The 271,310-nt window shown below is 59.1% G+C and overlaps 3 protein-coding genes across 7 annotated transcripts; all 3 read right to left on the reverse strand.

Annotated features, from left to right (window-relative positions):
* Positions 1-60,243: 60,243 nt before the first annotated feature.
* On the reverse strand, positions 60,244-200,280 carry TMEM132B (transmembrane protein 132B). The gene is made up of 9 exons (XM_090291239.1): positions 200,010-200,280; positions 122,997-123,888; positions 111,135-111,281; positions 79,710-79,896; positions 69,554-69,697; positions 65,858-66,063; positions 64,371-64,638; positions 62,570-62,761; positions 60,244-61,492 (listed from the first exon to the last, which is right to left on the reverse strand). Exons 1-9 carry the CDS (start codon positions 200,074-200,076, stop codon positions 60,344-60,346), a joined length of 3,252 nt encoding a protein of 1,083 aa, XP_090147365.1. The 5' UTR covers positions 200,077-200,280; the 3' UTR covers positions 60,244-60,343.
* A 13,996-nt stretch (positions 200,281-214,276) lies between these two features.
* Positions 214,277-241,807, reverse strand: AACS (acetoacetyl-CoA synthetase). Of its 3 annotated transcripts, XM_090257362.1 has the most exons (18): positions 241,575-241,805; positions 235,472-235,575; positions 234,393-234,513; positions 232,983-233,096; positions 230,680-230,777; positions 229,903-230,017; positions 229,697-229,778; positions 228,663-228,810; positions 225,658-225,738; positions 223,561-223,685; positions 221,717-221,781; positions 221,470-221,592; positions 220,954-221,067; positions 219,712-219,837; positions 219,232-219,301; positions 218,685-218,743; positions 217,693-217,895; positions 214,277-215,382 (listed from the first exon to the last, which is right to left on the reverse strand). In XM_090257362.1, exons 1-18 carry the CDS (start codon positions 241,705-241,707, stop codon positions 215,245-215,247), a joined length of 2,019 nt encoding a protein of 672 aa, XP_090113488.1. In that variant the 5' UTR covers positions 241,708-241,805; the 3' UTR covers positions 214,277-215,244. The 3 variants fall into 3 exon arrangements, with proteins under 3 accessions (XP_090113488.1, XP_090113489.1, XP_090113490.1); XM_090257363.1 differs by lacking the exon at positions 217,693-217,895 and having other exon boundaries at positions 241,575-241,806; XM_090257364.1 differs by lacking the exons at positions 217,693-217,895; positions 221,470-221,592; positions 221,717-221,781; positions 223,561-223,685 and having other exon boundaries at positions 241,575-241,807.
* A 14,628-nt stretch (positions 241,808-256,435) lies between these two features.
* BRI3BP (BRI3 binding protein) lies at positions 256,436-268,139 on the reverse strand. Of its 3 annotated transcripts, none has more exons than XM_090292089.1 (4): positions 267,797-268,139; positions 263,838-263,940; positions 257,615-257,698; positions 256,436-257,227 (listed from the first exon to the last, which is right to left on the reverse strand). In XM_090292089.1, exons 1-4 carry the CDS (start codon positions 268,001-268,003, stop codon positions 256,806-256,808), a joined length of 816 nt encoding a protein of 271 aa, XP_090148215.1. In that variant the 5' UTR covers positions 268,004-268,139; the 3' UTR covers positions 256,436-256,805. The 3 variants fall into 3 exon arrangements, with proteins under 3 accessions (XP_090148215.1, XP_090148214.1, XP_090148217.1); XM_090292088.1 differs by having other exon boundaries at positions 257,615-257,701; XM_090292091.1 differs by lacking the exon at positions 257,615-257,698.
* Positions 268,140-271,310: the final 3,171 nt, after the last annotated feature.

A 271,310-nucleotide genomic window follows, 5' to 3' on the forward strand; every position in this document is an offset into this window, starting at 1 on the left:
CCATGGCCAGCACCGCACGCCCAGCAGAACGCGCAGCCCGGAGCGAGGCAAACCCTGAAGCGAGACCCACTTAGATCCAGGCCCCCCTGAGCCTTCCGCCCGAAAGCCCACCTGCAGGGCGCCCTGGGCGCATGTCCAGCAGCTGAAGATGCTCAACACGTGTGAGTCTCCATCTTCGGCTGCTCTGAATCAAGGGGTGGGGGAAGCCAGGTGAGAAAAGATTGGGAATATTCAGACATAGAATCATTCATGAGAAAGCTGACGGATTTTTGTCTGGATTTAATAAATTTCTGAATACCTAATCTGGAGCCAGTACTTTTCCACGGGCAACAGAGAAAGTGCCGGGCACAGCCCCGCACTCTGGGCGTAGGGCGATGGTCCGATGATGTTCAGCTGTCGTGGCCGCTCCCTGCAGTGACCTGACAGTGACGGCTGTACAGGAAGGGAGTCCTCCTCACAGACCCGCAGGTGGCTGGTGGCCACAGGGCTTCCCTGCATGAGGCGGCGGCGCCAGACGCGGCCTCCGTGTGTTTGGCAGAGGAGTGAGCTGAAGCCAGAGAGGCTGAGCGGCGGGATCAAGGCAGGACGCGTCCAGGCCGCGAAGCAGGAGGGGGCGCCTGCCCTGTCCTCTCTCCCACCACCCCTCTGTAAGTGAAGCCCGTCCGTCCGAGGTGACGCGCAGTCCCCGTGACGAGGCCGGCGTTCAGCAACGGTTCCCCCACGCCGGGCCCTGTCCTCAGTGTTGGTGGCACCCTGCTGCGACGGTGGATTTTGCGTGTCGGCCTGACCGGGAGCTGGCGAAACGTGTCCTGTGGGTATGTCTGGGAGGGGTCTCTGGAAGAGACTGGCGTTTAAGCTGGTAGCATCTCCGGGGCCTCCGCTGGCAAATGGCTGATCAGGGAACCCCGCACCCTCTGTGACCGTGGGAGTCAATCTCGTGATAAATCTGTTCCTATAAATCTGCATGTAGCCTGTGGCTTTGGTCTTTCCGGAGAACCCTGACTCGTATAACTGTCTTTTTTATCTGTGCTTTTTATACTGTCAGAAATCCCTGCTATAAATCCAACTGGCTGGACCACAGCTCCTTCTTCCCCGGCTATAGCTGTGGTGGAAGGACTGGGACTGTGGCCGGCAGGTCTATGACTTCTCATGACCTTATTACCGCCCCCCAGGGCTGTCTGTAAGGGGTGCAGGAAATGCACAGCCCCCACAAGTGGGCTTTTAGGTACAGAGAACACACCTGGCACCTGCCCCTTGTGGCAGGAGGGCTGGCCTCTGAAATGCCACCACCATCCCTGCTCCGTGGACCCGCCAGCTCACCTGCAGGCAGCGACGAAAGGCTGCAGGCAGAACTGAGGTTCCTGCTCAGGGGACTGAAACATGGGGAGGCCACCCTGGGTGACCCCAAAGAGCCCACATCACCCTAGGGGCCTCCAGTGTGGAAGTGGGGGCGAGAGAGGAAGCCAGAGTGCTGCCGTGTGAGGACGGGGCTCGCTCTTGCCGGCTTGTTGGAGGATGGAGCTAAAGGATGGGGTGACCTCCCCCAGGTGGGCAGGGCAGGGAGGCGGTCCCCCTAGAGCCCCCGGAAGGAACGCAGCCCTGCCCACACCTTGGTTTTAAGCCAATGGGACCCATATTTGACTGCACCCTACAAAACCGGAAGATAATATGTTTGTGTTGTGCTAAGCCACTAAGCTTGTGGTGACCTGTCATGTTGGAATAAGAAGCTGTCACAAGCCAGAGCCCCAGGGGCAGGGACAGCACACCCCAGCTCTTCCGTGGGGCAGAAAGCGTCCGACGGGGGACATTCCCTTTACGTGGTCACACACGGACCCCCGCCGGCGACCGATGCTCAGACTGCAGAGCCACACCTGCTCACTTCTCCGAGGTAACGAGGGGGAGCGGTTCACGTCGGGAAAGAGCCTCCTGTGTCACTGTGAACGGCTGTGAACAGCTCTGAGTGTTTCCGGGAGGCTGGTGGCAGCTCTGTGCCCACGCACTCGTCCACACAGGGGGCGGCATGGCCGGGCCCGGCCCGTGGCTGTGAGGCGGCAGCCGCTAGGCTAATACTAGAACTTTTCGTGTGTTCTCTCCTGTGGAAGACAGTCCACACCTGCCAGGGCTGTGTCTTTCGATGTCTGGAGACGCTGCCTTAAAGGGAAGCCACCCAGATGGGAGCTCAGAGATGGAGAGAGAGAGAGGGGGAGGGAGAGAGAGAGGGGGGGGGAGCATGAACAGGTCTCCCTAGGAGGCGCTTCATAAAGGAAGCACCCCAGACCCCTAGGGGTTGAGCCGGTGGCCCCGTGAAATTTGTTCTTGGGCTCCGTGCTCTGTGACCAAGGAATTAATCTGGGTGTCGAGGGTCACACTCCACTCGGCCCTCTCGAGGATGCTGGCTGCCCCGCCTGAGGTTTAGTCAAATATGCATTCCCTGCCTTCCCCGCTGCCTGTGCACTGACTTATCAGGACGGAGCAGGGAGCGGCGGTGCCGGGCGTGGAGTCAAACCCAGGGCTGTTAGGGGCCTCAGCTCCTGGGGCCGGACACCTCCAGCTCTAAATCCGAGTGTTCATACTACCGACCTCAAATCAAAACACCTCTCCAGAGCAACATATATAGTAACTGCTCGGAATATATATAGTAACTCCTGGGTGCGTGGTTTGAAGCCCCCAAGATACAGGCACCAGATCTCCAAAGATTCCCAGTTATATACTTCAACTTAATAAAATGATTAAATCAGAACATTCTCAAGCCAAAAAGCTAATTTGGAAATTTAATTATTTTGAAGGACGGGTCCCTGTGGCTTACTTATTCCGTGATGCTGGGGAGGGAGAAACGGTTAATAGCTTTCTAATTATATCAACTTTCCATTTTAAAAATCTGGTTCTCATTTATTCGTCTGTCAAGGGAGCATCAGGCTGGCTGCTTTGTGCGCCTAATTCACAACGCAGAGATAAATTATCGCGAAAGGCTTAGATCGTGCTCCCCTGAACTGGCCCTTTGTCGGTGAAAGCAATTACACGCGTTCGTTTTTATGGACGTCATTAATAAACCCATTTATCAGAAATCTGGGTTTACGGCGTTCAGAGTCAGTAGAGTTCACGCAACAGCCCCAGGGCGGCTGTGCAGGCCCCGCGTCCTTCCCGCACACCGGGCTGGCTCCCCGGCGGCACGAGGGCGAAAGAGACAGAAAAGTCAGAGTCCGTCCACATTATCGCAATGGCGTGGGGTCTAAGAAACAAACCCACGGGGACAGAGAGCAGACCGGGGGGTGCCGGAGGTCGGGTTATGGGATGGGGGAAGGGGGTGGCAGGCCCAAGGCGCAAACCTCCTGTTACGCAATGGACGTGTGCTGGGGACGTCGCCTGCTGGGGACATCACATGCTGGGGACGTCACCTCTGGGGACATCGCGGGCAGCATGGGGACATCACATGCTGGGGACGTCGCCTGCTGGGGACGTCGCGGGCAGCGTGAGGACATCACATGCTGGGGACGTTGCGGGCAGCGTGGGGACACCACTGTGGGCATCAGGGCGATGGCAGCTCACAGTGCTATGTGCTGGGTTTGAACGTTGCTGAGAGGGCAGATTTTTGGAGTTGTCACCACAAAACACGTCACCGCCGTGCGAGGCAGAAGCCGCGTGTACCAGCCCAACTGTGGGGACCCATTGGCGTCGGACCCGGACAGCGCTCTGTGGCCGCTCCATCTCCATAACGCGAGGGAAGGAGAAGAAAACGGAGCGCCGTCGTTCCCTGTCAGCGACCCCCGGAAATGACGGCTTTAGATTCTTTTCGCAGGTCATGCCTTCCCGCGTGGCCCTGCCCTCGCTGCGCCAGTGACCGTAACAGGGCCCGATGGCGAGAGCCGTTCGCTCGGCAGGCGCTCCGTGAGCGCCGCCGCGGTCTGGGCTCCGGTCCGGGCTCTGGAGACACGGCCCGCTGTGCCGGGAACTGCGCTGGAAGTGAGACGCGCGGGGAAGGAAAGGCCAAGCCAGGGCAGCGCAGTAGCGACTGTACAGGGAAGAGCAGGAGCCAAAGTCCCGCTAAATGCACGTTACACGGATGCTCACTAACCCTCCCCAGTCAGGGCTGGAAAACGGTCCGTGGCCTCACAGCGGCCAGCATGAGGGCGCAGGGATGGGGGCGGGCTGGGGGGTCCTTCCTCCAGAATCCCTGCCGCTGGCTCCTCCTTCTGGTTCAGATCCCTGCTGATACGCCGTCATCCCCGGAAGCTTCCTCGGGCCCCCCTGTAATTCCCCGTCACGGGACCCGATTTTCTGTGCCCCCTAAACTCACAGCTGCATCCGTTCGGTTAGAGGCGGGGGGTCTGTCTCTGCCGCTGGCTCCCCGGCGCCTGGGAGGGGACACGGCACACTCAGCATGCGTGTGTTCGGCCTGATGAGGGCGCTGGGGCCCGCAGAGGCTCTGCACGTTCTCCGGTCACGCGGCGACCCGTGCAGCACGGCACATGAAGGCGTGATGCGCGACTTTCCGTGTGCCCGGCTCCAGGTAAAGAGTTCCCACATCGCGATCCTTTGTGACATTTAAATCCTTGCTGCTCCTGATAACGTGGATGCTAACAATGCGGAGACCCGGGGAGACGTCAGAAACGCCTCTCCTGCTCCTCCAGTGTCGCCGCCCGAGGGGAAATGGGCGTGGAGGGCTCTCTGAGTGGCGCACGTTTCACCTTCACGGCCCCTGCCTGGGAACCCTCCTCTCCCACAAACAGCGTTAGCAATTTAGCAAATGACTTAAAACAAAAGGGCATTGCAGAATGCGGCCAATAACCGTTAGCAAGTCTCATTAATGAGACGCTCCGCTGTGGAAATTGCCACGATGCCTTTCTCTGCAAAATGCTGTGATTAAGCCATTGTGTGTCCGTGTTATTTAGCAAATGAACGATTACCCCGGGCCGCGGAGGCTCACTGCCGCTCTGGAGCCACGGGCTGAACCCCTCGCAGGCCCGCCCGGTACTGACCGGCACGGGCCCTGAGTTCTGAGCCGCGGCGGGGCCGTCGGCTGCTTTACGTGCGGAGACATTGGTTGGAGCTGCGGCAGAGCGCGCCGTGCCCGGGGGCCTCTGCGGTCAGAGTAGGGCTGCGTGTGTCACGTTTAATGTTGTTTACCGTCAGCTTCGGGACATCCTTTGAAAAACACGCCGCCTTATGTTCTTTGGGAAACACCAAGAGTGAACTTTTTTAGCGCAACTGCCCAGCTCTGTCCTGCGGGTGGGCAGCCAGGAGCTCGCCCACCCTGGCGGAAAGCTCTGGTGGTCTCTCACGGCTGCCATTCCCTTGCTGACCCATGGCTCCCAGCTGAGAGGACAGGAAGCAGAGGCGTGGCTGAGCGGCCTTGTGCCACGAGGTGGGCACACCAGAGGGGGCGTGACGTGCTCAGTTAATGAGAAAAGCCACAGCGGCTGGCCTCGCCGTCGGTGACACGCTGGGAGCATAAGCCTGGGGACAAGAGGAGGCTGTGGAGTGGTGGCCTAGGACCCCCAGAGCGACCGGAGCCGGGGCAGCATGGGTGGTCGGCCAAGTGTGGAAGGAGGTCCGGGTCTGTTTGTACTTCAGTGCCACCAAGCTTTCTGCTACCATGGGACAGGGGCATGTGTGAAGTCAGCAGGCCAGCCCGGAGCCCGGGAGGGCTAACCGACCTCACGGGGCGCAAAATGGATGGGGTGGGGGGGGTGGAGTGGGCAGAGGCTGGGCTCCCAGGGGACTGACCATTGTTTATAGAAGAGGGGCCCTAACAAGCCCTGTGCTCTGGAATTCAACATCCGTCTGTCTCTGGAGTACAGGCTGGGGAGTTAGAGGTGGGACCCCGAGGTAGCTTATCTGGGTGCTGCTCAGGCAGGACTGCACGTCAGGAGAGCCCCTCACAGCATGACACCTTCCGGAGCCTCAGGGGCAGCCACCACCCAGGAGAGGGGGCAAGGGACTGCTGGCGAGGGGCTGGAACTGCAGAGGAGCTCACGGGTCCGGGTACCACCCCGGCGGCGGGCGGGGTCTCTGAGCAGGGAGACCCGGGACAGCGTGGCTCGGGGTCCTCTGTGTGGCTCCGGGGCCGGCCTTATCTATGGCCAGCAGCTGCCGAGCGCGGGTTTGTCACTTACGCGAAGCAGGCAGGCTCTGAGTGGTGACAGATGGGTTTCTCTGGGCAGATGTAAACCAACTGGAAGTGGACCATTTGGCGTTGGTGCCAGCAGACTTTTCAGCGAATGGCCTCGGCCCGCTGGGCAGAGCGAGCAACAGAAGGCCAGGGCCCGGGCCGTCTCCGGCTCACTGGGGTCACAGTTCCCTACAGCAGACGTCGGGACGTCCCTTCCCTGTCCCACGTCCTGCCTGGTGTCGGTCGCAGGGGAATAAAACAGAAGCGGATGTCCATCCCCCCGCCGCGGTGCCCTGCAGGAGCTCACCGCTTCTCCCTGCCCTTCCCGCTGCACGAGGGGTCAGGAACAAGCAGATCTGAAACCCCGCGTGACCTCCCCAAGCCTGTCCACATGGCCCCCCTCACAGCTTCTGGAAGATTCCACTGGGTACACACACAGAATGAACGCGAAAAAGGGGGTACCAGCTTGCGGCCGCTGCTTCTGCCAGTGAGGAGAGCATCCTGGGGGCCCCAGAGCTCCCCGGCCCCCCATTGAGGGCCACTGCCTTGGATCAGCATCGTTCCTCTGGCCAGCAGCAGCCTGCGGTGCAAGATGCCAGTGAGCTGCACCCACGTGCCCGCCGTGCCACAAGCCTGCACCTGCCGCCTGCCACCTGCCACCTGCCACCTGCCGCCTGTCACCTGCCACAGAAGCACACGGCCACTTCCCAGGACCTCTAAACTGGCCCCACCAGGTCCTGGTGTACAAAGATGGAGAAACAGAGACCACAAGAAACTGTGTCCAAGATCTAACAGCTGACGAGTGGAACCAGGCACAGGCTCTGGAGTCATGCCCGATGACCACGGACGGGTCCCCCCCCCACCGCCAGCACCTCCACAATGGCTTGGCTGCACTCCACCTGAGGGCCACACGGTAAACAGCTTTCTCTACCCCCATGGAGCGGAAGATCCTGGGGTTTTAGACATTGAGGAAGAAGATGTTTCAGGGAGATGAGCCTCGGGGACTTTGAGGGTCTTCCTAAAACCTCTCCTTGCCGACAGTTTCGTCCACTCCAGTCCTAAAGGAAAATCGCCAAGGGGGAAATCCACAGTCCAGGGCAGGACCCTCCGCATCGTCCCTGTGCCCACCAGGGGCGCCAGCTGGCTGGTCCACCCACAACAAGAGTCTGCCCTGCCCTCCCGGTCACGGACGGCCCGAGTCCCGCACATGGCACAAGCCTGGGGCTCTGACGTGAGGACCTCGCCCCTGGCAGGACGTGTCACATCTTGTTCCGTGACTCTCAGTCACCGGCACCACAGCGCGCAAGCTCAGCTGCTGGGTCCGGAAGCTGCAGGAGTGTCCGTCCCGCAGAGACTGACGCGTTCCGTCCCCGGGCCAAGGTGGACGGTGCAGGCCCCGCCTGCAGGAAGCAGGCAAGGGCCCTGCTACTCACTAGATGAGCAAACGTGACTTCAGGGAGTGACAGAGGCCGGGAGGGAACTGAAGCTGTGGGAGGCGGGGAGGGACGGGTGAGGCCTCTGGGAGGAACTATGGGGTCTTTGGGAAGAGGAGCTGGCCGAGCTGGGGAGTCACTGAGGAGGAGAAGACAGCCGTGCAGGGATCCAAGAAAACGGCCTTCTCGGCAGAGGGCATGGTGACAGCGGGGCCTCCGCGGACGGGAACAAGCTGGATGACTCATGGGACCCACTGACGGGAAATGGCGCATCTGTCCCTCCAGGGATGGCCTCGGAGCATCCCCTCTGCCTCTCTGGGGACAGCGTCAGGTCTCCTTCAGTGTTTATGGGAGAGAGCGCAGAACCCAGACCGATGCGTGGTCCCTGTCCGGCCACAGGCCACTCCTTTCCCGTTCATGGGGCCTGTCCTGGGCTCTGAGCCCCTTTGCGCCCCTCCTCGCGCAGGTCTGCTATGGAACGCTCCTCCCCCCGAGGCCTCCATGCTGTGCGCTGTCCTGGCCGCCGCCGGCTCTCCGGGCCCCTCTGTGGCTGGCTGCTCCCCGGCGCTCAGCTCTCTGCCTCATCCCTGCCCGATGGGTGAGGACGCAGAGACTAACGCAGATGCAGAGGGAGCTCTTTGCTGCAGCCTTAGCATTTAGGACAGTGGTTAGCACCTAGTAGGTGCTCAATAAACATTTAATGAATGAAAATTGATGTGTGTTGTTACTTAAAAGCAAGTAAGTCAGGCTTTGCAAAAATATATCTGTATTTGGCAATGGTTTAAGTAATGTTTTCAGTTACCTTTATAGGTTTACTTGTTTTTTGGAGGGAGGGGATGTTTCCCTTGATAGAGGGCCAGGGTCACAGTCCTGAGGAAATGACAGGGGTCTGCTTATAGATGCAAAGTGACTACAGGAAGGATAAACCAGAAACTAAGGCTTGTATAGCTCCAAGTCAGAACCATAGCAGTGTTCCAGATAGCCTAAGAATAAACACATGGTTTTCAAATATCAGGACGTGGGAGAGCCCAGAATGGAAAGCGAGTGGTAACAATGAGCCCAACCGTGTAACCAGCGGACCGCACAGCCGGGAGAGGAGGAACAGAAGACCCGGCCTAGGTAACCTCAGGGCGCTGCATTCGGCTGGATGCTGTCGGGCTAAGGACCCCTTAGCAACTCTGAGACAAGGAGTGAGAGAACAGAGAGCCGGTGTTCTCAGGTACGGCGGGCAGCAGCCCGAGGTACCAGCCAGCTATGTCATTGTTCGTCAGACCTTTAATTTCCATCATCGCGGAGAATGACTGACGCTCCCTCCCAAACTGTCCCCCAAAGAAGCTCACCGACCGTGTGCTGCCCTGGCCCCATCACCGTCACTCCTTCTCCATAATCCTCGCCTCCTGGTACCGTCATCACGGTGAGAACAGGAGATGCTGTTGCCAGGGCAACCCTCGGTGCGTGGTCCCAGGCCAGCCTCCCCGCCCTGCAGGTGAGATGCTGCGCACGCCCCAGGCCTGTCTTCTTCCACAGACTTCTCCCAGCCCTCCTGGGGGACGCACGACGTTTGCGTGTCTGCGTGTTCGCAGCTCCTGAGGGAATACTTCTCAGTTTAGTACAGGACCAGAACATCCTCTCTACAGTGATACGTTTGCAAAAACAATGCCGGACACCAGTCATAGGCTCACACTACACGGCCGTACAGCACAGACCCAGTAGCTAGATTGCCCCCCACTCCCCATCGCTATACACAGACGTACCTCTATTTTCCACTGCTGCTTTGATGGCGGTGATGATGGTGAGGATTGTCCTGAATGGTCACCGAGCTCTTACTGGACGCTAAGCACCACGTCCCCGCTGAGCCCCACGGCAGATCGGGAGCATCGTCCTTGCCGCTCTGCAGAGACGGGCTTCACCTGCTCGAGGCCTTGATCAAGGGCAGGGGATGGGCTGAGCCTGAGACATTCTGGCCCCAAAGGCTGGGCTGAGGGGTCCCTGCGGCCTGTCTGGCTGCTGTCACCTCGTCTGTCAAAGGAGTGAGTGTGATTTGACCTAAATCCCCCACAGCGCCGCCCTTCTCCAGCGCCACTGCCGTTTGACCGAAGCCCGGGAGCAGCCCCAGGCAGCCGCCTCCCCCTCGCTCTGCTGAAGCCCCGTGCAGGCAGACGGCGCTCACCGGGGCTGCCGAGGACCGGTCCACTCCAGGCGGTGGTGGCAACCACGGGACAGAACGGGCCTCGAACGTGCCGTGCCTTCCGGACAGACCCCCGCTCTTCCCAGAGACATCCCCTGGCCAAGGGCACCCGGTTTAAAGTGCAATAGCTTAGGCCCCAGGCCCGTCACGTCAGAAACTCCGGGGGGGCCCCAGTCTTCGTTTTCACAAGCCTTCCGGGTGATTCTGACGCCAACAACCACTACCCTGTACTATCTTCACAACCTCGCCCCTGGAGACTCACACAGCAGGGACCTCGGGTGCCCTGTCCCGTAAGTGGGGACCCCCTCTGCTCCTGTGTGTGAGGGGGGACCCTTGCAGTGATGGGGCCCAGTTAAAATGGGCACCGCGGTGAATTATTGCCCCAGAGACATGCCATTCGCAGGCCACCCACTGAGCCCGCCTGTCTTGGTCACGTCCGTTCACGCCAAAGGGGTTCTCTGCTTGGGCACCAGCTTGCGGGAGGGCCCCCGGCTCACGGGGACCGGGTGGCTGCGAAGGAGAGGAGGAGGGGAATGAAGCACATTTTTGGCATGTTAACAGCTGTCCCAGAAATCGACAGGGACAGATAATTGCCCTCCACTGTCACCTGTCCTCGAGGCTCGGGTGCTGTGGCCAGGCGGGCCGGACCGGACCGGAGGTGGGTCGGCCGGAGCAGACGCCTCAGACCCCGCCCTCATTTTCCCAGCCTTTCCATGGAGCCATCGAGAAGCAGCAGGGACAGTGTCGGTGCCTCTGTGTCCCCTGCAGACGTCCCGCCACTTTCTAAACAGGCTGCAATGCTTGGAGCCCCCGGCCGCCGCAGGGAGCGGGACAGAGAGAACGCGCGCCCTAAACAGCGAGGACTGCTTGGTCTCTCACCGTCCCGCAGGCTCCAAATCGTTTTGTGATTTCTCAGCAGGCGGCAGCTAATTAAAAACACGCAATTAGCAATCATGGTAATTATACGCTGCTCTCCCCCGAAGGACTTGAACTGCAGTTAGCGCGGAGGCCACTCGGCAGAGGGAAACGCAGTCACGAAGGAAGGACTCAGGCCCAACGTCACCGTGCAGGCGGTGCGTCGCAGGGGGTCAGACAAGGGGGGGCTTTGTGCCCCCCGGCTTTGCGTCTAGGAGGAGAACGCTTCTTTTTAAAATCCAGTGCTGATTTTAAAAACCGATAAATCATTACACTCTTGGGAAGAAAATAAAATAGCTGGCCCTGTCTGGAACTGAATGGGTGCTGTCGGCCCTCTGCAGCTGGGTTCGGGGGTGCATCCTCGGAACCTGAGACCAGGAGGGGGCTCCACCACCCTCTCGGGACCCCAGCGTCCACAGAGTCTGCGCACGAGAGAGCAAGCACTGCGCTGGCGTCATAACACGGAAGATGAGCTCAGGGGTCTGACGTCTGTACGTAAACAGACGATAACTCAGATCTCGATGACAGGAAGGAAAAGGACGTCCGCACTCCCGTGTAAGTCCCAGTAACGCGCCCTCGACACCTGACCCTGCCACGTCACTTCAAGTGGGAGGTGAATTTCTATAACTGTTTTGAGACAAAAGTGAAACCAGCACTCCCAAGACACAGCCGTGCCGTGCCCGTGAGCCCGTGGGGCTCTTCCCTCTCCCCCCATGTCCCAGCCGGGTGGCGAGACCATCAGGGGCGACCCTGTGTCATCACGCGGCGGCCCGATCTCACGTGTCTCCCCACTTCTCCCTGCTGCTCCCCACCACCCCCTTTAGGCGAACTCCTGTCCGTGCTCCTGAAGGCCCCTGTGGGCTGGCGTCTGCGTCGCGGCCGGCGTTTGAAGGCTGTGCAGCCGAGAAGGCTTCCACGTCCCTCCTTGTCGGCGCCCCCGGAGCACGAACAGAAACGCGCTGCGCGGACCCAGCCGCTGCGCTGAGCGGCTCAGCAGGACGCCGGCCCCGTGGTCCTGGGGGATGGCGGAGCCGTGGCTCCTGTGAGGCGGGGAGCCAGTAGGTGAGCCCAGCGCCCCCACTGCCACCGCGTGGCTGGGACCTGAGGCCACATCCGCCCACGCAGACACTGGGCCACCTCGTGACCCTGCCCCGCCGGTTTGCGCCGTCCCGGGTGCCCCTTTTAGGGAACATTTGCTCCCCTCGTACCTTGGGCTGGGGGACTTGGCAGCGGGAGGTCCCCGAGAAAGTCTGGATAAACACACTGTTCAGTCGGGTCGCGTCTTATCTTTCAGCAGCTGGCGTTTTCCTGAACGAGCCTCGACGCCCCCCGTGAGAGGCCCCAGGACACAGGGAGGAGGCGTGCAGTGGTTGGGGCTTGTCACCGCCCCCAATTCTTTCTCTACATCGTCTTTGTAGAGCTTTGCCCCCCGCCCCATCTCAGCGAGGGCAGGGCAGGGAAACATGCGTCTGCCCCGCACCCAGCTCAGCGCCTGCCGCGCGGGTTCGTTTTCTCAGCTCCGTCCGGCCTGGCTCCACTCCACTCACCGGGATGGGCGGGGAATCAGTCCTGGTAATTTTCGGGGGGTTGTCTCCATCTGTTGTGGATGGTTCTAGATTCCTGGCGCTTGCTCAGTCCTGAGCAAATCCTCCGGTGGCTGCCCCTCCTGGGGGTCCCCGGGCTGAGTCCCCAGGATCTGCTCAGAGACGTCCACGCCCTTCCTCTCTGCCACGCTGGGGCTGCAGGCCTGACCCACCTCCCCTGAAGGCTCTGGCCCCATAGGGCGCTGTCCTCGGCCAGATCTGGGCTGGGGCGGGGGATAGGGGGGCACCGTTTGCTTCAGCTGGAAACTCAGAGACACCCCTCTTTCCAGGAGCCCCTCCGTCCTGGGGCGTCGGCACGGGCTGTTTCCGTAAACCATGACCCTGAAATCTCTACTGTGACTCATGAAGGTCAAGGCAATCACTCACGTAAAACAAAAGGCTGTCCTGGATCCTGGGGTTCACCAACAATGACCGTGTCTCTCTTCGCCCCACTTCGGGGCTCCAATTCTTCTGCAGCCATAAACACTGAATATAAACTCCAGGTGTTTCCCGGCCTGGGCTGACGGGTCCTGTACGCTCACGATTTGGAGCAGAAAGGGGTCCCCCTCGCTCCTCTCCTCCTACGACCTGACTGAACGCGTGTTAGAACCTTATCATCGTTGCTTTTGATCTCCTGGTCTCCGTCAAACCCGGGAGCGAACTCTGACGTCTCTAACGAGTCCCTCCCGGCTGGGCTGTGGTTGCGTCAGCTCTCAGGAGTGCAGAGGAGGGTGCGTATTGAAGCTTATATTTAATCGCAGCTATAATAACTTACAGCCACGTTCCGGCGCTTTCTCTGGACTCAAATCTCAAACATTATTTGGACGTGGCTGTAATTGCCTGGAAGGAGTTCTTGGACAGCCAACACTCTTATTAGACCAGAAAATCTTGATGTGACCCAAATCTTATAGACAACTATTTACTTCTGTTGTTGGCGCAAACTGTGGGAATAACGTAAGCTCCTGCTGAGCGGGAAAATCAGAAGAAGCAAAGGCAGGATTGCCGCCTTTCTAAACTCCACCTAAATAACTCAGAGAAGTTGGGATAAAATCTATGAGACAAAATAAAACTACCTGGGAAGCCTTCAAGACCACCCATTATTCACCACCGGGGTCTGTGAGCGAGAATATTAATAAGATGCGCCGATCGCGGCCCGCTCAGACGCGGTCACTAACGAGAGCAGACGTTACCGGGTCGCGTCTTGAATTAATAATCCCTCAGCCGGGAGCTCTTGCCCAGACCGTCCTCTTCCAGAGGCTCGGCTGAGCCGGGGGGCTCTCGGGCCGGCTGGGGGCCCCGCCTTCTCCTTCCCTGTTTTACGTGCATGGACGCTCAGTACGCGCCGTCTTAGAAACAAACCAAAGCCGAGCCAAGAGTACGTGTTAGGAGGTTCGGCCCCTTCCTGTGGTTCTCACTTCTTTCCGGTCCCTTTGCAGCCCCACAGTGGGGGGACCTCAGCATTGCAGGACAGGTGACCGCCTAGTGTCCCTTTCTACTGTCAGAGGCGGTGTGCGAGGGGGGAGACGGGGGGGACTGAGGGCTCCTCCAGTGTTAGCGCTGGGCGCCCCGGGTCCTGGGAAGAACCCCGTCCCCAGCTCACGAGATGCTTGTCCCTGGGCTGCCGCGGCCGCGCCCGTGGGGCCTCGGATTCCTCGGGCTTCCCAGGTGCCCGTGAGGGCCGCGCACGCCGCGAACGGCCGCGAGCACGACAGGAAACCCCCGACTCCGCCCGCGGACTTGCCGTTCGCCCCACAACAGTCCAGTTGGGCCCATTCGGGGAAGAAAGTACAAAACCCCTGAAAAGGCACGTTGGGCAGAAGAGGGCGCCCTAGGTCTGCCTCAGCCCAGGAGCGGGGACCCCCCCCTTCTGCCTCCGGTGCACCCCGGCCGGCTCCCCGCGCCCTGTTTCAGTGTCTGGCTTGCACTGGAGGGAGGACAGCGCGCACCCCCTCCTGGGGGCAGCCATTGGAGGGGCGGACCGATCTCTGCACATTCCAAACAGCATCGCACGGACACCTCGCCAGCGTGGCTGCCTCCACGGGCGGCTGTGGAGGGTCCCCAAGCGAGACCAAGCGAGGACCCCGGGGCCCACGGGCCTGGCTGCACTGCTAACCTGGGCGCGGGGGCTGGGATGAGAAGCCCGGCTGACTTCTAGGAAACGGAGACCTTTGACCGCAGCTCTTGTGCCCTGAGCTCATGACCGGCATTCTATCCTCACCCGTGTTTCAAGGACGTGCCCTCCCCACAGGAGGTCGGCGTGGACGTGACTCCCCGGAACTGGTGGGCTGCCGGTCTCCTCTGCACGGCTTGGCGGTTTTGACGCGGGGACCACACTGTGTGACGTGCAGGTGCTTCCACGTCTGACCCGGGTTTGGGTTTTGGTTTTGGCTGTTTTTTTCCCCGGTTGCCGTGCGGTGCCCACGGAGTGGGTCACGGGTGCTGTCCCGTCTCCGCAGCCGGGAGCTTTTCTCTCAGGCTTCCTTAGCCCCTGGTCTCCTCTTCTGTGAATTTGACTCTGGCTCCGTGATTGTCTCTGGCCAGCAGAAGTCGGGTAGAAAAGACATGTTAGGGATCAGTCATCTGTTGTTATAACAAACCGTCCCATGCTTTGTGGCTAAAAACAAAGGGAGAAAAAAACACGCCTATTGCTCTTGAGTCAGGGAGTCCCGGGCCGTCCTGCTGGCCGGGGCCAAGCTCAGCTGGTCTTGGACGAGCTCGCCCAGCATCCGCCACCAGGTGTCAGGTCAGCCTGGAGCAGGGCCCCCCCCACAGCTCTGGGGGCTGGTGCAGGCCTTCCCCTGGGCGCCTGGGCTGAGGTGGCCACACGCTTCCCACCATGTGGCCAACTAGCCCAGGCCTGATCACATGAAAAAGGGACTTTGAGAGGACAAATCCCAAGGGCAGTCACCTTCCAAGCATCTGATGATATCACTTGGGCTACTGTCCCACGGGCCAAACAAGTCACACAGCCAGCCTGTGTTCCAACAGTGGAGAAAGATGCTTCCTCTTGTTGGAGGAGTTACAAGGTCACACTGCAAGGGCAGGGGCCCAGGGAGGGGTGATGCGTGGCCAGCTTTGCAATCTGCCAGCTGTTGTTCCAAACAACAGCTGCAAATCCCAATATGACATTCACTGCTCTCACGATGACCAGTCGTGGGCCCAATGGCCACTGCCCAAGCAGCCCGCATCCCAAAGTGCACGCGATGGGCAAAGGAGCCAGCACACCTGCCCCAGGTGTGGGAGGCCCCTGAGGTGTGGGCCTGTTCGTTACTGCAACATAACATTGCTCATGCTGACTAATGAACGCCACACAGGCCCCCGCAGAGAGCAAATATAATGACCTGTCATGATAGCTACTCAGCTCAAGCAATAATGTGGGAATATTGTTTGCTGGTCATCAGGGTACAGAGCAGCAAAGCCTATTGATAAGGCCCCTGTGGCTTGCAATAAATTAATTGGCCAACGGCAGGCTTTATAGGATCGTTTGTTGTTTCAGAGGGTGGCCTGTGGTAATTAACCGTCCGTGTGGCTGCCCAAGTCCAGCCTAGTGACAAAGCAATCTCTGGCATCAGCATGGCTCCATCTTGAATGAATATTCTATTCTAATTGCCTTCAATGTCCATCATTAATATTCACTCAGTAAGCTGCCTCCACCCACACGGAACACAGACTCACACGCTAAGCACTCAACAGCGCACGCACATAAATGCTCAGAAGCCCACAGAAGCGCGCGCTAAGCTTCCATCCAGCCCAGCGACATTTTCATAATGGGGGTCAAGGGGAAGGACTGGCTGCCCTTTGCTAGCGACATATTTTGCATTTGATTGACATCAAGAGTCTTACAGGCCATTCTTTCAAATCCTTTTTATTGTCCTTTCTGTGTTTATGTCCTTTTAAAAATCAAATATTCTGTGTATCTCTCAACTCTCCAGCGAGGCCACTTAATTATCAGGGGCGCCTACTGGGAAGCGCCCCCTTATCTGCACAGACCCCACTGCCCTTGTGCTGCCTGCAGGTGTCTGAGAGACCCAGTAGAGCCGAGTCCCCGTGTGAGGAGATTTTCATCTTTCTGAAGTCCTGCCTGTTACTGTGACTGGATTATCTGCCTGTTAAACTGTGGTCCCTTCCGTTGGCCAACCCTCCGAAGAGATCAGGCCAGAAACTCAAGAGCTAAGCCAACAGGTGACTGTCGGCACGCAGAAGTAACTCCAGCTACTTGTGGAGAAGACCAGCGTTAACGACGGGCCAGGGTCTTCATCTGCGAACAGCTGCGCGTGCCCCACCCCCGCCCCCAGCTGGAAGCTGCCGGAACGTTAGCGCCGTGCAGGAAATCATACATGCACACCCCCGTTTCTGCTTGTATTTCCATGTATTATCTAGAGTCTGGATTAACAGGAAGTTATTGACAGGGCCCGAACAGGACGGGAAAGGCTCGCCCGGTGACAGGGTGATGGTGGTAGAGCTGACGTCGTTGGCCAGGACTGGAGGATGGGAGCCTGGGAAGCGGTGACATCGGGGTGACCTTTGCCACAGAGCCTACGAGGCAGGCGGAGCCAGCAGTGCACAGAATCCCAGCATGGACTCGGGGGGACCAAGACGGCAGAGCTTGGAGTCACGCAGGACAGGACGCCGCAGAGAATGGGTTCATCTAAGCCAGGGCTGACGCACTCAGAGCCGGCTGCCGTGGCCACGCGTCCGCGGCCTTGGGCTGGGACCTACCTCTCTATTAGCCGACAAAATCCCCTCAAAAGGCGTGCCAGGCCACCAGGTGCCGGCGTCCCCACGCCCAGGGGAGACACTCCCCTGTCATCGCTGAGAACAGAAGGGGTGGGACTCAGCCCATCTCAGTCTTCCCTGCAGAGCGACAGGAAAACCCAGGCCCTCCAACGCTCAGGCGGGTCGTCCTACACAATTAAGTCTTTTTCTGTTTTAAGGCATTTTTTTTAAGATTTTCGTTATCTGCTTTTAGAGAGAGGGGACGGGAGGGAGGAAGAGAGGGAGACATCAGCGTGTGGTTGCCTCATGCGCACCCCCAACTGGGGACCTGGCCGGCAACCCGGGCCTGGGTCCCGACTGGGACTCGAACCGCAGACCTTTCGCTTCGCAGGCCGGCGCTCCGTCCAGTGAGCTGGAGCAGATTAGTTCTGCAGAAACTGGGCGACTCGCATATGAAAAGCACCGCCTTTGGGGAAGCGAATTTTCCTCGCTGCCCCGCACTTTGCAGTAATAATAACAACCCCTGTTCCTGCGCCTTCTCACGGCTGGGTGGGCAGAGCTGTCACATAATGTAAATTGGATGGGACTGCGTAATCAGATAAAGGAAGTTTTAATCCATCTGGCTTTCAGGGTGCAGAAGAGTGGATGTCCATATTTCTTTTTGACGGAGGATTTTTCCCTGCTAAGCATTAGGAAGCCGTGAGCAGGTTGAAGCGGCTGAGTGTATATTTAATACTCGCCGTAGCAAAGATGGCAGCTTGTTCCACTCGACTCCCTGAGCACGTGATGGTAAGCGGACCCCACCAAATCCATCTCGGGATCAGAACAAAGTCTGTCTCTTAATCCCACATGATTTAATGAGATCCATGCCCCACTGGCTTGCTATAAATTAGAGATTAGTGTCGTTTTGTGGTTCAGTTTAAAATACAGGGTGACAGAGATAAATTAGCTTTCCAGGTATTCAGAAATATTGTGTTAGGATCACCGGAGCAGAACAAAAGGGAGGAAGTTATTAAGGAAAGGGATGGAATTTGAGACGGGAGTTAATGGAGGAGCCGGGCCAGGCTGGGGTGTTACCCACAAGGCAACGCGGAGCACACAGGTCCCCACGTGCGGATGGATGACCACCGGCTGCCCCGGCGGCACCTCTGCCAGGCTCTGCCCCACCGACGCTCTGGCAACCCAGAGGGGGGGCAGCAGGCCATTTCAGGGGTCTCCCCTCCTGGCTTCTGCCCTTCACACGCATGGAGCGGTCAGACCAGAAACTTACATACAGCCGCGGAGGCGGAGACTCTGCCGGCTCCCAGGCGTGGGTCCTCCCAGCCCCAATTTCAAGAGGCGCTAAAGATGGGGAGTCTTCTGGGAAATTTCCCCATTTGTAAGTCTTGGATGCTAACGCAACTAAGTAAAACCAAATAAAAGGTGTGGAGAGAGAAAGCCGGGCTGTGGGGGGTCGATCGTTAATTCGTTGCCTGTACCCAAGGCCCTGGCAGAAGGTAATTTTTACAGAAGACTTGGGAGAGGCTGTTTGCAGCCTCAGGGGGCGGGGGATGGAGGCATTATAATTTTCCTTGTTCTGGAAAGTTCCGCTGTGACCCAGCCAATTGGCATCAGGAGCCAGAGGTTTTCCACTGCTTCCCCCTGAGTCGCGTGGCTGCCAACCCCCCAAAAACTTAGGGTGGAATCAAAAATGAACGCTTGACTTGTAGCATTTGGGGAAATAACAAGTAATACCGGCCCCCTCCCCCTCCCGCCTGGAGTTGCTCCCTGGATACAGAATGCAGAACTCCTCGGCAGGGCCGTCCGGAAGCGTGTCACAGTGGTGTGCCACGGTGTGTCCCGAGTGGCCCTCGGGAGCCTGTAGGGGTGACCCAGGCAGGGCTGCTTCCCCTCGGACGGGAGGCCTTTGACCTGCGGTGGAGCGGCCAGGCTCTGCACGCCCGGGGTCAGGCGCTGCCCGTGGCCACGGAGGACCAGCGGGCGTCCGAGTGCTGGGCAGAGTGTGCAGATGTGCTCGTGCCGTGCCGGAGGGCGGGACGGCGGGAGTGCCCGCCGCGGTCAACCCGGGGAGCCACGCTGGCCGCAGGCACAGGGCGGATCCAGGAGACGCCGCGTCGCAGCTCCCAGCGCTGGGCTGCCGGCCCTACAACACCCACTCAGGACCGCGAGGTCCCCACCGGTGCCGAGGGGAGTCACCACGGAGCACAGCGGGACCTGCCGGAGCTGTGCCCTTCCAGAGTTAACGTGGGCGACATCCATTTTCCTCTCCAGGGACGCTTCAGTTTGACGGCCAGAGAGGTCATTATCTGCGCCTTCAAATTCAATTAACAGTTTTAAGAAGACGTCGCCTTTGTCTCTGCGGGCGGAAGATCATCCTCCTCGTTATCCTGGATGCCTCCCGCGGAGTCTGCGTCTGACTTCTTTGTTGCCAGATCTCCTGCTGCGTGAACGTAAGAGAGCCATCTGGACAGGCGGACCCCGGAGGGGCTGGCGTGGCCGGGAACGGGGCTTCGGCTTTCCACCCTACGGAGCGGCGTACGCGGACAGACGCAGCCAGTCACACAGGAGGCACGGACCGCCGAGAGCCCCCTCAGAAACGGTCAGAATGTAATTAACGGGGTGGATGGCGGGGGGCGGGGGGAGCAACGGTGCTGCCCCCTTTGCCTATAACACAGTGTCGGCCCCGTCAAGGTTAATGAGAGGGAACTTCCGTGCCCGCTCCTGATCTGCACCCGCCAAGTGGCGTACCCGCCACCGACATCCCAGCTGACAGTTCCCAGCCACTGGCCATGGGAGGGAGGAAGAAGGAAACCTAACGGACCGAAATCAGGTGAAACACGGTCTGGTCACGGATGCCAGAAGGCACTCTGGCTCCTGCATATTCGTTTCGGGGATAATTAAATGGGCAGAGCCCCCCCGCAGGACACAGAACACCCCCCCAGGCCCGCTCTTCCATGGCGGTGCCCACACGCTGTCTGGCCACGGCCCTTGTCACAGTAGATCACGCGGGTGCCTGTGAAGATGGCCCAGTGAGTTCCAGTCAAGACCATATGGCCCCGGCGACGGTGGCCTTTTCCTGACACTGGCGGTGACTCTGCCAACAGTCGGGTTTCCTAAGCCTCCCTGTGTCCCCTGGGCCTTGTTCAGGTGACATCGAGGGTCAAGCAGCGACAGAGGTCAATCTCATCAGCCTCGTCCCAGCAGGGAGGGCGAACCGCCTGGGCCCGGGGCCCTCGGCTGCGGCGCAGACAGCCGGGGGCAGGGACGGTTCTACGCACCCCGTGCCCGCCGCCTGCAACAGGAGGCCTGCCCGGGCGCGGCGGTGTCCCAGCCGGCCTCTGGCCCTGCCCTGACGCGGGCCCACCCGGACACCCTCGGGGACACCGTGCTCACAGTGACAGTCGCACTCAGGCCTGGAGAAGCGTGGGCGCTGTGCACAGTCCCTTCTCCGCCCCCACAACTCCTGAGCACGTCTGCCTCGCATGACGCCGCCTCTGTGTGTGGTCGGCTGCAACACACAAACACGCAGAACACGCGTGCGTGGCTGTTTCTCCCTGCCTGGCCGGCGGGACGCTCACGGGGCGCGTCTGATCACAGGGACGGCCAAGGCTCGCAGCTCGGAACAAATCAAAGTAGCGGGACATCTCCCTCCTCCCCGATGGGATTACAAAGGAAAGAGAAGATGACATCAGGAGGGAGCCCCGAGAATAGCAGCCCCCGGACCCGAGGCCCTCAAAGCCTCTTCCTGACCACCGAGACCCGCAATTCTGCCCGCGGCTAAGAATATGAAAGTAGGACAGGCGATGGGAGATCTGCTTCAAACCATCCGAAGCGCCAGAGAGAGCTTTTCTGAGGCTCCTTTGAAATGCGATCGTTTATGTTCCTGCCGTGGTCTTTAAATAAAAGGCGGGGACGGCCACCTACCTTCCTAGTCACCCCGATGCCCCGCCTCGCACAGACATCGGCGTGCAAGCTGGTTCCCGGCGGCGACCGCTTTATTCAGGAGCAGGGGGGTGACGTACAGCTGTGTCCTGTGTATAGAAAGCCTTCGCCAAAGTGACACACTTACGGGCCATGTCGCTCGTTAGCACGAGCTGCATCGGGGAGGAATTTCCTTTTCTTCGCTTTGCAAGAGAGCCGGCTGCCGGGGGTTTTCCATGGGAAATGGGGGCACCCACCACCCTGCGGCACGCTCGCCCCTCCCCCGGCCTGCCTGGGAGGCCACCAAGTCACACCCATCTTACGGAGCAGGAGGCTGACCGCCGGCCTGGCCACCATCTCTGGAAAGTGCCCCTCCACCTCCTGATCTGCCCCCACCGGCCCCGGTTCGGTCCCCTCTCTGCCTGGGCGTCCCTCTGCCACCGCCCTGCGACCCTCTCCCCACCGCCATGTCCCTTTTTAGCTGCTAGGATTCAGACCACACCCGAGACACCAAATACGGACGGGGGCTTTGTTCCTGGGCTAGGGTCCCAGCGGCAGGGCTCGTGTCGCTGGGGCGGCAGCGCCCGTGGGAGACGCCGTGGGCGACCTCCTTACGCACGCCCCGCTCCCTGGCCCGGCGCCACCCTCTGTAACAGAGGCTGCGACGCACCGTGGGCACCACCGTCGCGGTTCCCCGCGTGGTTGCCGGAGGCGCTGGGATCAAACTCAGGACATTGAGGTCGGAGCACAAACACCCGGAAAAGCGCCTCTTCTCCCAGAAAACTACGCAGGTTGTGCACAGCAGGATTTTAACGTTCTTTCTCCTGCCAGAAACGTGTGTGTGAGGCGGGAGATGAGGCGGCCCCTTTGTAACGTGGAGAGGAGCCGAGGGGCTGGCTCTCGAGGACAGCACTAAGGTCCCCCGGCTCTGCACTGCGGTCCCGTGACGAGATCAGGCTGTCCTTAGGGGTTGACGCCACTGCACCGGGGGCTGCTGTCACAGCTGACGTGGTCTCTCCTGGCGCAGGCGCCGGGTTGTTAGGAAAGCCATCGCCCGTGGCTGAACTCCCTGGTATCCTCCTTTATGGGACAGAACCGCAGCCGCCTTCCTGAGGCACCGCTGCTGTTAAGTCCCAGCGCGAGAACGCGACCTCGGTTTTTCTGGCTTCAGGTCCGTGGGACGACGGGGAGGACTATCAGCCGCCAGATCGGCAGGAAGGAGAAACGTGGTCACTGAATAAGGGAAAAATTTCCGGTAGAAGTTTTCTTCGAGGAACGGATAGCATCAGGCCCTTCATTCTGTCCTTTCTCTTACGGTTCAATCTCACCCTCATTTCAGCTGATAAATTGAATTCTCAGAAAGGGAGATAAGCAGGAAAATGGGACTCCCGGCAATCTTCGCTCTGGTTTGGCGCCCACTCCCATCCCGTCCGTCTTTGCCTGAGAGCCCCGGTGCGTCACCTGTTCTGGGGGCTGAGGGCAAAGCCTTGGCTCCCGGTGGGAGTGGCTCACGGGCGCGGCCCGGAGGCGGCAGGTGTCTTGGCAGCGGAAACCCCGGGGCGCCCGCTGCTCTCTTGCGACCAGGCAGGAGTCCCCGGCTCCCCCCGCTCTTCCCCAGCCCACCTCACGGGCCTGGGCTGTCCTCTGGGGTCCCTGCCCTCTGATGTCACTATCGTACTGACATTTCAAATCAGGGTCCTCTATGGACCCCTGGTTCTAGAAGCCGCCCGTCATCAGGAACCCAGCTGCTGCTCCCTCCGGCTCAGGACGGCAGATTCCGCCTCGGGGGGTCATCAGACACCCCTCTCATGGCCTCCCTTCAAGGAAATAATCATAAAAAAAGATCGTGGGGGGGTGGGGGGGTCTGATCAACGTCTGCCTGTCCTGTCTGTGACCTGACGTGTTTTCCCCGTGTTTCCTCCCAGCCGAAGGAATGGCAGCATTTAAGGAAGGCGAGCATGGTTATCGTATTCTTTTTAACTGTGCTTACCACTTCCTGTCCTGACGTTATCTGATATAAATGTTACACACACGTCAGGGTTGTTTTTTTTTTTTTATTTCAGGAGCCAGCAGGGAGACTGCGGGGGAAATTTTAAAACCAAACGTCTCAAGCTTCGAGCGCAAGCCTCCCTCGCGACGTGTGCTGCCTGCAGGGTTGGGGGCGTCCCGGTGCGCATGGAGGGGGCCTTCTAACTCCTCCCGACAGTGGGTGGTCACTCCGTCTGCGTCCTCTGGGAACGGCTGAGACCTGACTCCGAGCGGAGCTCAAGTTCATCAGCTTGTGATCTGAGGCGGGTTTCCCCGGGTCCCCGGTCGCTGCCGCTCAGCTCTAGGGCCGGGTTCCCAGGGAAAGTTTCCTGAGGTTGTATCCCACTTTCTGGGACATTTGGTGACACGTGACACCCCGGCCATTTTTTCCCTCCTTAACAGAGAGCAGGCGGGACCCCCACTGGGAAGCTCCTGCTGTTTTCAAGGTCACAGGGGAGGCGAGCAGAACTGACCTCGGAAAGCCCAACAGTCCCTCGGGGCTGAGACGGGGCCTCACCTCACTTACTCCGGGGCTGGGGCTCCCTGCCTTTGGAGCCATGATGCAGGTTTGTTCTTCGGCGCCCCTGGGCTCAGACGTGAAGCCCATGTCTTAAGTAGCGGAGCCGGTCCCCGTTCGTGGCCTCGCAGTGGGAAAATTCCCAAAACCACCCAGAACCAAGACCCACGGGGCCCACCAAGCAGAGCGCTCAGCACAGACCCCAAAACCGTTCCGGCAGCTCAGATCTCAAACCAGCTTCAGCGCCAGAGGTTGGCACCTGATGGCAGGTGACCGTTGGCTCTCAGAGTCATGGCTTCCTCCACCGGCCGCCTGTGCAATGTCAACAACAAAATGGAATTAGTCACCCACATGTAAAAATAGGGAGCCCCGGCCAGGTGGCTCAATGGGTTGGAGTGTCATCCTGAGCATCAGAAAGTTTGCAGGTTCAATCCCCAGTGAGGGCACCTACCTAGGTTGTGGGTTCGGAACCTGGTCAGGACACATAGGGGAGGCAACTGACTGATCTCTCCCTCTCTCTCTCTCTCTCTCTCTCTCTCTCTCTCTCTCTCTCTCTCTCTCTCTCTCTCTCCTTCCTCTGTCTCCAAAAAATCCATAAACATGTCCTCAGGGGAGGATTAAAAAAGGGAAAAAATACGGAAGTCAGTTCTGTGTAACCAGAAGGGCAGTCAGAGCACAGGACAGTCTGCCAGACACGTGCTCCTGGGCACACGACCGTCTCTCTCCCTCCCCCGGCCTGCGTGCCCCCAACACCTGGCAGTCTGTGATCGACGCCTCTCCCTGGGGGTCTCTGAGTCCTGGGCCCTGGACTCTGTGCTTCCGTGAGCTTCCCTGGGGACCGGGAGTCAAGGAGGCGGGTGGCGTCAGGGTTGCAGACCAGCTGACTCAGGCGGCTCAGGTGAGCCCAATGCCATCACTGCAGGTGGAGGCGGGAGGCAGAGAGGGGGAAACGGAGCCGCGCACGGGACCGGCTTGCTGCTGCTGGCGCTGGGGGTGCCGGTGGCCTCCTGCCCGGGGACCCTCAGACTTCAGCCCGGCGAGGCCTGTGCTGGACGTGGACTTCCAAGCCGCCCGGGAATTCATCCTGTTGGGTGAGCGTCACGTTTGTGGTCACTTGTTACAACCGCGATGGGAACGGATTTGCGGTCCACACCACAACCCACAGCCGTGTCGGGGTCTCTGCTGGGTGGGTGACGGGGTGGCCTCTTGCCAAGGGACCGGGCACGAGGGAGCACAGCCCTTTGAACGGAGCAGTGGCGGGGTCGCGAGCAGGTGGCCCCGGAGGGCACAAATGGAAACCACGGCTTCGTGGGTGTCTGGTTTTAACGCCGCCGAGGCCCCAGGAGACCGCTTTACACCCTCCGCCCCGAGACGGGCACACGGAGGCCCAGAGGGGCTGGCAGCGTCGCTGCCTCTACAGTTCAGGTGTCTCTGGGCAGAGAGGGGAGGCAGGCCTTGCGTGTTCCTCTGCAAACAGGGGCGGGGCACCCAGGGCGCTGGGGCAGCAGGCCCTTGTCCCCATTTCTGCCCCAGCCCTGGCCCCGCGTGGGTGCGCTCAGGACAGGTGGCTGGGCAGACAAAGGACGTTACTGACTCCGTCACACGCCGCCTTCAGCTCCCGGCGCCTGGAATTCATAGAAACTGTCCTGACTCCGTCCTCATCCGGGGACATTTGGCACACAGAGGACAGGCGGTGGCGGAAGCCGGTGGCGATCTGGATGAGGGGCTAACGAGAGGCAGTCACTTCATCTCCGACTCAGAAGGCGTGTGCGGAGGTGAGAGCCTGCGGGTGCCGGGCTGCAGGCGCCACCTCGTTGCCCGGGAGCCAACTTCTAGGACTGAACCCTCAAAACCGCCACGCAGGCCACGGCTGTGAGGCTTCGCCAGGAAAGAGGGCGCCAAGCCAGGCCCATATGGCGCTTGTCTTGATTTATTTTCTAAAATATGCAAATGTAATGGGCATGAAAGTGTCCCCCAGCCCCACTTGGCCCGTACGTATCCCTGGAGGCCGCTGCGCTGCTGCTGAGGCTGGGGTGTCTGGCGGGACCACGAATGATCTTGAGATCAGATGCAGCCAGTTCTAAAGCTCTGCTAACCGCGGCCCGGCCACCAGCCCGTGCGCGTCTTCTCCAGCGCAGCGTGACACCATACTGAAGCAACCCCCGACCTCCGTGACAGCCAGGCGCCCCCCGTTAAAAAGCCAAGACTCCGGTGTCTCTGTCCGTCAAAACCCGCGAGGGCACGCGCGGCGCGAATCTTGTTTCTGGCCACCTAGGAAGAAAAGAGAACGGTTGCCCCCCAACCTGTCCCTTTCGGTTAGATCACTCAGGACCTGGTTGTCTTCCCCGTGTCTGGGGACAGCAACGACAGTCGTCACTGCAGGAGCAGATGGAGAGGCGGGACGCAGGAGGAAGGCTGGGGCATGCTCAGCGGGACCCTCCTCCTCAGCCTCGCAGCTGAAAACCGCCTGGGCACCTGGCCGGGAAGGGGCTGGAGCTGAAAAGCTCCCTCCATCACCAGGTCTGTGACCACGGGACCTCCAAGGACACTGGGACTTCCTTGATTGCCCAATTTTTTCAAAAAAGATGACCAGGGACCACGGAAAGACGAAGAGACAGTCTTGCAAAAATACATATATTTCTGTAAACACGGCATTTGCAAACCCAGTGTTTGTGTGCCCGCTCCAACCTCCCGGGGGTGACGAGGTTAGTGCCGGGGCCTCTGAGGGTTCACGGAGGCGGAGCCCTCGCGAATTGGCTTGCTGTCTCTGTAAGAAGCTCCAGAAAGATCCGTGGCCTTTCCTGCCACGGGAGGGCGCAGCGAGGAGGCCCTGGCTGTGACCAGGAAGTGGGCCCGTGAGCACGTGCCCACGCAGCACCCTGATCTTGGACATCCAGGCCCCAGACACGATCGGGCTCGTGACCGTTCAGAAGCTGCAGCCTCAGCATCACTGTTCCCGGCTCTTGATGAGGGACAGCTGTCAAAATCATTGGGCCGATCTCAAAGCGGAATGGAGAGAGAAGTTGGGTAGTGGCCTGTGTTCACTCCCACAGCCGCAGAAGCTGGAGATGGCCGCCCTGTGACGCCCCGCGTCCTGCATCCGTGATCTGCGTGGTTCTGTGTGCCCTCTCTAAGCAGCAGTATCTTAGAAACCGGCGTTCGGTTGGGGTCGATGTCTTTTCCTCCCCTGACTGTCCCCGTGGCTTTTCTGTGCAGGTAACTTGCCCCACGGAGCCCGTCCCTGTTCCTGATTCTAGGAGCTGGAAGTGGAGGTGGAGGCGTGACCGATTCGTCATCCAGTGGCCAGCTCTGTGGTGAGTCTCTGTTCACCCCAGTCCTGGCCCTGAGAGCCGCGACCTGAACTCAGATCCCCCCGCGGGGGCGTGGCCTCCTGTCTCCTGGCTGACGGGCTGGGCGGCAGGGCGTGGGGAGATGCCTTGGGAGGCAGAGGAGGGTCACTGCCATTTGAGCCGAAGTCAACCCGGAGACAAACAGGGAGCCAGACTGCTGTCTTCCGCGAAGCGACAGCATTGTGGCCGGGCCGTGCCCGCCTGTCACGGCGTGTATGCTTTAATTAATCCCCGACAGGTTAAATGTCAGAACACCGCACACAAAGCAGCCTCTCCTCCTTCCTCCGGAACAGGGGGCCCTAATCAGCTCGGGGCTGTGTTCTGGGGTGCACACGGCGTTCCCGTGGCAGGTCGCGTGCCCGTCTGTTCCCTGCCGTCCCCCGGTGACCGCGCCTGCCACTGAGTTCACCTCTCCCGCTGAGGTTAGACGGAGGCGTGTGGCTTTGAAAAACAGGTCATTTGCACGAATAATAATTTAGTTTTGCCTCTGAGTTCACATTCCAAAGGAAAACTTAAGGAGTGTGTCGTATGTAATAGGGACCTCTTACCTGGTCGCAGGTGCAGCCCTGGAGGCTTCCCCAAGGCAGGCAGCGGGCGGAGCGCTGGGGGGGGCAGGCAGGGGAGGCTCCCCAGGTGGAAGGCGTTCCCTGCTCCGTCAGGTGCGCCTCACTTTGCCTGGTCCTTGCGTTTCAATGTGGCCACGCGCGTCTGCTCTCGGGAGCTGGTCTGGGGCAGGAACGCCATGCGCAGATGCAGGCAGGGCCTTGTCCTGCTGTGAGGATTTTAAAGCTGTTGAAAACCAGTCTCGTGGTGAAGAAGGATGTAAATGCTGATGTTTTTGCTGAAAGCAAGAGGCTGAGCGGCCGTCACGTTCAGTTGTGGCAACACCACGCAGCAGGGTCCCCGCGTCTGACACTCCTCTCTGGGACACTCCCGGGCCCGCCTCCCACGCGCTCCCTCTTCCCTGGCTATTGGTCTGACTGTCCCCGTCGCCATTCTGACATCTTGGCCCATCTCCTGGGTTTGCAGGTGGGCGTCAGCTCGTCTCCAGGAAGCCACCTGTGAGCCAGGACTGGGACAAGCGACCCGGTGTGCGCTCACCTGTGGTCACGGGCCTGCGGCACTGAAACGCGGGCCCCGCCCTTCCATCACCCTTGACCTCCTGCGCCCTCCCCCATAAATGGAATCCCCACCTGAGGGTGACCTTCAAGAGCTCCCATGAGCCCCCCATCTTGGCACCGTCCCCGAGTAGAAAGAGGTGTCCACACAGGGGCTGTTTCAGCCCCTCCCTGCCGGGGATTCCCTGCTGGAAACCATTATTCCAGGAACAGGAGGCAGGAGCCCCGCGGCCAACGAGTCCGGGAAAAGTAGGCGAGGAGGAAGGTCAGAGACAGGGGCAGAGAGGGCAAGTTTTAAGAGCTTTGAACCCTTTTTCATCTCCTGCAAAAGATCTCATAAACTGCCTGTCCCAGGTGGCTGCACAGACACCTGGGCCCTGAAGTGAGATTTTGGAGGATGCAGGGCCTCACACCTGCCGAACCCCCCGTGGGCGTGACCAATAAACTTGCAGCCTTTGGCATTTCGAGATTTCTGGAACTTCATTCCACTGGCTGTTCTGAGAGTTTGTCTTCTGAGGTTTTTGCTTTTTAAAAAATTTTTGTATAATCTTTTTAAAAAGGGAAGATTACCCAAACCTCTGATCTGGGAATAGGACCAAAATTTTATGATCTCTGTTATATGTAAATTATATTAAGATTGTGTTTACTATTTTTATTTTCAAAATTAATTCACTTAATTATTCCCTCGCTGCAACGGCAAACCCGGTGCGTGTACCTGAGCGGGGACCTGACCGTGGCCGATGGCCCAGCTCTCACGCAGGACGCTGGAGGCTACAAACTTCACTTCAATGAGGATAAAACCGTTCCAAGCCCTATGCGCCCGAATGGTTAAATACTCCTTCATGCTGCCAAGATAAAACTGCTCACACCTTTAATACGGTATAGAATCTAAGCTCTGTTAACTTTCTAATATATCAAGAGTTCTCAGTGTCAAAAAGGAAAACTGAAGAGCATGAAGAGGTGATTCTTCAGGAAACACAAATGAACAATGAACAGATGAAAGGCATCCAGCTTCACCCGTGCCAAGTACATACAGATTACGGGATATCGATGGCACGGATGTAACTGGAAACATATATGTAGGAAAAGATCATCGCCAGAATTGAAATAGGGACGAAGAGATGGTCACGGTGTTGAAGCTGAGAGTTTCACAGACTTGGGGGGGGGCGGGGGCTCATGTTTGCAATAGGCATTCAGAACCTTCAAAAATATGCATAAGCATCGACGCAGCTGCTCACGTCTGGACGTTTGCCCTGTGAGGTCGATCACAGGTGGCCAGCAAAGAGTCGGTTCAGATCCGTGTGCTCAGACAGCGTTTGTCACCGTGCCACGCCAGGGACAATCCGTGTCCAGCGACACAGAATCAGCTGTGACGTGACCCGCAGACGGGGAGTCCGAGAGGGAAACGTGGAAAGCTGAGCATTTCCAATGAGCCCTGAGTGCATCCAGTACAAACTGAATCAGCTGCCAATATTTATTAAAGTGATTTCCCACGTAAAGTTCCAGAAAGCTGCTTTCTCTTCCCAGGGAAGAGGTCTGGAATACCAGCCTGAAATGACCATAAAAGGGGGGACCCTTGGGCTGTACCTCTGTAGCAAGTGTCCCTCTTCCAGGCCTTGGTCCCAGAACCCCTCCGGGGCCCCTCCATGAGCGCACGGTGCTGTGGGAATCCTGGAGGTAACTGTTGACAACACTGGAATAAGCCACCATGGTGCCCCGTGTGAGGGGCCTGGGTCCTCTCTTACACTGTGTGACGGAAGGGTCCCAAGGCATTATGTCAAGGACCCCTTTATCCGTACGTCCCCGTGTTCGGGTCATGTGCTGTGTGACGAGTTATCCCAAGTGCTGTGGTTTACAACAGCACACCCATGACCTCTCAGAGGGTCAGGATGTGGGGGCAGGTCGGCTGGGTCTTCTGCTCGGGGTCCACCAGGCTGCGGCGAAGGTCAGCCGAGCGGGAGTCCCGTCTGCAGCACGGTCCTCTCCCCTGCCCTGGGCTGCCGGCAGAATTCCCCTCCTCGGGCTCAGGGAGACCTGCTCCATCAGGGCCAGCGGGAAAGTGTCCCCCAAGGCTTCTGGGTCCCAAGCACCTGATTGGGTTGGGCTCACCATGGACCTTCACCCTCCGAGGCAGCTGAGTAGGGACCTTAATTCCATCACGAACTCCCTCTGCCTTCGCTGTGACAGATCACATGTGCCACCCACACTAAGGGGAGGACCTTACATGGGGCACACAAGCCGGGGGTGTGGGGGGCGCAGGGGCCAGCTTTGAATTCCAGCTCCCACAGCCCTGAAGTGCACTGCTCCAGAGAAAAAAGCCCAAACGTCCTTGCCCCCAAATGCCGACCCCGATGTCCTCAGAATATTGATACACCTGATAAAGTGTATTTCGTTCCTTCCTCGGACCTGCGTTTGTTCATTATTCCACGTGAAGATGTGTTACTTGAATAAAGGGACAGAAAAGGGACAGAGTCCCGTGTAAATTACCTGAGCCTCAAGAGCTCGGCAAGCCTGCAGCCCTCCTGCGGCACGGGGCCGATACATCCGCCCTTTGCGACCGAGGACAAACGTCTAAATTGGGTTTTGTCCTCTTCCATCTGAACAGCGCAGGGAGTGTGGAGACAAAGCCACAGCCTGTCACCATGTCCCCTCCTCACTCCAGATCTGCAGCGAGGTGCACTCTGCTCCTCCCGGGATTGGGGCCACTCGCTCGTGTTCTTTTTAAAACTGACCCACTTTTTCTCACCAACGCGGGGAAGCCTCTGTCGGGGCGGGTTGTCTCCGCGGCGTCTGGGGAGCAGCTGGGGGGCAGCCATGAGAGACGGTGACGCCCCACGGCAGGCGGCCTCCGCGCTTTGTGACACATTAAAGGGGACTCGCGGGAAGAGGGGCCCACGAAACCGCGGGGCCAGAGCACAGTCTTAAAGAACGGAGCTGAGAGAGACGAGGGCCGTTTGGGGAGCGCCTGTGTAATCAAAGTCCACGTCCCCAAGGTTTGGTCTGGACACAGGGAAGCCTTGACACCAGGCCCCAGAACCTCCCCCATGGTGTGCGCTGGTTTCTGCGTTAGGGGGCAGCGGTCCTGTCTGTGTCCCCCGGGGCCACTTGCTGCCACCGACTCCCGAGCAATCACAAAAGCTGTTCCCTCGGATGGCCCCCAGCTCTGCTCAGAGAGGCAGGCACGCTGTCCCGCGTGCCCAGATGATGTCATTCTTGGCCACGCCAGCACCGGAAGGGCGTGGGCCATGCAGACAGGCTCGTGGTCATGTTGCTGAGGAGGCAGCGGCCCCCCAGGTTTGAGGGTGTGGTCCCAGTGGGCACTCACTGGCATTCACCCAGAACGGAATAAGAAAACACTGTTTTCTCCGATCTCCTCTTATTTTTTATTTTGATCACACTCTGTGTTGACAGATCTGAGCAGGCTTTTAATAAACGCTCCCCATAGGTGCCTCCGATAATTACCTGTCACTTCTGGGACAATGGAGAAGTGAATCGATAGTTTTTTATGATCTACAAAGGCACCGACTCGCCGCAGGGCCATATCTTTATCATGGGATGAGCCTTACGTTAACGAGAAAGCTGAGCTCCTGGGATCGCGCTCGGGCCAGGGGCCGAGGGTGGCCGCCCAGGGGGCGCCGCGTGGGCCCGTGGTGAGCACGCGCTGCCGCAGGCAGGTCCCTCCCCTGACCCGGTCTCGGTCTCCCTGTGTCTGCGGGAGGCCGCCGCTGTGACGGTGCCGAGTCTGCCCACTGCCACGCGGCCTGGGCTCATTTAGTGTCTGGCAGCTGCGGCAGCGACAGGTCAGCAACCACGGCCGTCCTCAAAGGCAGACCTGACTGAGGGGCCGCCGTGAGCCCTCCCGGCATGAGGCCCGGCCAGGGGCGGGGTGTGTAGGGCTCGGATGCGGGGGCGGCCGGCACAGCCTTGGGGTCCACGGTCACAGCCCGGCTCCCCAGGGCCCGCCCTGTCTCCCCACCTGGTGGCCTGGGCACATGGCCTCCCGCTTCCCAGGGAGAGGACGGCAGTGGGGCTCTCGCGGGCCATCTGGACTGCGGTGGGGGTGCAGTATTCCTGGCTCCCTCCCCACCGTGAGTTCCGACCCGCTTCAGGCCGTTCACGCGGAAGCTCCGGGCACCCCCACCCCCGCCCCGGCAGGGGGAGCAGGGAGCAAACGCTGTTCCCGCAGCGAAGGGTCGTGTCCTGACCGACGGTCGGGCTGTAGCTTTTTTAGGCCTCAGAGCCCAGCTTGTATTTCGCTTCAGGACAAACACAGGATTTCCGACCAGCTGCTATTGCGTAAGATGGAGGCGCGGGTCGGCCACAAAGCCCGTTTCATTTCCCCCGGTTTTTTCAAATGACTGTCCTCTGCTCGGCTCTCTTTTCAGGGAGTAAATGGATGCACGGGACACAGGTGTCTTGTAAGGGGCACGTTGACGTGCCTGTCTGTACGCACGGAAACGGCCACGTTCCTGGTTTCCCAGAGGGTCACACTCACGGTCCCACCCCGAATCCTCAGGGCGCCGCGTGAGGAGGAGGGTCCACGTCCGGGAGGCGTCCGGGAGCAAAGCCACGCAGCCCCGACGCCTCAGCCCGCGGGAGGACTGCTCGGCCGCCTGACGGTAGGACTTCATGGTACGGCCCATCTGCAGAGAATTTTTTTTTAAAAAAAAGCAACTCTGAAGGAGGCGACTTTGGGGACCAGTACAAATGCTCCTCAACCTTGTCCAACAACTTCCGACGAGAGACAGGGGTCACGGTGGGCTCCCTGGTGGCGACGCTCCCTCCTCTCTGGGCCCACGCCCTCCCCTGCGGCCTCTGCTCCAGAAAAGCAGGCCCCGTGGAGGACGCAGGGAAGACGGGCCCGCACGGCCGGCTGCGGAGGCTGAGAAGTTCTGCCCTCTGACAGCCGGGGCCCCGGGAGAGCGGCGGGGCAGCTCAGTCCAGATCCGTGGGCCGGGAAACGGGAGACCCCTGCGTGCCTGTCCTCAGCCCCCGCTGCTGTCCCGGCCAAGCTGCACGGCCTCCTCCTGGTCTTTTACGATTCCCCCGGACTGATATTCCCGCTGCTGCCTCTGTTGGAAGAGGCCCCCAGGGTCTGCACGGCTTTGACCCCCCCATCGAGAAGAGCGGGACAGATTTCTCCTCTCCCCGGAAGCCGCTGCTCTGGGCCGCTCCTCTTTGTTGGAGGTGGTGGCTCTTTAACTCATAGCAAATCCAAAGACAATTTAACAACCAACTCTGCGATGATGTAGGGGACAGTTCCGCTTCCAGACAGCAAGAGGGAAAATTAAATTCACCAGCTCACACACGGCGAAACAATACGTCTTAATTTTCCCATTAGCCAACACGCAGCCTATCAGATCAACTCATCGGGCCGTGGACGGGCGGTCCTGGCTGTGTTCTCACTTCCGACATGTGTCTTCGGCAGATAAGCCCTCCAGTCACCTCGGCACAGCTCTTTCCGTGTTCAGCCGTGTAGTTCCCGCTTAAACGGCGCTTTATCATCTTGAAAATTAAACCATTTTCCCAACTACAGACAGAAAACTATTAATAATTTAGCATACAAATCAGATAGCGCACGGACGGTAACAATGAGGATTGCCATGTATCATCCAGGAAGATGGACGCCTTTCCCCAATACGCATTTTTTCACCAAGAAGCTTTTCTGATCATTTAGGAAACCGAGTGGAGGACAGTCACATGCAAGTCGGGACTCAGAAAGCCCTTCGCTGCGCCCTCTGTCTGTCAGGCGTCATCCTTCACGCCAACTGCCTCCTGCCTTGTAATTTTGCTGTTTAAAAAAAAAAAAAAAAAAAAAGACATGTGCAATCATTGGGCCCAGAAATATGAAGCTATTTTCCTAAGTCCTGTCATTTCACACTGCAGAACGCAGAGTAGCGGGAGCCACGCGGGGAAATGATCGCGTAAGCAAGGCATCAGTCACGTCTCGGTCCCCGGGTTCTGTCAGGCCTCGGCCCGGGGGATGTCTCCCAGCTCAGGCCAGTCCCCTGGCCCCAGAAATCACGGCCCAGCCACCTGCAACCAGGGGTCATCACTGCTCCACAAATTCTAATGCAAAGTGGTTCCTGAAAATACCGAGTCCTGGCAAATCTGTAACTGTTGGTATGAAATGTTCTCTGTTTGTCTGAGATAGGAGATGTTCTTTCTCTTAAATAAGTCCCTTTAGCATTTCATATGATAATGGCTTGGTGATGATGAGCTCCTTTAGCTTCACCTTGTCTGGGAAGCTCTTTACCTGCCCTTCCATCCTAAATGACAGCCTTGCTGGGTAGAGTAATCTTGGTTGTCGTCCTTGATGTTCATGCATGACCCCTGGACATGAACTAAGGGGGGAACTGATGGACTGTTGACCAAACCAGTGTGTCCCCCTCCTGAGGCTGCCGTCACAAAGCACCACGGGCCGGCGGCTCAGAAGGAGACCGGTGTGCCGGCTCACAGCCACTGCAGCCAGATCCAAGGTCTGTCAGCGGGGCCTGCCCCTCCGAAGGCCCCAGGATGGCCCTACTCCAGGCCTCTCTCCGAGCTTCCGGTAGTTTCCTACCCTGTGGCAGAGTAATTCCAGCCTTTACGTGCTGTATCCTCCACGCGCGTGTCCACCTCTGCGTCCAAACTTCCCTTCTTCTAAGGTCGCCCGTCATAACCCACCCTAACTGGTTACATCTGCCGCGCGCCTGTTTCCACCAGGGGCACCCTCTGCGGACCTGGAGGCGAGGACTCCGGGGGTGAAGGCAGCCCCAAGCCAGCACTGACTTTCTCCAGGACTCTGGGTTTCTTTTAGAAAAGAAAGAAAACTACAGGAAACTGTCCCGGAGGCTAAGTTGGCACTTTTCAGTCTTTAAAACGCTCTCACATGTTCCTGTCTCACCGAGCGCGCCCGGTGTCCAGCGGCTCAGGTCGCACGGCAGGTGTGTGAGCGCAGCCAAGTGCAGAGATTCCTGGGTCGAAGTCCCCAGCGAGCCGGTGAGGACGTTCACAGTGGGAGCGAGACTCCTATCCAGGCCTCTGGAAGCGGCGGGCACTTGGGGAGACGGATTTGGGGAAGCCAGGCCCTCCTTCTCACGCGCAAAAACCCGACCCAGAAGATGAGGCCCCCCTCGGTGCAGAGGAAAGCCCCAAACCCCACCGTTGGCCACCAACAATGGCCTTGGCATTGAGTGCCTGCCTTCCATGTGGGGGCGGTGGTGGCAGCAGCAAGTCCCTCCTGCGCCCGGGAACCAGTGGCCCCGCGTCCACGGCCCAGGCGACAGCGGTGCGGGCAGGCTGTCCCTTCGCCCTGCCCCTCCTCCCAGGGACACACAACCCCCTTCACCCCTGCGAGTTCCCGCGGCCCACGGTGCCCTTTCTGGGTCAGAGCGGCACACCCCTGCGTCCTTGCTTCTCACAAGAGAGAAAAGGGGGCTCCCAATTTTGCAGACGAGAAGCCGAGCACAGCAGTGAGGACTGCCCTGGGAGCAGCCTCGCCCCCTCTGTCTCGGAGACACGCACCTTCCGTGTGCTGGGGGCTGAGCAGAAGGCTCAGCTTTGTGGCTGCCCAGGCTCTGGGCCCAGGGCCACGCAGAAAGATGAGAAAACCTGACGTATCTCAACCTTCCCCCGCTCCTGATGCTCGTGGGTGCTGGTTAGGGCGCGGGTTCCGGGCAGGAAGCGGACGGCAGCAAAGCAGGGTTTCTGGCAGGGCTTGCTCGTTCTCCTGACAGGGGCCCCGCCTTGAACCCCATATTTAAGCAGCGTCAGAGCAAGAGGGGAGGGCGGTCCCGTGACACAACGCCCAGCCCTTGGCGATGACGTCAGCTTGTCCTTCGCAAAATGAACTTGGCAGCCATCTCCAGTCCAGTAACGAAGGTCTGTCTACGGAGCCAGGAAGTGTCTAAACTAACAAGTAAAACCGAGAGCCTCCAAAACACCACGAACTGGGGGAGCGGCGGGGCCCCACCGTAGGACGTTTGATCTTGGACCCTCAGCCTTGAGGAAGAGGAAGAGTAATTGCTCCGCAAACTGTTTTTAGCATCGAGAGGAAAACACCAGCCGGCACAGCGACAAATCCGTGTTTCCCGTGAACGCAACGGCTCGTGGTCTGAGTCAGAGCAGAAGTCCAGGCAGGCGCCCGTTCTCAGACACCGCGGCTTCGTTCCTGAGACAAAGGCTTGGGGAACTCAGGGCGGCTTCAGCTTGACACCTGGGTGTCGCCTGCTGTGAACTATCTGAGAGCAACTCTGTTAATTTCGGGCTTCGGGGTGCTGCTTGCCGTGAAATGTAAAAACACATCCGTTATGTAAAGTGAGAACATACGTGAAGGAGAAGTCACGTATCCTGCTGCCTAGAACACTGTCTACGTTTCACAGCATCTGGGGCGCATACGTTCCTTATAACCAGCAGTGCTGAAAAAATTTTAAAGGCTTTTAAAATATTAGCGGCCAATACCAACGCTGTCATAAATTCACCCTGACTCTGGAGGCGAGCCCAGGTGCTCATTCCGCCTCGCTCCCTGCGAACGATCCATAATTCACGGTTATCACCGGCTTAACGACAACAAGGTAGTAAATCCTGTTAAGGGCAAGTTTGTTTGAGTAAAAATGATTTCCCTTTAATTATAAGTGTTGATTAAGCTAATTTCCCCGAGCCGTTCAGCAGCTTGCCTTAGCGTGTGCAGCAGCACTTAACACGGAGAAGGTTTAACATTCCATCAGGGAGACCGCAGAGTTCGCAATGTCACCGAAGCGCGGGCCGGACGCCCAGGGAGCCGGGAGGGGGGCTGGTGTTGCATATTCCAGCCAAAAGTAAAATTATATATATATATATGATATATATTGTATGTGTGTGTGTGTATGTGAGTATGTATAAAAGTTCAGGTGCTTCGATTGTGGCGGGAACAATTAAAGTGCATCTGTGCCTGGCCGGGTGGCTCAATTGGTTAGAGCGTCGTCCTGGGCACCCAAAGTTTCAGATCTGATTCACCGGTCAGGGCGCTTATGGGAGACACCTGATCAATGTATCTCCCTCCCTCTCGATATATATACATCCCTCCCCCCCTCGCCCTTTCTCTCTCTCCCTCCCTCCCTCTCTCTCTTTCTCTCTAAAATCCATAAAAACGTATCAGGTGAGGATTTTTTAAAAACACATGTTCGGGAAGCATGTACGTTTAGTTGGGCCTCCAGGCGGGCGCACTGAAAGCTCTGGGGGTGACTTCGGAAGAAACGGGGCACAGGGGTTTCCTGTTCCCTCCTAGGCTGAGGGGGTTGGTCCTCCAGCCAGGTGCAGGGCGCACTGCCAGAGACAGGCACCATCGGGGCTGGGGGGGTGGGGGCTGGACACACGCTGCCACCCGGGGGCGCTGCGCTTGAAGGTCGATGCCTATAACTTGAACGTATAACTCGGACGTCATTTCTGCGCACTGAAGGCCCCGAGAATATAAGAAGCGTTTGACAGCCCAACCAACGCTCCCCATTAGATGCCGGAATCTGGGCAGCTGGGTCGTCTTGTTGGCAGAGATCGTTTGTTAGGTAGCCTATGGAGCCCCAAAGAGAAAATGTTTTATTTCAAAAACATCTGAATGCACAACACTGTGTTGCTGTCATGTGTTCCATGTTCGGAGGCTATTGAATAACTTAGACAAGTCATTCTTCAGAATTAAGGGGTAAAATCCTTTCAAACAGTATCAAAGTCATGATACCATTAAAAGGCAAGGTTTCAACAGACTCTTCATCCCGGCTGAAGTGTGTTCTAGAAAACACTTTATTTATTTTGAAATGGTGATCATGGCTGTGTGTTTGCCTGGTGATCAACACAGAAGTATCGTCGGCAGCCGTCCGTCTCTCGAGACGATGGTGTAGCTTCTTAAGAGTCTATCTGCACCGCCGAGAATGGTTGTGCAGTCCGACTCGGGAGTGACACGGTATCTGTCTCCTCCCATGTTGAATCGACATCTTGCGATGACGCTGGAGTGTCCTCTCCAGTGGAGCTGAAGCTACAGAGCCTGGGCAGGGTGATATGGAGGGTCTGCTGTTGCCTATGCAGCAGACCCCCCCTCTCTTCGCAGCTGAAGGGTCCAAGGGAAAGACGGAGTCAATACAGCTTGGCTTCAGGTGCGCCGCAGGAGTTGCCGGTGGTGACTACAACGTCAAACCGCCTTAGGGACTCCGGCTCCGGATTTTCTGTCGGGGTTTACTCCCCTAGCCTTTCCCCTGAAGAGGTATGCCGCAAGGCAGCGGAGGTTTTTTGGAGTCAGAGTTTTCCTTCTCACAGAAGTATACTTGGATGAAAAAAACGTTCATCACAACCCTGTTCTTGCCACTGGACAGACCCTCTGGCTCTCTGACATCCTGATCGTTTACATAATTTACATGCACGGGTTCATTCACACCAGCAGCAGCTCGTTTGCAAGATCAGGGCCCACCCAAAGGCCAACGCAGAAAAGAAAAAGCCTAGTTAATTTCTTTTTGTTTTCTTCTTTTTAAGAGAAATGCCAGTGCACGTTGGTAGAAACTGTGGAGTATTGATTGTAAATGTTGACATTTTTCTAAATAAATACTGTCACGAACGCTGGAGGAGCTGTTCTAAACAGAGAGACCATTGGAGGAGACTGGGGGTTCACCGTCTAGTGGCTTTTCATTGGCTGGGCTGTTGCCAGGGCAAGAGAAAATCTTCCTCCTGCTGAGCAAATGGAAGGACGTGCGCGCTCCCCCTACGGGCCCCCCGGACTCCTGTTTCGCAACGATGCTCAGTCCTCACCTGAGGCCCTTGTGGGATGAGGGCAGAGGCCAATGGTCTGGGGGCCCCCACTGACCCTCACCCACGGAAAGACCACGTGACCTGGTCAGGCGTCAGCGGTGAGCAGGTACAAGTCATCCGTAGGGCATTCCCGCTTCCTCGGGGGTGTCTCGGAGGAGGTGACCGCCGGGTCCACGGGACGCTGGGGAGACCGTGAGGCCCGGGGTGTGACGGGCCATCTCTCACGTACGCCGCCCAGCTAGTGACCGCTCTCACTAGCATAAAGTGGCTTATATCAGAAGTTTTCACCAGTAAGAGTTATTAGTAAACATAACGTTTTTTTCCCCTGCGCCTTGGCTGTGAATTTCTGAGGATGAAGGGCTGCTTTTGTTTTACTCCCCGGTCCTGGCACCGCACTGTGGAGGTGGGTTAGGGACCGTCAGAAAGCAAACTGTCACGGCACGCCCTCTGCATTGTAGCTCTAAAAATAGTCACATGGCAAGAAATCTTATCATTATCTAATCAAAATATGTACAAAAATGTAAGCATCTTCCCACCCCCAAACGGAACTCATGAAGTAGTAACAACCGACTGCAGAATTGGAAAATTAACATTTTATTATCTAATACAACGCTTCTCTATTCCTCTCCTTCCTCTCTCGCAGTCAGACCAGTTAAAGTGGTGGGCTGGGCTGGGCTGGGATTCCCGGGGCCCCTGAGGGTGCCTGAGAGCCACCATCACGTCACGGGGTTTCCAAGCACAAACAGGAAGGACCCCCGAGTGCAGTCATTCCTGGAGACCACCCGCAGAGGCGTTAGGGACCAGCCTGCTGTGCACCCCAACTGGACAGCCAAAAGGGAGTGTATCTGAACAGAGATGCACAGGAGGTGGGAATCGTTCCCGGGGGCTCATGCAATGACTCCCCCTCTCCGTGAGAGCTGCTGCCTCGGCGGCGGGTAACGCAGATTGTCCGGAACTGGGCATATCCAGCCCATGGTGGGAAGTTACTTTGCTGGCTCGTGCCAGAGGAACGGGGCCAGGGAAGGACGAAGGTGAGAGGTCAGTGAGGTGCCACTGCAGTCGCTCGGTTCCAGAAGATTCTTGCATCAACAAAGGAAGCACCAGGTGCCAGAGGGTCGAGAGCTGACTTCAAAGGGAATGTCCGTGGGACCCAGGAAGCCAGTGACGCGCAGTGACTGTGACCCGGCCATGTTTTCACGTTAAAACTCAGCGCGTCTGTAGGAGATGCGATCTTGCGCCCAGAACGAGGGCGCCCGCCCCAGGTGTGGACGCGTCGGAGGAACGGAGGTCCCACGGGAACCCCGCTGTGGTTCCCATGGGGACACAGAAGTGGGAGCCCTTCACCCCAGCTGGGTACTTGACTTTAAAACCGGAGAGGAGCCTGTAGATACTTTTGGAAACTTGAGCGTGTTGGAGTTCATTAGTTTATTGTTTTCTGGTTTTTTTTAAGTCTGGGAATGATGCCAGTGCCAAGGAAAGTGATTCCAGAACAGAGAAGGAAACAGTGAATGTATTCCGGGCCTTTTGTTCATGACAAAATCGTATCTATTTCTCCAGCCCCCATGCTCAGCGAACGGGCAGAAGAAACCCTGGTGGATTTATGGCTGACTGAGCCCAGCAACTCCCCCTCTGCGTCTAGGCTCTTGTTCGTAGCGGAAAACGGGCTGAAAACGCTGAAACACCGAAAAATAGAGGTTAAATCGGGCTGTTTAGGCTTTTTCTAGGCTCAAATATATCACATTTTTATTAAATGGGAAAAAAGTGTCCAGCCCTCACTAACAATCCACTCGGTTCCGTGGGCTCTGGTCACATCAATAACTTTCACGCTTGGAACAAACTCAAGATGTGGGCGCGCGCTCAGGTGGACAAGGACCTCCGACCTGCTGCTCAGCCAGCCGGCAGGAGCTCAAATTCCGCTGGTTGTGCGAGACCGGTGATGGATCGCCGTCCTGTCGCGGCTGTGAAGCTCACCGCCGGGAGAGGACAGATGACAATGACCAAGGGAACAGCGGGAGGGCGGGCAGTCCCTGGGGAGCTTGTCAGGGGCCTTCCCAGGTTCCCCCCCTTAACATCAGCCTGTTCCTTCGGATAGAATTACTTCTTATTCATTGAACGGATTTGGAGTAAATCCTAAAATTAAGGCCCAATATCATGTGCTGCCTGGACATCGGGGGAAGCCCAGAGGGCCTCGAAGAGCTGGACTGCAAGCCCCTCTCTGACTCTGCCATCACAGCTGCTGCCTTTACAGCGAGACACACATGACATGTGTGCACATGCAAACAACACGTGTGTGTTGCATGCACACACGCTCGCACAAAGCGGTGTGTGTGCATATGCATGCTGACACAAAGCACTGCACACACAATGTGCTCACACAAAAGCACATGTGCACACACGTGCGTGCATTTGTGCTCACGCATGAAGTGCTTCGCACATACATGCATCAAACACGTGAAGCATGTGTGCATGCATGCAGTCGCTCAAAGCGTGTGCACGTGCACACGCATGTGCATTTTCACACAGACCACATTGTGCTGTGCATGTGCTCACACAGCGCGCATGTGTGTGCATGCACACACAAAGCACACACACTCACAAGCACATACACACTCTCTCACACACGACAGGCATTTCCAAGATCTGTATGGCTGGGAGGACTTAACCACGTCTGTGCGGGTCTTCCTCCACTCCGGCCTGACCACGTGTGCTGCTGGGAGCTATGGGCCATGCAGCGCACAGGACAGACCCGGTCTCGGACCCTCGGGGACAGAGTCTCAGAGACACAAACACGTCACTATCCACCCCGATCGACCTCGACCACGCTCATCGGGTCCTCCCTCTCCCACCACACGGCGAGACGGTGGGCAGGGCGAGGGCACTGGTTCCGTGGCCAAGTGCGACGCGGAGGCCCAGCAGCCTGGGCGCGCGGTCAGCACCGCGCTGAGCCTCACGGCGTCCCGAGTCAGGACACGCCTGCAGCCCCGGGTCCTACTGCCCACAGCTCCCGCCTCCCAGTGCGCGTCGCAGGCCAGGGAGACGGGGCGCGGGCCTGGCGCGCCCCCTCAGGGTGAAACAGATGAGGGTCAACTCTCCTTCCCCTGCATGTCCTCTCTGGCACCCCTAGCACCAGGGCCGCGGGCAAACATATAAGACAGCGAACTGCGTGTGGATTTCACATAAATTGCACATTTTTAGCATAAGTACATGTCAGATACTGCTTTGGTTATACTTTTATTAAAATTATTATTTTGTGACATTTAAAATTATTAATTCTCTACCTAACATTTGTTTCTCAGGTGCCCTGTATTTGCATTTGGGAAATCCATGAGTCTCCTTGAAGCCCACCTCTCCCTCCTCCTCCTCCTCCTCCCAGGTAAGTGTGCGGCATCTAAAGAATTAGTCCCATTTCACAAACTGATAAAAGAATGACATGCAGGGGGGAGATTTTAGATAATTTCTTACTACATTTATGACTTGCACCTCCAGCCCCAAAGGAGAAAAATGTCAAACTATAAAGTGCATGCTTATTCCAAATGCCCAGCACAAAATCATCTGCATTTCCTTTCATAAATGCCACTTTTAAAACCCGGAATTTATGAGGAGGTAATATATATTTTTAAAGCCCTGATATTCCAATGCAGGTTTGAAATCTCCAGTCTCGAGAAATGAAATTCAGATAGAGCAAGACAAAAGGTGGACTCCTTTTGTGAGCCAGAGACTCAGAGACATTTAGTAAAAGTACTCATGGGGCCTTACTCTGCATTTTCAAAACAACGAAGATTGTGGGGTCCAAGGGGACATTTGGGGGATTTTCAGTGCCTTCAGGACCTTAACAGTTTTAAAAGATTTCTAAAGTTGCAAAACTACATTGAACCAAAGTAATAATCAGACTTGCAGCAGGAAAAGTGTTGTGGGACGGCCTTGCCCTTGGCAATGGAAATACAGCCCAGAGCGCAGGGCTGGGCTCCTTCCCATCTTAACACCAAGAACGTGGAAGTGGATTATTCTCCGGCTAAGATGAGTAGAATTACGAAACTTGCCTCTCAACTTCCTCCGCACGATGTGAAAGAAAAGGAAGTGGCGTCCCGGGCGGATGGCAGGCGTGCCAGCCCCGGTACAGACTCTGCAGGCAGATGCCCCGGGGTCACAACCATGTCGGCTCATGAGCGGGTCAAGGCCACCGGCCTTGCTGATCAGAGGTGTTTAGGTGGCATGAGCAGCTTCTGTCACACAGGGCAGCCCTCAAAGACCTCCGGGAGGAGGAGGCCAGCAAAGATCAGGAAGAGCTGTGGGAGGACAGCCACGGCCATTTTGGGGGCACACAGCAAAGCCCAAGTGCGCACCTGACCTGGCTGCGGCGAGCGTTCTGCTGGGAAGTGTCTTCCAGGATCGAGGGTGAGCCTCTGGCACGGCCACTGGTGCCGGGCCTGGCAGGAGACCCTTCTTCCTTGTCAGCCCCCTCGTGGGTGGTTCACGGGGCTTAATGCAGGGGAAAGTTCATCCCAACTTCGCCCTGAGATAAACACGCATGACCCGATGACCGGCACCCGGTGTAACAAACCCAACGGCGAAACTGTCACAGACGCGGAAACGTCAGAGCCACGGCGACGTAAAGCGAACGCAGGCACGGGAGCACCGCTGCCAGCTCTCCGAGAGGCAGACCGCCGTCCGGACAGAGCAGCGCTCCCTCTCAGCGGACGTCGCTCTGGGCCCAGCGTTCCACCGCATCCGCACTGTAAAGACAGTTATTATCGGGAATTACTCGGGTGGGAGACCAAGCCGCCTGGTTTCTTCGCACGCCGCAGGACGCCACAGAGACGTGACCATAAAAGCAGCCAGGCGGCAGGTCAGCGCTGAGCCTTCCACGGCTGACTCAGTCCTAACTGGAAGCGCGTGTCTCCGAGGAGACGAGGGGAGGAAGCCGAGTGGAGGCTCTAGCTGCCGGCTGCACAAGGGCCGGTACGTGCGGTGGGAAGAAGCTGGGGCGAGGAAGAGCGACTTTATTCGGACAGCCAATGGACGGCGGACTAGCGTCCTCAAGAACCACCATGAGACAGAACGGGATTCAGGCTTCTTTTATGTCAGGGCAACGGGGAAGCAGGAGGTGACTAGTGACCGCGGCCGCCGGGCCGCTAGCCAGCGTCAAGGAGACGGCGACTCTCCTTTGCTCTTGATCCACAGAGTCCGGGTGCCGTCGTCCCAGCCTCAAGGGTCCTCTAAGTCTTCTCATGAACAACCTGCTTCCGTGCGTGACTCCTTCCCCTCCTTGGGGAGGGAGCTTGGGGCAGGGAGGCTGCAGGCGGGGGCCGTTCAGCGGTTAGTTCGTCTGCGTGAAGGACAGAGCAGAAGCCGTAGGGTCTGGGCGGGTCCACTCTTGTTACAAAAATGTGTGCTCAGGGGCCTTCGTGACGACAGCTCCAAAGTCCGCCACCGCGTGGGCGATGTCCAAGAGAGCCAGTCGCAGAGCCAGGCTTCGCCGGCCGGGCCGGGCTAGCAGGGACAGAAAGGGCGCGAGGGACAGCAGCCATCACGGGGCGCGGGAAACAGGAGGTTCGCGTGCTGCTGGGAACTCGGGGTGCGGGGGCCCCACGATGCTCCCTGCTCCAGAAGGAAATCACGAGACCTCCCGAGTCGTGAGCGTCACAGGCGGGAGGCAGGGCACGAGCCTGAGAGAAGCTACTGATGAACCCCTGGATTCCGCGGGACCTGCAGCTGCGGGCCTCTGAACACTTGACCTCCGTTAAATGTAACTGTTCCATCCTTCCATTAAGCCGATTGGAATGGGATTTTCTGTTTCCTGCAAATGTAAGAGGTCAAATGGATACATTTCGTAACTCAGGGGCTTGCATCGCTAATCTCGGTCTTCCTGCTGTGTAAACAGCAAACACAGTCAAGCAGACATTAAAGAGAAGGAGGGAAGAAGGCGGAGAGGTTTGAAATGAAAAGCCCGCCGCAGAAATAGGCAAGGTCTGGCTTGGTGGTCTCACAATCTTCACCCAAAAATGTGTTGTTGTGACCCAGACGGCATTCTTCATAAAATAAAATGCTCTGTTAGGCTCAGCTTCTCTCCCCGGGGAGCGCTGTAACTAAATAACCATCTATAAAATTGTGGGGAAAGAGTAAATTAAGTAATTTTAGCTGGATAGTGAATTACACAGACCAGTAGACTTGACAAGCAAGTCTGTTCTGAACAGATACTCCAGCAGCAACATTTCTAAAATAGTTCCTGTGGAGTTGGACTGCCTCGGCCTTCGTGGGATCCAGGGATTAAAGGACCCGAAGCCGATGACCCTCCCAGAAGACCCCAGAAGACAAGGACCGGAGGTGGGGCTCTAAGAGAGTTTACAGGTGCAGAAAAGCCGCGTCCGCGGGGCTTCCAGGGCTCCCTTCTCCTGGGACGTGAGCCGTTCCTGCGTGTACAAGGACACACTCCCCGAAAGCATACGCACAGCTCCCCTCAAAGCTGTGGGTTCCCAGGGCACACGCACGGCAGCCAAATGCACCCACCGAAGGCTCGGAGGCTCGGAACTCAGCCCCGCCTTCATGAACCAGGCCGGGCCCCTTGTTGGCCGGTCGTCCCGTGCTCCTGGGCACTGGGGCACGTATTTCTGTCCGGCGTGGCTGTGTTCTGTCAGCATCCACAAGATCCAACCCTGGCCGGTGTGGCTCCATGCGCTGGGTGTCGTCCTGCAAAGCGAAAGGTCGCCGGTTCGATCCCCGGTCAGGGTACATGCTGGGTTGTGGGTTCGCTCCCAGTTGGGGCGCATGCGAGAAGCAAGTGATTGCTATTTCTTTCTCCTTTCGGGGTTTCTCTCCCTCTCTTTCTCCCTCCCTTCCCCTCTCTCTAAAATAAACAAATAGAATCTTTAAAAATTGTATGTGTACAAGTCCCTGCCCAAGGCTGGACCATCCTGGCCGTCACGGTGACCTGTGTCCCACAACATTCATATACTGAAGCCCACGTCCTAAGCATGGCCCTGACACCGTATGACTGGCGTCCTTATAAGAAGAGGAAGGGACACCGGGAATCACCTACGCAGAGAAAAGTCCCCGTAGGACACAGGAAGGCGACCGAGCAAGCCGAGGAGAGAAGCCTCAGAGAGACCAAGGCCGCCGGCCCCTTGACCTTGGACTAACAGCGTCCAGAAGCATGAGACATGAAATGTCTGTTCGCTGAGCCGCCCCCACCCCCGACCCTGACCCCGGCGGTGGCAGGTCGCTGGGACAGCCTGAGTGGCAGCCCACTGGGTGAACAGGATAATGCGCGTAGCCACTCTCAGCCTGGTGGGGGCCCCACGCGGTCACTCAGGGCCCCAGGCTCCCCCGCCCCTCGGTGCTTCCCTGCTCCGGGCCTCCCAGCCCACGCTGGGGTCTGCACCAGCTGCTCGTGAGAGGGGGGCGGCCTCTCCCAGGGACCGGGGCTGGGGGTGCGCACGCTCCACCGGCCAGAGCTCCATCTAGGGGTGCCGAAAATGTCGCTGAACACTGCGTCCAGGAGGCAAAGGCCCGCTGGTAACCAGACAGCCCGCCGCAGCCACCGCCCAGCGCCGGTCCTTGGGCACCCAAAAAGGAAGAGGCAGGGTCAGCACCGAGCTCCGCCTGGCTCCTGATTTCACACATACTAGCTGTTCTCTCTCAGGGGTGCGAACTTGACCCTGAAGGTATCTGCAAGCTCTCGGCACAAGGTCGGAGGCACAATACGCATTCGTTATTGTTTTTTTTTTTTTTTTCATTATTTCAGAAAATGTTTACATGAGCCCCTTTCTGCAAAGCCAGTGAGCCAGAAGCAGCGTGAAATGTTCCCCTAGAAAGGACAATGCCTGTAAAATTGCTTGATCTCACTTTTCTGCAGACAAATGGACAAGGAAATCCGCCGCGTGAAAAGGCGGCTGACCTTGGAGCAGCGCCCTCTGAACACACAAAGGGACGCGGAAGCAAGGTTTCCTCTTCCCCACCCAGCCCTGCAGCGTCCCTGTGGGATTGGGCGAACTGTGCCCTTATCTGTGGAGGAAAAGAGAGAATTCAGTCCAGGTGCTGGGGGGCTTGGGGGCTCAGAACAGCCCTTTCTCTGGGTCTCAAAGAGGAGAAAGCAACCAAGCCGGCTGTGAACGCCCAGAGCAATCGACAGAAACAGATTAAACGCACACACACAATTTGATTCATCAGCTTTGATCCCAAGTCCTCATTCCAGCAAATGGCAGTGATTAGGTAAAGCCGCCTCGTGAGCCTTCAGCGAAGGACGACAGGCTTTCTTCCAACCCACTTGAGCTGGCGACGCTTTCATGGATTAAAAGCCTTTTAATAAAACCCGCGGAGAAGATTCTCCCTCCCAGCACCGCGCGGTAGCAGAGCCTCATCACGCAGCCATTATGTGAAGCCTGGAGCCGAAAGCCTGGCTGTGGGTTTGTGAAGCCAGATGCGCCGGTTGGTGACGCCCCAGGGGAGGGGGGGGAGCTTGTGTTCCTGCAGCTGTGTGTCTGGACTTCAGGGCCCCTGAGGCCATTGCCGCGTGGCTTGTACGGGAGCAGGTTCCTTCTCTCTGGTGCTGAAGAGCCCCTCGGGTGGCCCCACAGGAGGGAGCCAGGGACAGAGAGGGATGAAGTTCCCCTTCAGCGCACACACAGAGGGCAGCAGAGACCTTCAGGCGGAACAGAAATCCTCCACCACGGCCTTCTCAAGACTGCCAGTCTCGGGGACGCCCCAGGACACCTGAGTTGATGTTGCCCTGTGTCCCTGGATCCAGGTGGTCAGACATCTGTGTGACTTTGTTCTCCTGCCCGGCACCTGACCCGGCGCTGGGAACCTGCCAGGAACACAGCCCTTCGCCGGCAGAACCAATGTCATCACCGTTTAATTACTGTGCCTTTAAAATAACTTAATTAATAAAACTCCCCGCGGGGATGGGGACTCGGGGCCAGGGCATGAGGGACAGTTTGTGAGAGCTGGAACCATGGAGAAGACTCAGGGAAGCCCAGGAGCACAGCCCAAAGCAGGAAGCAGGGCTCCTGAGGTCCCTGGGCTCACGTGACCCCTGTCACGGTCAGGGTTACCACCCCAGAGCCAATGAGCACAGGGGCAGGAAATGGGGCCGCTAGGGACGCACCCTGTGGTGCAAAGCTGGGGAGGCGAGGGCAGCCATGGACCTAGGGCGGAAGAGCCCGTGAGCGGACCAATGGGACGAAGCAGGAAGGATCATCCTTTGTCACTACCATAGGCCGCTAAGTGACAACGGACCCTGGAGATCCGCTTCCGGCCCCTCCAACCAGCCCCTCCTGCTCCGCAGGGTGACCGGTCGCCTGGCTGCGGCCCGTGTGTGGACAGGCACCAGGCGGCTTCATCACCGAATGCCACGGTGTCACTTGTCATCGATTGCCACCACAATCCCAGTCATTCCTGAAAACAAGCTGAAGTATGCAAGGCCGTGAATCAAAACGCATCGATCTGTGTCCCGAAATTTAGAATTATAATGACAAAGGAAGCCACACGCTGAAATATTTATGGCGGTGGCATGCAATTTGTCTTCAGATGATGTGTTCAGAGCTGAAGGAAAACGCTAGCTTGCACAAATCAGGATGTGCTGGCGGGCGGCCACGGTGGGTTTTGAACACGCGTGGGCGGGACGCGTGAGTGGCTGACCCCTGGGGAGGGCTGAGCAGCGAGGCTGCGGGGATCCGGGCGGGGCCCGGGAGGGCGCCCTGACAACACGGGGTCTCACTTCCCCGCCCCCGCCGCACGCAGAGCCCCCACAGCTCCCGGGAGCAGAGCGCTTTCCGTCTGTGGCCAGGGTCGGATGGGCCCGAGGAGCTCGCAAACTGCGTCCCAGACGAAGCTCACGGAGCCAAAAAGGGGGCAGCTCCCTTCACCTCCGTACAGACACCTTCCTGTCCCCCTGTCCCACGTTTCTAAACCTGACGCCTGCGTTTTTAAGCAGAAGGCTAAGTAAGGATGGATTCTTCCGGAGAAGGTGACAGATCCCAGCAAAGTGACATGTGACGAGTGCCAACATGTGACAAGTGCCGACTTCCTGTTTGGTGATTATTCATTTTCTCCTTTTCAAAGGGAACGCTGAGAGCCCGGAGAGAAACATCAAGCCTCTTCCATCCTAACGCAGGGCTACGTTCGTTTAAAAGTTTGAAGGATGAGGAACGTGGAAGGAAATAGAACGTTATTACTGCCAAGTTCACATGTAGGATAATTCAAACAAAAACAGAACAGGGCCCGCGGCCGGGTTAGATAAATAGCAGCAAACTGTTCGGACAGTGTTGGACCCCTACAAACGCGGCCTGAGAAATCTGTTGCTGGTTTGCTATTTTTTGTTTGGGGGCGGGGGTGGGGGGTGTTGCGTTTGTGACGACCCTGTTCGTGACCCATATTTATAATGCTAACTTGGGCGCTTTTCCTTAGCTCACCTGATATTTTCTTAATAAACTTTCCACTGGCCTCGTTCCAATGACCATGACTTTGAAGTTCGGGCCACAGGGCCGTGGGGCTCGTGGCAGTCTGCGTGGGCAGGTCAGCCACACTGACAGGAAACCACAGAGAGAGGGTTTTCTAGGTTGTGTGTCAGGAAAAATGGAACCAGCTCTCAGGCTGCCTGCTGGGAGACACTAGAACCGTCTTGTTTGAAGTCCTCTGGCCCAACGCCGCCCCTTGTCACAGACAAGGTCGATTTAGAACCCCAAAGAAACTGTGGTTCTGGTGACGAAATTCCAAGACCCACGACCAGGGTATGAAGAGTGTTTTCCGGGGTTGGGGTGTCTGTCCCCAAAACGCTAACAACACAGAGCACACAGAGCTGCTAGGGCTCTTAGGGGTGACGTTCAGAGGAGACGCTGCCCTGTCTGTTCCCATGAGTGTCCCAATGCTGTTCCCTGCCCCCGTGGGTCTGCACCGGTGGGTCCTCGGGATGCCGTGGGTGGAAAGGGGGTCACTGTGGTGTCCCAAGGGGAGCATTTCGGGAGCCACATGTGGGAGGATGAGGACGGAGGTGGAATTTATTGAACCGGGAGCCCCCGGGTCAGCTCCGGCGTCTCCTCTCTGTCCCACCGTGGGAAAAGTCCAGGGCACCATTGCTTCGGCCCCTGTCGGAGCTCAGCCCAGGCCAGCCTCCTGCCCGTCCGGCCAGCACCGTCCCTTGGACCCAGGCTCACGCCTGGAGCCTGTGCTTGGAGCCCGCGTGGCTGCTACAGAGGGAACGTGTGAGCACCCAAGTGAACAGACGTGTGTGTGTGTGTGTGTGTGTGTGTGAGTGTGAGAGAGAGAGAGAGAGAGAGAGAGAGAGACGAAGGGAAGGAGGGAGGGAGGGAGGGAGGGAGGGAGGCGGAGGGAGCACTTGCCTTTGCTGGGCTCTGACTACGGGGGCCACGTGGAAATGCGGGGGGAGGAAGACGGATGAGGGTCTGGGCTACAGTTTGACTCTGAGGTTCCCCCTCCTCCGCCCCCTGCGGGGAGAAAGGGGTGGGTTTGCACACCTCCCAGCTGCGGGGAAGACGCTGGGCTCGGGCTGAGGCCTCCTTCACTGGCCGCTCGGGAGCACCCAGGCCGCCTGCAGCCGGAGCGCTGCGTGAATGGAAAGGGTGGTGCCAACCCCCTCCTCCCTCGGCCCCACGGCCCCCAGGGCAGCAGCAAGTCACCCCCTGGGGCCACGCCCCGGGGTCAGAGGGCGTTCTGCCCCGGGAACCCGGCCGCTCACTGTGCTGTGACCAGTTACACCCGCCGGTGTCCTCACCTGTGAAGTAAAGGCGATGTCACCGCTCCCGCCCCTCCAAATGGAGCCATCGGGCGTTCCCCCTTGTCCCTGTATAAGAGGCCCGGCAGGTCCCATGATGCTTCTGCTCCTTGTTAAACAAGGGGACACCCCTCGCTCAGGTTAGGTCATGAGCACAGGCTCATCTGTAGTCAAAACGTCTCCCCGAGACATTGACCAGCCTTCTTCCGCCCTGGGCTCGGCCGCTCCGGGGTCCCTGTGCCCCTCACACACGGCGCCTGCCCCCCTCCCCCGAGCTCTGCCCTGCGTGTGGCTGTCCCCTCGCCTCAGGGAGGCGTCCCTCACCACCCCGGCTGCTCTTGACTCATTGTCCTACTTTATTTTGAAGCCCAGCAACTCCAAGGATCCCCCGTGCGGTCACTGTCCTGCATACACCAACCCCCCCCTCCCCGGCCAGCAGCAGAATGCAGGTGCCCCGGAGGGGACAGTGGCAGCTGCCCCTGGGCCGCTCACGGGGGACAGAGGCGCGGGGATGATTCCGCCCCAGAGTGCTGTGAGCGTTGGTGGCAGGTGATGATAAAGAAGGGAGCAGAGGGAATCGGGCGCTGATAGACACTGTCATGTAGGGAGCCCAAGTCTGCTTACCCCGGAGGCTGCAGCCTCACACACAGCCCGCGGGCCCTGCCCCCACACAGCACTGCAGGGAGGGACAGAACAATGTGGGGGGGGGGGTGCAGTAGGAGCCAAGGAGGCCTGTCTTTCCACCAGCCCGGGGAAAGGATCGGGTCGGATAAGGGACAGAACCCAGGAAGGTCTAGGAACCAGGTTAGAGGAGGGCCCAGGGGTTAGCAGGAAAAAGCGCCTAGTCCTTCTCAAACCCAAGATAATATAATCCCATCTTTTATTTACTTAGTTATTTGTTTATTTTTAGAGAGAGGGGAAAGGAGGAAGAGAGGGAGAGAAACATCACTGTGTGGTTGCCTCTCACTTGCGCCCCCAACTGGGGACCTGATGTGCAACCTAGTCATGTGCCCTGACTGGGAATCGAACCAGCGACACTTGGTTCACAGGCTGAAGCTCAATCCACTGAGCCACAGTTAATATAACCGCATTTTAACAAAGAATCTCTCCCTCCCTCCCTCCCCCTCTCTCCCTCCCCCACCCCCACTCTCTGTCTCTCCGGGGAGCAGACTTCCCTCGTTTTTCTCCCCATAGCAGCCCCAAGCCCTAGCAGCCGCCTGGGGTCAGCAGCGGCCGGCACCGGCCTGAGCACACTGCCAGCCGGGAAAAGGCTGAGCCCACCGGGTCGAGACAGAGACACGGGCTGAGCCAAGGGCACTATGTGTCTGGACGCTGGCCTATTTCTGGGCCTGATGAGGTCGACATTGGCCTTTCTGATGGTGCCGGGGCAGAGAGGGGACCCTGAGAAGCTGGGGGCAGCGTCTAGTCTTCGCAGGCCGAAGCTGTGCGCCAGCGGAGGGCCTCTCGGACGCTTTACTTGGGGCTCCGGGAAGAACACAGTCTCTCTCTCCAATTACAAGCATCGAAACAGCAGCCCAGGGCCAAGGACTTGGGGACCGTCACTGAGCAAGCGGCCGTCTCCCCACCATCCCCTGGCCTGCTGAACCCTGGTCCCTCAGCGGCGACACAGAAGCCCTGGGTCCGGAGCGCCCGCGTCAGCGCTGGTCTGTGTCACGTGTCACGTGTCCTGCTGAGCTCCGGGCCCTGTGCCGGTCCGCGTCTCCTGGGCCCTTCAGGAGGTGGGTACCGAGTCGAGGTGGGGCGGCCAGGGCTTTAGGGAAGGGGAGTGGGGCGGCCCAGACAGGGGAGGCGGCGGGGCTGGGCCGAGAGCCTCAGGTCCTGAGGAGGGACGTGGAGCAGAGTGGCAACCTCCCCGCACGGGACGTGGCACTGCCCGGCTCCCCCGGCATCCCCAGCGCCTGCTGCCCCGTCCCTGCTCCTGCCTCCACTTAGCCATGATTTATGAGCGGGGTTAGCAGAAACCAGTCAAGCGAGGCTGTGCACACGGAGACGTATTCAACAGCAGATGTTTCCAGCGGTGACGCCGTTAGAATAACGGCCCCACGGAAACCGCCGGCAGAGCGGCGGGAATGCTCCCGGGACGGGTGGGTAAGGCGGGTCTGTCTCTCAGGCCGTCATCCCAACTTTCTGAGCCTCCGTCTCATCCACTGGGAAGCAGAGGGCGTGACTGCGTGAGGCTCAGCTGTTTCCACTGATGGCCCAGGAGCACCGCCCACATTCCACCCAGTGTCTGTGTGATATAGTCTGTTTGCCTGGGTTTTTTAAAAAAATTTTTTACCTTCTCTGAGGCCCTGGCTGCAGGAGGGTCTGTTCGCCTTACTGGCCGGCCCATTAACTCACACCCCAACCACTGCCCGTTGGGGCTCCAGCCACTGTATCCCTCTCTGAGGGCCAGGCCCAAAGAACCGAAACAGCCCCTCTGCCCAAGAGCCTGTGAGTTGCTCACATTTCCAGGCCCCAGGGAGCCCGCACACCCAGCTAACCAGCCAAGCCCTACTTGGCTTATGCAAGCCACGCCTCCTGCCCCAGCCTCAGTTACCTGTCCCCAGGTGCAACTCCTTGTGGCCCCTCCCAGCAGCCTCCTCTCGTGGGCTGCGTAAGTACCAGAGTCTGCCTTCTGCCGCCCCAATGCCAATGTGCTGCCTCCCGCAGCCAGAAGGATCCTTGAGTCTTAAAACAGCTGCCGACATTTGGGCACCAGAGGCGGGACCCCTGCGCCCTGACTGGCCTCCAGCTGTCCCCCGCTGAGGTCCGCTTGTCCCTTGTTCTGATAACTAGTTGTCTTCGGTATCCCTCGTGCAGAACGGGAATGCTCCGTGGTTCCTCCTGACCCAGACACCCCCAGTCCCAGTCCCACAGTGAGACTGCGCCCCTCATGCTTCTCCAAGCAGGGGGCTCAGTCCTCACGCCTTCTTCGGGAGCTGCGTGGGGGCAGGTGCAGCCCGCTTCACGGTTCTCACACGGCAGCCCTGGCTGTGGTCAGAAACCTAATGACCCTTGCAGGCGCGGCTCCCAGGGCTCCCCTCCCCCACCACACACAGGCCCAGGGGCCACCCACCAGCGGCCCCCACAGCCTGCCCAGGCGCCGGAACAGAGACAGAGTCCCAGTTCGAATCAGGCTCTCTCAGTGTGGGGGCGGGGAGCAGCGGGGGAAGCAGCACACAGGGGGGCTCAGGCCCCACGTTCTCAGTGCACCTTGGGGTTTTAAAGGTTTTGTCCAGAGAGAGTGACACACATCCAGGACAGAGTCGCACGGGCTGGATTAAGGAAGACAGACCTCCGCCCCCCGCCCTGATTTCCGGGGCCGCTCAGGGAGGCTGTTCCCAGTCCCAGAAGCAACTGTGAACTCTGCGTTATGCCTTTTCCTTTTAAAACCAGTCACTCGTTGAGCCCTGGCTGCTGTGGCTCAGTGGGTCGAGCGTCTGCCTGCAAACCAAGAGGTCGCTGGTTTGATTCCTGGCCAGGGCACAGGCCTGGGTTGTGGGCCAGGTTCCCAGTTGGGGGCACGCAAGAGGCAGCCACACAATGCCTCTCACACACAGTGATGTTTCTGTTCCTCCCTCCCCTCCCCTCTCCCTAAAAATAAGTAAAATATTTTTAAAAAAATAAAATAAAATCATTTTTTTATTCAAATGTGAGCGCTGACAATATGCCACCTACTTGGACACTCCATGTTGACTTTATTTACTTATATTAAAGAAATCTGGGGGCCGGGGAACGGACGGCCTGGACCGTCCTCTTTGGATGCGGCCCCGCTGAGAGCCAGGGCGCCTTGCGGGTGACCCGCCAGCGGGCCCGAGAGCCTCCGAAATGGGGCGGTCACGGCTGTGCGGTGATGGCGGGAGGGCCCACTGCCTTCATTAGGTCAATAGAAGTGCCGGGAAAGGGGCAGGCGCCCACGGAAGGCGCAGCTGTGCGCGACCCGCTGCTGCCACCCACACCCAGGCGCGTCCCGCCTGCAGGGCCGGGCGCCGCGCGGTGCGCTCCCGCTCGCCGGCACCAGAGGGCGCGGCCGCGCACAGGCGCCCCGGGACCGGGCGCTGGTTCCCGGTCTCCAAGGGGCCCGCACGGGCGCCACCAGGGACCGAGGGAGGCCGGCCACCGGGCCCGGCGGAGGGAGAGAGGGCGCCTTCTGCCTGGGGAAGGCTGGAAAGAGCGTCGCCATTGAGCCAGGGACGTCCGCACGGGCTCTCGGGATGGCCTGGAGGCTGGCGTCCGTGGATCGGAGGCTCAGTTCTTCCCGTCACTGTGTGACCTTAGAGGAGAGATTCGCGTCTCTGAGCCTCAGTCCCTCCCGCGCTGACGCGCGGGTAACGGCCGGGCCGGTCCTGGGGCCGCGCAGAACGACACGAGGGCCTGCACCTGCGCGAGCCCAGCGAACACCTGGCGCGCGTCGCGTGACTTCGCGAGTCACTCCACCTTGAAGCCAGATGCGCTACACGTAGACCCAACGGGACGGCGACTCCTGCCACGTCTGCATCCCGGGCATCCGGGGTCACGCCTGCGCCTTCTACTTCACGGGTTACTGGGTAACTTCGTGCGACTCCCCGCTTTTTCTTCCAGAGAAAAGCAGACTCACCCCTTTGCCAAGGCTCACAGGTTGTGCTGCTGCTGATCTGTTTCCAGACTTACCGTTTCCGGCCTATCTGGCGCCCGCGTGGGGCCGCGAGGGTGAGTGTCTGACCGCAGCCGAGTGGCCCGGAGCAGGTGCCAGCCCCGCGCCCACTGCACAGGGGCTGAGTGCACCCTCCGGGGGCCCCTGCGCGTTCCAGCTCTAGGAGCCTCGCTGGAAAGAGGGCGGCATGATGCGGAGGTAACACAGAAACACAGGGAGGCCCTTGCTCTTAAAAGGCGAATTTTCCCCGCCCTCAACCCCAACATTAAATAGAACAGGAAAGGCATAAAATAACGTCCGCCAATGACTTCCAGTCAAGATGGTACATTTCTGTTGACTCTGGGCAGTGGAGAGAGGAAAGAAATGCGGCCATTTGTCCGTCACGGCGCATCGTCCAGGCCTCTGCTGCGGTCTGTGTCTGTGTCTGGGACAGCGGGGGCCTCGGAACCTTTGGTCAAGGCTCGGAGGTAACCCACAGCGGCTAATTCCTGGGTGCCGTGCGCACGGGATTTCCCCGCATCCCCGGGCGTCCGCTCAGGGCACCTGCCAGCCTCCGGAGACCTCCTACTCTTAAGGGAGCTGGCTTTGACCGTAGAGGGGTCCCACTGATTGTCTTCCCACGCACTTTGGAAAGTTCTTCTCTGCCCCCACGTGGTTAGCCGCCCCTGTGTGATGCTCCGTGGAGTTCGTCCCGTGCTGTATTGTAATTTCCACCGCAGCACAAAATGTTTGCTTCCCGGCTGCGTCCTCCGATGACCCAGATGCAGCTCGGCTTGGAGCGTTTAACTGGATGCTGAGGGCCTGGTTTATTTGGTTTTCTTCCAGTAGCTGACAGATTTCCTAACTTCTCCTTCAGGTCCCTCAGGCTGTAATCACGCTATGCTTCCCGTGGATTTTATGGTGCTTTAACATGCACAAAAAACCTCTGGGCGGCCCTATTTCCCTCCTAAAAATAACTCGAGTGTTTAGTATAAAAGCAACCAGCAGCCCTGGCCCCGGCAGCCAAGGAAACTGGCCCCCAGCCTGGCCCGGGCCCCCGACAGCTGCACCGGAGTCCCGCCGCCTCTGCAGCTCAGGCAGGGCCATGACCTGGAACCCGCCCTGGCGAGGGGGCAGTTACTCCAAGCCCCTGCCTGGTGCGCTTTAAATGCATGATGCGGGCGGCATGTGAATTCCATTTCAATGCAGCTGTTAGGAGCATCAAGGGTGAGGAACAGCCCTGACCGTGTGGCTCAGTGGGTTGGGTGTCCCCCCGAAAAGCGAAAGGTCACCGCTTCCCGGTCAGGCACGTGCCCGGGTTGCAGGTTTGGTTCCAGAACAGGGTACCTGCAGGAGGCAACCAATCGATTCTTCTCTCTCACATCAATGGTTTTCTGCCTCTTTCTCCCTCCCTCCCCTGCTCTCTAAAAATAAATGAATACAAGCTTTAAATAAATGAGGATCCGTAGCTGCTTTCAGGTTTCTGGTGTGAACGTTGTCTTAGCGTTTGGGACCACACGAGACAAGAGGGATCTTTAAAAAGTGGGTGCCTCGCCCACCCCGCTCCGTGTCCCGGGCTGAGCAGCCCCCACGGCTCACCTCCCACGGGGCCTCTGATCCCCTCCTTCTGTGCCCCCAGGGCGGACGTGCCCCGGCGCCGGAGATCCCACCAACGCAGTCAAATCACACAGATGCCGAAGCTGAGAAGGGAACACGCCGGGAAAATAATGAAACAAGGGAAGAAGGTTTAAATGTTTATTTCCAGATTAAAAATGACGCGTTACCCTGTGGTTAGAATATACCTTTATGCTGGAAAATGAAGTCACTTTATTTCTGAAATATTTCCAGAAAAAAAGAAAAAGGGGGGAAAAAAAGCCAAAGGTTATGACGATTAAGATTAAAATGTTCTGGCAGTTTCCATGGACAATCCCAGCGCGAGCCACGCCCTTCCCGCCCCTTCCCGAGTCTGCGCGCCCGGTGGCGTGAGGTCCCAGTCTCCCCGCCATCGCTTTGGAGGCAGAGTGGGTGTCTGTACATTGAAAAGCTACGGATTTTCATGCTTTTATTTTTTAAAATGGATTGATCCTGACACACCACTTGGTGTCCCAGTATATTGCCTATATTACATACAAAAATATCTGCTATCCGTGAGTTCGCATGACTTTGTCACCACGGTCCCTTCACAGGACAGGCCGCGTGGGTTACAACACACGGGTGAACCTCTGATGGAGGGGACGGCTGCCGGGTGTGTGACCGGCTGTGACGTCACAGACAGACCGCGACGGAGAACGGAGAGCTCTTCTGAGATGGTTATAGGGTAGAAACCCAACAGGGCCGATGACGGGACGGGTGTCCTTCTCTGCGAGACGGAGCCTGGGCTGCGGTCCCAACACGCCAACACGAGGACGCCGTTCCCAGACAGTGGACGGGACGCTGATCACAACACACGGACATGCTGTCTGCAGAGGTGGCCGTGGTCCTGACCTGGCTCCGTCCCCCGCGTTCTTGTTTGCAATGGAAACTGCCAGGGGCTCAGGGGCCCCTGAAGCCGGGGACTCCTGCCGGCCGGCGTGAGGTGGGACAGCCGGGGCGGCACAGGCTCCTCCTCTGGGGGCGCATGCAGCTTTCTGGGGTTCGCTCGGGGACGATCCCTTGCAGGAAGGTTCCAGGGTGACTCCAGTGTCTTCTCCTTGGTTCCTCTGAGGCCACACGCTGGTGCTGTGCAGGTCCCCTGGGCCGTGCGGAGCACCTGACCCCCCCATGGCGGGGAGTTCACGGCCTGCAGGCACCTGCCCCCGGGGGAGTCGAAGAGCCCTGTGTGTGTCAGGGGGACTCCGCCAAGGTTGTTTCTCTCACGCTACCCACTCCGATCCTGCGGGTTCCTCAGCCTTAAAATCCAGGTACGCCCACGGCCCCGGGACACCGTATTCAAGGCTCAACCACGCATGTCGTTCCCCCATCTTTGTTTAACTATTTCAGGGTGTTGCTTTCCTATTCGTTCCAAATGGACTCGTTGGAAAACAGGCAGCGATGACCCGTGGTCTCCGGCCGACGGGAAATATTTACAGCAGAATGTCACTGACATTGCGTCAAGCTGCCGGTGCCCCCGCCCGCCGGCGGTCATGGCTGATGTGTTCTCACACACGCTGTGTTCTGTGGCTCTGCTCATGCACCCACGTGTGGGCACACGCATGTAGGTGTGCATATATGTGTGTCGTGCCTTGCCCTTGACCTTGTCTTTGTACTGAGTTTCAACACAAACCAAGAAGGGGACTATGCGGAGCCCGTGTCAGCCGGGGTGGCTCTCGTGGACCCACAGCTGACACCCCCCCTGCCGGTGGCTGTCCCCTTCCAGCCCCCCAGCATGCTCCTGGGGCCACGCCCGCCCCCCCCATTCTGAGGCCGGGCTCTCATCGGGGTGCCCGTCACCCGTCCCCATCAGTGGAGGCTCCCAGCCTCAGAAGCGCGGCTCCCACCCCCCTGCTGAGCGTGCACACGGACCGAGGGCCCCTGCGATGGAGCAGGACTCTGAGGTCCCCGCCAGCCTGCGGCCCCCCTCCGGCCCCGCCCACCGCGCACCCTGCAAACTGTCAGCATCTCGTCACCAACGGCCAGGGCCGGGTCTTCTGGCTCTGCACACGCACCCCAGCTTCAGCTCCCAACCCCCGTGTCAAACACAGATCGTCAGCCCCGGGAACCCAGGCCCACGCCACTGGGAACGCCTGCACCAGGCGGGGCCAGACACCGGCAGAACCTGGTGGCTGCCGCGTCCCGGCTGGACGAGGCCGGCTGTCACCTTCCCGTGCCCACAAGTCTCCAAGGAAGCCATCAGCCTCTCTGCAGGGCAGCCAGCCACCAGCCAGCGGGGCCCAGGCTCGGCCCCCGTGACCCCCTGCAGGTAGGTGCCCACTGCCTCGGGCTTGCGGATTGCGTTTCCTGGGACGCAGATGACCCGGGGCAGCTCGGGGGCAGGCTTCCCAGTCCGGCGCCCAGGCAGCCCGTCCTCACACGGAACCGTCGCCGGGGCCGCCCACGCTGAAACTCTTGGTTTGCTTCACACAGTTCACGCTGCTCTTTGAAAAACATGTCTATTTAAAAATTATGCAGGAATCGCATTTCTCTCGCGCGCGCCCCTTTGACTTTCCGGTAGCTCTGGGTTTTGATCACAGCTGTTTCTGGAACTCTGAAATGGCCACTTATTTTTACGAACTTTGGGCTGAAAAGCCATTGCTTTTCTCCATCAGGGCACATCCCGTGTGGGTTTTATCGCTGCCAGTCATTGTGTGGATGGATTTCTACATATTGCTAGGTTAAAACGTCACTCTACTTTAAAAAGTCGTTCTTGTTCTGGTGAGATGGAACGTTTAATCGGAAGTTATTTCCTGTGCAGTCCCCTCTCCGTGTCTATCTGCTCTACATTTAGATTCCTGTTTGGATAACGAACTGTGTTGGCCACAAAGCACTTGTACGGCGCCAGCTGTTTTGAGATCTTTTGCCCCAGAAACGCATCCCAGGCCTGCCCGTGACCCTCCGACACGCAGAAGAGAGAGATGCTTGTGGGTCACAGCTTTGCCCCAAAGCTTTGAAGTTTCGTGTAGAAAACTGCCAGGAAATGGCCGCCTCGGAGCATATTCTGAGTGGAACCCCAGGTGCCGATCTGACAGAGAAAGGTCAACAACAGGAAGGAGGGAAGACGAGAGAGGTCAGGCTGCCCCACGAGGGCGACGCGCGGGGACGGGAGGGACCCGGGCTTCCTGCACGGACTTCCCGGGAGGAACAAGACGTAGCGAAGCTCCTGTCGGCCCCAGAGGAAAGGACGTGACGGGACTACACGCGAGTGACTCACGCAGACCTCAGAGGAGAGAAGGCCATCGCTTTCCTTCCCGTCTCCACGGGGCTGCAGAGGCCAGAGGAAGCGATGCAGACGTGTACAGACGTGTATGGAAACCGAGGAGCAGTGTCGTCCCGAAGGGCGGCTACATCAGCATCCCCCGCGGACGTCCGCTCTCAGGCCGAGGGCAAGCAGGGCCCGCTGTGCTTTGGAAGGTCTAGGGATAGAAGAACCTAATGCCGCACGGCCGTCTGTCCCGAGATGACTAACAACCTCAGTGGGGTCAGGTTTATCCTGTCGGAACTGAGCAGGGACCAGGCGGCAGATAAACGGGGCGCAGATGTCCTATCTGGGCTCACTCAGAGACACCCCCCAGCTTCCGCACCCCGCTGCCCCCGCCCTCCCGGCCTCGGAGCCCGCTGAGGACGGGACCCCCCCGGCCCGCCACGGGCCGAGCCTTGCTCCGTCGGCCCCGCTCGCCGGGCCGCCCCGCCACTGCGCAAACAGAAGGCATCAGGTGAATACGGACGTGGGAAGGCAGGTCACAGCTGGCCCTGCAGGCTCTGCATGTAGTCTCGGAGGCCCTGCGCGTCCCCCAGCCCCACGTCCGGGCAGACCCACTGGAGACCGTCCTCGCTGTCAAACAGGACGGAGTTGGTGTAGGGGCCCCCGTCCTCCGGCAGGACGGTGGTGTAGGCGGTGAACTGCACCCGCTTCCGCTTCGGGCCCGACGGGGTGACAGGCTCGGCTTTCATCCCCTTCTCGTAGGCGTAGTCGGCGGGGCCGAGCAGGTGGCTGTGGAAAGGCTTCTGGGCGGCACCGTTGAGCAGGAAGTCCTGCTCCTCGAACGGTGGCCCCCGGTCGATCACGGTCGTGCACTCCTCCGACAGCAGCGTGACGTCCACGGGGTTCTCCAGGAGCTCCCCCTCGTGGCCAAGCCAGACCCAGTCGTGGGAGTGGGGGACGGGGCCCTGCTCGCTCACAGCGAGCCTCTTGTGCCGGTACTTCCAGGCAAAGGCCACACAGTTGGTGAGGAAGACCAGGATGGCCAGGCAGAAGACGCAGAGCAGCGCGTACATGCCAATCTCCAGGTCGCTCAGCCCCCGGGCGGCCACGGTGAGGTCGCTGGGCTGCCTGGGCTCCGGGGACTTGCCCTGTGCCGGGAAGCTCGTGAAGGCGTCCGGAGCCCCGCCCTTGGGCAGCTGCTTGTCCTTCCTTCCCGAGGGAGACGGCGGAGCGGGGCTCTGGCTGGAGCCTTCCTCCTGCCCCACAGAGGCACCCGGGGGCAGCCGCTCCTGAACCGCCCTCTCCCGGTGTCCTTCGCGCTCGATGGAGTTGCTGACGGGGTCCTTGTAGTCCCGACTCACGCCCTCGATGTCGTTGGTGCCTCCTTGGTGGTGGTCGGTGCTCGGGTCAAACCTGACCTTGACGTGCCCTCTGCCCGTGGCAAGGACACTCTTCCTCTTGGTCTTCTGACAAGGCTCGCTGATCAGCATCTCCAGCTTAATCAAGGGCCCCTGCCCCTCCCCCTCCGCGGCCACCACCGGCCATTTGGGCTGCAGGTCCGTCTGGACTGACACCACCATCTCGTCCAGCGAGGAGACCGAAACGGAGAAATCCTTGGGGTCGTAGATGTCTAAGGGCGTCACGGAGCCATCGCTGAACAAAATCCAGGCGCTGACCAGGGCCTCCTATGAGAAACGACAGCAAAGCGTCACGTTATCTCGGGGTCCCTCCCAACTGGCAGAGGCGCACGGCCTCCTGATGCCCCTTAAACACACGAAGCGCGACAGAGGGACTCGGACGTCCTGTCGCTGTGAACCGCGCCCTCCGCGCCCGGAGCGGCCTCCGTGCTCCATGTTTGCCACTGACGTGAGGAACGAACACGCCAACAAACGCACAGAACCGCCTGTTCCTTACTGCACGCCACGCAGCACAATCTGACACGGGCCTTTCTGGAAACACTTTGAAAGATCAGGCAATTTATCTGCATCAGATTCAGGCGCAACTCCCAGCTTCTGCTGCGCTCGGCACCCCTCGGCGCCTCCCGCACTGGGGCACCTGTGCTGAGGAGACAGAAGACACGCGCCAGCCGCAAGGGCCCAGGGATGATGCCTCTGGTTGCCCACAGAGCCCTGCTGCCCTTACAAAGGATGCTGACAGCTGAAAGACGGAGGGGACTCAGCGGTGACAGTACAGACGTCATCAGTAGCAGCAATGCGGCCCCTATGGGCCACGCTGCAGGGGGATTTCCAAGTATCAAAAAGCATGTGCGGCCTGGCCAGCGCAGCTCCGTGGATTGAGCACCAGACTGTGAACCGAAGGGTCGCTGGTTCGATTCCCAGTCAGGGCACAGGCCTGGGTTGTGGGCCAGGTCCCCAGTTGGGGGCGCACAAGAGGCAACCACACATGGATGTTTCTCTCCATCTCTTTCTCCCTCCCTTCCCCTCTCTCTAAAAATACATAAATAAATAAACAAAAATCTTCAAAAAGGAAAAAAAAAGAGCTCGTGTTTTGGCAAAAGTGCAACATGAGATCCCATGGCCCCAGTCTTGCCACAGACGGGACACGGGCCTGCAGCCGACGGACAGAGACCCGCGAGGCCCTCCCCTAAGCCGCTGAGCACGGGGGCACAGGACGGACGGATGAGGGGCAGGAAGACGCTTCGAGGACCCCCAGTCCCAGCGCCGAGTGCCCTGCTGGCCTTGCCGAATGTCAGAGAACGAGGAGGCCTCAGGTGGCCACGGACAGAGGACCCCGGGCCTTACCTGCTGCGGGGCTTGGAGGACGTCCTGGGCGGTCACTGTGGCGTCAATGGCTCTCCTGTCCGCCCTGTGAGGCTGCAGAGAAAGCGACAGGCCGGCCACGAGCTGCACGCCCAGGTCGGCGATGGTGACGCGGTCCTCCAGGACGGTCACCGTCTTCTCGGCCAGGATGGAGTCCGAGAGAGGCGAGAGGACCTGCCAAGCAAGCGAGAGGCACCGCCGTAACCCCGAGGGCCTCCCGGGCCGCAGCCGACCACAGGCTTCTGGGGAGCGTGTGGGGCTCGGTGCTGGGCCATGGTTCACCCTACCCGCCGAGCGAAGCCCCAATGTCCCTGCGGGCGCTGCCTTCCCTTAGGTCCGCACCGCGGTGACAGCGGTCAGTGCACTTTCCAAGAAGAGCCTGATTGAAGCTCTACACATGAGGGGGCCAATTTCCCAGCCACGAGTATTTAGGGGCGAGATGGCAGAGTTGCGGCCAAAGTCGTTGAGGAAGAGGGGCTCTGTCACCTCCTGCACACAGTCCTCCTCGGGGGACCCAGACGCTCACTGGGGAGGACGGTGGCGTGGGGAAGAAGTGTTTGCCGCTCCCTCACCATCTAGCCTGGAACCGGCGCGACCGACCGCCGCAGGGAACCACCAGCAGGCAGAACGGCCAGCGTCGTCCCCCAGCGGGGGGTGTCCTGCCTGATCCCCGGTGACTAGGCTGGGGACTTGCTCTCAGGATCACGTGCTGTTCACACGGCACAGGTGGCCCTGAAACCGGGAGACTGTCCTGGAGGCTCCAGGCGTGTCCGGCGGAGCCGCAGCCGCCCGTGACGGCAGGGGGCCCTCCCCGCCGGTGGCGGGGTCAGAGGTTCGGAGCGCGAGGAGGACGTGGTCCATCAGGCCTGGCCGGTGAGGCAGGGCCACGTGCCGCGGAGCCCAGGGGGTGGCGAGGAGCAGAGAGACGCTCCGGGCTGGCGGGCCACCAGGAAGCAGACCCCTCAGGCCTGCACCGTGAGGAAGGCCGCTCTTCCCGCAGCCTGAGCTGGGAGGAAACCCTTCCCCGAGGTCCCCACCGGCCCAGCCACCACCGAGGGTCGAGCCTGGTGGCACCCTGGGCTCGGAACCCAGGACTGGACGGGACCCGCCCACCTGGACGCCTAGTAATCAGCGGTGTTTTAAATAAGCTGCCAAATTCCTGGTCCCATGGTACACGGCAACAGAAAAGCGACACGAAATGCAACACGTTTAACTCAGCTCCGTCAGAGTCAACTCTGGTGACACCGACAGTGACTTCCTGCGAGCGGTAGCACTTTACATTTTCATCAAAGCTGTGCGGCCCCGTTTCTGCCTCATTATCAACTCCGGCTAAGAAACGGTTTTACTGTTACTTTAATAAAGTCGAGAGCATTTAACTGTAATTTTTAAATCATTTTTAACGCAAAATACATGCTTTTTAAATACTTTTTCGTCCACTCTTCAAGGTATAGTGTGTCTAAGTGGTCAGCCCCCCAGGTTAGGGGAATAAAGGTCCCTCACGGGCCACGGTCTTCCGCCGGCGCCCTTGGGTTAGAGGCTGCTTACGCTGTGTCGCTGAGCTTGGGAAGAAGAACTCCAGTGTTTTCCCTAAATCTTTCTAAAATGCAGAAGTGGATCTGGGTTTCAGTGATTAACATCGGGTCTCCCCGGATGCAGCCGTGACTCTCCCGCCCCCGACCCGCACGCACCGCTGTGTCCCCCCGCGCACCCCCGCGCCTCCCCAGCGGCCCCGCGGCCCCCACGCACCCACCCACGCCGCACCCAGAGGCCCAGCGGCCGGTACCTGCACCGTGGTGATACCCGGCTCCCGGCCCACCAGGGTCCCGCCGGCCTGAAGCTGAGCCACCCGCGGCTCCTCCACCTTCAGGAAATCCATCACGAGGTCGGTGATGTCCAGCTGCCAGTCCGGGCCCAGCAGGAAGGTCGGGGGGCCCGGGGGCGCCTCGGCCGCGAACTGGGCCAGCACACGCACCGTGGCGTGCTGGAACTGCAGGGCGCAGCCCCGGCCCCGCCGCTCCTCCTCCTCCTCGTCCTCGCTCTCCCGGGCGGGCCTGCGTCGTGAGCAAACCACGGAGCCTCAGCGCGGGGCCCCCGGCTGCGCCCCTGGAATCCCAGGCTCCTCCGTCCAGAGCCGCCACGCACCGCCTGTCCCCGCGTCCACCCTGCGGGCCCCGGTGCTGGGCGCCGTGGAACAGAGGTGAGCGCGGCCCTGCCCCACGTCACCCACAGCTGGAGGCTTCTCTCTGACCCCCATTCTGGAAGCCCGTAACTTCTACCCCGTGGGGAGAGACACGGGCCCTCAGTCGCGCAGAGGGGACCTGAGTCCTGGCTCGGAGGTCTGGGGACCTGTTTCCACTCCTCCCCGCTGGCCAGGAGCTCCGCCCCAGACAGGCCCGGGCACCCCACCCTTCCCAGGGGGGCGTGAGACTCAGGCTCACCCTTCCCCTCTGGCTCTGCGATTCCAGAACCTCCCCTTCCACACGAGCCTGTCCCTGGTCCTTCCACGAGAGGACCTTGTTTGGTGGCTGCCGACCAGCCTGGGACCGTCAGCGGACAGGGGTCTCGAGAGAAAGGAACAGCCGCTCCTGGGTTTGGCGTTAGACCTACTGGGTGCCGCTCCCGCCCCAGCACTCAGGTGGCGATGAGAGCTGACACGGTGACCACGCAGCAGGCGCCAGTCACACGTGAGGCCCTTTCAGTCCCCACGAAGCCCGAGGACTGAGGACGCTCTGTTATCCTGACGCGCCAGCAGGGAGCTCAAGGCAGAGAGGAGAGGCCGCTTCAGGGCCACACAGCTGGTCGCCACGAGGTGCGGCCCGGACCCAGGCCGCCACCCCCAGTTCAGAGCCAACTCCGCTCCTGGTCACCGCAGCCCAGAAACACGTCCTTGCTTTCCCAGAAAGAAGTCGGGGCTTAGGGGCCCAGACAGCTAGTGACGAGCAGACCTGGAACGGGCTCTCCTCGGGTTAAGGAACGGTCTGAGAACCGTGGAGGAAGTCACAGCGGAGTTTCTCAGCGGCGCCATAGGGCAGCGATTGGCATTCCCCAGAGTGGGGGTGACGGCCCTTACAGCGTGATTTGGGGGGGCAAAGGGACACGGGAGTAAAATCGCTGAATGACGTACCAAAAAATTATTCCCGCTCTATTTTTCAGTCCTTCTGACTCTACCGCAGGAGATGTCTCTGTGGGGTCCGCTGGCCTCCCACCGAGATGGGCCCAGAGCCACAGACCCGCCGTCCCCGCTGACGGCCGGCCTCCCCAGCGCCTCACCTTCTGTTGGGGGCCACGGGGACCCGCCAGCCTTTGACCTGGCTCAGCTCCGTGTCCGAGACCTCGATCTGCAGGGGCAGCCGGGGCGCCCAGACGGTGACCTCCAGCTGGGCGGTGAAGTGCTGGTGGGTGAAGCTCACGGTCATGTCCACGCCGCTCTTCATCTCCTTGCCGTTCACAAACATGGCGTCGCAGCGGTTGGAGACCTGGGGGGAGGGGCAGGAACCGCAAACTGTATCAGCGGGAAAAGCGGGGGCCGGGCGGCCGGCCGGCAGAGGAGGCCCCGACTGACGGTGCCTGGCGCCCAGAGGAGCGGGGTTTGAACCAAAGGCCATTTGTAGGCACCAGCAGTGACAAGTGCCGACAAGGACACCCAGGCAGGCCGCGGCGTATCGTGAAACACCAACTAGTAAAACCGCCATTTAACGGCACTGCCTGGCCTCTGCTGCCTGTTCGCGTGCTTCTCAGCACCGCGTGCTTTCCCACGGGCTCCCGCAGCCACCAGTCTAACCCCAGGGGCCACGCGCTTCACTCGGCGCTGGGTCCGAAGCAGCACAAAGTAACCGAACGTTACGAAAAAAGAAAAAAACAAGACACTTCTTCAAGCCCTAAAGAGGATCTGTTTTGAGAAACCAAGAGAGCTTCGCACTAGATTAAAATCTTGGTCGGAAAACGCTCACAAACCGCGCTCAGCTGCAGAGGTCATTATCTCTGCGCCACTAAACGCTCGCGCTGCGGGACAGACGCAGGGAGGCCGCTGATGTGCGTGTCTACACAGGGACTGGGGACACAGTGGTGAGCGGCCTCCAGCGCAGCACTTTCGGGGGGTGGGGGGGTCCTTTTAATTCGCAGACATCAGCCCAGTCACGTGTTAGATGATCTCACATCACGTCTTCCAAATAAGCAGGTGAAGTGGTGCTGACTTCCTGGGACCACCAGGAAAACGTTACTTATGTATCTAGGGGTGCGTGTTGGGGGGGCGGGTGGCAAGGGTCACTTCTCGTGGGGAAGCCTCAGTCAGCAGTCAGTCCACCAGAGAACCACGACAGGCATGTCAACACGCACAGGACACACAGAGGCTGGGTCCCTGCTACGTGTGTCTACACGGGGACTCGGGACACAGTGGTGAGGAGCCTCGGGGTGCGGACAGCAGGAAGCAGGTGCCTGCAGAGGGCAGGGCGTCTGAGCCGACCCCAGCGGTCGGCTGAGGTTTCTCAGGGTGCGGGAGTGGGGAGGCGGGAAAGGCCGGGAAAAACCACACGGAGGGAGGGGGGCCCACGTCCGTGAAGGGGAGAGACCGAGTCCAGATGTGAGGTCACCACGCGTGAGTACAGATCACCCCCCTCTTTCCGCCCGAAGACAGTTGGATTTGAGTTTCTGTTACTTACAACCAAAAGGAAAAAAGCTCACAATTCAGGAAGTCGCCGCAGGCCTGCCGCATGCCGCGGCCGCCACCCCGTCCTGTCCCCTCCACGGAAGACTGGCATACAGGACACACCCGGCACCCACATCCCCTTTTCCATAAATCCGCCACCTCGGAAGACGTGAGTGTCACCACCTGTCGCAGGTGCTGCAGAATCACCAGGAAATGCAGCCTGAGCGAACCCAGGGGCGCCCTTCCCAGGAGACCCTGAGCTCGGACGAGGGACCGGCTCCGCCCACTCTCAGGAAGGAGCAGAAAACTGTATTTTTCCGACATCACATCTGTTGCCTACTCTTATCCCTCACGACCAAGTTTGGAAACAAGATCCTTCCTGGGGACAGAGTAGACTTTCAAATGCTAATGCCCTTTTATGAGGCCTTTAGAGTCTCATTATTGCAAATCCAGCTGATTCCGGAAGCCTGGAAACTCAATCACCGCAGCCGACCTTGGAGGGCACCACGGGCAAGCCCAGCGTGAGCCCCCTCTTGTTCCCCTCCAAGTGCGAACGTGCCCCCCACACACACCAATGGTGGGCGACCAGCTTCCGTGGCCGAGGACCACGGCTCGCCGGCAAGCAGTACAATTACCGACCCAGAGAGGCACGAGGCCCGTCTCTTAGTCAGAGACGTCCAAGAACTGAGTCAGAACTGCGACATCAAAGCTGCATTTTTCTTCCTTACGCTGAAGACCTTTAAAGAAATTCAGCCAAGAAAGTCAAATGTTGATTAGACAGCATCCACCCCCCACCCCCGAAAATGTCCATATTCTAATCTCCAGAGCCTCCAAATATGGTCCCTTACTCAGGGTAGCGGGTCCAAAATGAGGCACCCAATCTCTGGCCCTGGTACCCGGGAATGTGACCCTACTTGGGAGTGGAGTCTTTCCAGGTGTATTTAAGCTAAGGCACTGGAGGTGAGGTCATTCTGAATTACAGGGGGCCGTGAACGCAATGACAAGTGTCCTCATCAGAGAAGGACACACAGACACACACGGGTGAGACCACGTGAAGATGAGGCCAAGGTCGGAGGGATGCAGCCACAAGCCAAGGGACCCCTGCCGCCACCAGAAGTGGAGGAGGCAGGAAGGGCCCCGCTCAGGCTTCAGAGGGCGTGTGGGCCAAATGCAGGCGAGGAGCGTGGCCGGGCTGGGCTCCCTCCAGACTCTGAGCACGGAAGGGTTTGGAAGCATCGACTTAACCTGCCCACGGGCACAAGACAGGGCCGCGTGCGCCCTGAAGCCAGGCCACCTGCCGACTCGAGGGAGGAGGCGCCATCCCCGCCCAGGGACAGGGCTGCGCCAAGGCTGTGTTTCCTAAAGAGGGGTTTCCCTTTAACTCAGGCCCCCCCTAACACCTCAGCCCCCCTTTGTCACCCTGCCTCTGCTGAGCGCAGCCTCTGCGGGCCACAGGCAAGAAACGGACCCCTGGCAGAACCCTCCTCCCCGAGAAAACCCGCCCGGCTTTGCTCTCAAACACAAACTTCTCCCGACCACAAACCGGGAGCCCGAGGAAGGGCAGCGCTGTCGGCACTGCTGGGTCTCCCTGAGTGAGTGACCACAGCGGGCCCGGGTGCCCCTAAAGGAGCAGGGCCGCTCTGAAGACTGAACCCCCGCCGCCCTGAGGTCTCGGGGCCAGAGGCGGCTGCCGGCCCGTCCGCTACAGGGAACAGGCAGAAACGCTGAACTTGGCGGTTCCAACGGGCTGGCTCCTGGCTGAACTCAGGGTCCTGAATCCAGCGCTTCGGAACGGGCAGCCCAGCAGAACGGCCCCCCACCCCCCGCCTGGCTCCCGAGCTGGGAGTGGGTCCCACTGGTCGTTCCCAAGGCAGCTGGCCCAGGGAGGAGCTTTTGCTTCATTTAAGACATCCGTTTTAATCTATATTAACAAAAAAACAGTCCAGCAAGCCCACGGATTGCACCGTCTTATACGTGGCCACACTGGCGTCTCAGTTTGGAAAACCGAGGCCTTTAAGAAAAACATTCTGAGCCCCTCATGTGATCCCGCACAGCAGCGGTGGCGGAGACACGTGCAGATGCCTGAACTGAGGGACGCGCTGTCCTGTGCGCAAAGGGTGGGGACGAAAACCGTTTCTGCCCCAGGTTGAGGCGGGGCCCCCTTCCAGGGCTGTGCGCTCAGTCCGCCGCTCCTTTGTGGGGTCACCCCAGCTCCAGCCCCTCGGAGCCTGGATGCCGCTCCATCAGAAGCAGACACAGGGACAGAAGAAGGGACCCACAAGGAGCAAACCCTTGGGAGACCGGGGATAAAGCTGCCGTACCTTAATGACGTCTTCGTCCACAGACCTGCACTCCACAGAGGCCGACACGTCCACCACGGAGCCGTCCTCCTGCACGGCCACGACCTTGACGGGGACCGACACGGGCTTCCCGGTGAGCACGGCCGTGTTCAGAATCTCCGTGTCCTGCACAGGAGAAAAGGGGCACGTGTTAGCCACGGGCACACCGCGCGGCGGGAGCGCTGACGGGCCCGGCCCTGCCCACCAAGGCCTTCTTCCGCGACGTCCGGCAGTCGGTGCATCCTGCGGACCCGTCTCCCACGCAGCACGGGAGTCCTTCCTGCTGGCTGTCAAAGCGGGGCTCGGGGTTCACTGGGCAGGAAGCTGCGTGTCTTCAGGGCATGGTAGCGTACGTAGACTTCATGTTCATTTCAGACGAAGAAAGACCACAGCACCAGTGACAGGAGAACGGGCCGCAGACGTAAGCCCTGCTCCCGTGAGCTGACCGCCAGCACCCTCAGGCCCCCAAACCTCCAGGGTCCCCCGGGTGTCCCTCCCGGCCCAGGTGTCGTGGAACGGTGACATCATATCAGTTTCTCTCCTCCCCGATGACCCCTCACGGTTCTACAGGCTCTGTCTTCATAGTTTATCTCCGACCTGCCCATTCTGGCCACCACCTCCTCCACCGGCGGGGGGCGGGGGGGTCCCCTCACTGGGACAACGACAGCTGGCCCAGGTCTGAAACGGGCTCGGTCTCCGCTCCAGGGACGAGCGTGAGGATCCGCAGTTACGGAAGACCCGAGCCAAGCGAAATAACCCCCGAAGGTCCACGCTTCCTGCATGACGGGGAGTCTGAAGGAGCTCCAGCCGCGACTGAGCGAGGTCAGGGCTTCTCCTCCGCGGCACGCAGGCAGCAAAACGGCATCCGCCGCACCCGCCGTCCCTCCCGCGTCTAAGCCGCGGGGGGGCTGCGGGGCAGGGCGTCCACCCGCTGCACCTGCTCCTTCCACCAAACGTCCGGAGCCCGTCCCGTGGCCACGCCACCTACAAAGCAGGCTGGGGACGCGGCTCCTGGAATGCACTGGCCGTGGAGGAGGGGCCGTGACACCTTCTCTAGCCCATTCCCACGTCTCCCACAGGCCACGCCGCCCTGCGCCAGGGCTCCCTGGTCGAGCACATGGGGCTCCCGGGAGCACTTACTGTGTGGGGACCCCGTGAATGTAACGGACCAACCTGCGCACGAGGCTCAGAACAGAAGTGGGACGTAGGGCATGACGAGCCGATGAACACGGCCGTCCTGGGGAGGCTCGAAACCACCGGCTCAAAGGGTGAGCGCAAGAACCGTCGGCGGCTCACATGGGGCCTCGGGGGGGGGGGGGGGGGGGTGCTGTGTCCACCCCTGACCCAAGGGGAGGAGGCAGCTACAGAAGCTGGCAGACAGACCGACGACACAAGGTCCCCGGAGCCAGGCTGCAGGAGCCCCCGCTAGCCACTCCGGGCCAGCTTCACAGCCCTGTGTCGCAGCCTCTTATAACAACAGATCGAAACATCGAAGGCGGGGCCGACGTTTCAAACGCGGGACGGCGGCCACGGCGGGGAGAGGCCGCTTTCTCAGCGTCAGAGGCTCTCCTGATCGGTTTCAGACAAAGAAATAACTCAGGTCCGCCGCCCCCGCTGTCGGGGTTCCATGTGGTAAGGCCCTAAGAAGCGCACGCCAGCGGTACCGGGTTTCCACGTCCCCAGACGCTTATAACCGACAGTAAGAGTTTCAAGGTCCCGACGAGACTCTGTGACATCCACAGCGAGCGGACCCAGTCTCCCCGTCGGGGGCCGAGGGAGCTCTGCCTGGTTTCTGCGTGCACGGTTGTCACCGCCCCCGCGACCCCACGCGCGAGGGCGACCGGAGATGAAAACAAACGTGGCGAAGTCACAGTACGGCTGCGGCTCACGGCCTCGGCAGAAGGCCCACAAGCTCCCTGCTAACACAGAGCAGCGGCCGAAGACGAGAGCCGGTCACAGCCCAGTGGAACCCGGTCCCCGCTCCCTTCTTGACACCACCAGGAACACTAAGAGAACTCAGAGGGAACCCCTTTCTCTCGACATAACACAGTTTATTGTGCACACCATGCCTGCGCAATGTGAACCCCCCTTACCGCTGGGGGTGCCTCCTCCACCCAGGGCACCCTCCGCGCTCACGGGCTCCTCCTACAGCCCACTGCCCATGGTCCTACCCCCCGGCCAGCTGGTCCTCGTCGCCCTCCGAGCTCCCGCGGGCCCCGACCTGCTCAGGTCCCCATCAGGGGCCCTCATGCCACCCCAGGCTTGCCCGTCCAAGCACCTGTCACAGCCATGACCGCCCATATGAGGAGGCCCTGGGCTGCCCCATGTCTGATGTCCCTATGAGGACGCAGGGACAGGGCTCCTGGTCCCTTTTGCCATCCACTGTATCGCGTAGGTGGGGCCCCGGGACTGGGACTGGTCGGCACGCAAACGTTTGTGAACGGTGCTGAGCGGTTACCACTCTGGAACACTGCAGGGAACAACGCGTTCCCCCAAACGAGTCAGAGCAGCAAAGCGACTGTGAGTCCTAATGAGAAGCAGGGCCTCTCCCGTCGCTGAGAAGATGGTCAACATATGGATTTTGTGTGAATGAGGCGCGTGCTCACCATCTGCTACACAACCGCCCCGAGAAGTCCCCAGGTCTGCAGTGTCCGGGTGTGAACCCCACCACCTGGGACGGACGCGCGCAGCAGTCCCTGGGTGCTCGGCCGGGGGCTACGTGGACCCCCGCTGCAGCCGCCTGGCCATTCCCCGCCCCTGCCCTGACCTCCGCTGCATGCGTGGCCTGTCACGCCCCATGCAACGTCCTCAGTGGCGTCTCTACTGAGACTCAGAGGCTCTCACACCACAGGAACAAATTTCAAGTGAAATTTTAAGATACAGTAAAATAATAAACAAATAAAAATGAGGCAATGAGGCCTGTGTATAGAAGCTTATTCACATCATAAAGTTAAACCCCTGCCCACAAAGCAGACACAGTGGCTCTTAGGGAGAGTAAGAGTGATACTCTAGGAGTGGCCCAGGAAGGCCTGGGATGGTGGGCTGGCTTGTTTTAAGGTCAGGGCTGTGACGTGTGACTTTCGGTTTCCCCACGGTAGGATGGCATCACACCAAAATGCCCTGGGGCCAGCGACACTGGCCTGTCTGGGTCCCAGCTCTGGAGCAGGAAGTGGTTAAAAATGGGGTGAGGGCAAGGCAGCCTCAGCCCTGAGGCCCTTTTTCCATCTCTGCTGAAAAAACTTCCAGCCACTCAGTCACCGGCGGGAGAGCGGCGAGCCTGCAGGGGCCCGGTGGCCTGTGCCCATCGGGCCCGGCTGGGCCCTCTCCCTCATTTCCACTCTAGGGGAGCGGACGTTCCAGAGATTCATCAGGAGCTTATGGCCTGCGTCAAATCCCGAGCCATGATCTAAGAACATAATTATTATTTCTCCCCACAGTCATCTGCGGACAAAATTATGCGGGCGATTTTATCAGATGGAGTTTCCAGTGAGTTGCATGTCCATATATAATGCGCACTGACAGGCGCTGTTACCGAGAGGAACTGGGGCGAAATTGAGAGCTTATTTCTTCTTTATGTAGGAGGCCGGCGGGGGAGGGGGGGGAGGGGGGGGGAGCAGTGAAAGAAACCGGGTGTCCTCTTGTGCAGAAGGAAGAGACAGCGTTGCCAGCAGGGGCGGGGGCAGGTGCCCGTCAAGGAAGGGTGCAGAGCTTCCATTGTGCGGGATAAATGAGTTCCAGGGTCTACGGCACAACCAGGCGGCTATAGCTAATGGTACGGTAATTGTGCACTTGAAGTTCGTGGACAAGGCAGGTATTGTGTTGGCACACACACACACACACACACACACACACGCAGTAACTCCGTGAGGGGACGGGCATGTTGACCTGCTTAGTCGTGGCGAGCATCTCACGATGTATGCGTCTATAAAACCATCACATCGTTCACCCTACATATAGGCCGTTTCTGTTTGCCAATTATACTCCCAATAAAGCAGAGAATAGTTTTAAATGAATAGAAACAAGTGTTTTCAGAAAAGGACGTACGCTGACATAGAACACCGGCACCAATGCGGCGCCGTCAGAAACAATAAAAGCAGAGGACGGGCTCCAGTCACGGACTTGCGTTCGCCCTGCAGCTTCCCCGTCACGTGATGGCCCGGCGCCTGCAAGACCAGGTCTCTTGTCGTGGTTGGTGGTTCCTGACGTTCGGAAATCTCACGTTAGAACTTCGTCTCCTCTACGTGAAAGTAAGAACGGGCACTGAATGATTCAAACGCAGCTTGCGGGGCAGGAGCTCGTCGTCCTCGCGGCTGAGGCCCGTCTGCCATTGACCTGTCCGGCCAGCCGCCCGCACACCCGTGGGCTTAGAACAGTTACGCTGGACGGTGGTTCTGTGATACCACAGAGGGCTTACTAGGGGTGCCGGGATTTTTATCTTTCCCCGTGCTGTTTAAAATTTTATATTGAACATGCATCCTTTGAAACAAAAGCGATAAAGCTTTTCAAGAAAAAAAAGAAACAGAGCCACACTCGGCGGCCATCCAGCCGCAGGGCAGGCAGGGTGCGGGCGGGGGGCGACGCCTCTCCCAGGTGCCAGGCGCCGCGCTGAGCGCTGGGCGGGGCGGCAGGAGGGAGCCTCCAGGTCTCACGCTCGGGATCCCAGGTGACCACAGGGCGTGGCGCAGTGTGAGGAGCTGTCCCCTGACTGGGAGAGGACCCGCCAGGGCCAGGTGTCCAGGGAGCCTCTGGGGGAGGGGAGCGCAGGGCAGGTGCGGCCACGCGCCGGTGTGTGAGCACCATCTAGTGGGCACTGTCCCCCGTGGGTCCCCGTGCGGGAGAAAGGGAGCTCAAGCCCATCAGAAGGTCCCCTCGGCCTTTCCTACGGCCACAGCCGGCGAGAGAAACTGGGCTCCGCAAAGGCAGGGGCATCGCGACACGTCCTCGCCCGTCTCTCAGCGGGGTTGGCGCCCAGCGGGCGTGACGGGGCCGGGACAGGGACAAGGATGACTCGCAGGCTGCGTCCTCACGGCTCAGGGACCACCTGCCACCGAACAGTTTGGGTTCCACTCTCAGCTGTCTCCCTTCGAAGCCCACGGGCACACGGACGAGAACGGGCCGCTGACGTTCATCCCACACGGACCGCGTGACCAGCACTGGGAGCGCGTGGTGGCCCTTCTTCCCCCCGAGACCTCGACCAGGTGATTCTAGTGGGAACCAGGCCGCCCCTCTCCCAGAGTGGACGCCCTCCTTCCTAGGTCCCCAGCGGTGGGCCGGGGCTGTCCTTGTCCTGGCCAGAGCACAGGTGACAACGTCACCACGCTGGCGAGGACTCTGGCTGTCGCTTCCAGACAGGAGTCCCCACGGGAGGAGGCGCCTGGGGTCTCAGGTCCCAGACAACAGGCTCAGCCACAGACGGTGCCCCCGTCACGGGAAAGGCTTCTGCTGGGAAAGGAAAGTGACCGTCGCAGGACACAGGCTCCTGACGGGTTTACCGCTCGGGGGCGCGTGAAAGAGGAGCGCGGGGCCTCCAGGTAATCGCGCTCCACGTTGTCAGGGGGTCGCGGGGGCTCATCACCCGGCCACGCAGAACAGTCTCGGGCAGGAGCCTCTGAGGGACGCGCCGTGTGACGGACGCTTTCCTGAGACTGGTCGCAAGTATTCGTGGTGCTGACCGAGCCTTAGAGATGCACCTGCCACCTGCCGGCGGCCACAGACATGCCGGAACTCTGTCCCTCTGTCCCTCTGTCCCTCTGCCTGACAGCCGGCAGCTTCTCTCAGGAGCCTGTGTCCTGGGTCTGTTCTTCCCGTCCACCTTCAGAGGTTAGGGTCGGCGGGGGTCTTCCCGGGTGGGCGCAGGTCAGCGGAACCAAACACCTTCACGGCTTCCTCCCTTTTCTTTTTTCCTTTTAGCTGACATCAGCTCCCTCTCCGAGAGCAATCCGTTCCTCGTGTTACTTCCCAAAGGTAAGCCGGGAAATGACCTCATGTCCAAGTCCAGCTCAGGGCCACAGCGGTGACAGGTTTCGTGAATGTGCTCACGTGCTCACAGGCACCACGCGCGGGGAGAGGCCCGGCAGTGGGCGGCCGCCCGTACCCTGCGCGTCGGAAACGTTCCTCCGCCCAGCGGCTCCCGCAGAGCGCCCGGCTTTCATCTCCCCCGACAAACACGGCTCTTTCTGGCCATTTGTAAAGTGCGCCGGCTGGACACCACTCTCCCTGACAACTTCAAATTGCTCCTCTCGGCAGTGAGCGGGTGGGATCAATCAGGGGAAACCGTGTGTATGTAACCAAGGAAACGGCGCTGTGAGGACTGTCACATTCTTTCCCGTACAGAAGAGAACCTGGAAGGCAGCCCTGCATTGTGGTTACTCGGGACCACAACGTGTGCTGCGTGTGTCCCCAGTGGCGACTGCACCGGCGAGCGTGCCTGGGTGGAAGGAGAGGATCACAGGCCTCCTGGACAGACTTGCGAAGTCACATTTCAACCAAAAGACTTTCCAGAGACCTCGGAGCCCCTTTTTGTTCCGGCAGAGTCTTGTCAACACTGAAGAGGGTGTTTTGTAGCTCAGTTACTGAAGATCTAATAGCCCCGTTGAGTCATTACTCATAATGTCCCTGAGATGCTGAGGGCAGGGGACTGGGCTGCCCAAACACCGTCCAGGTCAAAGGTGGCAAGTGTCTGTCCTGGGTGCAGCCACCTCCTGCCTCCAGCACCTGCAATGGGTTAAGCAGTTCTTCCCCCCACATCCACGTCCACAGGGGACCTCATTGGGAACCAGGGTCGTTGCGCGTAGTTAGCAGGAGGTCGTGCTGGGTGAGGGTGAGTTCCAAGTCCAATGACTGTGTCCTCATAGAGAAAGGACACAGAGACAGACGACACACCCCTGTGATGACGGAGGCATGGACTGCAGGGATGTGACCACAAGCAAAGGGATGCCAGGAGCCACAAGGGGCTGGGAGAGGCAGGTAGGACCTGGGGCCCTGGAGTCCGCGGAGGGAGCGTGGCCCTGCCGTCCCCTGGATGTCAGACTTCCGGCCTCCACAGCTGGGAGGGGACAAGCTCCTGTTGCTTGAAGCCTCCTGGTGGGTGGTCATTGGTAAGGCAGCCCCAGCAAATTAACCCAGGACAGGCCACTGACAGGTGACCATGCCCCCTGCTGCCCCCCATGGTACTGCTCCCAAAATGACTCCTTCTCAAGCCTTCCCTCTTTCTGAAGGGCCCTCCTGTGTGAGGGGACAGATGCCAAGGGGCCCACGGGCCATCTGCTGGACCTTTCCTGGTGGACACGTCCTGGTCAGAGCTGGAGGCTCCCAGGACAAAGGCCGCCCCTCTCAGTCCCAGCCACACACAGCACAAGTGACCGGACAGACACGGACCAAGAGAAAGCAGAGCCCCGCTGACAGGAAGCGGAGCTTCACCATATCAAGTCCCCGGCTGGTTTGGGGCTGCCAGGCACAATCACCCCAGGAAAGAACGGCCCCAGGCCACTAGGAGTGTCACTGAGGCAAGGGGAGTGACTCACGGCCGGCCACGGGACCCGCGGCCTGGACACAGAGCAGGTGAGGACACCAGGTCCCGGTGTCGCCGGGTCAGCTCCCGCGACTGTGCAGGAGGGGCAAGGAGGAGGGGGAGGCCATTCGGAGACGCGCGCCCGGCCCCCGGCAAGGACCCTGCCCGGCTCGCTGTCACGACGCATGTCGGAGAGGCTGCAAAGGGGTCGGATTACCTCCTGCTTTTCCCCGAGCTGAGCCCAAGCACCCGGCTGCCCGGAAACCCGCCGAGGGGGCTCATTTGTTGATTCCTCCCCTGGGGAAAGGTGGTGTGTTTCTAATCTGCGTGGGCTTTCAGTCTGAAGAAATGTGCTGACCAACGGGCTGCGGCTCTGACCGCCACACCACCCGTGGAAATCCGTCTCCAAGCTCAGTAATCGCACGGAGAGCGGGAGGGAAGCGGCAGGAGGAAGGCCCGCAGCGCAGTGGAGGAGCAGGAAACTGCTCTCACGGGAAAGTCAGGGAAGACCAACCATGGTCAGCACTTCCCAGCCGCGCCGCGGCCGCGCAAAGGGCCACACCAAACTTTCAGGTTTTAATCCTCAAGTGAGGACGTGCTTACTGATTTCAGAGAGAGAGAGAGAGAGAGAGAATCAATATAAGAGAAAAACACCAACCGGCTGCCTCCCAAACAGGTGCCCCAACTGGGGACCAAACCCACAACCTTCGGGTGCACAGGATGACACTCTAACTGAGCCACCCCAGAGTTAAGCTTTAGATTTTGAAGATGGTGCGGAACACAGCGTTATTACCCTGCTGGGCGGCCCTTTCCGAGGTGGCGTTGTGACGTTTTCACCACCTGCGCTGCTCTGCTAGATGTGAAAATAGGAGACCCAAGGGGTTTCCACGGCCAAGCTCCACCAATTCCACGATCCGCTCTCCATTCACCAAAAAGTAACGGATCGCGCACAGTGGGCGCTACATCAACCTGTGCTGTGCAGCGGCTGACCAGATGGATGGGTGGGTGGGTGGAGGGAGGGAGGGACAGACGGGGACATCACCATGGCACTCCCGCCTGGACTCCTGCACCAGCTTCCGAGCCTGGGGTCTCCCCCCAGTCCTAGCAGGCACTCCCCCACAGCTGCAGACTGACCTTCACAACGCAGAGGCCGGTTTGCTACCCAAGAGGTATCAGCAGCCTTCAACCCAGGCCAGGGTCACACAGCCTGGTGGCCGGGTTCTGAATCACAGGCCTGGGGCGCGTCCCAGGATAACAGGGCCTATGTTTTGTTTGTGCATTCTGTGGACAAGGGGACCAGCACCCCCATCTCAGGCAGAAGGTGTCCAGGCTGAGCTGCCACTGAGGAGGGGGAGAGGTGGAGGAGGGAGTTCATAACAGGCACTTCCACGCCAAGCACAGGAGACACAATTCCCCCCTAAAGGCCACCCTTCGGCAGTTACAGGTTTGAAAAGGAGCTAAAATAGCTGATTCAATAAAGATAAACTACCAACTTCGGTTCTGCTGCAAACCTCACTAACAGCTCAGGTCCCCTGGAGCCATTTCAGAGCCGTTCTGACCAGCGATCCAAGAGTTACATTGTAACACCTGACCTCACTCAACCAACCCAAGAGTTACATTGTAATTCCTGACCCCACTCACCCATCCGACTGGCACTTTCCAGCGAATGGGAATCAGTCACATGGGAGAAACCGCCCCGCAGGGAGGACCAGCCAGCTGGAGAGACACCACAGAGGCGGGCCGCGTGCATAACACACATAACTCGCCCTCCAGAGAAGCGAGACGCTCCGGCAGCACTATTGATCACAGCGGGCCAGGTTTCGTTTGCAACTCTCGTAATCCTGGTATCCAACTGGAGTCCGTGATGAGAGCACCCACTGGCCTCCCTGGAATATCTGGGTGGGTCCCAGATGGGAAGGTGAGGACAGTGCAGAATAGGGTATCTGACTATTTCCAGTGTGGGAAAGGGAACTAGGAATGTGCCACTCCCGGGGGTCTAGCACCCCTGCGACCCACCAGACTCTCTAAGTTCTGGAATGTGGTCCATGACCCTGTTCCCAGATGTGGCCCCCGAGCCTGGTCGTGAGTGGAGCTCCGGCCCCCAGCCCCGACAAGCTGTCCGGGCCCCTCCAGACCAATGAAAGAATCGCAAGATGGTTTTATGAACTCCGGGACCCTGCCCAGGCTCAGCTGGTCAGTCCCCAACAAGACTCTTCTGGTCCGTCTGCATTTTAAAGTTGGCCAGTCCCAGGCTACCTGGGACCCTCAGGGCCGAGCTGGCTGACGGGGGGCTAGTCACTCAGCACAGACGGCCTCTGTCCCCACCACGTACCCCCGATGCCCTTCGCTGAGTGCCGGACTTGGTCTGACGCAGACACAGACTAAGACAATAAGGACAGGACCTCCCTGGGGAGCAGCTCAGCAGCACCCACAGAGGAAACGGGAGTTACACAGGAGCCCTACGTGGTCTCCAAGGAGGCACGGGGAAGGAGGTGACCCAGTGCAGTCACAGTTCTCTCCTTGCTTACACACCCAGGACCGGCCGCGTGGGAAGGGACCGGTTATAAAACGCTGCACGTTTGTGGGGAGCTCCTCTGCGACACTCTTCCCGAAGCCCGAACTCCTCACCATGGCGAGAGGGACGATGCCCACGAAGCTGGTCTGGCTGATGAAGATCTCAGAGACGACCAGCTCGCTCACGGACTCCTCCGCCGGGTACTCCACCTGCCACGTGATCGGCTGGGCCCCGGCCAGGTCGCTGCTGTTGTCTGCGCCAAAGTCCACTTGCAAGATCTCAGAGAAGGAGCCGTTCACTCTGGAAAACAAACACACGTCAAAGTCCAGCGTCACACCCGAGACCTGGCAGAACGTCAGGAGCTCAACACACGGCCACGCACCTCTCTGGCGACCAGAAGGACAGGTGCCAGCTCCACAGGCCCCCAGCGGCGCTGACACCGCCCCCCTCCCAGGCTGGCCCGCACCTCGGAACAAGGGACGAGCCACCATCAGGGCTCTGCGGGAAGCAGCCAGTCTTCTGTGAATGACCAGGTCAGCTGGCACCTCCATCTGCGCACCCGCTGCGGCGCTGTCCCCGCCCCCATCGCCCCCAGAACTGTCCCTACGCCTTCCTCTCGTTTGACCATTGCTCCAGCCATGAGGCACACTCCAGGTTCTAGCACCTTCTCCTTCTGCTTGGGTCGCATGTGGATGGACCCCTGGGTCAAACTCTCGGAGCCTCAGGGTCTGGAGAGAATAGTGCTGACCTCTCGGGCGTCATGTGACCCAGAGTACACAGGGGCTTCGTGAACTAGGAGCGACGTGACAAAGGATAACGGCAGCCTCTTCATGTCATCAGCCTGAGACGCAGCACGGCGTGAGGCGAGGAAACCCCGCCCGCCTTACCCGCGGGGCGATGACCGTGTGCGTGTCTGGAGGGGAAGGAAGGCGGACGAGGCGCGTGTAAGTGAAAGGACAGGTGTCTCTCAATGTGTTTGCATACAGGAGGCGCCTGTCACTGACAGAGTTGGGAAATGCAGGCTGCTGCATTAACGGGGACGTTACAGGACAGAGAGGTCCCCCCAGCAGGGCCCTGAGAACAGCCCTGTGCGGTTACCCTGCTTCCATCCCCCAGAATCTAGCTTTACCCAGACCCGAGGGCTCTGACAGCAGACTGACCACGTCACGGCTCCCCGGGGCCCAATCACACCAGCCACCCTGTGCCGTCACTGCCATGGGCCTGACTGGCCCCAAATGGTCTCAGAAGCCTCCGCCCTGCCTTTTGGGGTCTGGGCGGGGTCTGCAGTCCTGACCCCCGATTCCCAGCCGGTGAGGAAAGAGCTTAAAAAAGAACCTGCTGCCGGCCCGACAGCGATGTCCTACCAGGGACAGCCCCCCTTCTGCAGGAGACTGGAGAGCAGGTGAACGCCCCTGCCCGGCTGCCAGCCTTACCCACTATGCCGAGAGGTGACCGAGGCAACACCCGCAGAGACGGCGCTGGCAGGACTGGCCTCCCCGAGACAGAAGTCCACGCAGAAGCACACGAGACTCCATACAGAATTGGCCGTGGCCAGCCTTTGCCCGCCTAGTGCAGGTTTTAAGGAACTTAGGTCCCCTCCGGTCCCGGACAACGGCCCCTAGCCACAAGGGGCTATTTGCATTCAAATGAAATGTCCTAAAAACTAAATCAAATAAAAAACTCCGTTCCTCCGTGGCAGCAGCCTCTCATTCCAAGGGCTAATGGCCGCCGCGTGGACAGTACTGAGGGGACTGCTGGCTCGCTGCCCCCTGCGCGGCCGTTTACACCTTTTCTGCCTCGGTGTCCTCACCTGCCCACCCTCAGGGCAGCGGTGAGGATAAAACGGTGAATGGATGGGAGCCTGCTTCAGGCACCGCTGAGAACTGTGGGGGCCACTGTGATGACACCAAACTCATCGGAGACACCGCACTGGAAGAGCCCACGGACTCCCACGGACTCCCACGGGCTCCCACGGGTCCCCACGGGCTCCCACGGGCTCCCACGGTCAGGTGTTCCCAGTGGCGCCTCCCTAGGTGTGGAGCGTGGGGGCCACAGTCGGATCCATCTGTGACACCATTTCACACGGGAGGACGTTGTGCTGAATGAAGGTCCTGGCCTCATGAGACGTCTGACAGGCGCGGGCAGGGCCCCTCCCAGGGGACCCTGGGCACCTTCCGTGCAAAGGCAAAGGACGGATTAAGGGCTGGGTGATCTCAGGGGCTCGGGCACTCGGCTGTCGGCTTCTGTCAACCCCGCTCCCACCCGTCTCCCTCTGAAGTCCCCTGGGTGGCCTCGGGCGTCCCCTGACATCGCTCTGCTGAGTCTCGTACACAAGGGCCGGTTCCTCTAGGATCGGGTCTTCGACTCCTCGTCGGGTGAGGCCTGGGAGGAACGACGGGGGCAGCCCTCTCCGGCGTCCACAGCGCAATCCTGCGAAGCCCGCACTCGGTGTCCGGGCAGCCGAGCGGCCGGTCTGGGCAGAAGGGGGGCGGCCGTGTGAGGCTCCCGCTCCTCCTCTCTGACCGCCCACGGGACTCGCCCCAGTGCAGCTGGGAGCGGGACGGCATCAGGCGGGGTCACTTCCATGCGTAAGTTTTCCTTTCAAGTCACTGCCTCAGCGGGGGAGGGACCTTTGACACGGCGGCCGCCGGCAGGCTTGCTCGGGGGCCCATCGCCGTGGGAGTGCGTGTGTGGTCTGGTGTTACTCGGTCCTGACCTGGTCCTGACACGCCTTTCAGTCTGAGAAAAGGGCTTCCTTCTCTCAATTTAACAATGACCGAGCGAGGGTCAGCGTTCCAGCCACGAGCCACGCGCAGTCGTCAGGCATCGCCCCCAAGGTGGAGAAATGCATGTGTGTGCATGCGTGCGCACGTGTGTTTATGTGCATGTGTGCGCATGTTTTGTGTGCATTGCATGTGTGCGTGTTTGTGTGCAGTGCATATGTCTGTGTGCGTGTGCATGTGTGTGTTGTGCATGCGTGTTTGCATGTGTGTGTTACGGGGCATCAGCTGTTTCCTCCCTCAAGCGAGAGCGCACAGCCTCCTCCCAAAAGGCCTTGCTTCCCAGAAGCCCTGCTTTCCATGGAAACCGCCCTTTCATGAAAGCTGAGCCTCCCTGGGGCCCCGGGCCCTTTGACATGGGACTGAAACAGCTTAGACGGGTCAGCGAGGAGGAGGGGGCAGGGGGGAGGGAGGGGAGAGGGAGGAACCCAGAGAAGGAGCCCCCAGGAGGCTGTGCCATCCGTGTGATTGTTTTTCTCCCCACAAACTTCCAGAAGCCCTCCCCACATACGTGTTTTCTAGAAATCAAGCATGAGAAGGTTTCTGGTCTCAAGGCCTCTTTTATTTCTTATGAGCCTATGTTGGGGCATTATTTTTAAAGTGACAAAAAAGCAAGGAAAATACTGAACGGCGGCAACGCAGAGCGGGACTGCTGGCTGCTCACAGCAAACCCCCGAGGCTGAGCGGCACGTCCCCCCTGGCCTGCCCGCCCGGAGGACAGCACTGTGCCCGCGCCGTCCCTGCTCCGACGGAGCGGCTGGCGCGGGGCCTGGGAAACTGCCGGAGTTCAGTTCACGTTTGCTGAATCGCGGGACCTGCTTCCGAGGCCCAGCAGGACCCCCTGTAAAGTTCTGGGGGGGTGTCACCTGCGTCCCGGGAGACAAGACGCCCCCGTCGGCTGACTTCGGAGCCGCGTCCCTCTGCCTGGCCGCTAAGTGTACTTGCATGTGCTCTGCTTTGAGAAGACACATCTGCCCCCCTGCCCGGCTGTACCCCTTTCCTGTCTGGTAAAGGCCCTCCTGGGGGTGCCCCAGAAGTCGTCCCGCACCCACTTCCTCGATGTGATTCTCAGGGGGTCCCTCCCTGTTCTTCCCTGTTGCCAACCGTGAGGAAACCCTGGTTCTGCAAAAGGACCGCGGGACCCATCGCTGTTCGGGCCCTTGAAGAGGAAAGGCAGCCCCCAGTGACAGACACGAGCCACGACCTGGGAAATAAAGCCGCCACAGGGTCAGGACTGGGGTCGTTAGCTCCCCTCGGGGCTCACGGGCCGACGGCCATGGGGCACATGAGCCGGAGCCGGGCCTCTGTTTGATTTATAACGTCAATGTGATCGTGTTAATTTCTGAGTAAATCATGCGTCCCAGGACTCAACACCCACAAAGTACAGAAGGTAACTGAGACACCCCCCTGCCGCGGCCCCAGACCCCCCACTCCCCTCCCCGCAGCCAACCGAGTTCTTCTTCACTTTCTCATGGACCCCCCAGAGGCCTGCGCGTCTTCGCACGAGAACACGGCAGGCTCTCCGCCTCACTTCTGCGCACACGGTGTGCGCCGCGCCCTGTGCTGCCCCCACGGGAAGGGAGAGCTCCGGTCATTGCCACCCCGGAGACGGCACGGCCGGGAAGGAAGCACAGGACCAGCCCCGGGGCCCCCGCTGACCCCGGGGACCCGCAAGGACAGCCCCCCACACACAGCAGGTAAGAGGTGACCCAGGCAAGTGACCGGAGCCCAGGGGAGCCCAGGCTGAGGCTGGCTGCCCAGTGGTGGAGGGGCCGCCAGGAGTCACCATGTCTGACCCCAGAGCCGAGGCTGGAGAGACACTGTCACACCCACTGGCTCGCGCCTGCACATTTGTTGAGAGAGCCGTGCGGGGCCCAGGGACACATACGATGGGGACGGGAAGGACAGAGGTACACGCAGCGAACTCAAAACACTTTTCAAAGAGTCTGCTTCTAATAGAGATGCTTTCTCCTGCGTGCGGCGCAGGATTCTCTGCCCCTGCGCCGGCCGGGCCTCATTAAACAGACTCTGCAGGCTGCCTGGCTCCGCCGCGGAGGGCAGCCGCTAATGACGCCAGGGTCCCGGGGTCGCGCCCTGTGCACACCCGTCGGCTGGGATCCTCCCGGCAGCCGTAGCTCCCTGCACACCGTCCAGGTCACCAGGGGCCAGCGGCACCAATTCACTCCCCGTCCTGACGCCTCCCTGCTGAGACGCGGGAGCAGAACCCTCGCCCGGGAAGGCAGTGGCTCCCGGTCAGGGGCACTGAGACCCCGAGATGGCCGCGCCGTGTTCCCGGGAGACCCAGCAGGGGGGCTCCTGCCGAACTCAGGCCACAAGAACGCCCACGTCCTCCCGGGCAGAGCAGAAAAACCGCAGGCGTCTGGGAGTACGGACTCAGGAGTCCACTGCTCTCGAAGGGGTGGGTTAGAAGGTGCGAGAATTATGCGTTTTCTCCCAAATCCCTGACTTATCCGACTGCGTATTCAACAGCCCCAGTTAGGTGTCAAAGGAATCTCATGTGTGACACTGAACTTCCCCTCCCCGCAGAGATTACTGCCCACCATGCGCCCCCCACTCTTTACCATGGAGGCAGCTCCCGCCGTCCGTATTTGGGTCAAAGCCTCGGCCGCCATGAGCTCTCCTGTCCCCTTCACACCCACATCCGGCCCGTCCAGGGAGCCGGCCGGTTCCAGCTGGGAAATACCCGCCCTGGTCTGCGCCACGGGCTCTGGCCCAAGCCACGGCCCCTCTTGCCTGGATTGTTGCGGTCACCTCCTAAAGGACGGCTTGCTGCCCCCGCCCCGGCCCCGCGCTCTGTGGTCCCCGACACCAGCCGCGTGCTCCTGGGAGATCGGAAGCCAGGCACTTCCACTCGGCTGTTCGGAGCTCCTGAGGGACTCACGTCTCTCTCACGGAGAAGCCCAGGTCCTCACAAAGACCCCAAGGCCCTGCACGAGCGGCCCTTCTGCCCCAGTGCCTGCTACCCCCTCACCACCTCCAGTGCCACTGTGCCCAGTCCCCGCGCCAGCCGCACGGCCCCCCACCGCTCTCCCAGGGCTGGGACTCAGGTCGGCACCCCGACTGTCCCTTCCGCCTGGGCCGCCTGCCCCTCTGACCCCTCCCCCCCAGGACTCGCCTGCAACGCTGCCTTCTGGGTGACAGCCTCTCGATGACACTGCTGAAAGGCCCCTCTCCAGCTCTGTCCGTCCCTGTCACCCTCCCCGCTTTGTCCCGACAGCTCTGAACACCACTGAACACACGGTGTTTTATTTACTTGCCTTTTCTCAGGGCTGTTCTGTCTGCTAGACTGTGAACACGTGGGGCCGGGGGTTCCCCTTCATCTCTCCTGCAACACCTTCTACGGCAGAGAGCCCCCAGCCCACGGGAGGCGCCCTGTGAACAGGCCACGGACGGTGCTGGGAGCCCCGGCGCGCACTTCGCAGCTCCGAGCGCGGCACCCTGACCCCTGCGTGCGGGCGCTCATTCCCGCTGCTCTCCCAGCACAGACGCCCGCCCAAAGCATCCTCGCTACCCCAACAACCCAGGGAGGCCGCCTTCTCTGGGCTCAGCTTCCCTGCCTGGGCCTCCGAGGCGCAACCCGGGGAGTCACGCACCGCCGCCCTATGCCCTCGCCTGCGGCTCCGGTCGTCCCGACACCCTTCGGGCCGCTGTCCCTGCGTTTTCTCTGCGTTTACGGCTGACAGCGGGGAGAGTCCTTGTGTGAGGCCAGCTCGTCAGCCGAGGACTGGTGACCGCCAACACTAATTTTTAAATTGCAGTAAGAACATTGGACACGGGATCTGCCCACGTAACACGACTTAAATGTGTGAGGCTGTGTGTTAACCGCGGCGCCACGCTGCACAGCCCGTTCCCAGAACCCGTCTGTCTTAGTTCAGCGCTAACGTTTCGAAGGCAGCCCTGTTCCCACGGACTCAGCGAGTCCATCCTCCGAGGCGTGGCCCGCAGGACGGGGCGTCAGCTTCCTCTGAGCAGGGGAATCTCGGCCTTGACTTGACCCTCCCAGGCACCTTCCAGCCGCCGGGGATTAGTCCGACCGCACAGAGCAAGTAAAAATAAAGAGACAAGAGACGGACGCTCTGGGCTGTTCCAAAGCAAACCCACCAGAATCGCTGACCTCGTTAACCTTGGAATGAGTGGGATTAAGACAGGCCCACAACCAGGAGAATTCTGAATGCCATCTGTAACCTGTAACCTCCTACCGACCTGACGGCTTTTCAATAAACGTCAGCTGGGCAGAAACTCGGTGGGCGTGACTTGCAGGCGCCTGTGATCTCAAAATGTGTCCCTTTCCTTGCGCCAGGACCCTCCTTCCGAGAGCAGGAACTCCCCTCTCATGGTGACTTGAAGCCCAGAGACCCTGTCACCTGTCACGCCCCTCCCGGCCCACTGTAGCCAGGGCTTCAGCCTCAAAGTCTGCCTCCAAGGCCAGCGAGGCTTCAGGTCTGACGTCAGCCGCCCTCAGAAAGGGCCGCGTGCCGGGTCCCCTGACGTCGCCTCGGCTGGTGGTGTCTGTCCCGCAGACCCCACAGCGTTCCACTCCTGAAGTTCTTTCCGCGGCCTGGAGCCGCACTTGGATTAAGAGAGACTATTTGGTCCACGGAGCAAGTACAGAGCAGAATCACGCATGAAATAGGAAACACAGGCAGAAAACTGGGTGGGTTGGTTGGTTGGTTGGTTTGGTCTCACAAGGCTGCTCACATACCACTGAGAGACGGAAACCCAGAGGGCCCGGGACCCGTGTGGGGGCCAGGGGCACGTACCAGCACCTTGAACGCGGCCAGTGCTCAGCGCACATCAATCTCACGTTCCCCACTGGGCCCTCCTGTGCGTGTTCTTGGGAAGGAAAACGACGCGGGATAACGAGGAGGCCTGATGTAAGTGGGTACCAGGTCAGACCCGCAGACGGAAAAGACCGCTAATTGGCCCAACATGACAGAATGAACGGCGGCGTCTGCCCTGGCGGCTGAGCTGGCTGCAGCGACGCGGGGCGCAGGCTGGCATTGGGGAGGGGCGTGGGCGCGCTGGGAGACCACACAGTGCAGGGTGGGGCGGGGGTGGGGGCGGGGCAGCTTTTGGTCTCAGGCCTGACATCCAAGCCAAGAGACCCTTCCAGTCAGAGCCTGCGGGACCGGTCTGAAGGCAGCGGCTCGTCTGTCCTCTCTGGCGTTGGCTGGCGGTTCGCCCCCATGAGAGAGGCCGGCGGTCCGGGAGCCACGCTTCCTGGACACAGAACGAGAGACATTGGCGAAGATGTGTGAGCTTCTAATGGGAACAGGGCACGGAGGTCAGGACCGTCAGCTCCAAGGGCAGCACGCCTGGGAGCCGGCAGAAGAGGCTGTTGTCCACACTCGTCTCTAACTCTGCGGGTTTCACGGACGCACGCGCTCTGGCTGGGTCTCTAGGCTCAGAACCATGACTCATTAACTCACAGGTCCAGTGAGATCTGAGCTGTGCGCCGGCTCTGTGCTCAGCACTGGGGGTCGGAGGGGGGCAAGCAAGGCAGACGCCAGCATCACGCACAAATGCGTGCACACACACACACACGCCTGCTCTGGTGCAGATGCCTGCACCATGAACACACACACACACACGTGCACACACACACACCTGCTCCAGTGCAGACGCCTGCACCACGCACACATGCGTGCACACATACACGCCTGCACCATGAACACACACACACACACACACACACAGCAGCACACACTCACACTGGGGGTGACGAGCAGGAGGCAGAGGATGAGAGACGGGCTGCCCCACGGCTCACGCGCACACACCACTGGACCAGCCTCCAGCCCTGAAAGCAGCCATCGCAACACAGGCCTTTTCCTTAAAGCTGCGCACACCCCAGCCAGGGGCACGGCTCCCCAGAGCCCCGCTGCAAGTGTGGGCCGCCACCCCACCCCAGCGAGACCTAACCCCTACTGTTCTCTATCAGCAGGAGTTGTTTGGAAAATTCCATCCACCGAGGCCACCAGATGAGCAGGGGCGTTGGCTCCACAGCTGGGCAGGTGTCGTCCTGAGCTGGGGGTGGGGGGGCCCAGTCCACGCAGCGCACACGGCCAGGGCCTCTGCCACAGAGGTCTCACCATGGCCCTCCGAGACAGGCTGTCACTGCCGAGCGACACATGGCAGGACAGCCCCAGACATTCTGGGGACTTGCCCACAGTGTCACGATCAGGAGTCACAGCACCAGGACTCTGAGGTCATAGGCAGGACACGCTTGTAGCCTGAGGAGCTGAGACCTAACCGGCCACACCCTGCAGGAAGTCCCACGGACACGGAAAGCTACGGGGCGCCTCACGCGGCCTCGGTGCCGAGGGGACTCTGAGCTGGAGACGTGAGCGCCGCCGCCTGAGAAGGGGGGTGACAGACACACAGGAGAGGTGAAGGGGCGGCAGCCAGGAGGGGACTACACCCCGGCAGGGCCTGGATCCAGGCAAGAAGCAGCTTCAGCCCCGACAGCCGCACTGCCTGAGCCGAGGCCTCTCTCTGGTATTTGGTTAAGTGGATTTAGCCTGCAACTTAGAAAAAAAAAAACGTAGCGCGCTGGCTGGTGTGGCTCAGTGGGTTGGAGCACATCCTGCAAACTGAAAGGCTGTGGGTTCGATTCCCAGTCAGGGCACGTGCCTGGGTTGCAGGTCCAATCCCTGGTCGGGGCGTGTGCAGGAGGCAGCTGACGAGTGTCTCTCACATCCTGCTTCTCCCCCTCTCTCTCCTCCCTCCCCTTCTCTAAAATCAATGAGCATGTCCCCGGGTGAGGATTTTTTAAGTATAGCGTGGCAGCGTTGAAGTCTCGATGACATGGGATGCAGTACTTCCGATGCACACGCAGCCTCCTTTCCCCGTCTCGTCATTTCAACGGCGGCAACGTTGCCTGGTGTTTAACTACATTTCAGCGGACACAAGCAGTGAGCCAGACAGAGCAGTAAACCAGGATGAGAGCCGGGCGCAGAACCTCGTCTCTTAGGGCCTCGTACTTTCTCCCGGGGGCAGCCTCATCCTTCCAGAAAACGGACCCGGTGTCCGTACGACACCCCCTGAAACGCCCAAAGTGCACACGCTCCCCGTGACAGAGCTCCCAGGCACGTCCCGGCCACTCATCCCGCAAGCCGGGAGACGGCACCCTGCTCTCTCCTGTCTCGGGTCAGAGCGGGGCGGCTAGCGACCCATCACGGCTCAGACGGGAGCGGAGCCTGCGGGCCGAGCGCAGCGGGATTTCCGGGGGACACGACCTCACGTTGCTACGGCCGACACGGGCCAGGAGGAGTCACGTGCCTCTAGCCGCCTCCCAACCGTCTTGCTCTTCAGCTGTCCAGAGAAATCTCTTAAGCGACTGCAGTGAAGTCTTAGACTTTTTAAAGGACTTGATATGAACAGGCAAGGGACATCCCAGAAGTGCCACCAAAGGACAGCTTGATGTCCTTCCAGCCCCAACATTACCAGAAACGTGCTCACCAACCCCAGTGCACAGGTGACATCACAGGGGACATTTATTATGTCACAGTCCCTGCGGGCCAGAAGTCAGGGAGCAGCCAGGATGAGCAGTTCTGACTCAGGGTCCCCGCGAGGCCACCGTGAAGCTGACGGCTGGGGCTGTGGCCGCCTGAGGGCCTGCCAGGGGCTGGAGGGGCCCCTCCCAAGGTGTCCGCTCACACGGCTGCCACGGGAGGACTCAGTCCCTCGCCACGCGGGCCGCCCCACAGCTACCGGAGCCTCCTCATGACGCGGCCCAGGCTTTTCCCAGGAGGCGAGACTCCAGACAGCAGGAAGGAAGGAGCGAAGCTCCTATGGCCGGTCCCCGAAGTCACACACCTCACTCCCGCCACACTGATCCTTTCGAGGTGAGTCACTAGGTCCTGCCCTGACGCGGGGCGGTGGGGTTCAGCCCCACCTCTCAAGGTGGGCGTATCGTGAGAACGTGTGTGCCTAGTTTATAACCTCACAGGCCTACTGAGCAGACGTCCACGAGGGCCGGCCCTGCGCCCCGGCCTCTGCCTCGGGGAGTCGGGGGTCGGCCCCCTGAGCAGATGGTCCCCGGTTCACACCCCGGTCGGGGCGCACACCTGGGTTTCAGCTTTGGCCCCCGTCAGGGTGCAGAGAAGAAGCAACTGATTGATGTTTCTCTCCTTGTCTTTCCTCTTCCTTTCCCCTCTCTCTAAAAATAAATAAGTTCTTTTTGAAAAAATAAAGATTTGAACTCAAAACGTGGAGGCTGGACAGACCTGGGCTGGCATCTGCCTCGGCCATTTAGGGACCTTCAGCCTTCGACCTCTTTGTCGCGAAAGAGGACAATGACCACATGGCCCAGTTGCTGGGAGCATGTGGGTGGAGAACGCACGCAAAGGGGTCCACGCCGTGCCTGGCACTTGGGAGAACTCAGTTCATCGTGATGCGGGCTTCACTACTACTGAGAGTGAGGAGGCCACGCAGCTTCCTCTGGTGTAATCCTGCCCCCGTCACTGCAGCACGGGTTTACATCGCTAAGTCCTAGATCATCGGAGTCTGCCTGCGACGCCCATCGGGGCCGGGGAAGGCGAGGGCCAGCCCTCAGCCCTCCTCCCTCCAGGACCCCTCCGCCTGGCTGCCTCTCCTCCATGAAGACGACGTTCCCGGAGCGCTGACCCGGGCGTCAGAGCGCCAAGCGTCTGAGATGATGTTGATGTTTACAGGGCAGGCGCATGCCCGCGAGGTGCCACCGGGTGGCCACGGCCAGTCGCCCCCTCTGAGCCTTCCCTGTCTCGGCCCCAGAGGACTTCCTGACTGCGCACGGTCTGTCCGGCTCCAGCCATGCCCGGCCTCTCCAGATGGCTCCGCGGGGGACCTCTGCGGCTGGGTAAGGGGGCGGCGCGGGCAGGCAGGCCCAGGGACCGTGAGCGGAGTGGGAGCAGATGGGAACGAGGAGACCACATGCATCGTCTCAGGAAAAAGTCTCTCAGGACCCACGTCTGGCAAAACACAAAACCACCACCATGAAAAACGCTGATGGGATATTTAAATACGCGCTGAAATGTGGCAAAACCAGCGTCTTCAGTTCAGTCTTGTTCCCAACACCAAGAGGGCGCGGCGTCAGCGAAGCCAAGACACTGCCCGGCCGAGCCCAGCCGCCGGGACGCAGATAATTGCCTACAAAGTAGGTGGTGATCTCAGATGACTCCATTGCCACTTCCTTTGTGTGCAAGCAACAACGGACACATCCCCTTGACGACATGTTTCTTCCCTGCACGTCCTACAGTCCGGGCCGGACGGTCCAAGGGGCAGCCCAATGCCCCGCCCCCTCTCCTCACCTAACCTTGACGTCCCACCAAACACAGCGTTTACTTCCGAGTTCTGAAAGCCACCGTCTAGCCCGGTGAGCAAGTTCCTGCCCCCTGGCTGGGGAGAGGGGCTCAGGCGGAGAGAAGGGGAAGAACAGGTAAGAAGGATCCACGGACCCGGGTGGGGGCTGATGCCGGAGAGGGGCCATGGGCGGAGCAAGGGGCGCATCGGGGACCATTGGGGCAGCTGTGACAGGACCGCAATAAAAAACATTAAGACAGATTGAGCTCCTCTCCGTTTCTCCTGTGCCGACGGCTTACATTAGGTGAGGGCCAAAAGAGACGCGCCGAGCAGCCCTGCCCGGACAGACAGACGGACAGCCGCCCCCAGCGGGCCGCTTTGGGGACGCGATGAACCACTCAGCACGGCAGAGGCCAGGCTGAGACGGAGAAACGCGTCAGTCACAAGACAGGACGGCCCACGGGCCCGCGACGCACACGGAAGGGCTGAGCTCAAGTCCGACAGGAGTTCAGAGGGGCACCGGGGCTCGGCCTCTCACAGAAACTATAGAGGGAACACGCGTGTCAGCGAGCGTGGAGCTGGGGGTGAGGACGTAGCACGGGAGCGGGAGGAGGATGGCAGGCGCCCCCGAGGAACTGGCACGCCGCCTGGCGTGTCTTCCTCCCGGGCGCGCGGGGAGGCTGCCCCCGCCGACCTCCCGAGGCCGCGTCTCCACGTCCCGGCCGATGAAATGTGCGGAGAGGGCAGGGGAGCCACCCCCAGGCTTGGCCTCGAACACATCCTGTCAGACCTCCCACGGTTTCCATGGCAACGTCAAGGCCGGCAGGGCCACCAGCACAGCGTCCAGATGGCAGAGACGCCAGGGCCCCGGCCCGCCGCCTGCACTTGGCCACGGCTCGCAAGCTCCGTCCGGGCCCCTTGGACTGCGTTAAGCTGCTAGAGACAAGGCTGTTGGTGACAGCAGCGAGCTTTAACGACCCTAATTAGCGAAGAGCCATCAGGGCAAGGCCCACAGACTCCAACAGCAGCAATGGCGTCGCGGCCCACTCCACGCCAGGCCCACAGGCCCGTAGCCCCAGCCCCGGCGTCCTGTGTCCAGGGACAGCCTCACTCTGGAGCGCAGGAGGAGCAACGCACTGTGGCCATCAACCCACCTTGACGAGGGTGGGGAGTGATGAGGCCGTGAAAGACATGCTAAGTACTCTGTCAAGTCAAGGGTAGAAGAGGCTGCGGCTCTCTGTCCCCAGGCCGACTAGAGCGCCGGCAGCCTGGGTAACAGAACTCAGGCGCCCAGAGTCCCAACACAAATTGTAAAACAGCAGCAGCGATGCAGGGAGGAGACAGAGCAAGGCTAATCGGGGCCGCACCCCTTCTTGGGGGACCTGAGCATGAGTGGCTCCCACTCCATACTCTTCACTTCAGCCAGGTGGCTAGCACAGGGAGGACCCAGAGGTGCCGGACACTTGTTCGAAAGGAAGGATGGTCAGGAACTCCAATGAAGATAGGAAGTCCATCAAAAAATTAAAAAGGTTGCGACAGCCATCAGGTACACTTCCCTCCCGACCCCAGGAAACAGGACTCCAGCAGCGACCGCGACAGCGTCCTCTGGACGAGACCACGCTCCCCCACGGCCCAGTAACGTCCTGGCAGGAGCAGAGCGGGAAGAGGAATCACTGCCGCCCGCCAGGCCCCCGATGTCCATCCTCAAGGCCTTCAGATGGAAAACTAAAACGCATTCAGCACTCACAGGCCTTTGGGCCCAGAACTTCTCCCAGCCACAGCAGACGGGTGAAAGACTAACCATCCAGTCCTGACAATCCTCAAACATGGGTGTCTTGGTTCAACCACCATGGCTCAGCCAGAGTCACACCGCCAGCAAGTGGCATGGCCAAGCTCGACCCACAGCAGGTTAACATCGATTCCTCCCTCCGTGATCGACACGCGGTTACACAACCTAGTGCTGCACTGACACCTGACCCACCGGTCACACAGCACGTGCGGCTGTGAATGCACCTGGCCTTCCAGCCACACCGCCCTCACGGGGACATCATCCTGGGGGTCTCTTCACCAGCGTCTTCATGCTCACATGTATATCATGGACGTCTGACCAGCAGGGGCCATGGCATCATGGATGAAATGAACAAATGCACACAGACTGCGAGAATCCTGGGGAGACGTGGGGACAGAACTGGCCGCTTTCTAGAGGAGGAAGCGCGGTGTGCCCCGGCCTGAACAGGCTTTTATTAACTCTTTAGATGGACTGCATCCAAGAAAGCTATGAATCGTTGTGCTAATTATTGTCTTACATGATTATTTTTATATAAGAGAAAAGAGTGTTATATATGCCTGGATGATAAGGATAACTTGTTTAGCCATATCTTATTTTTTTAAATTAGCTTAGAATAGGTCTTAAGAATCTGCTTTAAGGTTAAATGCTGAATGTCTGTTGTTTTTAGCCTAGGATGAGGGAGTTTTTTAGTAGAAAGCAAGTTTTTAAGCTATCCTAGAAATGCAGGCCTGGTTCCCCACGGAAAATCCGGTGTGTGGAGTGGGTCCGGCGTGCCGCCACGCTCCCAGTGGTTTTCCAAATCTGGGGCTGAGCCACCACCAAGCACCCCGGCTTCCCGTACATAATATATTTTTGTAACTAGACAGGTCTCACCACGTGGGGAAGCAGACCATACGCTAGCCATGCGTGGCACTTTTCCAGCAGTAATTGGAGATTCCCTGGACCGCTGCTGCTCTTCCCATAGACCTGCAAATGCGCACGCACACACACAGTTTTCCTAGTCTCAGGCAATTCTAATATTCTTGCCAATACCTGCCAAACTGAATGACAGCCACGTTGTGTTGATGGCGATCGTCCTTAGGAAGTGCACAGACACGTTTAATGAAGAAGTACGTATAGAAATGTACCCCACGCTGCTGCCTTCCAGGGTATGGGGACAGCTACGCGGTTCCGTGAGCACCTAACCGGGAAAGCCAACATCAACTCCCTGGCCCTTTTGAGAGAAATGCGTGTGGACGCCTAGTCCAGCACATGTGGTCACTGCAGGACCAAGCAGGACCAAGAGTTCCGGAAAGTTCCATGGCAGTAAGTATATGCTCTGACATGAAGTGACATGCAGATAACATGTGACTTCACATGGCCCCACCTGGCCACACAGACGCCGGAGGTACACCCCCACTGTTGATGACCTGCATGAGTCCCCACCTGCAGATTCCACTTTTTTTTAAAGAACTCCACAAACCCTTGAAAACAGCCCATCCCAGGGGGAACCACGTGTGGAAGCAATCTGGTCCAACGGCGTTTTTTAGGAAGCTCAGAAAATAGTCAAGAAAGAATAAGGACACCCTCCCCCAACCCCCACCCACAATTCCTTTCTGTGCCCAGCGCGTTTTCCTGCCCCTCCCGCGGGCTCCGACTCACCCTTTAGGCGTCCCTCAGCCCCTCCAGGACGGCGGGTCGGGCAGCGTTTCAAACCAGATGCATCCGAGTGGCTAAGGACAAGCTGCGCCTCCCTCCAACGGCCCTCGGGGCCAGGCTTCCTCCTGTCGCCACCCACGCGTGGCTCTGGGCTGGCCTTCGGGTCCCAAGATGGCATTCACCCCTTGTATTTGCTGGTTCTTAACATTCTTCCTGCCCCGTGCTCCCCCCACCCGCCCCCGCGTCCTTATTCTCTCCCCTTCCATCCCGTCAGCTCCCTGCAGCCCCCTCCGCCCCCCACCCGGTTCCACTCCTGAAACGTGCCTATGGCCGCCCTACCCCCCCACCCCCCTGAGGAGTCTCCCCGGGTCCCCTGGGCCCATCAATGGCTGTTTGTTCCTGCCTTTCACACATAGAGCACCTTCTGTTCCAATGGCTGCAGGGCCTCGCGCGATGAGGGGTATTTTAGGTTTTTAATGAGTCCAATTCAGCATAGACGCACTTTAAGATCTACATTGCAAATTCTCTTGTTTAGAGTGTCTGCACATAGCATTTAAAATGTCACTTCTTCACCTGGAGACGGTTCGCGGTGTCTGTCAGATTGAAAACAGGCATCAAAGAACACGCCACGTCCACCCGTTAAAGAGAAAAGCGGCCGAGGGCACGGGCTGGCCATGAACTGAGAAGTTTAACAAGACCACCCAGAATGCAACGGTCTCCGCCTCCTTCAAACTGTATTTATAAACGGGCTCCTGAAAGAGAAATAAGCAGATTTCTGGGGACTGAACTGTTTTCTGTTTTATGCTGTAAGCGAGGCGTTCGCCATCCCGGCCGTCTTCACAGATGCCAGCAAGAGAGACCTGAACTTGCCAACCAGCTAAGCTAACTGCAGGCGCTTGGTTCCAAAACAGACGGGCAGCTGTCACGGTCACCTTCACATCCAGCGGGCTGCTGGGAATGACCGGGAACATCACACGCACATGCACACGCGTACATATGCACACATGTGCACGTGTGTGCACACAGTCCCACACACGCATGCATGCACCTGCACACACAGCTGGTGTGTGCACGCACGTACATACGCACACGCACACACATGTGCACACAGCCCCACATGTGTGTGTGCGTGCGTGCACCTGCACACACAGCTGGTGCGCGCACACCCATACATGTGTGCACATGCGCACACACGTGAGCACAGCCCCGCATGCGCATGTGCATGCATGCACCTATACGCGCACACACCTGGTGTGTGCACACATACATACACACGTGTGTGCGTGGCCCCACATGTGTGCGTGCGTGCGTGCACACGTGCACACAGCCCCACACATGCGCATGCATGCACCTGCACGCACACAGCTGGTGTGTGCACGCATGTACATACACACACTTGTGCACACGCGCACACACAGCCCCACGTGTGTGTGCATGCATGCACCTGCACACACACACACACACAGCTGGTGTGTGCAGGCATCTCCTTTTACCGCCTCCCAGCGCTCTGCTGCATGAACAGACTCCTTGACAGGCAGCGAGAGGCATGAGTTCCACACTGGGGCCCTTTAGTCCACCTGTGATTTGATTTTCGACGGCAGAGCACGGTTAGGCCACAGTGATTTTTAACTGGAACACCGTCACCATCATCACTCGACTACTCATCTCTGAAAATGGAAATCTGCGGCATTCCCAAGAGGGCCTCGCCGGCACAGGGGGGCCGCAGCCAGGGCCCCCAGATTCTGTGTTCAGACGAGCCCTACTGGAAGGCGCCATTCAGCTCTCCAGCGCCACGTGCAGCCAGCGAACAAGAGGAAATTCAGCAAGGACAAGAGACGTCTTCTGTCCGGCCTGGCCGGGTTCCCAGCGCAAGGGATTAGGACAAGCTGCCCAAACAGTAATTAACAAGACAGGGACAACCCAAAATGGCCGTGTGACTGGCCCTGGCACGGAGACAAGTGTCACTGGGGCTGGGTGACAGTCACCTGCCCCACAGACAGGCAGAGTGTAAGGAGCTGATGTGCACTTGGAATCTCCAAGAGGAGACTAAATAAAGGGTATAATATAACGGGTTTTCCAAACGTACCTGGTCACCTCGCTTTTATGCTGTTTCATGGAAAGTGTCTGAACAATCTAATACACCGTCTACACCCTTTGGCAAATAACTGTATGCTGGACGTCTTCAATAACTTTTTTTGGGGGGGGGGGGCCTGGTTTGTGACGTATAGTTTACTTTCAGGCCAAAGGTCTTCAGCAACACTGATATGCACTTTTAAAAGATTCGATTTTATCATGGTAGTGTTCTAACCATGTGAGCGCTGGAACAAACCCTGAGCCTGCAGACGAAGGCTCTCGTTCTGCAGCCAGGGAAGCCGTGGCCCGAGGAGGCAGGCGTCCGTGCACGGACAGACACACCGCGCGTGGGGCCCAGGCACCGGCCCCGACCCACGCAGCACCCAGGGCTCTGTCGCCATTTCAGGCTGAGGCTCCTTCCTGCCACCATTAGGGGAAAGAACTAGGAAGACGGAGAAGAGATGTCAGGAGCAAAGCAACTCCTTATGCAGTGAACAAAAAGGTCACCGCGCGCCCGCATTTAAAATTCAGCCCACAGCATTTGAAAGTAAAATGAGAACAGCAAGTGCTCGTGAAATGTGAGTGAGCCAAAAAGAAATCGAGTGTCACGCTGTCTGTCTATGCAAGTCATTGAGATGCAAAAAAATAAGCAGGGTGACCGGGAGCATTGCAGGGACACTGTTGAGGAGAGTTTAGTGTAAGAGACAAAACTCGGAGCCGGAAAATGTCAGGCTGATCACGGCGCTACCACCCAGTTTTCAACGTGTCAGAGAAAAAGACTCCATAGAAAGTGGAGGAAAGTGACCAGCTACAGGACATTTGATACCGAAATAAAATATTCGGATCCAAAACACATAAAGAACATCTATAAAGCAATAAAGAAATATCCGTAGCCAAAGGATACGAAAAGGGTTTTCACAGGAAAGAAAACACAAATGGCCAATAAACATATGAATAGAGGCTCCCAGGGCTGAAACGGAAATCAGACAATCAGGAAACGTGGCCGTCACTCACCAGAGGGGCTGCACCTAAGCCTCCAGGCGACGCCCGCCCTGGGAAGAGGCGGAGAGGAGAACTCTCACACGTCCCTGGGAGGGGTCCACTAGCACAGCCATTTCGGAAAACAACTGACTGCTTCAAAATATTCAAAACATGCCAGTCCTGGGACTTAGCATTTCCATTGCCTGGGAACTTTTCTAGAAAAGCACTTACATGTGCTCACGAGGCGACACGCAACTACAATTAACCCGCCGTACAGGGAACAGTGCGAACGAGCCAGCAGACTGAAGGGCCATCGGTGCAGAAGTGGTTAAACACGCCATGCTCCACCCCACCCCGTCCGTTTACAGCGCTTAAAAGAACGAAGCTAGACACGTGCACCCGCGTGTTCACTTAGGCACTACCTACTATCGCCAGGACAGGGACGCGACCTGAGTGCCCGTCGGTGGAGGGGTGGACGGAAGTAACGTGGGCCGTCTGTACAGTGGAATATTATTCAGCCCTAAAAAAGGAGGCCGTCTTGCCCTCGGCGAGCGCAGGGACAGACCCTGAGGGCACTGCGCTACGTGGACTACGTCAGGCAGAGGAAGACAAGCGCGCTACAGTCTCGCTCACCCCGCGGAATCTAAACAACAAACAGGCGAGCCCACCGCGTGGGGGCCGAGAACAGACGGGGCTGCCGGAGGCTGGGGCCGGAGGGCTGGCCAAACGGGTGGAGGGGGTCAAAGGGACAAACTCCCCGTTATAAAATCAGGACGCCTCAGGGATGTAAAGTGCAGCCGGTGGCTACCGGCACCAGTGTCACGTGTCTCCTTAGCGATCAATTCAACAAAGTATCTGCAATATCCATACACTAGAAACTATAAAATACTGCTCAGCAAAATTTTAAAGGACCTAAACAAATTGATAGCTATTACCTATTCAGTGATCAGAACACTCAATATCATTGACATGCATGTTAATTCTCCCCCAAGCTGATCTACGGATTCAATGGAACCTCAATCAAAATCCCAGCAGGCTTTTTTCCTGGAAATCGATGAACTGATTCCAAAACTTATTTTAAATTTTGACAGACTTAGAATAGCAAAACAACTCTGAAACAGAAGATAAAATTTGGAGAAGCTGCACGACCTGGTCTCACAATAATTAAGAGGACGTGGACAAATAGACACATTCCTACAGGGAACAGAACAGAGTCGAGAAGCAGACTTGCAAACATATAGGCAGCCAACTGATTGTCAACAAGAGTATCAAGGTCCTTCAGTGTGTGATTTGTTCTCAACAAACATGCTGGAAACTAAGCCAAAAAAAAAGTTCTAGGAAAGAAGGGAGAAAGGGACGGAGCAGAGAAGAGAAGAGAACCTGGATCCCTACCTCACGCCACGCACACACACAAAGTGGGGGTGGGGGTGGGATTATACACCCAAGCATAGGGTCTAAAACTCTAAAACTCCTACAGGGAATTACAGTGCACAATCTCCATGACTTTGGCTGGGGTAAAAAACAGGACTCAAAAATCACAAGCCATAAAATTAAAAACTGATAAACTGTACCACATCAGAACTTAACTTCTGTGCCTCAAAAGGCAGAAAATAAAAAAGGAACTAAAGTCAAAACGGAAGCTGAACTAGAAGAAAATGTTTCTAAATATTTATCTAATCAGAGTCTAGTGTCCAGAACAACAACAACAAAAATGCAATTGAATAATTAGGACACAGTCAACTTGATTGTTTTAAATGGACAAAGGGTTTGAATGGACGTATCAACAAAGATGATGCATGAATGGCAAATAAGCACAGGAAAAGATGCTCAAAATACTCAGTTGCTAGGGAAATGCAGATAAAGCCCCCGTGCGGTCCGTCTACGTAGTCACTGGAACGGCTGAAGTTAAAGGCTGACGCTGTCGAGTGCTGACGAGGGCAAGGAGCCCCGGGAGCGCTCCCGCCCTGTTACGGCAGCTCCGCGAGGTGGTCCCCGGGAAACGCCGTCTGTAAGTTTCCTACAAAAGCAAACATGCACTTCCCTGTGACCCAGTAACCCACTCCTGAATCTTCAACCACGGGGAACATTAACACCCCTGCACGCACGCATCTGTGTAGGAATGTCTGCGGCGACTTTGCATACCAGCACGAAACCGGAAACCGGCGAGACGTCTGGGAACAGGCGGACAGGTAACAAGCTGCATCCACACAACGGGATGCTACCGGGGGGGCGGGGGAGGGGTGAAGTGCGGATGCACACACATCACGGAGAAACCCCAAAGCAGCACGCGGAGCGAAGGATGCCAGACACCTTTCCACTCCGTTAGACTCTGGAAGAAGCCCATCTGCTCTGCAGAGACGGAAAGTAGGTCAGCGGTTGCCTGGGAACAAGGGTGGGGAAGCTGACTGGGACACGCACCGAACACCTCCGGTTGTCATGGAGACAGTATGCCTCTCGCTGGTCGTGTTGATTCGTCGGGTGCACACCTTTGTCAAAACCCATCAGAGGCACATTGAAAGTGGATGTGTTTTATTGTACCCAAATGATGCCTCGAGAACTTCTGATGTTGCAAAAGGCAGCCGCAGGGGACACAGAGGGCCTTGGACACGGAAGTAGCGAGGCTGCTGGGTGCACACCGCGTGAGCCAGAAGACAATGTAACGATCCGGTCACGGTGCTGAGAAAATAAGGGCCAACTGCCACCGCTCCTACCGGGAAAAGTGTTCTTCCCAAACAAAACGAGGCCCAGGCATTTTCGGCAAGAGCTGACGACGTCCCCCTACGGCAGACACTGTTACAGAAACTGCTAACGAAGGCAGAATAAAAGCGCGCCCCGGTGGGAGAGAAGTGCGGGCAGGCACGCAAGAGCAGAGAAAAAGGCAAACACGTGGGCAGTGAGGTGGATGTGACCGTACAAAGCCGCACCGACGGAGCGCCGATCTCCACCGGAGCAACGGCACACGATTAGGGCGCGTGAGCCATGGCACTAAAGTACCGAAAGGGACTGTCTGGAAATACGGCGCCGTTACCAAAGAACACCAGACTTCAATAAATAAAACCGAAACGTGCAATTCTCTAGAACAGCCCTAACGCACAGCAACTCTGCCGCTGAGAGTTTATTTATTGCCTATCCTTTCCCTCGATCAATCTAAAAGGAAGCAAGGAAGGAATACAGACCAGGAACAATAGAGAGAACTCACGCAGCATGACCAGAGATAGAAACGCGCGCAGCGGGAGTCACAGACCATTTCCTGGGCACTTGCACCACACGGGGCCAGCCGGGCCCTTACGATCCCGTGAGGGAAGGTAGCACTCAGGGTCTAGTCAGTCACCTGAACAAGTCGCTCCCACGGGAGAAAGGTATCAAAGTAAAAAGAGAACTCAAAGAGCTGGTGCGGCGCGTGGCCCACGGCGGGGCGCCTCGGCCGGGGCTGGCGGGGGCTGCGCGGCTGTGGCTCTGACTGTGTTGAGGTGCCTGAGGCTGCAGCCCCCAGAGGCAGACCCAACGGGTCGCCCTGCCCAGAGCTGGTCTGTCCCTCCAGGTCAGCAGCAGCACCCAGAGGCTCGTGCGCGTGCACTGCGGAGCCCATCAGCCGGTCAGGAGTCCACTCGCCAGCAGGGCGGCGCGAGGCGCAGGTGGGAGATGTCTGCTCCAGGGCCCGCAGGAGTGTCCCAGGCGGAGGACCGGGGCGGGCAGGTGGGCACCCAGAGGGCAGAACAAGGCCTGGGGGCCCGCTGTCCAACAGGAGAGACCCCAGACAAGGGTCGCCAGGCCAGGCGGGGACGGAGCTCACGGAGGATTCTGCACACTTGAGGTCACCGCTGGGGTGGAGCGACACTCCCCACACCCACCACCACAGCCAGAGGGGTGCAGAAGGAAGACAGGGCTCCGGGCGGGGCAGGAGGCCCTTCCTCCTGCAGGGTCCTGCCCACGCCCTCTCCTGACGAGGCTGAGCATCACTGCAAAGGAGAAAAGCTCTGTCTCCCCGCGGGCCCAGACGCAGACATTTGTGACGGGCCCAGGCCGGTCCTCCCAACACCCCACTTTACAAATGAGGAAACGCAGCCAACCAGGGTCACTTGTACAATCAATGACGATGGGGATGCAAACACAGGGACAGACCTGCGTCCCTGCCCCAGGCGAGAAAAGACAATGACCAAGTACAGACTGGCCACAGACACCTGGGAGCGTCTCGTTCCGCTGCAGAGACACGCAATTGAGGAAAGGGGACACGGTCCACGCTTACCCAGGATGCAAAGTGTTCCCAGTTTTTGCTGAAGACGCGTAGCGGGCAGGGTTCAACCACAGAACAGACCCGAGAGGAGGTTTGTGCCAAGAGACTTACCGCAGGGGCTGGCGAGGCTGGTTCAAAACCCGGAGGGCGAGCTGGAGACTCCAGTCCACAGAACATCTTCTTCCCCTGAAACTCTAGTTCGGTTCCTAAGACCTTTCAGCCGCTGAGACCAGGCCCGCCGGGTCATCCAGGTCGGTGTCCTTTACTGAGAGTCAGCGGGCCGTGCCTGGGAACCGCACCCACAGCGGGGCTCACGCGGCGCCTGGGTTAGCGCAGAGGCACCGGGACCGCCGCCTGGCCGCGCGGACGCGCCGCACTCAGCACGAGGGGTAGCTGCTACGTTCGGAGAAGCAATTTTCCAAAGCGTGTGATCAGCCCTTAAAAACATCAATCACCGGCACCACCCCTTCTGGAAATGTACCTGAGACAATCATCTAAAAGACGAAAATTCAAGTATTACTTAGAACAGCAAAATATTTAGACATCACCTCCCTGGCCTCACAAGGGAAATTAAGTAAAGTAAGCAGCATTCATCGGCAGAACCAGTGAGCAGCTCGTGAAAGGCTTATGGAAAGTGGGCGATGATCTCTGCACACGCCTGGGATATGATATTAAGCCCCCAAAAGGAGAGGACGTACTAAATTCGGAGAACAGAGCACAGACTGCAACCAGCAACAGCATAAGCAGGGTCCTTTCCACTCCGTCTCCCATTTTTCGACAATGACCTCGCGTTCCTTTCTGAAGGACACAAAGCAAAATAAAGAAAAATTGTTCTGGGCAAACCGAGAAGCACGAAGAGAGTGAGGTGTCACTCCAGCAATCAGGTGGCCTTTGTCCCATGACAGACCCCACGCCTTTCATATGCAAAGGGGGCCAAAGACGCTTCTTATCTTTAAGACAGAGGAGAGGGCTGATGGTGGGAAAGTCGCACTTCCCTCCCCCCAGCAGACACCCCCACAGATACGACGTTTCCAGACCCTGGGGAGGCCAACGTTAATAAACTGCCACCAGAGAAAATACAGTTCCACAAGCCCCCCCCCACCCCCGCCCCCCGATTCAGCTCAATTTCATGGCGCACGGCTGTCTTCTCTGTTCCTGTCACTGAGGGACCAGAGAAAATAAATAGAAGACTATCATTGTTAAGATGTTTTAAAAACGAAACAAAACATTTTTCTTACAGTTTCAATGGCTTATTTAGCATCACTGACACCTGCTTTGGTTGAAAATGCTTAATTATACTGTTTCCATTTAAGGTAAACTCCCTTTCTCTCCAAGAACCTTTAGCAAGGAAACAGTGGGGAAATGTCCCCAGCAGTGACTGTCGCCCGTCCCTAGGATGCACTTAGAGTAGGAATCTAGTGAGGTCGTCCCAGCAGGGATCCTGGAACTGCCACCCAGGAGCCTCTGAGGACCTGCGGGCCATGACGGGGGGACCAAAGCAGCCCCCCAACCCTATCGTCCTCAAGTTCACTGAGCAGGCGGTCACCTGCCTTCCTGCCCCGCACGAAACACAGAGCACTTACAGCCGCGGCACCTTGCCAGCCCCCTTCTCCCCACAGTCGGCCAAGGGGGGGCCTCACTGAACCCCACGACACGGTCCTCTGCGGACCCCTGGGCTGCCGGCCACCAACAGGCAAAAGGAAAAGCAACAGAAGCCCACCTACCACCTCGGAGAAGAAACTTTATAGAAGCGCCTTCGGGGGGGCGTGACCTCAGGCCGATACCGCTCCCTGAAATGCGGCTCAGCAACTCCTGGTTCTTAGCATGACCTCTCAGCAGGAAAGGTCCCCACGATCTGAGCTGCTGACCAGCGCGTCCGAGCTTCGTGACAATACGGGATGTAGCCCCGGAGACGGAGAAGCTGGCCGGCCGCAGCCCCCACTCAGTCTGCTTTCTCCCAGCTCAGAGGCATCTGAGAGCCGGCTGGGGAGGCCGGGGACCCGCTCTGACCCCCAGACCGTCTTCGTCCGGCACGCTCAATCAGTAACAGGGCATGGCTTACAAAGATCGGCATGTCCACGTGTCCGAAACTCAGCTCTCCTTACAGGACAGATTCTGCCTGGACACACGGGGACCGAAGGTGCCACAGAGAGCCCCTCCCCAGCCCTGGCGCCGGCGGGGCGGGGTCCCCTTCTGGACCCTGTTTGAGAAGTCAGTTAGGGAGGGCTGGCTCTGTCCCGGGCACTGCGCCCCAGAGGGACGGCTCATCTGGACCCCCCAGCAGCCCTTGGAGCAGGTATCACTCCCCTCTCCACGTCACAGACGGGGACCTGAGAAGCAGGGACTGAATCACCTGCCTGTGTCACACAGCTACGCAAGGAGCCCGGGCCGGATGCCAAAGACTGTCATTCCCACGACGGCGGCACCTCCCTCCCTGCAGGACTTGGGCAAACCCCGGCACCAGCCCCAGGTCGGCGTGGAGTTCAAATCCCCGTCCCAGCAGCACGCGACGCACCCCTGCGTCAGCGGCTCGCCACTGTGCCCACGGGGGCGGCAGCACACGGACCCCGAGGCCACTGTGCCGGCCTCTGCCCTGCTCTCTGCTCCTCAGCAAACCGCGGCCCGGCTGCGGGGGGTCTGCCCAGTCGCTACTGCCTTTGAAACAGGTCCAAGTGGCCCCAAGGGTTTCTGGGGAGAAAAGCAATGGGAGCCTCCAAATTGTCCTTAATGATTCACTTCCATTTGCCTAATTATGTGTTTTGGGTTAAGATGCTCAGCTTCAGAGGGAAAAATCTTTAAAACATGCTGCATGGGATTCAAGCCTTTAGGGTGAATTTCTGCAGAGGGAAGAAACGCATGAGAACATTTACAGTCGGGGCTGCTTTTCCTCCTTTCCTTCGTGTCCCCCCCTTGGGGGCCAGCAAGGAAATCCCACTTTACAGACGTTCAGAGTCTGTCCCCGATGCAACTCACACGTCTGATCAGAGGGGGAGGGGCCCCCAAGGACCCCAGCTCTGCCTCCACAACCCAGGCTGCGCTGGCTGCAGAAGCCCCTTTTTCCTGGGCCCAGGGGTTCTTCCCAGATCACCCTGGGGGGCTTCCACCCCAGCCCAGCAGTGCATGGGGCGCGGGGTCTCAGATGCCGGCACGTGCAGCAGGCGGCCCAGCCAGGGAGACACGCGCAGGTGTGACACGCGTGTGCGGCTCCCAGGAGCAGCTCCCCGCTCACCTGCGTCTGGAGGAACCCCGCTGACATCTAAGCCCCTTATGGGCTCGTCGCGATTTTCATCCTTCCTCTTTCCTGTGTGCGTCCCGGAGGAACCGGGTTTATTCCTAACGGGACTTTTCCATCGTTTCTTTCCTCACGGTAATGTGTTGGTCGCTCATTAGCCATGCGGGGATGCTCCTGGTTACAGAGCCGGGTACTAATCACATCCATTCGGGCAATCCTGACAGGCCACTTACTCTGGGCCAGACCCTCGTAAGCACGTCACCTAAATCACCTCGTTTTCTCTGCAGTGGGCCTGTCGGGGAGGCAGGACGTTTTCCCCCGTCTTAAAGCTGAAAGGATGAGGCACAAGAGGATTAAGAAACTTGTTCAAGGTCACGCAGCTCACCAGCGGTGACACCAGACATACTTCTCTCCTGTGAGAAAGTCTCCACTGTGTGCTTAGTGTCAGATGCCAAAGCACGGCCACCCCAGCGAGAGCCTGTGATTAATACTTAAAATACACGTCTGGTCTCTGGCTCAGAGCTTCTGAGGCCTTGCGCCCCTCCTGCAAAGGGCACCCAGCTGTCGGAAGAGCCGCGCCCAGCTACAGGCTGCGACGGGTCCCAGTCACCGAGGGCGGAGCCACACGGAGCTGTTGAGCCAGTCCCTGCGGAAAGCAGGACCGGATGGACATTGTCCACGGAACCAGATAAAACCGAATAAAATGTCCTTTCAGAAGGCACAGAGGTTTCTTCTCAGGCAGAAGGGGAAAGCCGGCGGGGCAGGTCGCCCTTCACGTGGGGTTGAAGGCCCGGAGCCGGAGTGGAGGCCTCGCTGCAGGCAGGTGGTGGTCAATGAAGGCTTTGAAACCATACGGAACGTCCCCAGGAAGCTGGGAGCCACGAGGGTCGGGGACACGGGGAGGCACCCGAGCAAAGGCGCGTTTTGCAGCTCTGTCCAAGGCCCATGCCGGATCGGAGGTGGCTTTCGTGGTTTCCGTGGCCAATTTGGCCAATGACATAAAATCACAATAAAAAATGCATCCCCAAAAGGTAAATAAACATGTCAAAATAATGACGTGAAACAGAATGATTTAGGAGCATCTGGAGCTCCTCATGAACAAATACGCACATTAAAGACCAAAGCAAGAGGCTTCCCGGCGCCAACTTCGCAAGTTTCCCTTCGGTTTCATCACCTGCCCGTCAGAAACCTGCCGTAAAGCCTCCGGTGTCCAACCCCGGCGCTGGCAGCTCTTCGAGGAGAAAGCCTCTGACCTCCTCCTACGCCGGCTCCGCCTGGTGAGGGACTACAGGCGCCGGACCCCACGGGAGACGTAAGATCCACAGTCCGTGAGACGGGGCGTGTGGGAACCGGAGCGGCACTGGGAGTCTCGGAGAGAAACGCCACCGTCTGTTAGCGTTTCCTCTTCGCAGAGCCTGGCCACGCCTGCAATCGGCACAGCAGTGACTAAGGCTGAGCGTCCCAGGGCCGTGGGCGGTAACCGGGAGGCTTTCACTGGGGACGTGGGGAGGCCACCAGAGTCCCGCCCACATGTCTCTGCCTCGGACAGTGTCGCTCAGGTGCCCTTCTCTCCTCTCTCTGAGGCAACGCTGGTGCTGAGAAGGGCGTCCTGGGCTGAGAATGATCTGGCATGTATTTGCAGAGAGCCTACTAAGTGCCAGGCACTGTTCTAGAGTCATTTTCTGAGCTCTGATCCTAGGCTCCCGTCATGGCTCTGTGAGCCTCGCTGTCCCCGCATGTAAGGGGAGCTGTCCTCTTCACAGGGGTAGTATGACGATTAAGAGGGACCTGGCACACAGTAGGTGATCAATCGGTGTTGCGTTTAATAGGCTCTGCTCCCAGTAAGATAACCCCCACACACATTGGCACGTCTCCCAGACTCCAAGTGTTCCCGTCCTGGCCCATCCCCCACGGATACCTTACATGCTAGGGCTTTATTCTTTGGGGGCGTCTCTCTGTAGATTCCGCATATGAGCGGAAACACTGGATACCTGTCTCTCCCCATCCAACTTACTTCACTGAGCCCAACGCCCTCCGGGTCCGCCCCTGTTGTCACAAAGGGCAGCATTTCCTTCTCGTTTACTGCTGAGTGATAGTCCACAGCAGGAACAGGCAGAGAGATGTTTTCTTTTTCTTACCTGGAATAAGAATCCTTAAGAGTCACAGAAGATGCCGCTCGGTTCAGGACTCACGAATCCACACAGTGACGCACGACACCAGGACCTCCTTCTGTTAACGCCGTTTGCTGCTTAATCTTTGTGTCCCAAAAAACGCCGTGAGTCGGTCAAGTTAGTCAAAATGGTGGTCCCCCCCCCTCAGTGGGTCACATTTTCTGGGTGACCACACTAGGCTCCGGATTGTCAACCACGGTCAATATCTGACTTTGACCTGGATGTCACCTCGAGCTGGGTCACAATGATGCTGGCCAGTCTTTGTCTGTAGAGAAATTTGGTTTCGTTTTAGGAGCCTTCCTAGCGATGGAGAACTGGAAGCCCCTTCCGTGGGTTCCACTGAGCCCCCCTCTTCCTCCGTTCCATACTCGGACACGAACGAGCTGTGTATGGTGGGTGCTGGCGTCTCAAGGGGCAGCTTGCTTCTGAAGGTCGGGTCCCACCAGCCAGGCAGAGACCCTCAGGGACAGCCCTGTCCCGAGCCCTCCAGCCTCACACGGTGTCCATGCAAATATTATCCCACTTTCACTGCCTGTGGTCCTGCGTTATCTGTTCCGAATACTTTCTAATTCAGTTATTTCTCTGATCTCTCCTCTCTGCCACGGCAACACCAGTCTTTATCGGCTGGTTTTCATCTGTGCCCCTCACCCTTCCTCACCACGAATGTTCATTAAAATATTTCAAATGAAGACCTCGGCAGCCTCGCCAGCTGAGCGTGGCGGCTCTGCCCTACGACACACTCCGAACGCTTATCACGGGCGTCCAGGCAGTTTGTACGTTGTATTCTATTAGAAACTCTGTTGCCTCAGGTTGTCACAATTCAGCGATGACAGCGTTCCATGGGAGCGTTTGTTAGGGATACGGTCACATGTTCCCTTTGTCGGCCAGCAAACACGTCCAGGAGCCTGTATTTCACACCTCGTTTGATATCACAGTTCCACAGGAAAAATACAAAAAGCTGCGATTGTTTATTCCAATTAGGGACTGGGCTTTCCCAGGACATGGGATGCGAGGAGTGTGCTCCCTCCACCCCGGGCAGGGGCTGGGGGGGGCAGGAACGGGTGGAGATGGGGGAAGTGCCGGAATGCCAGCAGCTAGCAGTCCTGCCGCTGTGCAGGCAACGGGGACTCTTCTAAGGAGCACACAGAGCTGCTCCCACAAAACCAGAAGCGATCACTGCAGCCTTGCTTCCCCCGAATTCAGAACATCCCCACCAGGCGGGCCGATGTTCCCACGAGGTTCCTCTCCTATGCAGAGGCCACGCGGCTGCCACACACACACCCCCACCCCGCCCGCGATTTCTGAGGGCGGGACTCTGAGTGTGCGTGCGGACGCCCCCAGCACAGCAGGAGCTGGGGGGGACCGGCCGGCCACGCCCTGTGCTGCTCCCCGGGCACCCCTGCCCTGAGGACCCTCCTCCACCCTGAAAGCCCATGTCGTCCACGCGGGTCCGTCCACCCAGCCCCCACTCCCAAGGCCGGCTACAGAGGTTGGTTCTGGGGGGCCCCTGAGCCGCGTGACACCAAACAAACGCAGCGACAGGCTCTGCGCCGGACCTGATGGGGGGGCACTGGCAGGCGCTGGGGGCCAGTCTGCCTGCCAGAGGTGATGCCAACCCAGGGGACAGACAAGAGACGGGCAGCTAAGGAGGCCACTTGAGCGCCTGGGTCCTGACACCCCTGAGCTCCTCCGTGTCCACGAGGGCTCTCGGTCCCCTTTTCGCTTGGACGTCACTAGCACAGACCTAACGGTGTCCGTGGACAAAGCCTGCCGGTGTGGGCCCCGGCCGCCGGAGGAGGTCGCCCAGTGGGGACAGGATCACACACGTCCCAGCACAGAGCAGAGACCGAGGCTCCACCCGTGACAGAGCCGCCTCTGAGTGCGGCTGAGCAGTGTCCCCCCTTCCTTCCCTGACCGCAGCCCATCCCCCACCACAAAGCCTGCAAGTCATGACAGACGGTCACTATCCCAGTGCCCCCCGTTCTGACGGGCAAAGGCGTGGAACCCCTGTTTCCTGATGAGATCCAAGGACAGACTTCCAGGGGCAGCGCTGGGAAGGTCTTCCCGGGGAAGGAGGCAGGTGAGCAGAGGCCCCTCCCTTCCAGCCTGTCATGGCTGGACCTGCTGCAGCCCCTCTGCCGCCCTGAGGGAAGAGGCCGGAGCATGACAGCCAGAGAGCTGGGCACAACGGAGTGGAAAGACAGAGCCCACCGGGCGCCTCGCCAACCGCACAACCCCCGCCACGCCATTCCCCGCCAGGCGAAACGGTCAGCCCCTGGTGGCAGCCCCTGGTGGCAGCCCCTCCGGCGGGCGTCCCAGCCCTGGCAGCGGGAAGCACTGAGGCCCTGCCCCTCCGGCAGCCCAGCTCAGCGTGTGTGTGGGAGTGCGTGCTGGTGGCAGACACGGACCCCCGGCCGCCCTTGACCGGCGCTCCCCGCAGGAGGCTCCCGGCCTCTTCACCGCGCCCCTTCTTCCCCGGGAAAGCGGCCGCCTACAGCAGGCAGAGGGGCGTCCGTCCGTCTGGGGCCGCCGCTGCCCCGGCAGAGACAGCACTCAGCACGGACGCGCTGGGAAGGGCCGGCTCTCCCCAGCCCTCACCCAGCTCCTGTCCTCCAACCATCTGTCCGTTCACTCCTGCCCCGTGGCGGACACCGTGGGGCTCACAGGTGTAACCACCAGCCCAGAAAGGTGACGATCGGTCAAAGGGGTGCAGAGACCGCAGGGCTGAGAGATCTCTGAGCGCGGGGCACCCCCTCCCTCTGCCCCCCAGGCCAGCTCAGCCCATAAAGCCCGGCTGGTGTCTGAGCCGGAGAAGGCAAGTGCCGGCCACCAACGCCAAGTTCGCCCAGCACAACATTCTGAAGCCGTGGCCGATACCCAGGGGTCACACCAGCAAAACGCCCGCTTCCCGCACTAAGGACAGTGACCCAGCAGCTGCAGCCGACCTCGGCGAGCTCATCCGGAGGGACCTTCCCCTCGCCTCTTGTCATGTTTAGTTCCCCCGTTTCCTTCTTCAGCTCTTCACTGCAAACAATTACAATAATATCACATTCTAACACAGGCCTAGCAGACCCAGCCCGGCGACGAGCGGGAGCCCAGGCCCCTCGTGAGACGGCCCAGCTGACAGGCCCCTGCAGGACGGAGCGTGTAAATGAGAGCCTGGCGAGGCGGCCGCCCTGGGACAGAGCCGCCGCCGCGGGGGGACAGCCGAGCCCGTGGGCTCCGGAGAGCACGTCTGTCCCGGCGGAGGCCTCCCGGTGCTGCTCACGCCGCCCCCTGCAGCCGCCCCCTGCGGCCGCCCCCTGCCCCCGCCCCGGCGCCGGAGGCCCTCGGCGTGTACCTGCTGTGCGGGTCCAGGGGCCGGCCCACGCAGGTGAGGGTGGCCGTGGCCTGGATGCCGTCATTATCTACTTCCTCCTGGACCGCCCAGTGGTCTTCGCTGCTCACCCGCACCGCCACGATCTTCACCCCGGCCGCCGCCTTGATCCTGCGGGCGGGAAAGACACAGAACCGCTTTAGTTCGAAACGGGGAGTGAGCACGTGTCCCTGGAGCAGGGTCCCCTCTCCTCCGGGAGACGTCGGGAACGCTGGCTGTAAGTGGCTTTCCTTTGAAAGCTAAGTGCCCTGTTATTTCCCCGAGTGCCGGAAGCAGGAGCCCAGTGCGGAGCCACGTGCGTTCATTTTCTGTCCTCCGTGCGTGCGGAAGCAGGTCGCCTCCCACTGCAGGGGCTGTGACGGGAACGGAAGACGTGCCTGGGAGGCAGTTGATGGAGTCGGCGAGGCCTGTTCTGCACCTGGAGGTGGGCCAAGGACCCCAGAAGGTAGAAAGAGGCATGGGGGGGGGTAGGCGTGGGAGCCCAGGAGGTGGCCCCGGCCAGAGGGGACAGGGTGGAGGCAGGGGCCAGCTGCATGGGCCACACCATGAGAGGGAGCAGCGGGAACACCACGCTGTCCTCAGGAGGAAGGCAAGCCCAGCGCCCAGGCAGGATAACCTGGCAGAGCCCAGCTAACCAAAGAAGCACGCAAGGCCACGCACACATGGCTGGCGGGAACACGGCCTCAGGGACAACCGGCAGTCACTCAAATGTAAAACCAGAACTACCTCCTGACTCAGGAATCCCACCCTGAGATACAGACCCCAAAGCACTGAACACAGGAACTCACATATTTGAGCATGTATGCTCACAGCAACCCAAGTGCCTATTATCGGATAAACAGATAAAGAAAATGCGCTCCATCCCTCTGGGGAAATATTACACAGCCAGGAAAAGGAACAAAGCTCCGGCACCTGCTACCACGTGGATGAACCATGAGAACATGATGCTGAGTGAGATGCCAGACACCAAGGCCACATGGCGTGTGAATCCACTGGTGGGAAAGGCCCAGAAGGAGCAGACGCAGAGACGGAACGCAGACAGACTGGTGGCTGCCCGGAGCCGAGGAAGGGCGGAGGGGAACAGAGGGAAATTGATTCAGCAGCAGGGACGGGGGCCCCTTCTGGGGGTGTTTGGTGGTGCGTGTACAACCTTGTGAATGTACTCAATGCCACTGAGTTATTCGTTTGGAAACGGCTTGTTTTATGTTATATGAATTTTACCTCAATTTTAGAAAAAGAAAGAACAGGGGAAGAAAAATCAAGGTGAATGGCCCTTCCCAGGAATGGCTGAACCTAAGAAAAAGGACTTAGCAAAGTCAAAGCATCTTTAAGAGGCAAAGGAGACGAGCCTCCGGCCCCGGGGAGAGCCCAGACCCCGGCTGGCTGTCCGGGAGTCCTGGGGCCCCTGCCTTCGGTAAGGCCCAGGGGTGAGGGTAGGGAACTCAAACCCTCGCTGCCGCCTTAAATCCACGCCTCTGCTGCTTCCTGCCCTTCCTGTAGGTGTGCACACAGCCACGAAGACCCTCCCCTGCCTGCGGGCACGAGGGGCACTTCCCGGAAACCCCAGCCGCTGTGGCGTTTCCCTCCGGAGACGCCCTGCCCCGGTCTTCCTTCCTGCTGAATTCTGCGATGACGCTCGCTCCTTCTCAGAGCTGCCTTCCTCACCACCACCACGTTCCAGGGCTCCAGTTATGCGAACCACGGAGAGGGGCGCCCTCTTTGCCCCTGAGCTCAGCCATCCCATCCTGCTGTCAAACGGGGCCACTGGAGAAGGTTCCAGAACTCGCGTCTCGCTGGGCAGAGCCCTCCCGCCCCGGGGACCGCGTGGCCTCGCTGCCATCCGCACCTGCCGCTTGAGCTGCCTGTCACAGCCCCTCCCGCACACACAGCTGCTCACAGACGGCCTTCCTGAGGCAGCCGAGGTCAGGGCTGTCACTCTCGTCCCCGAGGACAGACGGTGACCTGCCCACCCCATCCGCGGGTGGCCAGCTGGAGGTCACGGAGCCGGTCAGCGCAGAGCCAGGAATAGGAACCAAACCCACGCCCCTCCCCCGCCCACGCAGCCTCCTCACGGGCCACACTCACATCACCCACTGCCTGGTAAACGGCTCCAGGGTCACGTCTCGTGGCTAAGGTCCTGCGTGTTCAGCTCCCCCCCAAGCCCTCTCTCCCCTCCCGTCTTGGAGGTGCCCACACGACGTGCCGGAGCGAGGCACAGGCCCCCTTGTCCTCAGGGACCTCGTCACGCAGAGTCTGTGAATGGGCTTGTGACTCAGTGCGCGCCGGCTCCCGCTCCATCTCCTCGGGCTCTTCCTTTCCTTTCCCTACGGAGGGTATCGCAGCAGGCGGATGCTCCCCGGGAGTTTGGGGAAGCAGGTGTCCACCGGGAGGGACAGCGAAGCACGGAACAGCAGGGACAGAGCCTGAGCTCCTGAGCAGCCAGGAGGTCGCCCACCACGCTCACCGCTGCCCCTGCACGTGCTGATCCTAGAGACCCAGGGGTCCCGGGGAGGGCGGGAGACACACTCGGGACAGTGACCATTGACCCGCAGAGGTCAACGTTCTTCAGATCTCGGCCACCAGCACGGTCACACAGCGCCTCGGGCTGTGTCCCTGCGTCACCTGAGTGAAGCCGCCGCACGTAGACAGAGGCAGGGACAGACCGAGGCAGCCTCGCAGGGTGTCCCTCACATGGGATTACGGGTGCCCAGGCACCCCGAAGGCCTGCCTGCATGCTGTGGAGCCCCGAGAGCCCAGAAGAGCACCCTCCTGTCCGGACCAGGTGACACCCCAGCTGCTGCAGGTGAGCGACGAGGAAGCGCTCTGGACGCCAGGCAGCCCACAGCAGCGGGGGACGAGACAGGGCACAGACCCACAGCCGCCCCGCCGCGCCCCCCCCCGCCCCCCCAGTGCCAGCACTTCGCTGGGCCCAGGAAAAGCCGCCAGGTGAGTGCACCTGAGTCTTTGCGTCTTATGCTCGGACCCCCACCGTGGAGCTGAACGTCACCTCTCCGCAGGGACTTGGGTTCGCTGGTTGCTGACGGGCTGGCTGTGTGGTGAAGGCCTCGTGCCGCACAGAGGACTCCGCCCTCCGCCCTGGGGACCTGACCTCTACGGCCCTGTGGGGAGCTCGCTGATGAGAGCGTGTGTTCACCTGGGAGCCGTGGGCCACACGGTACCCCTGGCCCTCTGCGGGGACAGGACACCGAGGTCAGCCAAGGGAGCGGGCAGCTCTGTCCGCGCGGCCACGCCCAGCAGAACTGCTCCTGAGCTCCGGCCAAACCGTCCCCGTTTCGGACCGCATTTGTCAGAGCAGTTCTGGCCCGGCAGCAGCCGTGCCTGCATATTCATTGTGCGTCTCGGAGGAGTATTTTTAGGCGCGGTGATATTCTCGACGCCTGTTATTTAGAAACCCTGGCATCTAAAACGCTGTGAAAATGACTAATGGCCCCAGCGCTGGGGTGCGCTTCAGTGACCTGGGGGCTGGTCAGGGAAAAGGCTCTGACCACAAGGTGGCAGTGGCCTCAACCGGCTGGTCTCGGTGGAGACTGGACAGCGTGCAGGCTGGGTTAGTCCCTCGCCGCGGAAGACCCCCTGGAATGAAAGGGCCGGGGACCACCACCCAGCGGGGGCAGGGGAGGGAGCCCTGGGGGGGAGAAGGGCCCGGGCCTTCAGTGTCCAGCAGCGGTCACTCGGCAGCCCAGGGGCTGCCCCGGGCCAGAGCGCTCCCGCCTGCAGCTGCGCCTGGGCCCTGAGAGCCAGGCTGCCCGTCACCGCGGCCAGCAGACCCTAGGCACAGGCGTGCCGGCAGGCGAAGAGGGCAAGCGCTGGGAAGCCAGACAGACACCCATTTAGGGGGGAATTAGAACCACGAGGTGCGTAAAGATTCAGCTTCGGCACTGGTGGGCTTCTGAGCTGGCAGAGACCGATCTGCGGTGAAGAGCAAAGGGGCCCATATTTAGGGACCACGTTTGGTTCACTTATGTAAGAGCCCCTTTCTGATATTCGCGCACACAGAAAACTTATGTTCCCATAGGGTCTTCGTTTTACAAATTTATTTGTGACATGAATTCCTGATGTTTGGAGGTACAGAGAGAGGGGTCCACGGGCCGGCAACCGGGATAAATAAGGAACACGCGCTGAGGAGCTGGTGACCAGCACGTGACGCCCGCTTGCAGGTGGCCCTGGATGAGGGCTCTGGGGGCGCCCCTGTCCCCGCAGGTGCGGCCAGGAGAACTGCAGATGCTGTAGCGTGCGTCTCCCAGCGGGCGCCGGCTCCATGGTAAGGCAACCGGGAGACACGCGTGCGTCTCCCGCGGGGCTCCTGGAGGCGGGCGACATCAGGCTCTGCCGAGAGCTGGCTTCAGGCCATGACTGAGACTCGCAGGGATCACAGGGCAGAGGAGTTGGAGAGGAGCCCACATGCTGGACCTGCCGAGGTGACCACAGGTGGGGGTCCCCTGCTGCCCAGGTGGCGGAAAAGCTGGGCCTCGGGGACAGACCGCTTGATCCCTGAATTCCAAAGAGAACAGGGGCCATGGGAACAGGCAACCCTGCTGGAATTTCAGCTCCAAGAACAGGAGGACTTCCTCTTTGAAGGGAGAACCTGCTGGAAGCACCGTGTGCCTTGTCCTGGGGGCTGCCTCCCCTCTTGTCCCATCTTTCACCTGAGAAGGTCCTGTCACTAAGCAGCCAGTATGGCTCCTTCGATGGGCCAGCCATTTAACGTTTTCACAAACAAAAGAATTGTCTTCCTTGTCCCTGGGTTCCCAGCACAGCAGGGGCCTGATTTCCTCATTTTGCGTGTTTGTTTTGATGACACCTAGTTGGCAGCAGAGTTGACTTGCAAAGTCGGGGGGGCCCCTTGGAGCCCAGAAAACCACAGGTGAGAATGAGCTGTGAGGCTGTTCCTGCTGTAATTCTAGAAACTTCCTTTCCACTCGGGCCAGCGCAGCTCTGAGCACGGACGTGCCGGCAGGCTGACCTCTGCGGGAAGCCCCGTGCGGCCTGTGAAGCTGGTCCGTCCCCAACCTGCCGAGCCGAGCCCCAGTGAGGCTGCCGTTCCATGTTCCCCAGCCAAACGGTGGCTTCCACGCGGTCACGTCTTCCTGTCCGGGCACAGGGACACTGGTCAGCCGCAATCACAACGCCCTCCGTGGGCAAACTAACGGTTCCTTCACCCCAGAACCTCCTGTTCGGGCTCCCTGCCTCACGCTGGATTCGTGGTCTAGGGCTGTGGTGACAAATGACCACAAAGCGGGGGCTTCAAACAGCAGCAGGTCACCCTCTCCCAGTTCTGGGGACAGAGACCAAAGCCAGGTGTCGGCGGGGGGTGGGGCGGGTTCCTTCTGGCGGCTCTGAGGGAGCGCCTGTCCCGTGTCCCTCTCCTGGCTCCTGGTGCTGCCACAGGCCCTCAGCTTGTAGGCGCCACTGTCCAGTACCTGCCTCCGCCATCTGCTGGTCCCCTCCTCGAGGACGCCAGTCACTGGATTCAGGGCCCACCCACCCCAGCAGGGCCGGTCGCATCTCAACCGACCCCATCCGCGAAGACTCTGTTTCCGAGTCAGGCCCCACTCTCCAGCTTGGGGTGGGCGTGAGTGGGGGAGGGGCGGGCACCACCCTCGTCTGCAACCAGAAGAGCAACGCTGAGGCGAGGGAGCAGCCGAGGCTTTGCTCCACGGGAGCCCCGGGGACCTGAGCGGAAAGCCCAGAGCAAGTCCTGACCACGTGTCTAGCGCTGCTCCACAGCCCACGGGGCAGACAAACTCGAGGGCAGTCCACAAGGACCCCAACTCCTGGGGATCGCACTTGGTTGAACCCCTTCTCCGTGCGTGCAGCTGGGACCCGTGACAGGCGTGGGACCAACAGAACGTGGTAGCAGTGACGGAATGTCACCCCACGGGCGCAGAGCCTTCGATAGGGCTCCCCCTGGGAAGCACGCTCCCTCTCGAGCCCGTCTCTCCCTGGCGTCTCCAAGGCGTGAACCAGGGGGACCGTGTGGCAGGGACCGAGGGTGGCCTGCGGGGCCCTGCGTCCCGGGACAGCCCGAGTGCGTCTGGAAGCAGCTCCTGCACCCACGAGGGCCCGGGACGGGGGCGGAGCCTCACCGCCACAGCACCCGGAGCCCGCGAGGCCGCAGCAGAGACCCCGGCCGCGCCGAGCCGGAACCCCTGACCCAGAGAAACTGCGGGAACAAGTGGGTGATGCTGCCCGTAAGCGGGTGCTCCTGTCGGGCCCACACCACACACCGGGGGGCCAGCACGGAAGCATCTCGGGTGTCCCCTGACGTCCTTTCCCTGCGCTAGTGGTTCCCAAGCGTAAGGCGTAGGCTGAGGTCGGGTGCAACCGAAGATCAATTTAAAGGCCACAGTCATTCGAGAATCAGCTCCCAGGGACACGGGAGGCGATGTTACTTGTGCGCGGGTCTCACTGAAGCGGGTCTCCCACTTTCTCTGGACCCCAGTCCCGTCACCATGGGAACGTGAAGCCGAGTGGGGGCAAGTCAGACTTTCCAAGCGGGCGTCCCCGGGTGCGAGGCTCGCTCCCCGCCGAAGGCCACAAGAAGCCCGCGCTCACCGGCCCCAGGGCACCCAGACTGCCACGTCCGCGTTCCCGAGTCCCGTCTCATTCCTTTGTGCGGCTGAGTCTCTTTCAGCATCAAAAGCAAAGAGGTGTTCCTCTCGCCCCTGACCAGCTATAATTAACTCCAGAAACATTTGTCCTTTAGCCAAGAAACGGTCTCTTTATAGTCACCGAGGAGTTATTCCAGGACAGACTGGCAGCGGGTCGGGGAGCTAATAATAAGAACGGGCACAGGCCCCGCCGCAGGCCTGTGAGGGGCTGCTGCATATTTACGTATGTAAATGATCCCGTGCACTGTGACCACCGGGAGACACTGCGCCCCAGCCGGAGTGGCTCACAGAAAGCAACCAGGAGCTGCTTATTCTTGCGCGCGCACCCCCACGGGGGCGGCTCTTGTCTTCGGTAGCTGAGCTCGAATATTACAGCGCGGGGTGTGCTCTCTGGTTGCAGTCCGATATCTGACACAGTTTCCATAATGGCAAAATTTCCATACAGATGGCAAATAAATAAAACCTCTCTGCCACTCGGTCCGCCGTTCCGACGGTCAGCAAATCCTATTAGGGGCTTTATTAACCCGCCCGGTGATGGAAACGTTCTAGCTGATCTTACGGGTTTCTGCCGCACCCCGCGGCCCCGCTGCAGAAGGAAATTTAGCTCTCGGCACCTTTCCGCACCGTGAACCTACCAGACTTGAGTTTCTCTCTGTACGCAGCGTGGGGAATATCCACCCCCCTCTGGCATCGTTTGCACCACAGTGGGCTCTCTTTTCTCTCTGTGTCTTCTCATGGCGCCTAATTGCAATGAGATGACAAGCACCAACCAAGAAGTATAAGTTCACCAACACGCAGGATGGCAGGCAGGCGACGAGGCCCCAGGGCACGTGAGGAGGGAACGGAAACCGGGGCAGTGTGGGGACAGGTGTCTGCAATAGAGGACGCGTTCAGGGGAGTTGGCTGAAACCCCAGAGACACCCCAAAGGAGGTCTTCCACGCGCCTCCCTATTTCAGGTTAAACCCTGGCAAGAAACACCTCGCACTCCAGAGACTGGCTGGTCACAGATTAAAACCAGCCACTCCTGCATCTGAGCGAGAACAGACAGGTGCTTGTGAGCGAGCTGAGTGAGTCTGAACCCGACGGAAGGCTGCAGAATCTCCTGGGCCCCCGGAGAAGGTGAGCGGAAAAGTCACCTTTCATCCAAGAAGGGGGAGCCCCCAGGGGAGGGCGTCAGGAATAAGGCCGCAGCGATGCCCTTTCCTCCCCATCAGCAAAGTTCTCTGTACCCAGCGTCCAGGGCGAGAGCCTCGCAGACCAGCCGTGTGCCCCGCGGTGGCTCCAGTAAGTCAATCCATTCCCAAAACCAGAGTCTGTGCGCTTGGGAGTCGCGAACTGTAACAGAGACGGGGTAGGCAACGGGAGTCCTGAGGGGACGGGGTCGGGACGGGGTCGGGACGGTGAGAAACGCTGGAATCCAGCCAAGGGCTTCAGGAGCCTGTGGTCCCCCCACGGCGGAGCCTGAGCTCGTTTGCTAGGGCTGCCGTGACCAAGCGTCACAGGCGGGGGCCTCAACAGCAGACGCGCACCCCTCACGGCTCTGGCGGCGGCGGCGGCCATCGAGATTGGGGCGGCAAACGCGCTGGTTTCTCCTGAGACCTCCCGGCCTGCCGGTGGCCACCGTGGCGCTGGGCGCTAACGTGCGTCTCCTCCAGGTGCGCCAGTGACCTCCCCGCCTCTTCTTGTAGGGACACCGTGACGGTGGGTAGAGCCCCCGCTGCTGCTGCTCCTCTTTGAAAGGCCCCATTTCTAAACGCACTCAGAGCCTGAAGGCTGGGGCTGGGGGTGCGAGTCCCACGTAGGGATTTTGGAGGACACACGTCAGCCCGTGACAAGCGCCAACCTGCAAGCCCAGCGCTGCACCCAGGGCATGCGGCTGCCTTCGCCCCCCGCCGTCCGGCCACACGCCGGGCACAGCCCTCGGCACCGGGGCTCACGCGCCAGCCCGCACGGAGCCGACATTCCAGACAAACCAGCGGACGAGTAAGTAGCTGCTTGTATTTCAGGCCGTGATGAGTGGCAGGAAGAACAGGCGGGACCATGGAAGTGTGGTTGGTGCGGGGGACCCCTTAGGGGGTCGGGAGACCTCTCTGAAGGGGACGTTCCAGGGCAGAGGTGAAAGGCCAGGAGGAGCCCTGTCACCGCGGGGAGCATGCCAGGCAGGGAGACCAGAGGACATGCCCGGGTGGCAGTGAACCCAGTAGCTTCAGGACCCGGGAGGAGGCTGTGCCGTGGAGGCAGCGTGGGGGACACGAGGTGAGGGCCAGGCTTGGCGTCCCCATGTTGTACCCTGGCCCTTGCGTCACAGTCAAGTTCACAGCAAATGTGTGACAGCAAAGGGACCTTTTTCCTTTCAGCCATCTCTCCACTTCCAACCCAATCAGAATTTCAGACACTGCGTCTAAAGTATGGCCCCAGCCACAACCCCAGCCCATGCAAAACAAGCATCTTTAGTTCAGCTCAGTCCCTCAGGAAAAACATCTCCAAAGGCCGATGCGGGGGCCCCACGCCAAGGACAGCAGAAGGCTCCCCCGGCCATGCGCGATGGGGCGCCTGTCCTGAGACAGGTGCTGATGGCCCGCTGAGGGGGAAAGCACCCGTGGATTCATTCCGTAGCAGGTGCAACCCTGTTGACGTAGCTGAAGAAGAATCATGGCCTGGGACCCGGAGGGACGTGCAAAGCTTTCTCACTCTGGGTTTCAAATTTAATTCCATGCCAGAGAGACTTCACAAGCTCCGGCGGGCTGCCAGTCCTAGCCGGGGCCGCAGACCCTGCCAAATCAGCCACACCGCCTGCAGGGGCTCAGGATCAAAGACCAACACGCATGCAGTCCTTCTAATGAGCCAGCGGAACCACGGAGACCAGACGTGTGAATAAAATACCCCAACAACAAAGAGGGGAGATGCTGGATTTCTTGCACCGAGTTTGGTGGATGTAAGACCACCCAATAGAAGGAAAAATTCTACCTCCCCTCAAAATGACAAGTCCCTCAGTCACACGGCGCGTTATCATCGTCCCTCCTAGAGACACGTCTCAATGACAGAGTGTGAGCCTCAATCGGAACACAAGGGGGGCAGAGACGCTTTCCTTTGAGCGGAGCCAGTGGAGAGAGGACTCGTACGCCGCCCTTTTGTGGGAAACCCGGTGAAGCTGGCATCACACAACGCCCCACCAGTCGGGAGACAAAGACCGCAGAGCGTGTCCTGCATCTCCGACCAGGACTGACCCTTTAAACGTCTCTAAAGCTCCTTCTCTGCCCAAGGCATTGGCAGACGCCTACAGATGCTGAAAGAGCAAACTGAACTAAACCAGCTCCACGTTAATTCCACGGAGCAGATCCAGCGAATACACGATCACCTGATTTTCTTTTCAACGGGATCCTTTACCACGCTCGCGCGGGGACGGACAGTGAAGCCTGGAGAACTACGAGGTTCACAGCAGGGCGCTTTCCGGCCCCGGGAGACAGTCGCACGTCGCCACTGGGACTCTGAACCTGCTCCAGTCCTGGAACACGCACAGGTGCCCTCGGCTCCGGAGGGAAGGTCCTCGGACACCCCGCGCCCCGGGTTCCTCTCCACCCGCCCATCTTGCTCGCAGACAAAAGTGGGGGGCGACAGGGAAAGGCATCGTTCTCCCTGTATCCGTGGCGGGCAACGTGCATCCTCCATTTCTTCCCGATCAAGGAAACCCTAATTTGGAGCAAGGAGGCTGGTGATGCGCCCAGTTAACTACCTACCACTTCCTACTGACTCACGCTGCATGGCCTTGATCATGACAAAGCTCCAGCCATCGAACGTGAGTCCAAAGCCGTTGACTGACGCTCTGGGAAGGCGCCTTAAAGACGGGCAGACGCAGGGGCACCTGAGTGTTTGCCTCTCTTCCCTTCCTTCTGCATGAAACGCAGACAGGATGACCGCCACTCGGCAGCCCGCGTGTGTCAACGAGGAGGGCCCGTGGACCCACACACCCCTGAGGCTGTGACGCCCGCAGCCCACCAGCCCAGTTCCAGCCTGCAGCCGCTCTTGCCTTTCCCTGGATCTACCCTGTCTCGGGGAGGTCGGTGACCTTGGTGGTTCCTATTTCATGCAGCTGACCTTAATCCCTAACTAATACACCTTACAGATCCCGCACCCCCAAGCCCCTCCAACGTGGCTTCTATGCCCAGAAGTCCATTGAACGTCACATTAAAGCCCCCAGTGGCCTCCACGTACGGAATGCAGCGGGCCGTTTCCGTCCCCTGCCTGGCCGCCCAGCAGCATTCGGCTGTGCCTCGCTTGCTTTCCACCTCTGGCCCCGGCTTCCGTTCCCTCTCCTCCTCCGCTGCCCTTCCGAAGGCTCACCTTTGCCATTTGTCAGCTGCTAAATGTCGCAGTCCTTCGGGACTCAGTCACAAGCCTGCTTTTCTTTGCGTGACTTTTACTGAGAAAAACATCCTTCCCAAGGTTTCGATTATGATTATGATCAAACCATCAAAGAAACCCAGACTGGGACCCCAGGGAAAGCATCTGTCCCGAGTCTCAGACCCGGCCCCCCACCATGTGATACCCCACAGGTACCTCGCACCCAAAACTAAAATGAGGGTTGTAGTCTGACCAACGGGGTCCAGCCGGGAAAGCAGAAGCAACCCTACGCCTCAGCAGAGGGAGCGGGATGCGGAGAACCGGTTACGCAGCACAGGGGAGCGCGATGCTCCCAGACGTGAGCGACGACAGCCAGAAGCAACCCTCACCCCTAGAACGGAGCGATGCCGGGAGGAGAGGCGGCACCTGAAATCCCAGGACTGGGCCCTCTGCGGAGCGGCAATCCTAGCAAGGTCTGCTCGCAGGAATGCGCATCCTGCCATCCTGCCTCTGTCCACGACACCCCAGGACGCAGAACAAGGTCACACCGCAGCCTCTCTAACCCTCCTGACCCCCCCACCCCCGTCCTCACTACCGCCTCCCAGTGGGCAGATCCAGTCAATGGCCGCGAACTGTAACTCCATAGAGACGTAAATGCGTTCCTCTGTGTACGCAGAAAACAGAGACGCCACCCCCAAACCTCCTGCTTGGCCGTGTCGGGCCCGCTGTCCTGCACGGTGTCCCGTCTGTAAGGGTCCCCACTGCCCTGGGCTCTCAGCAGCTGCTTGGTCACTGACAGGTCACGCGGCCAACAGGCGCCCTGCATCCCGCCCAGCCCGCGGGGCCTCTTACCTGAGCGTGAAGTGGTCCGCCACGGAGCCCCCGGCCAGAGCGACCAAGAAGGTGGCCACGTCCCCTTCACGGACAAGGTTCAGAGGCACAGAGATGACAACGTTCCTGTCCAGGCTCAGCAGGGACCACTTGAGGTCGTCCTGGGTCGGGTAGACCACCACGCTGCCGATCCGCTCCCGGGCTGGAGACGCCGGCGGGGGCCCCTCCTGGCCCGTGTGGATGTTGTTGGCCCACTTCCCATCCTCCTCCAAGGGACAGCCACCAGCCGCGTCCGCCGGGGTGAGCGTGAAGAACAGCTCCATGGCCGTGCCACCCAGCAGCGCCGGGATCTCCTCCTCCGGCTCCAGGTCCAGCCCTGAGCTGAACCACTCGGGCAGCAGCTCCAGCTCGGCCACGCACAGCCCCGGGGCCCCCTGCAGGCGGCAGCCGGCTGCCACCTCCCTGGCCTCCGGGAAAGCGAACATTTTGACGCAGGGCAGGTTCTCCGCGGGGTCGCCGTCGCCCCAGTCCATGCCGGTGACGTAGAACAGGGTCTGCACCTTGGGTCTGTTGGAGTAGATGGAGCTGCCCAGGATATGGGCCTTCAGCTTCCAGTTGAAGGGGAACGCCCCCGTGCCGGCGAAGGCCGCGGACGTCAGCAGCAGCTCCCGAGGGACGGCCTTCTCCGCCGAGAACGGGCCGTAGCTGGCGTTGACCGCCGGGGCCGTCCTGGCCCTGTACACGAAGAAGGACTCCACCCGGGCCTGCAGGCTGGAGTTCCTGGTCACGTCCTGGTTGGCTTCTTTAAGGAAGAAGGACTCACCCGCGTCTGTGACCTGGAGGCTCGCGGGGAGATGGGCCGGCAGCGAGGAGAACCTCTGGAGGCTGTCGGGGATCCCGCGACTCTCCGTCACTGCATGACAAGGGACAGCAAAGGAAGAATAAAAGCCGTGTCCTGACAGGGAAGGAAATAAACGCCACAGCGCGTGCCCCCAGCGCGGAAGTCCTGGGGGGACAGAAAGGGCGTTCTCCGCATCTCCCGAGATCACCCGGACAGAGCGGAAGGAGCCCCATTCGCCACTGATCCAAAGGTCCTGTGGCTGGACAGCGGCCCCCTAGAGGGAAACCGTCACCCGCTCCCATTCTCGCAAAGCCGCGAGCCCCGAGGATCGCGGTCCTCTCTGTCACAAGCGCCCAGCATCGGCTGGCACACCCGCCCGCCCCGCGATGGCCACGTCCTCCCGCAGTGCACAGCCTGTCTAGACTTCATCACTGACATGTCCCTCTTCCCGTCACCCCTCTGTGTCACCTCTGCTTGTGCTTGTGGGCCTCTCCACAATTCTTCCTGAAGTGGGGGGCCGGCGGACCTACGACTCACATACCCGTTTCTAGAAATTTCTGCTTCCAAACGAGGGAGAACGCGTGCGGAGGGACGGAGAGGATGCTCACGGCAGCGATGCTGAACTGCAGACAAACGCGAAAGCAGATCGCTGTGCGCCCAGGACGCACAAACTGAGGACAGAAACATGAGCACGGCAGGGCTCCAGGACGCGTGGGAGCATCGGGGACCCCAGCTCCGCTCGGCTGCTCTAGCGCAGCGTGGTCCATGAGAAGTGCAGGTGACGGCCCCCAACCAAGCCTCCCAGAGAGACAGGAACGAAGAGACAGGGGTCCGCACACGGCGCCACAGCAAGCCGTCCACGTACAAGAAGAGATGCACACGCGAGTCAGCTTGATCGTGGTGACCATTCCACGCCGTGTATCAGAACACCCACGGGACGCCTGGCCTACGCACACCGCTTCTGTGGCAAGGGTATCGCAACAAAGCAGGAAAAGAAAGAAGAGAAGCTAGTTCTCCTGAAGGCCCGTCGATGCAGCTGGTCCCATGTGGGATTCATCACCGGAGGAGGGAAGTCATTCCCGACCCACCCCTCCGGTTAGTTAACCATATTAACTGCTCACTTAGCGTGTGCGCAGCACCGTGCCAGGTAAGGTACCACGGGGACAAGGCAGGGGTGGATTCTGCCCTGCGAGGAGCAGAGGAATGCCGGAGGAGGGGACCACTGAAGCCACCAAGCTGTCGCAAAACGGAGCATTGAGACCCTTAAGAATGCCCAGCCCAGGAAGGCTCAACGTGGGGGTTCGTGCCAAGGAAATAATCAAGAGAACGGGAAGGAGATTAATGCGCTCGTGCGTGATTTATTACAGCCACGCTCCGGAGGCGCCCCGAAATCCCATCGAGAGGGAAATGACTAAATAAATGATTAAAGCCGTCCTGCGTCAGAGATAGTAAACGGTCCTCCAAGCCATCGCTTCCCCCAACAGGGCCGTCGTGACAGTGAAAAGGCAGACGCAAATCTTAAGTGGCCCCAAATCTGTTTAAAATATGTGTGTGCACATGATAGTTATCATATAAACATACAAATAATATATATTCGCTTTCATAATACGGACCTGGTTCCTTCCAAATGGATCCCACGGACGGGGCGGGATTTACTTCAAAGTAGCGGAGGAAGAAATGCCTGGGACGGGCTGGCCTCACCCAAAGGACAGGTCCCACTGTCGCCGCCACCCAGGGGTGGTGTGTGTTCTGACAACATCAAGCTGCACAGAAGCTCCGTTCCCCAGCAAACTTGCATTAGCTTTTCTGTGGGGTCAGCCCCCTTCTCCACACCAGGAAGTTCAGATCCTAGTGAGTCTGCCCAGGAATTAATTGGCGGCATGGGAAACAGCTGCCAGGTGCAGTGTGACATCCCCTCCGGCCAGCCAGACTGGGAAGGGACAAGTTCAAGTTCACCTTCTCATAAAATCCCCGGGAAGCCCAAGGCAAGGTTTCAGCTCTGACTCATTTACAGACGTGGAAAAGGAAATTAAAATAAATGCAAATCTTAATGTCCCGTTTTCATTACGGATTGGTTTTTGGTTTTGTTTTTAATCATTGGTGTTGATATTTTATCCTCTCTCGAAAACTGATTTACAAGACATTTTAAGCTCTGTCTCTCACTTCTTTATTGTGGCCGGAGCCTCAGAGTGAGGTTTACAGCCCCCGTTCCCCCGTAAGTGAAGCAAAATGCAACACAAATTTTGTCTGAAAGCGTATATGGGAAGCCATAAATCTCAGCTGCCAGGGCCCCATTTTGTCCTCAGACCAGACTGCAACAAAATATGATATCCGAATCTCGGCACATTTTATGACACCGTGAGGCCACGTCCTGAGAACTAGACGCGTGGCCTGAGAAGCCCACATCCCTCCCTTTAATCCCAAATCTCACACAGTGATGCCACTCACCCCACCTCCCCCATTGGCAGGTAGACCAGATGGCTGGAATTCAGAATGGGACATAGAATTCTATTTATTCTGCTGGGGTTTTTTTAAGGGTTTTTCACCCCCAGCCTGAATGAGACAGGCCCTGAGGCAGGAAATGAGGAGGTCATAGTGAGGCTCAGCGAACAGGACTTCTGATCCCTGCCCTCCTGCCCTCCCTCCCTATGAGTCAGGAAGAAAATCAAGTTCAGGCCCACTGGGAGCACAAAGCACGCCAGACGGATGCGCGGCTTGTTGCTCCCACAGCAGGGGGCCCCGGGGAAGCCCCGGAGAGAGATTCACAGAGAAACGGACAACCCCCCAGAAAGAAGCTACCCACAGGGCGCGGGGCTTGCTGGCAGGAACTCTGTGACCCGAAGTGCGTGGACGGACATCCCCGCTGTGCTTGGCACACAGATACTACCCCCGGGCAGGTGTCTGGGTCAGGACTGGTGGGATGCACGGCCCCAGGCCCCAAGGTGATTCGATGGGAGCCAGTCAGCACGCTCTTCAGTGACGTCAGCAGCCCTGTGTGGACGCTGGTGACCAGGCCCGAGGCCGCAGGGGCAGGTCTGGGGCTTCCCTGTAGCTGAGTCCCGTTCCCTAGTGCACAGAAGACAGCAGACAGCCAGGTGTGGGGGTTCCCCTCCCACTGGGCCAGGTCTTGGAAAGCCACCAGCAAGAGAAACTCCTGCCCTGGCTGGTGCGGCTCAGTGGGTTGAGCACCGGCCTGCAAACCAAAAGGTCACCAGTTCGATTCCCAGTCAGGGCACAGGCCTGGGTTGCCGGCCAGGTCCCCGGTTGGGGGCGTGTGAGAGGCAACTGACTGATGCTTCTCAGCCCCTCTTTCTCAGTCACTGCCCCCACCTCTCTAAAAATAAAATATACTTTTTTAAAAGAGAAACTCCTGCCTGATCCTGTGCAAGTGTGACCCTCGCGAGCAGCTGACCATCCACCGCCCCCCGGGGCTCCCTGGTCACAGCGGCCAGGAGCTAGAAGGAGGCCCTGGCGAGCTCCCAGATCCGTCCCGGGTGACGCAGTGGGTGCTGCCTCTGGGGCGGAGGAGCAGACTAGGAGGGTTCTCACACTCTCCGCCACCCAGGCCTCCCATCTGCCTCCATGACGTCACTCAGCGCCACATCGGTGTCTCTCCTCGCGCCGTGCACGTGCCGGGGAGCTCACCGCCCACGCGTGAGCAGGGCACACGCCTCCTCCCCAGACCTCGCAGCTCAGGGCGGGTTTCTCAGACGGGGCTCTGGCCCCGGCCCCGACCTCTGCGTCACAGAGAACTACACTCCCCGTGCTCAGAGCTCTGGATGGAGCCAGCCACTGGGGCGCCGGTGGAAGCCCGAGGGTGGGGAGAGGGGAGAAGGCAGGGTGGAGACCCTCTCCCTCCCGGGACCCCCACCATGGACACAGCCCCCTGGAGGCAGCAGTTCTAGCTTCTGAGCCCCAATAATCCGATCCCCCTCCTTTGTCCCTCCAGCCCAAGGGGCGGCACCCGCTTCCTGCTCCTACGAATTTCTGGAGCACTTCGCCCTCCCCCGACGGTCCTTGGCCGTGCCCAGCCTGGCCTCCCAGGGCTCCCAGCCCCTCAGGAACTGCTCCCCTCCGTTAAGTTCCCGCTGTTGGAATAGCTGAAGTGACGGCTGTCTTCGTGACTGAAGCGTAGCCCACCCAGTCCCGGCTCCCTGCGTCCCTACGACATGTCCTCCAAGCCACCGTCGCCAGCCGAAACAAGCCTTTGTGTCTCACTCATCTGCGTAGTTACTGTTCACTTTCTCTACAACATGCAAGCTCCGGGGAGCAGAGGCTCGCGCCCCGTGTGGTGCCGGGGCTCATGGACCCAGCAGAAGAAACCAACCAGATAAGCAGCGGAATGAATGCCCGGCCATTAAGACTGCCTTGGCTTAATGCTTCAGAGAATAAATCTGTGTTCCTTTTCAGTCTGTCTTGGCTTCTTCCCAGGGTTGTTAATAGACACCATTAATATTAACAAATCATTTGGGCATCACGTGGTCCCTCCATTCATTTGCTTCTCAGATGTCACAGTGCTGTGGCCACGGGCTGGCTGCGAGGTTGGCCAAGCCAAGAGCTGCATTTCCAGCACGGGAGAGAGAAGATCACTCTAGGGAGAAGCACACCGCCCACAGGGCACCTGCTACACGCCAGCACACCCGGGCGTGTCTGCCGGCCACCTCGGCTGGTGACTTCAGCGGCTGTGAGGTGGGTCGTCTCGGTCCCTTTGGAAAAATAATGAAACTGAGGCACAAAGAAATTAAGCAACATGAACACGGTCGACGTCAGGACTCAAACCAGCTCTGGGCGGTTCCACAGCTTTCCCAGGTCCCCGCACGCCTGGCGGCCAGCCTGGGGCGCCTACAGGGAGGCCAAGGAGTGAGCTCCGGGCTCACAAGGCCAAGGGTGTGGACGCGACGCTGTGCGCCCAGCGGGGTTCCACTGCTCCGCCATCGCGGGCGGCCACGTCTCCCACCCCAGGTCCAGCCTGGGTTCCCAAGTAAGGACACGGGGACGGCTGGCCCAGGGCACCTGAACCCGGCTTCTGCCGCAACCACCACAATCCGTACCTTTAAGGTGTGACAGATACAGACAGAATAGGACCACCATCACCACCATCACCACCGTCACCCCGTCACCATCGTTATCACTTACACCATCCTTCGATACACCAGGCACTACTTTAAGCATTTCACAGGTATTTGCTCTTTTAATATTCACACTATTCTTGATTATGGGGCTTTGATTATTATCACCACTCACAGGTGGGTAAACTGAGGCCCAGGGAGGCCCAGTGATGGCCTCAAGTCCCATGGCTCGTAAAGGGGCAAGGGTGGAATCCCAGCCCAGCAGTCTAGCTCCAGGCCCCTGCGACCCGCGGCCAGAGGAAAACCCAGCCCGCAGAGCCCCTGCTGTGAGGGCGTCGGCAACGGCCAAGGAAACCGCACGTGTGCCAGGGAACCCCCAGCTCCCCAGCTCGGGATGAAGGCACTAGCTGGACACCAGTCATCAGACAAAAGCAAGATGCAGAAGCTTTTCCCGGCTCTGGGAGAGAGTCCTCCGGGGGGCGCTCCCGAACGGCCCCCGGGGGCACGACAGCCGGCTTCCTGGGGCGCCCGCCCTGCAAGGCCGGACCCACAACCAAAAACAGGCAAGAGCCTCCCAGCCCAGGACGAAGGAGAGGGCACCCAGAAGGCCGGCAGCACCCTGTCTGGTGGAAAAATAAAATCCGATGAGGACCCTGGGGAACGTGCCCCTCACGCCGCCTCCAGGAACGCGGCGAGCTTTCTCGCAGGAGCAGGCAGGGCCCCAGCCGGGGCTGAGTGGGGGGCCCTGGGAGGGTGTTCCCTGGCCAGAGCGGGGGTCACATGCCCTTCACAGACAAGCGAGGCCGAGGCTCAGGACTCAAACCTGATGAAGACCTTGCTCTTCCGTCTCGTGACCCCACCTCCGCTTTCACCCCAAGGTCAGACACATGAACTCCTTTTTTGTTTAGGGGTCCAGACACTAAACAACTGTAGGAATTGATGCACATATCCACTGGAGAATGGTCACCACAGTCAAATTCGCTCAACGTGAATTAATTTGATGTTTTTCACAGTGAGAACACTCAGGCCCTCTTAGCCCGTTGCCAGTACGACACTAAATTCTTCCCCCGTCTGAGGTTCTCTGGGTGTAGGACGTGACGCCCTGAGTGAGCCAGGGAGCGACTTTATCCGACCCTGCAGTTCAGGGGATTCCTTTATTAGAAAAGAACAAAGGTGACCGTGCTTAGGGACAGTCTTTAAAAAGGTAGTTCGTTAAGGTGAGGCCACTGGGGTGGACCCGACTCCAGCATGGCCGGTGTCCTTATGAGAGCGATCAGGACACAGACACACACCGGGGAACCGCACGGGACGTCACAGTGGGAAGATGGCCACTCACGCGCCGAGGAGAGACCTCGGATGCTCCGACCCTGATGATCCCACGATCGTAGGCTCCCAGCCTCCAGACCTGTGAGGCAGGGAATGTTCCTGGAGTTTAAGTCACCCCGGCTGTGGCACTTCGCAACGACGGCCCCCGCCCACCAGTGCGTGTCCGACCCCTGTTGGCTCCGCCTGGCCTGGTGTGTGATGAGGCCAACCTCAGGAACAGCTGTCAAGGTGCCCGCGCCTGCAAAGCCCAGCTGGACTCCTGACTGCAGACCGACGTCTGCATGTAGAAGTTCTGGATGCCTTTCAACTTTCTGCTCCGTTTTCCTATGTGTTTCAACTTCTCCAGAATAAACACGTCTTGCTTATTCAATCTAAGAGAAATATTGACATTTTCCCCTTAAGAAGAAAGATACAGAATTTGATTTTCAGCGGCAGACTGAGTACATTCATTTTCTCGCCTCTCCACAGACGCCCCGCAGAAATAAAAGCGTGAGCACACAAAGGAATAAAGCTGCTGCCCAGAGAAGGGGGGGAGGGGCGCCATTGGAGGCCAAGATACTTCAGCACGTTTATGGGAGAAGCCAGGTGGGTGAAAAGTGCGTTGATGGGCAAGATAGCAGAGGGAACCTTGCGCTAGAACATTCTGTGTGTGCCAGACAGAGAGGGTCCAGGGCTGCTCCGCCCACTGGGACCCCAGATGCCTCAACTCAATGTTAGCACATCTGGGGAGGACAGGGGTGGAATGCAGGGCTGAAAGCCACGGGAACGACTGAATTCTGTAGATGGGACACCTCCTCCAGGCAGACCTCCTGCTCACGTCCCCACTCTGAGTAAAAGGCAGACTGCTGGCTATTTGTGCCCCATCAAAACTCTTCTCTGAGGAACTTGAATCCACCCTTGAGAGAAATGTCAGGTGTCCAAGCGTGGGTGCTGGTACTCACATCCCGAGAGAGATGATGGGAGTGGAACAGCCCCATGGAACCACGGGGACCCACGTCACACACTGAGAAAGGCACGCAAGGAGTCTGAGGGGCTGGCCACAACGAGACTAGAGAATAAGATGCAAGGGGCCGCTCCCGGCCTAAGCCACTGAGCCCAGGAGAGCCCCTCTGCTGCTGGCAGCCAGACGCAACGTTAGCCAGCACGAACAGAAAGTAAGAAGACGCATAAATTACCTCAACCTGCATCTTCCCGATAGTAAGCACTGCCGTCTAAACGTGCTAACTCCCGAAGTAGAGACGGGGGAGTTGGATGAAGGGTTCTAGAAATGCGCACCAGCTGGGCGTGGCCGGCATTGGGGCAGGGGCGGTGGCCCTTCTGTGACAGTCATCACGTCCCGCGTCCCTTTCTCTGCACGCACGTGTAACTGTGCGGATGAGTACAATTTGCCCGAACTCAGAGCCAGCCAGGCCGGGGCGGGCAGCCCTGAACAGCGGCGGGACCCTGTGTGGGGTGAAGGGCAGCAGCCTGAGTCCAGACAGGACGGCGCGGTGTCTGTGGGACAGGTGGCTGCCTGTCAAACGACGACAAAGACCTTTCCATCCGTGCGGTCACATATGGCTGCTCAGCAGGGGCTGTCCCAGCCTTGCCAGCTGCAGGTGTGGCCGTGTGACAGGGTCCGGCCGATGCGCTACAGGCGTAGGTGTCGCCTGTCACTTGGAAGCAAACACTGGTATCTTTACCTCCCACCGGGGAGAAGCAGGGGACCCCGAGGCCCCAAAGGACATGGCGGAGTCATATGCTGAAGGAGCCTGGGCCGCTGAGTCTCCACCTCACACCGGATCTGAGCAAGAAACCTTTCCGTGCAGAAGTCACTGCTGGGCGTACCCATGCCAACAGCGGGTGAGGCCAGCGAGGGCGGCAGCGGGCAGGTTAACCCCTCGGACGGCCAGGATCCTCTCCCGACCCCCAACCGAAACCAACGGCACAGCGCTTCCGCGTGGGGCGGCACTCGTGTGAGCGAGGAGCAGGCGGGCGCTCGGGAAAGCAGCGGGGGGAGCGGCCGCCGTAGCACCGGCTACAGAGTGCGCACTGTGACGTGGATCGTATGGATCTTCGTGACAGCAGCGCTGACCTCCTGTGGGCACCGTCAGCTGTTCAGCAGCAGGAACTGGTGATGACCTTGTTCTGATTTCCATGTATATTTATTCTAAATTGGACACCTCAGAGGTGGTTTAAATGGAGACAGAAATGCACTAAGCAGCCCTGACATGTGGGCCTCCACCTGACCGGGCGCCAGCTGAGACCCGCAAGTGACCGGGGACACCTGGGCTGGAGTCCCCGGTCTGCCGTCAGCTCAGTTTGCAGGCTAGGCAAGTGACGACATCCCCCCGAGATTCCACGTCCATCAGCGTTGCGTGGGAGGGGTTACCGCAGACCACCCACCCGGGACACACCCTGAGGGCGCCCGGTAACAGGCTGTCACTTGGGGAAAGCCTGTCCTTTGGACTCCGCACTCAGTCAGACTGGCTTCGCTTCATGTGTCCTTGCTGAGATCCGAAATGATTCAATTCGCAGGAAACCCACATTTGAACAAAACTGGAACTGAACGGCCCTCGTAGCTGGAGGGCAGGCGGACGCCAGCGGCAGGCCCGGCTGGACCCAGCGGGCCCACGGGGTCGTCGGCGCACGGCCTTCGCCCGGCGAGTGTGTCAGCGCACGGAGGACAGCGCCGCACCGAAGGGAACGCCGCTCAGCAGTGAGGGAAGGACGCACGCAGCAGCGCGGGTGAGCCTCAGCCCCGTCCCGTCCTGCTGGCCGGACAGCGGCGACCTGGAACGGCTCCGTGTGCACGACACTTGAGAACCCAAAGGCGGAGGCCTGGGGAGCAGACGGGTGACGGCCAGGGACCGGGGGCAATGCCAGGCGTGGCCACCAACGTTCAGAGCAAAGGTTGGGGACGGGGCAACGGCACCCCCAATTGTCGTGCTGGTGACATGGCTCCCGTCCTCAACATTCCAAGAGCCACACGCCAAAGAGAGGGAACCGGAGTGAGAGGCGACTTTTCAAGTTTTGTCAAGAGTCCCACCAGCTTTGGAGAAACTGAAGTTTTCAACGAGAGGAGAAGCCAAATCTACGTGTAAAAACACGATCACCATAAAAAAGTAAAATATGAATTGTTAACTCGCCCGATGTAAGTCACACATGTTGTCGAATGTCAGGGGAAAGAAGAGGTCAGTATGGGTGGGGAATGATCGCAAGTTTATCACGCGTGAACACTGGCAGCGCCCACTGCTGTTCTGCTTCACAGAGCACTGTGGGAGAGGATATTATGTTCCTATCGTTCTGTTATTAACATTATTACATGATTACACAAGTGTAATTATATAAGCAAGATTATTATGTCCGTGTGATAGGTTAAAAATCAAAGGCACAGAGATGTCAGGACACAAGCCCAAGGCCACACAGCGTGTCAGGAGTGGATCCCGACTCCGACCACCACTCTGCCAGCTCCTGACCTGTAACACCACTGCTCACTGTCCTCTGTGCGGTCCCGCAGGCGACTGCCCAGACGCAGTCACCTCCTCTCACCCAGGGCAAAGACAGGCCCTGGGGGTGCTCTTGAAGGACACTCGGACCAGAGTCTGTGGGATGCAAGCCGTCTAGGACGCAGGGAGGGCAGCGGAGCCTTCCTACCACGCCAGCAGCCCAGCAACGATGGCTGCGGGGAGACCCGCCTTTCTCTCCCCATTTAATCCAGAGCTGCTTCTGTGTGGGGCAGAGGCTGCCTGAGGACGAGGGGACGCAGCGGGCGGGCAGCCTTCCGGGAGGCGGAGACAGACCCCTGGGGGCGCGGTGTGGGAGCGCCTGACCCAGCCTGGGCGTGCCCCCAGCTGCCCCCTGACCCCAGTCCCCTGTCCTGCGGCCTCTGCAGGAGGTGGCCCAGGCACGGCAGCACTGCCACCTAGCGGCCAAGGTCATCATCACTGCAGGAGAAGCAGGTGGTTCGTTGGGGTGGGGGGGCGATTTACGCGATTTGGGGACTTTTAACTCAGACTCACTGCTGCTTTCATCAGAAAACCATTAGGCCAAGCGCGGTGGCTACAAACGGCCAGACTCTGCTGCAGGGACAGAAACCCCAGCCGGGGCCCGGGGCCGCCTCCCACCGACCCGACCTCGGCCGGGGCAGCAGAGGGCGTTGGGGGAAGCCCCCACCACAGCCGGGTCCCCTGCCTGCTGGAAGGGTGTGACCGCACACCCGGGAGGGGACACACACCGCAGCCCAGCCCCACGACCGGGAGAGACGTGGGGACGCTGGCCGCAGGGTGGCAGCGGCCCTGCCCAGGCCTGAGCACCCCGACCATGGATCAGAAACACCCTGGGCTGTCGGGGCCCCCGCAGTGGCGGCTGCCCCTCGGAGCTCCCAGACCCAGACTCCCAGCATGCCGCTGGGAGACGTCACCTGGACCGTGAGCCTCTGCTACATCCCTTCTCCCCTGGGAGTCCTCATCCTCTCTTCCCATCCGGTGGGGGCCCGTGTCTGGAAGGTGGTCTACTATGAGGGACTCCCCACACACACAGCAGAGCGATGCCCAAGTGAAGTCCACGGCTCCCGCCCCTCATGGCAGGGTCTTTGTTTGATGGGCTCTGCTGTCCTCAGCCCACCTGCAGGAAGGGTCACCGGGACGCAGAGACGGCGCTGGGGAAGTCGGGAGGACTCGGAAGTCAACCAGGTAGGTCAGCGGGGGGAGGTGTGGAGAGGGACAAGAATGAAGGGTTCTGCTGGGTTCGGGCGTGGGCGAGGGAGGGACAGCCTCTGGGACGGGGACGATGACGGGGTCTGCTTGGGCGTTCTGGGTGTGAGACACGCGTGGACCCCGAGCAGACACGCCATGAGCTCAGGCTTTAGATGCTGAAACCCAGGGGAGAACACGGAGAGAGAGAGAGAGAGACAGGCATCGTCGGATGGCAGGCGGGGACTGAGGTCATCGGAATATCCGGCCCCAAGAGAAACCTGCCAAGTGGGGGGACCGGTCCCAGCGTGTACGGGGCCGGAGGTGACGAGGAGCCTGCAGAGGAGGGCAGAGGGCCGCCCAGGCACAGAGGAGGGTCCCGCGGAGGGCTGGGGGGACTTCTGAGAGGGAGGGAGCCACCCCCAGGAAGGAGCCGAGCCCAGAGCCGCACCCAGCACCCCACAGCAGCCTGGACAACCCCAGGGGGCAGAGTCGGTGCAGAGGCGGCCCCTGGAGGCCCCAGATGGTGCGAGGAGGGAGCAGGACACACGGAAGGGAGCGCTGAGGACAGACAACTCTTACGAGAAGTGCAGCTGTAAAGGGGGCGGAGGAGCCGCCCCCAGGTCTGGCCCCCCCAAACTCTCCTGGCAGCTAACCCGCCCGCTCTGATGTCCCCTGCTGGGCGCAGAGCTGGTGTCCTTGGCAGACACTCCCCTGAGTGTCTGCAGAACTGAGCGGAGACGAGGGCACCAGATCTTCAGCTTTACGCAGACCCCCAGCGCCCCACTGCTGCCACCCCCCCACAGCACCAAGCCCATGTTTACCAACTGGGTTGCTATAACAACAGAATGTCAGCGCGTGCTCCATTCTGAGCTCATATTATCTTCATTGAAAGCAGGTCAGTGAGGAGGGCGGGAGCTTTTTCAGCAGAACACAAAACGCCGAAAAAGAGACGGCGGAGCGCAAGACCTGTCACGGAGGGAACGAGAGCGTCCTCCCCAAAAGCGGTGAGCAGGTCCCAGGCGGGTTCTCCCCCAGCTCAGAGGCACAGGGAGAGGCCAAGTGGCCGGGCAGTGGGGGGTCTGTTCCTCACTATCGGGCATTTGTTAGGCGTCTCCCCAGTATCTCGCCGCTCCTCTCCCCCTTTGGGGAGAACGTCGGCGATTTCGTCCCAAATGGGCACTGAGGACACGAGGGACGTGTCGCAGAAACAGTGTGGCATGGGCGCGAGGGCCTGCGGATGGCGCCGGGCGGGGAGCTAGGGCTGCAGAGGCCAGGACCAGGGACAGCCCCCCAGAAGGGCCCAGGCCCACAGATTCTGTGGGAGCCACGGAGGCGCGTGCAGTTCCTGTGCGCATACGCGCCGCGTGGAAGCCGCATCCGCGGCCCCATGGGGTTCCCTGACTCGTGTATGAAAGAGAAACTCCCACCAGAAGGCAGTAAGCCAGAAAGTTCTGTCTGAAAAACTGGATGCAAAAACCAGAAAGGTTCTCTAAAAAAATGAAACAAACCAACAGAAAACCAAAAGGGACCACGGAAAGAGCACGAGAAGCCGACGCCTCGGCCGCACCCTAAAAACGAGCCGGCTTCCGCTCAGACACGGAGGCCCCGTGTTTCTGGGACTCCGCCAGAACGTCAACTCTCCGGTCCACGGCTTCCCAAAGCCCCACCCGGGCGTTCGGACGACAAGGCCTTGCGTGCTAACGACTAACTACTGACGAAGAGACCACGTTCCAATCATCTCCCCGAAGTCCGGCTTCTTCCAAACACCGGGGGCCCAACAGGTCGGTCTCTACCGGAAAACCCCTCCCGTTCCCACAAAGCGGGCGCGGCTAACGTGGTTCCCTCCGGCCCGCTCTGAACATGCCTCTCACACAGCCACCCCTTCACCGGCACATCGGAGCGCTCGGGTTCGGAGGGGGAGCCAAAAGGCTCCCTGTTGCTGGGCTCCTGCGCTCTTCTCGGGGTTCGGGCGTCTGTGTGGTTATCTTCCCGGCGTTTCCAGGATGCAAACGTGTACGCCACTGGCGGCTGCGTCCTGAGACCCCTCCACATGATGCACTCAGTGTGTAAGAGTGGTGACATTGATGGTGCTTGTGCCGCAGCTCCGATGTCCTCCCTCGTCACGCGCTGTCTCGGGGCAAAGGACCCAGCCCTGCTCCCTGCTTTGCGTTTCCAGCAGATGACCATCTACAGCAACAATCCCAGAGCAGGAATGGCCCCAAGAGTTTTCTGGGAACTCCATTAAAGTCAGAGCCCCGCCATCACCCCCAAAAGCCCCCTGCGCCCATCTGCATGTTCCCCAGGCCAGCCCACAGCCTGGCCGCGACGACCGGCCGCCTGCCTCTGCAGCTCTGCCTCTCCTAGAAGTCCGTGTACACAGGCAGACACTGAGTGCAGACGTCTGTGGCCAGCTTCTTCCACTCAGCACAAGGACCAGACAGCCACCCAGGTTGTTCACATGTCTGTATTCATTCCTGTCATTCCTTTGTTCAGGGCCTGTCCAGAAAAAGCCCAGCCGTTGTCAACATAACGAGAAAGGTTTGCACAACATCGATGTGACCTGGCAGCTGAGGAGCGTGGACTGGAATGCACCTGCGTGAACAATGGCGACCTCACTGTACTAGTCAGCGGGGGCAGTAGATTCCCTTAAGTGAGTGTGTGTCATGTGTGGCTGCCGCATTCAAAATGCCTGAGCGAGTAGAGCAACGAATCTGCATCCAACTTTGCGTTAACCTGAACATCCCGCCACAGACACTGCTCGGATGACTCAGAAGGTTTTTGGGGATGATGCGGTGAGTGTGGCCCAAATGTGTCAAACGTGGTCGAGTCTGCTGACAGTGACCCACGTTCTGGAAGACCTGCAACAGGCAGAGCCCCTGAGAATGTGGAACGTGTACGCGCTGCAATCAGCAAAGATCGGAGACCTGTGTGAGGTCCCCAAGTGCCTACTTTGAAGGGGACTGAGGCGTCATCGTCCCATGTACAGTGTCTCTTGTATCTCGTATTTTCTTCAGTAAATGTCCCTAGTGTTCATAGTCCGTGGCTGGACACTTTGTGGACACACCACAGTGTTCATGCACCCGCCAGGTGATGGGCAGTGAGGAGTAAAGCTGTCAGGAACACTTACAAACAAGTCCTTCCTTTCCTTCAGGTGGACACCTAAGAGCAGGAAGGCTCAGTCACAGGGTAGGGTGATGTTTAACTTTTTAAGAAACTGCAAACTGGCTCCCGAGGCTGCGGCACCCTTTCACGTCCCCACCAGCAATGCGGGCGGCGGCCAGCTTCCCACGCGCTGGCCAGCCCTGACCTTGGCCTTCTCTTTCCTTGACCCATCCCACATGCAGGGGTATCTCACTGCAATCTTAACTTGCATTTCCTGATAACTAATGATGTTTGGGGATCTCCTCTGTCTTCAAAAAATTAAACGTACGAGTTTGAACCCATAACTGACATACAGAAACTGAGAAGTTTCACCCCCAAATTGGCACCTCTGGTTTCTCTCCATAAAAATCAGAAAATCTGAGCACGGGCCTGCTTTCCCAGAACCCTTGGTCTCTCCTTCTTCCGACTCCGACGGGCAGCGCCACACGGACTGTGACCGTCAGTCACAGCCTCCGTGGGGGCCGGAGCCGCATGCTCTGATCGAACACGTCACAGGTCCTAACGTCGGCGCACGCACATGCCTCCTACGTAGCGAACAGTGACACTCGGACTCAGGTGAGGGTCTGCGAACCCGAGCCTGCGGGAAGGCTGCCCCCACGAATAAGAGATGATGCGGCAGAAACATCCGGTCCCTCTGAAGGAGGCGTGCGCTTTCCACACCCCCAGGCACCCCCAGCCGCCCGCCGGCTGAACCCTGGAAGACATGTCCCATGTCACCGTGGAGCGCGGCACACGTGCGGGCTCACGGTGCACTTCCGTAGGTCTCCTTCCACTAAAGTCGGTCAAAGACGCGGAAGTCCACTCCCTGCCCTCGGAGCCAGCCCCGCACTTACAGACGGAAGGAGAACACGCCTGAGCTCGCCGCCGAGCACACACGCCTGTCGCTTTCCCTGCCCGGCTCCCTCTGCGGGGACCCCCGGCCTCTCCCGCGCATCAGGCCGGCTCCGTGAACTAATAAAAGCTGACTGTCCCCAAGCCTCCTGGCAACTCTTATTAAAGCAGCCCCCGCCCTGAACCCAGATTATTACCGCCACCTTTATGGCAGAATAAGAATTAATTTTCTCAGCTGTTATAAGAATGATAAGAATGCATCACTTGGGAGCAAATAAAGATCACAATGAACTCCAACGGAATAAATCTCAATTTCACGCCGGCCAGCAATTTCTCTGCTCCGACGGCCTCCTCTCCGGGGCCTGAACGAGCGAGGGGTCCCTGCAGGAGGGCCAGGAGCCAGGAGCCAGGCCAGGGCCCCGAAGCCCAGAGACCGAGAGGCTCGGTCCTCGTCAGAAACGAGGCCTCAGGCACCCCGAGTCCAGCGCGGCCCCGGCCCCCGGCCCCCGCGGACACCTGTGCTCACTCAGCTGTCGGCAACCGCCCGCCTGCCGGTAACCGCACTCCGCGTGTCCTTCGGGAACCCCGCCTCCCTTGGCTCCTACTGCCGGCAGGTTCCACTCTCGTTTCCGAGAACGGGGGCTTGACCCAGGCGCGGCCTCTCGGAGGCCCAGTGCCGGCCGCAGCGACAAGGCATTAGGACTCGTGGTTGAAGCATCTGACAAAAACTCTTTATTTCTCCTGGGCTTGACTGAGAGGCCATCTAACCCGTGTGGACGCATAGACTTAAGCCCATCCTCAGGGGAGACCGAAGACAAGAAGAGATACTGGGTCCTGCCCTGGCTGGTGTGGCTCAGTGGACCGGGTGTCGTCCTGTGAACTGAAAGGTTGCCGGTTCGATTCCCAGTCAGGGCACGCAGCTGGACTGCGGGCCAGGTCCCGGGCTTGCGGCATGAGAGAGGCAACCAATCGATGTTTCTCTCCTTCTCTTTCTCCCTCCCCTCTCTCTAAAAATAAATAAAATCTTTAAAAAGAGAGAGAGAGATTGGGTCCTGGGAACACTATTTGAATTGCTGGATCAAGCCACATCTGAAGGTAAATCGCTCTTCTTTTTACTTATGTGAGCCAATACATTCCAGTTTTTCCTGTTTTCTGTCTCTTGAAACCAAAAATGTCCTTGCTGATCTGACCATGTCTCAGCATTTCATAGAAAAATGGGCCCAACATTAGACTGGGCCCGTCTGTAACAGTAAAGGAGGTAGCTGGTTCCTGGGAGGGCTGCAGAGAACAGGACTTCCCCTACGAGAACCTAATTCCCCAGGATCGAGGTCCCGGGGGTCATACAGGGGGCGAGGCGGTCCAGTCCAGACGGTGGGCGGCGTGCGGGCTGCCCGGCAACAAGCGCAGCCTCCTGCAGGCCGGGGACTTTGCTCTCCAGCAGGAGGGGGCCCGAGCCTCCCAGCTGTGGGCTGCTGGTGCTCCCAGACAATTCTGACAAATAACTGGGGACCTGGCACCGGTCACAGTCAGGCCGCGGCCAACAGAAAAGTAGCACGTGGCCAGGAGGGACTCGGAAGCCCCAGGACTCAAAACCAACAGGTCCTTGTGCGGCTTTGAACTTGACACAGCAGCCTTGTCAGGGCGGCGGCATGAGGAGAGCAGCGGTCTCTGCCAGAGGAAGAGGGGGGCTCTGTCCTCATTATGTCCCCATTCCCTTCCCTCCGCCTCTCCACCTGCCCCTCAGACCTTGGGACGGAACGCCGGCTCATGGTCACCACTCACAGCAGCCGCGGTTTCTGCACGTCACCACACACCCAGCTCAGAGCCGAATGCCCGTGGGGGGCCTTCGCTGGCACCCCCCTGGGAGGGATACAGCCGGCCCCGGACGACGTGGGTTTGAACCGCGCGGCCCACTGCTGCCTGGACTTGTTCAGTGAACACCCGTGCTGGTTTGACCCGCGGCCGGGAGTCGGCGGACGCAGAAGGCCGACTGCACGCACTGACGTGCGCTGTTTTATTTAGGGAGCTTGATTTTGGTGTCCATGGGGGGTCCTGGAACCAACCCCTCAAGACACCAAGAGAAAACTAAGTTCTGGGGGGTCGAAAATTAAACGGGGATCTTCTGCCGCATTCGGGGTTGGTCCCCCCAGCCCCAGGTTGTTCAATCGTCAGACGTAGTGACAGGGACTAAATGCGCCCCTGTCCACAGCTGAGGAAACGGACGCCCAGAAAGACTGGCTCTTAGCCAAGGTCACCAGCACCAACCAGCCACCTCTGTCGGGTTCTCTAACCGCTGCACCTCCCTACCTGCCTGGGAGACCAAGGTCTCACTGGTGGCCTCTGGGGACACTGAAGGGGTCCTACAGGGTCACTGCTGGGAGGACACCCAGCCTAGAACACTTCAGACTTATTTTTCTTAGCTATGCGAGCTTTTGTTCAAATAAAATATTTCAAATGCATCGCATGATATTTAAGATTGACAAGAGGGTGCCTGATACAATGTATGCCCACGTCCCCGCCCCCAGCTGCAGAAATAAGGCCCCGTGAACGCAGCAGGAGGCCCCATGCTCCCACCCCGACCACACGCGCTTCCTGAACTTGGAGCCCCTGAATGTGGGGTTCATCACGGCTGCGTCCGTTTTTACTCCAACCACAGCATGTAATGCCTGCCTCCGCTAGAACCTTGGACACTCCATCCTTCTGCCGTGTGCATCTTCCTCTCAACACGCCACTTGGGAAACCCACCCCCACCGAGGCACGGCGCTCCGCGGAGCCGGAGTGGCGCATTGTATGGGAATACCATATGGACCCTCTCCGGCTGAAGCGCGAGGCGGGTTCCAAGTTTCTGCCATGTTTTAGGAAACAATTCTCGCACGCATCTCCTTGTTTACATGTGTATTTCCGCTTACCTAGGAGTGTGGCTTCTGAGCCACTGAGGGGAAGCACAAAAGGGGGACGCTGGTAGGAGACCCGCTCAGAGCTTCCCGAGGCAGAGGGGGAGGCCTGGAGCCCCTCGCCGGGAAGCCCGCCCACCCACCCCTCCCGGCGGCTGTGGGGGGACTGGCCAGCGGCCATGTGGCACGCCAATGGCAGGACCAGGCCTGAAACCAGCGCCTGGCTCCCAGCCCAAGGCCAGGCAAGGACAGGAGGCTGGAGGAGAACACGTACCGGGTCTGCCCCGCTGGCCGCCCCATGACCCTCTGCCTGGGGCTTCTGCACGTCAGCTGCCTATGGCGAGTGAAGGTGGGGCCTCCTTCCAGGCAGACACACCGAGGCGACGGGCAGGCCTGCGGGAATCTGCCTGACGGGACATCTAGCGAGCGTTCACCCCATCCCAGGTGCCCTTCCAAGTGCCTGGCATGTATTAGCCTGCTGTCCCCCTCCCTGCAAGGCCGGTCCCACGGGCAGCTCCATCGGATGGGGAAATGGAGGCACAGAGATGGTGTGCCAGCAGCGAGCGGGGCTGGGGCCGGAACTAGAGCCCAGGCGGCTGTGGGTGACACACTCCTGCTCTCTGTGAGACGTGGTCTGGGAGGGCCTCCGAGGCCACCCCAGGACCAGCTCAGGCTGTGGCGACACCTTCCTTCTGAACGGGACTCGGTGCCAACCTTCACACACGGAGCCCACAGCCCAGACTTCGTGAAGAAATTGTCGGTTCCAGGTCTGGAGCAGGAAACGGAGCAGATGAACCTGGAGTCGCTTCTGCCAGGAATCAGGAAAGCGCTCCAAAGACGACAAGGACGCTCCGAAGGATACGTGGGCCGGCTTGAAGGCCACCACTGGGCTGGCTCAGCGCCTCCAAGTGAGTGACTCAAAAACAGAAACAGGGAGAACCGCCAGACTGGATTTCTGGCTTCTCCTTAAAAAAAATTTTTTAAAAAGCTGGGAGAGCAAGCAGCATCAGACCTGCATTTTCGTGGGGTGAGGGGCTGGGGCTGGGCAGGCTCTTCCAGGCAGAAAACATGGCCTCCACACTTTGCCACTGTCCCCACCATGCCCTATTATGAGCCAGGAGGCAGTGCCTCGCTGCTTCACACCACGGGCCTGTCCCTTTGGTCAGAGACGCCCTTCTCCTCTGGCGCGCCCCTCCCTGGCCGGCCTTGGAAGTCAGATCTGGCCTGACCAGCGGAAGGAGAGGCCACTCCAGCTTCCCTGGGCCGCTTCCCATGCAGGCCGTGGCCCGGCAGAACAGGTCGGGTGCCTGAAAAACTACGCATGGGCTCCTTCCCCCAGCAGCCCCGCCCCCCTCTGTCTGGGGTTTTGCGCAGAGGCGACGCCAGGGCTTACATCTCCTAAGGCCCAGTCTGGCTCCTTGGGAGGGCGGACTGGAAAGAGACCAGCATGAGAGCAGGCGGCGCGGGCAGGGGTCGTGGCAGCTTCCAGGAAGGCTGCGATGGCGCTGGGGCCACCGGAGGGGGGACGCGGGCGCGGGAAGCTGGGGACAGCGTGACTCACGCACCAGGAGCGCACGGGAAGAACAGAACTGCCTTTGACGTGTGCTCTGTGACTGTAACACGCTCACGTCCTTTCAATTCACTTAAGTCCCAATTAACCTTGACTCTAAACCACACTTCCTAAGTGACAGCTGCCACTTCTCATAACCCAGGATCACAAAGGTCGCACTTCCGTGACGGCAGCTCAGCTTCTGTGACTAATAAGCAGAGGTGCCCCGGGCGAGTGCCCAGGGGCGGGACCCCCCCACGCGGGCCTTGGCCCCGGGCTGCAGAGCTCCCCTGCAAGCACCAGCACTCACGCGCACACCTCTTGCCGCGCTCACCACACCTAAGAACAGGTGAACAGCGTCTCACCCCGTCTTCCCAGAAGAGCCCTGCAGACAGCAGGAAAAGCTCTACCCAAAGGTCCTTTACGGAAGAGTGGGGACACCCCAGAGCCCGGTGCAGGCGCTGGACAGTCTCAGGCACCAGACTTGGCGACAGCCCTGTCAACACATCACATTTCGTCTGTACAGCCGCTCAGGTATCTCTGCCTGGAGTTGAGGAGGCCTCCCGAGACCATTTCTCCAATCAGCAGGGGGACCTCTCCCTGCTCAGTGAGAGCCGGGATCCCCGAGTGGGGGCTGGGAGAGACAAAAGGTCGAAGTGTCTCTCTGCGTGTCTGGCCACTGTTTCCATGGAAACCAGACCAAATGGCCACCAAGAGGCAGCCGGCAGCCCCAAGGACTCCCATGTCTAGGAGCGCTCAGAACAGAGCAAAGAGAGAAGCCACACGTCCCAGGGGAAGGCAGGCGTCTAACCTCCACGCCTGGGGTCCCGCCTAGGCATCCCTGTGGGTAGACCGCAGACCCTGGTGCTCCATCAAGGGAGCCTCTGTTTGCTCATCTACAGGCTGGGAGGGACAAGGGTGTGGTGGGGAGTTATGGAGACAGTGTCCCGCTGCGTCTCGGCCACACTCCACAGGCCATCTCCCCGCCGGCCAGGCCCCAGCCCGCTGGCCAATCAGGCTACACCCATGCACAGGGCTCAGGATGGCTTTGCACAGCCCATGGTGGGTGGTGTTTTCCAAAGAAGGTCACACAGTACATTCACCCCAGTTTCCCTTCTTACAGGGGACATTGACACACCTCCACGGGCTGGGGGGGGGGGTGGCGGTGACGGCGGGCAGGAGTCTGCGTGGGCCTGTGACCACAGTGAAGGGACTCCCTGAGACCTGTGCACTCATCCATTCAGCAAACGGTGACGAGTGCCTGCCAGCGGTCAGGCTCGGTGTTAGGCACTCAGGGACAGCTAAGAACAAGACCCACAGGGTCCCTGACCTCCTGGGGTGGACGTTCTCATCGGGGCAAACGGACAACAAACCGTGGACTCAGAAAGGAAGTCACGGAGTTTGTCGGATGGGATGTGAGTCACGGGAAAAACGGGCAGGATCCGGAAGGACCAGCACGGGGGGCCGACTGTGTGTCGGTGTGAAGACGGAGGTCCCCAGAGGCCACACCGGGCTGACATGATCTGGAGGGAGGTGAGGGTGTCGGCTACCAGGGCAGAGCCGGAGCAGAGGCTCAGGGGCGGGAGGGTACTGTGGGTTTGAAGAAAAGCAAGGACTGCAGGCCGCAGATGAGGGGCCCCTGTGGGCCGTGAGCAGAAGACAGGCATCTGACTTCAGCTGTAAAAGGCTTGCTTGGACTGGGAGTCCTTGCAAGTCACACCGCAAACTAAGAGCGAACAGTAAATAAAGTGCAGAAGGAGCACAACTGAGCCTCCTGAGAGAGGAGGGACACTGGAACCAGATGGCGCCTCGTTCAGACCAGAGAAGCAGGGAAGGGTGGAAGGCCACGGCAAACGGGCGTGAACAGAAGCAGCGGAGAGGAACCAGCAACACGTGAGGAGACCGCGTCACACCTGGCGGCCACCGGGACGTCCCTCAGCAGGCGAACAGATGCCCTGCAGGACGCCCGGACAACGGAGTGCCATTCATCCGTAAGGAGGAGTCGCGCCCCGAAAAGACAGGGAGGCACCTTGCGTGCATGCCCCAGGTGAGAGGCGCCAGTCGGGGCCGGCCGCGTCTTGCATGACGGGCTGGAGAGCAGAGCTGTGGATGGGGCAGGAAGAAGGGCGTGCTCGCAGCGAGCTGGGGCCGGAGCAGCAAACAGGCACGGCCAGAGGACCTGCCGGGCAGGGGAGCGACTCCCGGGGACACTGACGGTGGACACGTGCCACTGTGCTCTGGCCAAACCCTGCCGAGTGCACAGCACAGAGAGGGAACTCTAGCGTGTCAACTGCGGGCTTTGTCAGCAACAATGTGTCACCCCGGCGCATCGATTGTAACAAATGTTCCATTCGGACGGACGCAGGCTGTTAATACCAGGCGAGAAGCGGGTGGGGGAACACGTGGGAACTCTGCTTTCCGCTTGTTTTTCTGTAAACTTACAACTGCTCTAAAACAATAAAGTCTGTTAATTTTTTTTTTTCCTTCTCCAAAGCGTGTCCCTCTGGCTACGGTGCCGAACGAGACCAGCAAGAAGGGAGGAGAAAGCAGCCCCTCGGGAGGGGGGAGGAACAAGCTGGGCCCAGGCGCGTTCTGAAGGCTCCACCAAGCGGGTGTGGGGTGAAAGGCCAGGAGCCGCGGGGGTGGCTCCGGGGTTTCTGCAGGATGGAACTGGCTGGCACCAGCTGAGGGGAGAGTGGCCGGGAAGGATGTGGACCGGGGGGCTTGGGCCACCTGGGACAATCCCATGGGCTCCAGCGCAGACCCAGACATATGTCTTCAACTCCCAAGGCTCCAAGTTTCTCCTGCAAAAGCCACCTTCACGTTGGCGTTTTCATTGGCTCTGGATCGACCTTCAGATCCAAACAAGGACCCCGGGATTCCCCAATGCAAATGCTGCCTGGGGCCAGGCAGGTGAGCTACAGAGAGAAGCAGGCCAGTGGGGAGGCAAAAGGGAGTGGTGGGGACTGTGGCTCGTGGCTCAACTCACCGTGTCCTGGGTGGGCAGCTCTTTAGCTCCAGCCCACTGTTGCCCAGTGGAGAGATCAGCCCAGGGTGACTCAGGCCCCGTGATTTTTTAAGAGAAGCTAGAAATCTGGATTTTTATTTGAAACCTCTCTATTTTTAAAGTTTGGCAACTCCTTTTTTTTTCCTGTTCTCTGTGGGCGAGACAGTAAGCAAGCCAAACAAAACCCATCCACTGGCAGGATTAGGCACATTCCTACCTGCTGCAGCTCCCCTTCCTGAGGGTCCCAGTGATTTCTGTGATTCTGAAGGGTTTTACATCTGAATGAGCAATAGGAACAGGCTGGGGAAAATGGCTTTGGATACCACGTGGTACAAAAAAGAAAGCCATCACGTATACAAACCCTTCCAGGTGCCAAGTACTGCTACGCATATTCACTGAACTCTTCCTCGGCCAATGAGCCCCCGTTTGCAAACGAAGGGATCAAGGCGCAGAGATGCCTTCTCAGGCCACATGGCTCGCAAGCGGCAGAGCAGGGAGCTGAGCACCAAAGGGGAGGCCGGGGTCTGGCCCCCCACTGTGCCGCCCTGCCTCCTACACGCGGCTGCTGTGTGCTGACCTGTGAGCAGCGGCTCACTGCGGTCCTTACACGGAAGTCCAAGCTATGTGTCAACTTGACACACTTTGTGAAGTCCTGGGCAGTGTGGCGACTGCGTCACTTCACGAGGGCGCCCTTCCTGAGCCTTTTTTTTTTTTTTTAATATTTTACTTATTTATTTTTAGAGGGAGAACAAGAGAGAGAAACATCAGTGTGTGGTTGCCTCTCACACGCCCCCAACTGGGGACCTGGCCTGCAACCCAGGCCTGTGCCCTGACTGGGAATCGAACTAGCGACCCTTTGGTTTGCAGGCCGGCGCTCGGTCCACTGAGCCACACCAGCCAGGGTCTTTCTGGGACTTCAGGTTCATTCTCACAGCTCCTGGAGGTGTTGTTACGGTTGTTACCCCCACCTCAAAGGCTGCTGGAAGCACGCGAAGATGGTATGGGGCAGCCGTCCACAGTGCATGGCGCGGTCAAGCCCTCAAAGGCAGCCATGATTACTCGATGAGGGAACCGTATCCCCACATTGGAAAACCAGATTGTCTGAAGTTTCTTACTATCTCAAACAGCGCTGTAACGGACATGTCTGGGCATAATGTGTAATCCATATTTCACATCTGAGATGATTTCGTTTTGATAGATTTCCAGCAGCAAAATTACTAGGTCACGCAGTACAAGGAAACCACAGAACTTCCACCATAGCTGCCTTCCTTTGTCCAGCAGATGCCACCGGGAATGCCAGCACGCCTGTCCCCATCCCGGCTGCCTAAGCCACCAGCCCTCCGTTCCGTGGTGTGCACCCACGCCACCCCATTATAGCTCCGGGGTCCGGACCAGGCTCAGAGGGCTGGCTGTCAGCTCCAAAGATGGGGCGCTCAGCTGGGGCGACTGGAAGGGCTGGGGTGACCTCAGACTCAGGACTTGGTTCATCTGGAGGGTCTAGCGCCGGACATGGTGGCTGGGAAGCGCAGCTGGAAACGTGAGCACCTACAATGTGGCCTCCCCACGTGGCCTCACGCCTGGGCTCTGAGAGTCTCAAGGGGGAATGTCCCAAGAGAACCAGGAGGCAGGGCCTTGAAGGACCTGGCCTTAGAGGTCACACACGTCGCTTCCACCATGTGCAGAGGTCGGAGGAGTCACACGTCCGCCCAGATTCCAGGGGAGGGGACACAGACCCCACATCGTCCCATGGAAGGTTGTCACTAACCGGTGACCAGGTTTTAGAACTGCTCCCACATCTTCACTCTGAACTGGCTCAGTAAAGGCACACGGGAAATGCAGCCTCTCGCCTACAACGAGCAGTCCTGAGGGACAGAGTCTGGCAGGGCCAGCTGCAGGGACAGAGAAGGAGCACCGGGTCTCCCACCACGTGACACGCCACACCTCCAGCTCTGGGCCACTGCCAAGCTCCCCAGGCTGCAGAAGAACCAGCCCCATGCCCTTGGCTGCAGACTGCGGGCTGAAGGAAACACCCCCTGTCCCTGCGCCCAGAAACCATTCCCTGCACGTCCGTTAACGACACTTCGACCTTCCCTCGGTTGGGCCGGGCACATGGCCAGACCCGGCCAGTCAGCACGGTCCACGCTTCCAGTGCCAGCAGTGAGTTCACAGGCAAGTACACACCCCCAACAGCCCCGTGAGAACCGATCTGGTCACTGCTACTGAGGGGACTGGGGAAGAGGAGTCTCCCCATCACCCACTAAAAGGGTGACGTGACCCTGGATGGCCACAGTCCACACCTTGAAGGGACCGCTAGAGAAAGAGGGAAGCCGAGAGCCACGGGGTGGCGAGGGACCGAGTCCAGGAGAGGTCACCGGAGCTCCTGCCTCCAGCCACGCCAGAAGCTGTCCCTCCCTGACAGGACAGTCCCATGAGCTGATCACTCCTCAAACTACTTTGGAGCTGAGCTCCTGCCGCTTGCAAACAGAGGGTCCCAGTTCCTTCGCTGAATGCCTCACAGTCGTTTCCTTGATCTCGGTCCTGACAGGCAACAGCAATCAATAAAATAAAACAAATAACTAATTTTTTAAATCCTCACCGAGGACATGCTCATTGATTTTAGAGGGGGGGGGGGGAGACCGGGAAACATCAACGGGAGGGAGAAACGCCAGTCGGTTGGCCTCCCTGACGTGCCCCAGCAGGGGGCCGAGCCAGCAGCCTTTCGGGGCACAGGACAGCGCTCCGGCCGACAGTGCCACTCGGCCAGGGCACAAAATAAACAAATAAATTTTTAAAAAGCACCAGTCCTCCCTCGCTGCAGGCCACCAGTTCCAAAACAAGAGAGAGAAAACACAGCGTATTTGTTCCAGCTCATCAGACCTGCAGGCTCACACCTACCCTCTCGCTCCCAGCCGTTCTGTCACCGCAATTTAAAAGGCAGAATGGGGAACAAAAGTGTTTCTAAGCAACAAATTATACACGTCATGGGGGAGGGGGAGGAGAACGAGAACGTTTTATTTTGTTCCTGAAGCCTACCTGCCTAAACGCTCCACGGGGGGGGGGGGGGGGGGGCGGGGGGGGCTGAGGCTTCCTGGTTTAACTCCTCCCTGACCCGTGGCTGACGAGCGCGGCCGGAACAAACGCGTGGACCTGCGCCGGTGAGACCGGGAACCGCGAGGGCTCTGGGTCCTGCGTTCCGTCCCATGGCCGGGGGCCTCTGAAAACAAAACTCGCTCTAACAGGGACAGGGTTTCCGTTCGGGAAGATGAAAAGGCTCCGCGGATGGACGGGGACGAAGGCGGTGCCACCACACGCATGTGCTGCAGGGTCCGAGGGCGTGTCTGGGTTCTCCGCCCCGGCTCCCGCGCGTCCGCTGTTTTCTGGAAGGAAGCCCTGGACACCACGGCATCGTTGTCACCTCTTGGGACCGAGCACAGGGAGGAGGCGGCAGCATCCTGGGGCGTCACTCTGTCCTTTGCGGTCTCCCCCTTTGTGCTGACAGGGCCTGTATTTTCTGTTCGAATGTCAGCACCACCCCGTGGGGTCAGCCGGGCTGGGCGACGAAGGCCCTGTTTTGATTTCTTCTGGCACATTTAAAAGTAGGTACACAGCCGGCTGGTAGTGGGATAATTTAAATTACCCCCCGGGCCGTGCGGCAGACAGAGTACAATGCCTCCCGAAGCTGTTCTGATCCCCAGAACCTGCAAATATGGGACCTTAGAGGGCAAAGGGGGCTTTGCAGATGGGAGTCAACTACACTGGGATTCTCCTGTCGAGATGAGGAGACTATCCTGAGTCATCCCGTGGGGGCAGGTGATCGAAACGTCCTCGTAAGAAAGACGCAGGAGCAGGGAGGGCAGGAGACCTGATTTCCAACACATTCCTCTCGAATTTTGAATATACACATCTGTTCAGAAAAAGAACAAAAAGAACTAAATAAATAAGACAAAATGCCATCTATTCGCTGAAGGAAAATGCTCTCGTCTCTCCCTAGACATCAGCGTCCCTTAGGAAACAGGGTGGTTGGCCAGGCTGGGTCTCGGTTCTGCAGCCTCAGGCGGGGGTGGGCAGGACACCCGGAGGTGCAGCCAAACCACAGCCAAGAGAGGGAAGTTCAAGAACCAGCCGTGGCTCCGGACTCACTGGGAGGCTTTGGGAATCCCAGTTTCCTCCCTTGGGCTTCAGTTTCCTCATCTGTAAAATGGGAGGGCTGGACAGTGATCTCAAGTTCTTCCCCGGAAATGCAGCGGGGCAGGCAGAGCTGGGGGGTGCTCAGCGCCCCCGAGTCATTTCCATGCTGCACACCCCAGGGCTGCGGCCAGGCGCGCTACCCAGAGGTTAAACTGCTGTTCTAGGCACGCTGCCCCCCGCGCGGGAACCCACGCTCCGGCTTTGGCCCTGGTGACGCCTCATTCCGGGGACGGACACTCGTGGTAACCACGTGTTCCCTCCGCCGGGTCACCCCCTCGCAGCGTCTCCCCGGCTCTCGCCGCCCCGGCTCCATCATCAAGGACGGCCGAGCACCTGCCAGCGCCACCCCAGCAAGAGTCGGCACGGAGCGGGAGCAGCGGGGACCCCTGGGAGCTCGGGTCCCCTCACTTAATTTTCATGAGTTGGAGTGTCTTTCCGGGATGCGATACATATTCAGTGAGCTGAAATAATACCGATTTTGACTGCCGAGGCTCAAAAACTTGGCCTGAAGCGCGAGAAGGAGCTTTGAGCCCTAAAATAGCACCTGCTCCAAGGGAGCCCAATGCACACGAACCCAAAACTCACAAAGCAGAACAAGCAGCGACTGACTGTTACCAAAGGATACGTCATCCGGGGACCACGGTGCGGAGGCGCCCTGCGAGGGGTTTGCCACGAGGGGACAGACACCCTCTCCCTCCTGCACCAAGCCCTCCAGGGCACCCGCCGTCCCAGCCCCGGGGTGCCCCACGCATGCCCGGGACCCGCCTGAGCAAGGACGAAAAGGTCCCCCTGAAACGGCCGTGAGAGAACAAGGCCCAGGAGGAAAGACAAGGGCAGAGGGAGGACGAGCAGACCGCAGCCTCAACCCGGTGGGATGAGCTCCATGTGCCCGGGTGTGTCACCGCAATGTGCGCCCCCAGTGACTCTGACCCTAGCAGGCGGGGAGCCGGAGGCTCAGAGAGGTCAGGGGCTCATCTAAGGTCACACAGCCCGAACGTGGCAGCTCCGGGACTCCCAGCCAGAACCTCTGGCTGCCCCGACCTGCCCTGCCCGGGGAAGGAGGAGTGGGGGCCGGGCTAGTGGGGAGGGGGGTCACAGAGGCGAAGCGGGCACTGTGGACGCCCACGGGGAGCTCCGAGGCCACAGAGGCCAGTGACCGCACACGGCATGGCCAGTGACACCCTGCCCCGGGGAGGCTGTCGGGGCAGCCCTGCCAGCCAACCTGCGTGCCCGAGCCACGCCCCCGCGCAAAGCACAGGCCCCTCCAATCTCCTGCCCGCCCTGGACCCCTGCAGGCCTCCGTGGCTCACCCTCGCGCCCCTCCCCTGCGCTGGCTCAGGCTGGCACGAGCCCCTCCCTCCTCCCTCTGCGCCCACTGGGTCCCAACCCAGGGGGCTGTTAGCAACCCCTTCACCCCCGGGCCAAGCGCCCGCCTGGCTCGGGCTCGGGCGGCAGAGTTCCTCAGTGTTCCCTCGCGCAGGAGACCTTCCCGTTGCTCCTAATTGAACTGTTGTCATGGAAATCACGTCGTTATGAAAGGACATAACCATCCGCCCGTGTTCCCTCACTTCTGCCTCCCCAGCGGCAGCTCCTGCAGCCCCTCCGCGCCGCCTCCTCTGCGCAGCCTCCAGCCGAGCCGGGAGCGGGGGAGAAGGAGCCCCTTTCCCTGGTCCTCTCTGCAGTGTTCCCTGCGCTGTTCACGAATGGTTTTACCGTCTGCCTCCTGGGTCGGGACAGGACTCCCCGGCTGGCTCCCTGGGGGGCGGGGTCATGGGCCCAGGGGGGTACGAGTGGTCGCGCTGTGGCCGGAGCGGCAAAGCTTGGAGGCCAGACCCCTCTGCCCGGCACCAGGCAGGCCAGGAGGCAAACGCACGGAGCCGGCAGTAAACGGTGGTATTTTAAGCCACTGACACGTCAGGATGACTTATCCCAGCTGGTCCTCAGCAGCACACCCTCCACCAGAAAGGGAAGAGGACAGTCAGCCCCTCAGGGCCACAGCCAGGGTCCCGGAAGGCGCTGGCCTCAGTCCCCACGGCACAAAGAGTCCGGTGACTGAGGAGGAGCCGTTCACAGTCGGGGGCTTCGTGCTGGGCTCTGCCCCCTGCGAGCTCGGTGACAACCCAGGTCGCTGAGCCTCCTCGCACCTTGGTCTCTCGGTCTGCGGAAGGCGGATGACAGGAGCGCCTCCCTCCAAGGACGGGGACAAGGACGCTAAGTCAGCTGGCCATTTAAGGGCAAGACCCGTGCCGGCACGTTGCAGGTATGACGTGAGTGTCACTTCTTAAGATCATCACTACCACCAAGGCAAGCACTCTCTGAATCACTCTTTTCTTTCAATGCTGGAGCGGAGCTGACCCCGAAGCGCCCTGCTTGGCGGCCTCCTAAGCCCACCGTACGTCTGAGGGATGCTGAAGCCCAGCACACAGCTGAGCTCGTGGCCAAGATGCACTACAAGGCCAGGTCAGCGGGGGGTCACATTCTCAGGCCCCAGGGGTGAGGACGTGGGCCTGTCTTTGAGGGGCACACAACTCAAGCCACGACACCCACCCGTCCAGCTCGGGGTCCCCACGCTTGCCACCTGGACATCACAATCTAGTGTGGTCAGCCAGCATGATGCCAAGCCTCCGTGGGAGGCCCCCACGCCGCGCCCCCGCTGGGGAGTCAGGGCTGCCTGCCTCTGTCCGTCAGTCCTCTCTCCAGATCAAAGCCCCGCGCGCGCTTTCGGGAGCCCCGCCGCCTCCCAGAGCCTTCCAGCCTCCAACAGGTCCCCCCACGCCAGCTGTCCGAGGAGGAGACCCCAGCGCTTCTGTTTATTTGCCTGGCAGCCCCCCACCCCCACCCCCGAGCTCAGGTCAAGGCCAAGGACAAAGCAACACTGCTGAACCAACAGGGAGCGCTCAGGGCCTGAGGGACTCACACCCACACAAACACTCTCTCAAGGTTTCCCCACTGCGGATAAACCGTCCTGCCCCCACCTCCACGCAGCCAGTCAGCCCTGCCCGCGCCCCGAGCGGCCTTGCAGGGCCGGGAATCCAGCTCAGCCCAGGGCCGGCGGCTCGTCAGACACCCGGCTGACGGTCCTGAGCGCACAGCCTGGGACACACAGTCCATTTCGCCGATGGCTTTGCTCAATTAGCCAAAGGCCCAAACGATGCTGCAGTTCCAGCCAGCGTGATCAGACCCCAGGCTGACCTGACAGCTGAAGAGCACTCGGAGAACGCGCCACGGTGGCGACAGCTGGGGCCTCCAGCTGGAGTCGTCTGACCCCACCAAGGTCGGAACGGAAGCCAGGCAGCCCCAGCCCCAAGGAACTACCATGTCCCCCGAAGCCGGGACCCAGTCTGCCTGCCACTGCAGGTTCCTGAAGTTGTGTGGCCACCTGCTCAACTCCTACTCACCCTTCAAAACCCACTTCAGAGTCCCCTTGCTGCTGGGAAGCGTGACCCCACTTCTCCAGGCAAAGAGAGCCTCCTTTGCCATCCGGATGCCCCTCCTCTCCAAACAGGCACCCCGTCTCCCTGTCTCCTCCCTTCCATTTGTCCCGACACGGTTCGGTTTCCTTAGCTTTGCGGTCCCCATCCCCCGTGGCCTCGGGCACAGAGCGGGCCCTGCCAAGCAAGCGTGTCCTGGAAGGATGAGCCTGGACCAGACACTGCATGAGGCCCCGAGGGAAGTATGAAGACGAGGAATCCTTAAGGAGCCCTCAAGTTAAGGAAGCAAGAGCGCGCCCCGCAGAGGCTGCGGGCTGGGCCTGACCAGGGAGAAGGCGGAGTCCACAGGGAGCCCTATGAACTCAGAGGGCGGAGCACGCTCAGGGCGCTGGGGCGAGTTCAGGGCAATCCCCCGACAATCACACAAGGAGGGCTGGTGACCAAGGGAACCAGCACTGTGATCAGGGGGGCTGGAAGTCCCAGCGCCCCGATAGCCACCCCTGAGGGAGGGGCAGGCGCTGCAGGTGGCCTCAGGCACCGGTGGGCAATGATTTAATCAATCGTCCTAGGCAACGAAGGCTCCATAGCAACCCAAGAGGATGGGGTCCCGGGAGCTTCCAGGCTGGGGGACACAGGGAAGGGTTAGGGGGACAGTGCCCCGCAGAGGCCGCAGAAGGCCCACGCCCCTCCCCAACACTGCGCCCTGAACATCTCTTTCCCCGGCTGTTCCTGAGTCGTGTCCTTTCGTAATAAACCGGTTCAGTCAACAGTTGCCCTGAACTCTGTGAGCTGTTCCAGAACAGTGATCACGCCCGAGGAGGGGTCGCGGGACCCGAGCCTGGAGAGTCCGGAGGGAACACAGGGCTCCCCCTTCAGACAGAGAAGCCCCAGTTCGGTGCCCAGTCAGGGCACGTAGGGACGACAACATATCGATGTCCTCCCTCTCTCTCTCCCCCACCCCCCCTCCCCCTTCCTCTCTCTCTAAAATCAATAAACACATCCTCAGATGGACCAAAAAGGATTTTTTAAATAATAATAAAATGAAACGAAGAAGTAAGGCTGACGTGCACCCCCACACCAGCCTGATTACTGTCACGTTAACGTCGGAGCAGAGCCCCGTCCCCGATTCACGGTGGGCAGAGGACCTCGCCCTGAACCGCAGCGGGGGGCAGGCCTGTGACGGTCTGGAAAGCACCGGAAGCTGATGGACAAGGAGAGGCCACGGGCGCCCATCGGACCAGTGAAAATCACAGTCCGGCACAAGCGTGGGCAAGGACGCAGAGCCGCCTCTGCGGGCGGGAGCACACGCCTGTCACCCCGCTTAAGACAGCCTGCTGGTGGCAGACAGAGCCTCCCCGTGAGGTCATCAGCGGCCCCCCTGGCCCCAGGACACGGCTGTATTTGAGCAAAGCGTGACATTCACACGCAGAGAGACGGGCCGAGCACACTCTGTTCAGAGCGCCCTGGAGACGGAGAGGCCAGCATCTGCAGCGGGGATGGGGAGGGACCCGCCAGGCAGGGCCACGCGTTCAGTTGATCCTTAATGTGTCGGAGAGCTCTGTCCCCACGTGGGGTCATTTCATAACGCTGCCTCACACTCCTTCCTCCCGCCTTCAGCTTCCCCATCGCCATGGAGACGGTTGTGAATCAGCTATCATAAATAAAAATAATCCGACTGCACGCGCGCACGCCACATGCCGCATGGAGGGGGTGCAGCTCGCTCTGGCTGGGTTTGTGCCCAGAGCGCCCGGGAGCTCAAGCGTCACTGGATGCCTGCGGAGCCACGGACGCCACTCAGCACCTGCGGGACGGCAGGCGTGGGTCCGTCAGGCCACCAGCCCTGGGCTGAAGGGGAAGTCCTTTGCCTAAACATGACTATCCCTTTGGGGAACAAGGAGGCTCTATTCAGCCACATTCTGCTATGGAACCAAACTGCTCCTGTGCCCCCAAGCAACCCCCCCGACCCCCCAAATGTGACCGAAGCCTCCCTGCCCACGCACCGGTCTCTTCTGGCCTGGCATTCGATGCCACCCCCAAGCTGCCCTCGCCAGCCCTGAGCCAGGTCGCTCCGCCGCGTGGCGGACCAGGGACCAAAGGCCTTCAGGAAGGTTAATTAGAAAGCCACCCGCTTCTTACTTCTCCGGCAACCCTTCTCCTGAGAGAGGGAGATCGCCCCCGTGACCCCAGGCAGTGACAGTATCGACCTGGGACTCAGGACCTTCGTCTTGTCCTCATTGTCTTCACTTTGAAGGTCTCCGTCTCTGCGGCAAGTGATGCTGCCTTTCCATCTGTGGTCATGATAGAGGTGCTTTAAAAATAAACAAATTTAAGATCAATAAGCCAGTTTTAAAATTATGTATTAAAGGTAAAACGGCACAGAAATCCCCCAGATGCGGAAAAAAATATTATGAAGGTGCTGCAGCGAAGCTCAGAGTCAAGGAAGCACAGCCTCCGTCTCTGGTCCACCGTCCCAGGGACCAGCCGCGCACATAGTAGGCCTGCAGTTTGCGGTGCTGAAAATAATGAAGGAAGGCGAGCCAGAGGCAGCACAAGGGGGAGGGGCTCCAGACAAGGGGGAGGGGCCCCAGGTGAGCCGAGCCTCTTCCGGAGTGGGGGGTCTCTCAAATCTCTCTCTGACCCATTTTTTAAAACTTCTTCCACTCAAAGCCAAACTGCGTCCGCAAACCACAGGGGTTCAGGGGGAGCCACCTGGCAACACGAACCCCGAAACTACCCCCCCCCCCCGCCTAGGCACAGCAGCGCCCACGGCAGGCACGGCCCATCGGTCACAGAGCCCTCCCCCACGACCCCAGTCCCCCGCCACAGCAACGCGGACGCCAACGGCTGGGACGCACGGAGGGGCCTGAGCGCAAGGCCAAGTGCACCCAGCTGTCCCTGACCCCGCGCTGCGCTTCCGTGCGTCTGCTCCGGGCGCCCGCCCGTCCTGTTGTGAAAACAGGCGCCTCGCTCGCACAGAAGTCAGAATCACCTCACAACCCACCCTGCCCTGGGAGTTTGTAAAGTAATCTGGAGCCCATCAAGTTGACATTTGTAAGTTATAATAATCACGGTTCCTGGAGGGACAAAAACAAAGTAAAAGAACGCACATCTCGTTGGTGGGGAGGTCCACAGATACTCTTTCTAAAAATTAATTGGCAACATGAATTGAAAGACTGGAAAATAAACATATCCTTAACCCGGGAGTTGTGTTCCTCAGAATCATAAGAAATAACCAGTAAGTTATGTGATCATAAGGCTGAGGGTGATTAAAAACACAAGTTACAGACCAAAAAGAAAAGAAGAAATAATCAGAGATACAAGAAAGCTCATTTCAATAAGCCATGGCCGTAAAAAATCGCAACAACCTCACTGCTCAAAATTATAAGGGATCGGTTGGTTAAATCTTCAAAGGTGTGTCTTTGCAGAGAAGTACTATGCAGTCTTCAAAAATCATTCTTTTTTAAAAAAAGTCATAATGTATTTATTTATTACATTTTTTATTGTTTATGCTATTGCAGTGGCCCCCGTTTTTTCCCTTTTGCTCTGGAAGAATGCCTAACGACATAGAAACGTGCTCAAAATATCATGTACAGAAAAAAAATCGAGACACAGACGTTTACATTTAGGATAATCATCTTAGGGGTGTGTGTGCTCGTGCATGTGTGTCTGCCTGCGTGTTAGTGTATACCGTACAAAGATGGAGAGAAAGTAAACTATTAGCGACATTTCCTGGATGATTTTTGTTTTTTATATTTTTCTGTATTCTCTAAGTTTTTGACATTTAAGTCAGGGTAAGGGCAAGCACGCTTCCTTGGGATTTACAGGAGGACTAGGCGCCAAGTTCGCTTCATGTTGGAGAAAAACAGCGTGAGTTCGTGCATGTTTTTCATTGAAAAAGGAGCCTGGGCCTCCAATACGCGCACCGTCCAGCAGGAGGCAGCGCGCCCCTGAGAAGGCGGGCCTGCTGCCGCCCGCTTTGGCCCGGGCTCCCTCCCCGAGGGCCTCAGTGTGGAGCTCTGAGCGGGTCCAAAGCAAAGCTGCAGCGCTGCTGGTTCAGACTTCCAGCGATGAGGTGTGCGCCCCCACGGAACCCGGCGGGGGCGGGGAGCGGGGAACTCGGCCCGGACCGCGCGGCCTCTCCCGGGAAGCAAGGGCGCGCACTGGAAAGCAGCGGCCCGGAATCAGCCCTGCTGCGTTTCTGCGCGTCCCGCACTCCACAAAGACTTGCTGGCGCCCACGGTGCGCCGGGTTCTGGAATCACAGCACTCAACAGACGGGCGCAGCTCCGTCCCTGCCTTCACGGAGCACGCCGCCCGCTCGAGTGGAAAGACCACTGAGCAAGAAGTAATGATGAAGCCTGTGCCATCGCAGCCTGCGGTGGGAGGGCCGAGCGATTCCGCGTTCCGCAGCAAGCCGGAGGCCGGCCGGGAGGGGCCGACCCAGACGGAGCACGGTGAGGGAGAGGCGTGGTGGGCAGCGGGCACCAGAGGAGCTGACGTTCAGCGAGCTGGAAGGCACTGGAACGCCAGGGTTTGCTTATTTATGCCTTTTTTCATGAATGAGAAATACACGCCTACTTGGCTTAAACCACTGTTATTTAAAGCCTCGCTTATCCGTGGCCAAACCTGTATTGTGTCTAACACAGACAACACGCGCCATCGGTCACGCCTGGTGCTGCATCCGACCCACGAGGGAAATTTAAGGTTTAAGATGACAGTACAATCCCACACACCTGGAGCGCTCGTTTGGTTTAAACTCGGAGAAGGAGCTAACCCACCGTAGGTCGGAACACAGCACCTCCTCTCGCGAGCTCCCTTGACAGGCGATGTCGCTGCAAAACCCCAGGACACGGGTAGAGAGCTAATCACCAGGCTCCAGCCCCTGCGCAGCACCCACAACGCTCTCATCTTCGAGAAAAAATGTCACTTACACAGCGTCCCTGCCAGGAGCCAGGAAGGCTGCCTGCCGCACTCCACAAAGGCTCCACATCTGTCACCCCACTTTCTGCAGCCAGGAAATCATTGCTTTTCCTGGCACCACTGGAGAAAAGCGAGCGGCAAGGGGCCCCTCCAAGTTCCTGGAGTTCCAACAACACTCAGTGGCGCCCGGCCTCCCGTGGCAGCTGGCGAGGCGACACACACACACTCAGGTGCCAGCACAGGGGACCTGGCCCAGGTGTGCACCACAGACAGCCAAGTGACGGTAGGTGGAATCAGAGGTGCGCCTTGCTGCCGAGAGGGAGCAGAAGAGGTTCTTGCCTCAGGGCTGCTATTACGGAGGCAGAAGAAAGAGCAGCTCCGACAAAGCTCCGCATTAATTCTATCAGCCGGCACGATGTATTCCGGCTTGCTAGTTGATAAGGTGGCGGTTCTGCTGAACAGTCTCTAGAGGCAAAATCCGGCAGGAGGGGAGGATGGCCAGGGACGCAAAACAGCGCTGGGAGCAGGACGGAGAGGTCGCCCTGGGTCCTGAGCGGGGAGGGCGTGTCACCCCAGGGGGTTGGGGGAGTGGGGTCAGAGGCGTGAGGAGGGCAGCAGAGGTCGGAGGGAGGCACCCTGAGGATGGAGGAAGGAGCAGAGCCAAGGGGCCAAGGAGACCGCAGGGGCTCCAGGGGCTGCACCAGGCGAGGGCCAGCTCTCCCCGGAGCCTGCGGGAGGAACGCAGCCCGGCCCACCCCTGGACGGCGCCCCCTGAGCGCCTTTCACACTCCTGACCTCCAGACCGTACGGTAGCGAGTGTGTGCTGTGGTCAGCCGCCACGCTGTGGTCATGTCCCGGCAGCCAAGGAGACTCGTCCCCACGCCCGGAGCTTCCCCAAACTGCGCCGGCACCCGGTGCCAACATCAGGAGCAAACCTGCTCCGCCATCCCCCAAGACGGCAGTGACTTCCTGGGTCTGGTCTCAGCTCCCCGTCCACCATTAACACACCCACAAGACCTGTGTCCCACATCCAGGTCACGTGCCCCAGGCCACCTCCTGCTGCTGGGAGGGACACCATGTATCTGACTGCTGGTTCGGGGAGTGTGTCTTTGTACCCACACCTCCGATGCACAGTGGCTTCAAAAACCCCCTAAAACTTCCTTCTTCAACAGCCGTCTTTGTAGACCGGCCCCTGCGGACCGGGGCTGTCCGAGGTGCTGAACTCACAGCAGGGCGCGGCCTCACTCGGCTCCGCCCCCTCGCCAGGACAGCCTGTTGTACAAACGAGGAAACTGAGGCCCAGAAACACTCCACAGCTCCCACCGTGACACGAACGGTCGGCTTTTAGTCACCTCTCCGCACCGTCACCTGGAAGGGACGCGCTCGCATCAAGGGCTCGATCCGCTCCGTACTGCCTTGCGTGTTAAGGGGAGGGTATGCAGACGTGACACAAGGGAAATCAACCTCAAACTGGGGGGTCAGGGTCCCCGCACATGTAAGGCCGCCCCCCCAACTCCACGGGATGATCTATAAGAGTGACTGCGGCCGTTCAGTTGAGAAGGAAAGAGCAGTTCTAAGTGGGAAACCGCTGGGTAAAAGCCTCCCCCGCTGCGAGCCATTCAATTCACTCATTAAGGATGAAACAGACTCCAATCCGTCCCATCTCCAAGGGGCCCGGGAGGCCTGTTTATTGCATCAGGGGCTCCAGACTCTACAGTGGGCTCCCCACTAGCTGTCTGCCTTTCAGGGCCCCTCCCTGACCTCTTAGCTGGATCCGAGGGTCAGAAAGTCAAATGCCTGCAGGAGCCAGACAGCGATGTTTAATGAACAGAGGCAGCCGACGCATGGACTTGCATATTAAGTATGCAGGAATCATCTTCACGTCTACAAAGGTGTTCCCTCCCGTTGTTCTCGAAACAGACAGCCCTCTGGAATCACCTCTCATTTCTGCCAGTCTGAGGCACAGGGAAGCACCTGTCTACCGTAAGGAAAACTAGTGCAAGGAGGATTAGAAATGGTAACTGACAGCCTCCGTGGCAAGGCATACAAGAGGGAATGGTGGTGACTGTGGCAAAGTGGTGAGCTTATGCCCTCTCTAAAGGGGACATGGGCTTAGTTTGCTCTGATCCAGGAGTCTGTTTCCCAGGGTGAATGTGGGGCCAACATCTCCAGAGCTTCCTCTGTTTCAAGACAGACCAGAAGTCCAGGTTATGTTCAGTTTTTTTTATGTTGGTCCCTACCTTTTTCAGACACTCCTTAAGCAAAACAAAATGTATCCATTAGCCAGATCCAGCCCAAGGGGCGTCACTGGCTTGGGAGAGATAGGGCCATGGATTACAGGAGAGAAGCCCAGCGTTCGGGCACACGTGCACGCCCTCCCTGGCCTTCCGCTGGTCTGAGGAACCTTCCCTCCAACCTCCAGGCTTTCTGGGTCTTCTGAGACCGTGACATGTCCACGTAACGTCGTTCTTTCAATGAAAGGCGTTGGTTCGCCACGTACTAACGACAACTTGGCTGTCCCGCTCTCCCAGGGCATTGCACGGGGATAAACCCACGTAACGCGTCTTGACTGCAGGTCCAGGCAGTGCGACCCTGGTAAGTGAGAGCTCGCCTCTCCGCCGCACACCACCGACGATCCGCGCTTCTCCCTGTCCGCCAGCTGACCGTCCAGTCCATTCCACGGGACCTTCCCACCAGACAGGGGTAGGAGGCGCACAGGTCCCATTCCAGGCACTGGCCCAGAAGCAAGAGTTTATAACGGCGCCCCTCGGGTCCGTGAGAAGTGACCGGCCGCTCTCGGGAGACTCCGTCTGAGCTTTCCGGAGGCCAGTCAGCAGGGTCCTCACATCCATGTCGGGGAAAAGAAAGGGGAAAAGTGACAACAGAACAGCCACAGAATCGAAGACGGGACCTGTCACTGCCCTAAGACACCGGGCCGGAAACCTCGCTGGAGAGACGCCTCAGCCAGGGTCGCCCCCAAACACAGACCAACGGGAGCCACACACACAGAGAGAGAGAGAGAGAGATGCACGAGGGGGGATGGGCTGGCGCATTTATGGAGCCTGCGAGGCCCCGGCTCTGCCGCCTGCAGCCTGGAGCCCCGGGGAAGGTAACAGTGTGGTTCTCGTCCAGGTCGGAAGGCCTGACACCCAGGGGCGTCCGGGCCGGAGGGCGGGAGGAAGTGAAGCCCCGGCTCAGGCAGAGCACACGCTAACCCCCTCAACCCCCCCACCCCACCCCCGTGTCCAGACCCCCGCAGACGGGACGGCACCCACACACCCCGGTGACAGCGTCTCCTTCCCTCAGCTCACCCACCCCACAGCCCAGCGCGTCCGGAAACACCCTCACAGACACACCCAGAAATACTCTTCCACCGGCTCTCTGGGCGTCCCCTCGTCCCGGGCGGGTTGGCACAGGAAAGTAACCATCACAAGAGACGGCGCACGGGCAGAAGTCACACGCTTCCCGGAGCTGCCAAAATAAGCGAGACGCTCAGCCAAAGCAAACATTTGTTTCTCAAAATGCAGCACACGATCCGTGGTGGCAGGGAAGGTGGCTGGATGGGACTCAAGAGAAACGGCGTTCTACACGTATGTTTACGTTCACATGGGTTGTAAACAAACAGAACTGGCACCGCACAGCAGGACGGGCGGACCAGAAAGACTGACAACGGGACGAAGCTAAAGCTGGGGACAGTGGGGACAGTGGTCGGGGGGACCGCTGGGACCGATTCCGGCAATGACATGCCCGGGGCTGTCCCGGCACGTGCGCGGCTCTGCGGTTCGCACGCAGCAGGCGCTCCGCAAACACGGGCCGGCGCAGAGGTGCATGTTGGCATCAAGACCACGTGGGACGCGTCCCTGGACCCCGGCGTCCGCGCTGATCCGTCAGAGCTCCGTCCTGCTTTGCCCGGTGTCCCTCCTGGGTAACAGCAGCTTCTACCACGTCGGCCTGCGTCCCCGGCCCGTTCGAAAGCCAAACGTCAGCTCTGTGGTTACAGGCAGCCCTTCCCGAGGACAGAGGATACCGAGCGTGAGCCGTGGAGACACCGCAGGGACAGACAGACACACCCGTCCTCTCCTGTGACCTTTGCTCCTCCGTCTCAGCTCCTTCCCAGCCTGCAAGTTCTCACAACCCCAAACAAACCTGAATGACGGTGACGAGGCTCGTAGGCAGCCCCCCCATAAACAAGTAACAGGTGCACCGTCCTGGGGCCACCGCCCGGCCGCCCTTCTCTCTAGTTCTGTACGTGAGCGACGGTCATGATGCCGCCACCGGCGAGTCCCAGGGGGATCCGCTACAGAAACCGTGTGCACGGGGCTCCTTAGGCTTGGTTTCCTACCGATTCTCGGGGGGCTTTTCAATCCAGGGAAAGAGAATTTCATTTAAAAGACCAGTGGCCCATGTGAGTAGCATCATTACTGGGTTTCAGCTCAACCCAGTGACAAATGCCCAGTGTCCAGAAGGTTGATGGCACTCTTTGGCTTTTCTCTCATTACTTATTCTGGGGACAATGACGGCAGCTACACCGCCCCGAATCGAGGAGAAACCCTGCGCCGGCCAGCCCCGGGGCTAGGAAGTAGGAGCCCTCTGTGACGCGTCGGTCACCCTGCAAGCACTCCCAGTCACCTGCTGCGGGCCGGGCACGCCCACACACACGAGAACTCGGGCTTCCAGGACAGGTGAGGGCCCGTCGCCATGCAGCCTAAATCCAGTAGGAGAGACCAAGTAGCCACAAACAGACAAACGGAAGACTTCCCGAAAGGGAATAAACGCTCAGAAAACAATAAAGCAGATGACCGGGGTGACCAGGGGTGACCGGGGAAGCTGAGCTCATGCCCACGCCAGGGACTTGCCCTTGCCCTCCCTCCTTCTGGGACGTCACCGGCAGGCACAGTCAAGTTCGTAACACAGCGGGCACACATTCCAAGTGGCCAAGGTGCTCTTCCCATTGGTCAAGGTCACGCCATGCACTGGTACGGACACAAGCATCTCCCCTTCCGCTTGGGTCTTGCCAAGGCCGGCTCCTTCTCCCCATTCAGAATTCAGGCTCCACGTCACCTTCTAGACAGGACTTTGTTGACCGTCTACAAGCTGAAGTAGCTCCCAGATCCCAGTGGCTCTCATTCCCTTTATCATCTTCACAGTGTTTTCCAAAACGGTGGCAATGCTACCCTCCATCCCCCCACGAGGTAGAAACCACATGATCTTGCCATTCCTTGCCCTAAGATGTGGGATCTGAGTCCCCTTCCCTCCCATGCGGGCAGGCTGTGTCTGCTTTGACAGGAGAGTGCAGCACCAGGGACTAGTGACTCAGTGCGACCTCAGAGGCTGGGTCTGAAAGCGTCACACAGCCTGGAGTGCGGAGACCGCCATGTTGTAAGGAAGCCCAGCCCCAGGGAGGGGCTCCAGGAAGACACTGGAATGGCAGCCTCAGCCTGCAAGTCGCCCCCACCCGCAGCCAGGCCTGTGAGTGAGGGAGTCTTCAGTGATTCCTGCCCCCAGCCATCAAGACCTCCCCCACCCTTGAACCTTCCCAGCTGAGGCCCCAGGCATTGCTGGGCAGAAAGTCACCCCCACTGTCATCCAGCCAAGTCGCCTGACCTGCAGAACCTGGGGGCATGATCGTTCAGCCAAGCACATCCCCCAGGGGTGCAGACCCAACCCCTGGCAAGGCCGCGGTCCCGGGGCACCCCCCGCACACACCCCCTGCTCCCCACACAGGGCCCCAGCTGCCGAGCCCAGCAGCGCAGAATCCCTGGATATTTAGAGAAGCAGACGCAGAGATTAAACAGCAGAAGAAAGAGCAGCCTGGGTGTTTATCCTCCCCCCACTGACCTTTGGCAAAAACCAGGAGCCTCCAGGTATAAATGCCTGGGAAGGGGTTGCACCCACGTGACCAGAGTTTGACCTGCCACCCCCGCAGGGGCTGCTCAGTCCCGGCCTGCTGATGGCAAACATCTCCGCCTTCTGCCTCCGGAGCCTCCTGGCCAGAACTGCTGCCGAGAAGCAGAAAAGGCCCCTGAAGATGACCCCATCTTCCCACCTGCGCCCCGCACGCGAGCGGAGAACAGGAGCCACTAACGGGTGGCAGACCGCGTCGGCAGCTCCTCATCTCCACACTTGCAAAGGGAGGAAGCTATGGTCCCATCCCCAGGGCAGGCACACGTCGTCTTACATGTCACATCTACTCAACTCCGCCGCGGCAGCTCCAAAAGCAGACGCAGACAGTATGTAAATGAAGGGGCATGGCTGTGTCCCAATAAAGCTTTATTTACAAAAACAGGCTCGGGTCCGGACTTGGCTCCCAGGCCTTGGCGTGCCAACGTCAGCTCTGAGTCAAGGGCTGGGCCTTCCAGCCCCACTGGCCGTGACAGCTAAAAGCCCGTGGAAGCTTGGCGGCGCGCCCTGCACGTCTGACCGTCCCTAAAGCGTCGCATTTGCTTTCCCACGGCCTCGGGTGAGGCGGTATTAAAAATATATGAATTCTGGGGGTTGGTGCGCGCCTGTTTTAGACGCTCCAACATGGGTGCCGACCGGCCTCCCTGCTGCCGGGGGCCTGACCGTCGGAGAAAAGAGCCCCTGACACCGGCCTCCCTGTCCCTGCAGCAGAAGCTAATCATTTTTCAGCTTCAGCGAGATCTTCGGGCTTGGTGACAGGTGCCAGGCTGTAAATGAACAGACTGACCCAGAATCGCTTCTGTGAAATCCGGGAGATGAGAAATTCTATCGCAGTTTTAATAAAAGTCACGCGCGCGCACACACACGCACACACGCACACGCCAAGGGCTTAGAACTCGGTGATGAGGGTTGACAGCAGGGGCCAGTAGCAGGCCCCGGTGATGCTCCTAATTGCCCCCCTGCACGAGACGCTGGCTTCACCAAGGCCACAATCCGCCGCCGGGACAGCTCCACCCAGAGTAAGACCTGCCAGAGCCACGTCCCCTCATCCTGACTTGTTGGAAGATGTCATCTTTCCCTCAGACAGACCTGCTCTCAAGAACACCTCGTTTCACCCGCCATCAAACCGCCCCTGCGAGACAAAAGCAAACAACTGAAACAAAGTCAAAAGGGAAAGGAAGAGGAGGGGCACACCCCCGCCCCAGGCCCCCCCAGGGCCGGGACCCCAGCAGACGGGCTGTTCTGACTAATTGTCACACCAGAAAAGACCCTTGAAAACCATAAAACTGAACCTCAGGGAGCAATTATTAGGGGACAAAACGCACAGGCATCTGTATGCGGGGGGATAACTTTGCACACTTTCCATTTCATTAGGAGAGGCTTCTGTGGATCTTTGACAGTCACCTTGAACAGAATTAGAGAGAGAACTGACAATGGCCTCAAGCATCCAGCTCAGCCATGCCGCCCCCGTGGGTGCCTGTGTCCTGGCCACCTCCGCCCCAACACACACACACAATCTGCTCTGCAGGCTGCGACCCCCCTCCCCAGCCCTCACCGGCCTCTCAGCTATAGGTATAAAGGTGACAAAGGCCGGGTACATCCCACGGATTCTGCAACCCCCTGCTCCCTGCATTTCTGCACATTCTATCCAATCAAAGACGCCAAGGGTTACCGTCAGCACGTTGCCACGGTCCCCACCCTGCAGAAGCAGGAAGAGACGTACAGGTGAGCTCCCAAGCCCCAGGGCAGTGAGAAATGCGAGCCACTTAAACCAAGATGCACTTCCTCTCAAATCCATGTGCCCCGGAGGGGACAAGGGACCATCTCCGAGGTCCTCTGCGGGCGATGGGGAAGGGGCTCCCTGGCAGAGCCGGCAAACAGAACTAACGCACTGACAGACAAAACCCTCAAGGAGGCTTGTCAGGCGCCCCTTCCAGAGCCTCTGGGCTAACCAGGGAACCGTCCTCGTTTCCAGAATGCTCCCCGAGATGCCCTCAAGGGCCACCTGCAGGTCTGGGTTTTGCCCTTGTCTCCAAATTAATTTCGCTGTCTTACTCCTATTCTCCTTCATCCACTCCTTTCCAGCTCCTCGTGGGGGCCGAGACCCACAGACACGGATGAGAGCCGTGAAAGGCCCACGTCAGACCCCGGTTCAAACCCCGGTCTCACCACTCCTCGGCTGCGTGACCTGGGGCACGTGAGCCCAGCTCTCGGGGCTCTGGAACGGAGATAGGTAGAATCTGAAGGGATGTGCGGAGTGTGCTCAGCGCCGTCACGCTCAGTAAACAGCCATTGGTGTTATTAATATTCGATTACAGTGTTCTGGACAGACAAGTCACCGGCTGCTCCTCGTCGGGGGCTGAGCAAGGGACTGGACAGGGCCGGGTGCAGAGTGGATGCCCTGTGACTGCGAACTCTCGATGTTCTCGTCGCGAAGGGCAGTCCCACAACAGGACGCAGCTGTCCTGAGAGGGCGAGATGCTGAGGGCACAGGGCGGCAGGGCGTTTCATTCTGCCCGGCGAGGAGAGGGCCACAGGCGGCCTCGGGGACGGGTCACTTCCTCAGCCAGGCTCCGGGGTGACGACAGATGGAGTTCTCAGGGCCTGTCCTGCACCTCGAGGGGAGGCAGGCTTCCCCGCCCCACGGGGCTCCAGGCACACAGCCTGCTGTTTCTTGAGGTGCTTTCATCTTCGGGTTAACCCGTCTGAGTTCCTAGGAATGTCACCATTTTTACAGCCGTCCAGAGGGCTGGGATGGACTCAGACGGGAAAAGCTGGGTCCGTTAAAGCTTCTCCCGAGGGAATATCAGGATGGAGGAGGATTTGGGGACCTCGTTACCTGGGAACAGTTGGAAGAACTGTGACTGTCAAGTCAGAAGCTACAAGGCCACGAGGGACAGCGCCTCAGTGGAAGGCAGGTGTGTCTGTGCGCCCCTGGGGGAGGCAGGGCCAAGGTCGCCCTGAAACAAAGGCCAGCTCCATGGAACTGTAGGACACCCTCGGGGGCTTCTGGCCATTCTGAAAAGCAGTTGCGTGAGACATTCTGGGAGTCCCAGGAATAATGCCACCCATGGGCTTGGCCAGGTCTGCTCAGGGGTCATCTCTGTTCTGTGCGATCTTGCCCCCTGGCCATCACTGATCGGACCAGGGCTGGATACCTGGCTCCAGGTGAGCCAATCAGACTCCCCCTCCTGCGTCTGTGCAGCGGGGACGCAGACCCAGTGAGCGTGGGTCCCTGTGGGGGTCTGGAACAGACGGGCCTACAGGAAGAAGCTGTGAGGCCACCATAGCCTGCTGTGGGGACAGGGTCGGGGGGAGCATTCAGTGGAGAGAGGAGGAGGAGGGCAGTGTGCAGAGGGAAGCGGGGCCCAGAGACGGGGCGCTGGGGACTTCCCACTTCCCAGCGCGTCCCTGGCGGCCTCCTGCCCTGGCTTGCCTTGGTTTCTGCTCTTCCCACCCAAGAGAATTTCCTGTAACTCTGGGAATTCCCTCTCGTGAGGTAGTGAGCCCCCAGCAGGGGAGTAAGCTAGAGGAAGGCCACCCCTCCGTGAGGAAGCTGCACACAGACCCCTCCTGAGTTAGGCAGGAGGCTGAATCTAGCGTGCCCTAGGAAAACTCCAGAAAACCAGGTGAGGCGCAGGGATGTGTTTTCATTGGCTGTTGTCTTTTTGTTTTGTTAGGCCCGCCCACTATTTTTCAAAAATTGCAATTGATTGTTAATGTAAAATTGGGAGGTTTCATAGGAAAATCTGGACGTATGGCCTTTCTGAAAATGAGCTCAGGTAACCCTGGGACAGTATTCCCAATGGGGACCGATTAGCCAGAGCTCTGCTGTCCCTGGTCTGCAGTTTGCCACAGTCCCTCCATTCCTTCTTGCCCGCCAACCCTGAGTCTGGGTATCAGTTACCGGGCAAGCTGACAATGTTGTTTTTCCTTTAGCAGAGAGATGTTTATCTGCACCCAAGTCCCTATCGAAAGGAGAACCCAAAGGTAAGCAGACAGCAATGAGTTTCTTGCAGCCAGCCTGATCCCGGTCCATTCGTTACCTGCCCGAGCCCAGACAGTCTTTGCGTTTGCAATCCCTGGTTTAAAGGCTCATGAACCTGCTTCCAGCGAAAAACCCAGGTACAACCGACTACATCTGAAGGCCCCTCTTGGATGAAAAATCTCAGGCCACAGAATCCATGTCCCACCAGCTCTTTTTTCTCTAAAATGCTTTTTCCAAGTCATTAATATTGAACTTAAAAACTAGTCTGATTCAGTCCAAATGAAAGACAGTTTTTGATATTTTCAAAACCAGTCTCCCTTCCTGAGCCAAACACACCAGGTGGAAAGCCCCAGGGCCCCACCCCACGCCTCTCAGGCCCCCAGCTCCGGGGCCGGCCCCCAGGAGACACCTGCGCCCTGTGGAAAGCCACTGAGACCGACCCGGAAATAGTCAGATCAGACCTCACACGCTCCGATGCTGCCCCCGTACCCGATGCTCTGTCAGCAGTAAGGACCTCCTCTGTGGGCAAAGCGCATTCACTGCCACCAAAGCCAGACACACTGAAAGGTCCTTGAGAGCTGTCACCTGTGGTGCTGGGGACTAGACAGAGACCCGGACTTGCAGGAGGTGCAGGGTGGGGACGGCCGTGGGCAGGGCCCCGCAGGGCCCCGGGCGTGGCCGCGTCTAACTGGGTTTTCTGAGATTCTGTCTGTGTCTACGCGGCATCCGCTCATTCAGGGCCAATGAGCGCAGCTGCATGTCCCACAGTTTGGATGCCCTGGCTTTGGGGCGCCTCACAGGCCCAGCACAGGCCGCCCCGCGAGGGCCAGCTGACTCCTGCAGGGGGGCATGCCTTCCCGCCCCCCAGGGACGCGCCCTCCACCAGCTCCTCCTCTAACCCTCCCCACCCGGCTGCCCCGCCCCAAGTCACCCCTGGGCCGAGCCCAGCGCGCACCGGATTCTTCCAAAGCGCCCATCAAGCTGTTCCCTCCGCCCTGTCCTACCTCGGCCACGGAAACCCCAGGGAAGGCTCTGGCCTAGGCTCTCTCCAGGGTCCCCTCTGCCTCCTGACCACCCTGGCAGCCCGCCCCCCATCACCCCTCATGGCAGGTGGCAGGGTCTGCGTCAGCTCCTGCCTTCCCAGCCTCCTCCTCAGCCCCTTCCCAAGGCCCCAAGGACTTCCCCGCCCCACCCAGCACCTCCATTCCCTGGGTCAGATGGGGTGATGCTTTTGAAATGCAAAGCGCTGTGCTGGCAGGTCCCCAGGAGCTGCGCGCCCGCCCCGTCCTCTGGGCTTTGGTGCTCACTGCCTGGGGGAAGGTGGGCGCAGGGAGCCGAGAACAGAGCGAGAACAGAACAGACGAGCGGCTTTGAGTCTCAGAAGCCTGCATGCCAGGGGCCCGTGGAGTCCTCCGTCTATAGACGGAGGATTTGACAGAACAGGTACCAGGCGAAAGGGCAGCTTCCCTCCTGCACAACACCCAGGTTCCCAGCGGGGGGGGCCAAGGACGCGTGGAATCTGCAGCGCCCAGGACCGGGGCATCAGAGGACGCACAGAGGATCTGATGAGCACAAGATAAAACTCTGCGGCACCTCTCTCTGCACAAAGCAAAGTGACTTGACATTTTCTCGATGCAGCGGGGACTTAGTGGGGACATGAACGGCTTTCCACGCAGGCTCCTGAAACATCCAGACGAACTCTTCAGCGACCTCACCTGTAGCTCTCACATCCCCCGCTGTGGTGGGCACAGGGTGCACCCCCAGACCCGCCGCCCCAGCTGCTGTGAGGGTGAGCTGCACAAGCCTCCGGCCATGGAGCGCAAGGTCACACGCAGTCCCAGGGTGACCCACGCCGTTGGCCCACGGAGACCAGGGCTGTGAGGGCCCCGCACCTCGCCCAACAGGGACACTGATGAGACCTCCTGCACTCCGGCCGCTCGGCCTGCCTCCGCCCCGGGAGCCCAGCCTGCGACACCTTCCGCTCTGAACTGAAAGTTTGCCTCCCCCCAAACCCACATGCTGAAGTGCTGCCCCCCTATGTGATGAGGGAAGGAAGTGGGGACTTCGGGAGGTGACTGGGTCACAGGGGCGGAGCTCTCACACGGGATCAGAGCAGCCCAAGCTGACCAAGACACCCCTCTTATCATCCACCTGCCCAACGGGTACAGGGCAAAGGTGAGGCCACTGAGTCCCGTGGGACTCGCTCGGCCACTCACCTGACCCTCGACAACAGCGGCTTTGAAATGTCAGGGAGCGTCGCATCCGCAGCAGCGAGTCTGAACATAGCGTTCCACTACATCCCCTTCACCTGCGTCTTCATCTCGGAGTCAAGCTCACCGACCGTGGCCTCCGGGTGACGGTGAGGAGGGAGGGGACTCGGTGCCCCACCCCAGCCTGGTCATGGTCAGTGGGTGAACCTTCTGGGCAATTCCTCAGCGACTTGGTTCAAAGGAAGGTCTGGCAGCTGCGGCCCTGGTGTGGATGGTCCTTCTGTTGAACTCCACAGTTCCCCGAGGCCGGGCCTCGAAGCAGCAGCAGCAGCAGCAGCAGCAGCGCTGGGAACTCCCTAGAATGAATATTCTCAGCCCCGGACGGACCTACTGAATCGGAAGCTCCGGCCCAGGCCCCACAGAAGTGTTTAATCAGCTCTCCAGGTGACCCCAAGGCACACTCAAGTGTGAGAACTGCGGTGAACTTGAACTTCACTTGTCTCTAAGGCCCGCCCAGATTGTGGGGTCTGAGGATGGGAAAGGGCAGGCAGGTATCACGGATCCCCTAGAGAAACAAGCCCAGAGTGGTTACAGAACTCCCTCCCACACCCAGCCCCCGTCACACAGCTCGTAAGCGACTCAGTGGCCCTGAGACCTCACCTTTGCCCTAAAGCCCTGGTTACCAGTCTGGGGGCCCGCAGGGGGTTAGTACAAGGGAGCTGTCACACTTTGGGGTCCCCAGGAAGAGGACTGGGATGGAGGCAAGCATGCAGGACGTCGATTGGCGTGTACCCTCGGGGCAGCACCTGGGGAAGGGGGCGGGCAGGAGTGGGCCTGTTGACCACAGTACCTCGGGGCAGGCGCCCCTCCTCCAGCACCGACCCCCGACACGAGGCTCCTTCCCACAAAAACACCAGCCTGCAGCATAAGCCAACACCTAAATAAAGCAGCCGAATCGAAGGGGTGTATACGTTTAAGTGGAACAGACAGATTGCTGTGTCATTTATTAGCCCTCCATGGGGCACTCTCGGATGCAAAGTTCTGAGCACAAATGGTTTTTTTTAATGCATATAAACTACGATATAAACTATCAGACACTACACAAATCCAGATCAAGGTAATAAAGTTAGAGAACTTGGGCACCACTGGCAACGGAATAACTGACGCCCCTGGGTACCCCCCTAAACAGCGCAGTAACTCCGGTCTCCGTATGGAGCTTTCCGTCTCCTTCACCTCTGAAATCAACCTGTCTGGACCTTTAAGATATTTAAATAAGACCAGGCTGCATTCAGCTGGGTTACACTCATAAAGGAGCACCCTGGGGTGTTTCTGAGGTTCCGTTCTCCTGGATGTGTCTGCCACCAGCTCCTAATTTTCCCCTGAAGGAAGACACGATCGGGGACCCCAGGTTTGTGCTTAAACTGCCAGCCAGGGCTGTCGACACGCCCACAGGTGGTAGCGACTCTCCCTCTCTCTTCAGACGCTTTTCTGGCCACCGCCTCCAAGGCTCGCTTCCGGGAGCTCAAGCCATGCTGGTTGGGACTCGGCGTAAAGCCTGGTGTGCGTCCTGGCTGCACAGAACCTCGTGCAAACCCAAAGGGCCTCTCGAGGGGGCGCCCCGAAGTCCCACCTGACTCAGGGTGTTTCCGAGCTGTAATCACAACCTTGCTGAAGTAGAGAAGGGAGCTTCTGGTCTAAAGGCAAGGAGAAGGGACAGGGGCGGGCCCACTCATGCCCTCGGGGGTGTGGGACCACACTCCCACACTGTCCCAGCAAAAGTTCTGAGATGAGGACAAATAAGTCAGGCCTATTCCAGAGCCAGTGACGGTGGTTGGGGGAGATGCTATGCTCGGATTGACCGGGATGTTATCTCTAATGGGGCACATGCTAAATGTATGTCAGGGGTCCCTGAACCAAAAATAATAATTGGGGACAGGGAATGCATAGCAGGCTGGGAACCAGTCACAGGCCAAAATCTTCAAGGAATGTCTCTTGAGACTCGTGGTCAAGATGGAGGCGTAGACAGACACACTGCATCTCCCTCCACAACTAAGAAGGAACACAACTACCGCAAAACTAGAGACAACCAAAAAAGTGGGATCATTGTAACAGAAAAACAATAAGAATAAAATTAAAAATAAAATATGTAAAAAATATAAAAAATAATAATTAAAAAAAAACAAACTAGCAACAACCAGAAGTTCCAGAAAATCAAGCTGCATGAAAGCCCAGCAAACAAAGATATAAAGAAGAAACACTCACCCAGACAGGTAGGAGGGGCGGAGCCGGGGCAGAGAGGACGCAGTGTGGTGGTAGGAGCAGCGGCAGCAGCGGCAGGCCGGTGGAAAGCGCAGTCACACATTTTAAAAAGTCAGGAGGGACACCTGGGGAGCACTCCCAGCACCAGATCAGACCACGCAGCTCACAGTCCCAGCACCGGGAAAATCAAGCCTCATTGCTTCTGACTGTGCAGACCAGTGGGGATTGGGGTGGAGGCAGGAACTGCTGGTCTCTCAGCAGAGTCCGCTTGTTTAAAGGGCCCTCACAGTTCTAGAACGTCCGCAGACCCACCCGCTCTGGGAACGACGGCCAGGGCAGCAGCTAGAGGGGTGCCAGTCCCATACGGAAGTGGGAGAGGTGCCTGGAAAAAGGGGCGAGTGCTGGGCAGACAGCACTGTTCCCTCTCTGACACCTCCCCCCGCCCCCAGCACCACAACGTGGTGAAACCGGTCTCCCTGCACTGAGGAATCCCTAAGGCTCCGCCCCTTACAACGTAACAAGTATAACTGCTCTACCTAAGACACAAAGGCAAACAAACACAGGAACCTGTCAAGATGAGGAGACAGAAGTATGGCCCAAAAGGGGAAATGGATCAAGGTTCCAGTAGAAGAACTAAGTGACGAGGAAATAGCCAATCTCACAGATGAGGAGATAGCCAACCTAACAGATGCAGAGTTCAAAACACCGGTGACAAAGATGCTCACAGGCCTGACAGATATGCTTGAGTATGGCAAACGCGTAAGAGAAGAAGTGAAGGCTGTGCTAAGTGAAACAAAAGAAAATCCACACAAAACCAATGGTGAAGGGAAGGAAACGGATTCAAATCAATGACTTGGAACATAAGGAAGAAAACAACAGTCAACCAGTACAGAATGAGGAAACAAGAATAGAAAAAAATGAGGAGAGGCTTAGGAACATCTGGGACAACTTTAAACATGCCAACATCCAAATCATACGGGTGCCAGACGGAGAAGAGGAAGAGCAAGAAACTGAAAGCTTATGTGAGAAAATAATGAAGGAAAACTTCCCTGATTTGGTGAAGGAAATAGACATACAAGTCCAGGAAGCACAGAGAGTCCCAAACAAGCTAGACCCAAAGAGGACCACACCGAGACGCGTCATAATTAAAACACCAAAGGTTCAAAATAGAAAGAATCTTAAAAGCAGCAAGAGAGAGGCAGAGAGTTGCCTACAGGGGGGTGCCTATAAGACTGTCAGCTGATTTCTCAGAGGACACTTTGCAGGCAAGAAGGGACTGGCAAGCAGTATTCAATGTGATGAAAAGCAAGGACCTACAACCAAGATTACTCCATCCAGCAAAGCTATCATTTGGAATGGAAGGGCAGAGGAAGTGCTTCCCAGGCAAGGCAAAGCTAAAGAAGTTCATTATCACCAAACCATCATTACAAGAAATGTCAAAGGGACTTACTTAAGAAAAAGAAGATCAAAACTATGAACGCTAAAATGACGACAAACTCACAACTATCAACAACTGAATCTAAAAAATAAAAACAAAACCCACCTAAGCAAACCAGAACAGGAACAGGATCATAGGTACAGGAATTCTTTGGAGGGTTATCAGCTGGGAAGGGGGAGGGGGAGAAGTGGGGAAATGGTGCAGGGACTGAGAAGCATAATCGGTTGGTACAAAATAGGGGGGAGTTAAGAATAATATAGGAAAGGGTGAAGCCAAAGTATTTATATGCACAACCCATGGACACGAACTAAGGGGGGTGGGACTGCTGGGGGAAGAGGGGTACTGGGCAGAGGGGAGCAAAGGGGGAAAATTGGGACTACTGTAACAACATAATCAATAAAACATACCTAAAAAAAAAATGTCTCTCAAAAAAGTGCAGACAGGAGGGCATTGGCTGGGGCACAGAAGACTGGCTCATATCCCATCTTCTGTGAACAGACAGAATCTTGGGGGACACCCCCCAAGGATCCCCTGAAACCTATCTTGTGGGAGGTTCTGGACTAAACAGAGCCTTTTGTATAAAACTGTCCCAGACAAGTTATCAACAAACCACAAGCAGAAAGAATAAGGAATAGTTAACCTGAAAATGGGATGTGTTATTTGTCAAATAGGTAAGCAGGGTTAGACTTATGCTGAACAATTCCAGAAGCTCAAAGGCATGAGGGTGGTTATGGACATAAAGAAAGGGGAGGGGGGGGAATTGTAGCAATCAGATCTGAGCTTTGAAGGAATGAGTTCCCTTTTTAGTTAGTGAGTGCCTCATCACCAGGAGCAATCAAGCAGCGCACAAAAGGTATATCCCTGCACAGGGGGCGGGCACCTCTGATTCCTCTCACTTGATTTACTGTCTCCTCAAATAACCACCCCAAGTCCAGGACAGTCATACTTGAAATAAGTGGAAAACCCTGTCCCACTTTTCCTGAGATCCACCTAGGCTCTCTCAGTGGGAGATGTGATAAAATGCCAAAACATCAAAGACTGTCACGTCACAGACACTGGAGATGCCTAACAAGCAGACGGAGTCAAAATGACAAATTCCTCCAGACTGCGAAATCCATCACTTCTACCCACGGGAACAAGGGTGGAATGAACCACACCGCCAAGCCTGCTCGGGTTTGGGGATCAAAGCGCTTCCACATCTCACAAAAGAGCCCAGAATGGGTTTTTTTTTCCCCTTGGGCAGTCTGACTTGAGTTTCTGGTTCTAACGACCGTAAGAATCATGACTATGACAACAGCCCAGCTCCCAAGACCAGAGAGCCTTGGCTCTGTCCTTGGGGGACACAGGCCAGAGTAAATCAGAGATGGTAGCTCCCCCTGACCCAATTACATCATCAACACTTACACATCTCACACACATCCCCCGTACAGTTTTTAAGCCTGCGACTTCACCTCGTCTTCCTCAGTCTCTCTCCTCCACAGCTGAATTGTCATTTATCCCCTCCAGGAAGCCCTCCCTGACCTTCCCATTCTAAGTATCTCAATTCTCCCTCCTATGTTCTCTCTGGGCATGTTGCTACCATTATGCCACACGGGACAGTCTCCCTCTGAAGAATCTGAGTCTATGGAGGGCAAAGATCTATTATCTTTTGTCTTCTGTTCCCAGACCCAAAACAGAGACTGGGACTGTGTGGATCTACTGGTATTTTCTTAACAAAGAAATGAACGCACCTCCTTTATGTCTACCATCTGCTTTACCTCCCCTTCCTCTTATCGATTCTCCAATTTCCTTCTCTTAATTATTCTCAAGACTTTCAAATGCAAATAGCCGGAGTCTTGAGAACAATCGACTGCATATTGGTCTGTAAAACGGTGACAGGCCCACAGAGTGACCAGCACGCCCCTCTGCTTATGCAGCCACCTCGACCATCTTGTCTCCTGTTTCCTCCTCACATTTCTCTGGCTTCCAGAGCTTTCCCAGCAAACCCTTCCTCAAAAATCTAGCCCGGCAAGTAAGAACAGCAGACCTACAAAAATAGCTGTTTGAATGCACTGCAATAAACGAACGAACACAAAACCAACAGCCAGCGCTCCCGGGAATTAACGTCAGCACCGGCGCCCGGAGCCTGAAGCAGAAGGAACGCGGAGGAAAACCAAATTGCACGCAGCGGAGAAAGCGAAGTTGACTCCGAGATTGTTTTGACAAACAGAAGCGACCACGTGACAGAACACAGGTAATAACCTCCCAGAAACTCCCCAGCGCCCTTGTGCTCAGAAGCCAGGCCCTTCAGGGGGAAAAGGCAGAAGCAACGCAGCCTCCAGACCCCACAAAGCCTGGCTGTGGAAAATAAACACGCGCAGGCGCTCTCTGCCCCCGCGAGTCCCGGGCTCCTGAGGCGTCCTCGGGTGACATGTGCCCAAGGCTGGGTCCCTGGGCCATGACAACCCGCTCCTGGAGCCACAACCCTGCTGGGGGACTCGGCGAGGAGACCGGCTTGTGGCTGGAGCGCTGGTTCCTTCACCGGACAGTAGGTACCGAGCGTCCACTCTGCCCAGGACGGTCACGGCACGCAGGGGACACACCGACCAGCCAATGCCCGGTTCTGCCCCCAAGAGATTCGCCGTCCGAGTGGTGAACTCAACTTTAAACTCTTCTGCCAGCTCACGCCAACAAGGCGAGAGGCTGTCTGTGAGGGAGATGAACGGGGTCCCAGGGGAGACATTCGGGGGTCGCCCAGAGCACAGCCACAGCCTCCTGGCGATAATGTCCCGCCTGGAACACCTCCCTCCCCCTACCAGAGGCCCTCTCGGTCCGTGTAGGTTGCGGGGGCCCTCGCGGCCTGACTGATGTGGGCAGTGCTGGATGTCACTGTCCCCCAGCAGGGTCAAGACTGGATGGATATTCTCCGCCCCTGGGCAGGACAGCTTGGAGAAAGCAGCCGGACACAGTCATCTGACTCCACCTCCATGAGATGCCCCCGGGACGAAAATCCACAGAGACAGGAAGCAGCTGGGACGACAGGGGCAGGGCTCCTTTGGGGTGATGCCCGTGTTCTGGAGCTCGACAGAAGCGGTGGCCGCACAACATGGAGAAGAGACCAAATGCCACTGAATTGCTCCGTGTACAACTGTTGGGTTTATGTCATGTGAATTTAGCTTCCGTTAAAAAAAGAGAGAGAGAGAGCCGGGGTCGGGGGGCACCTCTGCTGGCTCACTGGTGGCGCGTGGCCGGGAGGAGGAGGGGAACAGGAGAGGACTCTGGAGGTGACAGCCACCCTCCCGTGGAGGGCTGGGGGCAGCTGGGATGAGGGCGGCATCAGCAGAAACAGAACGAAGTGGACCATCTGAGACATGTTTTGGAGGTTCCTACACCAGCACTTGGCAGTGCCAGGCTGGCCTTGGCCTTGGGCAGAGCACTCTGTGACAGCTGGTGGACTGTTTGCCGCCTGACCGGAGTGAAACGCCCAATTAACCCCCATCGTACAGCCGAGGACACTATGTGCCCACTCACTGCAGGGGCCCCGCTCCCCGCTGCCCACCCAACCACCATCTGCAGTTCGGGGGACCCGAGGGAGAGTACGGCAGTCCCGGAACAGCCCACAGCCCACGAGAAAGCACTCAAAGGCGCACCTTCGTCCTCAGCTGCTGCCCGGACGGTGGAGGTGATGGCTGGAGCCCTGGGCACCATCTGAGACCGTGAGGTGACCAGGAGGATGGCAGTCCCAAGGCGAGGATGGCCAAGCAGAACGGAGAAGGAGCCTGCGATTTCATTGGTACATGGGGTCGCCACACCCGTGGTGAGAGATGAGAACTCGCTCTGCCTTGTTTAAGCCTTTATCATTCTGGCTTTCTCTGCCCTACACAGCCAACAATAATCCCAGATGACAGCTGAGGCCCCAGTAACCCCTTTTCCTCAGACATGTGGCTTAGTTAGGAAGTCTGTTCCTGACCCGGATAAGTCTCCTTTCCTGAGATGAACACGCTGACCCACCCGAAGCAAAAACCACGAAAGCCAGGGCTGTCACACACGCACACACAAGCCAGCGTGACCCTCCCAGGGCTCCAGAGCACCGAGTCAGAAAAGTCATACAGACTCTTCGGTCCAACCTACCCCTTTGACCAAGAGGATGTTGAGATTCTCAGAAAAAAGAAAAAAAAAAGCGAGAGATTTTTCCAACTTCTCCAGGCAAAGACTTTTTATACTGAAGTAACTTTCATCAGAAGTATCTGCTCATTAACTAGAGAAATCCATAATAATACTTTTGCCAGATCTAAAAACAGAAAAGAACAAGGCAATCTCACTGAACACCTCAATTAATTAATTGCCCAAAGAAGCCAAGCCTGAGTCCTTGGGAACAACGGGGGAGCTATTTGTGTATTTATGAGAGGGAAAAATGCAGAATGTGGCTTTGCATATTTAACCCGGTCCCGATATTTACAGCACGTTCCTGTCTGTCTTGGCAAGCAGGTGTCAAGTCTATATTTGTGCCTAAAACTTTCTCCTACAGCCGATTTACAATTCAACTAATCAGACATTTACTGGCTGGAAATTCATCAGGAAAATTCCATGATCTAGGATGGTCTATTACAGCCATTATTCTAGGGGGGGGGGGGGGGAAGTAGGTTAAAACTTAGAAAATGAAAAAGTTGGCTTTTTGAAGGAGGAGAAGAAAAAGAAGAAATTCTTGGAAGAAGATATTTAAAAATCAAGTGCCAGTCACGGGGGGCTACCACCTCCCTTTCAAACCTCCATCTTCTCCAAACAGGGAACATTCTCAGGGAGCCGCCCCAACAAGAACTGAGGCAGGACCCAGCAACGCACCGCAAAACAGCGATTATGCAGGGAAAGGCCACGGGGGTCCCAGCAGGACTGTCTGTCGGGAAAACAGGAACTGGGAACAGCGTCAGTGCCCACCGGCGGGGAGACACGGTGCATGAATGTAACATATGCAGACAGGGGACGGCTGCGTGACTATTTAGGGAAGAGGGCACACATGCCTTCGAGGAGGGAGCTCTAGAATATGAACTAATTTTTTTTTTTAATCAAAGTGTGAGTGTGGACACTATGCCTCCATTCACAGAGATAAGAACACACCCACGCAGACCGGGATGTGCATACAATATTTTTCCGGAATGATAGAGAAATGGTATTAAAAGACTACATGTTGGTGGGGAAACAAAAGAAGATTCACTTTGTAACTTTATGCACTATTTGAACCATTTGTACCAAATACTTGTATTTTTTTTTAAAGTATTAATAGGGATTGGTATGAGAGTTATAGACCTTTTTCCTTTTCACTCTTTTGTTATAGAAAAAAAACTACAAGCAATTGCTTTCAAACGCTGTGCTCTGGAATCCTCAATTTTTCAAACTGTGTCTGAGCGAGGAGTGGGCAGGCCTCTACCCCGGCTCCCGTTGGAGCAGCTGTGTTTTACGGCCCGTGTTTCTGCGCAATATTTCTTCCAGGAATAAGAGTTCCCCCACTAAAGAGCACACCTGAAAACCGCTGGGACAAGGGCGATGTAAGTGTGCAAGGTCACGTGTGTGGCTTTTATTGGGAGAGGTGTGCCCAAGTGTCCCTGCGCTGACGTCAAGGAAGGCTCTGTTTATTCGACGTCCATGGACTGACGTGGTCTAAAAACCCACGTCTCTGGAGTCACTAAGGTTGATCCATGTAATGGGCTGCAGTGTCCCCCCCCCCCCCAATGAAATTCATGTCTACCTGCAAGCTCAGAACATGACCTTGTCTGGAAGTAGGGTCTTTGTAGATGCAACTAGTTAAGATGAGGTCACACTGGATTAGGGTGGGCGCTGAACCCAATGTCTCGTGTCCTTAGAGGAAGCGACGGGAACACAGAGACACACAGGGAGAAAGAAGGCCATGTGACAAGAGAGGCCGAGATTGGAGTGATGTGGCCCCAAGCCAAGGGCTGCTGGCCACCCCGGAAGCTGCAGGGGGCAGGGAAGCCCTGCTGACGCCTGACTTCGGGCTCCTGGGCTCGAGAACTGCTGCTCTGAAGGCACCGGTCTGGAGGGATGCGTTGGCGCAGCCTGAGCTCATGGACACGACCCGCGGAAGGAAGACGGAGTGGACGGGCCACGGACCAACACCCTCCCCGCCGCGCTCAGGCTCAGCGGGAAGGCCTGGGAGGGCACAGATGCCCGGACGCCTGCGGGGCTTCTGGTCGCCTGGGCGGGGGCAGGGGCCCGAGCACCGGCCCTTCTAACGGGTTTCCAGGCTCTGGAGCCGCAGGCCTCGGCAGCGCCGGCTCACGGGGACCCCTGCACCCCCCCCCGCAGCTGCAGCCCGCGGAGCCACGCGCGCCCCTCTCCGCTCTCCAGCGTGGCCTCCCGTGTAGGCGTGTTTCTCACAGAAGCTTCTCCGCCCAGTGGGTCATAAAAGGAAACGGGAGGAACCGGCAGCGTCTCCTGTCCTCCCAAAGCACCGCAGACCGCGGGGGCGTCTGTTGTCCCGCCGCCCGGCCCCGGCCGTCCTCCGGCTTTCGTGGGGGGCCGCCCCTCCGCCCCCGGGGTCCAGGGAGCCCGACGCCGCGCAGCCCGTGCCCCGCCCGCTGGCGCTGCCGTCCCCGAGCACCACTGGGCTGGGCCCCGTGGAGGACACGCTAAGGAAAACGGCGACTCGGCTGAGAGAGGCCGCCTTCCTCTCCACGGAGCCTGCAGACCTGGGCGCCCGGCGGTCACTCGGACACCCGGGGGGAAGCCGGCCCGGGGACGCAGCCGGGAGCCGGGAGCCGGGAGCCGGGGCGCAAGGGCCGAGGCCGCCGTCCGAGCCCGGGGTGCAGCGCTGCCTGGGGAGCCGGCGAGCTCCTCCGACGGCCGGACGGGCCTCAACGCCGCCCTCGGGGCGCGGGGACCGGCGCCGGGAGCTCAGGAGCAGCCCCGACTGACGCGCCGCCGACGCTGCAGGACGACGCCTCGGAAGCGGCGACCTTGGCCGCGACGACCGCAGAGCCGACGAACAGCGGCCCGGCCACACGGACACGTGCGACTGACGTAACGAGGGCCTCGGAGCGGGCGGCGGCGGCAGGGCCGCTTCCAGGGTGCATGGCGTCCTCGGGAGCTGGGCGGCTCTCCAGCGTCGCGCTTCGCTCTCCGCGGCGGCTGGCTGCTGTCCCTGCGCCGCGACAGCGTCTCGGCAGCAGGTTCCTCCTCCTGCTCGCGTGCCGGAGACATTTTTCAAGGAGGCCCTCAGCCCGCCTACTCTTCGACCTCATTGGCTAGGCCCTGCTCACGTGGGCACGCCTCACCCAACCACCGGTAAGGACGGAGCTGATTGACGCTCTGGCTGAGACCAATCAGAACTCGCCTCTGGAGCCGGGCCCACCGTCGCCCGAACGCGTGTTCCTCCAGGCGGGGGCGGCACCTCCCATCCGTCAAGGCCCCGCAGGCAAGCCCCGCCCACGCCCGGCGTGCGCAGCCGCTGACACACGTGTTCAGCCCTGGGGCCCCCAGGCGCTCACAGGCAGCAGGCTGGGGACGGGGGCGTGCGCGCTCCGGCCTGTCCAGCCCCCACCAGGCTCCGCCGTCCACAGCGCGGGGCGCAGACGCCAAGGGCGGGCAGAGGCGGGCTTCCCCGGCGCCCGCTCCAGGGGAGGCGGCCGACCCCAGCTGCTTGGGATCCCCAGGAGCAGACCTGGGGCACGAATCGGGGTGCAGGTGGTTGATCCGGGAGGGGACCCCAGGAAACGCTGGTCGGGGCGTGGAGAAGGGAGATGCATTACAGACGTGGGGGCAGACGGTGCAGGGAAACTCGGCGTCGTCCCACCCAAGGAGCTGGACGCCGGGGATCCATTCATTCCGGGCGCGGGTTCTCAGCACTGTCCACGGCAGCGTGGCCCCGGCGGCCAGAGGACACGCGCGGTCAGTGGGCGATCACGGGCGAGGCGAGAGGCGCGGGCAGGGACGGCAGGGACGGCAGGGACGAGCGTTTTCCGCCCTTGCCAGACCTGCCTTGGTCCCGGCGCTGCTGCTGCTGCGGGGTCCCGTCCCTGCAGCGCCCGCAGCACCACCCCCCACCTGGAAGGGGTCTGCCCGGGCTCCCGAGGCACCTCGGGCCCCACCCCAGGACTCCAGCCGCGCCCAGGAGCCCCACGGAGCGAAGGGGGGAGACATCTCAGGGTCTGGAGCGAGCGCCCCCGGGCCCCAGTCCCAGCTCTGCCCCGCAGGAGCCATGTGGCCTCGAGGGAGTCACTCAAGCTCTCTGTGCCTTGAGTTCTCCATCCATAAACGGGGGCTGAGAGCCCCTTCCTCGGGGGGCTTTCATGAAGATTAGATGAGTTAATATATGTACGGTATTTAATATGTGACACCGTCAGCCGGTGACAAATGTAGCTCACACTAAGTCCCGAGGCACCCGGTTTCCCCGTGGTACCTTTATTGTCACTGCTCCGCCCAGGCAAACGCCCTTAAGACACAACAGAATCCCATTTCCCCGCACACGGGGACTGCACTTAGCAGTTTATGAGGCATGTGATTATCTATTATGATAACTACCTGTCCCCAAGGGCCGCCGAAGCACTGGGCACACTCAGGCATGAAACGTGCATCCGCTCGAACCTAGAGAGCCTTCCCTCGAGAGCGCAGGCTCCGTGACAGCCGGGACCTTGTGGGACCCACCCTCGGGCGCTGGCACGGTGCCGGCTGAACCAGGAAACGGAGGACCGACCGAGCCAATAAACCCCGGTAGGCAGCTCGTCCTCCCATTTTACAGATGAGAAAACAGACTCGGCCCTTTCCCACGGTGCGCGCGCAGCAGCCTACGGGCCCTCCGTGTCGCAATTACTAATGGTCTCATCTCCGGCAATCTGCTGGCCTTTTCTGTGCCTTGGTTTCCTCATTTGCAAAATGGGGCGCACAACTTGTATAATACCTCCCTCAGAAGGTCCTTATGAAACATAAACGTTTCAATGTGTCCAGGGCGGAGAACAGTGCCCGGCCCATCGCAGGCACTCAAGAAATGTTGGTTCGTATTACCAGGAACCCCATGAAACTGGACGCGGGTAAGCAGCTGGTCCGAGGCAGCGCTGGGCCTGGAAGCCACCGCGCCACTTGCAGGTGTGGGCCCCTCTGTGTGGTCTAACACAGCTCTTTGGGGCGCTATCCTGGGCCCTGACACCCTCAGCTGGGGGCAAGCTACTAAATGGCTGGGGAGCTGCTTCTGCTGCATTAACGTAAGAAGCAAACAGGTAGACTTGAACCTGCACGCAAAGGTCTACACACAAGGACACTCACTGCTGTATTTTTTTTTAAGGAAGGCAAAGACTGGAAACAGCGCCGTGTCCATCACAAGGTAAAACAGGATTTGGAGACTGCGAGCCAGCTAAGAGCAGAAATATTATACTGGAAACCCAGACTATGTGTCTGTTTTCCCCCCCGGGGTGGCACTTTGGCCATACTGACCTTGAGTTTAGTTTAAACCAGGAGAGCCCAGTACTCGTAGCATTCCCTGAGGAGAAAAAGTACATTTTGCTACAGATAAGCCAGCTGTTTCCCAGGCCATCTGCCATTTGTACTGGGCCCACATCTGGACTACATTTCCCAGCCTCCCTTGCAGCTAGGAGTAGCCATGTGACTAAATTCCAGCCAATGGGATGCGAGTAGAAGGCAGGTGCCCTAATCCCAGGCCTGGCCCATAGAAACTCCCGCATGATCCTCACATGCTCTCTCTCCTGGTGCAGACTCAGCAGAGGACTGGAGGCCCTGGGGTGTAAATGAGCCACAGATGGGAGAATCCCAGGTCTGCTTCACACTGACTGGGCTCTTTCATGCGAAAAAAAGAAACTTCCGTTGGCCTGAGCCACAGCTTTGTGGGGGCCGTTTGTCCTAGTGGTCAGCCAACCCTAATAGAATAAATCCTCCCAGAAGCATGAGAGGGACCCAGAGAAGGCCCAGCCCAGCCAGAGGCACTGGGGGTTGAACCAGGGGTCAGGGATGGGAGGAAGAACCCACTTTTTGGCAAATACTTCTTTTATACTGTTAGCATATTTATTTATAGGATGTGCCTGCTTTCAATTCAAGAAGACAAAATGTTTTAAGTAGCCAGAAGAAGCAAGGGAAGACGTGGGAGCCTTTCTCAAAGAAATCACGGCGGATGTTCAGTCGGTTTTTGTCCTGGCGCCCCCAGACTATCCCTGGGGAAAGGTGTGCCCCGCAGCACTGCCCCGACCCAGGCAGCGAAGGGGGCCTGCCTGGGGGTCCTCAGTCCCTCAGGAAGCACGAGGGGGTCCTGCCTGCACGAGACAGTCACCCACCTAAGCACAATGGGATGGATGCTTCTATATGACTCTGGTAGTGGTCAGGGAAAGGCACATCTCCCAGGTCCCTCATGTCAGAAGAGCTGGCACCCTGGGAAGTCCACCAAGAGCGGACCCACCAAACAGAGAGACTGAAATTTCACAATTAAAACAGCATGACTGCCCTGACTGGTGTGGCTCAGTGGATTGAGCAGCGGCCTACAAACCAAAGGGTCATCAGTTTGATTCCCAGTCAGGGCGCAGGCCTGGGTTGTGGGCCAGGTCCCCAGTTGTGGGCGTGCAAGAGGCAACCACACATTAATGTGTCTCCCCTTCTCTTTCTCCCTCCCTTCCCCTCTCTCTAAAAATAAATAAATAAATAAAATATTTTTTTTAAACAGCATGACTTATAATTACCATAGACTTACTATACTGTGATTAACATAGAATTAACATAAAGTACAATTAATATAAAATTACCATGTGACCCAGCAATTCCACTCCCGGGTATACGCCCAGGAGAAATGAAAACCGATGTGCAAACAAAACCTCGCGCATGGATGTCCGTAGCAGCATTAATCACAACAGCCAAAAAGCACAACCCCCTAAATGTGCATCACTAGGCGCACATACAACGGAGTATTATTCAGCCCTGGAGAGGAACGAAGGACTGGTTCAGGCTACACCGTGGATGAACCCTGAAGACACGGTGCTAAGAGACCAATACTGTAGGGTTCCATTCGTGAGATTCCAGACCAGGCAAAGCCATGGACACAGAAAGAAGATCAGCGGCTGCCGGGGGCTGGGGGGGACTGAGGAGAAGGAGGGGCACAGTTTTATTTTGAGGTGACGAAAATGTTCCAAAACTGCATCCCGATGACAGCTGCACAACATCATAAATACACTAAACGCCTCTGAATCGCACACTAGCATCGTTTAAACGGTGCGTGTTCTGTTATGCGAATCTTACCACCACCACAAAGAAAAAAGGCATGACTAGGACTTTGGCTTGGAAAATGAAATTAAAACTTTGCAATTAAGACTGCTTTCTTCTGGTTTGAAAAGTAAAACGTGAGTTTTCCCGGCAGCGGCCGGCCAGGGGAAAGCAGGGATCCTCTCATTCACTTGACAAAGTAGTTAAGAGCGAGATGCCAGGTCCTTCCCTCCTCTTTTGACTTCTGTAACAGGGTCATTAAGTCGAATACCTCAGGGCCTCATCAATTTCCCCAAGGTCATCTCGTAATCCTTTGATATTCAAATTATCCATTCCATTAAATTAGCACCTTTTCTTCAGGTGCTAACAGCTTGGTCAATGGTCTTGCTCTGTTTCCCCACAATTCCAACATCACCTTCACTGACTTCCCTAAACGATGACGTTTCTTGCAAGACTTGCAATTTCACTTCCTGACTGGTCCTGATTGTACAGTTTATTGTAACGTACTGAATCCACAGTCCCCGATCCTTCAGAGATATTGGTATAACGAGACGGGTGGGACCCATGCTTCTCCAGTAGGGACGGCTTTGCCCCCAGCATGGGACATTTGTCGATGTCCAGAGACATCTTTGGCTGTCACAAAAGAAGGGGCATGTCTTATTCTCTCCCTGTCCTCCTGTGCCAAGTACAGACAGAATAAGCACTCATTAATTTAATGAGCACCAACTATGTGCCAGGCACGGGTCTAGGTCCTGGAGATGCATCCGTGAACTAAACAAAGGTCCCTGCTCTCACAAAGCTGACGTTCTGATGCAAAACTCAAATACACTGATAATTATACGCTACATCAGGACGCAGTAAATGCTCTGAGGGCAAACAAAGCCAAACAAGGCGCTGCCATCATCACCCAGAAAGCTCGTCCAAACTCTAGCATGCCACCCTCCTCTCCGCCACGCGTCCCCAAGACGCTGCGGGGAACCTCACCATGCAGGCCCCATTCCTTTTTTAAGTCCAATATATGGCAACATCGCAGATACTGATCCCTTGAGCCACAGAGACTAATAAACTTGAGCATCCGGGCTCTCATTACAGATGACACTAATTTTTTTTAATTGAGATAAAATTCACATAACATTAACCATTTTAAAAGTGAGCAATTCAGGCATTTAGTACACTCAGAATGTTGCGTAATTACCATCCCTCTCGAGTTCCAGAACATTCTCATCGCCCCAGACCATCAGCAGTCGCTCCACACTCCCCCTCCCCCTCCCCCAGCCCCTGGCCACAGCCAGTCTGTTCTCTGTCCTGCAGGTTTGCCTGTCCCGGACATTTCGTATAAAGGAAGTCACACATTGTGGCCTTGGTGCCTGGCATCTCCCTTGGGGCACGTTTCCAAGGTTCTCCCACGTGGTCGCAGGTGTCAGGGTGTCGTCCCTCGTGAAGGCTGAGTCACGGGCCATTGAACGAACACCCCACGTTTTGTTTACCCCTCGTCCATCAATGGACACTCGCTTGTCCCCACCTGGGGCCCTTACAGGCTGCAACGGACAAGCACAAACAGGTTTTTGTCTGGGTCCCTGTTTTCAACTGTGTGGGGTATAAACCTAGTAGTGGAAAGGCTGAGAATTCTAATTTTAAAAAATAAAAAAGCTTCCCCAAGAATCCCACGCTGCCCTTGTCTCCTCGCCAACCTCGGCGTTTCTCCCCCAAGACCAGGCAGCGCGTGGGGCCCCAGCGGCCCAGCGGGAGGGGCCGGGGAACGTGGGGGGCTGCTTCTCTCCCGCCCTCGCATGCTGCGGCGTGGGTGTTTGCGATTTTCAGATTTCATTTCTGGGCTAAAAATGTAGATGCCAGATACGAAACGTCATGGTTGCCCAGCAGAGAGAAATCACCCTGCAAGCTTCTCGGTTGCAAGGAGCAAACGGGGGTCTGCCCAGACCGAGTCCTTCTTCTGCTTTGGGGGAGGAGGGGCGGGGGGTGGTGACCTTTTCATTCTTATTTTCAACTATTTCTTTATTAAACTACTTCAAGAAATGGACATGGCGCACAAGTGAAAGGCTGCGGGTAAGCACACAGTCAGAACTACGCGCCCCGTCCCGCCCCCAGGCCAACGCTCGCCCGGGCTCCCCGGGACGTGACCAACGTTGCCCATTTCATGACCCCAGACATTCGCAAATGTGCACGTGTGTGTCCTCCTTTGTCCCCACGGGCCGGCCCTCTCCGGTCACCCGCCATGGGCCTGCCCCACTTCTGTCACCGCTGGGAAACTTTCTCTCCTGGATAGATCACAACTCACTTAACCCGTGTCAACTCTTCCCAAATCTCTCCTATCGTGACACGTACGGGGGTGATAAATATCGCAGCGGGGACCACCGAGTCAAAGGTGTGGTCAGTGTTAATTCTGGTAGATCCTGTGCGTCGGTGCATCTTAGAATCAAGAGGACGGGCTGGAGGGGGTGCGTGGATAAGAGGTGATCCGTACGCAAAATGCGAGCAGGCCCTGAACCAAAGAGCTGGCACCCCCACTTTCAAGATGGGGAGGCTGAGATATCAACAAGCAAGCCCGCCGGTCGCAACCCCCAGCCAGGCTGCATCGCAGCCACATGCTCCAGGCTGGCGCCCTGCCATCCGGCCCGAGAACGCCAAGCGCCCGAATCGGCTGATTTATGGCTCTGCTTTGATGGCGTATTAATCACCATAACTTTTAATTGAGCTAATAGAAGCATCCTGTTACTAATGACACCGCGGATGGAAACCTCTTCCCGACGGCCGCAAGCGCGCAGTGTAATCAGCGCGTCAGGCTGTGTTCTGATTGCAAACCAGGCCGGCCCGGGAGGCATCGGCCCCTGGCTGCCCCTCGAAGGAGCCAAAAACCCACATTCTAATCCTCACACATCCAGCTCTGGGATATTGGCTCAAATCTGCTACAACACCGGGCTGGCCAAACTCACGTGCCCCTGGGCTGTCGGTGGCCGTGACGTGCTGGTTGACAGCCACTGCATTAGGAGGTGACAAAGGTCGCCTTCACGTGTGCTTTAGGAACAGGGGCGCGCGGGACCCCACGCAGAGGAACACGCGGGTCCAGAGATGTTAAAACCTCCCCGTCATGCCCCCAGGAGCCTCGGGGAGAAAAGCCCAAGAGGAAGGAGCCGATCAACTTTTCCCCCTTTTAAATCTGTGCTCAGCCCAGAAACAATTGTGCCCGGGCCCCAGGTGACGCCACTGTTCTAATTCAAGTTCCTCACATGCCCAGGGTAGCCGGGGCCAACGTCCGGGAATGCCAACAACTCGGGCAAATCCCTTAAAGGAGTGAAGAAGAGGAGAAAGCAAAGGGGAGGCAGGTGGCCCTGGAGAAGGGGATCGGGGCACCGGGGCACTGAAGCCACCGGCGAGCTAGGACATGCGGCCCTGGAGCCGCGGCCGGCAGACCCTGCGGCAGAGGACCCCAGCAAGCCTGCTGCGCGGGAGTCAGCCCGGAGACTGAGGCCCGGTTTAAATCACAGGCCCCCAAGGCGATTGCCAGAAAAGGGCCCGGAGGGGCGGGGGCCCCAGGGGCCTAAGACCAGGGGGACATTATTCCAACAGAAAGAACTGAGAGGAAAGTGAACCAGGTCCACGGGCCCACCGCCTCCCAGCTGGGGCAGCCCACCCATATGCCACCATCACAGCCTGGGGGATGCGTCCAGGAGCTGGGGAGCCCCCCCACCCCCGCCATCACTGTTCTGTCTCCTGGTCAGACTTGACACGGTCACAGGGAGGTCGGTCGGCGATTCGCTGATAAGACCCCTTGCCAAGGCCCCGCCTGCCACAGTCTCGCTACACAGCACCTGTGATGGCTTTAAAATACGTCTGCAAATTCCTCCACGCGCCTGCCATGCCTGCGACCGAGGAAGAGTCTGAGTCCCCTTCCCTTGATGAATAAATGAAACGGGGAGGAAGTGACCCTGAGTGGCTGTCACAGACCGAATGCATGAAAGAAAAGCGTCTTCAAGGGACACTGCAGGGAAAACAGGTACTGTCACCCACTGGCATTCAAGAGGAGACCCCGCGTTCTGCTTGGGTCATAGCAGTCTAACTCGAGGAGAATTATAACATCCCATCGTGCTAAAGAAAGTCACGGGTGTCTGCAAATGTTTGCATCTGACAGGTCGCCCCAGAAGTCATTGATCCAAATCTGAAACGGCGAGAGAAGGGGCCAAGCGCTCCCTCGGATCAGTCCTGTCGCATGGGACCGGCCACCACCGAGAGGATGACCCCCCCAGGGCTGTGAGCTCCCACGCGGGGACGCGTGCGTGCAGCTGTGCACGGCCTCCGGGGGGGGCGGGCATCAGCCATGTTTCCGGCTTGGGCATTCAGGGGTTCCGACCCCACCCGCCAGGTGCAGGAGACAGATCCTCTCGGAGCTGCCTTTGGTCGGCGGGGCGAGGGTGGGGGCCCAGGCAGAGCCTCCCGCAGCAGCAATGCCTGGCAGCTGGCCCGCACTGCGTTCTAGCCCCCCAAGTGAGGCGGGGACAAAAAGCATCTGCACGCGAGCTCGGTCCACGGGGAGGTGAGGCAGGGCCCACTTTCTGATTCCAGTCGAGAAGGCCAAAGGCTTCCCAAGGGGCGGTGCCTACCAGGCAGGGGACTCTGAGCGGCCTTCCAGGACCTCAGCAGGACTCTTCTGGCGGCAAGTGATAGAACCCCACCTCAAAGACCTCTCAGGGCCTCAGTGCCCCCCTCCCTGCAACGGGGGTGATGGTAATGAAACCCACAGGCCCCCAGATTGCTGGAAGCACCGGCGGAGAGGGTACGTGCAGACCGCCTGGATGCGGCCGCGGCATATGGAAACCATTGCCTCGGGATTAGCCGGTTCATTCACGCGGAGGACTTGGGTGGCGGCTTTTGTCCCTACCCTGAGCCCCAGTCATCCCTCCAGGACAAGGAACTTGGGTGCAGCGCATGGCACTCACCGCCCGGGCAGGGATGACCGGACTGACGGACAGTCAGCGTGTCCCTCTGGCCCCTACGGACAAGGCCGGGACACATGTTCTGGAACATACGACCTTAGCGAGTCGTGCTTTTATTTCTAGAAAATAGAGGTTTCCCAGCAGTGGGAGCGCTGGGCCAAAGACCGGGTGCTCTTCACAGATACTTGCAGGCTACGTTCCAAATAGCCTATGTCTTCAAGCAGAGCAACCAGAAAATGTGCGAAATCACTGAACCGGGGTGTCCAAGGTCACACGCACGAGCAGCCCCAGGAGTTCGACTGCGGCCAGAGAGCACCTTCAGGGGCAGGGAGGGGACAGGGAGGCCTGTCCCCACGGAAGGCTGCCAGCCGGGGGCTCCCCCACCTCCCTCGGTAGGCTGCCCAGGTGCCTTTTCGTCCTTCTGGGAGAAGCAGCGGGTTTTCCTTCCAGAAATCATCCCTGCCTCTCGGTCCGGCTGTGGCACGGAGCCTCCGACTTAGCCCTCTGAGTGCCACGTGCCATCGCTAAAACGCGCGTGAGCAATGCCAGGCTGTTTTGCTGAGCAATGCACAGTTCATGAGAAATGTCTCTAAAAACATTATTATTCATAATAATCTGCTGAAAATTTCATGACATATAGTAAATACGCTCTTCTTTTGTAAGCACTGTTCTTTGATGTAATTTGGCAAAAAATTTATGGCATCAGAATTATTTTATTATAACAGTTATTTTAGAAAAATAAATTCTTTCCTTTGATATGGCTTTTGAAGCGTAATATGTGGCATAATATAAAACCTATGATTATAATGTGAAAATACACATAGCAGCATGGATAACAAGCAGTATGCCAAATATTGCCCACATTTTGGGGAAAAAAAGAAAACTTCATAACATACAAAAAATAAATGAACACAAATGCATTCCCACTAGAGACACAGCAACAGATATCAACCGTGAAAAACAGTTTATAAACAAATGAAATGCAAAAACAATAGCAAAGCTTCCTTACCGTGCGCACTGCACAGAATTTTGATGATTATTGCAAAGATAAATAAAATTTAAAGGACTATTTAAAATGTAAGTAAAAATTATAACAGAATTAATATGTCAGTATTTGAACAAGCATAAAAATTCGAAATTTGGATCAACATGAGAAAAAGTTATATCAATATATAAGCTGAGGTACAAAAAAAAGAGAACAGAACATAAAATACGAATTATTCCAGTGTTATTTACATTCATGGCCATCGGAAAAAGAGTTGCTGGGAGCGACGCTGGCAATTCAGGGAAAATTTGTCAGCATCACTCACAGCGACTGGCACTCAGAGGGTTAAGTGTGGCTGATCCAAGGGACGCCGGGTCCCATCCCCACACCCACAGCCTCTGGTGCCAGAGTCCACACACACCCAGCTTAGCCCAGTAAGCCGGTCCTGCCACGCGTGCTGGGACAACCAGGAAAGAGACATGCAGTTTCTGCTGGTCCGAGAGGAAAGCCTGGAGCTGCGTGTGGCCGGCCTGGTCGTCCGGTGGAGGAGGCCGTCTGACAGTGAGGTGAGCGCCGGGGACGCAAGAGCAAAGAGACAAAGTGAACACGCAGAAGCTCCCGTTTGGAGCGTGGTAAGCCCCTGGATCCAGCCATCCCTGAAGCTGTCCCCTCCTTGAACTTCCCACCTCCAAGGACCCGTAAATTTCAAATTTTGTCCCTTGCCACTGTCAGAATCCACATAAATACAGTGACAGCCCCTTGTGCGTGGCCCACCATCTCCACGAGAGGGGCCAGAATGTCAGCACTGACAACAGACCGGGCGTCACACGTAAAACAGCGCGCTATGTCCATCTTTAGAACCTGATCAGAAAAACACCCGCTCCTAAGAGGCCCGCTGACTAAAGTCACTCCGCCTATGAAGGCACGAACCAGGGGCTCCTTCCGCACCAGTCCCTCCGGCAGCAGCCCCTGCACGGGGTCTTCTGAGCGGCGCGCCATCACCGAGCTTTGCCTGCAGAGCAAAAAATATCCCACACACATGTGCTACTATTTTTAAAACATTACATAAATGCTGCTGTAATTACCAAAACCCTCTCGTTCCAAAGCGTTACGTAGACTTGATGGCCACTTCCGATCAATATGGTTTCTTTTTCAACCCAGACACACCAGACCTACAATTCTCCTTTGGACCACACGCTGGGGGCTGGGGAGCTTGTCTGGCATCTAAAGGGGCCCTTGTTCGTGACCACAACGTGCTGCAGACACATATTTACAGAGCATCCCCAGCTTGACTACTGAAGGCAACCTTTGTCCTGAGGAAGGCCCGAGAGCAGGTTGTTTATTTAAGCTTTGCAGACCAGGGGGTCTCCGTCCCAACCGCCCCCCTCTGCCCTTGTCGGGAGGAAGCAGCCATAGACAGGATGTAAACAACAGGGGTAGCTGTGTTGCAAGAAAACTTTATTTACACAAACAAGTGGAGGGCCGTAGTTCGGTGATGCCTGGCTTCAGGGGCGCAGAAAATAACACGCCACATGTCGGGGACCGGCCAGCACAGTTAGGCGGAATTTACACATCTCTAAACGGTGGTGGAAGGAGACGGAGAAAATGGAATTTGATTGACATAACCTTTCACCTACATGTCTACTAAATGAAGCAGGGACATGTGTGCGGGCAAATTAACAACACGCGGTGCCGCAGTCATCCCACCGTGAGCGCAGAAGGAAGTTTTTTCCTTTGACTATCAGCGGCCCCAGCAGGAAGAATGAAAACCAGTTCAAATCCGACCGCCAGCGGCTGAGTTTCCAGGGGCAAATACGGAAGGAGCTCTGGTCTCCTCCGCGGTCCTGACGGCATTATCCGCTGTCGCCAGCACTTACTGAGCGTCTGCTGTGTGCTGGGCATTACACATGCACCGTCCCGTCGGATCCTCTTTCTTCTCGTTGCTCACAGGTCCTTATGTCCGCCCCACGGCGGCCACACAGGCTCCTGCACCCCCTCTTTGCCCCGGGGCTGCGGGCGAAGCCCAAGTCACCGACGCGAGCTCTGTTCGTTCATTTCGTCACTCCTAAACCGTGACCTGGCCCCAATTCCACGTACAGTGACCGGCAGTGACAGGCGCGTAGTGAGTACCCCCAAGGAGTCGATGAACGAACCCCCCAGTCGGCAAAGCCCGGGGCTCCACTTCCAAACCACACCCTGAACCTCAGCACCGCCGCCTCCCCTGCAGCCACCGCTGCGGTCCAAGCCGCCGGCCTCGCTCCCCTGTTGAGCGACAGCCTTAGCCCCTCGTGGCCTCCCTGCTTCCGCTCCAGAGTCAAGGCCACAGCCCCTGCCACGTGCTGGTCCCTGGCACCTCCTCCACGGTGCCCCCCTCACTCAGCCCCCCTCACTGGCCTCCTTTCTGTCCTTGAACCTGCCAAGCACATTCCACCACAGGGCCTTTGCACTGGCTGGTCCCGCCACTTGGAGCGCTCTTCCCCGAGACAGCCACCTGGCTCCCTCCCTCGCCTCCTCAGGTCTTTGCTCAAAAGTCACCTTCGTGACCCTCCCTAAAACTGCAACACCTCCCACCCCCGTGCTCCCTCTCCCCCCTCCCCAGCCTCACCGTCCGCCGTGGGTGTTGCACTCCATGAGCTTCCCAGCTACTGACTTGGCCCCGTGCCTGCCCACCATGAGGACAGGGCTGGGCCTGTCTGGTCCCAGCGGCACCGCCCGCTCCGAGAACAGAGCCTGTCGTAGCACAGACACGTCCGAAAACGTCAGGACGAACGGAGACAGGAGTGACGTACTGAGGGGCTGGGGTGAGGGTTCAAGGGAGATCAGCAGGGGGTGAGCTCAGGGCCCATCTTACAGATGGGAAACTGAGTCCCAGAGCAGCCAAGGGGCTAGTCCCGCACCCGCAGACCTCCCGATTTCTCGAGGGAAGCCAGGAACCTGGGTGCAGACATCTTTGCTCTTTACATCCGCCCGCTAACGAGAGCCGTCTGCAGGTCAGAAGCGGCCCTGCCCGGCCCGGAAAGTTCCGCTCCCTGCCACCCTGGGAGCGACTTCTTTGGCAAAATGGCATCTGCCATCTACACCATGTCCCCCACCTCCTTGCCCCACCCACTCTTGCCTTGGGGGGTCCCTTCCGACAAGCCGCCCCCTCTCGCCTCAGCCCTCTGTCCAGGTGACCCGTCCCCACTAGCCTGGCCCCTCGGCTCGCCCAGGATAGCCAGCAGGTGACATGGCCACAGGAGGACAAGGCAAGGATATGAACCCAGCACTCAGCACACGGAGAGACCCGGGCAGGCCAAGGCGGAGCCCGCCGCCCCTCCTGAGTCCGGGAAGGACGGCCAGGACCCCGCGGGCCCACGGAACCCGCCCCGGGCGCGGGCTGCAGGCTCAGCCCCAGTGTCCCGTGTGCATGTGCCCCAGCGCACGGAGCCCGGCGGGAGGCATCGGAGCAGGAAGCGGGTATTAGAGGTGCGGCCCTGACCGAGTCACCCTTCCCGGGCACTGTGCTCGGGCTCCCACGCACAGCTGTGACACGCTGGGGTCCCCAAAGGGTTAATTTAGGTTAATATCTGCAAAGCAGCCGGCTCAGAAGCACCAGGAGATTCCAGACACTCCATCACCCTCAGTAATAAAATATAGCAAGTCAAATTGGACTCTATTGATTTTCTATGTAACAATTTTGAGGTCGAAGCACAAGGCGAGGGTATTGATCAGTTAAGGAGTCAGGTGTCAGGGGAGGGACCTGGGAGCACCCTGGCTGCGGCCGGGAGGGGTGGGTGAGAGAGGGCAGCGGAGTTCCCTCCAAAGGACCCGGGCTTCTTTCTCTCCTGCCCTGGCAAAGGGTGGGCATCGGGGGTCCGTCCTGCCCTGAGCGGGAAGACACAAACCAAGCACTTGGTGGAGAATAAAGGTGACAAGAAGGGACACTGCTTTATCCCTCCCTGTGGCACCTCTCACCGCCTGACATTAAAGTATGTGTTTGTCTGTTGTTGCCAGAATGACAACTCATAAGTGGGGATATACCCCTTGTGTGCCCTGTCATGTCCCCAGTGCTAAGTGCTGATTAATACGTCTGTGAATGAATGAATGAATGAATGAACGAACGAATGAAGTGGCATCTCTTGAGCACTTGCTATGTGCCAGGCACTGTGCAAACAATTTTGCAAGGAGGTGCATCCCTTCTGCCTGGAACACCTTTCTCCCTGTTGGAGCTTTCTGATCATTCAGGCCTCAGACCTAAATGCCACCTTCTCCAAGAAGTCCTCCTGGATCACCTAGTCATTCCCCATTGCACCGCCTTGTATTGAATGAGGAGTATACATTACTACCCAGGACCACCCTGTTTGTGTGTGTGTTGGCTTCTCATCTCTCTCTGTCACACGGAGCCTGTTCTAGAATGCAAGCCCCTGAGGTCACAGGTACCCAAGCCTGAGTGTAGGGGAAACTGAAGCAAAACTCCAGGACAAGGAGAGACCACAGGGCAGAAGAGACTGGAGTCAGGCACTTCCAGGAGATCCCACCCTGCCACTCACAGTTGTGTGGTCTTCGGCAGGTCCCTGCATTCCTCTGAGCCTTGGTGACCCCATCTGCAGACTCCGCCGAGCCCCTAAGCTCCCCCTGGGTGGTCACCCAAGAATCTAGTGAAATCATAAAGTGAGAAACCACGTGGTAGGCCCGAGGGCCCACTGTCCCCTTGGCAGCTGTCACCGTCACAAAGGAGACCACCAGCCCTTCCCTTCTCCTGGGAACCCCAGCCTCCCTGCTCACTGTTGGGGTCCCCAACCTTGTGGTGAGACCACAGGGGCAGGTCAGGGCCTGCTGTCCGCTGAATGTCTGCTAACCCCCCAAAATCCATATGTTGAAACCTACCCCCCAAGGGGACGGTGTTAGGAGGTGAAGCCTTCGGGAGGCGGTGAGGTCCTGGGCAGGGAGCCCGCGACCCCCGGCACGGCTCCAGAAGCACAGACTCCCATTGTCGCTCCCTCATCATCCTCATCGTGACGACTTGCTGCCTGTCTCTCTGAGGTGACCTCAGTACTCTGGCCACATCCAGTGCTGTCATTCTCATGACCTCCGGCTCCTTAAATGGGGTCTCGGTCCCCTGAAGGGCCGTCCAGTGGCACTTCTGTATCAGAGAGCGTCCTTTACTGGAAAGGGTCCCCTGTGCGGGTGAGACCGTCCCGGGACAGGAATTCCACAGAAACAGAAGCCCTGAGCTGATGTCAGCTCACGGTGACATCCCGAGCCAGTCACTCCCGCGCCACCTCCTTGTCCCACGCGCACGGGGCTGCTGCTCCAGACATCCCCTCACTCACTCTGGGGCAGGGCGGTGGCACCATGTCCCCCGGGGGTGTCTCCCGCAGCGAAGGGGGCGAGGCGTTTGCTGGATCCCATTTCGGCAAAGCAAAAGGGACCCTCTCCAACCCCATTCAGTTTTAGGCCCAATACAGAAGAAAGGGGCCACCCGGCCGCGTACAACTGGCGGGAAGGTGGGGGGTGGGTGTCGGAACGAGGCCCGGGGAGGGCTTTGCTGGCCCAGAGACCACCCGCCCAGACTTCTCGCCAACAAACGAGGGGTTTCTTTCACTCCCCCGGATCAAGGCAACCACCATGCTCATGGCTGGCTCAGGCTGAAGTCCCACGCCCCCCAAGTTCCCTGCATCCAGTGGGCTGGGGGTGGGGGTGAAGTGATTTACTCTGGGAACTTCCACGGGTCCACCACTAAATCACACAGGGGCGGGGACAGCATTTGCATATCACTGCCTGCCACCCCCCAGTGCCACCTCTCCCAAGAGCAACACCACACACAGGCGCCCCCCCCATCACCATTGTAAGGAGAACAGAACAGACCCCACGCCAAGGTGCCAGGCGGAACTAAGAGTGTCTCTGCCGTGAGGCTCCACCCCCACCCCCACCCCCGCCAGCAGGCTGGGCCCCCACGAGGCCCCTGTCAGAAGCTCGCCACCCACCCTGACTTCACAGCCCAGGCAGAATGGGTCCGCGGTGCCGGGCGCAGCCGTCCCTGGCGGGGCTGCAGCAGCACCCGAATGTGCCGAGCCCAAGTGTGTACGAAGTGCTTGAATAATGGGGCCCCCCAGCCACTAAGCTGGGGGCCTGTGCTGACTCTTACCAAGCACAGTTCCATATGCTGAAGCGCTTTGCAAGGCTGAAAGCAGTAACCACCCCCCCTCCCCGCACTCTTTACCATGGCAGCTACCCACGCAGGAGGGGGGGGTGGGCGCAGGCGGGAGGAGGGAGGGGGGAGGACGGGCCCTGCATGCCTCCGCCTCTGAGGGCCTCTGAGCGCGTCTGGCGCCTCTGCCCGGCCCGGCCGACCGTGCTGGGCAAACATGGCCAAAATTATCCCCCAAATCCCACCAGCGCCGAAGGAAGCTCTGGTTAATTTCCTGCAAACCTTTCAACCCACCGCAGGCTGCTAAGTATCTTTCAGGAATTTCAGCCTTGTTTTTTTTCCAGCTCTCCTAACTGGTGCTAAATATAGTTATCAAACTGTCTCTCTCTGTCCCTGGTGGGGATCGGGGGAAGGCAGACAAGTGTTTGCAAAGACCTGGCGATGGCACGTGGGCACAAGCTGCCCAGCCAGGCAGCAGGGCCAGAGCCACTCTCGGGGGTGGTACAGCCTCCCTGCCAGGACCCAGGCCTTCCAGAGCCAGCCACTGGCTCTCCCGAGGCCGGGGGACGAGGCGGCCTCGGGGGATGGGAGTAGATTTCACCGTGTTCTCTTACAAAGCATCAGGCAGTCTGCTTCTGGAAGAGATTTCCAACAAGCGCTATGAGCACAGCCCAACGCTCACCCCCGTGGAGAAGGAAAATAGGTACAAGACTGCAGTTTCCAAGTCCCAAGGGACTGGGCACTTTGGACACAGGACCCAGGGCTGCAGCTAAAAGGAAACTGCGCGGACCTCCAGCAGCAGCTCCTCGCCCCTCGCGTGCAGGGCTGAGACCAGCCCCGCTCCAGAGCCGCTATTAGCTGAGCAGACGGGAGACTCAGCCACACGTTCATCTCCAGACTGACTAAGCTGCACGCCGATGCGTATCTCCCGCGGAAGCGTTCCTCCAAACCGGAGGCTTTATTAAATATTTTGGGTCACTGGAGGGCATCTCAGAGGACGACAGTGTTTACTTTTTCCATGCAAATGCACGGTACGTCAACTTGGCATCTGTGGTCTGCTCCTAGTTGCGACCTTCCCCAACAGTTAAACCTGAAAAGTTAAACTTGTTTTTTCTCTACTGCCCTCTGAGTGTCTCTGCGGTTTGTTTGGGAAGAAAATGTTCTAAAGCCAAAGCTGCCTGCTCACAAATCAATCACAAGTCCTGACTTTAACAGGTCTGGAGAACAGAGCTCTCCAAATGCTCAGGAACCTCCCCGATGACTGCTCCCGGTTCCCAGGGACCTTTAGGATTTTCTCCGCTGCTTGCGGTGGGGGGAGGGGAGGAACTGGCATTTTAGGATAAGCCTCCTCTAGAAACAACATGTAGCCACACCAAGGCGGCAGAAAGCTTTCCGACTCAGTAGCTTTTGGCGACAGCCGTGCGGGTGCCGGCAGAAAGCCTGCCCTCCGGTACCCAGGCAATGGCTCTCGGCATCGCCAGGTTCCAAGAGGCCCCGCACGCACGGGCTGTCGGGCTGCCTGGCCGCCTGTAACCCTCTTTACAGGAGGCGAGCAGCAACCTGCGCTCGGCCCGGGGGAGGCCGCCTGGGGAGGAGGCCCTTGGGGCGGGCAATAAGAAAGGAGAGTGCCGCGGGCGTGGGCAGGAGCCGGGGACGTGCCAGACTGCGCCGACAGAGACGACCTGAAGTCTAGGGCCCGCAGGTGTCCTGGGCACTCACGGCCCTGCGTCCGCCGGCAGCAGGAAACCAAGAGAGGGGGTCCACCGACGCCCCGCCACCGCAAAACCCCGCGAGAACCAAAACCTGGGGGATGGCGCCCCAAGGCGGAGCAAGGAGGGGGCTAGATTCCAGGAGGCGCGCCCCCACTCTCCCCGAGAGGCTCGGCGCTCTGAAAGGATCTGCAGGGAAGCCGAGGGATGGGGGAGGAAGGCGGTACGTGCTGGGGGCCCCTGGATCCCCAGCGTCTCCCCGGATCCCTCCAAGTCTGGGAGAAGCGAGCTGCCGGGGACTTGAGGAGGAGGTGGCCGCTCCGTGGCGGAGCCAACTTTGCGCGCGGCGGCCGGGGTCGGGGATGGGGTTCCGGGGACGCGTTACCTGGGCACCGGAGCGCAGTCAGCGCCAGCAGGAGCCCGAGCGGTGGCGCCTGGCCCGGGGGCGGCATGGTCCTTGGCGTGCGGTGGGTGCGGCGCGCGGAGCAGCTCCTGTCGCGCGCCCGGCCCGGCCCGCGGCTCCGGGGAGCAGCCCCGGCGGCTACGCTCAGGCTGCGGGCATGGCTCGCTCCCCGGGCGCCGCTCTTCCCCAGACGCAGGCGGCCGGCGCGGGCGGCGCTTCCTGGACTGCGCCGGGGCGCGCTCTCCGGGGGTCGGCCGGGCGCGGAGGGGAGCGGGGGCCCGACTCAGCGCCCCGCGCCCTTCCCGGCGGCCCTGCACTTGGCCCGAGTTGCGTGGCCCCCGCTGCTGCCGCCGCCGCCGCCGCGGCTCCTGCGCCCCAGCGCCCGTCCCATCCCGGTCTCGCCGCCGCCGCCTCTGCCCGCGCCAGCTGCCGGCCGCCCCTCGAGCCAGCGAGAGAGTGAGCGAGCGAGCGAGCGCCGGGAGGAGGGAGGGGCGGCGGGGCCGGGGGAGGGGCCGTCGCCCGAGACCGGGCAGCAGGCGGCCGCCGGGCGATAGGCGGGGGGACGTGCCACTCCCTGCGTCCCCAGGGGAGGGCGCCCGGACGCAGAGGCCTGGGGAGACGCGCGGGGGTGGTCGGGGGCGTGGGGGCAGGTGCAGCCGGCGGGTGACTTACCCGGCGAAGTGCAGACAGATCTGGACGATCTGGGGCGTCGTGCTGGGAGTTCCCACGGTCGGGGGCAGAGGGAGACAGCGGAGGGTCCTTGGAACGGGGCAGCGGCGTCTCGAGGGGAGGTGTCTGCAGGAACGGGGCTGCGAGGTTGAGCGCCGACAAGACACTGATGGAGCACGGCTGGGGGTGCCTTTGGTGAGGGGAAGGCAGGGTGACCTCGGGAGGCAGGGGTACCTGAGGAGTGTCCAGAGGGTACTTGGGGTGCGGGTCACGTCAGGGATCCTGAAACAGAACGAAGGTGTCTGGGAGTTGTCTACCCAGGTGAGAATCAGGGGCCCAGGTCGCCCTTATTTACTGAAGCGACAGGACGGGCCTTCCCACTTCCCGCAGGCGGGGGGCGGGGGGAGCAAAGACCAGACTGGGCCAGTGACCGCGGGGGTGTAGCCCGAGGCCGAGAGGAGCACTGGGTGGTCAGACTCTTCCAGCCAGCGGCTGGGCCTCAGCGGGGCGCGGTACCTATTGGGGAGAAGCCCTAAATCTTCCTGGGCTCCCCACCCACCCCAACCAGGGCAGGGCAGCTGGGGCGTGGCCAGATGGACGGACCGCGCCGGGCACCCCTGGGACGCCGCCTGCAGTCCGCAGATGCCTGGGAAGCTGCCCCACGCAGCCGGAAACGCAGGGGGCTGGGGGGGAAGGGCGCACCTGGGCGTGGAGGCCTTGCACTGCCCCAACCCCCACCACGCCAGCCACGGGCTCCGCGTCTGTTCTCCATGAAAAGTGGGTCAGACTCTTTGGAAACGGTCAACCGGGCAGCGTGTGGCGGTGCACAGCCAGTTTGGGGGGGACTTTTGCATCTTGAGGCTGAGAATCCGGGCCTGCCACTCTACCTGTGCCGCCTGGAGCCTGTTCAGGCTGCTCAGGCCTCAGTTTCCAGGTCCACGAAGGGGCAGCCCCCACGGCGTCCGCCTGACACCCCAGATACCACGCAGAAAACCCTGACCCATGGAGGGAGAGCTCTCTGACCGGGATCCCCGCGGGACATTGGCATTCTCCTCGTCGTGGTCATTGTTATTATGCATCTGATTTTCCTCTGCAGGCCGGAGCTCGCATCAGAAGCATCCTCCGCCCCTCCCAGCTGCCGAGGAGGGTGGCGGGGGACAGGGCACCTGCTTCATTAGTACAGACAAGCTCATTAGCAGAGGCAGCACTCTGCGCTTTGTACATAAAAGAGGGAAGGAAAAGCTAGGGGCAAGCGCTGAGACTGTGGCCCAGGTTAACTGCTAAAGGAGACGCACCCTTTCCGAGGGCGCCAGCCCTGGCCGAGCCCTGTCTCCCCTCCCCACCGCGTTCCCCGCCCTGGGAGGCCCCCTGGCAGGGCCTGGGCTGCACAGAGAGTCACAGAACAGGCCGGACAATGGGCAGTCTCCTTGGGTCAGGGGCGGCCTTGCGGAGGGCCTATCTGCCCCTTCTCTGTGACCAGTTCCCCAGCTGGGAACCGGAGCCCCCAGGAGCTGCCAGGCCTTTCTCGGGACATTTGTTGCATGGCTGCTGTGGCCTCCTCTTCTCCTCCCCACTCTCATTCCTCCTGAGTACCTGCTGGGCTGAGCACCTACTGTGTGCTGGGCCTGTGTAGGGTGCGGGAGGAGGGCAGACACCTGCTCCTTGGGAGTTTTCTGTCTCACGGGGGGTGCATACACAGCTAATCAGGATGAAGTGCTGGGGCACACGTGGCCAGCCAAGTGGCCTGGGGTGTCCTTGCCAAGGTGCCCCACATGTCTGACCAGGCAGCGGCTCAGGGATGGCTGGGCATCTGCGACCAAAGATAAGAGGCCATTTTCTGGCAGGGGTGCATGAGGAGAGGGTGGAGCCAGGCCAGGGAGTCCCCAAGAAAGGGTCACACAGTATCGGGTGTGATGACAGACAGTGATTGCCCTCCTCCCTGCCCCCCAACTCAGGACCACCTCACCACACTCCAAGAGTCAGGCTGCTTTCTCCAGGGCAAAGTGGGGGCTGGGGGCATAGGCACATCCACCTGTCTACCTCTGCAAGTCCCCGCCCCCCCATCACAGCTCCACAGCACCCTGGCCTCCTGGGTGGTCTGCACACCATGTCCCCACCTCCACACTTTGGCACAGCACACCCTGCCAGGTTTTCCCATGACCGCTTCTTCTCCCTTAAGTTCTCAGTGTAAACATCACCTCCTCTGGGAGGCCTTCCCAGACTACACCATCTAAAATGGCCCCCCCACACACACTTCCTCTCTAGCCCTGTTCCCATCTTGTTCTGAGTACTGCTATGACAGAGCCTAGGCAGACAGCCAGGCTTCCCGCCCGCCCAGATGGGGGTGCCGATAATGACTGAACCAGAGGCTCCGGAGAGGGAGGTGGTTCTTAGGGTGGCTTCTCCACCTCTGGGCTGTGACTTCCAGCCACCCCCTAGCCCTCTCTGAGCTTCAATGTGGCAATTCCAGCTCTGCCCCAGCCTGTCCCGTGATTGGATGAAGATTTCTGCATATTAACCGGGCCTCTGAGTCAATGCCTAACGGGTATTTCTGGCATCAATCTGAGCAGGAAGAGGCCTTCCCTGATCTTAAAGGGCTCGGGGGGCAGGGGGCAGCAGTGACCTAGGAGACCCCAGGGCAGGCCAGAGCCATGCCCTCCCTCCCTCCCTATGCCCCCAGGCAGCACATCCAGAACCCCAGCCCCGGCCTGCGGCAGGACCCTAAGAATTACCCAGAGCCCCAAACTCGCCTCTTGTGTACGAAAGGGAAACTGAGGGCAGGAATGGCCCCGCCCCAGATTCTGTGTGGGGAAGCAGATCCTTACCGCGCCCCCCACCGCCACCGCCACCGCCACCGCCACCGCCACCCGAGGCCCTGGGCTCAGCGCCGGCCCCACCCAGCAGCCGCTGCCCCACTGCGGCCCGCCCCCGCCCCGCGTGCTGCGGCTCCGCCCACGCGCTCGGCTGCAAGCGCGGGGCGGCACTGCCATCCCGTGGCCGCCGCCGGTACTGCGGGCCCGCCCTGAGCCGCCGGCGGAAGGCGGCGGACCGTGGCGGCGGCGGAGGGGGGCGGCCGCGGCAAATAGACTTCCCCGCCCCCCCAAGTCTCGGGGGCGTTCAGGCACCGCTTTCCCCTTTGCACCAACAACACTTCCAACACGGCCCCCGACGCGGCCCGTCAGTTGCGACGCTCTTTGCAAAGGCGGAATGTCTTCGTTTTCCTCTGCACACACTCTAGTTTAGCCGAACCGGCCGCTGACATTTCCACCGGGGACCGGCCTCGACTCAGACCCCCTTCCCGCCACCCCGCGAACGGTGGGGGGACAGGGCCTCGCGGTACCGCAGCGGAGCTCCCCAACCTAGGAAACAAGATCGGTACAGCTCCGGGCACGCCTGGCTCCCTGGACCAGTGACGGAGGGAAGCCAATCTGGGGACCCCCGGCCTCAAGCATCCCATGTCCCTCTGTGTCCTTTCTCCCGGCTTTATTTTTCTGCAGAACAGTTGTGACGACCCGCCACCTTACGAACAGGGAGAGAAGCTTCCGCGGGGACGCCAGCCCGCGCCTGTCCAGCAGGTGGCGCGCTGGGCCCCGGGGCAACGTCCCCTAAGTCGGGGTTGAACGAGTGACTGAATGAACGGAACCCAGGGCTGGGCAAGAGCCCGCGAGGGATGGGATTCTGGAGTCCGCCTAAAATGTGCTATGTTTGACTTTGGGTGGTGCGCGCACCATGCGACAGCCAGGTGATGCGCCGCAGAACCGTGCGCTTCCAACCTGTTACCTTACGCACCAATATCACCCCAATAAACGTAATCGTACAGCGTGACAAAATGTGCTAGAGCAAAAGAAAAACCAGCGCTGAGTAACATCATGGCATCTGGTACACGCCCGGAGGCAGCGCGCGGAGGGCGTTTCCCTGGTCTTCACTGCGGTAAAGGCAGGGGACAGAGCATTGTCCCACCTGCACCTTTTCAGAGTGCACAGCTCAGCGGCATTGAGTGCATGCAGCGTGCTGTGCAACCCCCGTGCGATCCGGGTCCAGGACATTTCCACCACCCAAACAGAAGCCCTGCACCCAGCTCCAGCACCCCCCCGAATTCCTCCCTCCCCAACCACCAGCCTACTTCCTGTCTCCGTGGATTTGCCTGTTTGGGACAATTCGTTATAAATGCGACGATAAAACACGTGATCTTTTCATCCGGCTTCTTGCGCTGAAAGGCTCCGAGGTGTGTCCACACCATGGTGGGAGTCAGCACTTCGTTCCTTTTTAAAGCAGAATCACACCCCAGTGTCTGAATGTGAAGCACCCGCTCGTTCATTCACCTGCTGTTCGAAACCTGGGTCTCCCCCTCTCTGCTGTGCGGAGTGATGCTGCTACAAACACGTGTGTGCACGTTGGCTTGGAACAGCTGGCTTAGTTCTCTCGGGCTTACGTGTTCTAATTCACTTACTCCTGACAACCATCTGCTTGTTTACAACAGAAGAAACTGAGGCCTGAGAGAGGAAGCACCCCCTTTAGGCACACTGCCGGCCAGCAAGCCACAGAATCGGGTTTGACCCCGGGCAGCCTGGCTCCAGGGCGTGGTCGCCACCAAGATAGGTGGCTTATACCTCCCCCACACCCCACCATTGCCTCCAATCATCCCAAAACCCCAAGGACTCCATGCAGCCCTCCCTCCCTTCCTGACAGGCCTCCAATTGGTCTGAGCGGCCACCTGCCCCGCCCTAGGGGCTGGGGAGTGAACCCTAATAGGTCTCAGCTGATCGCATTCCTCGTGCCAGGGCCGGTTCTGGAGGAGGCGTGTGACCCAGTTCCCACCAATGAGATGCAATGCAGACTCGTGGGATGATTGCTGTCCTTGATCAGATGACAGGGACAAGGGGCCCTCTGTCACCCGCACCCCTTTCCTTCCTCTTGGCACCTCGTGGAGTGGAGGTGTGATAGGAGGGCTCTGGCAGCCTCTTTGGCCCATGAGGCACCTCGTCCCTGAGCCACAGCGGCGGCCACCCCGGGGCTGAGGGCCGGCTGACCTGCGCGGTCCGAGCGCCGCCAAAAGCAGTTGGGTTGATAAAGGCGGGACAGGGAAAGCCCACGTGGATGAGGATGCATGTTTACCATGCACTAAAATAAGTCAAATGGTGGGGAAAATACAGCAAGGTATATTCCCTGTATAGTGACTTTGTGAGGGTCAAATTGTTTTCCGAAGTATGTGTTTCTGGCAGAAACTCAAAGATGCGAATATTGGAAAAGCGTCACCCCCACCGTTTAGAAATCACCATTTCTCATCCGTTTCGTGTTCTCCAGCCTCTTCCCTGGCTGGGCACACGCTGTACTGAGTTTATTTAAAATGAGCTCACATGATGAGTATTGTTTTAACGTGTTCTTTGCACTTAATTAGACGTTATGACCATCCTTCTGTGCCACGCAAATCTTTCTCCAGGACAATGTTCGTGTGAACAATCCGATCGTTGGAAACGTCATAATGTGTTTAACCAATTTTCACGTTGCTGAACATGTTAAAAAGCAACAGTTTTCCTGCCCACTTCTACGTGTGCACGATGCGTCCTTCAGCGTCTATTCCTAAAAACCCATGGCCTCGCCGGAACATGGTACCCATTCCACCTCCTCTGAGTGCCTGGCAGGTGCCCACCTGCTCACATCTTGATCGGAGGTCTGCAGACTCAGCCTTGCTTGTTTCATTTATTCTTTTTTAAGGTACGCTCTCTGCTCTGTGCCATTAATAAAAGATTTCTCCTCCAGGTTAGTTCTTGATACAAGATGGTCGCAATGACACTCAGAAACTTGGGGACACCATCCGAGGTGTGATTTTATCCTCACTCATTACCATCCTGGTTCAGTCCACCTCCCTTTGGTGAGCTCTGGGTGGGGCGGGAGACTGCGCCCTGGTCAGAGAACGGGTGGGCGTATCCCCCTCTGCTCCCTCTTTCTCCTGACCACCTGCACCTCTGCACACGGTTAAGTACATGGTAACTCCCGCGAGTGCTATTTGTCCTCCACTCCTGGTTTCGGAACGCCTCCTGGGGGAAAGGCGAGCGCTTTGGTACCATGCCAGGATCCAAGGCACCTGGTCCGGGGGCAGGGGTGCCTGAGGTCATGAACCGCCCAGGTGGAAGTCCCCGGCCACGGTGTCGCTTCACATTTCCCGGGTCATCGTGCAGGACAAGCTACCCGAAGTGCAAGGACCTCCTTTACTAATTGCCCAGAACGGAGTGTGTGTGAAAAGCAAATGAATAAAACCAACCAGGAGGGGTTTGCAGACCGCAAATAAACTGGCCGTGGGAGACACCTTGGGTATGCGGCTCCTTGGGGTTTGGGGACAGGGCAGGTGGCCAAGAGGACCCTCGGAGAGGCTGGTGGCTTTCCCTCATACCTGGGGGTGGCGGGGGGTCCCCCCGGCAGGGAGCGAGAGCCCCGCCAGGCCTGTGGACACCGTTTGGCTCCTGCAGGTTCAGAACCACCCGCGAGAGTCTGAGCTGGAGACGCCACGTTGCCTGAATCCTGAGACATGCTGGCACTTTGGGGCATTCCAGGACACAGACCAAATCTCGCCTTCCGTCCCCAGACGTGCACATCTGGGCATGCCCCTGGCCAGGGGCGGACGCTGAGGTCAGGGCCCCCCGCCCCCGCAGCCCGTCTGTGCCCCAGAGCCCTCCCTTCCTGCCCGAGGCTCTGCATGAGCTCGGCCAGCTGCGAGGAGAGGCTGCAAACGCCCAGCTCCCAGCTCCTGGCACAGCCAAGGCCCTGCTTACATAAGGAGGCCACTGGGGGAGGGGGCGGCGCCTGGCCCGTCTTCCCGGCAGAGAGAGAGAGAGAGGGAGAGAGATCAGGTGAACACTGCCCTCCTCGGCCTGGCGCATGCATCCCTGGGCTCTGCGCTGTCCCTACTGGGCATCGGGGTCACTGCTGGGACGTCACAGAGAACCACACCCGACTCCCTGCCCCCGGGAAGCTGAATCCCAGGGCGGGAGAAGACCGTAAACCAAATAAAGGGGCGGCATGTACAGTCGGTCCGATGGAGGGACGTACAAAGAAGGCGGGACACACAGAAAGGGTGTTTTCAAAGGGGAAGGGAGGGACGTCGGGAGAGGCTTCCTGAGAAGGTGACGGTGAGCCAGCCCTTGGCCTGGGAGGGCGGGGCACGCACAGGTGCCGAGGGCAAGGCCTGGGCTGGGCCGGGAGGAGGCCCGGAGCTCAGGCTGGGGCTTGGCGGACTCCCTGGCCGGAAGCAGCCAGTGCCCAGCAACCAGCAAGCAGAAGCTGAGCTCCGCCACAGCCCCGGGAGCTGGGAGGACAGACCCGCGCCCCACAGGGGATCCCAGCCTGTGACACCCTGATTTCAAACCCCAAGCCCGAGGGAGACCCCGGACCTCGGCCCCTGGGCTCCTGTGCACGGAGAGGGGAGGAGCCAGGGTTGTTTTCAGCTGCTACGTTTTTAAGTAGTTTATTATGTAACAATGGAAAAGTGCTACACATTTGTTACGTAGTTTTCAGCACCTGCTCCGGGCCATTTCCTGCTACAGGCTGGAGACAGAGCCACCGGCAAGACAGATCAGGGTCGTGTTCAATGGGGTCGCTATTCAAATGAGGGAATAGTGGGCCAGGAAGCAAACAAGAGAACCCAGTGGGGCTATGCTGACCCTGCCACCGAGGCCCTGGGGGCCAGAGCCCAGGCTGGGGGATGACAGCCCCTTCTAACCAAGGGGACCCATCCAGCCAACCGAATCCCAACGTGCAGCCTGGGAGCTGTAAGCCGTGGGCTGCCCTCCCCCCTGGTCTCCCACAGCTCCCTTCCTCTCTCCCAGGGAGCCACCCGGCCTTCTAAGCTTGTTCCCCCTTGGGGCCTCTGCATGTGCTTGTATTCCCTCCGCCTGCAATGTCTTTCCCCCAGCCCACCGCGTGGCCAGCCTCTTCCCATCTCCCGAGTTTCCCTGAAGTAGCGTCTCTTCCGAGATTCTCGCCGACCACCCCACCTGCGGAAGTCCCCCTCACCCACAAATCTATGTACCCACCACGTTTCATTCCCTCCCACCGCGTGTGAGCCTCACACGTTGATTTATTGATGTGTTTGCTGCTTCTCCGCCCACTGGGACAGGAGCCGCAGGGCCACAGAGAACACCTGCTCCTGCGCTCTGTCCTAGGACGGCGCCGAGGACAGCTCCCTGGACGTGGGTGATGCTCAACAAACATCCGTTGACTGAACGATTGGAAAATTCCTCTGATCAGTCAGTGCTTGTTTTTATGTCTTTCAAGCGGGGGAAAAACAGTGAGAACAGAATAATTCATAGAAAAATGAAAATCCTGAGCTATAGCGAGACAGCCATTTGCATAATGGCAAGCATTGAAAATAATTCCACCTCCGAATTGAAATGCGAGCGATTCAGATGCGGCCCCATGAACAGCTCACGAGGGTGGAAACCGAAGCCTCCCGTGGTCGTTTCCCGGCCATGGCAGAGCAGTTCCAGTCGGAGCCGTCTGGCCCCCGCCGAACACCGGTCCCCGCTTCTTCCTCCCGCGCCGCCTCGCTCCCTAGAGGCAGGAAAGCGGCAAGCTCGTCCTCCCAGGCTCTCCTGCAGACCGACTTCTGCCCAGTGAGGGGAGACGGAAGAGGGCTGGACACAGTCCGGGTGGCCTCCGCCCACCAGAAACAGGAACAGAGGTGCCTGACCAGGCCCGTCCTTCTTCCTGCTTTAAACGAGGCCGTGACGTCTGGAGCTGCAGCAGCCACCTTGCGACCACGAGGAGGCCAAAAGACTCACAGAGATGTTTGGCGCTCCCGTCACTGAGCGACCTGAGCATCCCCCAGAGAAAACCGCCGCTAAAATGCTTGACGTGTCAGAAGTGAATCCTAATTAAGCCACAGCGGTGAGGTCTCCTGGTGCCTGTGAGCAGAAATCATTTCTTATCTGTACACCAGCCAAGTGCTTCCAGACAGCTCCACACAAGGGACCCCTTCTCACCACCCCAAGGCTCTGGACGAGCTCTTTAGGGTCCCCCTTGGTCCGATGAAAAGTCTGGGGCTCAGGGAGGTGAAGTGACTTGCCAAGCGTCGCCAGCCCGTGGGTCACTTCCAGAGAGCAGGCGTGGGCCGTGCGCACAGGCCGCTGCAGCCTCGCCTCTGACACGGGTCTCCGCCCCGGCCGACAGCATGTCCTCGTGGTCGCTGAGCCCTCCTCAAAGGTGTCAGCCTCGGGGACGAGGGAGGAAGCCTTACAGCCTGCAGTCCCGTCCCCGTCACTGCTCTGGACCCCGGAGTCCTCCTTCGGCCCTTCAGTAGGACAACCAGCTCGTACGGGCCAGGGACTCTTCGTGTTGAGCGGTCCGTGCTCACGTCCCCATCACCTGGGGTGAAGCCTCCGCCGACCACAGCCGCGGGGCAAAGGCTGCTGTGACCACACGCGCGGTTCCACCGTGAGGCTCTCAAACTGCAATGTCGGCTGAACTCATGGCCTCGGAATCCTGACAGAAGACTGAGGGACGGCATGAAAACGCGCCGAGAGCAGGGGCTGCCACGTGTCGCGTTCCACGTGATCAGCATCATCTGGACACTCTTTGCGCGTCCTCACGTTTCCGCTTTTCTGACCGTGATCTTCATGCAAAAGAAAAGGCTGCCCTGCCCCCGCGGCTCAGATGGGGCCGTGCGCAGATGGAGAGTCGCCGCCGCCTTCCGCTCGTCTTCCTCCGACGGAGAACACGCGGCCCAAAGCCAGTGTCTCATTACAATTACATGATGCTAATTGCTGGCTTTGGGTTCCATTTGGCAACGTGTTAAAGTAATTGAGCAAAATATAACTAATGAACAATTATAAGGAAGTTCATAATTAGGTCCTTGAAACACTCGATATGGAAAATATTTCAGGTGCTTTTTTTAAAATCATTTTTTATTTTTTAATTACAGTTGACATACAACAGTATATTAGCTTGAACTGCACAGCCAGGACTAGACATTATATTACTTACTAAGTGACCAACCCGATAACCTCACACGCACCTGACACCTGTCGGCCATTGTGAATGGCGCTGCCGTGAACGTGGGTGTGCGGAATCCTGCCCGAGTCCTTGCCTTCGGGTCTCTGGGGTCTCTACCGAGGAGCGGAATTGCTGGGTTACGTGGTGACTCTGTTTCCCTTCCTGAGAAGCCATGAGGCTCTCCACATCCCTGCCCCTCAGCAAAGCAAAAGGGCTCTGATTTCTCCACACCCTCACCAAAGCTTAATTTTTTTGTACACGTATGTAAGTTCAAGTAACCACGGTGACGGCCGAGACAGACACGTTCTGCACACTGCACGGCACCCTTGTGGGCCTGGGAATTGTTAACAAGCTCCTCCCGGGCTGTCGGTGTTGAGAACCACGCCCTCGGCTCTTTGAGGTCTCTCTCTGTGGGAAGGGTGGCTGACTCCCAACCTAAAAATAAACCTGAGCTCTGAAGATCGAATATTAAAAATGACCTTGTCACCTTGACAGAGTGGCTAATGACACCACGCGGGCAGGAGCCCATCCATCAGAGGCTGAGCCTTCCGTCTGGGGAGCCGGGGGCAAGTCCGGAGCGCGAGGGAGAACGCAGAGTGGGACAGGTCAGAGGCGCTGCCCGCTGTCTGTGCCCAGGCCCTCAAAACCTCAGCCTGCACCCCCAGGGCCTCCCCAAACTGCGAGCACGGAACCTAGCAGCCAGGCAGAAGGGCTGACCTCCCTGGATTCAATTTGCAAGGTCAACCATGCAAGAACCCACGTCTAACAGAATTGTCACATCTGCGTCGCAGCCATCAACACGAGCGTGCCGGGCCTGAACATGAAAGCGATTATGTGGTACATACTTGGGCAAGAACGCAGCAGCCCCACCGGCGGAGGGAGATCGCTGCCGAGTCAGGTCGTTTCGAGAAAAAAGAAAAAAGAAAGAAAGAAGGAAAGCCGCAAAAACACATTCATTCTGAAAGATTTGAAAATTTCCACTTCCCTAGACACCCATGTGAAGACTCAGCATCGGAATCCTTTTGAAAGCACCATTGTCTTAAGAGTATAAATAGCTCCCTTTCTAAAACCCAGTTTCAATCATGCAGGAACAATGGGGTGCGCCATTCACGGAACGCTGTCTTTAAAGTTTCATGACACATGAATTGATTCCCCGCCAAATCTAATTAGGGCAGAAGCACGTGACAGGGTCGGTGACAGCGTTGGAGTGACTTGGAAACCGTGCATGGCAGCTGATGTTTGTCACTGAGGTGTAATTCTTAAAAAATCAATCTAGACATTCAAGAACTCCCCGCCCCCCAGAAAAGGACCACAAAACAAGGTTTATCAAAAAACGGATTCTTTTGGGGAGCTCTTCCCAAAAAGCTCAGAAAGAGGGTCGGTGCCAGTGTGGCCACATGGACAGGATCGCCCCCCAATGGCACCACAACCAGATGGAAGAAGCCTGGGCCCTCGGGTGACGTGCAGCACAAAGCCACCAAGCCACACCGGCCCACCCACTGTCCTTGGGGCTGTTACAAGAAAAAAACTCTCTCTCAGCCTAGGCAGATTTGGGGGGGCTTGTTCCAGCCGCCTACCCTAGTGACCACACCCACAAATCTGAGTGCCGCCGTCCCTCTGCAGGCTGGGCCCAAGTCGGGGAGTTTTGTTCCCCATGAGACCTCATCCATGGCATTTGAAGACCCGAGGGAAGGGTCTCTTTTGTCCCCGCACAGTCATGGGTGGTTAGAAGGTCAAGGAGATGCCTTTCCCAAAACACAGTGGGTTTGGGCCCTCTGCCAGGGCTCGGGATCCAGATGAGTGAGCAAATCTGGGGGCCTCCAGGGTTCAGAAGGCAGGGAAAGGGGGCCCGCAGACAGGTGCCCACAGGGACAGTGGAGCATTCGAAACCAGTGCAGGGGGGCAGAGCATAAGAGAAAGGGGGGCGGGGACCAGGCTCAGTCCCCCGACAGGTGCCCCAGGGCTCCTCAGGGCAGTCTGAAGGCGGGGACGGCCGCTGCAGGTGGGAAGGAGCCCTCCAGCCGCGAGGACGCTCCTGGGGTTGGGAGGGAAGGCCCTGAGGGGCAGCAGCTTGGGGGCCTGCAGGGCAGGCGGGGTGACCGGGGCCATGGAGTCAGGGCGCCCCCGCCAGGCAGCACTGCGGACTTACAGCTTCCTGAAGTGCTGGGGTCCGCGCATGTGGGACCCCCGTGGAGAGGCCAAGGCAGGTGGCCGGCAGGTGGTCGGCTTTCTGAGCGCGATGCCAGGGCCGAGGCGCGCGGGCGGCCGTGGCTCCTGACCATCTGTCCCTCATTAATGAAGCTGTCCGGTGCAGCTTATTAATAAGGACGCGTGGGCTTCGCCGGTCTGGACATCTTGCTAGAAATAAAGGGCGCGGCAATTAAGCCTTAACCTCTCCTCAGGCAGCCACCGTGAGTCCCGGGAGGGGGGCTGGCAGGCCAGCCGGTCACATGGGGAGGACGGGCCCTACCCGGGGGGCAGGCAACAACCAGGGTTCTTCCTCCTCAAGGCTCAGGCTTCCCCAACAACTACTCTGGCCCCCAAGGATGTCCACGCCCCGATACCAGAACCTGTGAACATGTTCAGTCACATGGCCAGGGGATTTATGGCTGCAGATGAAACTAAACTTGCTGGTCTGTAGATGGTAAAACAGGGAGACTGACCCAGATTCTTCACGTGGGCCAGTGTCATCACAGGGGCCTTAACGCATGGTTGGGGAGGGAGTGTCAGACACCGCGGGACGGAGGAAGGCGCCAGCAGCCAGGACGCAGGTGGCTGGAAAAGGCAGGGGACTGATTCTCCCCAGGAGCCTGCGGAAGGCACGCAACCGTGCTGGCACTTCAGCTTCAGCCCAGTGAGGCCTGCGTCAGCAGCTTCTGACCTCTAGAACTGTTAACAACGTGTGTTGTTTAGGCCATTCCGTTTGCGGTGTTTCATTATAGCAACAGCAGGAGACGAATACAAAAAAGGGAGTAAGTACTGTTTTAACATCTGCAGACTGCCAGACTCCCTTGCAGCTAGGGGTGCCATGCGGCCCACTCTGGCCAAAATGCAGAAGCAGAGGGGCACTGGGTGGGGTTTACAGAAAAGCCTTAGTTTTGCTGATAAAAAAGGGACAGATTGAAGGGGGTGGGGTTTTGCCCTCCCACCCAGCCCCTCTTCCTACCCAGAACACACGGGACAACAGAGGCAGGAGGCAGAAGAGGCTGGACACTGGCACCAGCCCTGGGACAAGAGCCAGCCCCCGACTTCCTGGGATGTGAGAACGATCAGCCCTCTGGGCTGCGCCTGGACTCTGTGACCTGCAGCCAGACGCGATCCACAGGACACACGGCTCTCGCAATGACAAGGTAAGAGCAGTTGCCCAGAAACTAGCCCAGAGCCAACAGGGGAGCCCTCTGGCTGTGGCTTCCCACTGAGAAGCGCTTGGGTCACTTGGTCGCCGGAGGCCCAGGAAATGCCCCAACAATTGGCACCAACCATCTCCCCCAGGGCACAGCGCCCAGCTGGCACATCAGCACAGCCAGCCTCCTGCTCCTGGAGCCCGACGTCCCTCAGAGAAAACGCGCGCGCTCAAACGCAGTAGACGCACATACGCACTCGGCTGTTTATTGCATTGAGTTCCTCGCGGCACATTTTCCCCATATATTTTATAACCAAGAAGAAAAGAGATTCAAAAAAGGATTTCACTGTGCTCATTTAAAAAACAACAAAATGAACATTAGGATTACAGAGAGATACTGACCTGAAGGGAACATACAAACCGCCCGGCTATCAAACCCACAGCAGGCGCTGTGACATGTCTTCCAGGTGCAGAGCCCTCGCGTGGAGAAGCTCTGCCTCCGAGAACCCATGGCGGCTGCCCTGAGGGCAGCACCACCCACGGGGTGGACAGCCAGTTCTCTAAACACCCACACACCACACAGTTCATATTAGAGATTTTTAAACCATTCAAAGTCCATGAAACAAAGAGCTCCCGTTAAAGCAGGAAATCCGCGCCTTCTCCAGCAGGCTCTACCTGTTCCCCAGGCTGTGCCCGCTGTTTGGTCGGGGTGGCACACGGGTCCACCAGGAATGGCATGTGCGCCGCCCATCCCACGCACACGGGGGTAGGGGGCAGTCAGGCTGGGCCGCGCCTTGTGACAGACGGACAGGCCCTGGGGGGCCACGGCCAGAGCCGGAGACCAGAGTGAAGGGAGGAACTGACGTGCTCCCCACAGAGGGGAGGCCGAGGGCGAGATGGCTCCCGGGGGTGTGCTGTCGCCCGAGGCCGGGCAGGGCCGCACACACAGGCAGCCGCCAGCACCTCCCACGCGTGCATGCCAGCACACATGCACAGACACGCTCGCACACACCGCCACACCCCCCCACGCGTGCCCTGTCGGCCTCCCGGGCAGGATGGCGTGCCGCATGCGCAGACCAGGCGCCCCCACGGAACCACGGGGGCTTCCCAAGCCCACGGACATGGGCAAATGCCCTCGAGAGAGCAGGAGTGTCACAGGGACGGCCTGGGCTCACAGATGCGACGGCCACACCAGCGTGGCCAAGGCGCAGGGCGCGCTCAGAAGCCCTGAAGCTCAGGGATGTGCCGGTACAAGTCCAGGGTCTCGGGGTTCGAGAAGGCCCCGCGGTGCTCCACGGCCTTCCCGGCGATGACCTGCTTCACGGCCACTTCCACCTTCTTTCCGTTGAGGGTGTACTGCGGGGAGAGGAGGAGACACAGGGGCCGTTTAACCCTGGAGGGGAGGGGACCCCTCGCTCGGCACCCAGGCGCCATGAACCACAGACGGACCGCAGCCATGAAGGGGCGGGGGGGGTCCTTCCGCCAGAGGGGGCAGGGGGGACACCCGCCGCCACCACAGTTCCTAACCTGACCTTGTTCTCCAAATGCAAAATGGGGGTGGCAGCACCCCGCCCCCCAGGGAGGTAAGGTGAAGGGAAGGAACATGGCTCTCAGGAGCGCCTCGCGATGGGCTTTGCTCTTGTTTCATTGTTTATATTTATCTTGTTACGCTTCATCGCGTGATGAAAACCAGCCACGGCTTCACCTCCGATCGGCAGCCGGACATGGAGCTCCCCCGACAACCCCCCAAGCTCTTGCCAAACGTCCTCCTCAGAAGCGTTTATCTGAGCAGGAGGGGGCGTGACTTTCTCTTGTCACACGTGGGCTTCATCTGTGCTCCCAACGGCCTTGGTGGGTTTAGGGACGAGGAAGCTTCTAGAAAAAGAGCCCTTTAGTAACGCTGCCGGAACCCTGATCTCTCCTCACCGGCAATATATACATGTTTTTTAACCTGTGGTGTAATTAAAACGCGTTCATTTGAAACACTCAGCCAAGTGTGAACTGGGGAAGGATCCAAGCGCGTCCTCAGCCCACCGCCCGGACAGTGGGCATCTCGGGTGCCCTGTGGGCCACCAAGCTTCACGCGGAAGCCCAAGAACAGCTCATGGGAGCCAATAGCTTACAGCCTGCGCCAGCGGACAGGTAACCGCAACAACGCTCTGGAGGAAATACTGGTTCTGTCTCCTCCCGGGACAGAGGCCGGGGAGAGGCAGCAGGTCCCTGACAGAGCGTCGGGATCAGGCACCTCAACTGTGACCCAGGACAAGGACGCCCTGGTCCGGGCAACGTGTCAGCCTGGCAACACCTCTGACACCCAGAGCCAACCCCCTCAGCTGGGCCAGACCCTCCCCAGCTCGGCAACACACAGCGCAAACGCCGTGATCTCAGACCACAGGGGTCTGAGAGCACCTTGGGGAGCTGCAGGGGACCCTCAGCACGAGCTCCGGGCCCAGCAGACAGTCGCTGGCGCCAGGACAGCTCGGAGCCGCCTGGCCCGTGAGTGACGACAGCCAGGCTAAGGACAGACACGGCCCACAGCACATCTCTCAGGCGCGGCCCCACATTCTCGTGAGCGGACCCAGCCTGGGAGGAACCACGCTGCCAACAGGGGGCCACGTCCCCTCATGACCAAGGCAAGCCAAGAGCGCAAAGCCACGGCCACGCCCCCACCTGTGCCGCCCCTGAGGGAGCCGGCGCCCCAGGATGGGCAGGGAGGCCAGGCATTTACACGGCTCCTCCCCCGAGAGCCAGCAGCTCCGCAGTCACGGGAGCCCTGACCCAGTGAGAAAGGAACGCGGAGGCCTCGCCTACAGGAAGCAAAGGGCAGCGAGCCTGGGGCCGCCGGGCCCCCACCGTGGGCCTGCAGGGAGCACTCCCGGCCCGTCCTGGGGACGTGGCTTTGGGGGCCTCGCTGGAACTTTTAGGCGGAGAGAGCCGTCTCAGTGGCTCTTGGGGCTTCAGTCAAGGGCTGGCCCGCCTCCGGCTGCACGCCACGCACCTCCCTGCCACGCAGATTCAGAGTGCGGCTCCGCCTGCTGGCCTGGGGAACAGCGACGCTGCAGACGGGACGGACGGCCTGGCTCCCCTGCGGGCTTGCACTGCTGCGTGCACACGTGTGCACACACACACACACACCACCTCCTCTCAGCTGAGAGATCCCTGTTGTGTGAGCAGAGCCAGTGAAGGCTGCGACCCATCGGGCCCTCCTCCCCCGCCCAGAGCCTGGACAGAGGACCCGTAGGGGCACGGCTCTCAGGGCCTCCCGCAGACACAAACCTCCCGCAGGCCAGACTTAAAATGAAAAGGCAAGACTGCCCAACGCACCGCAGCAGCTCTTCAATAAGCTGCAATTAATTTTCTCCTTAACAAATTTGAGAACGCACTACACCCGCTCCAAGGAAAAGCCGGGGGACACACGGGGCTGGGCCCGCTGACCCTCTGAAGAGCGGCATTTCGCAGAAGTGCTTCCTAACGCAATTCAGGAAGGGCTTAAAAAAGGGGACGGCAGGGGAAAAAGGACTCTTTGCCAGGCAGCGGGACAAACCACATACAAAGCAGGAACAAGCCTGCAGCGAGAGGGCCCCAGTGCCTGGGCCCGCGGGGAGAGGGCGGCGCGCTGGTCGCTGCTGCCAGGGAGCGGACGAGAGCGCCCAGCGGGGGTCGTACCGGGATGCCCTTGGTCTCCAGGATGAGGCTGGGCACGTGCCGGGCTGACAGGCCAACACGGATGGCGTCTTTGATGCGCTTCACCAGGTCGGGCCGGAAGGCGTGGCCCGGGGCCACCTTCAGGAAGAGGATCACCCTCTCCTCCCCGTCCTTGTTGTGCTGGGGGACACAGAGGCTGTCCGTCACCTCCTCGAAGGCTTCCACTGCGGAGACAGGGGCAGGAGCCACGCTTCAGCTGTGTGGCCTCCACCCACCCAACCCGGAGGGACAGGGGTAGGCCCTTCTCTCCTCCCACCCCCCCAGGAAGAGCGCCTGGGGGTGGGGGACAGGTGGAAGGTCACCCCCACTGGGAGACAGAGAGCTTCAGCGTGAGCTGGACATTTTACAAGGAGGCACGTGCAGCCCTTTACTTTACAAGTTAATTAAAAAATAAAAAGGAAGCAGGAACCTGTAGGGGGGCTGGTGGGAGGAGCAAAGGCTGGAAAGAGGCATGACCCCTCCACGTGGCTGCACAACCAGCCTGGACGAGGCTGTGGCTGCTTCCGTGGCCCGAGCTGGGCGCTTGGCCCCGGTGAGTCTCCTGTGCAGCCGGGGGCCCCTTGGCCTACACTGTATTCAGTGTCCTGCATGGTGCTGTGTGACCTCCAGCAGTCATGAAACCTCTCTGTGCTTCTGTTCCTTCACTCGTGAAGAGCAGACACCATTAACCAACTCGGCAGAGCTCACCATGAGCATGAAACAAGAAAGGGATGGGGACGGGCCATGCGACCTTAAGAATCCTCCCCTGGGGTCTCATGAGTCACAAGAAACGTGGGCAGTGTGTGTCCTGAGGAGGACACATTCATAAATGCCTGACTCGTGGCAGGAGGCAGAGGGGCCAGTGTTCTGCCCAAAGGTGAGGCCTCTGGAAAGCAGACATCTGGGCTCCCACCAGGACGCCCCTTCCTTCCCGGTGGCTGGGCAGTAGCTGGGGAGAATGGGGAACCACGCACCGATGTTATAGATTTCTGAGCTGCCGAACCGCACTCCGTTGGGGTTGAGCGTGCCGTCGCTGGAAAGAGAGACGAGGTCATGCGCATGCAGCAACTCCCGAGTGAGGCATGTCGCCCCGGGGGCCCTGGGGTGGCATCACCCCCTTTCCACATAGCAACACCGGGACCCGTCACAAAAGGCCCATGTCCCCCACTCCCGATCCCCACCAGCCACCCCCCCCTCTCTGAGCTCAATGCCAGATACCAAGGCAGTGCCCTTCAAGTGGACACACCTGTCACCTCCCCGCACCTTCCACCTGCACACGGGCCACTCCCGCCCAGCTGTGGTGAGGACCCCAAGACCCACAAGCCCCCACCGCGTGCGTCCCAGAAGAGCTGTGGCCCCTGTGGGCGGCCCCTGGCTGAGCCTCGGTATGGGCCTCCCCTCACGCCCGGGCAGTATGGGCCACAGAGACGTGAACCAGGCCTCGGGGACCGGGCACAGGAAGTGCCCCCCCAGTGCCTCCGGAAGGGGGCCCAGGGAAGGAAGGCCACCGCAGACCCTCACCTCCGGCCCAGCATGACGATGCCCCCGGTCTTGGGGTTGATCCTGCAGTAGTCGCCGTGCGCCCAGACACCTGCAGGGGGCAGGAACGTGCGGTCACCCCGAGGCCACGGGGGCCTGACACCTGCCCAGACAGACGCCCACGGCAGACAGGACAGCAGCAGGACACCCATCCTTCGGCAACATGAGCGTCATCAGCAGACACAGCCGATGGAGGGACGCACGTGGTACGGGGTGCGGCAGGCGCAGGGGCCGAAGGGAACCAGAACCAGACAGGCCCACCCCCAGTGGCACACCGTCCAGTGGGGGCGCTGTGCACCCACATTTGAGAAATGTGCCCCCCTGCAAGCCTCAGCAGGGCCACGGGTTTTCGCGGAGGGCGAGGCCGACCCAGCCGTGCAGGTGCGAAGCAGGCGTCCGAGGGCTGGGGGGGCGGGAGCCCGGCGGGAGGCGGACAGCGCGACCTGCGCCCCGGCCACCCACCTGGGAACTTGGCGAAGTACGCCTTCCTGTACTTGCTGCCGCTCTCGTCGTTCCAGAAGTGCGTGGGCTGGCAGGGCAGCGGCCGGGTGCACACCAGCTCGCCGCTCTCTCCCCACACGGCCTTGCCTGCGTGGGAGGGATTCGACAGCCAGCTGAAGACACACCGCAGCCCCCCACCCCACCCCACGCCCGGCTCCACCTGCCACGCCGCGTCTCACACACAGAGGCGCAGCGCGGACCCGCCCCGCGTGCTGCTCAGCGTCGCTGACGTGCGCTTATCTGTCCCCAGTAACCGTCCCTCCGACGCGCTCCCCCAAACCTCTCCCTGCATGTGATATGTCCTCCCTCCCGTGTGCGTGTTACTACTTGTACTACATTGACACGCGTCCCCGGGTAACATGCATCGCCACGTCTCCTCTGTCTGAACCCTGCGTGGATGTCCCCGTGTCAGTGAGCTTGGCCCTCCAGCACCGGCTCCGTGGACTCGTCACACGGCCACACACGCCCATCCTGTCCCCACGGCGGCCAAGCTCCGTGTGTGGCTGCAGCTCCTCATTCCTCCTAAGACACTCACGTGGCTCCCACCCTGTTTGCCGCTACAAAGCTGCTGTGACCGCCCCCCGCCCGGGCACCTGGCTTGCACATGTGCGACACCCCAGCAGTGCGACTCCGAGACCCCAGTGCCCGTGCGCCTCCACCAAACTGCTTGCTAAACACGCGGCGCTGACTCAGCTTCCAGTCCCTGGGACCCATGGGCCGCAGGCGCCAACAGCAGCGGCCTTGCCAACGGGGCGAGCCCGCGAGCCTGGCGGGGCGCACACCACACGCCGGGCCCTGTGCGGTGCTGCAGACACAAACGGGCTTTGCTGACACACAGCCAATGGCCATGATGACCAGGAAGCAAAAGCTTGTCCTGGAACCAGCAGAGGGGCCAGCCCCCAGCTGCCCCAGGGTCCCGGGTCAGGGTCAGGCGTCAGGGAGCAGGCCGTGTGGCCGCCTCAGCAACACCCAGACTCAGATATCGGGGGACCCCTGCCCACCTGCCATTCCTGAGCACCCAGCTCCCCATCTGCTCCGGCCCAACGCCTGCTTCTCAGGTGGGCAGGCCGAGGGGCCGTGCAGCCAGGGTCGAGGGACAGAGGTCTGCAGGTGAGCGGCACTGACACCGAGCAAAGCCGCCCGTCTGCACCCCCCGGGCCGCCACTCCCACCGAGGGCAGGCGGGGGCGCGGCGGGGCCGTACCTTCCTCGTCCCAGGCCTCCACGGCCATGCCCAGGTTCCGGGCCTGGATCTCGCCCTTGTGCACGGGAAGGGAGGGGTTCTGGCCCATGAAGCAGGAGATGATGTCGGTGCCGCCTGTGACGAGGGCAGGAGACTCAAGTTCAGAATGTGAGACAGGCTGCTTCTGGGGTCCTTAGGGGACACCCAGGGAAGACCCCCAAAGGGCAGGCACCAGCTGACACTCCAGGAGAAAGCAGGGAGGGGACGTAATCGCTGGCACGAGCCCCGCCCCCCATATCTGGTGACATGTTTCTGACGGTGTCCCCTGCAGGGGGAAGGGACTAAATCCAAGGCCTCCCGCAGCCACGCTGGGAGTCAAGACTAGGGCTCGCGGGATAGGGACGCTCTGCCCGTCCGATCCACCCGCGGGCACTGCGGGGCCGGAGGCGTGCAAGCCCGTGGGGACAGCTGAGTCGCGTCGCCATCCCCGCGGAGCCCAGCGGGCCCCTCCCTGGCGCCGGCGCCCAGCGGCCGTACCTGAGATGGAGCCCAGGAGGACACTGGCCTTCACACAGCTGTACACGTACTCGTAGCTCTGGGCCTTCAGCGGGGAGCCGGTGGACAGCACCGTGTGCAGCGTCTGCAGGCTGTGCGTGTGCGCTGCGGCGGAGGGCAGAGAGAGTCAAGCTCCGGCCGGCACCCCCGGCGGGCCTGCGGGCGGAGGTGCGGGCGCGGGGTGCGGCCCCCCCACCGGCGGCCAGGACAGACGCTGCGGCACACTCACCGGGCCTCAGGTTCCTCTCTTCGAGCACAGACAGCCACTTGGCGCTCGTCACGAGGATGGAGATGCTGAGGGCACAGGAGGGAGAGGAGTCACCAGAAACTCTTCGAGGTTCTTTCCGAAGCGAGGAGCTCACTTTTGCGAAGTGCGCGTTACACTTCCGGGGTGACCGCATACTGAATGTCCGGCTGGAAGCGAGCCCCGGCCCGGTGTCTGCCGGCGCCCAGCGCAGGGCACGGGCCCCTCGGACAGCGCGCTCTGTGTCAGACGGTCATTTCTACCTGGGCCCGCCCGCTCCCCAGCCACAGACTGCTCCCTCCCGGGGGGCCAGAGGGGGCTGTGACGGCAAGACCCTCGGATTCAGACCCACACGCCCCTTCCCCCGTGAAGCGGGGAGGCTGAGGGTCTTGGGGGAGTCAGGGGCCATCCCCGGGATCCTGGACCTGTCCCATTTCTCAGTAAGGTCACGTTTTCATGAAACTCACAGAACCTTTGAACACCTAGAACCTACAGCCCTTCACCCCACTCTGGCACTCAGAGGGCAGCGCGGCACCCCGAGTGGCCGTCACTGTCCTCTAGGGGCGAGCGATGCTAACACTCTCCCCTTCCTCGGCTGCTCGGGGCGGCCCACATCCACTGTCCGCCTGGCGAGGGAAGGTTTTCTGTGGGGGCTCCGAGGAGGCTGGAAAGCCAGGCCCCTCCCCCCTCCCCCCAGTCCCTCTGACCAGAAAGACCTCCGCCCTTCACACCTGGCTGCAGAGTCAACAGCAAGGCGGGGGCCCCCTGAACCCCCTCACTTCCCCAGGCCCACCCTGCCACCAGCGCCACCCATCAAGCCCCGGGCCCCCCCGGGCACCGTGCCCTCCTGCAGACGGGGCTGTGGGAGCCGCGGACAGACATGCTCCTGCGCCCCAAACTCAGGCAGCCTGGCGAGCTCATTCAGGGTCACCTACAGGATCACGGCGTCACCCTTCAAAATTCCCACATTGTCCCCGAAGACCAGTCGAAAGCAGTGACCACCGCAGCCACGGGCCCAGCGATGTCCAGTCCCCAGCCACGTCCAAGCAACATTCGACAGCTCGCCCTCACCCCCAAAGCGGTGGCGCCTGGTGCGCCTGACCAGTGCCCGCCGCAGGGGCGCCCCCGGGGCCGCGGCCACGGCCGTGTAAGGACGCGGAGGCGTGGCCCCGGCCTGAGCCCCGCCTGCTCCCCTGCAGAAGCGGCAGGGCCCCGCTGTCCCTCTCTGAACAGAAGCTGTTCAACAACACGCGTCGTTCCTGAGCGCGGGAACCCCGAGTGGCGCTCAGGGCAGCCTGTCTTTGGTGGGTGCCGGTGGGAATCACCTCGCAAGGAATGAGGTAGCTTTTCGGGTCAGAAAGCGTCAGCCTGTGTCCCCAGCCAGAGCCCTCGAGGAGTCAGCCACAGACCGCTCCTCCAAGGCCACCCCTCCAGCAGCCCACCACCCCCCTCCCCGCTTCTGCCACACCCCCAACTCCCACTCCACAGTGGTGACCAAAACCGTCTGCAGCAAAGGAATCGCTGGGGAAGCAGGTCTGCCGAGGGGAGGGCGGGACCCCTGGCTCCTTCCCGTCTCAGTTCCAGGTTCCAGGAGGGACCGCGACCCTCCCTTTAACTGGCTTCTGCCTCTGCTCCTTGGCATTCCCCCAGGGCTCGCACCCCAGCCTGGGCAGGAGGTGGGGTGCAGAGGCGGAAAGTGAGTGGGAGCAGTTCGGAGGGCGCTAGAGCGCGCCGCCAGCCGGCGCTGGGGGGCGGCCACCAACAGGCAGGGCTCTCCTCCCGGCCCCAGGCTCAGACAGCAGGGCAGGGGACGTCCGACGGGCACCTACCCGATCCTGTCGACCAGGTCCCAGAGCACAGTGGGCGTGGGGGCCAGCGGGGAGCCGTCGTACAGAACCACGGCCGCACCCGTGGCCAGAGCCGACACCAACCAGTTCCACATCATCCAGCCGACCTGGGGAGACAGAGGAGCGGGGCGTCAGCCAAGCGCCGGGCCGGGCCCCTCACCTGTCACGCAGCCTCTCGCGTCCCTAGAGAACCCTGGGGCAGAGCCAGGGTTGGCGCGGGCTGCCCATTCCCAGTGTGCGGGCTCTGCCCCAGCAGCCCCGCGTCAGGAGTCTCTCGTCCGGCAGGGAAAGGCGGTCAGTGGGGGGTACAGCACAGGCCGGGCTTGGACGGGTGGCGCATGGAAAATCCACTGCCCAGCACGCTTCCCTGAGAGCAAAACGCCTTGCAGAAGCGTGTGGGCTTCGGAGCCCTGCCCCTGTGCCCACATGCGGAGGCGGGGAGCAGGGCACTGAGTTCGGTCCTGCAGGGGGAGCCCCCCGACTTACATCCGGGCGCACCGGTCATGTCACAAGCCCACAGTCAAACACCCAAGTGCTCCAGATGCGCCCTCTGTCCCCAGAGCCACAGCGGGGCCCGGGCATCACCCCCACAGCTTAGGGACTTGCCCCCAGCAGAGTCCTCATGCGGGAAACAGAGCTGACTCCTTCCAGAACCTCTGAATATTTGCGGGCTTGGAAAAGGCAGGTCTGAGTTTTCCTCCCTGGGGACAGAACACGGCTTCCTTGACCTAGTCTCGCCCTGAGCTTCCATCTTCAGCGCTCAGCGAGGCCAGGAAGGTCTCCCGCCCCTTGAACCCAGCCTTGGCCTGACGGTGCCTATTCCACAGTGAACTGCATCAGCGCGCCCGAGGCAGGGCCCCGTGCACCCACCCGGTCTCCCACCGTGTGGCCCCAGCGACGTCTGGCACAGAGAAGGGACCCTGCGGACAGTGGTTTTTGCCGTGTCCTGTTCGCTTTTCGCTGGCCACCTGACCCCTCGTCGGTGCGGATACTGCAGGTCGCAGCGCCAATACATCAGCAAGCAGCACCTGGGCCAGACGTTGCCTCGCCCGGCGTCTCGGGCAGCTGGGGCAGGTGCCCTGGGCTCAGCAAGGACTCAGGGGGAGCGCCGGCCAGGACACAGGCCTGGCAGGGTGGCCCCGTGAGCCGCACACCCTCAACCCCGGGACAAGGACCGCGGGCCCAGTTCCTCGGTGCGGGCCGCTCTGTCTTGCTGTGCGCGCTCCCGGCCCGGCCTGACCCCCCACCGGGCCCCCCGGCTGCGCAGTAATGGCCGAGCCACCTGTATGCGCTTCTCACTGCCACAGACTCTGTGGCCTAAAGACACAAAGGCACGATCTGAGAGTTCTGAGGTCCGAAGGCCAAAATCCGGGTGGGGGCAGGGCTGCGTTCCTTCTGGAGGCTCCGGGGGAGGCCTTTCCTGACCGTCGGGTCCAGCCCCAGAGGCCACCGCACTCCTGGTCGTGGTCCCACGTCGCCCCGCCCTCTGCTGCCGTTGTCACCGTCCTTCCCTGACCCGGCCCTCCTGCCTCCCTCCGAGAATGACCTTGTGGTCACGCTGGGCCACCTGAACCACCCAGGAGACTCTCCATCTCAGGATCCTTAACACAATCCCATCAGCAAGCCCCTTATCGGCGCGCGGCCACGCGGTCACAGGCCCCTGGGACCAGGACGCCTTCAGGGCCGCGCTTCTCCCTCCTGCCCTGCCCACCTGTCTGCCAATGAGTTCCCAGCGTCACCGTCTCCCCGTGTCACCTGCAGCAAGTTCCTGTCGCCCCTGCTGACTGCAGAGTCGGTCACGTGACTCTCGCCCTCGCCTCTGGGGACGGACCTGGCCGGCCGTGCGCCCGGTTTCCCTAGAACCCCGGTGCCTGGGTGCTCGGGAGGCGGCAGCGGCAGCCCGGGAGGGCAGGCAAAGCGGGAGTGACGGGCGCAGAGGCTCGCGTGGCGGCAGAGCGGCGGGACCAGGGCAAAGGCCCCCGGGAGAGGCCAGAGCAAAGCCGGAGCCTGGCTGCCCCGAGGGGACAAAGCCATCCAGGGAGGGACGCGGAGGCAGGGGCTCCCTCTGAGCCCACTCACCGTGGTGTAGCACAGGATGACGTCACCGCGGGTCATGTTGCCGTGCAGAACGTGCTCCTTCAGGTGCTGGATGAGGGTGCCCTGAGGGAGGGAGGCCTGCGTGAGCGCCTGCGGAGGGGCACCTGCCGGGGGAGGTCAGGCAGGGGGAGCAGCGCTCGGTCCCCAAGGAGGCCGACCTTGGCACCCCCCAGAACAGGGCGCCAGGAGCCTCGTCCCCTCGCAGAGGACAGGCAAGGGCAGGAGGCCCAGCAGGACCGTCGCCAGGACGCAGGGCAGCTGCCGCGCCCACAGCTCTCTGCGGGCCTCGGGGATGCCCGGGCCGAGGGGGCAGCAGGAGACCTGCCTTCAGCTCAAACCGGTGCCGTCGGACTGGATCCCCCCTCCCACCCCGGGCACAGCCTGTTCCTACTTTAATGTTTAGTGAGCGGTATACGCGCACGGTCCAAAGCCCTGAGGCACAGCCACGAGGAGCCACCACCACCCTGCACCAGGCACTGCGGCAGCCGCGGGGCCCACATCCGGGTCTCCTTCCCGGGAGTCCCCATCAGTGTGGCCGATCTGTGCTGCCTCCACCTGGACACATCGCCCTGCGCCTTGCTTTCACCGCGTGATGAAGCCCAGAGTGCCCTACCGGAACACAGAGCAGCCTCTAGCTTTTTCACAGCTGTGTAGTATTCCACTGCCCAGACCCTACCTGCTCCAAACTACCTGCGTCTGTCTGCAGCTGGCAGGGGGGGCCAGAGGTTGCTGTCACCGCGCCCCGTCCAGACAGCAGGGCACAGGCCTCGCACCAGCCGCCCCAGCGTTCCCACCTTCACAATGGATCCCACACACGGTCCCAAGGCAGGCCGGGGCGCGCCTCCAGGGCCCTGCGAAGGACTCAGCCACCGCCCTTCCGTCAAGCCCGCGACCGGCAGCGCCTGGCTGGCAGCACCAGAGCCCCAAGGGGTCTAACCTTCTGGGGCTGAAGCCAGGACCCACAGTTAAAAGCAGCCTTTGCGGCCCTTGTCGGCCCCAAAAGGAAGGAAAAAGCGGCCCCTGGAGGAGACGTGCCCTTTAAAAGCTCAGCGGAAACCACCCTGCCCCACAAATTCTCTCATCCAAGAGCCGGAACTCCTCCTGAGAGTCTGTTCTGAACGGCCGCCCTCGTGACGGGCCCCCGTGGCCTAGGAAAGGCAGTGGAGAGACCGCTGGCAGGGACAGGCCGTTCTGAGCATCCCCGGTACCACCTGCAGCCCCTCGGAGCCTCCGGTGGGCGTACGGAGGGTGCAGGGTTGGGCCAGGGGGGCTGCCCCACTGGGCAGGCACAGGCTTCCGAGCAGAGTCCCCAGCACACTGTGCTCACTGCGGGGAGTGGGGGGTGGGGTTGGGACAGGAATCTCAGGGGACAACGAAGGTTTCGGGACTTCCAAGCAACGACAACTACACAGAGTGGACGTAGTGCAGAGACCAGGGCTCCCGGCCACCTGAACCTGCCCATTCCCGTCCCGTTTCCATTTTCACTGAAAATCAGTGTTCAGTTTACATCTGCATCTTCCCCCACGTGGGCTGCTTCGTGTGGCCTTCTGTCGCCCACGTCCTCCTCCTCCTCCTCCTCCCCCCACCCCCAGGGGGCACAAAACAAGCCGGGCAGCTGCTCTCTCAGAAGCTCTCTGCATGGACCGTCATTCAGGGCGACAGTTCTCCCCTGAACTTTTAAACAGGCCTGGCCAGGTCTGGGGTAAGCGAGGACGTGACGCGTGATTTCATGGGTCTCACGCGGGAAGAATCGTTTAAAAGAAGGAAGAAGAGAGCTGCTGACTGACAGCTTTCATGGACTTAGAGAACAAACCACCGAACCGGGCACAGCAACCACCACCCCCCACTGCCCCCAGGAAACCAGGGGACCGGCCCCCCTCCAGGGCTGCAGCCTCTCATCTGGCTGTTTTCAAGCTCCTGCCAAGATGACTCTTGAGAGCAGGCAAGTGCTTCGTCACTCCTCTGGGTACACGCAAGCCCAGTGAAGACAGAACAAGTGTAATTTTTCCTGACTCTCCCATTACTCAAAGTACAGCAGGCACGATGATTTTATGAGCAAACCATATTACATCTAATACCTTTTTATGTCCCGCTGCTAAGAAAGTGACATTTACCACGCAAAACGCACTAAAAATGAAAGCACAGTTTCTCCTAAAACATCTGTGGCCTTGCCCCCCCTCTGCAGGCATCTGAGCTGGCACCTCCAGGGCTGGTCGGCGGCCTCTACCCCGGCGGCCGGGGACCCCAGCAGCCACGCCGAGGGGCTCCCCACCGCCCGTGGTACACGCCCGACTTGGCTCACACGTCAGGGTGGCTGCAGCTGCGAGGACGAGGCCCTGCCTCAGAAGGCGCCACCACAAACAAAGCCTTGGGCCCCGTGTCCCCCCTCCCCCGCCCCAGGGTGTCCTGGGAAGCCACCGCTGTGCAGAACGGACTCCACGTCTGCCCGTCTTGCTCCATAACCCGCGCCCGGACCCCAGTGAGTCCAGTCGCAGGAGCGCGGCCCGCCCTGCCCCACTCTGACGGGAGCACCGGCCGTCGAGCGCTGTGAGAGGCTCGAACGCGACTCAGATGGAAGTGGTTCCTTGTCATGGAAGGGATTCAAGTGCTTCTAGCCACAGAGAACCTGTAGGGCTAACTGGGCTGCAATGAGAGAAATCTGACAGCTCAGCAAGCCAGGGAGCGGAAGCGTGAGAACGCGAGGCCTCTCCACGGGCAGAACGCCCTCTTCTTGGCGGCAGGAGGGGGCGGGAGAAAGGACTATGGCAGGGTTTGACCAAAACGCCGCGGGCTTTTCTCCTCCCGCCCGCGCAGCCAGCTGGGGAGAAACGGGGAGGCCGGATGTGGACGGCGCTGCCCAGCTGACCGGCAAGGAGGCCCAGGGCCACCGAGAGGCACAGTCCCCTTACAGCGGTGACAGCCGCACAGCAGCACAGGCGCCGCAGTGCCACCGCCGGCCCTGGGCGCCCGCGGACGGAGACACCTACCCCGGCGGAGTGGACCATGCACTTGGGCGCTCCGGTCGTGCCCGACGAGAACATGATGAAGAGAGGGTGGCTGAAGGGCAGCTGCTCGAACTCCAGCTGAGGCGCTTGATCCCCCTTCCCGGTGGCCAGAAAGTCATCCAGAAACACGCTGTGGGCAGAACGCGTGGGATCAGCCAGGGGCGCTGCCTCCTGAGCAGGACGCAGCCCCCACCGCCCCACGTCCGGCCGGACCCGAGCCTGGGCTCCAGGAACTGACCGGAGAGGACGCCAGGGAGTGGGGGGTCACCTTGCCCCAACTCATGCGACTGAAGGGAAACCAGCAGACCCAGTGAACAGCTCAAGCTGCTTTCCCGGCGCCGTGGCTGTCCCTTCCTGAAGTGCGTGGACAACTAAGCCCCGCGGCAGGGCTCTGAACCCTTTCTTTTCAAGAAAGCGGGAAGGAGCATAACTACGAATCTGAGGACGGATTCACACCACAGTCCACTCCTCAATGTCTAGTAAAAATTAAGGTGCCCACAGTTCTACTTGGGCCCTAAGGCAGGTGGGGTATCAGCCTGAGAATGTCAGAAAAGCAAAGGAAGATGTGGTCGGCAAAGAGGACGAAAAGAGGCTCTAAAAGAAAGATGCACACGTGCATGCACATGTGTGTGGACATACATGTGCATCCAAAACGTGTGCATCCGTTTGTGCACGCATGTGCACACACGTGTGTGCACATGTGTGTGCATATGTGTTGCTTCCATTCAGAACTGCTGTGGCCAATCCAGGGAGCAGTGCCTGGATTGAAAGGGACACAGACAGCAAGAGAGGATCCCTGGGACCTTCTCGGTTCTGCCACTAACCCGCTACGTGGCCTTGGGGGAGTCAGTGTGGGGCCTCAGGTGCCCGTCTACAAAATGACCATCTCCACTAGAGCGACCTGCACCTCAAACGCTGCGAGGACAAGTGGGAGGAGCCCCAGAAACCACTGCTGGGTGGGGCCTGCGGGTCGTTCCGCACACACGGGACCGGCGGTCAGCACGTGGCTGGCTCACCTGTTTGGGATCTTGGAAATGTCTATCTTCTCTTTGGCAGTGAGGTAAGGGATCACCACCACCTTCTCCAGGTCCGGGAGTCCTGCGGAGAGAGGAGGGGAAGCAAAGCTGCATGTCACAGCGCTGGGGCTACGCGGGGGGCAGTCTGTTTCAGCAGCTGGCAGCGTCCGGGGGCCCCACCAGGCCGCAGGGCCGGGGCAGCGCACCTCGCACGACCCGCTGCAGCTTGTCCACGTGGCTGTGCTCCTTGCCGTTGTAGCGCACGGCCTCCACGGAGAAGATGAGCCTCGGCTGGATCTGGGAGAAGCGGTCCAGGACGCCCTGCGGGCGGAGGGAGACGCTCGTCACGGGCCACCCAGAGGCACCCTCAGCAGCCTGCGCGGAGCCCTGACGTCCAGGAGGGGCGGGGCAAACCCAGACAGGCAGCCCTGGGCGGTGGCGGCGATGTCTGGGAAATCAGCCTCTCTCCCAGCCGACTGTCAGGGGGAAGGGACTCAGGTGTCCCAGGGGTGACGGCAACCAGAGAGCAGAGATGACGAGTGCCCCGGACCCGGAGGCCTGGGCCCAGGCTGAGGTCTCGGAGCCCCTGAGACTGGCTGGTGGCCTGTTCTGGTCCAGCCCAGGCAGCTCGGGAGGGAACTGCTTCCACGTGGCAACAAGACACACACCTGTGAGCCCACGTCTGCCCTGAGCTCGGTGCCCAGCACCCGGCCAGGCACGGAACGCAACAGCCAGCACTGAACCACGAGGACAGGCACCTAGCGCGCGTGCACACCCCCACAGGGAGCTGGAAACGCTGTGCAAGGGCGAGGGCTACGGGCTGTGTGGCCATCAGAGGCGGACGCCCTGTATCTCTGAGAAAGCCCCCGACGCGAAGGGAGGCCGTGAAACAGGAGAGCGAGGAGGCTGAGCAGCACAGGACCTGCTGGAAGCCCGGAGGCCCACAGCCCTGAGACGCCCCTCCGGCAGGGCCCCCCACTCACGTTCACGCCGAAGTCGGGCGACGTGGAGCTCCAGATGGCACCGATGCTCGCCGCGGCCAGCATGGCCTCCACCGCGTGCTCGCTGTTGGGCAGGTAACCTGCAGGGGACACACGGAGCCAGCCCTGGGTTCAGGGGTGCCAGGTGCAGTGGGTTCCCTAAAGGCGAACCCCACGAGCCAGGCAGGAGTGGGGACAGGGGCCAGCCGCACCCAGATACTGAGGCCTCAACCGCAAACATGCCCGCTCTGAGCACGGCCCAGCTCTCGGTCACTCATCCCGTACGCATCTGTTGCGCGCCTGCCGCCTGCCTGGCACTCGGGGCGCGTCGAGACAGGGCGGCGAAAAGAAGACAGGGCCCCCAGGCCGGGGGCGCACACCCGCTCACACGCCCGTCGGCTCGCCCGCCGCCACCAGAACTGGCTCAGCCTCGAGTGCACAGCGGCTGCAACTGCTGTTCTCCCGCCGAGAACCCCGCACCTTTGGGTGGGCGGTGAGGCCACCAAGGAAAACAAAGCGGGGCGCAAGGGAGAGCTGCGGGCTTTCCCAGGGGGTCTTCCTGGGGTGGCCTCTGAACAGGAAAGGGCGAAGCAGGGACCCTGAGGACCCCGGGTGCGGCCACAGGCGCACAGGACGTCCCACCGAGGGGCGGGCCCGGCCGCTTGCTGTGTCCCTCCCTGGGCAGCCGACTTAGGCTGAGTCCCATCTGTCGCGGAAAAGGCCTCACCCGGGCCGGCCACTGACTCAGTTTACACAGCACGAGGCCGCCCAGCTCTCCTGCCCTCTTGGCAAACATGCCGGGAGCGGCACACCCACAGCAGCCCCGCCCAGCCGCGCCTCCTGGCGCCACGCTGCGCCCTGTGGCCCTGGCCCATGGCGGGGGGCAGTCTAGCGCCCTGACCACCAGGGCAGCACGGAAGGTGAGTCATCCGGTGTCCACCCGCTCACCTCTGTGAGCAAACCCACCCACGTCTAAGTCGCCGAAGTTCCTCGGGGCAAGAGGACATGTCCACATAGAGGCCCCGAGACTTTCTAGCCGTCCGAGCGAGAGGAGTGGTCAGGAAAAGCGCTCAGGCTGCCCTTGCTGGGACGTCAGGACTCCCTGCAATGCCTGAGAAAGCAAAGGGCGGCCGGACTCAGGGAGGGCGCCCGGGACACGTGCCATCCGCGTAGGCTGTCCCTCGCTCCGCTGTCACTAGGCCACGCAGGTCCCTGCAGACGCCCCGCCCACACCGCCCGGCTGCGTGCTCCCGAGGGCCCTTCGCAACCCGATCAAGCAGCTCCACCGCACAGCCCTGGCCCTCGGGGGCCGGCTCAGGCCCGGGGACCGCGCGGGCAGAGAACCGCTCCCGCGGGGCTTCCCTGTAGTGGGAGGACGACATGGCCACGTCGGGAGCAAGCAAGCCCACGCCAGGTGCTGGCCAAAGTGATGGGAAACGCTGGGGAGGCCCGGGGTTGGGGGGCTGGTAGGGAAAGGAGGCTCTGAGGGGCGGAGGGTTCTGAGCAGCCGGACAGGAGCCCCGGGCTCCCCAGTGGACTTGGGGAGAAAGGGGACACCAGTCAGGGGCGAGAGGGCCTCCCCCTTCAGAGCCGCCCTCTAAGCCTGACTGCCTCCGAGGCAAACAGCACATTAGCTTCCCTGTCCTGGATCAGTCCCCGCCCTGTGGTCTCCCACGTCCACCAAAACTTGCTCCATCTCAATGCACAGAAACTGAAACCCATTACTTTCCTGCTGAGACCTCGGGTTTCAGAACAAAATCTGACTTCTGATCCTGGAAATAGAACTCTGCCCTCAGCAGCGCGGCAGAAAGCGCCCCGCACCTCAGCACCCCAGCCTGGAAGCCATCCCTGGAAGCCACCGCTGTCCCTGCTGTCACTGCCACTGGGCACTTTGGATGCCAGGGGAGGGCCAGGGCCGAGGAGGCAGCAGAGCTTGTCTGCCCGGAAAAGGTCCTCGACCATCGGCCACGGCAGCCTCTCTGCCGCCCCACGTGCAGATGAACAGACTCGAGGGCCAGAGAGCAGACACGCCTCGTACACACCTGGCCAGCGGGGGCTCCAGGCACCGACTCGGGTCTCAGGGCCCCAGGGAGCATGGGTGCCCTCAGATGCTGCTAAACAGGCCACTTGGGGGCCCCGGTGGCCACACTTGCACTGATCGGCCTTCCTTGTCGGCTTCTGCCGCACGTGTGCCCCTGAACGTAACGACGTGACTCCAACCTTCCTCCTACGTGGTCCCAACCTCCAAGCCATCCCCTCCGCCAAGTCTCTCCCCGAAAACCACGACAAGGGCCCGGAACACGCACCCACGACGCGGTCTCCTGCGGTCACGCCCGCTTTCCTCATCGCGGCTGCGAACAAAGCCACCTGTTGCCGCAGCTCCTCAAACGTCACCTTCCTGATCTCCTCGGTGCCCTCCCCTGGAAGGAGGAAGGACAGGTCATGCACAGGCCGCCTGGGGAAAAGGCTTGGAACACAGACACGGCGGGGACGCGCCTGTCCCTGGCAGGGCAGGAGAGCGCCTGGGGCACGGGGCCCAGAAATGGGGGACGCCGCCCAGCTGGGCGCGGGGCTCCAGGCTTTCCTGGTGCGCTCGGCCCTCGGGAAAAGGAGGCGAGCGAGAACCAGCCGACGAGACGCACTCACAGAGTCGGCCACTGGACGGCTTTTCTACCCGTGGGAATGCTTTTATTAACTGGAGAATGCTTTGATTTTGGTTTTGTTATTTTGTTTTTTTTTAATTTTTCATGCTGAATTAACTATAGATTCCCAGGCAATTGCCAAGACAAGACAGAGAGGCCCCATGTGCCTTTCACCCCGTTCCCCGCCGGCTACATCTTACGTGACTCTCATGCAACATCCCAGCCAGGACACTGACATCGTGCCAAGTGCGCGTGTCCCTCCTTGTCACTGGACAGCGTTCCCTGTAGCCACCGCAGCCCAGACCCAGCTGATCCCACTGTGTACGGTCACACCTCCAGCAGTCCCACCCTGGCCCTAGCTCTACAAACTCACTTGAAAAATGTCCCCTAGCCCTGGCCCGTGTGGCTCAGTGGGCTGAGCGCCAGCCTAAGAACCAAAGGGTCTCTGGTTTGATTCCCGGTCAGGGCACAGGCCTGGGTTGTGGGCCAGGTCCTCAGCTGGGGACATGCAAGAGACAGCCACACATGGATGTTTCTCTCCCTCTCCGTCTCCCTCCATTCCCCTCTCTCTAGAAATACATAAATAAAATTTAGAAAAGGGGGGGGCTGCCCAGGATTTCAGCTACAAGACCTGAGCTGAGAACTATGCATATTATTTCTTGTGCCAAGGACAGCTGTAAGGTAAATGCGTATGTATGTATGTATGTACTACATACATACACACAACTGCACTATATACATGTTTATCAGCAACTGCCGCGTATGCATATATACCAGCAACCCCAAGGGCTGGGGGCAGGGAGAGGAGGGGAATGGGTCTCTAAGGGCACAGTGTCAGCGCCCCGAGACCCCTTACAGAGCAGGTGAACACACCCGAGCCGTCCCTAACGACGGCTGAGATGGCACATTTCATATGACGTGCCTTCCACCATCATCAGAAGGGCAGAGAGGTGCTGGGCTGCCGATGGGAAGGCAGGGGCGGCTCCTGGCTGTGCCCGTGGGTCGCCAGGGTGGCCCGGAGCCCGGAGCCCAGAGCCCGGGGGCAGGGGCGGTGGCGGGGCCACAGGGACTCACTGGCGACGTAGAGCGCGGCCTTGTCGTTCTCCTGGCGCCACAGCAGGTTCTCGGCATAGTTGAGGCGGCTGCCTCTGAACCACTCGGGGACGTCCGCAATCCCTTTGGACGTGTCCACCACCTAGAGGGACACAGCCAGATGCGCGGCCCGTGAGCGCGGCCCCGTAGACACGGGCGTCGGGAGGGCAGGGGCCCCGTGTCCACGCCACGGAGAGTAAAAGGCAACCAGAGCCGGCGACGTGGGCGGACGGGCGCGCTCAGGCCGCCAAGCACACGCACATCGAGCCTCGAACCGCGCGTCACCGGCCTGAAGTGCACGCGGCTGTGATCATCGGTTGTTCCTCCGTAAGTTTTCAAAGTGAAGGCCGACAGGAAACCTCACCCCCAAGTTTATTCTTGAACAAACATTTATGAAGTGCCCCACTTAGGGGAGATGCTGAGGCAGCAAGAACACGAGACAGACGAGGCACCGGCGCCAACCGGGCTCGGAGCCCAGGCGCCCGGCCCCCCGCCCCTCCCCCGACCGCCTGCGGGACTCTGACCGCCGCCTCCTGCCCCTGGGGTGGGAACCTCAATTTCTCCTCCAACAGCGGCAGGGGACCCTTTCAGAATGGCTCACTCCGTAATCCAACCAAAAACCCAAGACAGCGCCCTCTGAACAGCAGGGCTGCCTTTTCCCGGTTACTTTCTGAGTTCCAGCATAAGGAGTTGAAAAGAATCTCTAAAATGCAGGTTAAAAAAAATAATGAAAACTACTGATAGTTTAGAAATTGAACGGTACACTTTAAAGTGGTAAAGAAGGCAAATTAGACATGTGTATTTTATCATAATTCTACAACTTTTTAATAAACAAAAATAAAACAACGCTCAACCGTTTAGGGTGGTCAAGCTCCCCGGACAGGGCCCAGGGTCCACATGCACCGGGGGCCCCAAGTCAGCATGGGCTTCGTGACCCACAGTTCACGGCCAGGGCTCAGTGGCAGTGGCCTCCCCTGCCCACGTGAGGCTTTAAAGGAAGAGATGCTGGAACTCCCAACATGAACACGGCATTCGGAACACAGGATGCGATCCCCGCTTACCTCGTCATACATGCGTGAAGAGATGATCCCGCTGAACTTCCAGAATTCCGCCCAGAAGTCTGCATACGACTCAACGGACCACTGGTACAGGTCATGGTAATTTTCTGCAAGTGAAGGAAAGGACCCACAGCTCAGACGAGCCTCAGGTGCACAGTCGCGGTGGTTCAATAAGGCGGGCCCCACGGAATCACGGGTGTGTCTGCGCGGTTCACAGGCACTGATGAAAAGCGGTCGGGGGGTTAGGGGGGATCTGAACTTCTCAGGAGACAAACCCCGCACCGCCAGCCCCCAAGCGGCACAGAAGCGATGAGGCAGTGACCTCACGTCTTAACCAGTGGGAGCCACGAGGCCTGGGCCGAGCCTAGCGGGGCCCTTCAGCAGCGGTGCGACCTCAGGCAAGCACCTCCAGCTCGCGCTGTGCCTCAGCTTCCCCATCTGTAAACCGGAGGTGATGACGAGCTCCCCTCGTCACAGGGCGGCCAGGGGCATTTCAACAGCACATGCGTGAAGGGCTGGAGCAGCGCCCTGGACAGGACTAGAGGACATGAAGGTTCGCCATCCTTAGACCAGACAGACTCGGGAACGCCAGAAGCTGCAAAGTGGAAGCTTGCAGAGGCCCCCTCATTCCAGCGCACTGGTGGCGGGTGGTTGGGGATTACCTATTTGTTCTGATTTTTAAGTCAGCAATACAGTCACATGATTCAAAGTTTAAAAAGCATAAAAAGCCACGTGGTAAACATAACTTTGCCCGCCAGACGTCACCAGTCATAGATTTGTCTCCCGAGAGCCTGCCTATCAGTCAATGCACCCCCTCCCGCTCAGACGCTGTGCCCCGTGTGGCAGCCTCTCCCGCCAGGCCCTGACCCTGCCACCCGGGGACGTCCCCCCCCCCCCTCAGGCCTTTTCCATCTCACTCTGTGTCAGTAAGACAGACTTTCACAGGCTGGGGCCCCAGGCGTGTGACAGCTGCGGAAAGACAGCCAACAGGCTGTCAGGAGCCTAATGCAGCGGCTGAGCTGGGTCATCCGACTGTCCTCAGTCAGCTACAGACACGACCGTCCTCACTGTTCCCAACCCTGGGGGGCAGGGGGCTCACACAGAGGAAGAGACACCATGACCCCGGCCCTCTGGCACCAGTAAGGGTCCCTATCCCTGCTGGACGCAGGAGCAGACACTGGGAGGCCGCCGGAGCCCAGAGAGCGAGAGCTGGGGGGGGGGACCTGCCGCAGGGCCAGCCCAGAGGTCGCACAGCCCAGCCCAGGGCACAGGGTCTTCAGGGCTCAGAGCTCAAGAAAGAGAGGAAACGTGGTCCACAGAAGTGACACCGCCACCCGCCGGGCCCCCCGGAGCTCTCCCGCATCCCTCCCACCCGCTCCTGCACCCAGGGCCGCGGCGCAGGCTAGCGAGGGCCGCAGGGAGAAGCACCGGGCTCGGAGCATCTGCAAAGCCGGGGCGGGTCCTGCCTCCCAACGCTGTGCCTGGGGACCTCTGACAGGCCGTTCTGCTCGCCCGGGACTCGGCTTCCCTTGTGTGCCACCCTGAAATTGGCTGGAGAAGGCCATGGGTCCTCCTAGGACCGTGCAGGGCCAGGCTGGGGGACCCGCCTCCGATCTCAGCTCTGCCACTTGCTGGATAATACCTCAGGCACCCTCCTCTGTAAAATGGGACAGCGGAACCTCCTCCAAGGACTGCCGTGGGGACGAATGGAGCCTGTGGCTGCAAAGAAAAGGCTCCGAGCTCAACAGCCTGCGTTCACGTCCTGCCACTCTAGGCGGACGTACTCAGGCGAGTCTGTCACCGTCTCCGGGCCTCAGGCTCCCCCTCCATAAAAGGAAGCAGACGGTGCGTTATCGCAGGGCCACTGTGAGGACTGAAGGGGCCAAAGCACGTGCGTCACTGAGCGCAGAGACAGTGTGCCAGCCACACCGTCACTTCTGGTCACTTGGCAGGAGCGGGGCGCACGACGGGCTTGGACAGTCTGTGGTCAGCTAAGACATCGAGACGCCGTGTGAGGGAAGTGGGAGTGCCGGGTTCTCAGTGCAGAAGGAGGTGGCCGGGCCAGGGCAGTGCTGGGAGAGGGGGCCGCCCCGCGCTCCTCTCTCTCCAAGTCTTGTTTCCTTCTCTTTATAAATCACCTTGGTCCTCAGAAACAAGAGCTTCAGCACCAGCCACCCCTCCTAACTGATGCCAGAGAGGGGCCAGAGGCTGGAAATCCAGGTCCCCAGCGACAACCTCGGAAGCCCACCACGGACTGCCCGCCCGGGGACACCACAGCACCGTAACAGCACGAGGACCCGAGGGGCCCGCGGAGCAGTACGGGGACTGTGCAGGCAGTTTCCACTGGCGGCAACTCAGCCAAGTCGTCGAATACAGTTCTTCAGGCTTCTGCTCCCACCCCCTGCCCCCACTCAGAGGCTGCAGCCCGGGGCCCAGAGGGCGACCACGGGCACGGTTGGGGTTCAGTTCCCACATGTTCATGAGGAAGCCGAACTCGCCACCAACATGAAAATCACAGCTCACAAAGGAAATTCGGGGTTTCTGGCTTCTCATGAGAAAACAGACTGTGTGGCTGGGGTGGCCAGCCAACGACTCTCAGCTCCCAGCCTTCAGGTCCTGGGGCACCCCCTCTGCTCGCCAAGCAGGGCTGGCCTCTGTCCCCACCAGGAGTCTCGGGACCTGAGTGGGCGGGGCTTGTGAGGCTGGGTCATAAAAGACACAGCAGCTCCCACCTCGCTCTCTCAGATCACTTGCTCTGTGGGTAGCCGGTGGCCATGTTTTGGGGACAGTCAGACAGTCCCAGGCGGCACTCTTGCCCACAACCTGCACTGACCCACTGCCACTCGCTCCTCCGGCCCTCGTGAAGCCTGCAGGTCACAGCAGCCTCCCGAGACCCAGAGCAGAGCCTCCGGCTGAGCCCCTCCCGGGAGCCTGAGCCCCAGCAGCCGAGGGGTGCTCAGCGCTGACCGCTGTTTTAAGCCGCTCTGCCTTGGGATGGCGTGTTACATACAACAGACAAGCAGTGCACTGTCAACCCACAGTGACCACCGACGAGGGTGGGGTACCAGCTGCCCCGCCTGGCCCCTAAGCCACCCACACGCGGGAGGCAACTTAGTGTGGCAGCGGAGAGCACAGTTCCGGGGACGGGCTCCGGCCGCAGCACTCCCCGCCACGAGACCCCAGCCGAGACCGCGCTTCCGTTCCCTCGGCGGGGGAAGGGCATAAAGCCAGCGTGGACGGGGCCAGTTATTGGGGACTGACTTAGCCAACACACGCCAAGTGCCCGCCAGGGGCCGGGCACACAGAAAGTGCTCACCTAACAGTCAGTATCCTTAATACCTGTCACCTGTCCTAGCCCTGTCAGCATTCGAGTCTGCAAAGCCCAGCTTTCCGTCCCCCCCACCCCCCTCCACACACTGGAACCTCAGCCCCAGGCCCTGCGGGCTCTGTGGAGCAGCACTCGGATGGGCCGGGGCACGCCGGAGGGGGCCCGCGCCACCGCCCTGAGGCTATTTTTACATGCGCTTTCTCCCCCCTGCTACACGGGAGCTATTTGAGAACAGGGACGCAGCCTCCTGCGGGCTGCCACTATCCCGGCCGCTTGCCCGCAGCTGGTGGGGTACAGAGAGGCACCTGGCACTGTCCTTTAGAGGGCTTTCCGTGCAGCAGGCCCCTGGGCCTCGACAAAGAGCCTCGTATGCTGGCCCCTCCTGAGCAGGCCTGGCCGCACAGGGCGTCCCCGGGGAGCTCTGCTAGGAGCAGTGACAAGAAGTGACCAGCCGATGGCCCTGATGGTGGAAGGGAGATTCTGTAACTCCACCAAGGGTCTGTCCCTCCTGAACGGCAGGGGTAGAAACGTCATGCCGACCTTGGTCTGGAAAGACAGGCTGGTGGAGAGGCAGCCAGGCTGGGGAACCCTGCCCCACCCCCCCGCCCTGAGGGCAGCAGCGAGGCTGAGGTGACCCAGAAGGACGTGCGCCCCACTCTCCCCGCACAGCTGATCAGCAGCACCGCTCAGGCCTACACAGCTGCTGTGCACAGCCACTGCTGGGGACACAGAGGGGACACGTTCAAGGGCGCTGGCCTCAGGCAGCGAGAATGCCCACAGATACGTGAAAAGGCAGGCAGGATGCAGGTGCAAACCACATGCCCGTGGACAGCGGAGGCAAGAGGAGAACGGGCAGAGAAGGCAGCGTCTGGGCTGGATCTCAAAGTGAGGCCCACAGCTTCCGGGGCCCGGCCTGCGGAGGGGAAGAAGCAGGTGGGTGACCTGTAAGAGTGGAGGAGGAGAAAAAGCCAGAACACCAAGCTCTAAACACCCCCAGCACCCGGGAGGGAACCCCACTTGGCTCGCTGATGGCCGCCACGTGGGCACGCAGACCCAGTATCACGGGCTGTTGGGTTTTCCAGAGAAGCTGGAAACCTGGCTTTTCCTACGTGGTCTTGCAGTGCAGGAGCCACCTGAGCTAAGCCTGCAGGTCCGGTGTGGCCCCAGGGGCCGCCGGTCCACCTCCTGCAAGCTCATGCCCACCCTGTGCCACCGACGGCCCCTTTTACAGATGGGGAAACGGAGGCCTAGGCAATGCAAAGACTTCCATCCAACCACACAGCTAGCGAGAGGTGGAGCCCGTTCACACCCAGGCAGGCAGGCTACAGCTCGGCCTCGCCCATCCGACAGGGCCGCCCACAAGCGAAATCATTTCGCGAGGCATCAGGGCTACATAAGCACCAGAGCTGTGATATTGCAGCTGGCAGAGGCGACAGACAGACTCCAGGCAAGGTAACACAGGAGCAGAATGTGCACCCGCTCCCGGCTCTTCTTGGGAATCAAGTCTGTTTTGCCCTGTCGAACACATGTTAATTTAGCAGCTACTACCTGAAGGGCCCCAAGAGTAATAAGCCCCCTGTCTCCGCAGCTGCTCAGTCTCTGGTGAGCAGGAGGGAGGGAGAGGATGGAGCTGCATGAGCCGAGGGAGGGGCTGGGTGGGAGCAGCCAGGGGCACCTTGCAGTTCCACGGTCAGCAAGGAGCCATTGTGAGCCTCTGAGCCAAGAAGCGACGAAGCCAGACCTGGCAAAGCACGCAGGGTGCCCTGAACGCAGCAGGGGAGGCAGGAAGCAGGAAGACCAACCAGTGCTGGGGGAGGGGAGAACCAGGGCCCAGGGTGCAGGGGAGTGGGAGGAGGCAGGCGGCGGCAGTGGCCCCCCAGTGCAAGCCAGACGACAGGTCCCCATTCCTGTGAGGCTGGCTGAGGACAGTGATGCCACCAACAATCACGGGAGCCGCTGCAGCCAGCTGGGGGGTGAGAGGGGAGGAAAAGCCGCGATGAGTTGAAAACCCCCGCAGCCAGAGGTCCAGCAGGTAGGGGGACAAGCCAGCAGGAGCTGCGGGGAAGCATATACCAGAGCTTCTCAGAAAAGGGGGCCCCTCCGCCCCGCCCACACCCAGCCCGGTGGCTCTGGAGGCCGGTTGGGAGCTGGACGGGGGGCCCTTCCTGGTGTGCTGGGGGCTGGGAGGGTGAGCGTCAGGGAAGGAGTCCCGCCCCGACCCCACAGGCAGGCTGCCGCCCGACCACCCCTCTCCGGGCACCCTGAAACAACACGCTGCCCGGCCTTCTAGCAGGGTCGGCGGGGAGGGGTGGCGGTAACAAGAATCAGCACGAGCTGCCATTGGCTGGCGTGCGACCCCCACAAAGAGAGGGGAGGAAGCCCCAGGCTGGAGTGCAAGGCCCCAGGGGGCAGCTCCCGCACAGGTAGGAGCCCCGAGAGCAGGGGACGCTCGGTGCGCTGGGGCACCCCCCCGGGAGAGGGCGCCCCACACGCCGGGAGACGCTGCAGTCCAGCCCCCTGCGAGCGGGCGGCGATGCCCAGCGCAGACAAGGGACCAACCCCGCAGTCCCGGGCGCCCCGACCCCTGGACAGGGACCCGAGTCCGGCGGCTCCTCCAAGCCCCCGAAGGGGTCACTGGGCATCGGGGGGCCCCTGCGATGACTCGGAGGGGCCCCGAGAGCAGCGCCCAGGGGAAGGGGGCGCCGGGCGCCTGGAGGCGGGCCCCGCGGACCCCGAGGGCAGTGGCCGGGCAGCCCCCGGGCCGCCGCGCCCACTCACCGAGCGCCAGGCCGCAGGCGGCGCCCACGGCCACCCGGAAGCGGTCCATCAGCGTGTTCTTCTTGCTGTCAGGCTCCCACATCACCTGGCACTCGAGGATCTCGTCCCGCCCGGCCCGCGGCGCCTTGGACATGGCTGCGGCGGGGGCGCGGCGGGGGCGCGGCGGGGACGGGGGCGCCGGCGGCGGGGGGCGACCGTGGGTACCTGCGCGAGTCGCCGAGCGCGCGACTGAACCAGCGGGCGCGGCCCCCCGGCAAGACATGCGGCAGGCCCCGCCCACCGGACGCCCCGCCCACCGGACGCCCCGCCCCCGCGCCCCCGCCCCTCAACGTGTGCGCCGGCCCGCGCGCCGCCGCTCTCGCGTGTAACCCTCCGCGGGCGCGGCGCCTCGCAAAGGAGTGCGAGCCGCCTCGTCCCACGCGGCCGGGACGGGGACCTGCTCTCCCGCGGCGCGCGGGACAGCGCAGGCGCGGTGGGCGTTAACGCAGCCCCGGAAGCCAGAAGCCGCCGCTTCCTGCGGGTGTTCATTGGTTCCCTCTCGGGTTTTCTCCCACTGCGGGGCTTACTGAGCGCCCGCGGGGTCCCAGGCACGGCTGCGGCTTTGGGGCCTCCGCGGTGAGCAGATCGGACGTCCTGCGTTGTCGGCCGCACATAAGGAGGGCGGCGCAGGTGTGGGAAGGGGGGAGACAGGCAGTGAGCGAGTAAAGGATCACACATGTCACACGTGGGGTAATGCACACGGGGATACACACAGGAGACGGATACGTGGCACCAATAATAAGACAGCGGGAGGGGTAGGTAATGTGGGGAGCAGTGTTTCCCTTTAAACAGGACGGCCAGGGACGGTCCCATTGGGAAGCTGACTTTTTCCAATGACTTGAAGATGACGGGGGTGGGCTCTTCAGGATGGGGGGGGGGGTGTCCAGCAGAGGGAACAGTGGGTGCTAAGGCCCTGGGGCAGGAGAACCAGGAAGCAGACCTAGGCTTGGACTTGAGACCCCTGGGGTAGGAGGCGAGGTCAGTGAAGAAAGAGGTAGTAACAGCACAAGAGGGTCTCACCGTCGAAGACCTTGGCTTCTCCCCCGGGTGGGACGGGACGGCCCGGAAGTTCTGAGCGGGGCAGGAAGGTACCGAGTGTAGCCGTTCCCCTGCGGCGCTGCTGGAGCACCGTGGCGCCGCGTCAGGACCGTCTCTATATTGCTGTCGCAACTGACTCTCGCGCAGCCCAACCCGCTGCCCCCAAGAGCAGTGTTTTGTAGTGTGGACGTTTTATGGAGCAACCTCCCACCTCCACCCGTAAACCGTGTCCGCCTTCCAGTGACCACAAATAAGTAAGCACCGATTCTAACTTCACCCAGAGTGCTTGCTCCATACGCATGGCTTCCAGAAAAGCCCCAGCGCGAGCTCTTGGTCTCCAAGTCCACGCCTCTGTGAAGGCGTGAGGCATCCACCCAGGAGATTCCTTTTTGAGGGATTCCTGTATTTATGTTCATCCCTTTAACTCCAGAATGCAGATTCCACAGGAGCAGAATCCTGGTCAGACGGGGTCACCACAGGGTCCGCGGAGCAGAAGCTTTAGAAACGGGCATTCATTCGTTCATTCATCATTCATTCATTCATCACTCACTCATTCATTCATTACTCATTCAGTCATCATTCATTCATCATTCATCACTCATTCCTCATTCATTCATCAGAAATAGCTCCCTCGTGCCTGCTGTGGGCTAGGCTACGGGGTGCCTGTGTATTAGGCGGGAAGCCAGCCCTCGGAGAGCATGGAAGTCCAGAGGCTGACCAATGGGTTGCCCGATTCTCATGGAACCAGGGAGGGTTGGGTTTCTACACCCGACAGCCGCCGGATTCATTCTTACTCCCTTTGGCCCCCTCCGCCAGGCACAGGGGGGCCCAAGGGAGGGAAGGCGAGGTCGGCGAAGGGACTGGGTCGTCATCACCCCTTTCACACGCACCCAGACACATACGAGTCTGCGGAGGTGCTTTTCCAGGCCCTGCGTGGCTACCCCCTGTCCTTCCTAACAAAATCAGAGTGGTGGTGGGCAGAGAGGAAGAAATTCAAGAAAGTTCTCCCCATTGTAAATAGGAACAGAGCCCTAGCAGGTGTGGCGCAGTGGATTGAACACCGGCCTGAGAATCAAAAGGTTGACAGTTCGATTCCCAGTCAGGGCACAGGCCTGGGTGGTGGGCCGGGTCCCCAGTTGGGGGTGTGCAAGAAGCAACTGATGGCTGTTTCTCTCCCTCTCTTTCTTCCTCCTTTCCCTTCTCGCTGAAATAAATAAATAAAATATTTTAAAGAGAAAATAGGAGCAGAGCCGGATGGGCCCGTCTTTGCCAAGAGTGTTGCTCAGCCTCCCTTGGTGAGCTGCAGCTCCCGCCTCGCCTTGTCCCTGTTGCTTCCGTTTGGTTAAAGGATTCAGACGGAGGCCAGGTACACACCTCTCCCCTAGCCCTGCTTCCGCACCCTGTGCCAGGCACTTTGACACGCTGCAGAAAGAGTGCAGAAGTTTGCCAGGCCACACACACGCACGCACGCTGGCCTCAGAGCACGCACCTCCTCGTCCTTTCTTGGAACTGGCCTGCCCGCCCCTCCACGGAGAAGCCCACCTGTGACGGTCCCTCCTCCTCCTCCCACTGTGCCGTGTGCTAAGTTAGTTCCACGTTTCAAAGTCCTCACTATCCAGTTGGCCACTCACCAATACAGGGACTTGTGCAAACATCTTGGGTCCCTGGAACATGTTGAAAGCCGTTTCATGGGCGAGGCCTGAGTATGTGGACATAGCAAGGAGTTGTCCCAGAGACGCCCGGCCTGGTGGCCCGGAGCCAGGAGTGGCAGCCCAGAGGAGGGGACGACAGGGCTATCTCGGAGTCCACACGCCGTGCACAGTATGAAGCTCCTTCTCAAAGCGCGCATCTCTCTGTACACATAGAAACACAGCACGATGCTGACACAGCTGGAAGGAAATGACATTGTCTCAGGGAGAGGGCTGGAAAAGAAAATAGCCCTGCGGCTATCCTGGTACCCTGCCCCCCACCCCCCACCCCGGCTGGGAATGCCAGCATGCCACCTTTGGAGTCTCCTGGGAGGAGGGTGCCAACCCTAGGGAGTGCATCCTCCATTGGTTTCTAGAAAGGTTCATCGTAGGCTTCCATGGCCTTTTTTTTAATTGAGCATTTTATCATAAAATGAGATGAGGCTTTGCTGTTATTGGAATGAATGTGCCCCGAAGTGATTGAATAAAATACATTTTATTCATTTTACTGATTAATGCACACCAAATCTGAAAGAAATTGCATTTTAAAATGTATTCTTTGAAAATTGGGACAATTGTAACAACATAATCGATAAAATGGACTTTAAAAAAATGTATTCTTTGATGCTCATTAATGTACCTGGAAAAATTTAGAAGTATTGGGAAATCCTACATTTATAGTTAAAAGAATCCGTGTCAGTAAATGTCCCTGCTTTGGTCGTTCCAAAACTAGAGCATTTCAACCCAAGCCAAGCTTTCCACTTAGGAGAAACGTCCAAGCCAGAGGAAGGTGAGAGGAGGAGGGTGGGTAGTTATTCAAGGAGGCCTGGGGGCCGGGCTGCTGTTTAGCCTGGGCCAGGCACCCCAGTCAGAGCCGGGGTGAGTTCTGAGCGAGCCTCTGCTGTGGTCGGTAAGAGGCGAAGGACGCTGAGCGCGTACCTGGCCGTTGTAAGGAGTGAGCGCGTCCGAGGCCCAGGCTCTGCAAACCGAGTGCATTAGAAGCATCTGGGCACCCGCAGCCCTCGGAAATGCTTCGTATACCCTCAGGGATCAATACGCCCCAATTTAAAGACCCATCAGTCCACACCAATCTCAGGCTCCTTTTTCTCCTTTGCCAGTGATTGGCCCGGGGTGCTCAGGAGACGGAATTCTAGCCAATGAGGCCAAAGGGGAGTGTAATGGGGTGGAGGGCTCTGGACTGGTTTTCCTCCGATGAGCTGGGAGCTGTGACAGGCATTTCGTGACCCCGAGAAACCACGCTGAAGAAAGCCCAACAGAGGGGGTTGGGGCAGAGGGGGGAAAGCCTAGCCCCTGTCGCTGAGCCACCAGCGCCAGCCCGTGACTAGCCCTGGGCTTCTGGCTGGATGAAAAGTAACCACCATCATGGCTGTCGGGACCTCTGCCAAGGCACCGTGCCTGAAGCAATCACCAAAGGTCATTTCACCTGAGCTTCCCCCGCACCCCTGGGGCTTCTAGTCCTTTTAGTACACCCATCGCCCTCGCGGGGTGGCCTAGACCACCTGCTCTGAGGTGTGAAGCTATCGGTAGGCCAGGACCCCCGAATCACAGCTCCCGGGTCTCAGTGTTCCGCAGGCCAGGGAGGACAAGAACGGAGGACTCTCTAGGCAGTGAAGCGTCCGGCCAGGTGCTGATCTTCAAGAAGAACCCTCCAAACAGGTGGCACAGCTGATGGGTAACAGAACCAACAACCCAGAACAGAGAAACAGGAAGGGACAGAAAAGAACAGAATGACCCAGAAACAAAGGCAGGACCCTCACCATTGAAGCAAAGGAGCGCATGTCTCGCCCGCTGACTCGGTAACCCTGAGCCTAGTCTGATGAGGCTTCCAGGCGTTGTGAACAGCACAAGTAAACTATGATCGTGCAGGAACGGGAGAGCCCTTGGAAGTCTGTGTGTCATCTCCACAAGCTGGGAAAAAGGAAAACCTTGAGACTGTGTGCTCATCCCAAGGCCTGGAAGGGGAGGGGGGTGACAGTGCCCAAAGAGAAACCCCCTGGCCGATAAGGGAACCACAACCCACTAAAATATAGAAAGTAACCAATAGAAACTTATACACCATACACTTTCCCCTAGTGTGGTTTGTTGCTTGAAAAACCAGTATCCGATCCCCTTTCGGGTGGGAATCAGTCCCGATCTGACTAACTCCCCCTCTCGCTGGAGAGTCTCCACAATAACTCCATTGCTTTGCTATAACCTCGCCGAGCTCTCCTGATTTCCTGGCGACTCCGGACTCACAATAGTAAGTGCAAAGGCCCTGAGGCGTACTTGGCAAGTCAAATGGCACCCGCAACATAGGACCTTGGGAGGCCATAGGTAAAGACTTCAGATTTTATTCCAAGTGTGATTAGGAGCCATTTGGAAAGTCTCAAGCGGGGAGTGATGTGACTTAGATTTCGAAAGGATGGGGCTGGGTTTGGGGTGGGTGGGGTGCAATCAGGGGGACCTTTTAGGGGGGTTTCGCACAAGTCCACCTGGGGCATCAAGGGGCTTGGACTAGGGTGGGAAGGCAGGATGATGAGAAGGGGGATGGATAGATAGATCTTTAAATATCTATACATACATAGAGACACTCTGGAAGGCAGAACCAAGAGGATATACTGTTGGGTTACATAAGCAGCCTTGGAGCCCAGACGAGGTAAGAACAAACTCAAGCATAAAACTGATTTTTCCCAATTCATAACTGAAAGAGCAACGAAGTGGCACCACCCGGGAAGGAGAGAAGACCGGAACAGGCAAGAAGCTGGCATGTCTCTATTTCCACCAGCTATTAGCACAACCGAGTCTTTCTGTCCCAGCCAGAGGGAGAGGAAGGTGTGACTCCAGGCAGACACCCAGCCAAGTTCCCTGAGTTTAGCAGGCCAAAGGGTGTTTGAGGATTTCTTTTCCTGGTCTTCAGGCAATGGTTGCCACAACCCTCCACAGGCCTGTGGCAATGTGCTGAAGGCGAGTTCCCAAGGGCCAGAAGTGCCTGGTTAGTGATGTCTTGAAGTACCATCTTCCACCTTCTCGCCAGCCCCAAGGAAAAAGCAGAGGACAGAATGTGGCCCTAGAACCCAGCATCTTCAACAGGAGGAGAGATAGGTGAATGACGGGGAGTCACCTGGTGGAATACTATACAGCAGTGAAAAGGGTGTTCTAACAATGAGCCAGCAGGTTGGGCAAAAACAAAAAGCAAGCCACAGAGGCATCCCAATTGTATGTTTCCTTTTACAGAGAGGTCAGAAGCAGGCCAAACCCAAGATCCCTTGTTTAGGAACACACATACATGTTAGAAAAATAAAGAGAAGCAAATAAACTTTCAGAGCACTGGTTTCTTCTAAGAGGAGAAAGGGGGATGAGTTTAGGGAGGGGCTTCCAAGATACCAGTCGTGCCCTATTAAACTGGGTCATAGGTACATGGCATGCATTTATATTATTTTAAAAACTGGACACACATATCACATCCCGTCTTTTTGTATGCTTCCCACAACTTAAAATAAATAAATGAAAGCAGGGCCTCGAACCTCTGTTGACAGTAATGACTGCTATACTGCACCAGCGGATGCTCCGTAAGGATCTCTAGAATAAATAAACGCAGTTTCATGATGTATGTCGATGCTTCCACGTGTGACCGTGCTCAGAGCCTCCTGCTTCAAACGTCCTCTATCCTGAAGCCTGGCCACGGACCGCAATCACTCAGCAAACTGTTTCTGACAGACAGGAGCGCCTAGAGGGGGTCAGGGGCTACGAGACAGAACAAGACAGGCACAGCGCACCCCTCTCCCCACCAGAGCTCACAAGCCAGGGAGGGGGCAGGTGAGGACACCGCGGGGCAACACCCACAGGCTCTGGCTGGATGGTCCTCAACAGACTAAAGAAAGGATATTCGCAAAGCACATTTTCTTACAGTCAAAGGAAAAAAAAATATAAAGATTATATGGATCTTTGAACCTAATTCAAGAAGATTAAGCCATCAAACACTGGTTTTTGGTAAATTAGTCAATCGGGCCAATTCTGCAAATCCAGTGAATCGATTATTTGGCACATTTGGCTTTCGGCCCGTTGGTTTCAATGTAGCAGACCACTTCGGCGTGAATCGCCTGACACGGACATTTGTCATCAGTTCCAACGTCACCCCCTCGAGCCAGCCAGCAACCCGTGGGACACCCCTCCCACCGCCGCCCACGCCCCGGACCCATCAGTCCGTTCTGCGTCCACGACCATGGAAGACCGAATGTCCCGACTACGGTCCTCCGCCCTGCCCTTGACAATGAAGTTCCACGGCAGCCAGGGCCCTTCTCGTGTCGGCGCCACGTGGCGGGCACCCACTGAATACTCGTTCCGGAGTGTATCCCCCGAGCTCCCCGGCGCACGCGGGGCCCCACTCGGCCCTGGTTTGGCTGCCTTCTCCTCTTTCTCCGCAGGAGACAGGCTTCGGAGGGAAGGATCGTGAAATATAAAAGGTTTCCTGTGTACCCACCCGGCCCACGCGGTAAAGGAGGGGTGTGGGCGGGGTCATAGCCGCAAAGGCATCTCATTCCCACGGACACGCGCGCTTCCCGGTTGCGTGCTGTCCCTGCGCCCCGCGCCCCAGGCACACAGTCAGCTCTTCCCCCGGAAAGGGTGACGGCCCCTCTCCAGACGCTCCCTGCCGGGCCGGCCTCGCCCCGTCGGGCAGGGCGACTCTCTGCCGGGGGTCGGGAAACCCCGGGACGCGCCCTGAGGGCGCAGAGGCCGCCGAGCTCCCCGGCCAGGTCGCCACAACCGGACGCCGCTGCCGCGGGTCCCAGCAACGCCCGCCCCGCCGGGTCCCCCAGCGCAGCCCGGCGCCCCGCACCACGGGCTGACCGCCCGGAGCCCTGCGCGCGCGGCCGGGCGTGTCCGCGGCTCCCCTCCCCCGCCCCGTGGGCAGGAACCGGACCCTGGCGCGTTCCCCGGCTGCGTCCCTCTCCCCGCGCCCCCGTCCCCGCCCGCGCCCCGGCCGCCCTGACCCCCACCCCGTCGCAGGCGGGTGCGGCCCAAACCCGCCCCCAGACGCCCCGCCCAGGACCCTGCGGCACCGGCGGAAAGGCCGTCCTTGGGGGGCGCCCCCTCCTGGCCCCCCGGTCCCAGCCGCTCCCACGCGGTCGCCCCCGGGAACGTTCACGGAGACTCAAGGCCTCGCGGGGGTGGGCGGTCCGGGACGTGTCCGTCTCGTCCGTGCCGCCGCACGTCTGCACCGGGCGCTTGGGGCACTTAAACCTCCCTCTTTCCGCGCCCTTTTATTTATTGTCTGTCCGCGCTCAGGACGCTTCGGGTGTTTTAATTCGTTTGGACGTCAAGCAAAGTTTGAATGCGCTGCACGGGGCCTTGGACGCAGGCGGAGGCCGCTCTGCTACAGCCGCCGGCTCCGGCCACCGCTGCTGCGCCGGGCAGGGCGGCGTGGCTCCCGCCTGTCCCCGCCGCCGGCGGCCGCAGGGCGCGCGGGCGGGGGCGGCGGCGGCGGCGGAAGGATCCCGACCACACGCACGCACCATACTTAGCTCGCACTCTGATTGGCTGTTGGGGAGCTGGTCCCACATCGTCCAACGTGCCCAGAGCTGAGAAGCAACCAATCGGTGGTCGCTCCGATGCATGGGTCGCACCTCTCAGCCAATCCAAGAGGAGAAGCGGAAAAGGCGTGCCCAATGGGAGCTGGGCAGCGGGGCGGGGTCGCCCTGCCCCCGTGAAGGCCGGTGCGTTGTCACCTTGACAACCCGACAGGTGCGCAGCCAGCCGTTCCGGCCGCAAGCGCTGGCCGCCTCCTTGACGCCGCGGAGTCCCAGCCTAAAGCCCGGCTCCCGTGGGGCCGAAGGAGGGGTTCGCGCTCGGGGCGCGGTTCCTCTAACCTACAGACTCAGACTTGTGTCCACCGGGCTCCTCGTGAGGACCCGACGCGCTGGGGGGACGGGAGGGCGCCCGCGGAGCGCGGAGGGAGGGAAGGGACAAGCGATCGCGGTCGCCGAATGGAGCGCCTGGACGGGGAAGCGGCCCCCCACCCAGCACCCCGGACGGCGATGAGCGTTCGCGGGGCTTCTGTCCCAGCGGCCCCGCCGGACCGAACAGCACGGACCCCGGTGCCCTCCCACCGAGGCCCCGGGGACCTGCTTCTGTGGTCACGCCGGCCGCTCAGAGGTAACAGCAGACTCACAAATAACTGCCAGATCAGACGGAAAACTGAGAACCACTTAGATGCTCATTTAAAAGTAACAGTGAGAAGCCCATGATGTGTTACCGTCCACGACGTATTTTTTCAATGAAAAATAACCGGCCCCGGCTGCTGCGGCTCAGCGGACTGAGCGGCGGCCTGCGAGCCCAGCGCCGCGGGTTCGATCCCCAGCCAGGGCACGGGGCTCGGCTGCACGTCAGGTCCCCAGTTGCGCGTGTGCAGGAGGTAATGTTTCCACGTCCTCCCTTCCTTTCCCTCCCTCTAAACGTAAATAAATAAAATCTTAAGGGAAAAATAAAGAACTCGGGGAAACACCCTCACCTCGCTGGTTTATTACAGAGGCCGCGGTAACAGAACAGACGCACAGCCGGGGGCAGACGCGCGCAGGGCGAGGTCGGAGGGTGCCAAGCGCAGGAGGTCCTGTCCTTGTGGAGCTGGGGTGCGTCACTCCCCCGGATGTGCTCATCAGCCTGGGGGCTGCCTGGCGCACCCCGCCGTTTAGGGTTTTTATGCAGATTCACTGACCAAGCCATTGGCCATTGCTGGTTGGCTCAAGACCGGCCCTCTCCCCGCTCCACGGAGGCTGAGGGTTCTCCAGCCGTGAAACGGTGTTTGGGTATGTGCCTGTGGCCGGCTTTGAGGGGTCACTTAGCTACCATGAAGATCAAGCTCCGGCTGATGCACGTAAGGAAGGTTCAGCCCGGGCCCGTGAGGCTCAGTGGGCTGGGCATCATTCTGCCAAGTGCAAGGTCACTGGTTCGATCCCGGATCAGGGCACGTGCCCAGGTCCCTGGACAGGGTGCGTACCACAGGCAGCCAGCGGACGCTTCCCTCTCACATCGAGGTTTCTCTCCCTCCCTTTCCGTTTCTCTAAAAATAAACAAATAAAATCTTAAATAACAATAATAACAACACCTCCATAAAAGTGTCAAAGACAGCCTGGAGGAACGAACCGGACAGGAAACAGGGCCAACGCCTAACCGACCTGGGCATGACGGAAACAAACCGCGTGTCGGCTGCGGCAGCGCCGTGCTGGGGGCCGGACGGGGGCCGGCCGTCTGTCCCACTGTCGGGCCTGCTGCTGTCCCCTCAGCCAGCACGGCGTCACCCGGTGAGGACGGGCTCCTGTCTCACTAGTTCCCCTGGGTCCCCGGGCCCGGCTCCCACCTGCCGCCCCCGCCTGCTGTGCTTCGTTCAGACCCTTTTCCCGTGTGTCCTGCACAAGGATTGTTCTAATCCCAGGTATCCAGTTCCCTCACGGACAGCTTTCCTCACTGACTCGGGTGCCCACACCTCACGCAGCACGGCTGCCGTGACCGCTAACTGCTGCGTGCTCTGGCCTCACGCCGTCCCCTGTGGGCCCCTGTGAGATGCTCCTTGCAATATAAACATATGCGGGAGCAATACTCCTGGCCGTAGTGGATTTAACTCGGCTGTTCTCTTGCTACGTTTGTCCCTGAATGTTTGCTAGGAAAACCGTTCCTACCACCCACAGAAGTATCTCTAGTGAGGGGGGACACTGGAAGGGTGGTCATCAAAACCCTGATGGGGTGGCCCTAATTCACATATAAAAATGCAGGATGCCTGGTAAAAAAAAATTTTCTTTTTTTATCCTCACCCAAGAACATACTCGCTGATTTAGAGAGAGGGAGAGAAACATCAACGTGAGAGAGAAACATCAATTGGGTGCCTTCCATACGCACCCTGACTGGGGACCGAATCTGGAACTCAGGCACGTGCCCTGACTGGGAATCGAACCTGCGACCTTTCCGTCTATGGGACAACCCTCCAACCAACTGAGCCACACCAGCCAGGGCAGCATGTCTGGTTAAATTTGAATTTCAGATAAACAAATACATTTTTAGTGTAAGCATATCCCATGTACTATTTGGGATATACTTATACTAAGAAAAAGTATCTGTTGCTTATCTGAAGTTCAAATTTAACCAGGCGTCACGCCATATTTATCTGACAACCCTGCCTCCAACCGAACACTTCAAGTTCAAGACTGTGTGACCTTCTTGGCTGGGGAATGGACTCACAGGATCACCGTTCCGTGTCCACACTGGAAAAACCCCACACACGCTTGGCTGGAAGCGATGAACTCTGTTTAGGGAGCCCGTACAACAAAATTACAATAAACATTTATTAAGTGGTAATTTTCACAATGTTTTAATGTCCTGAAATCAGTCTACAAATATCTCTACATATCACCAAAGCCAGTTATTCAATAAATAACAGGAATGTATCGCTTCGCAAAAACAAAAAAAACAAAAGTAAACAAGGCTTACACATTCACGCCTATACACGATATTCGGAGAATCAGTTTCTCAAAGCTCACGGGGCTAAGCTGTGCACACACCACACACGGACACACACACACCACTATATTCAGATCAGATGGATTTATATTAAGCATCAAATTAAATGCGATATCAAATTCATAGCCAGGTACACAGAATCTGAACTGAGTCACGACTGCACTGTTGACAACGGGCACCACACCTCCCAAATGTGATTTCCGGGGAAGAGGAGGAAAGTCGCGTGGCTGAATTGGGAGTGAGCGCTCACCACCATCACAGGAACCAACGTAATTCACAGCACTCAGAGGCTGAACACACATGCGGATATTAAGTCAACACTAAAGCCTTTCCATCTCCAAAGACGGCGGAACACAGGGTCCGTAACGCCCCTCGCTGCCACAGGTGTTCTGTCCACGACGCAAGTGACAATCGGCGTTGTCGCTACCACAAGGGAAAACGTCCCGGGGCCCCTGCTACCCGTCAAGCACCCGCTGAGGAGCAGAGGGCAGAGTGCAGACGCGGACTGAAGTCCGTTTGTCCCAGACACTGCCCATCTTGTCGACGGCTGCCTACCACTAACTCGGAGGGTGCTGCGTAAGAGCCTGCAAAAGGTATATAATTCTATTATTCGCAAGTGGCGTGCAGAAGTCCAGCTACTCCGATGGCCACACACAAAAACCTTGTGCCTGACCCCCGGGTGGTGGAGAACTGGGCTTCTGGGGGAATCAGCCAGTTCGAAACCTAGCAGGGAGAAGGTATCGGGCACCAACCCCGAGGCAGGTTGATGTCACTCATCGAAAGCATCTTTAGTAGCAGTGGGCATGGGAATGAGGCCATTTCGGCTTTTTAGGGTCTGCGTGGCCTGTGTGACATGTCACTCCCAATCTCCCCATAAGGCTACTGAATCGGAGACAGACCAACAGCCAAAGTGGTTTCCATGATCCCCGCAGGTAGCCCTCGCGGGTGTGCAGAAGGCAGGACCCTGCCAAACAGACCCTGACCTGCTTCCCCTGCGTGAGACAGGCTGCGTGGGGCCCTGCGTGGCATGCTGGGCCTCGCATCTCCAGGGACCCAAGTATTTGACACCTTCTTTCAACGGCGTTAACCCCTGATGTCACCAGGCGGTCACCTTTATAAATTAAGACCCCGGCACAATACACAGGACAGGCTTTCGAGAAATTCTGTTGCTGTGACTTTGTTCTGGAAATGACCTGGGGTATCCCTGAAACATGAAGCACAAGACCCCAGGAGGCAGGTAATGCTGACTGGTGTCAGGAAATATGTTTAGGCGAGGCTTTGTGCCCTGAAAGCATTTTTCTAGCATGTCAAGGAAGAACACATTCTAAACATGGCTCCCAGAACATCCACACAAATCCAGCCATCGACAGTTGGTCCTTTTTCTTTTCTGGACTAGTTTCTGTTCTTGGTGTTTATTGCGATACTGAAGTATCAGGAAATTAACACTGAGGGAGACATTTTAAAAATGGAGCTCACTTAGAACAGATCCATAGGAGGTCCCACCAGGATGTGTTTATATCACGTTTTATGAAGTGTGGCACTCATATATTCTAGAGCCCTGAAGATATAAAAATGGTTTCTCTTCAAGGTATGAGACATGGTACAAAAATACATTTTTCCACGTACAAAAGAGAGAGAAAAGGAGCTGTGGGTGGCGGGGGGGGCCAAACACCCTAGAAGCTTCCATGGAATGGAGAAAGAAAAATCCCAAAGTCTGCGGGGGGGTTAAGAAGATGCCCAAATAAAAGTCAAGTTTCTGTGTGAAAAAGCGAGTCACTCAGACCTCACGGCTCGGATTTCCGTCAGCATTTCAGACAAGGTTCTGGCTGAAATGATCCTCCGAGGGAAGCGCAGGCTCTTTCGTGAAAAAGACAGACACGTCTCTCCCCTGAGCGCATGGAACTGCAAAAGGGGCTCCAGAGCCCACGCTGCACCGTGCGGTAGAAAACGGTACACGTTCGCCACGCCGGCTTTCAGAGATGCTGGTGGTTGGTCTGAGTTAAAATGGTTTTCCTACCTGGACCTCAAGCCAGTGCAGGACCCTTCAGGTTTCAGGGGTGAGGGCGGGACAGGGATGGAGTGGCCACGACACCCAGACTGGGGAGAGGTGAAGACCTAGGAGTTTTGTGCGGAACATGCCAGTTTCTGCCCGGCCAGCATGAGCAGAGCCTTGCTGGCTTAGGACCTAAGGAAGCCCGACGCGCACACAGACAGGCAGAGCATGGCCTCCCCGGAGCTGTCCGGACCCAGGGCTAAGACGGATTCACGCACGGGCACCAAAATGGCAAAACGGGATGCGTTTCAAGCCAGAAAGCGCAGGTTTCAAGTGCGCAGAGACACACACATCTGCCCAAGCAAACCCAGGGGGACGGATGCGGGAGTGCTTGCATCCCTGGATGTGCACCTTAAAAAGAGAAGTTTCCTAAATGTGCCCCAGAAACACCTGCCTGTCTTCCAGAGTCCTGTAACCAAAAGTAAAACGTCACAGGACACTGCACCAGAGCTGGCAGAGGACAGTTATCTCCAGGGTGACGCCGGGGCCACAGATCTTGGTGCTACCTGATCAGACGAGGGGAGGGCGGGGGGGGATGCTCCGGGCAGGGCTGCCCCAGCGTGGAGGTGTGCAGGGGAGGGTTAGGGAGACGCTGGAGACCCCCAGCAGCCTGCAAAACCACATTCTGCAAAAGCTGGGGCTTCCCTTCCCTGTCCTGCTTTCTGGTCCGTGCCAACATGCTTGGGGGCGGGGGGCTCCTGGCAGGGGGCTTTTCCACCAGCGCCCGATCCAAGCCTTGCAGACCTCCCCTGTCCAGGCCCCTACGGCTGTCTGCCTGGCTTGTACCTCTCTGCCCCCAGAAGCCACCTAAAATAGGGCCACCAGACTTCAGACAGAAAGCCCCTGGCATGGGTGTTGTAAAAACCTCAGGAAAAACCACTCACTTCTTCTCCAAGGCTTTGTTAATGCTGCTTATAGTTCCTGAGATGCTCTGTAAGCAGTGGGAGGCTTAAAAATGGGAGTAGCTCCTACGGTGGGTTTTCCCTCTGAGGCCCTGAGTCAACCAAAACCAAAATGCAACAAACAAAACAAAAAAAACCCTAGAGGGCAAGTCCTTCCCAGACAGACCCGGCTGGCACTCGGCGACCCCCGAGGCGGCCTGGATGCCCACCCAAGTGGCGCCTGACATCCAACCCCGAAGTCATTTCTCTTCCCGGCCCGAGTCTGTCCTTTACAAATGCTGAGCTTAAGATTCATCCAAGGACAGAAGGGGAAAAGAAACCTTAGGTTTTCTACAAAGAATGATTCCTTCACTTGGAAACATAATTGCTGGGGGCTTGGCCGGGGTCCCTACGACCCAAGAGACGTTCGGTTCCATCCTGAGGCCCAACCGTCCGCACTCAGAAGCGAAGACGTTCACCGACTCGGTCAACAGGAACCCCAAATCACCCTAAAATAAAGCTCACCTTTTAGAACACGGACATAACGCACACAGACCTCACCCACCGATTCCGATGCTGCGAAGACAAACACTTAACTTTCCTGAAACGTCAAATTCACATATTCGTCCCCGTCTTTGTAAAGTTTTAAGAAACTTGACTCAGATCTGCCTTTATTAAAAATCCTTACAAAAGATGTATTTAAGTGCTTGAAAAAATTAACTTTATGCTCTATGTGGATAAACTTCTCTCACTGTATAGCTAATATGGTTATATCCTTTGTTTAAAAAATATTTCTCCCACTCACGGCGCCTGGCAGGGGGTCCTGCCGCGCTGAGCGGGTGCTCGCTCCTGGCACGCGTCCCAAGAGTTCGCCCGTGGTCAAAACACCCTCGCAGCGCGCCACCCTCTCGCTCAGGAATGTTTATTAAGCTGGTTTGGGGTTTGCCGTCCTTTTCTTCCTCCTCTTCTTCTGTTTCCTGAGAGAGGGCGCTGGCGGGGGGGGCCCCGGCCGGTCGGCTGGTTGTCACTTGCTGTTGGCGCGGTCGAGGCTTTCCAGCACGCGGTTGAGGCGGATGTTGAGGACGCGGACCTGGCTCTCCAGGTGCTCCAGCTTCTCCTCCACGCTGGGGCCGCTGGGGCCGCCGCGCCAGTAGCAGCCCATGGGCCCCGTCATGAAGTAGACGGCCACCACGAAGCACAGGGGCAGCGCCGCGCTCTCGGGCTCCCCCTCGTACTTGTGCAGGATGTACACGCAGGACATGGAGAAGAGCAGGACGCGCGCCACCCAGAAGAAGCGGCCGAACACCACGTGCAGGAAGCTGAACGTGAGGCTCACGGTCAGAGACAGGAACCAGTAGGCCAGGAGGATGACACCCACCAGCACGATGGCGCGGGCCGGGCTGCTGGCCACCGAGGCGGGGCTGAAGTAGTGGGACATGTTCGAGACTGCGAACAGAAAAGAGGGACAGCGGCCGGTCACGGGGAGTCGGGTTTCGGCACGGGCTGGGCCCAAGGGACTAAGTGGCCTCACTGACCTGCGCTCTCAGCCGGGGGAGGCGGCGGGGCGGCCCTTCAGGCTGCCTGCCCTACCGTGGGTTTGGGGCCCCCTCGCAGCAGGGCAGAGCCCGCAAACGGCCCTTCCCTTTCCTCCCTTCCTGTCCCCCGCAGAGGCCAGGGCCCACTCTCAGGCTGGATGCACGCTGCCGAGGGTGGGGGCGCTTCCCCGTCCCTCCCTACAGAGACATGGCAGCTTTGGTCCAGGAGAGGGCAGCGGAAGCACTTCGTGACAGGTTCTCGGGGGGGTTTTCCTTGCAGCAGGGCTGCGCCCTTTACCTCTTCCTCTTCTGCCTGCCGGCACGTGGATGCGATAGTAGGAGTGGAGGCCGCTGTCTTGGGCCATGAGGGAAGAAAAGTCGCCTACTGGGGAGCAATGAGAGGGAAGGCACCTCGGTCCCGAGGACAGCGGGCTGCCAAGCCACCTACCTGCCTAACCACCTACCTGTGAACTCTCACATACGAGAAAGAGCCTCCATCCTGCTTAAGCTGCTGTTATTTGGGGCTTTCTCACCCAAGCCAAACCTAATCGTAACTGGTACCCCCATGCGAGGTTCCATCCTAAGCGTGGAGTGAGATGGAGGAGCTGCGTCTTCTGTGGGCCCGACTTAAGGGAATGTTCAAACAGAAAAGTTAGAAGAACGTGCAATCGATACTCCCACGGACCCAGCTAGGTCTAACAAGCCTTCCCCTTGGCCATATTTTGCTTGCTCCAATCACACACACTGCTGTTACCCGGCCGTTGGAAAGAGGCGCACGTCCTACTCCGGCAAGCGCCCCCCGCACTCCCCCCGCCGCTGTGACCGAGATGTAACTGGCACGCGGCCCTAGGTCGGGTTCCGCGGACGTCACGACTTCCACGCACCACGGCAGGTCACCGCAGGAAGCGTAATTAGCATCTGTCGTCTCAAACAGATGCGAAAAAGGAAGAGGGTCTTAGCTTGTCCTGAGAACTCAGGGTGCAGCCCTCTCTTTGCAGCTCCCCACCTCCTACAGCGGTGCTCCCTGCAGTCGCCGTGTCGCGCCCGACACCCCAGGGCACATTCACCCGCCGCGGGAAGTGGGGCCTCTTCACCACCTGCGTCGGGTTCCCATGCTCCTCGCCTGCCCCCGGTCACCACAGATCTGATCTCTTTTCCGACGGGTGTGGGCTTTTTTCCCTTCAGGTTCCACCTGTGCGAGACGGCGCAGTATTTGCCTTTTTCTGTCCGGATGTCTCACTTAGTACAATGCTCTGGAGGTCCATCCGTGTTGTCAAAAATGGCAGAATTTCCTCCTTTTTGCGGCCGAATAATACGCCGCTGTGTCTACGCCACGGCCGCTTTATCCGCTCATTCCCGGGTGCCACCACCCTGGCTGCTGCTGACGCCGCGGGGAGCGCGGGGGTGCAGATGCCTCCTAGACACCGTGTCTCCGTTTCCTTTGGAGAGAAACCCAGACATGGGCTTGCCGGCTCGTGGGGCAGCTCGTTTTAACTTTCTGTGGGGATGCCGTACTGTCTCCTGCCGCGGCTGCACCAATTTACGTTCCCAAGAACAGCACGCAGGCTCCCTTTTCTCGGCATCTCTGTGTCTTTCTGGAAACAGCCATTCGTTCTGACGGGTGTGAGTTTTGATTGCATTTCCCTGATGTTGAGGGACTCCCATCGGCAGCTTCTCATGTACCCGTGGGCCAGTCATCATCTCCTTTGCAAAAATGTCTCTTCTGGTCTTCTGTCCATTTGTAACAGGATTACTTGGGTTTTTTCCTGTTTGTTTGTTTTTTGCTATTGAGTTGCATGAGGTCTTTATATATTTTGGAATACTGTGTAAATACTGGTACCCCATATCGTAGATTCTTTTCATTTGGTTGCTCATTTCTTCGGCTGTGCAGCTTTTTGGTGGGGTGCAGTCCCACTTGTTTACTTCTGCGTTTGGTGTCAAACCCCAAAGTCATCACCAAGACCGATGTCAGGGAGCTTACCCCCTGGGTCTTCTTCTAGGCGTCCTGTGGTTTCCGGCCGCACATTCAGTCTCTCGTCCACTTGGAGGTAACTTCTGAGCGGCGTCAGGGGGGGCCCAGTTTCCACCTTCTACGCGGGAACCGCCGATTTCCCCGGCACCACTGGCTGAAGGCTGTCTTTTCCCCAGAGCAGCCTCGGCTCCCTTGTCCGGTATCAGCCGACGGTACGTGCTGGAGTCAGCCGGTTCCGGGGGTCTCGCTCTGAGCTCTAAGGGCCGGTGTACAACCCACGCTGTGCAGGAGGGGGCAGAGCGGGCCCTGGACTGACGCGGATGGGAAGCCTTGGGGGCGCTAAGCCTGCACCCAGAGCACGCACGAGACAGGAAGGCTTGAACCTGGGGCCTTCCCAGTCTGTAACAGCATCTGGGGTGAACGTCTTGTCCCCTCCCCGCAACCCCAGAAGTGGCCAGAAGGTTGTGCAAAAGCTCTTGGACAGCAACCTGCTCCAGGGCTGAGCCCCCAGGGCCTCCCCACCAGCACCCCACGGTGACGAAGGCCTTCACGGTGCCTTCTGGAGGCCTGAGGCACGCTTCGGCTAAAGCGCTTTTGACTTTGGAGCTGAGTTCCACACTTAACTCCTGCAGAGGATGAAGCTAAACCAAGCCTTTCGGTGGCAGGACGCCCACGAGTTTTTACTGATATGGGTTCCACCTACTGACATTTACCACAGCAGAAACTACAAGTAATTTTTAATACATTCTTAGCTTTAAAAAACTGTGATTTTTGTCATTTAATACTTTGGTGTGCTGCATACTTTCGGGCTAATTCTTTTTTAACTTTTTTTTTAACAGACAATTTTTCCAAGTTTTACGTTCATAGCAAAATAAAGCAGAAGGTAGAAGTTACTTTTTAAACCTTATTATTAATTCACTTAAAAATAATGAAGCTACTCTAGGTTCACACAAAGAACATCTTTTTCACAAAAAAGATACTGTTTTCCGAAAGACGGAGTGAGAACAGGGGTGTCGTTTTGCATTTCTGCCCACCGCTCGTACCCCTGGCCGGTCAGGGCGGAGCTGCAGTCTCAGCCTGCTTCAGAGCACACGGAGACGGAGGGCCGGCCGCAACTGCGGGCCGCGTGCGTGACTTTAAATTCTCTGCCAGCCCCCTTAAAAGGGCAAAAGGAAACAGGTGAAGTTACTCAGAAGGCTGTCTCTCCACTCTGCCGTTTTTCACCCAGCTGCGTGGTTTCCCGCACCCGGGCGTGTCTCTGCGGGCGCACCGGCCGGGGACGGCAACGCCGACAGCTGGGCGGCGGGGCAGGTGCGCTCGGGCCCCGAGCGGGATTGCACACCGTTGCTGCATCTGGGCTGTGCGTTGGCTCAGCCTCAGTCCCGGGGGGGTGGGGGTGGGTGGGGGGGCGTCAGCAGCCCCGGGGCCTGCGGGCCGCACAGCCTCCTTCTCTCCGAGGACCACGCTGCCGCCTCCGATTCTGGGCCTGAGCAGCGCTGGGGGTGCTGGTTTCCTGGGGCTGCTGTGACAAATGACCGGACTTGGTGGCTTCAAACAGCTCTGGAGGCCAGACGTCTGAAATCGAGGTCTGGGCGGGCTGTGCTCCCACTGTGGACTCCAGGGGAGGCCCCTGCCTGTGTCGTCCAGCCTCTGAGGGCTCCTGGCGCCCTTGGCTGGTGGCCACATTCCCCAGGCTCTGCGCTCATTGTCACAAGAGTATCTTCTTTGGGTGTTTCTTTTGTCACTGTGTCCAACTGTCCCTCTTCTTAGGAAGACACCAGACATTGGAGTTAGGGCCTCACCCTAATCTAGGACGACTGCATGTCAACCTGACCACATCTGCCAAGACCCTATTCCCAGATGAGGTCACACGCTCAGGGACAGGGCCTTTCTGGAGGGACACGGCTGAATCACATCAGCAGCGAAACAGCAGAGAAGCAGCCCTCCGACTCTCATGAACACTGGGCGCTTTGTGCCCGGGCAGAGCCAGGGTGGGGAGTGCGGCCTGGAGGAGACGGGCAAGACCCCGGTCCCAGGAGCTGAGGTTCCAGAGAGGAGACCGCACTCCTGTCCACACACAAGAGGTTACAGCAGACAAGTGTCATGAAGCAGGGGTCCCCAACCCCCAGGGCTGCAGACCGGTAGCGATCCATGGCCTGTTAGGAACCAGGCTCACCTAAGCTCCACCTCCTACCTCTCCCCCCACCCCCGCAGCCCCGTGGAAAAACCGGTCCCTGGTGCCAAAAAGACTGGGAACCGCTGGCACCAAGAGAACGAAGGGATGGTGTGAGAACAGACATTGCTTTACCTGGGGTAATCAGGATGGACCCCTTGGAGGAGGTGTCACACACAAGAAGCCCCAAGACAGAGAAGACCGAGCAAAGGGCTGGGGAATTGCTCCTGGCAGAAAACACCTAAAGGGACTCCTGAAAGATGTGAAGGCCAAGACATGTCTGAGAGCAGGACGGAGGCAGACGCTGGAGAGATCCTTGGAGCTCATAGTATGTAACCCGTGTCAATTCCAAGTGCAACTGGAAGCCCCTGGGCAGTTTGTTTGTTTCTTTTTTCTTTCTTTGTTCCTTCCTTCCTTTCTTTCTTTCTTTTGCAGTGAGCCAAGTTTTATTCAATTTCACTGGGTAATTTTAAGGTGATCGACTTGACCTGATTAATGTTTTTTTTTTTTTTAATTATACAATAAAAGTAGTCATAAAAATTTTTTTTAAATCACCCTGGCTGATTGGTCAAGAAGGGGCCACAAGGAAGAAACCACATTAGGTGTGTAGAGAAGAGGTGAGCCGGCCAGCCGAGGCTGCCCGCTCTAGCAAGACCGGCCTTGGCTGGTGTCCGTGAACTTGGATTTCTGGAGTGTAATGCTGTGTTTCATGACAAGAAATACATATTCGGGCTTTGTCTCCGTTTCTGAGACACAACTCCTGAATCCCTTGGAATTTCCTCAATGATAACAGCAATAAAGATCTCTTGATAATTCATAGTAAGTTCCTTTCGACCACACCTGAGTTTGTTGATAAGGTGACTTTTGGAAGCCCCTAAGGGTGGGGGCTGGTTGCCAGAGGAACCGTGTGATTGGAGGGTCGGAACTTTCAGTCCCACCCCGACTTCCGGGGAGGAGAGAGGGGCTACAGGTGCCATCAGTCTGGAGTGGCAAGCGATTTGATCAATAGTACCCATGTGATGAGGGTCCTGTAACCGCCCCACGCGGGGCCTCGGGGGCCTCTGGGTTGGTGAACCCAGAGTGGAAGCTCCAAGCCCCTCTCCCAGGCCCTGCCCCAAGCCTCTCTTCCTCCTGGGCTGTCTGGGGTGAAGTCGCATAAGCAGCTGGTACTCGCGCAGCGTGAGTCAACTGGTTTCCGTTAGATGACCCAGCAAAGCGATCGAAGCGGAGGAGGGGGTTGTGGGGACCTCTGACCTACAGGCAGTGGTCAGAAGCCCAGGCGACACCCTGGACTTGCAATTGGCACCAGCAGGGAGGCCGTCTGGTAGGACCGAGCCCTTGACCTGCGGGGTCCGATGTGCCTCCAGGTGGGTGTCAGAACTGAGCTGCATCTGTGGGGCAACGGTCGGCGTCCAAGGACCACCTAGTTAACCGCCTGGTGGCGCGGGGTTGGAGAAAGGGCTCCCCTGACTCCCCGATGACAGGGCCTCCCTGTGCGGGGCTGTTTATACTGCCACCTGCTGTCCTTCTGGGAGTCTGGGACTCGGAAACCTGCCCGGCAGGCGGTGCCTACGTGACCGGCCCCTGATAACCCCAAGTCCCTAACAGGTTTCCCCGGCAGGTGACATGCCACACATGCAGTGTCACAGCTCGCTGCTGGGGAGTGACTCCTGTGTCACTTCCCCGGAAAACTCCAGAAGCTGCAGCCTGGTCTCCTCTGGACTTCACCTCCCGTGCCTGTTCCCTTTGCTGACTTTGCTCACGTCCTTTCACTGGATAAGTGCCAGCTGTGCACACAATCCCACGCTGGGCCCTGTGAGCCTTCCCGGAGAGTCACTGAGCCTGGGGGTGGCCTTGGGGACCCCAACACAGGGGGCTGCCACAGGTTTCCTGGAGGGAGAGGCAGCAGCCTGGACCTGGGCTGTGTCCTTGGTGTCCACGGTCCCAGCAGTGGCCTCCAGGCTCCCAGAGCAGGGCAACGGCAGCTGCCCACCCAGGACAAGTCAGCCGTGTCCAGGGGTCACATGTCACTCCTTCTGATCTTCTGATGATTCCGTGAGCACCTCACTCTCTGAATTAAATCCCTTTCTGCTTACGTAACTGGAGTAGTTTGATACGGACCCCAGAGAACCCACCCTGCTCTGGGCAGTTGGCCTCGGGGCAGACACCTCGACGCCACCCCCAGCGGTTTGTCCCAAGTGGGACCTGTGAAGCTCGGCCCTGACGGACCCTTTACAACTGTCACAACAGGCGTTTATCCCAATCCGCACTGCCCCCCTGACAAGGCGGTCACGAACCACCCACAGTGGGTCCCAGTCCCGCTCTGAGAACCACCGGAATAAAAGAACGCCTTGAAGGAACATCCCCCATACCTACCGTCAAGTCCAAAAACATCCAAGATCTCGGTCCAAATTTTCCACAGCGTTTCCAAAAACATATCCACGCCCAGCACGAACCGCTCGGTCAGCCTGGTCAAGAACTGCAGGAACAGAGGAAGGTCATTACCAACTCGGCCAGCGCTGCCTTCTTGCGAGCTGACGGTTTACGCGTCGGCGGGAGAGCAGAGGCACGGCCACCGCTGGCCACCAGGAGAGCGGGGCAGCCAGGGGACTGACAGGCCGAGCAAAATTTGGCCCGATGTCCCTTCCGCAGACTGAGCGATGCACCCATGAGAGACAGGAGCCTCTCTGCCTCGCCCCTGATGCCATCGCTCCCAGAACCCTCTGCTCACTCTCTGTCAAGGTCTCTGCTTTCTCTGCCTGATTTCTCTTTTCGATTTTTCCTTATTTTTAATATTTTACATTTATTTTTCACTTACAGTTGGCATACAATGTTATGTCAGTTTCACGTGTACAGCGTAGGGCTTGGACATCTATATACCTGACGAAGCAATCCCCCCGATAAGCCTAGGGCCCCCGCCCCTGCACACCACCCTTAGGAAGACAGTCTCACTGACTGGACTCCTCCTGCGGTCCGTGCCGTCCCCGGCTCCCCGTCAAAGCCGCCCTCCCCGGCCCTCACATGCCCCGAGCTCATTCCCACCGCAGGCCTTGGCCCGAGCTGTCCCCTCTGCCCCTCTGGCTTCTCCTGTAGCTCACGCCTTGGCCGCTCCACTCCAGTTACTTCCAGCTCTGCAGGGGGTGAGCGTGAGCGTGGACGTGCCAAGCCCCCTCCCACGGATCAGCTGAACTGTGGGCAAGAGATCCAACCTCTCTGCACCTCGCTTTCCTCCTCTGTGAAACTGGGGTGCCAGACACGTGCTCAGCTTCAACAACATCAGCCCCCATTACTATGGCAGCACCTGTTTCCTTAATGACACTAACGGCTCTGCCATAGTCTTGTCATGTTAACATCTGACTTTCCCACTCCTGTCCCGTGAAAGCTCCTCCAGCGGGGACCCTTGATCTGTCTTGTGCTCCATGTGGCAGGTGCCTAAGTTTTTAACCATCTTGAAGTGTACGATCCAGTGGCAGCGAGCACGGCAGCAATGCTGTGCGACCATCACCTGCCTGGTTCCAGAATTTCTTCATCCCCCCAAAAGAACGGCTCTCTCCATTCGGCAGCCACTCCCCCGCCCCCGCCCCCGCGCGACCACCCATCTGCTTTCTGCAGCTACGGATTTGCCTGTTCCAGCTGTCCCATAGGAACGGCATCATACAGTATGTGGCCTTCTGTGTCTTTACTTTCAAGGTCCATCTGCACATCAGAACCTCATTCCTTCCCACGGCTGAGTCACTCTCCACGGCCCGGAGAGAGCACAGCGTGTTTATCCGCTCGTCAGCTGACAGACGTCTACCCAGGTGGTTCCCACTTTCTGACTAATGCGAAAAGGGCTTCTGTGAACACTTGGGTGCAAGTTGCTCGATAATTTTTAAATGAAGTGATGAAAATATCGCTCTCCTACCAGACGAATCCCTTTCTTACATCAGCAGCTCCTCCCGTTAACTAGCTGCTCATTCAGGCCTGGTCTTGCACATCCTGACCAGTCCCGTTCAACCCCCGCAGTCTGTCTCCTGTGCACAGACGATACACAGAGAGGTGAAGCCACAGGCCCCAGGTCAGCGGGAAGCACAGCCGGGGTTCACGCCCACGCCTGTGGGTCAGCGAGGCCCACGCTACAAACAAATCTAGGTTTGTTTTAGACAAGTCCTAGCTTAGAAAATCGGCTGTTTTGTTAAACGCCCTCCAACTTCACAACCTCCCAAGCGAGTCTGACTCTAACGAGTAAACCCAGGCGCGCTGAAAACTACAGTTGCTGGCCATCCCAGTTTTCCTTTCAGAAGGGTTAACAAAATGATCTCCCACAAGCCTGTCTGGTCTGGGCCACACTCAGCAGGAGATAAAATAAGTCAGGTCGGCCTCATTCTAGAAAGTGCACGGGCGGGAGGAACCGGGAAAGGTCATGAGGCAGGAAGATCGGGAGGCTCCAGGCTTACATGACCTAGGTTCAAATCCTGGTTCTGCCACTAAGCCTCACCTGAAGCCAGCCGCTTCACTACCTGTAAAATGGAAAGAGTAACAGCACCCACCTCATAGGACTGTCCTAACGACTGACTGTCTCTACTGATAAAAGCACGCAGCCCATTTTAATCAAATAAAAGAAGTCAGCATTACCATCACCTCCATTGGAGGCACAAACCCCGGTTGACCCCGAGAATGAGTTCTGACCTGGGGACTCTGAGAGTCCTTGCCAGGACGCAGCTGTCTTAGTGATACCAACCCAGAGGTTAAGGCCTTCGATAAATATTTCGTATTGCACAGCCATGCACCTCAGATTCCCGCAAAGAACCGGCAGCTGGGACCTGGGTTGCTTCTGCTGACCCTGCACAGAGAAGCCGGACTTCCTGGTGCTGCAAGACAAATGCTTTCTGTTTTCAAACCTCTCGGGCACAGACTCACCGTGCTCACATCCATCCAGCCCAGGCAGGAGGAAGGGCAGCCTTTCTGCATTCAGGCGTTCGGTGGTGCTTTCCCCCTCTCCGACCCCTACAGAGAGTTCTCCTGCCCCCGGACCCCCACCTCCACAGGAGGTGTCCCCACACCCATAGGAGAGGAGGGTCCGAAGTTACTTTTCCTAACAAATTAACCTGTCTCTCATTTCACCCAATAACAATACCCAGCCAAGCTGCTATGGGTTTCATTGCCCCCCACCCCAGCTCCATCTCAAGTACCAGAAACTTTTTTTAACCCCCAAAGTCCTTCCAGCCCAGCTAAGCCATGTGGACTTGCGCCCTGGCTGGGATAGAACTAAGAGCAGCTGATACTAATTCAGCCATTACTCTGGGCCAGGAGAGCACCGGCCATTCCCAATCACAATGGGGATATTAGGATCCCCATTTAACAGGATAAATAGACTAAGACTCAAAGAAGTGAGGCCACGTGCCCAAAGCCAGCCAGTCTGGCCGTGGCAGGGCCCAAACTTCAGCCCCAACTTCTCCCCATTCCCAGGCCCCAGGACTAACGCAGAGGGATTAACAAGATGATGGCAAAGCTGCGTTCAAGGAACCGCATGACCACAGGCAACTGTCCCCAGTCACTTCCCCTTTCTAGGGAACTTCTACCCCAGGGGCAGGCCCATCCCACCCAGTTCAGAGCACCATGCGGGGGGCCCAAGCGGGGAGCCTCCCTGAGCTTCTCCTGAGCTCTCGACACCATTCAGGGGGGCTGCAGGCTCCTAAACAGCTCCAGTGAATGAGGCACTCTAAGGGAAGGGCCTCAGGGGGGTTACAGTGCCAGGTTGCCAAAGCAACAGAACAGCCCCCATCGTTCCATTTTTCTTGTGAAGAAAAAAACCCCATAAATATCTTCCAAAAAAAAAAAAAAAAAAAAAGAGGGCCGTAGGAGCCCAGGGGAAGTGGGTCGGGTGCGAGGCTGGAAGCGATCTGAGGTCGTTGGAGACAGCGCAGCGGCGTGGGGAGAGGGTGCAGGCGGCAGGCAGGGCGCCCCTGGGTGGCCGGCGCGGGGCCTGGCTCACAGTAGGGACCCATTCAAACGTGTGGAATGAATGAATGAGAGGCGCGGCCGGCGTCAGCGCAGCCCCGGAGGGAGAGGCCGTGGCCGCGGCGCCCTAGGGGGCAAGGTCCAAGGAGAAGTGCGGCGTGGCGGAGAAGGAGCCCCGAGGCCCTGCGCCCCGGCCCCACGCCGGAACCCTCCGCCAGACCCGACACTAGCCGGGCAGACCCCGGGGCGCGGGCTGGGCACCCCGATCCCGAGCACGCCTGTCCCCGGCATCCCCCGCCCCACGGCCCGGAGGCCGCGCACGGCCCAGGCCGGCCCCGGCGCCAGGTGCGCGGCGGCCGGGACAAGGTGACCGCGGGCGCGGGCCCAACGCCCACCTTCTGAGCCACGCGCACATTGTCCTCGCCGAACAGGCTGCTGACGCTCTGCGAGAAGGTGTTGACGGTGCGGCGGTAGCTGTTCTTCTCCGCGCCGCCGCGGCCCCGCGCCCCCTGCGCGCCCGGCGCCAGCAGCCCGAGCATCAGCGGCAGCAGCAGCAGCACCCCGGCCCGGGCCCGGGGCCAGCCCGAGGCGCGCGCGCCCATCCTGGGGCCGGAGGGAGGCGAGGTCGGCGAGAAGCGGGAGGGCCGCTCGGAGGGTCGCCGCGACACCGGCGGGAACCGCGTAGGCGCGCAGGGGGACCGCGTGCAGCGCCGTTGCCCGCCGCCGCCGCTGCGCCACCTGCCCCGCCCCGCGCGCAGGGACGCGACCGCCCTGCCCACGCCTGGCCTGGCCCCGCCCCCGGACGCGGGGACCCGCCAACGACCTGGTTGGTGCCGTCGGGAAGAGTTTAAGGTCGCGTTGGCTTCCCGCTCCCCCCCCCCCCTCCGGAAGCTCCCCTTGACCTGGTGGGGTTTCAACCTTTTTTTTCCCCCCAATAATTTTTAACTTTTCTGTAAAGAGCAACCCATGCCTGGAAAACTTAGGACGGCAGTTGATTGGAAAACATGAATGACATATTTTATATCACCGAGCTTAACAATGGTACCCCGCAATTGGGTGCGATTGCCCATGACAAGTGCACCAGCTCGTTCATTCATTCCGCAATGTTTCAACAAAGGGGACGCGTGTAGCACCCCTCCTGTCCCTCCTGAACCAACTGTATTTCAGAGTCACAAACTAGCTGACAGGGCTTTTAGAGAAGCCCAGCCAGTAAATGAGGAAGGAGAGAGAGAATTAGAAAAGCATTGTGCGGCCCTGGGAGAAATGATGGATCCAGGCGACGGTCCTCCAGGGATTAAAACCAAGACGTCGGTGGGGAACGGGAAAGTGAAGGGGCCCGAGGAGTCTTGGCCTGGGCGCGTCAGTCTTAGTAGCAGGAAGTATCAGCGCCACCTACGCTGGGTTCTTGCCAAAGTACGTGGAACCATAACCTGATCTGGCCTCTGCGGAGAAGCAACAGTTTACCGGAAATACGATGGATGCAGAGAAAAAAATTAGAAGCAGCAGAAGCAATCAGCCAAGTCCAGAATGGGGAGCTCTCTGCAGGACCCATGGCCCAGTTTATTCCCTAAGTCCATGGCACAGAAATTACTGGTTTTTAAAGACCTAAGAGCCGTAATAACCAAATGCAGTGCAAGGGCCTGTTTGCATCCTAAATCAAACCAACCATGTCTAACCAGACATTTTTTGGACAACCCTGAACATAAAACTTAATTTTTGCCAACCCAAACTGTGAAAATTGTATCTTTTTTAAAAAAAGATTGTATTTGTCTTCAAAGAGAGGGGAAGGAAGGGAGAAAGAGAGGGAGAGAAACATCAGTCCGTTGCCTCTGGCAAGCCCCTAACCAGGGACCTGGCCTGCAACCCAGGTGTGTTCCCTGACTGAGAATTGAACCAATGACCTTTCAGTTCACAGGCTGGCATTCAATCCACTGTGCCACACCGGCCAGGGCTATGTCTTTCTTTTTGAATTTACATTTATCTGGATTCCTGGTCAGGTTTTCATATATTTATTAGCCATATATTTTATCTTATTTGTTTTAAGTATATTTTATTGATTACGTTGTTACAGTAGTTTCAAATATTTTCCCCTTTGCTCCCCTCTGCCCAGTACCCCCCTTCCCTCCAGCAATCCCACTCCCCTTAGTTCATGTCCATGGGTTGTGCATATACATTCTTTGGCTTCACCCTTTCCTATATTATTTTTAACTTCCCCCTGTCTATTTTGTATTTACCAATTATGCTTCTTAGTCTCTGCACCATTTCCCCATTTCCCCCTTCCCCCTCCCAGCTGATAACCCTCCGAATAATCCCCATACCTATGATTCTGTTCCTATTCTGGTTTGCTTAGCTGGATTTTGTTCTTATTTTTTAGATTCAGTTGTTGATAGTTGTGAGTTTCATCTTTTTTTTTTAAGTAAACTTTTTATTTGAAGTATACAGAAAAATGCACAAATCATAAGGTGTCTCTCTGTGAATTTGAACAACACACAGGGTAACTAGCACACATCTGGGGAAATGGAATGTTGGCAGCTTCCCAGGAAATTTCCCTTTGTCCCTTCCCATTCCTATGACCCCCTCCAAAATTTAGGGGACTCATTTTGCCTGTTTTTGAGCTTTATGTAAATGTAAACTTTTCCGACTGCCTTCTTTTGTTCAACGTTACGTTTATAAAATGCATGTTGTTGTGTGTATGTCTTTTACTGCTTCCTTTATATAATGTCTTTCCTTCCTTCCTTCCTTCCTTCCTTCCTTCCTTCCTTCCTTCCTTCCTTCCTTTCCTTCCCTGGCTGGGAATGGAACTAGCCACTTCTCGCTTTGCAGTATTAACACACAACCAACTGAGCCACAGCAACCAGGGCTAGAATGCCTTATATTTCTTCTGGAGATATCTTTTGGTTTATAATATTTTAGAAGAAAATATAGGAGAATTTACTGTTACCTACTTAGTAATTTAAAAATAGGCACATCTTTTATTTAATGAAATAAACACATTCAAAGTTACTAGATTGGTATCATCCTAAGCAATTAAAAACCTATGAAAATCCACTTAAATTAATATATAATTTTTAAACGTGTTCATAGGTATACTACCCAAATCCTTATGCCTCACCTGTGCGTTTGTAGGGGTTTGTTCTTGTTTTGGGGAAGAAGGGGAATGTATCCAAATTCAATCCCCCTATTCATTCATTCATTCATTCATTCATTCTTATATTCAACAACTACTTATTGCTTACCTACTCTGGAGCCAGATTTCATTCTAGAGTTCTCAAATGTTTCTTTCTGGGAGTTTTGAAAAAAAACTTCATCCTTTGTAAAATTCTGCAATAACTCCTAGTGCCTTCACCTTTTTGTGTGATATCATTTATGTGTTTGCCCTTAACAAGTTTACACTTGTAACAGAAAAAAAAAAAAGGTGACACAATAGAACCGTTCTGTTTGCAAAACAATGACAGGATTCAAAATGTATTACTTCCCAGAGCCTTGCAGACAACGTGATGTGTAACAAGAGTCTAAAGCTAATGGATGCCTTCTCCTACCCTGTCCCTGTAATGGAAATATTTAGTGCCTTTTTACTGACAACTAATGTATGTTACAGGAATATCAGAAAGCGCAAATGGGAATAAAAAAGGAGAAAAGGGGCAGGGTTATCTTTATATATTTTTTTTAAAGATTTTATTTATGTATTTTTAGACAGAAGGGAAAGGAGGGAGAATGAGAGAGAAACATCAGTATGTGGTTGCCTCTCGTAGGCCCCCAGCTGGGGACCTGGCCCGCAACCCAAGCAGGTGCACTGACTGGGAATCGAACCCTCGACCTTTTGGTTCGCAGATAGGCCAGCGCTCAATCCACTGAGCGACACCAGCCAGGGAAGGGTCATCTTTTTAAAGGTGACAAAACACTTCCACT

Source organism: Furipterus horrens, unplaced genomic scaffold (assembly GCF_987537825.1).
Source record: "Furipterus horrens unplaced genomic scaffold, mFurHor1.1.pri manual_scaffold_11, whole genome shotgun sequence".
NCBI lineage: Eukaryota > Metazoa > Chordata > Mammalia > Chiroptera > Furipteridae > Furipterus > Furipterus horrens.

Coding starts and splice junctions, on each gene's coding strand:
- TMEM132B (XM_090291239.1), bottom strand. CDS start 200,076: ATGCCGCCCCCGGGCCAGGCGCCACCGCTCGGGCTCCTGCTGGCGCTG. Junction 111,282..122,996: donor GCGGACCACTTCACGCTCAG/GTAAGAGGCCCC, acceptor TCCCGCCCGCAG/GATCAAGGCGGCGGCCGGGG. Junction 61,493..62,569: donor TCCTCCAAGCCCCGCAGCAG/GTAAGGCCCGGG, acceptor CGTTTCTCATAG/GAGGCCCTGGTCAGCGCCTG.
- AACS (XM_090257362.1), bottom strand. CDS start 241,707: ATGTCCAAGGCGCCGCGGGCCGGGCGGGACGAGATCCTCGAGTGCCAG. Junction 229,779..229,902: donor GCTGCAGCGGGTCGTGCGAG/GTGCGCTGCCCC, acceptor CTCTCTCCGCAG/GACTCCCGGACCTGGAGAAG. Junction 215,383..217,692: donor TGGAGACCAAGGGCATCCCG/GTACGACCCCCG, acceptor CTCTCCCCGCAG/TACACCCTCAACGGAAAGAA.
- BRI3BP (XM_090292088.1), bottom strand. CDS start 268,003: ATGGGCGCGCGCGCCTCGGGCTGGCCCCGGGCCCGGGCCGGGGTGCTG. Junction 263,941..267,796: donor ATGTGCGCGTGGCTCAGAAG/GTGGGCGTTGGG, acceptor CTGTTCCTGCAG/TTCTTGACCAGGCTGACCGA. Junction 257,228..257,614: donor GGCAGGCAGAAGAGGAAGAG/GTAAAGGGCGCA, acceptor TTCTGTTCGCAG/TCTCGAACATGTCCCACTAC.